The 284,264-nt window shown below is 49.2% G+C and overlaps 4 protein-coding genes and 1 pseudogene across 6 annotated transcripts; 3 read left to right on the forward strand and 2 right to left on the reverse strand.

Annotated features, from left to right (window-relative positions):
• Positions 1-24,581: 24,581 nt before the first annotated feature.
• Positions 24,582-162,127, forward strand: ZNRF3 (zinc and ring finger 3; the record flags this gene model as incomplete). 2 transcript variants are annotated; one of them, XM_080650132.1, is made up of 9 exons in its annotated part: positions 24,582-24,872; positions 110,865-110,990; positions 152,588-152,662; positions 153,127-153,258; positions 154,563-154,673; positions 155,594-155,761; positions 157,506-157,608; positions 158,332-160,077; positions 161,689-162,127. In XM_080650132.1, 9 exons carry the CDS (start codon positions 24,582-24,584, stop codon positions 161,730-161,732), a joined length of 2,796 nt encoding a protein of 931 aa, XP_080506258.1. In that variant the 3' UTR covers positions 161,733-162,127. The 2 variants fall into 2 exon arrangements, with proteins under 2 accessions (XP_080506258.1, XP_080506259.1); XM_080650133.1 differs by having other exon boundaries at positions 161,694-161,900.
• On the reverse strand, positions 92,636-92,928 carry LOC308238296 (signal peptidase complex subunit 1-like; annotated as a pseudogene). The gene has a single exon. The product of its transcript is annotated as a signal peptidase complex subunit 1-like (transcript).
• Positions 162,128-166,042: 3,915 nt separating the features above from the next.
• On the reverse strand, positions 166,043-173,066 carry LOC308238223 (uncharacterized protein C22orf31; the record flags this gene model as incomplete). Its single annotated transcript, XM_080649892.1, has 3 exons — positions 166,043-166,477; positions 168,118-168,567; positions 173,052-173,066. 3 exons carry the CDS (start codon positions 173,064-173,066, stop codon positions 166,043-166,045), a joined length of 900 nt encoding a protein of 299 aa, XP_080506018.1.
• Positions 173,067-176,834: 3,768 nt separating this feature from the next.
• Positions 176,835-231,920, forward strand: KREMEN1 (kringle containing transmembrane protein 1). Its single transcript, XM_080649651.1, has 10 exons — positions 176,835-177,041; positions 192,879-193,041; positions 196,628-196,719; positions 213,029-213,153; positions 213,841-213,994; positions 218,242-218,574; positions 219,469-219,627; positions 220,751-220,835; positions 222,393-222,549; positions 231,670-231,920. Exons 1-10 carry the CDS (start codon positions 176,945-176,947, stop codon positions 231,730-231,732), a joined length of 1,428 nt encoding a protein of 475 aa, XP_080505777.1. The 5' UTR covers positions 176,835-176,944; the 3' UTR covers positions 231,733-231,920.
• Positions 231,921-252,115: 20,195 nt separating this feature from the next.
• Positions 252,116-282,008, forward strand: EMID1 (EMI domain containing 1). The gene is made up of 16 exons (XM_080650291.1): positions 252,116-252,245; positions 259,182-259,295; positions 259,770-259,873; positions 263,304-263,387; positions 264,652-264,713; positions 266,129-266,249; positions 266,460-266,510; positions 266,580-266,669; positions 267,474-267,620; positions 268,599-268,688; positions 268,974-269,026; positions 269,496-269,558; positions 269,663-269,707; positions 272,112-272,156; positions 278,300-278,390; positions 281,757-282,008. Exons 1-16 carry the CDS (start codon positions 252,145-252,147, stop codon positions 281,879-281,881), a joined length of 1,386 nt encoding a protein of 461 aa, XP_080506417.1. The 5' UTR covers positions 252,116-252,144; the 3' UTR covers positions 281,882-282,008.
• Positions 282,009-284,264: the final 2,256 nt, after the last annotated feature.

Genomic DNA, 284,264 nt, shown 5'->3' on the forward strand with positions numbered 1-284,264 from the left:
TAGATGAAGCGGACACTGGACCTAGTTTCCTCTGTACCCGTAGGGCCTCGGCACTGAATCGCACTCAGTCATTATCACTGACTGAAGCTGCCCTTTTTGGCCGAGCCCCTGGCAAGCACTCCGTACATCTGTAATCAGTAGCTTATCTGAAGGCCAGAAAGGCTAAAAGTGACTGGGCCAGAACCCGCTGGCAAATCCTGGGTGCTCCAGTGCCAGGCTGGTGCGCCTCCCCAGTGCCTGGCCTGTTGCTCATCCATGACCATCCCTGAGATTCCTAAGATGTGGGTCAAATTAGTGTACCCAGCAACGGCTGACTGGCCTAAAAGTATGTGATCCTATTTTTTAAAAAAATATATTTTGATTTTTTTTTTAATTTTTTTTTTACATAGAGGAAGGGAGAGGGATAGAGAGTTAGAAACATCCATGAGAGAGAAACATCCATCAGCTGCCTCCTGCACACTCCCTACTGGGGATGTGCCCGCAACCAAGGTACACGCCCTTGACTGGAATCGAACCTGGTAAGCAAATACTCTAGCTTTGGAAACTGTCTATGCCTTAAACCAGTGGTCGGCAAACCGCGGCTCGCGAGCCACACGCGGCTCTTTGGCCCCTTGAGTGTGGCTCTTCCACAAAATACCACGTGCGGGCGCCCACGTACAGTGCGATTGAAACTTCCTGGCCCATGCGCAGAAGGTCGGTTTTCGGCCTGGGAGAGTCTAATTTTGAAGAAGTGGCGTTAGAACACTCAAGGGGCCAAAGAGCCGCATGTGGCTCGCGAGCCGCGGTTTGCCGACCACTGCCTTAGACACAAAATGGTCCTTTTGTTTCTAGGACCATTAAAATCATCGCATCGTGCCTTCAGCTAGAAACTGAAACTGACCTGGGAACATTCTAGGCAGGCTGCTTAGGAAGCTAGCTGTCACCTGGATCAGGACCCCTGCCTGCTTTGGACCTGAGTTCCTTTCATTACCAAAGGGAAGGCTTGAGCTCCGAGTTCTGGGAGACAGCAGGGTGCCTCTGTGACCTTCAGCTTCCTCATCCGTAAAGTTGGCATCCTGATACCTTTTTTTGTTTGTTTCTTTTGTTAATCCTCACCCGAGAGTATTTTTCCATTGATTTTTAAGGAGAGTGGAAGAGAGAGGGAAAGACAGAGAGAAACATCAATGTAAGAGACACACAGATTGGTTGCCTCTCGCACACATGCCGTGACCAGGCGCGGGGTGGGGGGGATTGGGGAGGGGAGGTGAGGGGGACCCAAGAAGGGGAAAGGGGGGATCAAGCCTGCAACCGAGGTATGTGCCCTTGACTGGAATCAAACCCTGCACCCTTCAGTCCGTGGGCCTATGCTCTATCCACTGAGCCAAACCGGCTTTTAAGGTAAGACATTTAAGGTACGTGCTAAACATCACACCAGGTACTCGGTGCTAAGGAAATGGCGGGAACCCTATTAGAAAACATCAGAAATTACCCAGAAACCCCTTGCAAAGAAAGACCTAGCAAAAAGACGAGTGACTCCCTCCCTGCCAGGGAAGGATATCACAAATTAATAAAATGCTTGCATCTCTTGAATTTATCCCCCAAGAAACCAGCTTATCCCTATAAATAAATCAGTATGTATTTATTGAAAAAAAAAAAAAAAAAGACGAGTGACAGAATGCACCTAGAAGCCGAAAACCGTTCCTCTTGTGGCCATGTCCGAGGACTTCTGGGTAGGTGCTGCTTGGCAGGTGGTCACAGTTCTCCCTGGTGGCTGCTATTTTCACGTCTGAAACACCTGCTGGTGTTTCCAGGATGCTAACATTTACTTTGGTCTTGATGTCAATGCCTTTTGTACAGAGAGCAGCTGTGGGCTTTTCTCTTTCATCATCCCCACTGAACTGTGCTTTGTTGATAAGAAAATAAATACCACTCATGTCGATAGCACCAGAGCCGCCTTCGGAGACCGGTTGGTTGGAGCAGGAGGCTTCTGCGGAAGATGAAAAGTCGGCTTTATCTTGGTGCCGCGAGGATTGTTGTCCTTTGCAAGCTTGGCCGTCCGGCTTAATTTTACCTCCTGCCTTCCCTGGCACGGCGCTCATTTAAATAATTCCTCTCTGCTGGTACGGTTTTAGGCAGCGGGTTGAGAACGGATGAACCATAACAAGTAAAGGTTAGACAGGAAGCAGGTTGGTGGTTGCCTGCCAGCTGCTGCAGGTGGGCAAGAACAGGAGGGTGGCTGCTGACGGGGGACGGGCCCTCCTTTGGGGGGTGCTGAAAATGAGAACTAGACAGAGGGGGCGATTGCACAACATTGTGAATGTACCAAACGCCACTTTGAAATGATGAATTTTTAAAAATGTGAATTTCACCTCAATCGAAGACAAAATGTTCTGTGACCTCCAGAAGCCAGATGCAAAAGGGTATGGCCTGTATGAATTCATTTATCTCAATTTTGAGAGCAGGCTCATCTATGGTGATAGAAATCAGAGTAGTGGTTTCAGGGGTGGGGGGGGGGGGGGGCAGGCAGGAAAGAGGCACAAGGGAACTTTCTGGGGCAATGGAAATAGTCTACATCTTATTTTGGGCAATGGTGACGGAGTATATACAATTGTCAAAAACCTTGAATTGTAGCCCAGCCGGCATGGCTCAGTGGTTAAGTGTTGACCTATGAACCAGGAGGTCAAGGTACGATTGCTAGTCAGGGCACATGCCCGGGTTGCGGGCTGGATCCCCAGTGAGGGGCGTGCAGGAGGCAGCTGATCAGTGATTCTCTCTCATCACTGATGTCTCTGTCTCTCTCTCTCTTTCTCTCTCTCTTCCTCTCCCTTCTTCTCTGAAATCAATAAAAATCCTACATAATAAAAGCCTAATATGCAAATTGACCGAACGGTGGAACAACCAGGGGAACTACCGGTCTCTATGATGTGCACTGACCACCAGGGGGCAGGCGCTTAACGTGGGAGCTACCCCCAGCCCGCAGGCCCGAGGCCAGCCAAGGCGGGTGCCAGAGGGTGGCCCCACAGGTCAGCCCTGATTGCCGGCCAGGCCTAGGGACCCTACCTGTGCATGAATTTCGTGCACCAGGCCTCTAGTATATATATATTTAAAAAATTGCTTGCCCATTGAATTCTTTGGTACACCTATTTCCTCTTGAGAAAAACGGGCTAATTTAGAGCTCAGAGTACCTAGAGGGAGGGAGAGGAGAGAAGTGGGGGAACTGGGAAAGCATTGTCCCAAGTAGGGGCAAACTCCTCCACTTTTCAAGCTGTGTCTAATTCCTGGCACTAGCTTCTCTTCTTGCTGCCCATTTGCCATTCGAGGTTATGGATTCCAGGTTCAGTGCAGTGGCACCCCCCAGAATGCGCTTGCCCTTGGGCGCCTGCATCTCTGGGAATCTTTCCAGCCCTGCTCCCCGAATTTGCTTGCCCACCTTCTTCCTCTCAGATGCCCAGCCTTGGTCTCCCATCTCATTCTTGCCCAACTTGACTTTCCTTAACTTGACACTGGGACTTCCCTGGTTGTCCTCATCCAGGGCTCAGACGCCAATTCGGTCATCCACACCCCACATCCACAGCTGCGGGGTACCCATGTCCCGCCCAGCTCCTGGAGCCCTGGCTTCCTTCTTGGTCCAACTCAGGATCCACCTGTTGGACCAAGAGGGAAAAACCACATGTGGGAGGAAGTATTCACATTGTGACAATTCAAGAACTACAGCATGGTGACTGGTACACAGTAGGCCTGCAGAAATTAGTAGCCAAAGAAACACGGCAGCCCTAACCGGTTTGGCTCAGTGGCTAGAGCGTTGGCCTGCGGACTGAAGGGTCCCGGGTTCGATTCTGGTCAAGGGCATGTACCTTGTTTGCGGGCACATCCCCAGTGGGAGGTGTGCAGGAGGCAGCTGATCGATGTTTCTCTCCCATCGATGTCTCTAACTCTCTATCCCTCTCCCTTTCTCACTATAAAACATCAATAAAATATATTTATATATATAAAAAAAGAAACACTGCAGTAGAATTTCAAGTATGTAATGCCAAGAAACAGCCCCAGACAGCTAGCCGGCTTAGTGTGTGCACGAGGCAGCAGGAGTCAGCGAAGGCTTCCAGAAGGCTGAGCTGAGGGTTTCAGATTTCGACAGTCCTTAAGGCAAAAAAAAAAAAAAAAAAAAAAAAAAAAATCTGTGTCCATAACTGCATGGTCTTCCACACCCATCCCTGAGGCCCTGGTGTATTTTGGCCACACTCAGAGACATGGACACTCCCCATCTTTAAGGGCAAAACAAAAGGTTATCTCCATCCAGGATTCTTCTTCCCAGCGATCCTCCCTTCCATTTCAGATCACCCCTCACCCCTCCAGCGGTTCTGGGCTTTCTCCGTCAACCCCTTGATTGTGCTGAAAGACTTATGGCTTGTCTTTCTGTAGAACCAACTCCCCATATTTCTGTGCCTCCTGACACTCCAACTATTTAACAACTAACGTCATTATCTTCCTTGGGAGATGCCCAGTGACTGCACTTCCTCGACTTCGTGATTCTTTTCACCATAACAAAAAAAAAAATAGCTTCTAAGTAGAATGAATGTTCATGACTATATTTAACTTTTGCAGGAACCTTAGCGTATGTAGTTTAAGGGCCACTGCTTGAAGGCTGGGAACCTTTAAATTACATGAAGATATTTGGCTTGGATCTGCTTTTCATGAGAATCTGGTACTTTACTGATCCCAGACTTTCAGAATTCACAGTTCAACAAGATTTTTTTAAAAAACGGACAGGGGCGGGAGGCCCTAGCTGGTTTGGCTCAGTGGATACAGTGTCCACCTGTGGACTCAGGGGTCCCAGGTTCAATTCCAGTCAAGGGCATGTGCCCAGGTTGTGGGCTCTATCCCCAGTGGGTGCAGGAGCAGCCAATCAATGATTCTCTCTCATCATTTATGTCTCTCTCTCTCTCTCTCTCTCTCTCTCTCTCTCTCTCTCTCTCTCTCCCTCTCCCTTCCTCTCTGAAATCAATAAAAAAATATATTTAAAAATTTAAAAAAAAAGGTGGGAGATGTCTCATGATAGAAACAATCACCTATTACTATCCAAAAGAAGAGGAAGAACATGATCTCCGGCCCTTTATATTTAGTATTTAAATTTAAGCTCCTTTTTTTTTTTTTTTTTTTTTTTTTTAAGGCCCTACATTGTGCTTATTTTTCTCATTTCTCTGCACTGCGGTTTGGCCAGTAGAAACAAAAAGGCTAAGGAGGTTAAAGATGAGCTGCACCGCCATCTAGTGGTCAGATGTCCTCACTGCAATGCAAGTGTTCTAATCCCCAAAATGGTAAACTCAAGATATGGTCCAAGATAACCCACACGAGGATCCATCAAACTTTTGCCATTTTGTGGAATTTCTGAAATTAATTTTACAAAAGTTCCTACAAGCTCGGACTTAAAAAGATCGCCTCGCTATAAGTCTGAAGATTGACTTTCCAGTCATTGAATGGGAATTTTGAGCACCATTTCCTGAGTCAGACCCGCCTGGGTTCGAGTTTGCTGTTTGGGTGACTTGGGGCCAAGTTACTTGAACTCTCTGATCCTCGGTTTCTTCTTGTGCAATGGAGATAATAACAGAGGACAGGGTTGTCCTTAAGATAAAGGAAAGTGTGCATGTTAGGGGTTTGCCACTGTTCCTGACAAGGAAACTTTTGCTGTTGGTTTGTTCAATTCCTGAAGAAAGCTCAGGTATGGGCCAGACAGAAACCCACCCAAACAGGCCTAAGTGAAAAGCTTACTATGAGAAGTCCAAGCAGTGTCTCAAAAACTCCTTCACTTCTCAATAACGTTTTATAGTTATTGCTAGGGTTTTTTGTGTGTGTGTTTTTAAGAAATAGGAATCCGCACAATTTTTATATTGATTTCTAGATATTTTTGATGCTATTGTACCTGGTGCTTTTTAAATATTTCATTGTATAATTGTTACTTGTATGTAGAAGTACATTTTAAAATATATATATATATTATATTTTTAAAATATATTTTATTGATTTTTTTTTTTTCAGAAAGGAAGGGAGAGGGATAGAGAGTTAGAAACATCGATGAGAGAGAGACATCGATCAGCTGCCTCCTGCACACCCCCCACTGGGGATCGAGCCTGAAACCAAGGTACATGCCCTTGATCAGAATCGAACCCAGGACTCTTCAGTCTGTGGGCCGACGCTCTATCCACTGAGCCAAACAGGGGAGGGCAGAAGTACATTTTTAGATTGACTTTGTATCTAGCGACTTGCTAGATTAACTTATGTATTGGAATAGTTTATTTTTAGATTCCTGGGGGCTTTCATGTCACTATGGAGAAATGTCAGTTTTACCTCTTTCTGTCCAAACCTTGCGCCTTAATTATTGCCTTATGGCACTGCCTCTGGCCTCTCAGACGGTGGTCAATACTGGGACGCGTGCAGATACGTTGTCTCGTTCCCTAGCTCAGGAAGAGAGCTTTCAGATTTACCTTTAAGTATATTTGCTCAGTGTTTTCAGTGGCTCAGATTTAACGGGACTGCCTCTGCTTTCTAGATTTTTTCAAAAACAGTGACTCCTCTCTATAAAAGCTGAGATATATACTTCCAACTCTTGGGGGTGTGGGAGAGGTTGTATGACATTATGGGGAACTTGGACTTTCTAAGCTATTCATTACTTTAGCATCTGAGTAGGTTACAGTGAACCCAGATTTATTTTGGCATCAGAAAAAGGACAGATTAATGAAACCAGCGCAACATGACAAACATCGAATAGTGAAATCGGCCGTTCTCAGATGAGGCTTTGTGAAGATATATCTAAATACATAATTGTGCCCTAGCTGGTTTGGCTCAGTGGATAGAGCGTCAGCCTGCGGACTGAAGGGTCCCGGGTTCGATTCCGGTCAAGGGCATGTACCTTGGTTGCGGGCACATCCCCAGTGGGGGGTGTGCAGGAGGCAACTGATCGATGTTTCTCTCTCATCGATGTTTCTAACTCTATCCCTCTCCCTTCCTCTCTGTAAAAAATCAATAAAATATATAAGTAAATAAATAAATACAAATTTGTCACCAATCCTTTCCCATCATCATATTCTCACTCTTTTTTTAAAAAAAGAACAACAACATTTTTATTGATTTCAGAGAGGAAGGGGAGGAGAGAGAGATAGAAACATCAATGATGAGAGAGAATCATTGATCGGTTGCCTCCTGCACGCCCCCTACTGGTGATCAAGCCCGCAACCCAGGCATGTGCCCTTGACCGGAATCAAACCCAGGACCCTTCAGTCCACAGGCTGATGCTCTAGCCCAGTGGTCGGCAAACTCATTAGTCAACAGAGCCAAATGTCAACAGTACAATGATTCAAATTTCTTTTGAGAGCCGAAAACCGACTTCTGCGCCTGGGCCACGAAGTTTCAACCGCACTGTACGTGCGCGACCGCACGTGGTATTTTGTGGAAGAGCCACACTCAAGGGGCCAAAGAGCCGCATGTGGCTCGCGAGCCGCAGTTTGCCGACCACTGCTCTAGCCATTGAGCCAAACGAACTAGGACACATCCTCAGTCTTTGCATAAAATATTTCTTTCTAATTCACACTGAATTGCAGTGTGAGTGACGTGGTCTCTGTGGGGGGTGCTGCTCGCGCCCTGCCCAGGTCCCCTTTATCAGCCACTGCACCCATTTCCCAGCTGCTCTGGGCGTCTGCTGCTAAGAGCTCATGGCTCCATCCTTTGGCGGCTTCTCTTAGCTAATGGAAGCTGCCCTACCAGGAGATGCTTGGGAGGTTACACACACAGTGGGGGTGGCCCGTGGCCAAGGGCTGACTAATAGGGTGGGGTTTAAAGCCCAGCTCCCTGGCCTCAAGGAGGGACAAAGTTTACAGTAGAAAAAAAAAAAATGCCCCGGTCCCTGTGGGATCGGGCTGCGGTGAGACCTCTCTTGCAAGCACATCTTTGCTTGGCTTCTTCCCAGCTCGGTCCTGCTTCCCTCACTTCCTTGCAGATTTCTCCCCAGGGCCCTCCCTCAGTAAATCACCCGCACACAAAAATACCTGCTGCCTCCGGCTGCTTCTAACAAACGCATCGCAAGCCTCCAGGAGTAGGCTCCCTTCGTCCATCTGGGATGTGGGGCGGGGATGCACCGTTAGGCAGCCAGGGAAGAGCTGGGGGTGATGGTGTGGTGGGAACAGGGGCTCCCCCGGAGGGTTAGCCCTAGAGCAGCAGGAGGAAACACATGTGAGAGGGAATGCGGGGTCTGATGCGGCCTTCCAGCTCTGAAGCCTGGATGCGTAAGCGTGACCTTGTACCACGCTTCACGCTCTGCCTGCAAAGTTTCTAGTTTTCCACGGCAACTTTTCTCCAAACCATAAGAGGCATCTTCCTTCATCGATGCGGTTTCTAAGGCGCTACAAGGCCCCTGTTCGGTGTCAACAGGTCTCCACTGAGTCTGCTCAACTGGCTCACCTTGCTCAGCCCAGACAGGACGTGGGAGGGGTCGGGTGGGAGGGGCATCTGAGCCTGATGGAGCAGGCTCTTTCCCTGGTTCCCTGAAAGAAAGATTGCACATGACCTCTGGCCTCTCTGTCAGTTCTCCCCAAATTGATCTATGGAGTCAATATAATCCCAGCAGCCCGTGTGTGTGTGTGTGTGTGTGTGTGTGTGTGTAAATTGGCAAACCAATTCTAAACGTTGCATGGAAATGCAAAAGACCCATTCTAGCCAGAGTAATATCCAAGAAGAATAATATCCAAGAAGAACAGAGCTGGAAGACCTACACCACCAGATTCTCAGGCTCGAAAAAGCTAGGCAACGTGGCACTCATACAAGGGGGTCAAACAGACCACCAGGTACAATGCAGGTCCTCACATCGACAGTCCCAGATTTATAACAAGGGGGACACTGTGGTCCCATGGGAGAAGGATGGTCTTTTTTTTTTTTTTTTTTTTTTTTAGTATCTTTACTGATTTCAGAGAGGAAGGGAATGGGAAAGAGAGATAGAAATATCAATGATGAGAGAGAATCATTGATTGGCTGCCCCCTACATGCCCCCTACTGGGGATCAAGCCCACAACTCAGGCATGTGCTCTTGACCAGAATCGAACCTGGGACCCTTCAGTCCACAGGCTGATGCTCTATCCACTGAGCCAAACCAGTTAGGGCAGGATGGTTTTTTCAATAAACAATCTGGGAGAACTCCATTATGGAAGAAAATGAACCTTGACATGGTACACAAAAATTAATTAAAGTGGATTGTTGTCTTAAATCTGAGGCCAATCAAGCACCTAGAAGAAAACATAAAAGAATATTTCATAATCTGGGGATAGGCAAAAATAGGACATAAAAAGTACTAACTATAAAAGAAAAGATTCATGTGTTGGATGTCATTAAAATTAAGATTTTTCATTCATCAAAAAGTAACAGTAAGAGAGTGACAAGAACCCAGCCATCATGGCTCAGTGCTTGAATGTCCACCTATGAACCAGGAGGTAGAGGTTCGATCCCCGGTCAGGGCACATGCCTGGGTTGCGGGTCAATTACCAGTGTGGAGCTTGCAGGAGACAGCCAATCAAGGATTCTCTCTCATTATTGATGTTTCTATCTCCTTCTCCCTTCCTCTCTGAAATCAATAAAAAATATAATTTAAAAATAAACATAAAAGAGAGTGAAAAGATCAGAGAAGAAGATGCTATATCTGGTAAAAAGTCTCATATCCAGAATACATAAAGAGCTCTTACAAATCAATAAGAAATGACAGATGACAACCTAATGTATTTTACTGTGGTTAAAATACATATGTTTGTTTTATTTTTTTATCCAATAGCATTGACTTTTATTCATTCATGATTACATATGTTTATTGATTTTAGAGAGAAGAAGGGAGAGGAGAGAGAGAGAGATCGATTTGTTGTTTCACTTATTTATGCATTCATTAGTTGATTCTTGTATGTGCCCTGACCGGGAATCGAACCTGCAACCTTGGTGTATCAGGACTATGCTCCAACCAACTGAAGCCACTCAGCCAGGGCTAACTAAACCAGTTTTTAAAAATGTGCAAAAGGCCAAAACTGGTTTGGCTCAGTGGATAGAGCGTCAGCCTGCGGACTGAAAGGTCCCAGGTTCGATTCCGGTCAAGGGCGTGTGACTTGGTTGCGGGCACATTCCCAGTGGGAGGTGTGCAAGGGGCAGCTGATCGATGTTTCTCTCTCATCGATGTTTCTGACTGTCTATCCCTCTTCCTTCCTCTCTGTAAAAAAATCAATAAAATATATTTAAAAAAATGTGCAAAAGACTTGCACAGGTTTTTCACAGAAAATAATACCAAAATGACCAATAAACATATGGCAAGGTGCTCAGATTCTTTTGTTGTTATTATTGTTAATCCTCACCCAAGGATGTTTTTCCATTGATTTTTAGAGAGAGGAGAAGAGACAGAGAGAAACTTCCATTGGTTGCCTCCCACATTCGCCCAACCAGGGCTGGGAATCAAGCCTGCAATCGAGATACGTGCCCTTGACCAGAATCAAACCTGGGACCCTTCAGTTCAGGGCCAACACCCTATCCACTGAGCCAAACTGGCTAGGACTCAAACATCTTTTTTTTCATGGGAGAAATGTGAATTACAACCATCATTGATTGGCTGCCTCCTGCACTCCCCCTCCTGGGAATCAAGCCCACAACCTACGCATGTGCCCCAACTGGGAATCGAACCAGTGATCTCTTGGTTCATGGGTTGACACTCAACCACTGAGCCACACCAGCTGGGCCAGAATGGCTAAAATTTAAAAGACTGACAGGTATACCGTTGGTGACGGGCAACTGGTATTTTCTTATTTTGTTGATGGAAATATATATATATATATATATATATATATATATATATATATATTTAATATATTTTATTGATATTTTACAGAGAGGAAGGAGAGGGATAGAGAGCTAGAAACATCGATGAGAGAGAAACATCGATCAGCTGCCTCCTGCACACCTCCTACTGGGGATGTGCCCGCAACCAAGGTACATGCCCTTGACCGGAATCGAACCTGGGACCCTTCAGTCCACAGCCCGACGCTCTATCCGCTGAGCCAAACGGGTTTCGGCGATGGAAACATATATTGATACCACCACTTTGAAAAAATATTTGGCAGGTGTTACTAAACCTAAACATATGTATACTCTATGACCCAGCAATTCCTCTCCTGGGCATATATGCAACAGAAATGAGTGTTATGTCTAGCAAAACAAAAAAAAAACACAAAACATGTTCAAGAATGTCCTTTGCAGCTTTATTCATATAACCTCAAACTGGAACCAACCCAGATGTCCATCAACATGCTATAAGGTTCCACTCTTATGCAGTTCAGAAACTTACAAAATTAATCCATGCTGATGGAAGTCAGAATAATGGTGACCCCTAGAAGGGCACCGGCTGGCACAAGGGCGCATGTGGGGGTGCTAGAAATGTTTCATATCTTGATCTGGGTGGACGCTACACGAGAGTGATATACATAAAAATTCCTTGAGCTACATACTGGCACCTTATCAGAGAGGCTTTTCCACACCATTTTAGTGGATGTAGCATATCACTTCCCACCATCTGATGCTCTGGCCCTGCCTGATTTCTCTTCATAGTAATGATGACTACTCTGCTCACCGTGTGCTCACATGACCTACTTGTGCACAGGGAAGCAGAGAGAGCAAGCCAGTGCCCTCTGGTGTCTCTTCTTCTTGGTTTAAAATATGTTCTTATACCTTAATAAAAATTTGAAAAAAAAAAAAAATAAAATATGTTCTTATTGATTTGAGAGAGAGAGAGAGAGAGAGAGAGAGAGAGAGAGAGAAACATCGACAGGCTGCCTCCTGCATACCATCTACCGGGGGTTGGGCCCACAACCTGGGCATGTGCCCTGACTGGGAATTGATCTGGTGACCTCTTGGTTCATGGATCGGTGCTCAACCACTGAGCAACACCAGCTGGGCTCATTATAATTCCCTAATCCTCAGGATACTCAGTACATTCCAAAAGTGTCTGCCCTTGAATAAATTACATTCTTCGTCTTTTCTTTTTTAAGTCCTCACCTGAGGATATTTTTCCACTGATTTTTAGGGAGGTTGGAAGAGAGAGGAGCCACAACTAGGGCGCAGGCCAGGGTGGAGCCTGCAACCAAGGTACATGCCCTTGACTGGAATCAAACCCAGGACCCTTTGGTCTGCAGGCCGACGCTCTATCCACTGAGCCAAACCGGCTAGGGCTGAATAACTTACCTTCAAAAGGAAGAAAGACTTCCCTGGCCAGGTACTCGGTTGATTACAGCATCATCCTCATCCGCCAAGATTGCGGGTTCAATCCCTGGTCAGGGTACATACAAGAATCAACCAATGAGTGCATAAATAACTGGAACAACAAAGTGATATTTCTCTCTCTTCTTCTCTCCCTCTAAAAATCAACCAATTATTTATTTTTTTAAATAAAAGAGACAAGACTTTTTATATGCATTTTGCTGTGTGTTTTGTAGCATGTACCATGTTGGGTGATAGCGTTTGTAAAGAAAATTATTTCTTAGTTTATCACTCTGTGGTAAGTGGCCTGAATTCAGAGTCGACGTTTAGGACTTGGTTTTAGTCCTAACTTTACCACTGAATTGCCACATGTCTTAATGATTCCCTTCCCCTCTGTGGGTCTTGCCTTCCTCAACTTCCTCACTAATCCAGTGGGCTTAGTGTCCTTATAAGAACTTGAAATAGAGGGTTTTGATTGAATTGAGATCTCGGAGGTCAATCCTTTGCAGCTGGAAGATGTTGCTCTCCGCCTGGTGTGTTGTTCTAGCTTCCAGCACTAGGGGGCAGTCAGAACATTGGGACGCTTCCTGCCGCGTTCGTTCCCACTTTTAATAAAGGGGTTGGTACCGAAAACCCTTTGGTTCCCCGACCTCTATCCAAAACTTTAAGCCCACAAATCTGACCTTTCTAACCAGCTGCTTACACACTCAGACTTTCATCAAAAGGAACAGGACTGGATAACCCATTACATCTTGGATCCATCACTTTTCTCTCTGTCATGGATCTCCCCACGTATGTGGTTGGGGAGATGGTATGTGGGTAATGCATTGCCTGTGAATGACAAACACACCCAGAAGCAGGAAAACTGGGGTGTAGACTGAGACTTTGTTTGGGGGAGAAAACAGTCTAGTAAGACTGTCTCGCTATGGTGTCCAGATGAGCACCTGGTGGGAAGGTCCATTGAGGCTGAACACAGCGAGGAAGAACCACAGCGGCAACTAGGAGACCTGCAATGACCTCCCAGCTTGTCCGGTGACATGTTGGGTGACCTTGGCAGGTGACTTCACCTCTGAGTGTTAGCTATGACCTATGAAGTGAGAGGAAGAGGCCTCTATCCATAGCAAACGGATGTCCCGGGTGCCTTCCCACCATGACACCTTTGTATCATGGCAGGTATCTCTCACCAGCCACAGGAGCCTTTTCCACGGAGCCCGGAAACCGCCTCAGAATCTTTTTCAACACTACAGCTGGTAAGAGTTGGCCCATGAGGAGAAACCTTTTTGTTCTCTCTGTTGACCTTAGATTATTTCTAAAAATACTTTCAGTGTTAGCATTCTACATAATGGGGCTTTAAAAAATTAAAAATATATATATATACATTTTATTGATTTTAGAGAGGGAAAGAGAGAGATAGAAACATCAATGATGAGAGGGAATCATTGATTGGCTGCCTCCTGGTGCACGCCCCCCACTAGGGATTGAGCCCACAACCTGGGCATGTGCCCTGACTGGGAATTGAACTGTGACCTCCTGGTTCATAGGTCAATGCTCAACCACTGAGCCATGCCGGCTGGGCCATAGTGAGGCTTCCAAAGCAGAGATCTCTCTGGTGTTAACCAACTCAAGCCGGTTCTGAGTGGCTTGGGGTCAATACTTCAATGACGTTGTACATGGGGAAGAGACAGAAAAGTTTTGTGCTTTACATGATTCTAATGCTTAACAAAGGTTGAAGAACATGATGCTTTAGCCCATTGACTTAGCAAAAAGGCTTTTTCTTGTGTGGAGAGGCTGGTGAGTATGTTTCAAAGCAATTAAGATGTAGGAGAGCATGTACTCAACTTAGTCCTTGACCTTCAGAACTTTGCTTGGAACTTTCAGATCCAGATACAGAACGTGGCTACATTTAGGCAGAAAGATCAGCTTCTTCTTCTTCTTCTTCTTCTTCTTCTTCTTCTTCTTCTTCGCATATTTTTATTGATTTCAGAGAGAGGAAGGGAAAGGGAGAGAGAGAGAGAGAAACATCAATGATGTGAGAGGATCATTGATCAGCTGCCTCCTGCACTCCCCTCACTGGGGATGGAGCCCAGAACCCAGGCATGTGCCCTGACCAGGAATCGAACCGTGACCTCCTGATTCATAGGTCGATGCTCAACCACTGAGGCATGTCGGCCAGGCTCAGACTTGTTCATTGTTGCCAATCTGTTGGCTGTGAAATGGACCTCATTGTGGTTTTAACTTGTTCTTCTCTATTCATCAGTGAATTTCTTCACACATTTATTGGCCACTCAGGTTGCCTGTTCTGTGGCTTGACTGGTGATGTTTTGCCCACTTTTCTCCTGGGCGCTTACCTTTATCCTATTTCTAGATGCTCTGTGTCTTCCCGATACTGGTCTTTGGTTGATTATATGCTGCAAAAACCTTCTTCCCACTTGTGGCGTGTGTTCTCCCTCTTTCATGGGGTCTTCTGTTTGGCAGAAGACTTTAAGTTTGATTTCTCCCTCTTTCCCTTGATGGTGTGACTTGCTTCAAGAAATTTTCCTGCACCAAAGTCAAAACAATATTTGCCTTGTGAAGTTTTGCTTTTCAAGTCGAGGTATTTAGTCTTCTTGGAAGTGGTTTTTGCCTATGTTATGATGCAGGGAGCCCCTCCCCCATTTCTCTATTTGGATAACAAGTTGTCTGCTCACCAGATGTTCGATAATCAATGACAATTGGCTAATGTCATCCCCCTACTTAAAAACCCGTTCTTCATGGCTCTACGGGACTGTGAGGAGACTCCCTGACTCCTGGCCTCAGTCCACTAGGTATTGCATGAACTACCCATCTCCAAGTCCCCTACCGCATCGCTCACCTTGACCTGTGCTTCAGCCACATTCACCAGGCTCTCTATTACCTCTAGCTTTCACTGCTTTTTAAAAATATATATATTTTTTATTGATTTCAGAGAGGAAGGGAGTGGGGGAGGGGGGTAGAGAGAGAGAGAAACATTAATGATGAGAGAGCATCACTAATTGGCTGCCTCCTGCACACCCCACACTGGGGATCAAGCCCACAATCTGGGCATGTGCCCTTGACCGGAATCGAACCTGGGACCCTTGAGTCCACAGGCTGATGCTCTATCCACTGAGTCAAACCAGCCAGAGCTTCTTTTTTGTTTTTTTTTTTTTTTTAATCCTCACCTGAGATAGGAAGGGGGGCGGGGAGAGAGAGAGAGAGAGAGAGATGAGAGAAGTGAGAGAGAAACATCGATCAGCCACCCCCTGTATACACCCTGACTGGGGATTGAACCCCAACCTGGGTATGTGCCCTGACTAGGAATCAAACCCATGATCCTTTGGTGCGTGGGTGACACTGGCCAGGGCTCCCTGGTTTGGTCCTTGCTTCCTGGCATGCACATATTCTTTTTTTTTTTTTTTTTAATATATTTTATTGCTTTTTTACAGAGAGGAAGGGAGAAGGATAGAGAGTTAGAAACATCGATGAGAGAGAAACATCAATCAGCTGCCTCCTGCACACCTCCTACTGGGGATGTGCCCACAACCAAAATACATGCCCTTGACCGGAATCGAACCTGGGGCCTTTCAGTCCACAAGCAGACGCTCTATCCACTGAGCCAAACGGGTTAGGGCTACATATTCTTCTGGTCTCAGTTAATACTAGCTGTAGTGGGTTGAATGGTGGTCCCTCAAGACATGTATCCACCTAGAAATTGTAAATGTGATCTCATTTGGAAAAAGGGTCTTTGCAAATGTAATTAAGTTAAGGATTCAAGATGAGATCATTGTGGATTACCTGGTGGACCTTAAATCCAATGACAAGTGTCCTCATGAGAGATAGAAGACACACAGAGAGAAGAAGACCATGTGAAGAGGGAGGCAGAGACTGGATTGATGTAGCCACAAGCCAAGGAACTCTGGCAGCCACCAGAAGCTGGGAGAGTCAAAGAAGGATCCTCCTATGGGGTCTTCGGAGTTGACAACTTGACTTCAGACTTTTGACCTCCGGAACTGTGAGAGGATGTATTTCTGTTGTGTTAAGCCACCAAGTTTGCGGTAGTTTGTCACGGCAGCCCTAGAAGACTCACAGGCAAGACGCTGGAGTGGAGCCCTGATAGTGCAGCTCAGTGGTTGAGCGTCAACCTATGAACCAGGAGGTCATGGTTCGATTCCCGGTCAGGGCACATGCCTGGGTTGTGGGCTCGATCGCAGTGGGGGGTGTGCAGGAGGCAGGTGATCCATGATTCTCTTTCATCGTGGATGTTTCTCTCTCTCTGTCCCTCTCCCTTCCTCTCTGAAATCAATAAAAATATTTAAAAATATATATATTATACATTTTTAAAAAAGAAGCTGAAGTGGGGAGATGGAGAAGCTGATGGACAGAGAACCCAGACCGGAGGCAGAGAAGACGAGGTGAGTGGTAGAATGAAGCATGTCCAATCCCCCAGCCAGGAGCTGCGCAGTTCTGCTACCGATAGGCAGGTTCACTCCCTCAGGCCTGGGAGCGGGGACAGTGCCCACAAAGCAGGTGTAAGTGACAGCCACACTGGGAGGATCTTTGGCTCCCAAGGTCCAAAAAGCAGTGAATGAATCTACTCGACACTTTGAGATGCTTCACCTACAAAGGCGAGAAGTCAGAGGGACCTCAGGAGGCCCACGGAGCACCGGGCAGTGAGGGAGGAGACACAGCTGCCGCAGTGGGCCAGGGAGAGGCAGGCCAATGTCAACGGGAAGCTGAGGGCTCACCCGAGCATGGCTAACAGCAGGGTGGCAAGGCCAAGGGGGCAATGGTGCAGAGGCAGATGCCAGCAGGCTAAAGGACAATTCCGGGATGGGGCAGCGGGAGGGCTCCCCGTGTCTGTGGACTTCTTTGATCCCTGAGCCACTTTGGCAGAGATAGAGCCTTGGGCACCAATGAGGTCATGTTCGTTTAAACAAAATTAAACACTGGAGGTAAATGATTAACTCACGGAAGAAACAAACAGGAGTGTCGGGCATACCTTCAGCACCAGGACTTGAGAACCCCGTGCCCTTAAGAAGTCCTGCTTATCAGGAGCGGCTGCCACTCAGCTTCCCATGGGCAAGTACAAGCATTGGATGAACGCCTTCTCCAGGCAAGTCACAGCGCCAGGTGTGGTGGGGACGGAAATAAAGACAGTCAGAGCCTGCTCCCCAGCTCAGAACTGGGAAAAATCAGAGCTCACGGCCATTAGGGGCATCCATGTGCCAGTTACCATCCCCTCCATGGCCCATCCATCATCTCATGTAACCCTCGTGCCAACTCTCTGAAGTAGGGAGTTGAGTTTGTGACTCCTGGTTGGGTGCCCACATTTCACAGAGTAGGGAACCCACGCCCAAGGAGAGAACTTGTCCCAGCCATGCAGCTTGTCAGTGGCAGAAGAAAACACACGGAGCGGATGGAAGGGGCTCGGTGCATGTGAGGGGGCCGCCGACTTACAGACTGCGGAAAGTGCGGAGGGGGCTCAGTGGTTAGAGCGTCGGCCTGTGCACCCAAGAGTCACAGGTTCGATTCCCGGTCAAGCGCATGTACCGTGGTTGCAGGTTTGCTCCTTAATCCGGTCTGGGGGCGGGGCATGCGGGAGGCAACCAGTTGATGTGTCTCTCTCACATCAATGTTTCTCTCGTGCTCTCTCTCTCTCTTTCCACTCCCTCCCTCCCTTCTACTTTCTCCAAAAAGCAACGGGAAAAATATCCTCAGGTGAGGATTAACAACACAACAACAACAAAGAAAAGAATAATTAACTGAATAAATAAAAACTTTACACACAACTTGGTGTGCGCCATGACTAATCTAGAGAATGAAAAAGAAATTGGGAAAATACTACATGTGCTGTAATGTACCCTGTATACTAGTATTGTATGTAGCGATATGTCTTGGAATGCTTGCTGTAGTAGCACATATAGGTCTATTCCATTTTTAAAAAATACGTTTTTATTGATTTCAGAGAGGAAGGGACCAGGAGAGAGGTAGAGAAACATCGATGATGAGAGAGAATCATGGATTGGCTGCCTCCTGCAAGCCCCCTCCTGGGACCGAGCCCGCACGCAACCTGGGCACGTGCCCTGACCAGGAATTGAACCACCGTGCGTGACCTCCCGGTTCATGGGTCGACGTTCAATCACCGAGTCACACTAGCCAGGCTATTCAGAATCTACTTTGTCAGACTTCCCTTCCATGTCTTTTGGACCGAAAATGGCCTGTAGGTTAGTTTATTTGGCCTCACTCAACAATACAAATCTTTAAAATCTATTACAAACACTTAAAAACCAGGAGATCATTTTGTTAACCAGTGTCACCCCAATAAATTCAATAAAAAGAAAAAAAAATAATGAAAAACAAAACAAAACAAAACAAAAACAACAACCAGGAGACACTACAAACATGTCTGGAGTTTTGCTTCTTTTGAGCAAATCAGAAGATCTATGAGTCATGGGCCCCTGTTCCCAAGAGCAACGATGTATGTATGGATCGGCCCTCTGGACTAGCGGTGTGTTCCCAGGCCGACACTCCTTAGGGTGTTCCTGCCTGAGGCACCTTTGCCATTTACCATCTTACTGGCTGGTTATTTTTGCTTACACCTGGCCCACCTCACTCAGTCACATTCCCTGCCTGGCCCCTGGAGCTTTGTTTGCGTTTGTGACTCCTGGTTGGGTGGCCACTGCGAAGCAGGAACAGGTTGAAGCAGAGTTTAAATCACTGATGAATCGGGGCCCAGATTGGCCTCTGCCTCAGGCTTAAAGGAGACGTAGATTGATGGCATACTTCAAAGGCGGAAGAGACACTTCTAAGAGTTTTGAAAGCACTGCCGCTACTTGTCTGTATTACATCTATTGTACCTTTCAAGAGAATTCCATGATGTTTAAATACAATAAATGAAAGTTTCCAAAATTAGATATAAATACTGTGGAAGAATGCTACCATGTCTTAAATTTGAATCTCCCGAAAGAAGCAAAATGAGATTCAAACTCTTAAAATTCCTTTGTAAAACAGTTAAAAGTGGTGGTGGTGAGGGGAGGTAAGAGATCCACCAAAGGATTTGTATGCATTCCTATAAGCATAACCAATAGGCACAGACAGGAGGGGGGTGAGGGCATGTGCTGGTGGGTGGGAGTGGCTGGGGAGAGGCCAATAGGGGGAAAAGGAGGAAGGAGACATATGTAATCCTTTAAACAATAAAGAATTTAAATTAAAACAACAACAACAGTTAAAGTGTATTTTATTGTCATTCTTTATAACTTCTCTCACTGTCCCATATAGTAATAAATATTTGCAGAAGAAAGGAAGGGAAAAAGGAAGGAGGGGAAATATGAAGGAAACTAACTTGAACACAGGGACTGGCTAATCCATTTTTTAAAAAAATATTTTATTGATTTTTTACAGAGAGGAAGGGAGAGGGATAGAGAGTTAGAAACATCGATGAGAGAGAAACATTGATCAGCTGCCTCCTGCACACTCCCTACCGGGGATGTGCCCGCAACCAAGGTACATGCCCTTGACCGGAATCGAACCCAGGACCCTTCAGTCCGCAGGCCGACGCTCTAGCCACTGAGCCAAACCGGTTAGGGCTGGCTAATCCATTTTTTAAAAAATTAGTTTCTACTTGTAAAAAAATTAGAAGAAGTAGCAAAAATATCACAGAGGGGTCCTGGGTAACTATTAGCTAGATTCCCTCACTGCTGACTTTCTCCATAACTGTAGGCCAATTCCTTTTTGTATTCCAGTGTCATGGTAGGTGTTAAATGTCTATTGAATGAATAGGCTTTTGCATATCACCTGTTGATGTAGCAGATTATTCTATGTTTTATTTTATTGCCTTTGAGTAGGTAATATATGTGCATGGAGCGAATTTAGTAGGTACAAAGGTCGCACAGCAAAAAGTAGGTCTCCCTCCTTTCTCTGCCTCCCATTCATCCAGAGGCAACCATTTTTTTTTTTGTTTGTTTCTTATATCTCCTTCCACACATAGGTAATGTTTGCAGACCTTTATGTATCTGTTGTCTCTACTCCACCCCCTGGCAGCATACCATATGCACGTCTTTTTCACATAGCAGTGTGTATTGAAGATCATTCTATGCAAGTTCATAGAGTGCTTCTTCATTCTCCTTAATGGCTACTTAATGTGTTCCATCGTATATTAGATGGCTGTACTGTAATTTATTTAACTAATCTACTGGTGGGCATTGAGGTTGTTTATTATTATTATTATTTTAAAATATATTTTTATTGATTTCAGATAGGAAGGGAGAGGGAGAGAGAGATAGAAACATCAATGATGAGAGAGAATCGTTGATCGGCTGCCTCCTTCACACCCCTCCCCCCCCACTACAGGGGATGAAGCCCACAACCTGGGCATGTGCCTTTGACCAGAATCAAACCCTGGACCCTTCAGTCCGCAGGCCGACGCTCTATCCACTGAGCCAAACCGGCTAGGGCGAGGTTGTTTATTATTAAAAACAAGGCTGCAGTGAATATCCATGTCTGTTATTATTTACAATAACACAAATATTTTTGGGTACTAAAGCATATGTTTCTCGATTTGAAATCCCTGACCTTCCCTATTTGATCATAGAAACAGAACTTGGATGGCAGAAAATTTCCCGTAGCTTTGTGTGGTTTTTGGCCTAAGTCAATGAAATTTGCCAAAGATCTGGCAGCTTTAACTGATGCTGATGCACCTGTTGTTTTCATCTGAGTCTGATAAGTTGAGAAAGGAACAAGATAAGTTCTACTTGGGGTGGTATCCTAGGGATGTGTCATGACAGATAATGAAGGTGCATTACCTTTCTTCACTCCTATCACTTGATCCAGCTCGCTTATCCAGTCCTTGCTCCTAGCCAATGGGTCTTATCTTCTATTTGAAGTTCTTTTCTATCTCCCCTAACTGCCTGCCAGATTTTGGTGAAATTTCATTACTCAGTAAATACCTCCATTTCTAAACAGCTTTCTGCTGCTGAGAGATGAATCATGTCACCCTTGTGCTGCTGGGCTATGTCTCGTTAACCATATTTTCCCTGAAGCAGAGTTTTAGAAATTGAAACCCGTTTCTTTGTTGACCCTTATCTGGGTTTTCATTGAAGTCCCCACGGGAAGGACTGCTGTCCTTCTCCACATTCAGAATTTATTTTGGTCCTCTGAAGCCCAGCGTTCCTAAGCAGCTGTTGGTTCACAAGCTGCCCCAAACATCTGCAAAATGGGAGGGATGCATGATGATGAGCTTATCTCGAAGTCATTTAGTCATTAATTCATGCAACAAATATTTTTCGAGTGCCTACTCTGGGCCAGGCAGTGGTGGCCTAAGTCAGTGAACAAGACAAGATCCTAGCCATTATATAGAGCTTGTTCGCTGGCATGTGTGTATGTGGGGCATGGAGGAGAGACGGAAATAAATAAGCAAATTTATTTAGTATGTTAGAAGGTAATAAATGCCACATTGGGGGTGGGGGAGATGGGGCAGGCTGAGAGAGGTTGGGAGTCAGGGACAGGATGTACACATTGCCATTTTATTTTATTTTAAATATGTTTTTTTAAAAAATATTTTTATTGATTTCAGAGAGGAAGGGAGAGGGAGAGAGATAGAAACATCAATGGGAGAGAGAATCATTGACTGGCTGCCTCCTGCATGCCCCCCACTGGGGATCGAGCCCGAAACCTGGGCATATGCCCCGACTGGGAATTGAACCGGTGACCTCCTGGTTCCTGGGTCGATGCTCAACTGCTGAGCCACACCCGGCTGGGCTAAATATGTTTTTATTGATTTTAGAGATAGGGAGATGGAGAGATAGAAACATTGATGAGAGAGACACGTTAACATCCACCAGCTGCCTCCTGCACGCCTCCCACTGGGGATCAAACCCCAAACCTGGGCATGTTCCCCGACTGGAATCGAATTGGTGACCCCCTGGTGTATGGGCCAACGGTCAATCACTGAGCCACACTGGCTGGGGCACATCGCATTTTAAATAGAATAGTCTGTGTAGGCCTTGCTGAGGGTGTGATATTTGAGCTAAGATGTCAAAGAGCAGAGAATATCCTTACAACTATATTGACATGTAAACTGACATACATTAAATTCACCCTTTTTTTATTTTATTTATTTATTTATTTTTAAAAATATATTTTATTGATACTTTACAGAGAGGAAGGGAGAGGGACAGAGAGTTAGAAACATCGATGAGAGAGAGACATCGATCAGCTGCCTCCTGCACACCTCCTACTGGGGATGTGCCCGCAACCAAGGTACGTGCCCTTGACCGGAATCGAACCTGGGACCTTTCAGTCCGCAGGCCGACACTCTATCCACTGAGCCAAACCAGTTTCGGCTAAATCCACCCTTTTAAAGTGTACAGTTCAGTAGGTTTTAGTATGTTTACAGAGTTGTGCAACCATCGCCATTATCTAATTCCAGAACATTTTCGTCACCCCCAAAAGAAACCCACCGGCACTCACTACCCATTCCTGCCTCACCCACACCCTGGCAACCGCTCATCTGCTTGATGTCTCTGTAGATTTGCCCATTCTGGACATTTCATATACACTATTCAGGTCCTTTGGGACTGGCTTATTTCAGGGCATGATTCTTTCAAGGTTCATCCATGTGTCAGTACTTCATTCCTTGACAAATAGTACTCTATTTTATGGATGTACCATTCATAAGTTGATGGTGACCTTGAATTTTAAATAGTGTAAAGAGTCATGGATGGGCTGCAGTCATTGGTCTCCCCCATAAGGACTGGACTGTGCCACCTGTGGGGATGCTATTGTCAGGACTGATGTTGCCCTAGTGCTAGTTAGCACTAGCACTAGTTAGGCTTGGTTCTGGAAAAACGAAAAAGTCACCATACCTAGATCCCTGTTTTCGCAGGCACCCCCCTCCTAAGCAGAAGCTCTGTGTGGTCCAAATGTGGGTGTTCTTCCAAGTGCATTTTCTATTCCTTATTTTGAAAATATTTTTTTCTACCTTAAAATGTAACCTTGGTAAATTGTTTACCCAAGACAAATTCTCAATTAGCTTTTTCTTTTATTCCCCTCCCCCCCGGCTTTTTAATATTTGGGGTGTGGTAGCAAGTAGAAACAGATCATCCTAATCAAATATTTTCGACTATCTGCACATAGCCATCCTGCTGGGTGAAGGAAGACTCCATAAAGGAAGTGGGAATTGCATCTGAATATTAGTGGACTGGATGAGGAAGGAAATGAATGACATGTTCCAAAGAGGGGCAGGGAATGGAAAGTTTATCTTCTGGGCAACTGGGAATCCCTAAGCCCTGTAGCACATGTCTTCGATACATTAATTTGGCAGCCACCAATCTGTGCATGAAGGGTGATGGTGTTGGGATCCTCTGGTTCTGCACACAGCAAGACTCAAAGTTTCAGAACTTCTCTTTTGAGTGGGGTTGTATGAGTTATAGTCTCTGGGGCTGCATAAAAATGAACTCGATTAAAATCCAAATAGCTAAATGCTCCCCCACCCCATCCCTTTGAGAATAACTGTCTAAGCGACACTGGTGCAAGAACTGGATTAAGTCCCAGCATGGCCCAGCTGCCATCGGCCCTGACCGCCTGGGCCTTTCCCATTCCATCCTGGAGGTGGGGGTGAGGATGGAGGGACGCCCTGCTCCCGGGCACGAGATCCGGGAAGGACAAGGTCCTCCTAACTCCTGTACGGAACTAGGGGGCGTGGGGCCTCCAGAGAGAACGCATATCGCTCAGGAGCAGGACACGATCCCCGTTCCCGCCGAACTCTGGCAATCCGAAGAGAAATGTCTGCCGCAGAGGGCTAAGCGCAGCAGGGGCGGAGCGGGCACCAAGGGGCGGAGCATGAGCGTGGGGGCGGAGCGAGGGGCGGGGTAGAGACGCCGGGGGCGGAGCGAGAATAATAGGCGGAGCAAGACAGTGGGCGGTGGGCGTGGCAAGAACAATGGGGTGGAGTGCAGGCGGTGGGCGGAGCTGGGGTGAGGGGGCGGGGCGCAGGCCGGGGCGGAGCGCGGCCGGGGGCGTGTCCGCCCATAGGGCCCCGCCCCCGCCGCAGGCGCGCCCGCCCCGCCTTCCCGCTCCCCGGGGAGGCCGCGGCGGTCGAGCGCGGGGAGGGAGGGGAGAGCGGGTCACGACGCTGTTGGGGCGGGGATAACCCCTCACGTGGAGCAGATGAAAGGGCCGCGGCGCGACGGCCGGGGGAGCCAAGCCGAGCCTGCGACCCACAAAGCCGCCGCCGCCGCCACCGCCGCCGCGATGGGGCTGTGAGGCGTCCGCCTGCACTCGGTCCTCCGCCGGCCCGCGACTATGCCCGGCCGCGCCCGCCCTCCGCGCCCTCCCGCCGCAGGACCATGAGGCCGCGCTCGGGCGGGCGCCCAGGGGCCCCGGGCCGCCGCCGCCGCCGCCTCCGCCGCCGCCCCCGCGGCCCCCGCCTGCCGCCGCCGCCGCCGCTGCCGCTGCTGCTCGGGCTGCTGCTGGCGGCCACGGGGCCCGGCGCGGCGCGGGCCAAGGAGACGGCGTTCGTGGAGGTGGTGCTGTTCGAGTCGAGCCCGAGCGGCGACTACACCACTTACACCACCGGCCTCACGGGCCGCTTCTCGCGGGCCGGGGCCACGCTCAGCGCGGAGGGCGAGATCGTGCAGGTAGCTGCCCGCCGCCCGGGCCCCGCGCCGCAGCCGCCACAAGATGGCTCCGGGGGCTGCGCCCGCCGACCCCGCCGCGGGCTGGCGGGCGGGAGGGGCGGTGAGGAGGCCGGCGGCATCCCTCCCCGGCGGGAAGGAGGGCGGGACGCGGCCTCCGGGGCGCCGAAGCGGGGATGGGTGGGTGGGTGGGGGGGGGGAAGCGCACGTGGGGGCTCGGCCTCCTGTGAATCCGGGGGCACTGAGGAGAACCCCGGGTCCGGCACCCACGTTGGGGCGGCCCCCTTGGGCGGCTTGGGCATTCTGGTTTGCCTCAGGTGGAAGTCCCAGGAACTACCTGTTGAATGCCAACTTTGGAAAGATGAGTGGTGAAGGTTGGGGTGGCTTATTTCATGTTGCAGGCTTTGCTTTCCATCCATGCACGTTCGTTTTGGGGGCAGCCAGGGTTGTCTGAGGATCTGTGCAATCAGGGTCTTCCCTGGAGCCTGCCGCCCGCCTCACCTGAAGGCTGATCCGCTTGCAGGACTCTGGATGAGCAGCAGCAGGCAGGGGACCAGGGGGTGCTGGCCGAGGAGGAGTGCCTTGGAGTGGCCGTGGAAGGCAGCCCTCTGCGTGCCTCCGATTACAGAGGGTGGGAGGGAGACTGCCTGTCCATTCCTGGGCCAAGGACTTCCCAGGAGGGCCTGGGAATCGGGAGACGGGGTCGCTCACTGACAGGACCTTCACCTTGCTCCAAGGGAAAGAAGTCTGCATTTCAAAGCATCCTAGTGGCTAGGGAGAGCCTCCAGCTGAGCTCCAGCCTCGCGGATGGTGAGCTGGGTAGCGATGCCTTCCCGCTTCCTTGGCTCCGAGGTTATCAACTTGCTAGTGGGCGGCCAGCGCACTTGTGGTGGTGAAGATGCATGCCTCGGCTGGGGGCGATTTGAAATGGTTGGCTTGTTTCTGAACCTTTTCGGGTGATGGTCATGGGTGCAGGGCCCAAGCTTTGGGCCTTTGGCGCTTTAACTCTTGGAGGAGTGATGAATGAAGAGAAGGGGATTGTATGGCATGATTGCATAGTAGCCTCTCCTCCCCGCGCCCTGCAGACTCAGAGCCCTGCGTGGATAGGAGAGGGAGCTGTGCGTGGGGCAGGGAGCTGTGCGGCGTGGCTCCTTAGAGGTGTGTCTTTGCCAAGCCGAAGGAGGCACCTCTGCTGGACGATTAATTCGCAGCATTGCCTTACAGGACTCTTCCTCCCATCTTAAACTGCAGGGAAAGTAGACGGGGCAGCACATGTTTGAGCCCTGTGACTACGTATGTTAAAGGCCTTGGACGTTTTTCTTCGATACTGTTATCATTGTGGTCTTTCATTTATGAGCTTCAGAGGCGATGCTCTGCTGAAGACTCCTGCACATTTCAGTCGCACGCAGCCTTGGGAACTAGTTTGAATCTGAGAGATGGCTGCTTGGCGGCTCTGATTCTCTGAGGATTGCCCTGTGCCCTGATGGCTTTAGAAATGTTTGATTTACAGCCTCCCCAGAGAAAAGATGTTTTAACGTGCACTTCAGCTTTCTGAAGGAGACTTTTGAAGTTTGCGATTTTTATCTGCAGTGTTTTAACTTGTACTTTCTCCACAGTAGTTTGGCGAGCCATCCATTATGAGTAGTGCTATGCTTTGGAGATAATCTTGGGTTCACCATTTAATACAAAATTAGCAGTTTAAACACACCATTTGTAACTATTTTATCCTTGTGAGTAGAGAGATAATGTGTGAATTTGGCCGAAGGAATCTATTCTCTTTTGAAACTTTTTGAAGTGCTTATCTAACTCCTTTGTAGTCCATTTAGCCTAGCCAAAAAAAAAAAAAAAATTGTTTTAAGTCAACAATTGCTAAGTAAAGAAAAATGACTTAAATGGTATTTAATAAGTTTACCTGTTAAGCAATCACTAATAGATGTCCTTAATTCCCTTATAACCGCAGTAACGTTAGTGAGTTTGTCTGAGCTGTTTGAGGAGTCATTTCTTGGTGCTCTCACTCCATATCTTTAATAACCTGATTGTGGGGACCTGTCACTGAGCCTCTCCGTGCACAGAAGGAGCACAGGATGGCTCTCAGGGCTGTGTGCGAACAGAGGCAGGCACGCGTTTATTCGTTCTTCGAATATGCGGCCCAGTTTAAGGACCCGGTGTGGCCCCTGTCAGCCCTGAAAGAGGTTTTTGTGAGGAAAGCTAATGCTTTTAGGACTGCTGAGAGGGAATATAACATTTTCATGAGAGATGAGAATGCAGAAGAAACAAATTGGTGTTTAGCTTCGGATTAATCATGTTTTCTAATTGCCCTTGTTGAACTTTTCAAACCTCCCTTTATTTCCTATCTTTAAAAAAAAAAACTCGGTGCAGGATTTGCTGTGTACTGCTTTCTGGTCTTCAGAGCAGCGTTCGTTTTTCCTACAACTAACCCTAAATAATAGCACTATACTGCTAGCAGCTTTTGCTATTTCCAGTGGGGTTCATTAGCACTGTTCATGGTGTGGGGGAGAGAAAAAAACCTGTTTGGGAGTCCCTTTTAAGAATTCTAAGATAGGAAATTGGTTTGTATTACTGATTTGTTTCCCGCCCTATTACATACAATGAAAGAGTGTGTGTGTGTGTGTGTGTGTGTGTGTGTGTGTGTTTATACAGTTGATACCTTATCATACATAGTCTGATAGAGAACCTGTTCAGTCATTTGCATAGTTTAGGGTAGGGGGAGGCCTGGTTGAGAAGTGTGTGCATGTGTGTGTGTGTGTGTGTGTGTGTGTGTGTGTGTGTGTGTGTGTGTGTCTGAGAGAGAGTAAGTAATTCAAACCTTGGGATTAGTCACAGGATTCTTGGTTCTCTCTGTGTGCATTTTAGGCTTAAATAACTTTCCCAAGGTCACAGTGTGCTCTGTAAGAAGAGAGAGCTCGCTCGCTCTCTTTCTTTTGACATCTTCATCTGTGAGAATTGTGAAAACAATGTGTGGATATGAAATGCTATTAATTACTTTTATTATCTTATTCATGCAACATCAAAGCCCATTTGCTTATAAGAGTGTCAGGCATACAGTGTGAGTGCTGGGGGAATTAATTACACTTTTCCTGTAGTTCTGAAGTGTGGAGCTTTACAGGGTTCTTAGACATATTGATACATATTTCATCTTCAAGCCAATTTGTTGCTTTTAATGAGATCATTATCTGAAACTTTCAGACTTGGCTGTGCAACTCATGTGGTAGTGATGTTAAATAAAGGCCTGATTAAACACTGGCTAGTGGTATGTGGATTGGTTAAACAAAGAAAATTTGCATCGCTTAGAGATGAAAGATTGTTTTAAAGTGGAAATGCTCGCTTTTTTTTTCTTCTTCTTCTTGAAGTCAAATATTTAGAAACGCTTGAGAAATTCATTTGTAAAAGGAATCTGAATGATAGGTTTTGTGCAACTTTAGAATCTGCCTTTCTGGATCCTGGGTTAAGTGTTGAATGGTCTTGAAAGCATCGGAGAGCTGAAAACGTTTAAGAACTAATCTGTGAGAGTTGGGAGGAGAGCTGGGTGGTGGCTTAGAAAAGCTGAGTGAGGTCCTTAAATATCCAGTGTTATCAAAGGGCATACAGAGAATAATTTTAGGAAGCTAATTCCTCTGCCTTGTGTCCCTGTCAGTGTGTTTTTGCAGTTGAGCATTTGATCAAACACGTTCTTTTCATCTCCATTTTACGTTAACTTAATAGGTCTGCCTCTAAAAATTGACTTGGCCTAATAGAACAATTGTGTGCTGACAGCTGACCTGGATTTATGTAGAAAGAGATTGCTGGCTATCTCATCAGAAGGGCCTTCACAGGTTAAAAATCAAGCATTCGATTAGGGGAGAAAACCTTAGGACTGTGTTTTGCGATCCTGATGAATTCTGAGGGGTTTCTGTCTTTCCCCCTGAAATCTCATAGGAGTTGCTTGTAGAGTTCTTAATGGAGATGAAGATGGGAGGTGGAGTAAGTGTGGAGTGTGTAGACTAAAGGGAAAGTGGTGGTGGCTTCAATTTATGAGCATTTATTGTGTACGGGGCACTCTGCCAAACATATCACATGTTTGCTCGTCTCATCTTGACATTAACATGGCATTAGCAGCTATTGTTAACCCATTTTGCAGACGAGGAAACTAAGGCCATGGTTTCCATCCTTACACAGCTAGCAAATGATAAAAGCTGGATTAAAGCCCAGGTTTCTTTGCCCCCCTTTGTTTTTATTTTTGCCAAATAAATAGACTTGGCTGGTTAGGATCTTGACATTAATTCAGATCTAACTTTTTTTTTAAAATATATATTTTATTGATTTTTTACAGAGAGGAAGGGAGAGGGATAGAGAGTCAGAAACATCGATGAGAGAGAAACATCGATCAGCTGCCTCCTGCACACCCCCTACTGGGGATGTGCCCGCAACCAAGGTACATGCCCTTGACCGGAATAGAACCGGGGACCTTTCAGTCCACAGGCCGACGCTCTATCACTGAGCCAAACCGGTTAGGGCCAGATCTAACTTTTTAACAGTTTAGTAGAGGGGTTCTTCACCTGAGGGTCACAGACTTCCAGTGACGGCATGTGAACGAACCCCTGTGATTATGCATGCAGTCTTGTGTATGTACACTTTTCTTTTCCTGAGGAGATAGGCAGTTTTGCCACTTGGAGGGCTCTGTGATACCCTCTCCTCCCCAAGAGAAAAAAAGGGAGGCCCTCATCTAGTACCTGTCATCCAATAGTCCGTTCCTAAGAATTTGAGAGGAGTGAGGTCAGGCTGGCAAGAGCCGTGGAGAGGAAGCCTATAGGTTTACATGCCTCCACTGAGCATATTTATTTGATAGATATTTACCGAAGTCCTGTTCCGTGCCAGATGCTGTAATGCTGTTGTCTTCTGGCGTTCACTGTCTCTTATGGAGACAGATGTGTGTGGATAAATGATAATCCTTCCCAACCGGGTTTCCTCACAGAGTTGAGCCCTTACTCCCTAAGGCAGTGGTCGGCAAACTCCTTAGTCAACAGAGCCAAATATCAACAGTACGATTGAAATTTCTTTTGAGAGCCACATTTTTTAAACTTAAACTTCTTCTAACGCCACTTCTTCAAAATAGACTCGCCCAGGCCGTGGTATTTTGTGGAAGAGCCACACTCAAGGGGCCAAAGAGCCGCATGTGGCTCGCGAGCCGCGGTTTGCCGACCACTAAGGCATCCATTGTCTATAATGGGTTAACTTCTCTCCTGTGCATATGTCTGGTCCTAGTTAAGTGCAAGATCCCTGGGAGAAGTGAGAAAATAGGCAGGCAGGTCATGTTCCGCAGGGATCTGAGCGCAGGATGTGGGAGAGCAGTGTGTGAACGTGTTCCCTTTCGCCATTCGTTGAAGAATGAGACAGTGTCTGTCAATGTTGCGATGCCTTAAGACAGGGGTGGGCAAACTTTTTGACTCGAGGGCCACAATGGGTTCTTAAACTGGACCGGAGGGCCGGAACAAAAGCATGGATGGAGTGTTTGTGTGAACTAATATAAATTCAAAGTAAAGGAGCGGAGGGGAGAGCAAGAGAACCAGATAGAACAGCCGGATCCGGCCCGCGGGCCGTAGTTTGCCCAAGGCTGCCTTAAGAGCAGCTCCTCACACCTTCCCTGTAGACCTGGGCTCTGTGGGGTGTTTGTTTTTGCCCATCCCTGGATCTACCCCTGGGTTCCCAGTCCCTGCTACTAATGAGACCATCAGTGAACGAATGATGGATTTAGAGTGGATATCAGGCAGGTGGTGGGTTAATGGGCTTGGATTCATGGATGAGAACAATTCCATTTGGTTTGGTTAATAAATTCTGGGGCCCTCTTTCCATTTGGTTATTTCTAGAAACTTGCTTGATTAGGTGGAAAGCATGGACCTCTCTTTGGTTCTGGTAGACCCACTCCTATTATTATATGAAGTTGTATGAGAGTGATCTGTGTGTGCGTATATTCAGGGGCAGGATACCTGGCATTATAAAGGTCTGAAGGTGATGTTTGCTTGATAAAATATTGAATATTGACAGAGCTCTAATGTATACAGCTGTTATGGCTGGACATAACATGAAGAGTCCGTTGTTCCCGGCCGAGCCCTGGTGTCCCTGGGAGTAGCTGTATATGCTTGGTATTCAGTCATCTTACCTTGAATATAGACCATGTGAAAACTTTGCTTCTTGGTGGTGTTTCCCGAGTCTGAGGAATGGATTTGTAGTTCATGACAAAAATGACATTTAAAGCACTTTTTAATAATCAGAAGAAACAGATTGAGCACTTCCAGATGTTAGGTGAGGAGACTGAGGTCCGAAGAAGTGAAGCATCTTGCCCAGGGCCACGTAGCAAGGTAGAGACAACCTGGACTAAGATTCAGGTCACCTGACTCCTAGGCTTGGAGCCTTTCTGTCATCCCCAGCTCACCGCGGGAGAGCGTTCCAGGGAGAGCAGATGCTTTCTGGTCAGGTGTACAATTGGGGAAAGCCAGTCCTTTCCAAATTGTACCCAGTTCTACACTGGGTTTAAGCCGTTTCCTTTCTCCTGTAATTTAGATTGTGAGTTGCTCTGTTCCCCTCGCTATTAGAGCTTTTAAAAATAGCCACTAATATCAAGTGCTTCCTATGTGCCAGACACTGGGCGCAATGCTTTACTCACATTGCTTTTAAATTTATTTTTGATTTATTTATTTATTTATATTACAGGCTACAGGCCCTAGCTAGTTTGGCTTAGTAGATAGAGCATCAGCCTGCAGACCACAGGGTCCCGGATTTGATTCCGGTCAAGGGCACGTACCTTGGTTGCAGGCTTCTCCCTGCCTGGGCCCTGGTCAACCAGGGCTCGTGCAGGAGGCAACCAATCGATGTGTTTCCTCTCACGTCGATGTTTCTCTCTGTCTTTCCCTCTCTCTTCCACTCTCTCTAAACATCAATGGGAAAATATCCTCAGGTGAGGATTAACAAAAATAAATAAATAAATACATAAAATTACAGGCTACATTCAATATTATTTTGTATTAATTTCAGGTGTACAGCATATTGGTTAGACCAGTGGTCGGCAAACTCCTTAGTCAACAGAGCCAAATATCAACAGTACAACGATGGAAATTTCTTTGGAGAGCCAAATTTTTTAAACTTAAACTTCTTCTAACGCTACTTCTTCAAAACAGACTCTCCAGGCCGTGGTATTTTGTGGAAGAGCCACACTCAAGGGGCCAAAGAGCCGCATGTGGCTCGCGAGCCGCAGTTTGCCGACCACGGGGTTAGGCAATGATACTGGTTGGCTCACATTTAATGGGTGAGGTAGATGGCATGCCCCAGGTTTTCAGATGAGGAAGCCAAGCTTGGAGGTCAAGTGACTTGGGGAAGTTAATGAGTCCATTGGTGGCAGGGCCGAGAGTCAGATCCAGCATGCCTGATGGTAAGCATTTCTGTTTATTCAGGAGTGCTTCACTTGGCACCCTCTTCTGCTCCAAACGAGAATATGGGCATTGGTGGCGGAATTTAGATTGGGGTATAGACCCATAGACTGATTGGCCAAGATGAGTCTATAACTTTAACTGAGGAAACCACCCTTACAGAGATTCATTTCCCACCTACCTTTCTTTCCTTCTTTTTAAAAAAATCACAGGAGTCTCATTCTAACTTGTGTTTTCCATGAAGAGCTGATCTGGTAAGCTTGGGAAGAGGGACCAGTGATTTGAAGTGTCCAGTTGTCACTCAGTGGCACTTCTGCGCCGTTTTATTGCCGTTGGGAAGGTTGTAGTGTCCTGGCATTTAAAGGGCTTTCTGGTGAGGCACCCCTCCTTCCTGTAGCTGGCTCTTTAAGAGCCATTTTGGATTCTGCATGGCTCTCTCGGAAGAGGTCATGTCTTGTGTTCGAACACATCACCTTTCTTCACACAGGCTGTGCGTTTCCTAACTATTTGATTTAAAAGATTGTTAAGAACCAAAAGCTGTGGATTCCGTCCTCCTGGCTGTTAAAAAACTTATTATTATGGGTGCTGCATTCCGTTAGCAGGCAGACATTCACTGCTGCCTTCTGTCTGCCAGACACTGTGCGAGGCGAGGCAGCAGGTGGGGGTGAGTAAGATGTTGTCCCCGGCTGAGTGTAGAGGGCAGACAGCATGCGGACCACAGCCCTAGCTGGTAGCCACATTAATAGGACCCTGAGGAGCACCTGGCCCGGGGTGCTAAGTTTAGGCCTGGGCAACCCATTCTGAAGAAACATGTACTTAATGACACAGTAGGAGGATTTGCACCTTCTGGCCTTTTCCAACTAATTTTTACCTATCTTTGAGGTTAAAGCTGATAACCCCTTTGTGGGAACGTGCCTTTATACTTGTCAGACAGGATAGGGAGGAGGTGAAGAGTAGAGGTTCTTTGTTCCATTTGTAGCTTGAATGAGATGTTCTAAAACCTGACTTTTAGCGGCCCTGTTGACTCATGATAGTATATAGAGAATGAGGTCAGCTGACCCATTGTGGTTCAAGGGAGAGCATTTTATTTTTATTACCCTTAAGATGTGTTGTAAGACGATATTAATCCCCTTCTCTCTCCCCGGCAGCCAGTGTGATATGGTTGTTTAGAAACTCGGTGTGTAGAGTTGATTCAGAGATAACAGCCTTTGATGACCCTAGAAGTTGGACGTGAAAATGTCTGTTGGAATGGGGACTTCTGCCTCCTGCTGCAGAGGCTGTTGCATTTTTAAAATAAAGGAGTGGGGGCTGTGGTCAGTTAGCTGTGTATAAGGTCCCATTCAGTGCTGTGAGAATTGGGTGAAATCTTGGGTTTTTATTTAAACTTAATTTGAGTATAGTAACTCGTCAGCAGACATTTATTGAATTCCTTCTATGGATACAGCCTACGGAAGAGACATAGTTTTTATGTCCCTGTGGTAGCATTTTTATGTTCCCACGATATGTGTTTTGCAGATGCCGTTTCTGTGATTTCTTCCATACAAACATGGGTGGTTGAATTGGCCCCAGAAGAAACTGAGGCTGAGAGTCTAAATAAGCTTTGTGATGCCACAGAGCTGGGATTGAACTTGGGTCACCTGGAGCCAAAGCTTACTGACCCGCTTGCCTGAGATTTTGGTCAGATTAGGCAGACATGTTAGAGTAGATTCATTTTACATCACCTCTCGTTGGAGCCAAGATCTTACTTTAAAACATCACCTATAACGTGTGTTTTAATTGTAACAATAGTACATGTTTATTGGAAAACCCAGAAACATAGGAAAACGAAAATCAGTCCCACTTGCTACACATAACCCCTGTTGACCTTCTGTGTTTTGCTGTAACTTCTGTTTTTCCTCTTGAGCTTGGAGGTGTTGTAAAGAAAATGGGGGAAAACATGACATGGTGTTTTTAACCCTTTATCCACCTCGGGTGTTTTCCTGTTACTAAATGCTCTGAAGATTTTTAGTGTCTGTGTAACACATTGTTTTCCGTTATGCTAAGTAATGATGTGAGGAACATCCTTTCTCCATCTCTTGATTATTTTCATAGGATCAAGTTCTAGATAGAGTTAGCACCACTGGGTCATTGGGTATAAGCATTTTTCATGTTCCTGCTCCATGGTGTCACCTGGTCTGCAGAAGAACGGTCCTAGTTTATACTCTTCTACCAGGTCGGCATAGGTGTTCCTATGTCCCCTGCTCACAGTGGGTGGTATCTGTTTCTTAAAAAAACCCCAGAACATGCCCTGACTGGTTTGGTTCAGTGGATAGAGCGTCGGCCTGCGGACTGAAAGGTCCCAGGTTCGATTCCGGTCAAGGGCATGTACCTTGGTTGCGGGCACATACCCAGTAGGGAGTGTGCAGGAGGCAGCTGATCGGTGTTTCTCTCTCGATGTTTCTGACTCTCTATCCCTCTCCCTTCCTCTCTGTAAAAAATCAATAAAATATATAAAAAAACAAAATAAAAAAACCAACAAAAACAAAAAAAAATCCAGAACAAAAAAACCACACAAACAAACGAACAAAAAACAAACCAACAAAACACCTTCATAAAAAATAAAAGTCTATATATTTCCATCATTTAGTGAATACTAAGTAATGGCCTTTTTCCTCTGCCATGAGGATCTGAGTGGTGACTAATGTCTGCATCGAAGGGAAGGTACCTGGCATGGTATCTGGGTACCTCCCTTGTAGGTGTGTCTGAGCCCAATTCAAGAGCAGTAAGCTGCCCTTGCGTTCCGTGTCGGGACACGGGCAGCTGTCCAGGCAGATGGCCGTGCTCGGAGGCTCCGAGAAGACCTCCCGGAAGGACCACCGGGCTGTCCACGCACTGCGGGGCAGCAGATTGTGGCCCGGGAGGGTGCTGCCGCCCTCTCTTCTTTTCTGCTCTGCGTCTTTCCCAGAGCGCATGAGTTCTGTGTTTGGAAAGACAGTATGAACCTGTCCTCTCAATCCAGGGTGACGCTGTCCGTCTGTGGGAGGCAGAGGTGCAAGTAGAAGCACACAGGCCACCAGGGGTACATTTAAACGGCAGGTCCCCGGGCTGAACGTGAAAATGACTTCATGATATTTTGTTTTGGTCCCTCCTAAAAATCTAGAAATGTTACATAAAAATCCGGGGCTTTGGCTGCTCTGGAAAAATGAAAAGATTTGGCAACGTTGGGTTCACATTCCCGCATGGGCAATAGCCTAGCCCAGCCGTGGGCAAACTACGGCCCGCGGGCCGGATCCGGCTGTTCTATCCGGTTCTCTTGCTCTCCCCTCCGCTCCTTTACTTTGAATTTATGTTAGTTCACACAAACACTCCATCCATGCTTTTGTTCCGGCCCTCCGGTCCAGTTTAAGAACCCATGGTGGCCCTCGAGTCAAAAAGTTTGCCCACCCCTGGCCTAGCCTGCCCAGCTGTTCCTCACTTCAGAGGGGACCTGGCCCGGCCCCTTCAGTTCACAGGTCCCTGTTGCATCGCTTCAGCTGCCTTCTCTCACTGGTAATTACATTTACCAGTGTCTGACCCTTGTAGGCAATGGTGTTTGCCCTCCTCTCGTTGTCTGAGAGACCTGAAGCTGAATGCTTTTAAGTGGCACTTCTTTCTTTCCTTCCCCAACCATCCAGTGTGTCTGATGCCCGTTAGTGGCATTATGACACTCCAGGGGACCCCGTGCACCTCAAATTAGGCTACTGGGGAAGGCCGAACTGTCGCTGGTGTGACCAGAGTGCTCTTTTTACTCTCGATCTTCTAGAAGGCCGAAGCCCCGGAGTCATTTGGCCTGCGCCTTCATTAAGATCTTTGTCCCGCCGAAACCGGTTTGGCTCAGTGGAAAGAGCGTCGGCCTGCGGACTGAAGGGTCCCGGGTTTGATTACGGTCAAGGGCATGTACCTTGGTTGCGGGCACATCTCCAGTAGGAGGTGTGCAGGAGGCAGCTGATCGATGTTTCTCTCTCATCGATGTTTCTAGCTCTCTATCCCTTTCCCTTCCTCTCTGTAAAATATCAATAAAATATATTAAAAAAAAAAAATCTTTGTCCCTTCTCTCTTTGTGCTCCTTGATTTCTTTTGACTCTTGGAGTCACTGTTTGGACTGAAGGACACCCTGGAGATGCTGTGGCTCAGCTCTCCCTTTATAATGAGGGGGCTGTGAGGAAGGGCTTTAAGCCTTTGGCCACAAGAGGAGATGGGATTCGAACTCGGGTCTTAGCACTTTCAGGTACTCATCTTCTTAGAGTGGCATCCTGCGTGGATGGTTGAGTTCCAGCAAATCTCCCACGTGCTTTAGGGTCCCTGGAGCACTTTCACGTGTATTATCTCGTTTTCTCCTCTCAGCCGGGAGCACCTTCCTTGGGTTCTGCCCCAGAATGCTGTCTGCTGTTCAGGTTATCCTGGTTGCCAAGGCTTGTCCCACACTTGGTGTAGGATGCTTTTCTCGCTCCCTAATTCTACACTTTTACTTAAATGCATTTGACATCATGTGTTCAGCACCCTTCTGCAATTTTTGGAAGTATCACTGGTTACCTGGAGACGTGGCCTCTTTTCAGAAAGTGCCTCAGTCTTGGAGTAGGTGGTAAGCAGGCAGCTAAATGGCATGTAAAGAATGTGCAAACTGGACTTGCAAAGCCATTTCAAGATTTAAATCAAGGTAGCTTGTGGCCAAGTCAAAGGGAAGTCATGTACTTAAGATGATGCTTGATTTGCTCTTTCCTTTTTGACCTTACTTCTTCATGCCAGTGCTTGCTGCCAAGTGTCTCCCTGCCTCACATTCTCTTCCCTCCCATCAGTTCATCCTTTCCCCACCATTCATCTTTCTAAAGTGACTTCTGATCTCCTTACTGCCTCGGCCAGAATCTTTCAGTGCCATCCCGTGGTTTAGAGGTGACCTGGACTCGCTGTCTCGCCTTTCTCTCCCTATTGCCTTTGGGACTTGGCCCTGGGTCCAGTGTGCTTCTGCCTTATTTTCTGAATGGGTCCTGGGCTCTCCTCCTCCTATGCCCTTCATTTTGGATTGCCCTTCTGCATTATAATACATTTCTAGGTAGGTATTCTTTCATGAATGTTTTCCTTTCTCCATAGCTTCCACTAGATAGGGATTGTTTCTCACTTGTTCCTCTACGGCCTTGCAGTAAAACTCTTAAATATTTAGGGAGTGGAAATTCTTCTAGATCTAAATACTTTGGGACAGGATAGTAGTGGGAATGCGAGTGTGGCCAGAAAAAGACTTGGCTTTTTGAGGCAGAAGTATCTATGATCGTAGAAGTAATTCACAAGCAGTTTTCAGACAGGGGTGTGTTCTAGGGCTCTCCTATATAACAAAAGGCTAATATGCAAATCGACTGAATGGCAGAATGACCGGTCGCTATGATACACACTGACCACCAGGGGGCAGACACTCAATGCAGGAACTGCCCCCTGGTGGTCAGTGCATTCCCACAGGGGGAGCGCCGCTCAGCCAGAAGCTGGTCTCTCAGCTGGTGAGCTCAGTGGCGGTGGGAGCCTCTCCCGCCTCCGCAGCAGTGCTAAGGATGTCCGACCGCTGGGAGTGGGCCTAAGCTGTCAACCGGACATCCCCCGTGGGCTCTAGGACTGCGGACTGCGAGAGGGCGCAGCCCGGGCTGAGAGACCCCTCCCCCCGCCAAGTGCACGAATTTCTTGCACTGAGCCTCTAGTTCTAAATAGTTGGAATAATGTCACCTTGCCTCTGCTCTCCAGAAGGGAGGTCTGGAAAAAGGAAATGGGATGGGACCAACTCCTCTAATCCTGGCATGTGACCGCCTGGGTACATTGTTCACAGATTGCTGGAGAAGAGAACATCTCAGGATGACTGTGGACTTGTAGGGAGTGTGTTTTAGTTAAATATGAACAACATTTTGGTATAACTTAGAAAACTGGTACTTTTGGGGAACAGCAAAAGTTATATGTAGCTCCAGAATGCCCCCCTCAGAAGCAACTGTATGTGGGTCCTTAATGAAATTTGTACCATATTGTTTTCTCAAAATTTCCCCCCACTTTGAAAGTTCTGGCGTGGGCCTTGCTCCTGTGTTTGGTGGGAAGCAGTGATAAAGGGCTGCAGTAGTATTTCTAAAGAGGCCAGCAGGCTCTCTGTGAAAGAAATTGAGATTTCAATTTAATAAAGGTTTGACTTTCTACCCTCTATGGGGCCCACTATAAACACTTAGGAATTATTAAATTGCAGCAGTCTCCCGTCATTCCAAGACCCCTCAGTGGATGCCTGAAACCGTGGCTAGTACTAAAACCAGTACATACTCTTTTTCCTATACATGCATACATACCCTTTCACTAAAGGAAACACTTTCTGGCTTCTCTTCGGCATCTCTTTGGCATATCTGAATTGCCAGCATCTTTTAAAATTTTATCTCATTTTTAGTGTATTTTAATTCTCACTCAAGGATATGTGACTAACGGGCAGGTAGCATATACAGTTCGGGTACATCGGACAAAGGGATGATTCTGGTCCCGGGTGGGATGGAGCAGGAAGGTCCGAGACTTCGTCACACTACTCAGAGTGACATGCAATTTAAACCTTTTGAATGAGTTCAGAGTTTTCCATTTAACGTTTTCAGACTGCAGTGGACTGTGGGTGACTGAACCTGCGGAAAGTGAAACCGCGGATAAGGAGGACTGCTCTATTGCTCAGTTATGTGCATGTTGGCATGATGAGATCTTTTGGTTTTTGTGGAACAGTGGCTATTATAGGGGCATCTAGACCTTCGGGGATATTCCAGAGTCTATCCATGATGTGTTATGTGTCACCTGTACTACAGGGTTTTCATGGCATCTCCACTCCAGAGATGGTCCAGTGCCCATCTGTAAGTGTTACCCTCTTCCAGGAAGTTAAATGAACAGCTTTACGTGAAGTTTTGGTGTCATGAGGCTTAAATCTCTAGGACACATAGAAACGCGCTTGTGGCATTAGATGTGCCATGTGGGTGATTCCAGGTTCCAGGGCAGCGGCAATTTTTGCATTTCCTGACTCTTGTGTTTAAATTTGCAGTCTCAACATTGCATCACCATAGGTTTTCACATTTAATGAATATTTATGTTGAGCTGAGTTCTATACGAATGTGGTGGTTTCTGACTTGATTATAGCTTGCTGTGTACTGTGGCCAGGAGTGCCCTACAGACAACAGAATTGGCACACGTCTCAGCATGCCAAGCCCTGGCGGATGTGGTTAGGGACCACGGTGACTGGTGCTCTGGTTGCCTTGCCAACCTTGTTTTTGGAAGGGGGCGGCTCTAAAACAGCAATGGGATGGGGTAGAATAGTTTTGAATATTCCAAGTGAAATTATTGCCTATACATGCCCCTACAAGAAGACCTAGAAAACTCTTAGAATTCTTACTACATGCTCAGATAACATTAATCACTTTTCTTAATTTACTTATGTTTTAATTGCCCTCTTGCAGACTTGTACAAGTTATATGGTGGGTCTTTCATGTATGAATGCCTTCTTTACTTGCTACAGGGTAAATAGGGAATCTTCTGTCTCTTAATATTTCAATCCCCCTCTTCCTATTCCCAGCCAACATCGCTAGGAATGTTAACTAATCTAGTGATGGCTGATTGAGGGAGGGGAGGAAAAGAAACAGGGAGGTGGATGGGTGATTTCCCCCTCCTCCTCAGCTCCGTATCATTATTCCTCCCTACTCCCTTTTCAAGAAGGCCTGTTCTCCGCCTTCCTATTCTTGTGCAGGGGTGGGCAAAATCAGCTTTATAATTGTTCGTATGGAAAAAAGACATGCAAATTGTTATAATAATAATAACACAATCATACTCTGTGTTATAACAACACAATCATACTCTGTGTTTCGTGTACTCACAACTGTAAACCTACTTTTGCCCACCCCTGTCCCTTCAGTAAGCGAAGACCGTGGTTACAGATGCCATCACCCATAAGTGGGGTCTTAGGATGCCCGGCTCTCAAGGTTTGGCAGTTGGAGCTGGGATGGGAGGGGGGTGAATGTGTCCCGGACGGCCCACACTGGAATGCCATTTGCCACTCTGCAAACAGTGTCCCGAATTCTGTGCCGCCTGGTGGTGTGCAGTGAAACGTCCGGAAGGGAATTGATCAGGCCTGGTAAGCCAGATGGGAGCCCTGAATGGCAGAGCAGGATGGGCCTCCTGGGCGCAGTCTCCTGAGCGCCTGGAGTCTGTGATTTGTGCAGGTGCCACAGCTCAGGCAGTCTCAGTTGTGTAGGGCCTGCCCTCAAGGCTCACCACACACAAAAGCAAGCCCTCCACTCCTCTGAATGGACATTTACTGTTTCAGAAGGGGAGACTGACCACAGATGTAATCTTTTCTTGCTGACTTGGAGTCATGGAGCACCTCTGTGACTCTGTTAGAGTTTATCCTCCTCCAGGGCAGCGCTGGTGTCTTTTGACATTTCCCCCACTCTTAGCACTAAGAACCCCTTTGTGCACATTAGGGAAGGCTCTCTCTTCCTCAAGATGCCTCACTTCTGTCGGCCACAGATGGGGAATGATGTGGGTCTAGGAGACCAGCAGGGAGTGGTGCAGTGCGCGGGGCCATGTTCCTGTCGCTTGATGTGGCACCTCCCTAGAAGCTGTGCCTGCCGCTCCGGTGCTTCTCTCTCAGCACTTCTGATCGGCTACTTCTGATGCCCATAGTCCATTCCCAGAAAACCAGGGAACCCTGTGTGTTAGGATTGAGTATGAAGTTAGCAAACATGATACCAAGGGGGAGAAAGTAGTTGAGGACACAGATTCTTGACATCTGCCTTGCGCTGACGAGATTGGGGTCCTCAAACCGTGGGTGCATTATAATGAAAAGGTAGGCCGTTGTGGAGCAGAAATGGCACTACCACTTTATAGGAGAATATATGCCTGTATTCCTAATAACAAACTTAGACGTTACCTTTTCGACTATAACCTGATTTGGGCATAAGTTCTCTTTAGTTCTGTGTTACAGCTGCTATAGCTCTGAGCCCGTTGCATATCTGGGAAGAGCTGGGAGGACACTTCCATGTCATCAGGTGAAGCAGCAGTTTTCAGCCGTGCTATGCAGAGACCCAGGGTTTGTCAGTTTCCTTTAAAGTGTGTTGTGTGTTTTGCAGAGCAAAGTGGTTCTGGATTTCCCTTGCTGATGGAGAGGCAGCGGAGTGCTGAGTCCGGAGCCAGACTGCCTAGGTTTGGGTCCTGACTCCGCCAGTTAGCTGCCATGGAAAGGTGACTCTGTTTCTCTGGCTCTTAGTTTCTTCATCTGTAACGGACATAAATCTTTCCTGGACTTGTTGCAAGGATTACATTAGTTACAGCATGCAATTTGTGCTTCGTGAGGATGAGGATGAGGAAGAAGAAAATAACATATACACCGTTTCGTGATATACTTAACATTTCTGTTGTAATTCCCAAATGGTTGACTTTTTTAATTCTGAAGTGGTGGTTGATCAAGGTTAAAGAATTTGAAGGTGCGACTCATTGAGAAATGATCATGTCATAAGTATCGTTTTTTTTTTTTTAAATATATTTTATTGATTTCAGAGAGGAAGGGAGAGGGAGAGAGAGATAGAAACATCAATGATGTGAGAGAATCATTGATTGGCTGCCTCCTGCACGCCCCACACTGGGGATTGAGCCCGCAACCCAGACATGTGCCCCTGGCCGGAATCGAACCTGGGACCTTTCAGTCCACAGGCTGACGCTCTATCCATTGAGCCAAACCAGCTAGGGCATAAGTATCGTTTTTTAATATACCCAGTGCCTGCTACAGACCATTTGCACGCACGTCCCTTCTCCCGTAGGGTGGGGCCCGGGGCTCCTCAGAGGGGTTCACCAGCCCTCTTTGAGAGGCTTTGGGTATTCCTTCCTCCCTCATTCCCTGTTTCTGGGAGGGTGTTTTGCTGCAGCTCTGTCTGCTCATCCCGATGCTCTACAGCTGGATCATTGTCCAGGCCCTGGGTGTTGGCAGTTGGGCCGAGGCGCACACACAGACACACAGGTGCACCGTGAGCCCGCTGCATAGGAGGCTGGGTGTCTAGGCCAGCCTGCCTGCTGTTCCTGAGGCCACACGGCCTGCATACGGGCACGAGTGCTCCGAAGGAAAGCTGGGTGGTTGATTGCGTCTCTGGTGCTGGCAGGACACGTAGAATGTGATATGTGAAGGCTCTGCTCTGGGGCCTAATTACATGGGACCTGTGGCCGGCACAAGGGACTTCAGTGCGTGGTTTGATCCAGTGTGCGATTTTGCCAAAGCAAATACTTTATTAATCTTAATGCCGCCCCCCCCCCCCCCCACACACACACACAATGAGACACAGTGACGTTTTCTAAAAATGGAAATGATAGGAGTGCATTGTGGGTTTTCTTTCTTTCTTACTTTTTTTTATTTTTTATTTTTAACTCCCCCTACCCTCCTCTGCCAAGACAGGGCTGTGCATTCCTCTCCTTGAATGGAGAAGGTAGTTTCCATCGCTGTCTACCACATTCTCGCACATTCCTGAGACTGGCTGATGGAAAGATGCCCTTTCTCCTGTGCAGGTGTGTTTGCTTCTTGTTTCCTCTGAGAGCTTTCCCTTCTTGCTGTGTAAAGGCCGAAGAGTCTTGCTCCTGAAAGGATTTGCCGTTCTGATGGAACTTCCCTAACGGGATTCTTCCTGGTTTCCCTTGGAATCGGATCCAGAATCGTGTAGGCCAGTGGTCGGCAAACTCCTTAGTCAACAGAGCCAAATATCAACAGGACAACGATGGAAATTTCTTTGGAGAGCCACATTTTTTAAACTTAAACTTCTTCTAACGCCACTTCTTCAAAATAGACTCGCCCAGGCCGTGGTATTTTGTGGAAGAGCCACACTCAAGGGGCCAAAGAGCCGCATGTGGCTCGCGAGCCGCAGTTTGCCGACCACGGGTGTAGGGAAACTTGGGTGACTTGTTGTAGTGACCTCAAGTGTGTCTGGGGAGGCTCAGCCTTAATTTCTCACGTGACACACGCACGAACGAATGAGCGGAATCAGTAAGGGGCTTCCCACTGGGCACCCTCAAAGCATCTTGGGTAGAGCATGTCCTCATAGGGTAGAAGGGATCTGGTATTAGAAAGTGAGCGTTTGTAGGCCAAACTAGGAAGAAAAAAAGCCTCTAAATAAGCAAGGACCCTAACCTCACCTGGGGGGCGTGGGGGGGGGGACAATTCTGGGTTAGTCTCCTCTCTTCTCTTCCCTCGGCCTCTGCCTTGAAGTCTGAGGGGACCTGGTAGGATTTACCAGCTTTGAAGTCCTAAGGTGCTATTTTAATACTTTTCTTTTACATTGTAGGTTTCGAGGCCTATTTAACTAGATTCTGGAGGGAGCTTACTTTACAGCATTCTTAAGAGCCCGGACAATCTTGAAAGAGTTAAACTCTAATTAGCTCATTCCTAAGGTATTTAATGCCCTTATTAAAACTCAACTGCTCAGTTCAGTTTTTTCTTTAGTGAATCAGATTTCTTGAGGAGCTGAGCCTCGCTCCTCAGATCACAGGCTCACATGTTGAAGCTGGCAGTGCTAGAGGCTAGTTCCTATCTGTGTGACAGCATTTTTAATTTAACAGGACTGCCTTTGATGTTCCCAAATATTTATAGGCAGCTTTAGATCATTTCAGTGTGTGCTTTCTTTTTCTTTTCTTTTCTTCTCTCTCTTTTTTATAAACTGGAGCAAAAGTTCTTCCTCATGCAACAGCCTTCCTTTTATCCTGTGAGTTTATTTTTGTTTCCTTTGCAGCTTTGGCGAAGGCTCTTTGGCTGCATTCATACACCCGTGAGGTTGACCCTTCTCTTTGCTTCTTCAGGAAAGGCCACCTCTCTGTGTCATCCTGGCCGCCTGAGATCGCTTAAGGCACTCCGCTTCGTCCCTTGACTTTGTAGAGGTTGAGTTTGTTCAGGAATCTGCTTTCTCACTGATCTGAATGCTCGCAGGTCAGCGTGGAGACCTGGGCACCGTGTGCGGAGGTGTCTCTTTGTGGATGACCAGGGTGCGACATCTGACTCTGCCTGCGCTTGTCGACCCGGTCTCAGCCAGTTAGGATTTATACGAGGCAGGAAATACTGGTAGGAGACAGAGCTCTCTCCTGACCTTTGCAGGCATGCCCTGTTTGGGCTCTGCTGGACTTCTTGGCTGAAAGTCGTAGAGAATCGTAGATTTCAGTCCGAGGATAGGAAAAACAAGAGTTGCGATGTGGATGTGTTACACCATTAAGAAAAAGGAAAAGGAAACTTTGAACCAATCAAAACAAATGACAGAACACGGGACAGTGGTTTCTCCAGCCTGGACGCTGGATAAACATTCTGCTTGTGAAAACAATCCAAGTTATTGAACTCTCGGCTGCTCTAACTTACCTGGGCCCGGAACCTTTCATGGCGGCCTTCATCATTGCTGGCTCCGCCCACTACATGGAAGCCGTTTAGGGCTGAAGGTCACAGAGGTGGTGGTTGGCGAGATGCTTGAATGAATGATCATTGTGTTAGACACCGTCCTTGGCGCTTCACACTGTTTCTCCCACTAGCTGTTCAGGAGGATTCTGAGGGATAAGAGGTTCCATCCCCGTGTTTCTGAATGAGGATACCACGGTGCAGAGAGGTTTAACACCGCTAGTGAATGGAGAAGCTGGCCTGCAGCTCGTGACTGTGGTTACAGCTTTACCATAAGGCAGTTTGAGGCAGGCGGATCTGATGGCGGTCTGCTAACCTCTTACAGCTAAAAACCTCACGAAGCTAAAATCTACTGGGTGTTGCATTCTGAGAGTTCAGAGCTGACCAGATGCTTGCCATGCAAAGGGGCACCGTGGCGGAGAGCAAGACCCTGGAGCCAGACAAACCTCCGCATCTGGGCTCTGTCCCTGCCAGCCTCTGTGACCTTGGCCAGGTCACCCAACCTTCTGGAACTGCTGTTTCCTCATCTCTAACATGGGACCGTATAGCTTGTTTCTCCAAAGGATTGTGAGGATTAAGTGAGATAATATATGCCAGGCATATAGTAAATGCTTAATATAAATTAGGACCTGTGGCTGTTGCTGCATAGAATTGTCCTCACGTTGTTCAGTCTTACGTAAAAGATGGGTAAACGAGGTATTAGGTAAACCAGGTAGCTTGACAGCTACAGCAAGGAGGTGTATTGGTGTTTAGCAGGGGCGCAGGTCAGAGCCACTGGCTTGGGTACTTAATGTTCTTTCATTCAGCAGCTACGTATTGAGTGCTTACTCTGTGCTAGGAAGAGCCATTGAGTCACTGACCACTCCCCTCCCCCCACCAAAATTTTCCTTTCCCCTGGGGCAGTTTGAGCTAAAATGTTAATTACCACCTGGAGAAAGATTTCCTGAAGTCATTTTTGCATAAAACCCCAAGATGCCAAATGGCACTCCATTTGACATTTTATCTTGCATGGTTTCATGTTATCCTTCAACTATTATTTTCATCTTATCTAATTTCCCCCTAATTTTTCTGGCCTCTCTTCTGCATGAGAACTTTACGGTCCTTGAGAATGGACAAGCTCCTCGCTGAGGGAGCAGGTGGTGATCCTTTTGTTTCCCACGGTGCCCAGATGGTGTCCGTGCCTTCTCATGGTCTGGTTCCGTGGGGATTTGTTGATAAGATTTTGCTTTGATTTGGTTTTCCAACCCAGTGCCATATGCAGATTTGATTACTGGCCCCGTAGCTTTTTTTCTCTGCTTAGTTTCATTGTCTCTGTCATTGGCTCTCTTGAAACATAAATCCCATTCTCCACATCGCCCACCACTTTGCAATTAGTGGGGGTGGTTGTATAGGAGAACTTTTGAACTACCCACAGTGCATGATTCAGAGTGGATGTCAGCATACTTTCACTTGTTGAATTGATTGATAACGTGTTTAATTTAGAACAAAAGATACCATTGAAAGGCGGTTTCTATTGTCTTTATATACTTAAGAACCCAAATGAGCCTTTTGCTAAAATAGATTTAAGGTCATTTCTGTGTCTTTCCTGTTGAGTTAGGGGTCTGTCGATGCAAGGTGGATATTTTCTAAATTTGTTGATTTGAAGTCAAGATGATGCTCTTCACTACTCCTTTCAAACCTTGAAATTAATGTTAAACTTTTACTTGGCTCTGTTGGGAGGTTCCATGAAGGTAGGTCATTTACATTTGGCTTTGGTACCCATACTCTCTTTAAATAGCATGTTTAATTTCACATTAAAACTCGCTTATATTCAGCTAAAACAACAGATGATTGAAAGGGTGGTTTAGAAGGAGGGTGAATGACAGAATGGGAAGCATGCAATTGAAACTGACTACAAGTGAGCTCCATAGGGTTAATTTAGAATTAAGGGGAGCCCAGATTTCTTCCCAGAGGCCCCCTGACAGCCTTCTACGTTTATTTACCTTCTTTTGGGCCCCTTGGTGGCATCCTTTTGTGCACAGTGGCCTGCTGTGGATGAGGCAGTGGTGTCTTGGAGCACATCTTGAAGTAGTGTTGGGAAGTGTACAAATCTCTTTTGGATGAGGGAACGGACCAGTGGGTATCACTAACAAAATTTGAACAGAAAGAAATTCAAGAGGGTTGAATTAGTACCACGGGGCCTATTCATGGTGATGTTTGCCTTTTCTAACGATACTTGCGGAGTGGCAGTTTACCCCATGTCCTCCTATGGGATGTGTCTGTCCCTCCCCGCTGGTTGTCAAAGCTAGGAGCAGAATCCATTCTGCATGGACACTCCTTCGTCCGGCTTAGCTGGATTGCTGAATGTGCGGTCAGTGGATGCAATTTGTTTTTGCTCAAGAAATGGAAAGCCTACATTGATAATACGCTGATAGGACCTGTGCTTGCAATTTGGGTTTTTGTTGTTTTTTTAAAAATTATTTTATTGATTTTTTACAGAAAGGAAGGGAGAGAGAGAGTTAGAAACATCGATGAGAGAGAAACATCGATCAGCTGCCTCCTGCACACCTCCTACTGGGGATATGCCCGCAACCAAGGTACATGACCTTGACTGGAATCGAACCTGGGACCCTTGAGTCCGCAGGCCGACGCTCTATCCACTGAGCCAAACCAGTTAGGGCTCAATTTGGGGTTTTAAAAATTGGTGATTAGAGCCGTCTAGGCGGGGAGCAAAGATGAAGTTAATCGTCTAGGGCCGTGGTCGGCAAACTGCGGCTCGCGAGCCACATGCGACTCTTTGGCCCCTTGAGTGTGGCTCTTCCACAAAATACCACGGCCTGGGCGAGTCTATTTTGAAGAAGTGGCGTTAGAAGAAGTTTATGTTTAAAAAATGTGGCTCTCCAAAGAAATTTCCATCGTTGTCCTGTTGATATTTGGCTCCGTTGACTAAGGAGTTTGCCGACCCCTGGTCTAGGGAGACTGCTAGTTCCCCGGCAAGGGCCTGCTGTCTCAGCTGGGCTTTGCCACACTTGTCTGAAGAGGCTTTTACGGTTTTGAACCACTTTCCAAAGCTTCGCGGCCCTTCCTGGTCTTAGTAGCTTTTTGTTGCCGCTTGTAGGAAACGTGCCCTTCTGGGCTGAGCATCAGCTGGGAGCCAGCACCCGTAAGCACTGCTTCATCCCGGGGACTTCCTCTTGGACCCGTTACTAGCCCTTCCGTGGACTCCGCCTTTAAACCAGGATGATTTCACTGCATCTCTTTTCTCTGAAAACCAAACCAGAATCTGCTCTTGCTGTTATAAATGCTTATGTTCCTAGAAAGGTCATCCAAGGAAAAGAAGAAAGCACACCTGCTCTCCGCCTTGTAATCTCCTCATTTACATAGCGAGTCTGATGAAATCTGGTCTGTATCGGGGAGACTCAGTTTCTCTATTAGACTTTGGATCTGGAAGATAGTAACTCAGGGCTTTCTTTTCCTCTTGCGGACTGGAGCGGCCGACCTCTTCGATGCCTGGTTACTGTTTTCTTGGATACGAAGGGGCAAGTGTCGCTAATAGAATAGGCTTTGGATTTTTAAAGGTGTTTCTGGCCGTGCTTAATGCCCTCCTTCCGGGAGAGGTTTGACGGATGTGGGGCTTGACATTTTCTGGATAGTGTTCCCAGAATCGCCGCTGGCCTCCTCCTGAGTCTGTAGGGGTGGGCTTATGGCCAGTGGGAAAGACAGAATGTGTGGCTGAGATGGTGAGCACCACATGCCTGGGTCTGAGAGAAAGTGCCTAGAAATGCAGAGGACGAAGAACCGTGCTGGGGGCTGGTCTCAGGCTGGGTTCTTAAAGAAGGCTGGTGTTTAGATTTGTCCCTGCTGGTCCTGGGTTGGGGGAAGGCATTCTTATTTCTGAGACCCAAGCTGGGTTGGCATCTGACAGTGCCTTTCCTAGCTTTTAGGGTATAACTACTAGATCCAACCCGGAGTCTGCCTGGTGTGGAATGTGCTGGTGGCAGAGTGAGGCTGTGGCTTGGGAGACAAGAGACCTTATCTGTTCCCGATCCGTTACTTAAGTGGGACCCTCTACTTAAGTGGGACCCTGGGGAGCCGGTCTCAGATCCTTAGCCTTTACATCTATCTGCAGTCTGGGCGTGGGGGCTGGGTGAGATCCCTGGAAGGGAGTAGGGAGGATCTGCGTGCCTGGGTTGGGCAGGAACAGGAAAGGGAGAATCACTCAAACTGGAGAATCAGCGAGGAAACCAAACTTCACAGGTCGAGTAGGGGATGGACTAAGGGAGGGTCTTTGAATGCCACGAAAGGCATTCGACATTGATGAGTCCCGCGGCCACACGAGAGGGATGATGTCCATGTGTATGGATTTGTGATGCCACGACCTCCCCCTGCCCCATGCTCTCCAGCGGACGTGGTTTGTAATCACAGCAGCCAGGGGGCTCAGTCTGGGGCCTCGGCAGTCACTCCTTTTTAGAGAGCAGCCTGGAATGTGAGGGAGTAAGTGACTTTTCAGTGACAACCTTGAATTCCCTTTATTAAAGATAAATAAATCACACGCCAACTTTGGCCTTTAACTGTTATTAGTAACAAATTGCTCTCCACCCGAACATTCAACCACTCATGACACCTTGGGGAAATCTGCTGTTGTGGCCCTTTTTCCCCGAGGGTTTTTAATATACCCCAAGTGTGTAGAAACTTGGGGGAGCGATTCATCAGCTGCCATTCACGTTCTGCCCACCACCCTGCCGTTTGGGCTCCGTCTGTTAACCGTCCAGGGCAGCCGTGGGCAAACTACGGCCCGCGGGCTGGATCCGGCTGTTCTATCCGGTTCTCGTGCTCTCCCCTCCGCTCCTTTACTTTGAATTTATATAAGTTCACACAAACACTCCATCCATGCTTTTGTTCCGGCCCTCCGGTCCAGTTTAAGAACCCATTGTGGCCCTCGAGTCAAAAAGTTTGCCCACCCCTGGTCCAGGGTTTCAGATGAGAGCTTCCGAGCTCCGTTAGGATTTGGCAATAGAGTGACAGGCTGGTTGGGACATTTTTCTGGTTATTGACAGGCCTTACTGTGGCTTCTCCCAAATGAATGAGGAATATCTTTTTCTAAATCCAGCCATTGAGCCAAATGAGCCACCCTGGGATAAACGCTGTTTGTTTACAAATTATGTAAGAGAAGGGCCTGGCCATTAAGTTCTTCTGGGCCAGAATTCCTGCCCTCTTCAAAGTTGTAATCAAACTAAACAAACACTTTCCACAGGAACTAACTCCCTCCCAAGAAACAGGAGCAGATGCTCCTGGGAGGCCTTTAGCAACTTTGGAATGTTTAAAGTAGAAATATGTAACCAAGGTGAAGTTGTTCCAGAAACATTGCTTGCTCTAGCCAGGACCAAAGCACGTGTCAGCTTTTTTTTTTTTTTTTTTATGTAGGGCAAGAGGTGCAGAATGAACTGGGCCAGTTCGGGCGAAATTTTTCTCTACGATGTTTAATTTTCTGTTTTCATCTTCCCCTGCTTTTCATAGCGCCAGCTGCTTGTGACCCTTTATTCCTTTCTGCTTAAGTAGCTTTTTTTTTTTTTTTTCTTTTCTTTTTTTTTAGCTTGATCCTTGTCTCTTATCTTTTAGCTATGCTGGGTTACATCCGGGCACCATGGAGCCCTCCTCTTAATCAGAGCACTCAATTATTGCTTCTCTGTCCCTAGGAAAGATGTCAGGTGCAGAGCAAACACTCCGAGGGGGTCTGCCTTCCCTTTGTTGCTGTCCCAGTAAGACAGTTCTTTCGGGGATTGACAAAGACCATCAGGCTCCCGGCCACAGTTTCCCAGTTCTTGCTGATTAGGGTCTTTAAGGAGCAACTTGTGATTTATTTCAGCTTGGGAACGTTGTGAATTTTTAGGGCCTCAGGCACACCTGTATTAAAACAGAGGCATACTTTCTAAAACCAAATGCAGATTTCTCTGGATGATGCCCGAGATGAGTTTTTCTCAAGGCATCTTCTGAACGCCAGTCCTACAGAATGCTCTGGAAAGGATTCTGTGGGGAGCTCACTCGAGAGTGCTGTTGATCCTCATTCCCCCTTGGAGATTTCTGAGACCTGTACAGTAGTGAATTCATGGTTCTGAGAAATCCTGCTGAAAAAGAATCTAAACCAGCCTTGGGCAAACTACGGCCCGCGGGCCGGATCCGGCTGTTCTATCCGGTTCTTTTGCTCTCCCCTCCGCTCCTTTACTTTGAATTTATACTAGTTCACACAAACACTCCATCCATGCTTTTGTTCCGGCCCTCCGGTCCAGTTTAAGAACCCATTGTGGCCCTGACCGGTTTGGCTCAGTGGATAGAGCGTCGGCCTGTGGACTGAAAGGTCCCGGGTTCGATTCCGGTCAAGGGCATGTATTTCGGTTGCAGGCACATCCTCAGTAGGGGGTGTGCAGGAGGCAGCTGATCGATGTTTCTCTCTCATCGATGTTTCTAACTCTCTATCCCTCTCCCTTCCTCTCTGTGAAAAATCAATAAAATATATTAAAAAAAAAAAAAAAAAGAACCCATTGTGGCCCTCGAGTCAAAAAGTTTGCCCACCCCTGATCTAAACGAACCCTATTTAATCTGGCATTTCCCAAATACATTTGATTACAGAACTCCTCCCTCTCAAAGGCCCCAAGGTGCTGGGGGAAATTCTGCTCCAGCTGGCCGGTATTAGGTTGGGTAGGGTCTGTGCTTGTCCATTTGGTGTCGCATTGAATTATGAGCGTGGAAGGCCAAGACTGTGTTAACTTCTTAACTTGTCACAGGGCACTGGGAGGTAGTCCTCACCAGGAAAAACAGCCTGTACGCCTTTCAACTGTGAGAGGACTGTTGCTTCTGTTTTCAGCTTAGCGGGTTTGTGGTCTTCCTTGTACTTGGATGATGGGGAGGGAGTTGCAGAAAAGAACCAAGAAACAGTGCCTCTCTTGGAGGAATTTAATTTCTAGAGGGACCGGAAGATTCATGAAGGAGTTAAACAGAAATGCCCTCCAAGTGGGTATGAAATGATACCAAAGGAAGCACAGCTCAGCCCCAAAGGGCCTGGCCGGGGGGTATGTGTCAGGGAATCAGTGAATGTGGAGGTCTGGTGAGCGGTGCGGAGGGAAGATAAGATAGGGGAGTGCCTGGGTGGATGGGAAGTCCTAATGACATTTCATTAGGCTTACCCTTGTGTTTCACCCATGCATCAATTGACTCCCCCCAAAGCTGGCATGTTCGTTTGGATGAAATGCTTGTTAGCTCTCTGGCTGATGGGCCAGCCACCCTCAGCTGGGTTAACATCCTGGCTTGGGGATGTCTGTTCTCCCCGACTCTGACTCTCAGGCTGTGAGTTCCACTGCCAGGTTTTGGGGTCCTGCTGTCTTGGAGGTACTGGGCTCAGCTGAATGGACATGCATTTTCCAGGTTCGTCTACCTTGGTTGATGCAGGAAAGACGAAATGTGGCTCTAGTTGCCTATAGGAAGAATGTGACATGAGCAGGGCTGAGATGTCTGTCCCCCCTGTGATGTACTAAGAGGAGACTCAGAGATGAGGAATTTAAATTCTTCAGCTCTGTGTCATATTTCATTGTGTTGACTTAGGTTTTGTTTTTTTTTAAACTTTTAAATTGGGGTTGACCTACCTGATGGATATTGTCAGCAGCTAAGCTCTCTCTGGCCTGGGGCATCCAGCCTTCTGCCTCATTGGCTTTTGATGAGGCCCCAGGCTCTGCTATTGCATTAAGGGTGGGACTCGGTCTCTTCTCAATACCCTCCACCCCACCACACACACACACACACACACACACTCACCCCCCTTAAGGAGACATCCTCTTTTTGCTGGGTGCTGATTGTCAGAAAGTTCTTCCTTGCACAGTACCAAAATTCTGCTCCTTGGTTTTCGTTCTGCCTTCTAGAGTGTATTAGTAATAGTGTCCCAAGGCTGCCAGAACGAAGAACCACAGACTGAGTGGCTGAGACAACAGAAATTTATGTTCTCACAGTTCTGGAGGCTAGCAGGCCGAGATCATGGTGATGGCAGGGTTGATTTCTACTGGCCTCGTGAATGGCCATCTTCTCCCTGTGTCTTCATGTGGTCTTCCCTCTAACTGTGTGTCCACATTTCCTTGTTTTATAAAGACATCTGTCATATTGGATTAGGGCCCATCAGAATGACCTTGTGTTCACTTAATCCCCTCTTTACAGACCTTGTCTCCAGATAGCCACACTCACTCTAACGTCCTGGGGGTGAGGATCTCAATAGAATGAATTTTTGGGAGACACAACTCAGTCCATAAGGCAGAGCCACTAAGACAAGAAGGCTCTTCAGAGCTTTGAAGGGAGCTAGCTATCCTCTGCTCATCACCACCAGTGAAACTGACAAAATTGGTTTTCTCCTTCCTGAGAACCAGCAGTTCTTTCTATTCATCATCTGAGATAGTTTTGAGGTCCCTTACCGTCTTGGAGTCTTCTGGACTTGCTTCAGTTAAGGAGAGACAAAGTAGAGTACCCTGGACTGTTTGCAATTTTCCAGATAGAAATCATTCTAATATCTGTGCCAGCAAATGGTTTTGATGATTTTCTGAAAATTAAAAAATTTTAAAAATTAGACCTATAAAGTTTTAGTAGCAACTTTAATAAATTCATCTTTAATGTTTGCCTTTTAATTGTGACCATTGAAACACATGTACAAATACACTTGCACACCCCCCCCTTCCCGCCCTCCCATGAGATCAGTGCTAACCATTAGTCTTTTCTGACACAGGCATTTATGTTTAGAGTCGAGTGCCCAGGATCTAAGTTTATTCGTCACTTTTTGCCCATCCTCATACTTCTTCAGTTTTAGGAAAGCCAGTGGGGGTAGTTATTTCAAAAGAACAAATAAGTGTAGAGATGTATTTATTCTTTTGAAGTGTAATTGCTGTCTGAGAGCCTAGAAGGAACTCAGTTACTTGAATATAACTTCTTTTAGGAACTTACTCTTATGCCAAACTGTAGTGTAATTAGATTTAAAATTATAAGGTCTCCTCTTCACTTTGGGAGATTGTTTTACTTTTTATTGCTCATCTCCTCCACTAGGAATTGTGTCAAAAAGGCACATCTGTTTTGTTCTTTGTATTTTCAAAAATGTACTTAGCAGAGTGAAGTTAAAAAAAAAAATGTTGTTGAGTGACTAAAGGAATCCTTTTCATTATCTTGTGCTTGTTTAATGACACTGTCCTGTTGCATCTTAGTGGTAAATGTGTCGGAAAGGGCATCTTGGGGTTGAGGGGCCTCTTCTGGCTGCTGCTGCTTTTGCTGTTGAATTATGGAGCTTCCTAGGAACCCTCAGTGCTGTTCACTTTCCTGCTGAATTATGGTGTGTAAATCCTGATGGATAGTTTTTTTTTTTTTTTTTAATATATTTTATTGAAATTTCACAGAGAGGAAGGGAGAGGGATAGAGAGCTAGAAACATCGATGAGAGAGAAACATCGATCAGCTGCCTCCTGCACACCTCCCACTGGGGATGTGCCCGCAACCAAGGTACATGCCCTTGACCAGAATCGAACCCGGGACCCTTCAGTCCGCAGGCCGACGCTCTATCCACTGAGCCAAACCGGTTTCGGCCTGATGGATAGTTTTGACAGACCTTCTCCCTCTACTTCAGCCCTTCTGATGGCGTGTGACACCCTGGAGTTCCTTTCTTTGAAGATGCTTTGACGACACCACCCAGGATTTCCAAATTGTAGCCCTGAGATGCCTAGAGCTTTGGCCCCACACAGTTGTTAAGGCTCCTTCTGTTCTGGAGGCCCGACAACATTACAAACACCAACTATTTATAGTATACTTTTCAGTGTCAGTAAATTATAGGGTGCTCATACCAGTGGGATGGGGCAAACACCCACCTGCCTGCTGCTCTCCAGAACCTTGCAGCCAGGTGGTAGGAGCTGAGCCCCACCTGAGAGCTTTCAGGGCCTCACGGGGCCAAGGCCTGCTGGAATGCCCCGGGGGTTTCTAGTAAAGTCGGTGTGCTTTGAGACGGAGTGGTTGGGAATTAAAAAAAAAAAAAAAAAAAAAAAAGGGCACCAAGGTATGCGTGCTCTTGAGAGAAGCCCATGCTGATCTAACTGCCGGCTCCACAGGTGGCTGTGTTTTTGGTGATCTGTGCAGGAATGTCTGTCAGGTTAAATCCCTGGTGAACAGACGAGGGTCCTGTGCAATGTCCCTTTAATTTGACCAGGCAGGATCCCGTGAATTTCAACAAGGTAACTGAAGGGCGTTGAATCTAAATTTGGGTACGATACAATCTCTGTAAGGTAAAGAATTTTAAGAGTATGTAAAAGCTCTTAAAAAGGCCTGTTAAGGTGGAGGGCCTTCATCTTCCCATAGCTCCCTCTTGGGAAAGAGTTCCTGGCCTGTCATTCAAAGTACATGAGAAGGGTGAGCCCCCTCCACAAGGCACTGTTTAGAAAGGGCTCAGCGGCTGCAATGCTCTCCCCTGGCTGCCAAGCCTGAAGTAGTTGGACTTTTAGGGGCAGGTTTTGTTGTGTTAGCTTTTGGGCCCTTCAGTTCCTTGCATGGTTGAGGGAGGGACATTGAGAGAGAGGCCTGTTCTGTTAGCTGGAGTTTCCATTGAAGTGCTAACTGCTGGATCCTTTGAACCTCCAGCCGGGGAGGGTATTTATAACTGGCTGTTTGCGTGCTTAGAGGAACCGAGGCCCTGCCTTGCTGTCGTGGTTTAAGAGCCGTGCCCTTGGTGTGGGCTGAAAGGGCAGGCCTGGCCAAGTGTGGGGACTTACACTCGGCTCCTCACGACCTTGTCCTCCTCGCCCCCCTCCCCTGTGAGGCCAGCGGCCCTTTCAGGGTTAACGTCTGCGCTCTGGAAGCAGCTGGCCAGTTTACACTCCTCCCTGGGCTGTACAAAAATACTTCCTTTGAAGTGTTGGGAGAAGCGGTGAAGGGTAAAACCTGGTGAAGAATAAAACCTGGAGTGGGGCTTGGATGCACGCTCTCTCCCAGGGCGTTTGCTGTGAGACTGAGCGCGCCCCCCCCCCTTCCCCGTAAGCCACTGGGGTGGTTGGTTCTGCTCACATTTCACAGCTTCCAGCCCAGTCACAGCTGGCTTTCTCTGTGTATGTGTGTTTGTGTTTAAAGTCTCCCCAAAAGGAGTATTTCTCAACAAGAGAGATAGTTAGAAGGCAGCCGCCTAACTTGGCGGCAGAAATCCCTTTGACCGCACTGCTCCCTGGGGCTGCTGCAGTGGGGGTGGTATCCCGGGGTATGTGTGGAGCTGAAGTGTTTCCACTTGGTCCTAAAGCGGCCCCCCTGCTTCTTGCCCCCCCCTGCTTCTTGCCCCCCTGCTGGAGTAGGAAAGCTGCCACGGATCCCGTCTTTGATTTAGTCAGATCGGAGCATGGCAGCCCAGAAAATCCCCGGAGTCAGAAGTTCTGGGCTCTGACCCGTGGGACTTGCCGAGACCCAGCACAGTGCTTTGACTTTTTTAACCTCGGGTTCCCCTTCAGGAAGGTAAGGAAGGACCCGTGGACATGAAGGGTTGGGAGCACCTTGAGACAGTGCATGACACCGCTCCAACGAAGGGCCTGCTGCTGAACAGAAATGGCATTTAGGATAAAGGGGCCAAAGAGAAGAATGCCAGACCAGAAATGAGACGGAACAAAGCTTGAATGTCTCCTTAATCCTTGAGTATTTGCAGCCGAGGAGGGGTTAGAGTGAGATGGGAGGAGAGGCAGCTGTTATATTCTCGAGAAGAATGCCAACCTGTTTCTCCCCACAGATGGGGCCACACAAGTTCTTTCTGAACTGGGGTTTGCAGTCCCTTCTTCCCTGGGAAATGCTCTCATCATATGGATTTTGTACGTCTTATTACCCTACCTCCCATTTCTCTGAGACAAGCGGTGAGGACCACTGAGTTAAAATATCACACGGTTAACATTTATTGATGACTTGTGCCAGACCAACTCGAATTATCTCAGTTTGTTCCTCATGACAGCCCTTTGCTGCTAAGTGCCCTTGTTCCCATTTTATAGGTGAGGAAGCTGAGGCTGGAAGAAGTGACATGACTTACCTGAGGTCTTACAACCTACAGATGGCCGTCAAGCTGATTTTAGACCCTTTACTCTTAATAATTACAAGGTATAATAAGTGGTGGAGGATTACTTTTTTAATATATATTTTTGTTGATTTCAGAGAGAGAGAGAGAGAGAGAGAGAGAGAGAGAGAGAGAAACATCAGTGAGAGTTGGCTGCCTCCAGCACGCCCCCTACTGACTGGGTAGAGCCCACAACTCTGGCATGTGCCCTGACCTGGAATCAAACCGTGACCTGCTGGTTCACAGGTCGAGGCTCAACCATTGAGCCACCCTGGCCAGGTGAGAATTAATTACATTTAATTCTGTGATCAGAAACTGCTTTTAGGGAAAGAAGTAGAACATCGAACTTTTCTCATTCTTGCAGTTTTCACCCACGTTATGCTCATCAGTTGACTCTTACTGATCAATTATGTTTGAATAAACATACATGCTTTTTGCCGTGTGGTTTCTGAAGCAGAACTTCTCTCATTTCTAATTCTCTGTGTTAACTTTATAACGTAAATGCTTTTTCCCTCTCTCCTTGGGAAGGAGGGAAGATGGTTACAGGACTCTGTCATCGGGGCTTTCTCACCGTTGAAGGACTTGGTCCTGGGGATGGATGGGTAGCCTTCATCTCTAGGAAGCCCTAGCTGTGGGCTTTGGGCTCTCCCCAGCCTAGATCCAGACTCGGCACTTACTCCAGGGACAGGAGATCCTATCCTTGACCTTCCTAAGCTGCAGGGGAGGGAGGGCACCAGGAACGCTCGAATGATTTGCCCCCAGGTGCACACGGGGCCAGACCCAGGGCCAGGCTGGCAGGCCACTGGCCACATGCCTCGCCTTTTCACCTGGATTTCCAGCGCAGGAGGGCAGATGAAAGGAACAGAAATGACAAGTCAGTGGAGTAGGAGGGCTCTCATTTGCGAAGTTTCTTTTGATCTTCATCCCTTTGTTTAAAAAGAAACACACACACACACACACACACACACACACACACCCCAAAAACCCACAGCTAGTAGCCCGAGCACAGGGTTCACGCTGGTTTATTGAGGGGCAGTCCTTTTTCGTTTGGCAGGAAGCCCGCCCGCCCCCCCCCCCCCCGTGGTCTGTTTCATTTCACCTGTGGCCCAAACCCCCTCTCCCATTCTGCCCCTCCGCTGCCAGATGTCACCCTCCTCTTCGAAAATCTTTTTAAGAGCCTTTTTACTCTCCAGAGGGTGGAGTCTAAACCCTGTCTTGCCCTAATATCCTGACGCCCTTGGCATTTTGCTCCCAGTCCTTTCGCAGTTTGGTGTCCTACTGCGGAAGCCCTCACCTCCAGTCAAATGGCTCCTCTCCTCCAAACAAGCTTTGGCCTTTATTTGTATCTTTGCCTACATTCTGCCATCTTTCAAGGCTGCCGCTTCCAGGGAGCTCTCCTGGGCCGTTCATCTCCGCTGCCTCTGAACTTGAAACAACCTGGTCTGGCCACTCATTTGGCACTTCATAATGTTATTTTTGTTGTTGTTTAATTTGTAGATGTGGTTGTCTCCTCGCTAGATTGTAAGCCTACTGAGGTCAGAGGCATGCGTTACGAACTGTTTTATATCTCACCAGAACTCCATAGCGCCTAGGTTGGATGCTATATAAGGATCTGGGACGGAAATCCTATCCTTTTTCTGTTAATAGGAACAAAAGACTTGATCAATGAAAGCCTTGATAAATGAGTTTCTAAAATTAAAAATAAAATGAGCAATTGATTTTTATAGGGTCTGTGCTGTGCCAGAATTAATATACTTTTAAATCAGGAGTTCTTAAATGAATCGGGGAGTTAGCGTACATTTTTATATGCGTGATTTTACTGTGAAACAGTCTATAGTGGGGAATTTTGACCTAGACCCCTTCAAGCTGAAAGCTACCATGCGTGCTATTTTAAATTTGTTATTGTTGATATTTCACTCCGCAGTTAGCTGCCCTTTTGTTTTTAGACTTTTATTTCAGTGCTCTTAAAACTTCTCCCTCTAACTCATTTCTTGGAACTCTATCACACTGTTAAAATGGGGTTCTTCTCTTAAAAATGCCTCTAATTATTTAGCTGCTATGAGAATATGTTTTGTTTCCTTGACCCTTTCTGTAGTTTATGGTGGTGCCCTTGACGAGGGGTTCAGGTAGGTTGATGGCCTTCACTGGAATTTTAGTTTGACCTTCCAAAGGTGAATCCTCTGAATGGGAAGGACTTACTCCCCCTTCCCTACCCCCGCCTAGCCCTTTCCTCTGCCTTCTGGCCTGTGCGTATGAAACTCTGGCCTTGAACACACCTCACAATCCTGCCTCTTTCCCCGTTAACTCTTGTGGGCCTGATCTTTGTGTGGCTTGCTCAGCTGCAGCTGTGAGTGGAATCATGTATGCATCCCCATATACCTTTTCCTTCCCCATTTCATCCCAGTTAAGTGGTGTAGCAGAAAATGTAGTGACAGGCCCTAACCGGTTTGGCTCAGTGGATAGAGCATCAGCCTGCGGACTCAAGGGTCCCAGGTTCGATTCCGGTCAAGGGCATGTACCTTGGTTGCTGGCACATCTCCAGTAGGAGGTGTGCAGGAGGCAGCTGATCGATGTTCCTCTCTCATTGATGTTTCTAACTCTCTATCCCTCTCCCTTCCTTTCTGTAAAAAATCATATATATATATATATATATATATATATATATATATATATGATGTAGTGACAGCTTTCTCTCTATGAAATGTGGGGACACACTTAGAGAGGTTAGGTGACTTACCCAAGGCCACAGGGCCAGGGAGGAGCAAAATTGGCCTTGGGAGGCAGCCCAGGGTTGTGCCACGGCCCCATCAGCAGCCTGGGGAGTCCATTGGCTGGTTAAGTGCCTGTAGGTCTTTGAGGAAAGGAGTTGTCCCCATGAAAGCAACCTGCAGTGCTTACTCCAGGGGCCACGTCTGACCCAGTTTCTGAAAGTAATGGATTTTAAGAGTGGGTTTGGTAGTTCCTCTAGGGCCAGGGGTCCTCAAACTACGGCCCGCGGGCCACATGCGGCCCGCCGAGGACATTTATCTGGCCCGCCGGGTGCTGCTGCCTGTCCTGCTTAGCAGCCGACTCGTCCCAGGCCCGCAGTGCGCATAGGAATTTGTTCATAGTTTTTTTTTTAAACTATAGTCCGGCCCTCCAACGGTCTGAGGGACAGTGAACTGGCCCCCTGTTTAAAAAGTTTGAGGACCCCTGCCTACGCTCTGCTGTGTTGCTGGGCATTTTTCTGGAGATGGACTTGATTATATTCATCCATCTCTTATAGAAGTCTGAGATCCCAAAATAGGCCAAGAGCCCTGATGGGGTGCCCCCCCCCCCCCCACAGGGACTGCACTAGAGACGTGGGCCCTTCGGGGCGCATGCTGTCCTGGTAGCTCTAGTGACCGCTTTGGGGGCAAGGAGGAAAGTCAGATGTGATCTGCCTCACCCCGTCCAGTGTCAGATTCCTTCTTAAATTAAAAGCCCGTGCGGAATAACCTTTAAAAATAGTAAAGGGTTAGAGGTTAGCTTCTTTTTCAAGTTCTTATTACAGAGAATGTTGCATGTATTCACAAGCAGACAGAACCGTGTCATGTACGCGATGTACCTCCTCAGCCACAGTCACCATCACCCATTTTAAAAATTGTTAACTCCTGGCACGGTGTTTCATTTGCACCCCACCCTCCTGTTATTTGGAAGCAAAGCCAGCCGTATCATTTTTTTTCTGGAAATATTTCAGTATCTCTAAAAGATAAAAGATTCCTTTAAAAATAATCGCAGTGCCCTTCCCACAAGAGGTTAATGTGAAGTTCGTGATGTCGCCTCCCAAGGTACAATCCCCCGCTCCCCACACTCCGTAAGTGATCCATCGAGTGTGCGCTTGGGGGCCCCTGCACTAGTAGCCCGGTTCGGGGGTCGGGGTCGAGCCTGAGCCGGTGGGGACGGGCTGGGCGCTGGCCCCAGATCGGATTGTGGATGGTGGATCCCGGCGTGGGCGCAGCGATGGTATCGGCTTTGCCCCTGGCGGGAACTTCAAGATCAAAGGGCGCCGCGCTTCAAAGCCGCCGGATTGATGCAGAGAATGAGAGCGCTCCGCTGATGTAATCTCAGCCTGTGAGACAGGTTCTTTTTTTTTTTTTTTTTTTTTTAATTTAAACAAAGACACCCGTTGTTTGTTTAGAGAGGTGAAGCGTGTGCTGCGGAGGGCACGCGGCATCTGGAGGGGCTCCACTCCCGGGCTGGTGGATCCGCGGTCGGGCAGCAGTGTTGCAAGTGGCAGGCGTTGTCTTAGCTGGACGTGCAGACTTCCCGTGAGAGACAAACCGCTTGTGTTCAGAGCAGCTGGTTTTTGTCCCCTTAAGGTGGTCAGGTTTGTTCCCAAGCAACGCCTGAGGTTTTTGAAAGCAGCGTCCTCTGGTGGGGGGGAGTCAGGCTTTGGAACAACACCTGGTGAGGTAGGCAAAGGGTCTGTGCGCTGCTTTCGCTCATTCCTGCCCCTTCCTCTAGACCAGCGGTCGGCAAACTCCTCAGTCAACAGAGCCAAATATCCACAGGACAACGATTGAAATTTCTTTGGAGAGCCACATTTTTTAAACTTAAACTTCTTCCAACGCCACTTCTTCAAAATAGACTCGCCCAGGCCGTGGTATTTTGTGGAAGAGCCACACTCAAGGGGCCAAAGAGCCGCATGTGGCTCCCGAGCCGCAGTTTGCCGACCACTGCTCTAGAAGGAAGCTCATCTCTCCCTTCCCAGTGCACGTGAGAGGTTAGACTGGGCTGGCAACTAGGGCCATCCCCGTCAATAAAAATCAGACATTGCCTGATCATCTGCGTGTCCCCAGCTTAAGCTGCCATCCTGCCTTTAGTAGTTGGTGAGTATACCCGTTGGTGAAACCTTGTGCCCATATATACCTTCATGAGTAAAATCAGCCATATTCCCTTTTCTTGCTGCTTAATAAGTCTTACCGACATATACACAGACAAAGCAGCCCTTAAGCTGTTAAGTCAGCTTTCTGGATGTTGAGTTCCTTCCCAATCTCTTCCCACATCAGAGTTCAGGGTCATTGTGATCTTAGGTGCTCACCAGTCTAAATCATGGTGACTTGCCCTGACTGGTGTGGCTCAGTAGATAGAGTGTCAGCCTGCGGACTGAAGGGTCCCGGGTTCGAGTCCGGTCAAGGGCATGTACCTTGGTTGCGGGCGCATCCCCAGTCGGGGGCATGCAGGAGGCAGCTGATCGATGTTTCTCTCCCATCGATGTTTCTAACTCTCTATTCCTCTCTCTTCCTCTCTGAAATCAATAAAAATATTAAAAATAAATAAATCATGATGACTAGCGCCCACCTTGGCATCTGACAGGCAACCCAACCAGTATCCCAATATGTGTAAACCAGATTTCTTCTCTCCCCAAATCTGCTTCTCTTGGGTTCTTGTCTGTTACTCAAGCTAAATACCTGTTTTCTCTCTAGACTGTCGTTCCTTCTCTGGCCCCATGATGCCTCTGGCCAAGCACATCCAGTTGTCTGTAAGCTCCTTAAGGCAAGATTAGGAGGTGTGTGTGTTTTTTTCCTTTTTAAACTACAAATCAGATTGTCCCCATCTTTTACAAAAGTGCGCTTCCCCCATATTTTATTATGAAAAATTTCAGACATATAGGAAAAGTGAAAGAATTTTATCATGCACACCCATATACCCGTATTCTCACCTGAATTCCACCATGGGCATTTTATTATACTGTCCATCTGTGCATGTGATATGTCTTTAATATTTGAAGTTTGAGCACATGTATATCCCGCACATGGTAGATGCTCAGATGTGCCAATGGGTGTGACAGGGTTTTTTGAGATTTCCCTTTTTTACTCTGTTTCTACTACCTTTAGATCCAGATATCTATCTCTAAATCTCTCTCTCTCATGTTGGGAACAGCCCAGGAAGAGGTGATGGCTAGAGGACCACCTGGGGCATGAAGTTTGCTTTGGCAACCCTGTGGTGTTTGAATGACTTGCCCCTTCACATTTCCTGGAGCAGAGCCCATTGCCCTTCCTTCATCTGTCCCTCCCTTTGCCTTCTTGTGGCGTGGCCTTGTGGCTGCAGTGAGTATGGGCTCATTTTGTTCAGAGACTTTTGTACAACAACGGGTGGGTCTGCTGTAGAGTGTGCAGTTAATCAGCTGGGTGGAACTTCTGGTGGATCTTAAACAAACTGGTTTGAAAAATCTCTAGTTTGAACAATATTATGGGTTGGGTTTTTTGTTTTTTTTTAAGTGAATAAGACAAGTCACATTTCTTGAAATATTGGTAGGAACTTGTGCTTTGGGGGAAATTTCATTGGCATTGGCAAAGTCAGCTTATCCTGTTCATAGAAAAGCTTTAGCTCTGACTTGTAAATTTGCTCAAAGGATACTGGGAGCCTAGAATCTTTTGGCCTTTTTATGTAAAAACTAGAGGCCCGGTGCACGAAATTCGTGCACGGGGGTGTGTGTCCCTCAGCCCAGCCTGCACCCTCTCCAATCAGGGACCCCTCAAGGGATGTTCAATGGGCAGTTAGACATCCCTCTCACAATCCAGGACTACTGGCTCCCAACCACTCGCCTTCCTGCCTGCCTGATTGCCCCTAACCACTTCTGCCTGCCAGCCTGATCACCCCCTAACCACTCGCCTGCCAGACTGATCAACGCCTAACTGCTCCCCTGCAGGCCTGGTCATCCCCAACTGCCTTCCCCTGCAGTCCTGGTCGCCCCCAACTGCCCTCCCCTGCAGGCCTGGTCACCCCCAACTGCCCTCCCCTACAGCCTGGTTGTCCCCAATTGCCTCCCATGCAGGCCTGGTTCCCCCCAACTGCCTTCCCCTGCAGGCCTGGTCACCCCCAACTGCCCTCCCCTACAGCCTGGTTGCCCCCAACTGCCTCCCTTGCAGGCCTGGTCCCCCCCTACTGCCCTCCCCTGCAGGCCTGGTCACCCCCAACTGCCCTCCTCTGCAGGCCATCTTGTGTCCACATGGGGGCAGCCATATTTGACCACATGGGGGCAGCCATCTTGTGTGTTGAAGTGATGGTCAATTTGCATATTACTCTTTTATTAGATAGGATGAATAAGTTTTGTAAAGTTAAAATGAACCACAATGCCATCATCACACCTATATGAACTTGACATATTTCAATTTCACTAATTGTCTAAGAAATGTCTTTCATATCTGGCTTTTAAAATATGCAGGATCCTGTAAGGTCTTCTGTAGCATTTAACTTAAACTAGTTATATTGCATAGATGCACAGATACTATAATGCCTAAGGGGAAGCAAAATAAAAGACTTCCCCCACAATCCTTCACAATGAACCAAATCCTTCTATCACAACCAACCAAAGCAATTTCACTTTTCCATCTCTTAAATACGAATATTCCTTAAATATGAAGCTTTGGACAGAATTTTTTAGTTTCATTTTTATAGCCATCCACAAAATAATTGGAGGTATTGTGGAATGTAAAAGAAAGAAAGCTGACCAAGACTGTTATGCTATTTCACCACACAACCAAAAATTGTGGTCTATGAAAATTTTTGCTGAGAGATTTGGAGTTTTATTAAGAATACCAGGAAGCCATTGGCCTTTGAGTAATGTTTGAATCAAGAGGGAACAAATCAACTCTTCCTTTTGTTTGTTCAGAGGCTGGCTTTTTGGATAATGTATCCGCCTCCGTAGCTCTTGGGACTCCCTTTTCCCAAGGTGGCTTGCTTCTCCATTGACATTTGGAGCTTGCTAATTCTCGGTTAGGCGGATGGGGCGTGGAGGGTGGGTGCTGTCCTGTGCATTGGAGGATGTTGTGCAGGCATCCCAGGCCCTCCTACCCACTAGATGCCAGTAGCAAACTCCCCTCTCAGTTTTACAACTAGGCATGTCTCCAGTCATTGCCAAATGTCCCCTGGTTGAATGGGGGTGGGGGCAGAGGTAGCAAAATTACCCTCCATTAAGAACCACTGCTCTAGAAACTCTTTAGGGTTAATTATTGAGTTGAATTTGACTGTGATACTGATGGATTTCTGTGGAGGGATGCTTCCTGTTATAATGAGAATTAAATTACTTTAAGCCCTGTCCCCATTTGAGAACCCAGAAATTTCTAGATGTTACTGGCCGAGGGATTGAAATCAGTTGACAGATGACAACTGAGTGTGTGCCTTTCGTGATTTTCACTTTAGCAGGAGCCTTGTTATCTGATACTGTTGGGACCTGTAGGTGGTTGGATAAATGGGAAAAGGTCAGTTAAGTTGAAGCGGGGAATGATTTAAAAAGAATGATAGTTTAAAATTATATTTTAATTAAAGCCTGCAAGTGGACATTCAAGCCCAGGCCTTTCTGAATGGGACTGCTGATTTGTACTCCCTAGCCTTACCCTTGATCTGTCACTTAAAATGACAGTTCTGGGTGTGGTTCTTTTTTAAGCAGAGAAAGAACATATAGAAACTTGTAAAGCTATCAGGAGCCTTCTAAAATTTTGCCTTTTCACCCCCCCCCCCCGCCCCAAATTTGTTGCATTTAGTTGTCAACCATTTTTTTTAAAGTTATTTGCTGTCATTTAATTTTTCTTCCTGAAGTATTGGACTTAGTTTTTCTAGGATAAAATTTTATTTATTTTTTTTTGCATTTTTTAAGATTTAGTTTAGTTACATACTTACAGTAGACAGAGTTGGCCTAAACAGATCTAGAAACACATACATCTTAACAGGTGGGAGCACTGGTGTGTGGAGGTGCTATAGAGGAGCTTCCTGGCCAGACGTCTGTGGTGGGAGCAAGTACCGGTTCGTGGTGAATTGGGCAGGTCTGTTTATAGCCCCTGCTCTATTCTGAAGTCTGTGGAGAGGCTGTGGAGGAAGGTGGTCCCCTTTCTGAGTGTGTGCCTTCGTAGGAGTCGGAAGACCTGGGAGCAAGTCCCTCAGTGGCCTCAGGCTCTGCTTGCTCATCTTTCAAGCGGGAAGGGTAATAGTGCTTGTTTTAACTACCGAGCAGGTTATCCTGCAGGTTACGCGCAGGTCACTTACCAGGACATGCCTCTGTAAACGTTCCTGGGACGATGGTATGTTATTAATGAAACGGCTATTGCTGAGCCCGAGAGTGGGTTTGCTCTTTCGAGGATGTGTTGGCTGCTTCTTGCTCTTTGACCACAGAGCAACTTGAACCCTCAGAATAGGAAACGGGGGAAGCTTTGACCAGTACACCTTCCTACCCATTCCTGACCACACGGATGGGGAAGCCACATGGCATGGCCGGGTCTCTGTCATAGGTCTGGTGGAATAGAGATTCCTAGCTTCTCAGGGATGAACCCAGACAGCACGCAGGGGTGAGGGGGAGGAGGTGGGAGGACCACCCCGGGCTTGGCTTGGGGTGTGAGAGGCAGCCAGGCTCATCACAGGTCCTTTACTCACGCTTTGACACGAGTGCAAAGTGATGGACGTTATGGACGTTTGTGAGGACTGCACCACCTTGGAGACATCATTTCAGTCCCACATTTTAGAGTCTTCTGGAAAGTAGGGAATTTTACTTATTTTTGTCAGGATGCTTCTTTCTCTCTTTCACAGCAGGTTGAACAAATGCTGGAGCTGTCTGCCAGCCTTGTGCCACTGAATGGTTAGATAAATCTTGCACTGATGTTCATACCTGGAAGGACCTTTTGTTTTCATGAATTAGAGAAACCGAGCCCGCTTAAACGGAGTGGATCCAATTGCTCTTTGTAACCTGCCTCTCCTGTAACCAAGGAAAGCTAGAATCTGTCTAGCAGGTGAAGACATTACTTTGTGAGTACTTGCGTCACCTGAAGAAGGCTGAAATTGTGTAGCGCTTAGTGTCAGGGAAACCCCGGGGTTATTAGCGCAAATTGTTATTAGTATAGCACAAATTCTAACCTTATGCCTGCATTATTGTTTAGACATGGGAAACAATCAAGGAGGCTGTTGCTTTGTTAGGGAACCTCATCCATCCATCCATCCATCCACCCATCCATCCATCCATCCATCCATCCACCCATCCACCCATCCACCCACCCACCCACCCACCCACCCATCCATCCATCCATCCACCCATCCACCCATCCACCCATCCATCCATCCATCCATCCATCCATCCATCCATCCATCCATCCATGCCAGGCAAAGTCAACAATCTCTGTCCTCACCTAGGTCTCGGCACATTGTCATTCTAGAATCAGAGGGACTCCTCCTGCCCAGTTCCACCGGGCCGGGCACATGAAGAGGAACAGCTAAATGTATGATGGAGGCACATTTGGTAAAATGGCAAAATGCAGGCGAGGTTCCTATGGTCAGAAAGGGCAGAAGGCGTGATGAGGACACAGCTCGGTGACACATCACCGTAGACAGTCTGGGAGAACGACAGCAGGGACAGCAGTGCAGGTCATCAGCTAGGCGTGGGGCCAGTTTGGAACAAAGGCTGTGGCAGGGACCGGTATGTGGGGCCTGTAGCTGAGGCTCAGTTCCTGGGTAACCTTACTCTGCTCAAGCCCGGAGACACACACGCTCATCACTGAGTGCCTGTGTGACATAAAGATGGAAGCGGGAGGTCCTCCTGGGGCAGTGGGAGGTGGAAGAGCTGATGCTTACCTCGGCCTGGGAGCGCGCTGTCCCCTCTTGTGGGCTTGGTTTCCTCATCTGTAAAATGAAGCTGCATCACAAAAGTCCCCCCTGGTTTGAATTAAAAAAAAAAAAAAAATCCTAGCTTTGTTAAGGATGTACCCAGTCGCCTCTTTGATCTTTGATCTGCATGCGTGGAAGGGACCTGGCTTTTCCTGGTTTCCACTGTCTTTGGAGTGAATGCGGAATGTGTATTTTGCAGACAACCGGTTCCCTATCCGAACGTGCAGAATCTCCAGCAGTGTGCGTGTGGTAGCGACGCTGGGTCACTGTGTGAGAGTCCTCGTAATCCGACCCCAGGCTGCTCTGCCCCGCAGCCACTCCAGAATGAGCAGAGCAGTGGTCCCCTGTATCTAGAACCCTGAAAGCCTGCGGGGGAGGGGGATGACCTGTGTTTCTTTTAAATCCTTGTCCTGGGTGTCACTGGCTGTGGTTGGCTCCCCTTAAAAACGCTCACAGAAGAAAGTCACCAAATATCTGTCTGCTTATCAGGAGCTCTGCAGCCTTCTCTTTACCAGCGGTAAATCTTCAGTACCCGTCCTCCGTGAGATAAACGATTCCTTCTCTTCCCTCCCCTCCCCTCCCTGCCTCCTTCCTCTCAAAGAAAGCAAGCAAAGCCTCTAGCTAGCATATGGAAACAAAGATTGCCAAGGTTTCTGAGAATGCGTGTGTTCCACCTATAATAGTGGCCAAGTCTTTCAAAGTACATCATCTGACATTGTAGTATATAGACTTCTCTCTCATAGCAAAGCTCTATTTTAATAGCTTGTGGTTTTAAAAATATCATCTAAACTCACGAACAAATCCTTCTTTTCAATCACACCCCAGTGCTACCAAGATCTCTTCATCCTCCACAATTTCTCTAGAAATCATTGGAATCTACTTATAAAAACGGGGCATTGTACATTATAACTGTTCCAAAAGGAATCGGTTCAAGCCTGAGCGGTGTGATCATCAAAAGGAGTTTTAGGTGGGCTGATTTTTCCCAAGAGCGTTCCTGAGCCTGAATGAAGCAGCCAGTGTTCCTGCTGAACCACAGGCCCACTGAGCAAGCGATCGCGTCTTCGGGGGGCATCGTCCCTATCAAGGAGTCAGCAGTACCTCTGCCACGGTTAAACATTAACCAGAGGGCTTCCTCTCCTGTTATCTGTTATCAACCATCGCTTGGAACGTTTTCTGGCGGGGAGCTTTGTTTTTCCTCCAAGGAGATGCTGGAACAGGATGAGCATAGACATTAGGCCTCAACCAAGGAAGATTCTTGATTATATCCGAAGAAACACTGGCCTCCCCGGTACATAGAGTTTGTTGCCTTGGCGTTTTGTCACCTCCTGTCAACATCCCCTGCTTCCCTAACAACCCCCCTCCCCCCTCTTACCTGGATCTCAAGGCGAGGGCTGCCGGAATGATTTCATTGTGTAACGATAAATGCTACCTCTTTGCCTTTTTTGGGACAGTCATTAAAATTGCTTCGAGGAGACGGAGTGATGGCGAGGTGCAGTGAAACACAGTCAGGTGTTTTTGCCTAAGGACCGGAGGTAGCAATGCTCTGCAGGTCGCTCATATTTGGGACAAAGAAAGGGGGGCGCTGCTGTACTGCAGACGTGTTCATTTGGTTATTAACAAAAGGCTGGGTGACCCAGAAACTTAAACCCAGAGAAGGACAAAAGTACTTTCAAACTTACAAACGGGAAGACCTTGGCGGCTCGTGAATAGCTCCTCTGGAGTGCTTTCTTTGCCACCTAGCTGCTTGCGAGCTGTGGCGTCTAATAGCTCCTCGGCCTCGCGGGCCCCATAAAATTTCAGCCCGTTTCTATATAGAGTGCTCTGGAGTGGCCCTTCCTCTCTGCCTCTTATTTACTCTTAAATACCCTTTGGAAAAAGAGCTGATGAGGTGCATTGAGACTTGGTATCAAAAGCCATTCATTGATAGCCATCACTCGGGTCCCCCTGTACTTTTGGCCTTCATCACTGTCGTTTCAAAAATTTGGGGGGTCTTTTTGTTTGTTTTTGTTTTAAGGAATGACTCTTATAATACCAGAAGACACACACATTGTAAGTATTTAGATTAAAGAGGAGAAGCCCTCCCACTATGCTCTTCCTCCTGTAGATACCACTGTGACCAGCCGGGTGTCTGGTTTTTCTTTTCTGGTCATTTATCTGCGCACCCTGTTCCTTGTCTTGCTGACCCAGGGCTTCTCTGATTACATGTGTGTAGTCGGGTACACGAGGTGCACCAACACCAAACCCCATCATGTCTGGTGGTTCTCATGAAGGTGCCCGAGTAGCTGCTTGGTCACGGGTGGCTTACTTCCAATCAGTTTTTTTTTTTTTTTTTTCCTTTTCCACACCAACCCTCTTGGCTCTAAAGGGTGGTAATCTCTAAGATAACTTTTTAAGGTTGGATTTCTGGGCCTTTCCCCCCTTTACTTGGCTTTCATAGAGCTTAGCCAGCAGACAAAAGCAGCCCTTTGAGTACCTCTGAAAGTGGAGCTGAAATACTCACGTCACAGACCTCCTATCCCATAGGGTTGAAGAAAGACCCAGGGGCGGCCCCTCCCAAAGCCAGGGCGTGTGATCTAGCGTGGCACCTCGTTCATCTGAGCTGCTGCTACATACAGGCTTAGGACTTTTTTTTTTTTTTTTTTAATTATGAAGATGAGAGTCTCTACCTCTTAAACTATTAGTTGTCATGCCCTGGCTGGTGCTGTTAATATAAAACTGAGTCTGGAGGCCATAAATTTGAAGATGAAGATGATAAGCCGCTGCCAGCAAACTTTTCTCTTACAATAAAAAAAAATTTTTTTTTTAAAGGAAAAAACCCCATGCCAGACTTGTTTGTCTATTTGTCTCTGTAGGTCTCCTAGAGGCCCCCCTGGAAGCCGACGGGGTGGCGGGGAGCGGGGAGGGGGTGGACAGAACGGACCCGTTTGAGTTGGGACTGGCCTGTGCCTGCCTCCCAGTGTGTGTACCGTGTCAGGGCATGTGTCTGGTTTAAAATGCTTTTCATCCATCAGCATACTGACCCCTTTTCAAGTTTCATTGTTCTTTTGTTTTGACTATAAAAGTGACACTTGTTACAAAACCAGTTTCTGTGATCTAGAACAGTGTTCTCAAACTTATGTGTACATCAGAATCATCAGGCCCCACCTCCAGAGTGTCTGACTCAGTGGCTCTGGGGTGGGGCCTGAGAATGTGCATTTCTAACAAGTCCCCAGATGCTGCTGCTGACCTGGCAGACCCCCTCTGAGAACTGATCTGGAAGGTACAAGGAGTGAGCGTCATCTTAGTCTTACCACTCAGAACACTGTTACCATTTTAGAGTGTAAATACTTAAGTTAAAAGCAAAGATAGTTCTGTGCTGTACATATTACCGCTTTTTAAAAAAGACAGCCTTTTTATTTTAGAATACTTTTAGAGTTACAGACAGGATGAAGGATAGAACAGAGAGCTCCTGTATACCCAGCACTCACTTTCTCTTATTGTTAATACCTTACACTGTTATGGTACATTAACTAGAGTTCACACTATTATTACTTTTAATGAAGATACAGGAAACTTTTTCATAATAAGATTCAAGTATCAGAACTGCATAGAGACAGAAGTGAAAGACCTCTTCTTTGCTCTTCCCACTTCTTATATCTTTCAGGGTATTTTTCTATACACTGTATACACATGTAAATATACACACGCACAAACACATAACTTATTTTGGGACATTATTTTTTCATTTAAATATGTCTTGAAAATTTTCCTATATCAGTATATCTAGATCTTCCCCATTGTGTTTTAATGGGTAGCATACATTGTTTGGTACCCTTTTAGAATTTAATAATGCCTTATCAGTGTCCGGATTTTAAATCTAGTAGATTAAAGGTGAGGTCTGGCACACCTTCCTTTTATCTTGCATTGGAGGTTAGAGATTATTTGCCCTCCTTTGTAGAGTACTTAGCATGTTCCAGGCACTGCCAAGCATTTAGCATATGTTATCTAACACAGTTATCAAAACAACCTTATGAAACAGGTATCATTATTATCCCTATTAACAGATGAGGAAACTGAGGGTCAGGGAGGTTAAGCAAGGAAAACCCTCTGATGACTTTTTTTTTTTCCTTTATGACTTTCTAACTGGAGTAGGCTCTCAGGCATTTTAGATGCCGTGAGCCACTCAGCTTATTATACACGTTGTTTGTTCATCTTTGCTGTGTGCCATGCCCAGTGCTGGAATATGAAGGTAAAGGATGTTCTAAAGGAACTCAGTCTAGTTGAGGAGACATACATATAAATGAATAATTATATGGTGAGTATTATACTGGAGGCTTTAAGTTACTGGTGGATTTTCGATGCCTTAAGCAATGGAAGTAGAGCATCAGACTCTAATCAGACCTGAGTTTGAAATCTGAGTGTTATTTTTTTAGCTGAGTGACTCTGGGAAAGGCGCTTAGCTTCTCTGAGTTTTTGTTAAGAGTATCTTTTTAAAATTTTTATTTTATTATTATTTTTAAAAGTATATTTTTATTGATTTCAGAGAGGAAGGGAGAGGAAGGCATAGAAACATCAATGATGAAAGAGAAACTGATCAGCTGCCTCCTGCACGCGCCCCCCCTTCCCCCCACTGGTGATCGAGCCTGCAACCCAGGCATGTGTCCGACTGGGAATTGAACTGCAACTACCTAGTTCAAAGGTCAATGCTCAACCACTGAGCCACACCAGCCGGGCTGTTATGAGTACCTTAAAAAAATATTTCTTATAGTTGTTAAAATTAAATAATTACATATTAAGAACTAGGTATTATTATGCTTAATATAGATATACTATGTGTTTCATATACAGGGTGGGACAAAAGTAGGTGTACCATTTTGAGTATGTGAAACAGTTTATTCTTGTATTATTATTTATTAGCTAGGGGCCCAGTGCACGAATTTGTGCACCTTGAAAGGAACTGTGGGCTGCGAGGCTGTGGTGGGCACAGGGGTGGGTCTCGGCCCATCCTCCGTGCTCCCACCTGGCCCCTCCCACCACTGCCCCCGGTCCCCTGTCTGCTGGCAGCCCCACTCCCGCTGCCCGCTCCCACGTGCTGATGGGGCTGGCGCCAGCAGTGGTGCAAGTGGTGGCTGCTACCCAATTGCTCCTCAGAAGCAGGGGGAGGTGGAGAAGCCCTGAGGGGCAATCGGGGCCTGCGCCGGAAGCTGGCAGCAGGTGTGAATGCCGGAGGGGACTGTGGCACACGGGAGAAAATAATTTTCAGTAACCACCAGAGGCTCGCCCCGATGACAGCGACTGGTGCCCCATCTTGGTCTGGTGCCCCTGCTCACCTGCTCCACCATCCCGCCGTGGCCAACACCCGCCATGTTCCACGCTCTGCCTCCTGCTGCCAATGCCCATCATGTTCTGCGTGTGCACACGCCCCCCCACCTCCCGCCCCCGGTGGTCAGTGCACGTCATAGCGACTGGTTGTTCGGTTCCGCCATTCGGTCTATTTGCATATTAGCCTTTTATTGTATAGGATGTATTATTTTCCATAGGAACATCTGTAAACCTACTTTTGCCTCACCCTGTATTTAAAGGCTTAATAAATATAAATGTGTAATCTCTGCTCCATCAATTGCTGAGTGGAACCTTGCCTTTAAAAATCCTTGGGCCCTCGCCAGTTTGGCTCAGTGAATAGAGCATCGGCCTGCGGACTGAAGGGTCCTGGGTTCAATTCCTGTCAAGGGCACATGCCCGGGTTGTGGGCTCAATCCCCAATAAGGGGGTGGGCAGGAGGCAGCCGATCAATGATTCTCATCATTGATGTTTCTTTCTCTCCCTCTCCCTTCCTCTCTGAAATCAATAAAAATATATTAAAAAAAATAAAAATAATAATCCTTGGAAAGTTCCAGATTGAAATGCGGCTGGAACCAGATCTCACAGTCTTTTTTTCTTTTATCTCTCAAGACTAAATCCTGAAGCCCTCCCAGGACCCCTTATGCCCCCATCTCTGTATTCTCAGAGCGACCTCCTGGTTCATAGGTTGACGCTCAACCACTGAGCCACGCCGGCCGGGCTCAACAAGATTTTTAATGAACTTTATCTTGATATATGAGTAGTCCGTGCTATGAATTAACTTAATCCTTGGCTCTTTCACTGGGAGGAAAGATTTATGTTGAAGTTCCCCCCCCCCCACTTAGAGAAGCAGAACAAAACCTCAGCAGGCCTGTGTCTTGTGTAGCCAGGACAGTTCCGACCATGCTGCCACAGGTTAGATAAAATGCCGTTTGCTCTTTGCCTTCCATTTTCGTGCTTGGGATGGAGGGCATTCTGGCAAGGATCGTAAGCCAACAAAACTGGACTAATCTTATCAAAACGTTTTGGTAGAAGGTGAGGCCGAGTTAAAGGAAAGGCTAGTTTCTTTGCTGTGCAATGGCTTGGACAAGTTTCTAAGTTTGTCCTGGGGGATTTGGTGGTTAAAACATGTTTCACGTCAACCCGAACTGTCTAAATAGTGGTCCTGAGAAGTACGGCCGTGTTAGTTTTTCCTCCTTCCCCTGGAAAAGCAGCCGAACGCCACACTTCGGTCGGAAAGTGGGCTTGACTTGTGGAGTATGTGAAAACCCGCTCTGACAGATTCTCCGAGCAGCCAGCCTGCCCCTTTCTGACGGGCAGGAATAGAGAGCCGCACTAAGTTTCTGCCTTTTTCTTTCTTTCTTTCTTTTCTTTCTTTTTTTTTTTTTTAAGAGTTTGCTGCCCCCCTAAGAGAGCCAACTATTCAGAAAACTTAATCACAGGTTCTTCCTCCATTCAGACTTAATCTGCTCGTTCAGAGGCCCTTGCCCTTTCCCTCAGGGGTGGCCTGTGCCTGACCTGGGGCCACCGAGGTCTTCCCCTTGGGCCTCGCAGCCTTCGAAGGCTCCGGAGGGCAGGACCAAGCCTAATGCATTGGGTAGGGGCTTGGCTTGGGTTGGGTTGGGTCGGGTCGGGTCTCTTAATCTCCAGTTGTGAACTGTGAAGGAGACCCGCAGCCAGAAGCTTCACAAATATAACTGAAATCCATTTCACTGAGGCTGTTCATTTTATGGGCAATTGTGTTTTTTTCAGGCACTTGAATCACTGTCATGAAATCCTCCCCCCCACCCCCTCTTTCTTTAGTTTTTTTTTTTTCTTTTTTAACATCTTTAGGGACAGAAGTCGAGGACCTTAAGAAGGTTTTCTTCATATCAGTCAGTGTCTACATCTCTCCTCACACTTCTAGTTCCCCCTGACACTACAAAAAATCAAGAGGAGAAGTAGGATTTTTAGAAAGCCTTCCGCTGTCAAAAGGATTACCTTGAGGTGATGGTGGTGGAAGGTGGTGGCAGCGGCAGCTAAGGGAGAAAACCGTGAGGCCTTTGCTTTGGTGTGCTCGGCAGCGAGGTGTCTAAAGGAAGTGCAGATGTATTCTTACTGATTGTAATTCGGAGGCGCTTTTCTGTTTGTAAAATAGGTCATGCTTATGGGTTTCTGTTGGGCTAAGGACAAATACAGATGAAGTCTTGACCTACTGGAAGAGGTTTAAATTTTGTTTGATTTTTGTTTTTAACACAGCACAGCGCATTTTACGTCTGTAAGATGTCGTGAAGACAGATCCATTGATGAAATCTGATTGCATGAGTCTTCGATTCGCGAGCATTTATGCTAGAAGAAACCGGCCTGCTATTTTAGCTTTGCCCTTTCACATGGGCTATGGTTCTGTGATACAGTTTCAAACCCAAACCCGTTGTTATGTGTTCATCTAGCTCTAGGAAGCTCTCTCACCAGTTGCAGGAAATCTTTCTGAGCAAAATGATACCTTCTCTGAGAGACGGAGCACTTTCTCAGCCGAGAGCTGGGCGAGGACCTACAGATGTGTCCACCTGCCTGGGCCTGACTCCTGTGAAAACCCGCGGAAAACAACAGATGTGGGTTCTTTGGAAGAGAAGAGAGACAGACCCGGCCCTTTCATATAAGTACATCCGGCCATTTAGTAGCGGCCAGAAACAATGAAGAATGAAGACCAAGCTTCTCTCCTTGTCCCTAGATCTTTATGGTTTTTGCCCATCAGTAGAAAAAACTGTCAGCCTGGGAATTGGGAGCTCCAGCGTCTGGTTGAGCTGGGTAACCTTTGGCAAGTCTCTTACTGTCCTAAGGGTTTCAGAATGAGGGAGTGGAACTCGCTTCTCTAGTAGTCTCCCCCCCCCCCCCCCCCCCGAGTTCCAGATGATTACCAGGGACCAGTGCTACCTTTGGGACTGAAGGTCTCACATGTGAAAGGGACTCTGAGAAGTTCACTGAGAAGTTCATTGGGGGCTGAGCAATCTGTTGGTTCTTATGCCTTTCACCTGGAAAAAGAAGGGCAGCGTCTACCCAAAATAAGGGGCACCTTCAGATTTCCCTATTTAGAGGGGAAGGCCTGTTGGAAAGGGGGTCATTTTAGATAAGGATTTAGAGACTTTTCTCCCGAGAGAGAACCATATCTGTCCTGTCGGTGTGTGAAGCTGGTACTTGCCATTGTGTCATTAATGGCTGTGTTTCTCTTTCCATAGCTGTGGGCCTTATCTTTCCATATGCCAAAGGGTTTGACTAGCACGTAAAAAGGCAACTTCAGGAAATGCTGTTTTATGTACCCCCCCCGCCGCCCCGCCTTGCTTTTCCAATGGTTGAACAACACAAAACTACCAGGTTTTATATCCCACTGGGCAGCTGCTGCTGGACCGATGTTTTTCTCTTCCCTTCCTCCTCCTCCTCCTCCTCCTCCTTCTCCTTCTCCTGACCCCCTCCCCCGGAGGCCCTTCTCCCCCCCCCCTCCCCCTTTTGCTCTCTGAGGGGAGCTGTACCTTTGTGGTTCTTCTGCAGCTGCCGGACTTTGATGGGGACATGCTTGCTGTCTCTACACTTGCTTCCCGTAGCAACCGGTTCTTTGAAGATGACCTCTTGCTGTTTGCCTGTTGTCGCTCATGTTGGATTATAGATGAGAGATTTACCAGGCTGGGGGTAGGGGCCCGCTGTTAGCACATTTCTTTTAGGGTTCCCAGCGTCTCTCAGCTTGTGTTTTCTCTTTCCAGAATATGAGGTTTGGAGAGGGGTGTGTGTGTGTGTGTGTGTGTGTGTGTGTGTGTGTGTGTGTGTGTGTAGGGGATATTTGTGCTGAATCAAACATAGTTTTAAGTATGTAGGATTGCCCAAGTTGTGAGATAATTTGGAAATAGGTGCTGCAGTGATTCCTTATTGAAGCTATTTGATTTGCTTCTCATTTTTATTAAATGTGATTAACACCCATAGGAGGGGGCGAGGCATCATTTGCTCCTCTCTGCTCCTCAAGTGTTTTGGCACTAAACTTGCTTCCTGATGTAATCTGAGCTCTAGGAATTGCCAAATTACCTAAATCTCCACACATTTGAACACCCCTATTTCCCCACAAAGCATCAAGTTTTCTCTTTTTATTTTAAAGCGAAAGGATCCCCCATATGTGGCCCCATCCAACGCGGACAGCTCCGGATGTGCTACGTGCAGCTAGTATGTGCATTTCTGTTTAGCTCAGTGAACTTTCCTTGGGCAAGATGGGGACAAGGCTGGAACAAGGACCTTGTGGGACAGCAGGTCACCAAAAGAACCCCGGATTAAAACAAAAACTAGTCACTTGCCCCGATCCAAGTAGAAAAGCTAAAATAGTATTAGCACCCATTTTAGTAAAAAGGTAAGGAAAATAGACACTTTTATGCACTGATGGTGGCAGGGTTGTTTGCAGCAATACGTGTATCAAGGTATTCATACCCCTTGACTCAGCAGTTTTTCTCCTAGGAACTTAGCCTAAAAAAAATCATCAGAGATGCACATCAAGGTTTTTGTGTTTTTTAAAAAATATATTTTGATTTTTTTACGGAGAGGAGGAGAGAGGGAGAGAGAGTTAGAAACATCAATGAGAGAGAGACATCGATCAGCTGCCTCCTGCACACCTCCTATTGGGGATGTGCCCGCAACCAAGGTACATGCCCTTGACTGGAATCGAACCTGGGACCTTTCAGTCCACAGGCCGACGCTCTATCCACTGAGCCAAACCAGTTAGGGCACATCAAGGTTTTTGTGTGAGGATGCTCACTAACATGTATTTATGACAGAAAATCGACAACATCGAGGGCTGCCGAAGTGATAGTACTTTCGATCACATATAGAGTACTATGCATATCTTACAGTTGTTTGAGGAAAGTATTTAATGGCGAGGCGAAATGCAACAAAGTAGAGTATAATGCAATATATCGTATGATACTAATTTTAATTTAAAAATGAGAAAAAAATTAAAATGAAATTCTACCCCCCAATTTTTCTCTGGTACCGAGATTTTAGGGTACATTAATTTTCTTCATATTGTAAGTTCTTCAGTGATCAGGCATTACTTTTTTAAGATGAGAAAGTCTTTAAAAAAAATTATTCCCCACCTCCAAAAAAGTACATTGAGGATTTTTCATTTAAAGCTAAGTATATTTTAATAGGCGAACCAAGAACATGCCCCTGTTCTTCCCTTTTTTGTCGTTAGAATGTGCTTGTGGCTGTTTTTCTTTTTAAATCAATGCCAACCTCATTCTTTGTGTGAGAGAAATGGCTTTGCGGCTTTAAGAAGTTGCAGCTTTAGCCAAAAGGAAGTTATACCCCTTAGCAGGGACTCAGTCAAATAATATATCATCTTTTGAAATCACGCAGTGATGCCTAACTTCCAAGTGAGTTACGAGTAGAGGGTGTTGGTGCTTGGATCGGTTGTTTTTGGCACAGTCCAGGTGGATGCTAAAGGTGGATGAATGAATGGCAGTGGGCTTTGCGAGCCCTTCTGCCTGTTGGTGGTAGAAGTCACTAGTTATGGCCCCTATCTTTATTTGGAAATAGTTGTGATATGGGAAGAATGAGACGTGTTAGTAGCTGATGGTTTTATCAGCAGGTTCTCTAGGGGCATGGGAGTAGAGGGAGAGGATTTGGGGGAACTGGAGGTTGGGTTTCATTTGTGTTTGGCAGTGGCAGATGATAGCTGCCGAGGGTAGAAAGGTCTGTACTGTCTGTTGAGGTGAACTTGACTGTGAGGTTGGTTGAGTTAGAAGGATGAGTACCTATGAAATCATGGGCTGGCAACCTTATGCTTCTTCAGCCCTCACTGTCACCCATTACTTGGGAAACGCGTAAGACTGGGAGGAGGATGGATACAGCAGATATATATCCTGGGAAGGCATGGAGAGAGGTCAGTCCAGAATGCTGGAATGTGGGTAAAACTAGCTTCTGTTGGCTTCATCATGTGGGAGGCACTGGTGAAGTTAGGATTGGCTCTCTGGAGAGGGTTCAGTTTTTTTGACATTCTCTTCTATGTTGAGTCCTTTAAATAGGCCCATGTGGGAATCCACAGGTCTAGATGGAGTTTTCTTTCAACTGGTACCCTATTAACAACCATATATTACTAAATTATATTACATTGTATGGAGACCACATTTTACTTATGCATTCATCAATAGATGATCATTTGAGTTATTTCCACTCTGGTTATTAATAAACAATACTGCTATGAACATTCATGCACAAGTCTGTGTGTGGACACGTTTTCATTTCTCCTGGTATAAATCTGTGAGGGCAATTGCTAGGTCATACGGTAACTCTCGTGTTTCATGTTTTGAGGGACCGCCAGACTGTCTTCTAAAGCGGCTGTACCATTTCACACTGGGACCCTTACTTCTCTCCATATTTTCATCAGCATTTGTTATTATGCCTTTTTGATTATAGTCATCCTGGTAGGTTTGGGGTTTGTGTTTTTGATTTGTATTTCTCTGATGGCTAATGATGTGGAACATCTTTCCATGTGCTTATTGGCCATTTGTATATCTTTTTTAGAGAAATATCTACTCAGATCCTTTGCCCATTTAAATTGGGTTATTCTTTGTATTATTTTTTTAAAAAGCTGTTTTTATTGATTTTTAGAGAGAGAGGAAGGGAGATCATTGGTAACAAATATTGTCAATTGTTTTCCTTGAATTGACAAACTCACTTCATTCATTGTTGAGAAAATGTTTGCCTTATACCCATCTGTATAACCATACTTTGTCAGTTCTTTTAAGTTAAAAAGGTTCCATAAAAAAGTGACGAGTTCAGCTTGCAGTTTAGTCATGCAAGTACTTTATCTGAGTTAACCATTGCTTTACTCAGTGGAAATATTCTGTATTCTTCCCATTTTGTCACACAGGAGTATTTAAAAGCGTATACTTAGGAGTTGAGTACTAATACAATTAACTTACTGCTTCATCAGTATTCTTCATCAACATTGCTCATCAACATTCTTAAGGAAACTTTTTAATTTTTTAAAGTTGTATTTGCCTTTTAAAAATGTTTTTTACTGATTTGAGAGAGAGAGAGAGAGAGAGAGAGAGAGAGAGAGAGAAACATTGATTTGTTGTTCCACTTATTTATGCATTCATTGGTTGATTCTTGTATGTGCCCTGACCAGGTACTGAACCCACAACCTTGGCATATCAGAACAATGTTCTAACTCAGTGGTTGGCAAACTGCGGCTCGCGAGCCACATGCGGCTCTTTCGTCCCTTGAGTGTGGCTCTTCCACAAAATACCATGGCCTGGGCGAGTATTTTGAAAAGTGGCGTCAGAAGAAGTTTAAGTTTAAAAAATTTGGCTCTCAAAAGAAATTTCAATCGTTGTACTGTTGATATTTGGCTCTGTTGACTAATGAGTTTGCCGACCACTGCTCTAACCAACTGAGCTACCCGGCCAGGGCCAGGCAACTCATATATATATATATATATATATATATATATATATATATATATGTGTGTGTGTGTGTGTGTGTGTGTGTGTGTGTGTGTGTATTTTTTATTGATATTTTAAGAGGGGGAGAGAGAGAGAAACATCCATGATGAGAGAGAATCATGCATCGGCCACCTCCCGCAAGTCCCCCACTGGGGATTGAGCCCACAACCCGGGCATGTGCCCTTGACCGGAATCGAACCTGAGACCTTTCAGTTCGCAGGCCGATGCTCTATCCATTGAGCCAAACCGGCCAGGGCTCTTTTTTTTTTTTTTTTAAAGTTTGCACGGATAAAATAATCCAGAGTTCAGCTTGATGCCACTGCCTTGATTCACCCAGCAATTTTCCCCACCATTGCTTTTACACCATCAGTGCACATGACGGCACAGTGTAAAAGGCAAATCATGTCTTAGTATTATTATGAAAATAGTTTTGCCCTCACCAGTTCCCTCAAAAGGTTTCAAGGACCCTACCTGCCGCTCACCCTGGGGTGGGGAGTAGTGGCAGGTGGCTTTGAGAATGGCTGAGTTAGATGGCATTTAATGGAAATTGGAGTAAAAGTATTGTGAAGGGGCTTGTTATATGAGAACGTTAGCATAAACCTGTATGGCGATAGGAACTAAGTACATAGTATACTATGCACCTTTAGTTACATCATTCTTCCCAGTCTTGAGCAATATTCAAAATCACAAAGCCATTACCACTGAGGGTTCTTTGGAAATAAAGTGCTTTCCCATTTTCTTCCTTTCCGTTTTTTTCTTCCAAGAAAAGGACCCTCTTCTTCGCCCACCATTGCCACATGTGGCGTTGCCCTTACTTCACGTTTTGTGTTTGGGAAGATAGTGTCCCTTTAGGCCCTTCCTCCATACGTCTATTTCTCAGGACACTCCTTACTCTGAAAACCCTAGACTGGTGTCTAGTTCAAGCCCAGGCCAGTGGCTGGCAATGACCCAATCCTTGCCATGTAAATCCTCACTGAATGGCAGGAGACTCAAACTTAGCAGTTCACGGAATTGTAAGGTGAGCCCTGTTTCCCAGCCAATTATGACTCCATCTAAAGCCATAGCTGGGCCATTAATGTATTTTGGGCCTTGTCCTCTTTTATATCTTGCCAAACTCTGAGAGTCTACTGTATAGCTACTGGCAACAGGCCTCTGCCAAAAACAGTCTATGAATGTATCATTTTACACCTCATTTTTCCTTGTTTCCCCCTGTGATGGCACCTTGCCTGTGTTTCTCTCCCACATCTTTCCACCCACTTAAAAAAAAATTATTCATTTAACTTATTCCTGCATTGTGATGTAGACTTTTGGCTTCTGTAGTTAACTGGGTTGTGAAAGAGCTGCTGAAGAAGGAAAATGCTAATGTCTTCATATGGGGCCCTTCCTTTCTCCTTCGGTCCCTTACTGGTTGAATTGTGTCCTTCCCAAATTCATATGTTGAAGTCTTCACCCCCCAGTGCTTGAGGGGTCAGAATGGGACCTTATTTGGAGATAAAGGGTCTTTACAGAGGTGCTCAAGTTAAAATGCGATCACTAGGGTGGGTGCTGGTCAAATATGACTGGTGTCCTTATAAAATGGGGACGTTGGGACACACACATACAGGGGGAACACCACATGAAGATGGGAGGCGGTGATAAGGGTGATGATTCTACAAACCCAGAAATGCCAAAGATTGCCAGCAACCCACCAAAAGCTAGCGGGGAGAGGCGTGGACCTAGGCTCCCTCAGCCCTTGATCTCCAACTTCCAGCCTCCTGAACTGGGAGACAATGCATTTTTGTTGTTAGTTTGTGGTGCTTTGTTAAGGCAGCCCTGAGACACTAACATTGGCCTCAAGGCTGACCGCCGTCCCTTGGGGTCCCTTGGGGTCCCTTGGGGTCCCTTGGTTCTGTTATTCACCTTGGACCTTTGTTTTACAGGTCACACCCCGAATGATCTCAGGGTGACCTGTGCCCCCACCGTGTGAGAGTTCCGAGTTCCGCTCAGAGCAATGGTCCGTTAACGCTCACACGAATAAGGAATGCAAGGTTGAGAATGGTGTCTTCTGGAAGGATGGAGAGATGGTATCGGACCCAGAGGCAGGCGGCTCCGTGTACCGGCTTCCATCCCTTCCTTTGCCATTCCTCTTCCCTGCATCGATTGGCGATGTTGAAATCTGACCGGCCTCCACTTGCTCCCCTTTCCTGTGGGGCAAGGAGCATTGAGCCAGCGTGGGGTATATTTGACTTTATTTTTTCCAAGTGCTTTCTCCATGGGACCCTCCTGCGGGTTCCCAGCTGACCGCCTGTTTGCACCACACAGCTGGGAGAGGTGGCCAAGAAAAGCGAGCTTCTGGAATGCTCAGGGCCCCGAAACATTACCCTTCGTGGTAGTTTGGTTCTTGCCAGGATGTCCTTGTAAAACTTTTATGAAGATGTTGTTGAACTTGCATTGGAGGTTGAAAATTGCTGTTAACTTTGCTAAGTCCCGTGTCCCCCAGGAATGTGGGATGCTAAGGGAATGCCTCTGGGCCTCCCTTCTGGATGGGCGCTCGGCTGCAGCAGCTGCCTGGGCAGAAAGTTGAGCTGGATGGATGGATTAAGGGACATCAGCTAGGCCTTTGTTTAAAAATATTTAAAATATGTTTGAACCTCCCTTTATCAACAAAGAATAGTTCCTTTCAGCGGAGAGAAGTTTTTCATTTCCATGTTTTTTTGCGATTTTGTTTGGCTCCTTTGTATATTTGCGACTTCAGAAAAGTGTCCCCATTCACATTTTGGAAACCATGTACAAAAGACTCTGCGTGCTTATGTTCTATTTTGCTTAAGGGGAAAGAGCAGTTTACTTCTGTCCGGAACATAGTGTTTAGGAAGATAATCTTCTCTGGCTTGAGATAATTTTTTCTCGTGCGGAGCTTTGATGATCAAAAAACAAAAAACAAAAACGTGTTTGAGAATGTGTGTATTTAAAACTTCTTTGGAATTAAGAGTTAATGGAGTTATATTCCTAATGAGATTGAGCTTTGGAAGTTCCAAAGAAATAAACCAGAAGGCGTCTTAACCCACTCAGAAACCCTGACTATTAGGGAGTTTGAGTAAAGGTAGCGTTTTCCTAAAATAAGATCCAGGTTTCTTCCTTGTCTTCCTTCCAGAGGATCACAGTAGTGTGTATCAGGTTTCTGCTTAACTTCAGATCTCTGGGCATCTGCCCGTTGTTATTAGAAACCTGAGACACTTCTCTACATGCAGGAAGGGCCAGCACGTTGCACAACTCCAGGGGCCCCATTCATCTTGGAGTGCGTGGATTAGACCAGGGTGTGAAGGGTGCGGGCCAGCACTGGGTGGTGTGTGGCCTTTGCACACAGGTGCTGACAGGCAAGGCATGCTGGGTGGAGGTCCCTGCTTCTTGGGTTGATTAGTGCATGCTTATTTTTAGAAACTGACCCTAGCCCTAACCCCTGATATTCTGTGTCCTTAACCCAGATCATTCCTCCAAATCATTGACCTCCAGAAGTATTTGGCCAACCCTGGGTTATGGCTTCGCCCTCTGGCCGCTAGCTCAGCCACAGCTTGACAGGGGGGAGGCCACAGCCTGGGAAAGATCAATCTGGGGAATTATTAGTTGTCTCTTAAGGTTGCTTTAAAATTGCTTGAGCGCCAACCCTGAAGTTTAGGAAAAGAGTGTGCTTAAATTTCTTCAGTTTGCGCCTTCCTGCTACAAGTATTCCTGACCTTCGTTGACGCTGGAGGCTGGAATCCGAGTGCAGAAGACGAAGGGGGCTTTGAATAGACATTCTGGGATATTTCAAAAGTTTCAGAGCTTGGATTGAGGTTAGTGATGCGCCACCGGTGACTGAGGTCCCACTGTATCCTGAAAGGCCATTTCTCTCCGGCCAGGCACGGGTCTGTCGTTAATCAGACATTTAACAAGTGGCACCTGTGTCTATTAGGTCGGAGCCTATGAACTTGCCATTTCTGCAAATCAGAAACGGTTGAACATTGGCAGTTTGTCGTGGTCCTACCCGGAGTTCTCTGGAGAAGCTAAAGAAGAGCAGGAAGCTGAGACCCACCTGCCTTGTGCTGGGCTGCGATTCTTGCCTGGGCACGCACTTGGGTGTGACACGGGGCAGGTCACCCACTCGCGTCGTGCTGCAGTTTACTGCTCTGGAAATGAAGATGGTTGTGGCACCACACCACAGTGTTGTGTCCAAGAGCAGAGGTAAATATGTCCATGCACTTGGAGTAGGGCATGGCACAGAACACTCTATGCACTGTTGTTACATAGTATTCACTCGTTCTTATGTCACCTTCTCCGTTTCTGCCATATCTGTGTGTCGCCCTTTTAGTCATGTGTCTTTCTTTAAAGTTGCTACAATTCTGAAAATAGAAATAACTTACTTTGTTGATTCTTAGATGCCTTTTTTTTTTTGGTATCTTACCATCTCTGATACTGAAATGTCTTCAAGTCCACAGCATGACCTAGTTTAATTTTCCCTTTGTCCACTCAAATATGTGATGGTTGATGGTATCTTAGATTTGATGAAAAGGGTATTTTTGGAAGGAAATTTTATCAAGAATTTGTGCTGGTTATCTTTTCTAATTCAATAAAATGAATAAACGTCTGTTGTTTTTAAAAAGCCCCCCTGTGGCCCTAACTGGTTTGGCTCAGTGGATAGACCGTCGGCCTGCGGACTGAAGGGTCCCAGGTTCGATTCCGGTCAAGGGCATGTACCTTGGTTGTGGGCACATCCCCAGTGGGGGGTGTGTAGGAGGCAGCTGATCGATGTTTCTCTCTCATCAATGTTTCTAACTCTCTCTCCCTCTCCCTCTCTGTAAAAAACCAATAAACTGTATTTTAAAAAATAGATAATTATTAATAAACTCTGTATGTATAGCATAAAAAATAAAATAAAAAAAATAAAAAGCCCCCCTGTGTACCACCTAGAACCCTCTGTGGATCGGCAGTGGCTCGTGGCCTACATTTTGGGAAACACCAATTGCCATGGGTGGTTTTCAGATCGCGTTTTGTGGAGCTGCTTCAGGGCCCCCGGCAGGAGCAAGGGAGCTAAAGGAGTGGCCTGCCATCCTCTCCACCCAGTGTGGCCCTGCCTTTTGTCCGTCCTTTGCATTCGTTTTCCTTAAACGTTGGTTTATAGAAAGGGCTTCCAGGACTAACCGTAGCGTGAAAACCAGCAGGAAGCCATCCTTCTCTTTAGGCCACTGAGGGATGGTCTGCTGGAATAACAGTTCCTGTAATAATACCCGTAGACCTTCCTGTTAGATGCCAGCGTCTGAGGACATTTTTCAGAGTTTCTAAGCAGCTTTTATTTTTTCTTGATTTTTTTTTTTTTTTTTTTAAGCAGCAGCTTCTTACCTTGGATGAAACCCTGAGCTTCTGAGAAGCAAAGGGACCTCCTGACCCTCCTTGCCTTCCCTTTTCTGGGGCTGGCGGTTCCTCTGTGACCGAGGGTGCAGCCTGGGGAACTGGTGGAAGCTCGTTTTGCCTTTCTCCTGAGAAAGAGAGCTTATCGACTGACCGCGATAGGGGCCCGTCTTTCAGTCTTTTGAAGTCACCTTTTGAACCTTGAACTGAGCAAAAAAGTTGCTTAATTGCCCAAAGCAGCATGCGAGGTTAGCGTGGAAGACTTCACACATTCCTTCTCTAACTTTATCTCAGAGAGAGCTGAGAACTGCGCTCGGCATTCCTGCTTCTGGAGACCCCCCTGGGCCGGAAGGCATCCTGTAGAGGAGGGAGGGGCTCCATCCCTGCAGGCCTGGGGTATAAATAGTGCCAGAGGGCTTTGGAATTAGGCCGGGTCAGTTCTGGAGGAAAAATGGGGCCTAACAGCCATGAACTCTCTTCACCCCAAAATGTCTTTAGCCCTAGGGTCTTAGCAGCCAAGTGGGGTCCAGGGGCACCAGGAGTCTCCACTGGCACTTTCTCCTTCCAGTGCATCTTGAAGGTGGATTTGAATTAGGTCTAGAAGGTGGATTTGGATTGGGACTAGAATTCAGGGGTGGGAAAACTTTTTGACTTGAGGGCCACCATGGGTTCTTAAACTGGACCGGAGGGCCGGAACAAAAGCATGGATGGAGTGTTTGTGTGAACTAACATAAATTCAAAGTAAAGGAGCGGAGGGGAGAGCAAGAGAACCGGATAGAACAGCTGGATCCGGCCCGCGGGCCGTAGTTTGCCCACGGCTGGACTAGATGGTAATGTGCGTATGGTGCAGAACACAGGGCTTTCTGTTCAAGGCCGCCGGCATTTGGAAATCGAATTATAGAGCAGTGTAGACTTACATGTAGCATCTTTGGGTTTATTACCACCCAGGCTTATGGTTTGGAGCCAGGACAGTGCTTTCCAAATTCTGTCGAGAGTCTAGTTCTGAGATTCCGCCTGGGTGGCACTGGGTACACGATAAGACTCACAGTTACAAAATTCCAACCTGACGGATTATCATCCGGAGCCACTCCAGAGTGGGATCCTGGGTCTGACTCTTCACTGTGTCACAAGCAGCGCCTGTCACGGCACATGTCACCCAGAGGCTGCTCAGTACATTTATTTAACGAGTTTGTAAACTTACAAATTGCTTTCTGATTAGATAATGATGTTCAGTCTCTCTGAGACCTTGCCTGTGGTACTGCGTCTCGCGAGACTGTGCACTGCATCCCCTGCGATTGTGCCATGCTTGCAGGTGGAAAAACACGTGTGTGTTGTGCCCAGTTTGGGAGTATGGAGAATAGGTGGTGGCGGGAGGCCAGAAGGATGCTTTGAAAAGTGAAGGACTGTACTGTCCAGTTGTTAATAAGAGCTGAGGTGACAATGCATCGGAATGAGTTTTGTCTTTGCTGAAACGTACAAACTAACTGGTTGACCTGTCAACAAGTATTTGAGTGCCTCCTAGGCAGGCCGTAAGTCACTGATGGGGTGGATTTAGAGATGTATAGGACAGTTGGTTTACTTTTGTGTCCCTCAAGTCCGGAGAATGATTAAAAAGTCATTTATTTCATGATACGTGACTCAGGAGCATAGTGGAGGCAGAGGGGTGGTTTGAACGTGGGTCCTGGTGACTTTGGGCATGTGACCTCCTGAGCACAGGCTCCTCCTTATCACACAGTGGCAGTAGTCTCTGTCTAGTACACCTCACAGAGGATGCAGCAGAAATGACCTGTGTTAAGAGTTGTAAAGACTGTCCGCCCTAGAGTGGGCCCCGTTCACAGGGGGGAGGGGAGAAAAGTGGTCCTGGGGGATACAGAGGACACCGGGAGCCTCAGGCTGTCTTTGGTTCTCCTATCCTCCTTGGGAACCAATTCACCCAGTTTCCTTTATTTGGCAGATTTCCCAGTTTGGCTTCGTTCTTAGCTCAAGGTCAGCACGTTTCTGTCCGTTCAAAACGGAATGAATTGCATCTGGCACATTTTGTCCTTGCGCCTCACAGCAAGGACTAGCTGGTACTCTGGGAGCTTGGCGAAGCGAGAGCCAGCCTCATCACCAGAGAAGGCCAAGCCCTGGAGGAGAGAGAGCACACTCTTTGGGAGTTTCTCACCGATCACAAGTGTTGGTGAAAATGACCTTTTGTGTACTCACTGTCCTGTCCTTTCCAAGGGAGGGTTGAGTTGCTTCTCAAGTTCGTCTTGCAGCCACCGGGGTGAGAACTCTGATTTTGCCAGTATGTAAAACTAGAGCTCAGAAACAAGAAAATCCAAGCTGGTCTTCTTGCAGGAAGTAGGAAGCCCTCTTACATGAGCCTCTGGCCCAGCAGCAACAAGGCTCCCCATGGGTAGTGACCCCTTAGCTGTGGACCGAGGCTGGTGGATGCATGCTTTGCCCTCTGACTGTCATACCTCTTAGATTAACCAAAGAATGTATGTGCATATATGTATAACGCGTGGACACAGACAATAGTGTAGTGAAGGCCTGGGGAGGAGGGCAATGGGAATAAAAAAGGAGACATCTGTAATACTTGCAACAATAAAGGTAAATTTTTAAAAAATAACGAAGAGAGATAATTTAGCGACTTGGTTAGAAGGAAATTGCAGCGTGTTCACCTTTGGGCCCGCCCTACTGTCCCTTCTGCAATCAGGGTGTTTTCTGTTCTGGCTGGAGCCTAGATTGTTGTTCAGAGTTTTCGCTCCTTCGGGGCCGCTATAACAAAATGCCACAGACTGGTCAGCCTATAAACAACAGAAACTTAGTTCTTCCAGTTCTGGAGGCAGGAAGTCTGAGGTGAGGGTGCCAGCGTGGTTGGGTGAGGGCCCTCTTCCAGGTGGCAGACTTGTGGTTGTGTCTTCACATGGCAGAAGAGGCTGGGGAGCTCTGTGGAGCCCCTTTTATAATAAAGCCACGAATCCCGTTTATGAGGGGTCCATTCTCACCACTTAAGCACCCCCTCCCCCAGAGGCCCCACCTAATACCATCACCTTTTGGGGTTAGGATTTCAATATAGGAATTGGGGGGTGGGGGGACACAAACATCAGACCATAGCAGAGCCCACTGCCTGCCAGGCTCCAACTTGCTCCATCCCCCCTCTTGGAGGGTTCTCCTGCAATTCCACGGTTAGGATTTCCCATCCGCTCCTTTCCTGTGGCTGCTCCCGGTCTTTCTAAGTATAGAGGACGGTATCACTCTTGGCTTCGGCCTGGTGACTCACTGGAGTGCGTCGTCCCCCTTCACTTTATGATGCTGCCGTTAATTTTGTTGTGATGTAAGAATTTGCCATTGGACATGCATCATCTCATTTGACCCAGAGCCAGTGATGGACACCTCCCCTCCCTCCCTCTCCCCTCCCAACCTGGTAGAGAAAACACTTGCAATAGTTAAGCTTAGAAGAGCCCAAACCAGGTAGGTGTTTAGAGGTGGGAGCAGAGACAGTGGAAGCTGAAGGATTCTGGGAAGGTCACATAGAGGCAGTGAGGCCAGAGGTGGACTACAGTGAACGGGTGTGGCAGGCAGCAAATGGGGCATAAAGAATTTGAAGGGATTTAGGTGAGATTATGGTGACATCTTGCTCGTAGGTAGCCTTTGATACTCTTTAACGTTCTTTACCTTGTCTGTGAATTAGATGGGGCGGGTGGTCAAGTCCTCTGAATTGTTGAGAAGTTGAGGGCCAGAGAGAAAAAGTGATTTGCTCAAGAGTACACAGTGAGATTAGTGGTCGCCTGAGCTTCTGACCCTGGCTATCTCGAATTTCCTGTGTCACCTGACCACCCACTGGTCTCTGACCCCAGAACACCTTCATTACTGGTCCCCTGCTGTGTTTCGTTTTGTTCCGCGCTGCATGGTGCTATTAAAACAAAATCTTTTTAAAACAACATTTCCCCTGCAACCTCTAGCATCAAACACTTTAAAAAAAAAATCTTCGAGATGTGAGCAGGTCCTCACTTTAATTGGTTTCTTTTAAGAAAAATTGAAAGGGACAGGGACTTTTTTTTTTCCCCTTCCTTGAGATTGTAGGGATGTAATAGATAGCAGAGTCTAAAGTTAACAAGCAGTCCCTAGCCAGCTGCGGCTACTTACATTTACATTCATTAAAATGAATTAAAACTTAAAATTCAGTCCCCCAGTTTCAATAGCCACGCGTGGTTCTTGGCTCCTAGATTGCCAGTGCAGAATTTTAGAACATCGCCGTCATTGCAGAAGGTTCTGCTGGGTAACACTGATCCCTCCAGGACCTCTGACCCTTGGTCATCTCTAACCTCTAATTTCTCGATAACCTCTGACCTCACAGAGTAGGCTTGGAGTGCGGAGGGATGTGACGATGGCGTCCTGCGGTCACGTTCTTATATTTTCTGGTTCATCTCCCGAAAAGACACGCCCAGTCACTTGTTTTTCTTTCTTTCTTTTTTTTTTTTTAAATATATTTTATTGATATTTTATAGAGAGGAAGGGAGAGGGATAGAGACCTAGAAACATCGATGAGAGAGAAACATCGATCAGCTGCCTCCTGCACACCCCCAACTGGGGATGTGCCCGCAACCAAGGTCCATGCCCTTGACCGGAACCGAACCCGGGACCCTTCAGTCCGCAGGCCGACGCTCTATCCACTGAGCCAAACCGGTTTCGGCCAGTCACTTGTTTTTCACAGAGAGGGGAAACCTCCAACTTTACCTGTTCTACCAAGCCTTGTTCTGGCGCTCCTGTGGTTGGGCAGCATGCCACAGTAGAATCTAGAACCAGGGTGTTATCATTTGTTCCATGTTTACATATGGCGTGCTACATGTGCCATTAGTGGCGCGTATTTCCATGGTCACCTGTGGACGGATCAGCGCATTAAGTGTGAAGCTATGTGCCTATGTGCCTGTATTGGGGAGTCACCGAGGGAGGACAGCTGCAGCCCGAAACCTCCTACACGAAGGGATGAGCTGCCTCTACCCTTAAGAATGTTACTCGGTTTGTAAGTTCTGTGGGTCTGCGAGAACAAAACCCTGTTACAGGTAAGGGACTGCTCCTAGGTCAAGTGCTGCACCAAGTTAAGTCAGTCCGTGCTCAGTGGCTTCCACTGTGAATACCAGAAAGGGCGAGGCAAGGAGGGCCCTTGTCTCAGCAGGTACATTGCCTCTGACTGGTTGGTGAGGCAGCCCAAGGGCTCTGCTCTAGATTTTAGTCATTTTTCTGTTCTGCCAAAGTTAGGATTTAGGACACATGGGGAAGAACCATGTTGAGCCTAGCTGTCTAGAAAAGGCATTGTCTTTTGGGGTTTCCATGGATATTATTGGGGTTATTGTCTCATATTGGGTTGTCCATGACCCAGGTCTGAGCTAGATCTGAATCAGAAAAGGAAAGTCCCCTTTTTCCCCTCCAGTAGGTGCATCATGTATTTATGAATTAAAACACACCTACATAGGCTGTTGGTAATGAGCGAGTGGTTAGCAAGGAGATGCTTGTGATTTTTGGTTGGGTTGTATTGCTCCATGGTAAAGTTGTTGACTCTCTTTCTAGAATGCTGTCTTTGTTCTTGCCCTGAATTCATCAACTTCTTTTTAAAAAAAAAAAAACCCAAACAAACACTTATTTGAAGCATTTTGATCCAATAAACCAACCATTTAAAGGTTCAGTGTAAGGAGTTTTGACAGGTGTATATATCTGTGACATCAACACCACCATGAAGGTACAGAACTCCATCACCCCTGAAAGTTGCTTGTTCTCCGGCAGTCCGTCTCTTCCTCCACCCCGCGCTAACAAGCACTCATCTGCTTTCTGTCACTCCGGATACGTTTATATGGTCTGGAATTCTGTGTAAATGCGAACGGGCGTTATGTGCCCTTTCTGAGAGAAGGGCGGGAGGAAGTCCGGGTTATTTTACTCCGCATGACGTTTTTGAGGTTCATTCATGTTGTGTAGCATGTTCCGTGTGTTGTTGCTTTTTCTTGCTGAGTGGTGTTCCTTTGTGTGAGGCACCACACTTAATGTATTCGTTTTCTTACTGATGGACATTGGGTTGTTTCCACTTTCCGGCTTTTACACATAAAGCTGCTGCGCCTGTTTGAGTACAAGATTTGTGTGGACAACTGTTTTCATTTCTCTTGTGTAAATACCTAGGGCTGCAATGGCTGGGTGACCTGGAAAGTGTATGTTTTACTTTATAAAAAACTGCCCAACTGTCTTCCATAGTGACGGGCCACCTTGCGCTCCCAAACGCAGTGTGTGAGAGTTCCCGTTGTCGCACGGCTTGGCTGACATTTTGCATTACCCGTCTTTTCGTTTCATCCATTCTTGTGGGCATGTAGCAGTATCTTCTTCCCGTTTTACTTTTCCTTCCTCTAATGTTGCATGTGGAGAGTCTTTTCCTGTGCTTATTTGCCTTCTCTGTCTCTTCTTGGTGAACTCCCTGTTCAAATTTTTTTTTACCCATTATTGTTCCTATTGTTGAGCTTTAAGAATTCTTTTTATATTCTAGACAACAGTCCTCAGTCTTGGTTTGTGTCTTTGTAGTCAGGTAAGAAGGCCTGAAATTCATTTTGATGTTTAAAACTAAACTCATTCCAAAACAAACCTTATTTTTCCTTATCTCAGGTAATGGTGTTCTTTTTGGGGTGGAGGGGGAGACAGCAAGAGATAATCATTTTTATGAGTTGAATTTTTTTCCCAACTGAGAAGTGAAAATATAAAGAGAACAACATTTATACACAGCTGTACCGTAAGAGCATTGGTGGTTTTTAGCTCAGGGTTTGGGTATGAAAATGTAGCTCATCTCATACGATATGAAAGCAGGTGCGATGGTAAAGCTGTATCATGAGACCCCACAATCAGTTTTTAAATAATATATTTTTATTGATTTCAGAGAGAAAGGGAGAGGGGGAGAGAGAGAGAAAGAAAGGGAGAGGGGGAGAGAGAGAGAAACATCAGTGATGAGAGAGAGTCATTGATTGGCTGCCTCCTGCACACCCCCCACTGGGGATCAAGCCCGTAACATGGGCATGTGCCCTGCCTGACCAGAAATCAAACTGTGACCTCCTGGTTCATAGGTAGATGCTCAGCCACTGAGCCACGCTGGCCGGGCCCCAGTCAGTTATTTTTAGCACGCCTCTTAGTTTTTCTTTCCCCTGGTTTCTTGTCTTCGGTGCCCGAGTCTTGAACGGGTAACCACTTGAGGGGATGCCGTGGAGGAAGTGTCAGCAAACACGAAAAAGCAAATTCGGCCATAACTGTATAGACAGTCCACCTGAACGGTTCAGCCACGTACCCACAGATAAACCCAACTGTTGCGGAAAACAGACTAATTCCCCGAGACATCTGTTCAGCTAGCTTCTGGCCCTTACAACCATTTGCATGGGCAGCCAGCGCAGATGCTCCCGCATGGCGGGCCGAGGAGGTGGGCTGCAGAGTGCTGGCTTCCGGCCGCGAGGCGAGGGCAGCTGCAACTCGGGGAAGGCCGGGTTCGGGGACTGGTCCTGGGCTCAGCTTGGAGAGCCGACCCGGCTGAGTAGTGTGATGGCCACAGCCCCGGAAGCGGATCTATGGATTACATTTTTTGAAGTTGGAACATTTTAAAGGATTTTGCTACATATGTCATCATACTTGGTGTAAATCTGTGTTCCTTTTTTCAAAATACTAAGTCAAATCAAGTTTTTTTTAAAAAAATTTATTGATTTTTTTTTACAGAGAGGAAGGGAGAGGGATAGAGAGTTAGAAACATCGATGAGAGAGAAACATCGATCCGCTGCCTCCTGCACACCTCCTACTGGGGATGTGCCCGCAACCAAGATACATGCCCTTGACCGGAATCGAACCTGGGACCTTTCAGTTTGCTTTTATTATTATTATCACTGGCTATTATTATTATCACTGGTGTTTTAGTGCCAGACATTGCTTTGCAACATGTGCTGTCTCTCACCCTCACAACAACCTTGTACTGTCAGCATTGGACTTCTTATGTGCGGATGATAAAACTGAGATGGAAAGAATTCATCCGTGCCAAGGAGGCATTGCTCTGCATGGCTTAAGGCTTTGCTCATTACCCTGGATTCCACTGGATTCCCCTGCATTCTCTTTTGACAGGCCCTGCGAAGTCCTCTTGACCTAAAGCTTTGGTGCAATCAGAGAGAGGTAGAAGCATCCTTTAGTCAAACACACATGACAAGGCAAACACACATGACAAGGCCAGGGCCTGACCGATTCAACTGGTAAAGGTACTGTGAGCCACTTTGAGATTCAGACAACACACTGCTGACAGAGAAGTGAAAGGGAGAGTAGCCGGAGGTGCCAGATGCCCGTGGTCTCTGCCCCACACCCCAGGGAAGTGTGACACCGAAGCAGAAGGGGCCACGTGGCTGCAGTGTGCGTTGTGGGTTGCCCTGCTGCTGAGGAGTCCGTTCTAGGCGATGGCTAAGCTCTTCTGAGAGGGATGGGACAGAAGCTTCCTCCTCCTCAGAACCCGGGAGGTGATGAGAAACTTCTCAGGACAGCCTCCCAGCTGAGACGGGGAGGCGAGAGGGAGATGGCCTTGAAGTGCATCTCAAGATCTCGCCTTCCCTCAAGTCCTTTTCTGTCCACCGAGGATCACGTTCGTCCAGACCTTTGCCTGCGTGGCCCGTGTGGATACCTGGGAGGGTGGCGTGGCCGAGCCGTTCCCCTCTCCTCTCTGGCCCACAGGCACACAGTCTCTCCTCTTTTGACCCGAAGCTCTTGGGCCCCCTTTTCTGGCTTCTCTCCTGATACATACCAAGGCTGGTACGCTTTCTAGGAATAAATGTCAAGTTCGCCCAACTGAATAAAGACCCTTGAAGAAGATGGAGACCCACATCGAGTGTAGTTTTTGTATCTCTTATGTACACTCACACAACATGGCCTTGCCTTCACTTAGAAACGCCATAAATACAGGTTTCTTTGTCGGTGAACTGAGACCCACCTGGTTTCTTTGAAGTTAGACACAGCAAAAACCCGTCCATCACCATCAGTCTGACACCTAAGAACGGAGTAGTTGAAGACTCCAGGAGTTTGTCCCCTGTGTACCCACGCCACCCTAGTGCCCTAGAATGTAGGGGTGGGGGTGGGGAATGGTTACACGAAACAAAAGATCTCCATTAAAATCAAAAAGCCCAGAGGCCATTTTTAGTCATTCGTCTCTGGAATTAAATGTCGGGCACTGGGCTAAATTTTCAAGGTGCCCTCTTGTTGACAAGTGGGGGGTTTAAGGAGTGGCTGTAGCGAGATCGGCCAGGCCAGACCCAGCCTGGGTTGTGACCTCCCCAGAGACCTAATAAAATATAGGTAGCTTAATGAGGTGAGGAATGGGCAAGAAGCTGTCCTAGCTTGTGCCAGTAATTCCTGACATATAGTGACTGTCTCCTAGGAGCCTGAAGCAGAGCTCAGCCATCATCGCATTAATCCTCCCCACACCCCCACGGGGTAGGCAGGTGGCAGGCCTTACCCTCGCTCTCAGGATCAGAGAGAATGGGGCCCTTATGCGACTTGCCCAAGGTCATATCGGGTGGCACAGCCCAGCATATAATTTATTGCTTTTAATGCTTGAGCCTGTGGTTTTCGCCCCTCCCTCTCCCTACTTCCCCTGCTATTAACAGGCTACGCAAGAATATTTAATCAGGTGATTTTCATCAAGTGTCCCTTCCTGAAGCGCTCTGGTTTGGAAACTCACCAGGGCAATTACAGCAAAGCAGGGAGGAAATGGGGTGAATCTGTAGCCGGTGGGTACAGCTCGTGAGTCCTCAAGGGACCCAAGGAGCCCTTCCCCGCCCTGGCAGTGCTCACCCAATCCGGATTGTCCCCCTTTCCTGCCTTCCTTGTGATGGGTTTCTTGCTTGATTACATGGTCTCGGGGATGTTGAATGGGCTAGTTCAGTTTTTACCTCGCTTCCCTTTCACAGGTCCTCGGGTTTTTACTCTATTCCTGGTGGCATTGGGCCCCCAGCTAGAGCCCTTCCCCTCTTAGGCTGTCTGCCCCCATCTGTCCTCCTTACTCATGAAGTTCACGGACCTGTGCCACCTCACTCAGGTGGTGCAGGCGCCATCTCTGTTTTATGGATGAAGAAACTGAACCCCCGGGGCTGTGTTCTTTTCATCACACAATGCCAGATAATAATTTGAATCTTGCCCTATTTTTTCCTTTTTTTTTTTTTACTTGCCTTTTATTTGCATAATTCTAATAGCCTTATTGAGATATAACTCACATTCCATGTCATTCACCTATGTAAAGTGTACAGTTCAGTGGCTTTCCGTATAGTCACAGAGTTGTACACCATCACCTCAGTAAATTTTGGAACAATTAAATCATCTCCAAAGGAACCCTGTACCTGTGAGCTCCTACCTCCCTATCCTCCCTTTCCTCCATACTCCAGCCTTAACCAATCACTCATCTATTTTTTTGTCTCTGTAGATTTTCCTATTCTGGATTTTCATATGAACAGAGTAATTTAAGAAGTGGACTTTTGTGACTGGCTCCTTTCACTCAGCATAATGTTTTCTAGGTTCATCCGTGTTGTAGCATGAATAGGTGCCCTGTTTCTTTTTATGGCTGAATGATATTCCATTATGTGAATATACCACAGTTTGTTTACCCATTCACCTTATTGATGGCCATTTGTGTTATTTTTATTGGCTGTTATGAATAATCCTATATAATAAAAGGCTAATATGCAAATTGTCCCCTCAACCAGGAGTTGGACCAGGAGTTCGACCAGGGGGTGGGGCTGGCCGGCCAACCACCAGCAGCCCCTCCCCCTGGCCAGACCCACCCCCGATCGGCCGATTGGAGTGGGCTGGCCGGACCCCACCTGTGCACGTATTCGTGCACCGAGCCTCTAGTGTTTCTATAAACATTCATGTGCAAGTTTTTGGGTAGGCGTATGTTTTCATTTCTCTCAGCTATATAGCTAATAGTGAAATTGCTGGGTCAGATGGGAACTTTATGTTTAATCATTTGAGAAAGTTACCAGGCTGGTTCAAAAGCAGCTGCACCATTCGACATGCCCACCAGCAGTGAATGAAGGTTCTAATTTCTCCACGTCCTGGGCACTTATTTCCCGTCTTGATTACAGTTGTCCTAGCAGGGTGAAGTGTATCTCATTGTGTTTTGATTTGCATTTCCTTGCTGGCTAATGATGTTGAGCAGCTTATTTGCATTTGTATATCTTTCTTGGAAAAATATCTGTTCAGATCCTTTGCCCATTTTTTAATTGGATAATTTGTCTCTTTATTATTGAGTTATAAGAATTCTTTCTATATTCTAGTCCTTTATCAGATATGTGACTTGCTCCTAATTTCTTTCAATCTATGGGTTGTTTTTCCCTTCCTTTTTTTTAAAAAAAATATATTTTTATTGATTTCAGAGAGGAAGGGAGAGGGAGGGAGAGAGAGAGAGAGAAACATCCATGATGAGAGAGAATCATAGATCGACTACCTCCTGCACACCCCCCTACTGGGGATCGAGCCCGCAGCCTGGGCATGTGCCCTTGATGGGGAATTGAACCCAGGACCCTTCGGTCTGCAGGCAGACACTCTACCCACTGAGCAACACCAGCCAGGGCTGTTTTTCCCTTTCCTGATGGTGTCCTTTGCGCACAAAAGTTTTTCATTTTGGTGGAAGTCCACTTGATCTGTTTTTTTCCTTCGGTTGCTTGTGCTTGTGGTGTCCTGTCTGTTGCCCCGCTTTCCACTCGCCAGGCCCACAGGCCCACTTTGTAACTAATCCTCAGGAATACGTGCGTGGTGGGCAGGATCAGCTCTGCCCTTCAGACAGGGAAACAAGGCTCCCAGGTCACATGACTCCTCTCAGGCCACACAGAAGTGACGTGACAGTGCCGGGATGCACCCCAGCCAGCAGCCCCAAAGCCCATGTCTGCCATAGCGAGGCGCTCCCCCAGTTCCGCGGTGGTGTCATTGAATGACAGGCTCTGCCTGAGGCTGGACACTAACGGGCCTGCTCTGAACACCGTGTTAGAAACCCCTTCTCGGAACGATTGCTTGGCAAATGCTGGATTATTCCTCCCGTTTTAGTCTCCGTGTTTTTCCAATCACATAGATCTTTCCGAATAAAAACTAACTTAGAATCTCGGTTGGGAGGTAATAAACCTGCCTCTGCATTCAGAAAACTCCCCAAGATCACATGCAGCCCCCGGGCTTGTTACAGCCATGGTTCCTCGTCAGAAATTCTCAAATTCAGGATCATTGTCTCTATTTTATAAAGAACCCCTGGCTTGCACTTTATTGTCATATTTGGGGATGTGTCTTTTCAGGCATAAGGTGAAAGGACTTGTTAGCGCTCTGTTCTGCGTGTTTTTGTATGTCTGTCTTGTATGTGTGGACAACTTGAAACGAAATTACGGTGTAGCCTCATAAAGTGTTTCTGTGATCAGGTGGTCCTCTTGAGCAAGTTCAAAGTGTTAGGGTAACCAGAGCTGAACTGCTGCCACCATCAGTTAAAATAGTATTTATCACCCTGATCGGTTTGGCTCAGTGGATAGAGCGTCGGCCTGCGGACTGAAAGGTCCCAGGTTCCATCCCGGTCAAGGGCATGTACCTTGGTTGCAGGCACATCCCCAGTAGAAGCTGTGCAGGAGGCAGCTGATCGATGTTTCTCTCTCATCGATGTTTCTAACTCTCTATCCCTCTCCCTTCCTCTCTGTAAAAAAAATCAATAAAATATATTTAAAAAATAAAAATAAATAAAATAGTGTTTATCGTTGATTCCACCCTGTGCTGATGTATAACCTTTCTCTTGTGCTTTCTTGCCGCGCCCGGGCAGGAAGCCTGTACTTGCTGTTGCATCTCACACATGCCCCTGGCGCCTGGCTTTCCAGCTCACACAGAGAGCTTTCTCGGCGGTGCGCTGGCTGAGCCCTGGTGGACGCCTGTTACAGATGTGTCGTGGGAAAGGAGCACATCTGTTTGAGGATGCATGTTTCCACCTAGAACTGCCATTTGTTACTTTTAAATTGTGTTATACATAGAGCTGATTTGTAGGAAAAAGCCTTGGTGAGCTTCAAATTTCAGTCACCTGTTGTGTCAGCAAATGCACATACATTTTAGAATTTGTTTTCAAAATCTTGATCAAACAATTCAACAAGGAAAGACTCAGGCCTTACTTACCTTTTCTTACCCAGTGTCTAACTCGGGCTCAGCAAATGTTGGTTTGAATGAAAACAGGAATCCACAAAAGAAAAATCTCCCACTGTCCTAACTTCTCTAACCCCATTAACTTTTCAGATTCCTCGCTTCTTTTAGTTTTCGTCCATCTGCAAATGATATTTTAAAATAGGTATTGTTTCACACATAAACTTTTCTCTAAATTTCATATGTATGTTACTTTTTATACAGTGGTGTCTTCATTATTATCTTCTTGTGATTATATATCCCATAAATTTATGTACACTGATTTTTTTTCGCTCGATTATACACTGGGTGGCCAGATTATTATGATCTCTGAATGCATAATAATCTGGCCACTCAGTGTGTATCCTATATAATAAAAGGCTAATATGCAAATGGTCCCCTCGACCAGGAGTTCGACCAGCAGGCAGGCCGGCCAACCGCCCATGTCCCCTCCCCCTGGCCAGGCTGGCCGGACCCCACTCATGCACGAATTCATGCACCAGGCCTCTAAAATATATATATATATATATATATATATATATATATATATATATATATATATACACACACACATTGAGTGGCCAGATTAATATGCGTTCAGAGATCATAATAATTTGGCCACTCAGTGTATAGTCTTTGGCATTTTTCTAAGTTTCTATGGTTTGGAGGAGGACTGCTTAAGATTTTATCATATAAAGTTTCTTCTTTGTTTTAGATTACTTCCTCAGAATCTTTTCTAAAAATGGAATTACTAGGGAAAGGAGGACCTAAGATCTTGGGCTTTGTCGCATATTGCCTGACCAGTTCCACCCACACTGAGCCTGTTTGCAGCCTGGCCAGGTGTGCGCACCTGCGTCTGTCCCTGCAGCCCTCCGCGGTGGGGTTAGCTGTTGGTTTACTTTGGTGGTATTGCGATGCTTTAATCAGCAGCAAGGTTAATGGTTTGTCTGTTCCCTTACTGTAAACTACTGATTTATATATCTCATTCCTTTCTGTGACTGATTCAAGGAAGAAGTTTTAAAAACACACAGTTGTTATTATGCCTTTCGTTGCTATCTAGCATGATAATTGACCTACAAGAATCGTCAACTCGTGTTGCCTCATCATTTCTCAGAACAACTTGTGGATGGCCAGACTGATCTTTTCTCTGCAATGCTAACCACCTGTCCCAACAGAAATTATTAAATGAATCCTTTAGATATCCATATGTTAGTCCTGGTTTGTGTCATAGTGAGACCTTATAAAAATGGAAATGTATTTTTTTTTTTTTTTTGGAATTTCTCTTCCACTTGTTTTATTTTCCTGGTTTCAGACCAGCACCATGTAGTTTTATGGACCTGTTGTTTTATGGTATTCTTTTTTAAATCTGGAAGAATGAGGATTCCACGTTTACCCTTTCCCCTCCTACATATTCCTTCTTATTTAATAACTCTCCAGTGTGTGTAAGCACCTTGCCCTCACCTTTTAGAAACAAGAACCATCAAGTGTCCTTTATTAAGTTGCCTTGCAATTTGTAGTGAAACTATGTCAGTGAAAATCTATGGACAAATCAATACTTGTCATCTGGTAGCCATATGAGTCACTTTAAGAATGGATTTAGAATCAAATTTTGCTTAATGTTTTCAGACACTTTTCTATAGTCTATTAGACCCCCCCCCCCCCAAAAAAAAAGAAAACAAAAAAAAACCTATGAAACATCTCCTAACCTATTTAAAACTAGAGGCCCGGTGCATGAAATTCGTGCATGGGGGTGTGTGTCCCTCAGCCTAGCCTGCACCATCTTCAATCTGGGACCCCTTGAGGGATGTCCGACTGCCCGTTTAGGCCCGATCCCGGTAGGATTGGGCCTAAATGGGCAGTCAGACATCCCTCTCACAATCCAGGACTCCTGGCTCTCAACTGCTCACCTGCCTGCCTTCCTGATTGCCCCTAACCACTCCCCTGCCAGCCTGATTGATGCCTAACTGCTCCCATGCCAGCCAGATTGCCCCTAACTGCCCTCCCCTGCTGGCCTGGTCACCCCTAACTGCCCTCCCTTGCCGGCCTGGTCCCCTCAACTGCCCTCCCCTACTGACCTGGTCACTCCTAACTGCCCTTTTCTGCCAGCCTCATCGCCCCTCTCTGCCCTCCCCTGCTGGCCATCTTGTAGCGGCCATCTTGTGTCCACATGGGGGCAGCTATCTTGTGTGTTGGAGTGATGGTCAATTTGCATATTACTCTTTTATTAGGTAGGATTGGAAATGGAAGTTCTAAGTGAAGGTTTGTAAAGTCAGACATGAGCTATAACACAGGGCCACATCTAAGTTCCCATATAACTATCTGGCAAAAAGGAAGTTCCAGGGGATGGGAGATGGTCAAGTGAGAAGGTGGATTTGAAATACTTGCTGATATACCTGGGTTCTGACAGGCAACTTCTTGGTTTTTCTTTTGATCCAGAGGAACCAAATAGGACGGAGGCTGTTCTTGGTTCTTCTCTACAAGGTGACACCCACTGTGGGAGAGTCCAGCTTAGTGTCCTGAAAACCAGAGCCCCCTGCAAAGAAATACCGGTTTAATCCTCAGGCAGTTCCCACCGGGATGTTTCCAGCCAACAGCGGCAGCACCCAGCGCCCTTTCTGCCCCACTGCTGTGACGACAGGGGAGAAAACTGTATTCAGGCGCTTTCGGATTCTGGATCCAGAAAAACGCTCAGGCTGTTTGTTCAAGGAGCAAAAGAGTTGTCTGCTTCTTTGTGCGTAGAAGAAAGAAAAAAATAACCCCTATGATTCAAGAGAAAAATGGGTGGAGCTATCCTTTTCCATTCCTTCACATAAATTACAAGTCTTGATTCTAGCCACCACACCTTTTAAGGTCTGGGACTGTTGTTTCCTATGAAACCCTGTACCATAGTGACACCCTACCCCGGCCAACAGCGGCAAAGGGACAAAAGGAAGGAAGTTTCCCTTTTAAATCCCCAGGAATTTTTGGATGAGATAATATTACAGAGTGAAATGTCTCTCCTCCTGTTAGTTCTGTGTTTGGCTCCTGGTGTAACAGTAACCCACTTAGAAGCAGGCGGCCCTTTTGAAGTTATTTAAAACTTGCAGTGGAGTGTAGAGATATTGTAACCTTGGATAAGAGCACTCCCAGCCCGGGTTTCAGTTTTGCCCTTTCAGACATGCGGAAAGTGCACCAGTATATCTCAAGGATTTTGTACTGAAAGCTTCTTAAAGAGCTGGTCTTGGTTTCAAAGCTTGGCTTGATGTCCTGTATTCAAGGGAACATAGCTCTGTTTCTTCAGATATTTAACCTTGTCTGACATAGTCCTTTGGCTTTGAAATTCCCGTGGATTTTTTTTTTTTTTTTTTTTTTGTCCATTAGGAAAACGGTTGAAACCATGAGCGTCGACCTCTTTGGGCCCAGAGAAATTTGAAGACGGTCCACGTTCATGTTTCAACATAAAACCAGATGTTCGATACCTGGCACAGATGCCAGGTATATGCATTGCTTGTTGTTAGCAATTTGCCCTCGCAGCTCCTTATTGAAGGAAATGCCAGGAGGATGCCCAGTGCCTCTTCTAAAGGTTTTGGTATCTGGCTGTGTCTGGGAGAAAATCGGGGCATCTAAGAATAATCCCGATGGTTATTGTGTCTGCCATCTCCGTAACGCCCAAATCCGCATCGCACCCTGGTGACACCTGAGGGTTATTTTTGGTTGTGCGGCTAGTGAAGGCTGCTGGTTCGTGCTTGCAGCATGTCTCCTTGAGTCATCCCCGCGCTGTGTCCCCAGCCTGCCCTAGCCCGGATCCTGATGGCTTCCAGAGCAGCCACCCCAGACAGAGACCCCCTCCAAGTGTCCACTGTCTTATGCAGGGAGCCTGTGGGGTCTCTCTGTGGCCTAACAGAATGCTTTCCCGCAGGACCCATGGAATCTGCTGGAACACCTGGAGAAAGGGGCTTCTGTTCAGCAGTACATATAAAATTTTTAATCAAAATAATGCTTGTATATGTTTATGAAAAGGCGAAGAGTACTTCACGGCTTATAATGAAAAAGAATGTTCCTCCATTCCACCCTTTGCCTTTCCTGATTGCTATCCTCAGAGGCAGCTATTTTCAATTATTTAATACTTTCTAGACACCTCTGAATATTTCTGAATTTCTGTGAGTGATTTCGAAATAACATGTATATACTGCTGCTTCATATTTTTAGTCCATGAAAAACATTTTTGACTTCCTACTGTGAAGGATGAAGATTTTGTTCTCTTATTCTCTCCCACCCCTTTTCTTTCCTCCCTCCTTCCCATCTCTACATCTTTGCATTATAGTTACATCACAATTATTGCTTAGATCAGTGTTTACATTATTAGGGTTGTCACTCTTCTCAGCTAACTGGGTCACACGGGCCATACCCTGATTATGGCCCCACTTTGTGTGTGTGTGTGTGGTTTTTTTTTTCTGGAGTTAATAATTGTGCCCCCTCCCCCCATTACTCTAGTTTGCTGTGTAACGATCACATTTCATGTGCTTGTTCAGAACCAAACATTCTTCTCAGACCAGTGAAACCCATGGGTAATGGCTCAGGTGATGGTTGGTGGTGGTGGTGGTTGGTTTTGCCGCTCCTGCAGCCCTGGTTGCTGTGGTCCCATTGGGACTGGTCACCTGGCATTCCCGTGGCCTGCATCCTGTGAATTCCCCCTCTGGCTCTTCTTTGTTGGGTTTCCCGGTGCCCTGGATCCCATGCCTGCCTCGTCTTTGGTTTATTCTCTTGTTGTTGGTTTTTCTGGAGCCTACAGCAGCTCCCAAGATCAGACACTGGAGGGAAAATCTGAGGTTTTGCGTTTTAGGTCGGGACATCCTCTGTTTGTTCCCCCTCCTCCACTGCCCTTGTAAAGCGCCGCCATGAGCCGGCCTGAGTAAAGGCAGCTGAGCGGTGCCCTCTGCATGTAGAAAGCACCAGCTGCCTCTCGCCCGGCTGCTGTGGCTCCACAGCAGGACCGCGAAGCAGCAGCCTTTGCTCCTGTGCCATCGCCAATAAGTCTTTTTTTGGTCCCAGGAATGCCTTTGGCGACTCCGTCATCAGTGACTAGAAGAGCTGGGTCTTTTGAAGTTCATGCAGCGGTTTAATTAATCTTGGCCTGTTTACCCTGGTTCCTCATGTAGCTGAGCAGAGATCTGAGTGGCTTACCAAAAACAAAGCATGGGGTAGGGCAGCAGGCCTGCCTCCAGACTAAAGGCTGCTCACCCAGCAGTCATTTATTGAGCAGCTGTTGGGTGTAAGGCTCTGGGTGGGGTATAAGAGGACCTCTGAGAAACACTGGCCTTCTAGCAGGTGCCCACCTCAGAGGGGAGGCTGGAAGAACTGTGCTACGCACTAAACAAAGCCTTTGGGGACATCGTGGTGGAAACAGCGAGCTATAGTGGTGCATTCCAGAAAGCTCCATAGAAGGGGTGGCATTTAAACTGGTCCCGAAGGACAGAGTATTCTAGGCAAAGCCATAAAGAAAAGCAAAGGTGACAAGTCTAAAGAAAGTGACGGAGGAGAAGGCTTTCCCGCTGGTTGAGCGTCTGCTGTGCTTCTGTGATGATACGTTTTATCGCCTTTAATCCTTACGGCAGCACCCCGTTGAGTCGGATACCATGGTCCCTGTTTTACAGAGGGGAAAATCAAGGTTTATAGAAGCTGAATCATCTGCCCAAGGAGATGTGCCTCCTAAGAGGCAGGAGTTTTCAACACAAGGTTGTGTGATTCCACATCTCTTCTTCTTTTCATTCTGCGACACTCTTTGGAACAAAACCACAGAGGAAGAGAGTCGGAGTCGCAGCTTCATGATCGTGTCAAACCTCCCGATAACGAACCCAGTGGGCGTTTGCCTTCAATTGACTTAGGCAAGGACATTGAGCATCTCAAAGTTCGGACAGCGTAAGGCCACAGGTGTAACACGGGACATTTTTTCCTGTTACATCCTTGCTCTTTAATTGTTGCCTGTTCAGTACTTGTGTTGCTCTTCTGTGGCTCTGTCCCAGGATTTTGCTTGCCTTCTCATTTCAGGCCATCCTTCCCTTTCTTCAGTGTCCTCTGCCCAGCGGAGTCTTTCTCAAATGCCATTCTAGATTTTCGAGTTTATTTGGTTTTTCTTTCTATTTTCATTAGTGGTTCTTCTTGACGTCCCTGAGTTCTTATATACAGTTCAACCAGTTTCAACCTTCTTAAAAAATATTAAGACAAAAACTTCTTAGATTTTGAACGTCTGATCAGGTAAACCCCATTCAGTCAAACATTTTAAGAAAATAAAGTCAAATACCTATCATTTTTAAGTGCTCACATGCCACATGAATTTCACAGTTAACATGCTTGAACATCATTCATTGAAGTACCCTAAGGTTCATTTGGAATGATTACATATTCAGAAGTGCACACAGCTCTTACATGTAGTCACTGCCTGTATGTCATCGGCTGATGTCAACATGTATGAATTAATGATCTGGTTTTTATGTAATAACTCTTGGGAGTGACCGTGTGAAAGCAATATCTAATTGAATCTTCAGGAGAGTAGATGCACTCCATATGTAGAAAGTCCTCATTATCTATCTATATGATTATTTTCCAGAAAAGGACTTTGGGATCTTTTTAAATTAGGGGCTAATATTTCTTAGTAAGTAGTGGGGGGAAAAGTTTGATTAGGGCTTTACCTTGAAAAATGAAACTGAAAAATGATAGTTTATATTTTAATTTAATAAGTTAAGTTATAATGGCTTTGTACTGATTTCTGAGAATAAACGAAAAATGAACCCCATGTAGGCAGTGTTGGGATATTTTCAGCAAAATTGTATGAGAGTATGGATGTGGCATCCTTCTTGTGTTTGACTTCAGTTACAGGATTATCAAAAGTCATTTTTCCAAAAATATTAGAGGGCTCTCACTTTTTCCAAAGTTTTGTCTTAATCCTTTGACCATGCTCAGTGGAAACTCCTGTGTGGATTTCTTCTTCTTTAATCCTTCACTAGACTGGTTGCCATTGGCTTTGAGTAGAATCCTGTTTTGACTGATATGACTTTTGTGGACTCCATTATATTCTGCATCAGTGGCTGATTTGCAGTTCTGGTTTGCAACTTACTTACTTAGTCTAGTCATTATATCATCGGGTATCCCAACAGTTTGTAAGAGGCTACTAAAAGGATTAAATAAAATATCTATAATAATAAAAGCATAATATGCTAATAGACTGGACCACTGAAGGACCTTCGGGACGTCCTTCCAGACAACCTTCCGGATGAAGCTGGGCTGCGAGGGCCGAGTCCCTTGCATGAATTTCGTGCATCGGGCCTCTAGTATAAATATAGTAGCATAGTAGATGCTCAGTTAACAGGAAAGCCATCCCTTTCTTCATTTTCCCCAGGTTGGTTTTTATCCATTTGCATTTTATGACTTTGCCTCGACTATTCCATCCTTTGAGATCAGATCAGTTCACAAAGGAATGTTTTCATGTTATGGCTACTTGTACTTCCCTGTAAAACATTCTGATACACTCATAACTTGGAGCCCTTGGGAAAAGAGAACTCCAGGGTGCAAATGGTTGGAGGCCTGGGTGGTGGGCAGTTCCAGAAGCTGATACTGTCATCAGGGCGAGCTGACAGAGACCCGAATTATTCAATATTTGGCACATGAGGAGTCAGTTACACTTAAAACGTAGTTGAGATTAAATGAACAGGACCAGTAGTTTGGACACCTGGGCCTGTAACCTGGAATAAGGAGCTCAGGAGAGAAGGAACTCGAAAGTGGAGCTGGGAAGGTGGTGGAGACTATGAGGTAGGTTTTCGATCCTCTGAGATGTGACTTTGTTTTGGTGGCCTCTTGGCCCTCCCTGGGAAAATAAACAACCGACGCCAATCAATCACACCCACTGGCACTTTAGAAAAATTCCTTTTGGTTTTTAAGTCTTTGATCTCTGTTCAGAAGTCAACACCCTTGACAGGACTGACATTCTGAGCTGCTAACAGTCACCCCAGCGTCAGTGGAAGATTTGATAGGGACGTCTTGGAGGAGAATGGAGGGCGAGACTGCTGAGGGCAGAGGGCCGGCCAGGAAGTGCAGCCAGGGTACCAGGCCTGCTAAACCCGAGGGGACCGGCAGGTGTGCTTGAGGCTTACGGCGTCCAGATGTCTGTATACCCAGGGACACACTCTTCAATGTGACCCAGAGTTTTGCTCTCCACAGCATAAGCCTCCGGCCTGGTCAGACCCACTTCCTCCTCACTGTGGCTCGAAAGTGCCAGTTCTCGGCTTTGCCTTCTGCTTCTGCTGCCCCTGGTTTCTGTTCCCGATCCTCCTCCTCCTCCTCTCCCTTCTCCACGTCCTGCCCACCCTCCCAGGCCTCCCCTTACCTCCAGCGGCCTCAGCTGTCCCTCCGTCTCTTTCACTATATCCCTTAGTCTTTGTATCATGGGTGTTCAGCATTTGAGTCATACTTGCTTTAGGTTTATCCTGTCATGCGTGTATGCGTTTCTCAAGGCCTGTGCCGTGAAACAGTGTGACCATATTAAACACCAAACGGGCTTATAATCAAAGGGTAGGAAGCGCTGGTTTTAATAAAGGTTAAAAACCTTTTGTTTTGTTTTTTTAAACCTTTGGCCTCTGCAGACGTTTAATTTATAGATGTAAATCCTGAACGCCTGTGCAGTGGTTCTCCGGTTATTTACTCGTACAGGAACCTGTTCTTCACCTTACAGGGCTGGTCTTCTGCAGGAGCCCATCTCCAGAAGGGCTGCCGTCATTGGCTTAGGCCAGGGGTGGGCAAACTTTTTGACTCGAGGGCCACAATGGGTTCTTAAACTGGACCGGAGGGCCGGAACAAAAGCATGGATGGAGTGTTTGTGTGAACTAATGTAAATTCAAAGTAAAGGAGCGGAGGGGAGAGCAAGAGAACCGGATAGAACAGCCGGATCCGGCCCGCGGGCCGTAGTTTGCCCACGGCTGGCTTAGGCTCTGGAAGGTGGGAACCACATCGCCCTCCACTGTGGAGTCCCCTCTTAGCTGAGGACAGTCATCTCTGAGGAAACTCTGGGGACACTTTCTATATTGTTTTATTATTTTTAAAAATATATATTTTTATTGATTTCAGAGAGGAAGGGAGAGGGGAGCGAGAGATAGAAACATCAATGATGAGAGAGAATCATCAACAGGCTGCCTCCTGCATGCCCCCCTCCTGGGGATCGAGCCCGCAACCCAGGCATGTGCCCTTGACCAGAATCGAACCTGGGACCCTTCAGTCCGCAGGCCAACACTCTATCCACTGAGCCAAACCAGCTAGGGCTAGGGACACTTTTTAAAACCTTTTTTATTATGGTAAAATTTATCTAAAATTCACCATTTCAACCATTTTAAAGTATACAGTGCAGAGGCATTGATTACATTAACAGTGTTCTGCAACCATCGCCATCATCTGATTTCACCCCAACGCAGTCCTTCCTTCCCATTCCCCCACCCCCATCCCCACCCCAACAAACACTAAGCTGCTGGATTTGTCTATTCTGGATATTTCATAGCAATGAAATCACAGAGTGCATGATCTTTTGTGTCTGGCTTCTTTGATATAAATATAAGGTCATAGGCTGCATGATATCTCTGCTCCCCCAACTCGGCTCTTTATTATTGGCCAAACCCCATACACGTGTGAATAACAAAAAGCAACTGTCCATCTGGAAACCTCCAAATCACGTGGCCAGGCCTAAAATGTCACGGAATACTGTAGAAAAGGGTCAACAGTGTGGATGGTTGGCATCGCCACGACTTGACCTAGGGTTTCAGGAAGCTGACTTGAGTCCCGCTCAGAGACCTTTCCTGGAGGTCAGAGGTGACTGAGCTGTCGGTACGATTCGCTTATCACCCTCCCCCATCCTCTCTCCACTGTGAGGTCTACATTTCAAGCGGCTCGTCATTGAATAACCTTGGAACATTCTCGAGTGGGCTGGTTCTTCAGGGGCAGCTGGTGGGGAGGTGGTGCCATCCGCCGCTCTGCAGAACCCTCATTGGTCCTTTGGGCATGCTCTTGGCGCCTCAGGACTCAAGCAGAGCCTGGAGGTCCCAGGCTCATAAAGACAGCAGTGGGACACCCCTTGTAGCGCCCTGTGCTCATCTGCCTCACAAGGAGGACTGTGCATCCTCCTTGTTGTTCCATTGAATTGCCCCGGATCTTCTCTGAGCTGCACTCGTCAGCTCTCCACTCATTGCTGCCTCTAGAGTCCACGCACAGTACTGCCAGAAGGTGTGTCACCATCTGCCTAAAATACACTTGTTTTCAATGTGCCATTTTTCTAGTGAAGAATCGATGCTATTGTCTTGGTGTTTAAATTCCTATTTAGTCTTCTAGCCCATTTCTTTCCTTTTTGGTGTAGGCTGTGGCCCTCCATACTAACCAGGCTGCTCTCATTTCTCTTCGCCCTCAAGCCCTTAGCTTCTCCTCCCTGGGCATGGAATGACCGCCTGCCGTCTCTCATTTTTCCCTGACCAGTCAGCCCTCCCTTTGAAGCTCAGCTCAAGCAAGGCTCAGCAGTTGCACAAGGCCTCCCCAAACATTCTAGCAACCCTTGCTTCCAGCACTAAACTCATGTTGCGCTCCAACGTCGCAGGATTTAGAGCTGGTGGGCAACTTTTTAAAATAAAGATGTTGTTACGTAGCCTTTTCTCCCCCGTTAGATGACCAGCTCTCAGAGGGAGGGACAGTTAAGTTAAGCAGGTAACGTGGGAAGGCACTGGACTGTGAATCCAAGACCCAGGTCACCTCTGGGTACAGCCGTTTGCTGGCTGTGTTGTCTTGGCAAAACTGCTTATCCTGAACTTCTATTCTCACCTGTAAAATGAGTGGGGGTTAAGGAGGGTGTATTACTTCCCTATCTGCTGCTAAAACAAGCTACTACAACTTAGTGGCTTAAAGCAACACAAACTTACTCTCTTACTGTTCCGGAGGTCCGAGGTAGAAAATGGATTGGTGGGGCTGTGTTCCTTCTGGAAGCTCTAGGCAGAATCCATCTCCTGTCTTTTTCGGCTGCTGGAGGCCCACTGCCTGCATTCCTTGGCTCATGGCTCCCTCCTTCATCTTCAAAGCCCATTGCTCCATCTCCTCCCTGTGTCCACGCTGCCCTTTTTTCCTTATAAGGACCCTTGTGACTACATTGGAACCACTCAGTTAATCCAGGATAATGTCCCCACCTCAAACTTAATCACATCTATAACGATAAAGTCTCTTGTGCCGGGTAAGGCAGTATGGTCACAGGCTCCGGGGATTAGGGCGTGAGTAGGACATAGGGGCCATTCCTCTGTCTGCCCCAGTGGGTGTTTAGGTCTCTTGTATCTCTAATACGCTATAAAGCTAGACAGAGTTCTCCCAGTTATTTAAGGAGCCTGGCACCGTACTAGGCTCATTAATGTCTTGATTCATTATGTTTATTTATGAGGATTTTTGTCTTCTCAACTTGTTATTAGGGGTTCTAGGGCCTGATTCAACTCAGTGATACATCTGTGAGTGCAAACCTGAGGGTTGTTCCGTTTTCACGTTCCTGTGGACTGTGCTTTTTTTTTACTGGCAAAACTTGGGTGATGTTCCTCTACCTATCTTTGATTTCTGTGCTTCGTAAATTCTGAAAAAGCTTTAAAGAATTTAATCTGTTTCCCAGTGACCAGGATGGCCTTGAAACAGCCCGTCCATTCTCCTGGTGGTTCTACCACATTTCTAGTGGTCCCTCCGTACATCCGTGAACGTGTTTCCAGGTCCTCTTGCATAAGTTCAAGTCAATGCGCTGTTAAGGTCTAGAGGCCAAATAGTCTTGGATACTAACCTAGCTAGTCTCATTCGTAACTGCTGCTTAATGTTACGGTATCACACAGCGAATCCGATTGGCATTTGCACGGGTGCTATGCTATTTCCCCTACATCCCAGAGGGTGATGTCCATCTTGGGTGACCACTGTGTACAAAGCAGCGAGAAAGCGTCCATAAAAGATAGTTATAGTGGCTCTGCTGTTTTCTCCCCAGTGCTCAGCTCATTGTGCTGAGACGGGATTCCCCGTGGGTTGAAAAATGCGCCCCCCGCCCCCGCCACCATTTAATTTTAAGTTTTCGGGTTACTTTTGGCTGTGGAGTCTGAGAAATACACAGAGTGAGTCCGTCATACCTGCAGCCCGTGTATTGACGTTTCCTTTGCCTTTTGTTTCCTAGATGCACCCCCTGGGCCTGTGTAATAACAATGACGAAGAGGACTTGTACGAATATGGCTGGGTGGGAGTGGTGAAGCTGGAACAGCCGGAATTGGACCCGAAACCATGCCTCACTGTCCTGGGCAAGGTAAGTCCCTCCGAATCTCTCCAATTCTGATGGGTGTTCTCCACGCTGCCATTTCCTCAATTCCTCAAAACGGTCGGTTCAGAGAAAATCCTTGCTGGCACAGTGCTCTTTCCCACAGGTGTTGAGTGGGTGGAGCACTAACACGTGGCCGCCCGCCGTGGTACTGCAAGCTTGGACTCCAATGGAGGCCGGCAGCTTCCATCAGCTCCCCCTCTGTTCCCCTTGGTAGCCTGAGGCAAGTTACTTCCCCTCAAGGACTCTCAGTTCCTTATCTGTGAAATGGGTTGATAATAGAGACTCACAACACCTTATCTTATACCCTGGGGGCCAGATGTGTCAGAATTCTGAGACTGTGAGGTTCAGAAAGGTATTAAGGTGTCACACACATATTTGTGTAGCAAACTTTATGGGTAGTCACATTAGTGGGTTAACTAAAAGCTAAATAGCCTCGTGTTAAGTCAGGGCAGCTTCGCCTCCAAAGTGAGTTCAGGTCCATTAAGTTTTGCTGCCAAGTAAGCTATGGAAACACTCTTGGGTCTTAGAGCTTTTTTGGTTTCAGAATGGCAGACAGCAATTATGCTCCTGTATTAGAACTTACCTCATAGGCTGGTTAGGAGGGGAGATGAGATGCAAGCGTCTAGCACAGAATAAGCTCTCCAGACATGTTTGCTGCCTGCCATTGGCTGTTGTCATCCTATTTAGAAGCACTAAAAAAGCCTTTTTTTTTTTTTAAAGCCAAGAATATCAGCATTACCTCTGACTGCAGTATAAGATAGAAATAAATTTATTTTGGAAAACCATTCATCAGTGTTCTTAAAATAGGACAGGTAACAACCTGTTTTAAACTGGATCATTTTGTGAAAGGGAAAGGTTTGGAGAAAGTTATTAGAATTTTGATTGGAGGAAGGGTGGTCTCTCCTAAGGATAGTGTTATTGCCTGGATATTTTTTATATTCTCAGAAGCTGCCGTTCTAGGTACTAAGGAGAGACAGCTGGGGGGCGGGGGGTGGGGGTGGGTGGGGCGGGGTGAACGGTCCTGGGCTCCTGAGGATTTTCTTGGGAGATCCAGGCAGAAGAGATGGTTTCCATACCCACGCAGGATACTCGGGAGGGAGCCTTTCCCAGCCTTAAAGATGTCCCAACCAGTGTCGCCTGGAAGACTTGTGGCCCGGGAGACCCTCAGGGGTCCCATCTGTGCTTTTTGCCTCCCACCTGTCTTCTGAGTAGTGTCGGAGCACTTGTTAAGTTCCTTTGCCCCTTCATAGGGAAAAACAAACAAGCAGGCCCAGGCGTTATCATCTGTTCGGTTTCTAGTTCCCGAAGTTGAACTGAGGGGTTCTAGGTGGCCCACGCCCTGATACTTGGTCGTTTACATAGTTGGCCAGAACTGCTTCATGATGCCAGGAGAACAGTGACCCCCCTTGAGAATATTTTAATGTTTTCCTAGGAGGAATGCCAGCTACATCCAAAGGCTGTAGGAACAGTGCTCTCCTTGTAGGCAGTGTGCTCCTAATAGAATATTTTCTCCTTTACTTAAGCTGCTGCTCTGCGGGTCTCAGCAGCTTAATTTTTTTTTTTTGCCCCAGTTTGGTGGGACTCCACCTTCGTGTTTGTTGTGTGTGTACATGGGTTGGAACTGGACTCCCAGGGACACCCCTCCTCCTCCCATTGTTTCCTCCTGTACCTAGAACAACCCCGGAGTGATTTTACTTGGAGAGTTTTGTAAGGTTTGGCCCTCTGGCCTGTGAAGCCAGGGGGAATAAAAACCCAGATGTATATCGAATCATTAAGTGCTTCTTGGGTTTATTCATTCACCAAGTATTTACTGAATGCAGGGACCCAGAAGCTAAGCGTGTGGTTCTCTCTGCTTACAAGCAGCAGGCTCCCTCACCCCCCCCACACACCATGTTTCTGTTTAGAAAGGTTGTACGGTGGCCAGACGGTATTTACATGTGGTTAGGTACCGAAATTTGGCTTAACACCTGAGTAAAACCATTAGCAAAAATGCTTGGGCAAGACAGTTTCACATTTGTTTCAAACCTGGATTGGTGTAGGAGGTGTGAAAAGTCAGGCATCTCAATTTCTCCCTTTCCCTCCCCCCCTCCCTCTCTCTTATTCTCTTTTTCAGCTTCTCCTTAAAGTGTCGTTATCCTCAGCTCTATTACCTTTGCTAACTGTTGGGTTTCTTTTTCTGATCCCCCAAGGGCAGCGGCAAGAGACGAGGGTAAAGACCAGCCAGGTTGCCGAAACCGGTTTGGCTCAGTGGATAGAGCGTCGGCCTGCGGACTGAAGGGTCCCGGGTTCGATTCCGGTCAAGGGCATATACCTTGGTTGCGGGCACATCCCCAGTGGGAGGTGTGCAGGAGGCAGCTGATCGATGTTTCTCTCTCATCGATGTTTCTAGCTCTCTATCCTTCTCCCTTCCTCTCTGTAAAATATCAATAAAATATATTTAAAAAAAAAAAAAAAAAAAAAAAAAGACCAGCCAGGTGGCCCTCAATGGCAGCCTGATCTGCTGCAGATGGCATGGCCTTTTTGTAATTCCTTGGCTTAGTGGCTCTGGCGAGGAGGTGGGCAATGGAGAGAGGCACAGAAGGAGAAACAGCCAAGTCAGTGTGGGGGTGGGGGGCGGGACTTCTCTGCATGGATGTTGAGACTTGTTAAAACCATAGAAGGGAGAATGTCTTTGAGGCATTCGGAAAAGCCGGTGGGAGAACAGGGGAGGGACAGGCACAAACCCCTCTCCCGCCCCCATCACCCACCCTCATTACCCACCCGCCCACAGAAAAATGCCATGGGGCGAAGAGTTGGAATAAGAGAGGAATGTCCTAAATTAAAAAAACATAAATGCCTCTCCAGGAGTTCAAATAAAGTTTCGTTTTAAAAGCAAAAGACGTAAACTCATCACCTTGGTTTATTACTGGGTGCTTTTGAACTCCTCAGAAAGGAACACTGTAAACTCGGGAGAAAGAAGTGATTTATGATCCCTTCCTCATCATCTTTCTGATTCTGTAGGAGGTGGGACAGACAGTAGGATCAGCTAGGGAGGCAGGGTTGGGGTGAGTGTGACCTCCCCGCCTCCCCACCCCCCCCGCCCCCGCCCCAGGTCTGGGACAAATCTTAGCTTTTTGGGGCCTCTTTTTCACTGAATGCGGTGAGGCTGTTCTAGGCTCCTTGCTCTTAATATTTTGAGCCTCTGTATCATATTTAAAACCTTCCCTTACTATTCTGGTTTGGGGAGATTCTAATTGCAGCATTGAAAGACAGACTTCGTTACCTGTGACAATTTAAGTCCTAGGAAATGAAAATAGAATAAAGCTGACATTTCCGAGCAGCTTGCTATTGAAAGTAAGGCCCTTAAACCATCCCCAAAGCACAGAGCCTGTTTCTATGACCCGTCAACCTCGTGGAGAGGCATGGCAGGGAACACACAAAATCTGCTAGAGTTTCTAACAAAGCCCACTGGCCCAGATTTCATAAATTGAGGCAGATTACCCCTCTCCCCCTCGCCCCCAAATACACCTTCACACCCCCACTTTGGAGTCTTAGGGAGGATTTTGAAAGACAGGATGGTCAACAGGTATGGTCTGGGCTCTTTCTTGGACAGAGAGGAAGTTAATGAAAAGACAAGAAAGGCAGGGAATTTTTTTAAAAAAACATATTTTATTGATTTTTTACAGAGAGGAAGGGAGAGGGAGAGCGAGTTAGAAACATTGATGAGAGAGAAACATCAATCAGCCACCTCCACACCCCCTACTGGGGATGTGCCCGCAACCAAGGTACATGCCCTTGTCTGGAATCGAACCTGGGACCCTTGAGTCCGCAGGCCGACGCTCTATCCACTGAGCCAAACCAGTCAGGGCGAGGCAGGGAGTTTTAAGTCACAGAGATCCAGCTTTGGCTGAGCGACCTTGGAAAGGTCACTTCAGCTCTTGGGCCTTACCCTTCTCATTGGGGCTTATGCGAGTTTTGTCATTGGGGTGGGGGTTCTGTGAGATGTTGGTGGAGCACTTAACACAGAGCCTGGCTCAGGGTAAATGCCCGATGAGAGGGTAAAGGCAGCCATCGTGGGTGGGCTGGTCGCCATGAGCTAGAGTGTTATATGCAGTGTGTCTCCTTCCATTGTCAGGCTAACTCTGAGATGGTGTCCACATCCCCATTTTGCAGTATAGAAATTGAGTCCCAGAGACGCTGTTGACGTAACATAGGATTGAAATCTCCCAAGTGGCTAAGCGGAGGTCTGAGATAAAGGCTGTTCTACTACCTCATCAGTGTACTCTGAAGAGTCACATCCTCTTGCCCTGGACTGAGGGCCAATCCCTGGCACAAACAGAGAGAAGTGAGTCCACCAGGCTGGAGGGGCCGGGTGGGTTTCACAGAGAGGCGCTCCTGTGACAGGGCGAGATGTGGGAATGATCTCCAGGAACAGGGCAGAGAGAAAGGGAGCAACAAGTCCTACAAGGGGCATTGAAAGTTGCTGGGGAAAGAAGAGGCTTTAGATTCAGGAGCCTTCATCTCCTAGGTCGCTGGGAGCCACTGAGGTTTCTGACGGAAGCACGGGTGCCGTAGAGGCCCCCCAGTTGTGGAAATGCTCACTTGGCAGTGGCAGCTAGGCTAGTTGGAGGCGGGGAGGCTCAGGTTGCTTTTTGCTGCTGGATGTTTTCAGGAACAGAATGGGCCCAGACACCCCTTCTTTTAAAGGCTTTGGTGAGGCCCAAGTCAATGACATTGTCAAGGACACCTCTTGTTTGCCTTCAAGACGTCCCAGTCTCTTCATCTGGCCTTTTTCTGTTTTCACCATGTAGGCAAGTGTGAAATGTATAGACAGGCGAGCTGGTTTGAAATCCTGGCACTTCTGATGAGCAGCAGGAAATCCAGGGATGAGGGGTTGACAGAGAATTGAACCCTTATGTTCATTTTCACTTCATCAGCCCACATCCAGCTCTCCGAATGTCTTGGTAACTTCTTCCCAAAGAATGAATAAAGACTCTGGTAACCAAAATGACTGGAAGACAGAAAACAGAGTCAGGGGAATTTTATTTTTTCAGGCTGGTTGTGAGGGGAAGGGAACATGTAATGGTTAACACTTGGATTTAGACATCAAACTAACCTGAGTTAAAACCTCACTTCGGGCCCTGCGAGCTGTGTGACCCGGGACAGCCACTGAACCCCTCTGCACGATTCGTCCTCTTTGGTGAGAACAGCGCCGAAAGGAGCGGGTGCATGTCAAGTGTTGGTTGTTGTTTCGGGCACAACTGGAAGCATTGAATAAAGTAGCAGCGCTTATTGGCCATCCTCTCTTCCTTCTCTCTACCTATCTCATTACTCCTGTTTCTTTCTTTTTAAAAAAAAAAAATCTTTATTGATTTCAGAGAGAAAGGGAGACGGAAAGAGAGAGAGAAACATCAATGATGAGAGAGAATCATCGATTGGCTGCCTCCTGCACGTCCCCTAATGGGGATCAAGCCCGAAACCCAGGCATGTGCCCTTGACCGGAATGGAACCTGGGACCCTTCAGTCCGCAGGCTGACGCTCTATCCACTGAGCCACACCAGCTAGGGCTCCTCAGTTTCTTTTAGCACTCAAAGCGGCATTACTTAAGGAGTCAACCACAGAGACAGCAAATAGACTGGTGGTTGCCAGGGCCTTGTGTGTTGGGGAGGGCGGAGTTAGTGTTTAATGGGAATAAAGTTTCATTTGAGGAAGATGAAAACGTTCTGGAGATGGATGGTAGCGGTGGTTGCACAACAGTATGAATGTACTTACTGCTGCTGAACTAGACCCTTAGAAATGGTATAGAAATGCAGGGGTGGCGTGTTGCTCCCCGTCTCCTGCCCTTCCCAGGCCCAGGATACATTTGGCAGTGTCTGGAGAGAGACATTGTTGGTCTTCGGACAAAAATATCCAGGAGGTGGTGGGGGTGCTACTGGCATCTAGTAGGTAGAGGCCAGGGATACTGCTCAACACAGGACAGCCCCCCACAACAAAGAATTATCTGGCGCCAAATGCAATAGTGTCTCCGTTGAGAAACTGTCTTACCATGACATACAAGATTTACCTTCCTAAGGAAACCTTCAATTCCACTTCTTTCCTCCTTCATTCCCTTTTCTGCCCCACTGCCCTCCTGTATAATGGCAGGTTCGTGGCATCCTTTGTGGTATGTTCTGTTGAAATGCATGATCAGTGTTAGAGCATGTTCGAGTAGTGCAATGAGCCCAGATCTTGGAGTCATAGGGCCTAGATCAGCCATGGGCAAACTACGGCCCGCGGGCCGGATCCGGCTGTTCTATCCGGTTCTCTTGCTCTCCCCTCCGCTCCTTTACTTTGAATTTATATTAGTTCACACAAACACTCCATCCATGCTTTTGTTCCGGCCCTCCGGTCCAGTTTAAGAACCCATTGTGGCCCTCAAGTCAAAAAGTTTGCCCACCCCTGGCCTTAATGCAAATGGTAATTCTTCTATTTTGGTATTAGTTGGGTAACTCTGGGCCAATTAGTCTCTCTTTGCTTTCATTTCTCTCTACCCCCCTCTGTAAAGATAGTGTGATAATTAACGTATGTCAAGTTCATGGAATGAATGTGTGGATAATCAATAAATAGCAATTTCCTTCCCTCTGTAAGCATACTGCTACTAAACAGATGGAAACCCTTTTTCTAAGGTGAGCTGAGGCAGGTTTCTTGTTGGAGAGGAAGTTTAGCAGGCTCTTCAGATTTATTTTAAGGAGCACTTTGGTAAATACTTCCCATATTTGGTTAAAAAGGAAAGCAGGAAAGGAACTCAGGAGAAATCAGATCAGGAGGAAAAGATTGGCATGATATAAATGGAAAAAGGAAAACCGTAGGGAATACCAGTTTTCTCCTAAGGCCATGTGCCTGATTTGAAAGTCACACACTTTGCATTAGATGCCTCTCTCCTACACCTCAATCTTCCAGGAACCCCTTGGTTGAAACGCTACATTAAGCACGATGCTTTTTTAAAAAATATTTTTATTAGATCCGAGACATTTTCAGCTATAAAAGGCTAACCAACACCATTATTTGAAATTCACTGAGAGGCTTAAGGGAGTTTTTAAGATAGAGTGAGTGAGTAGCACAAATAATGTCTGCCAACGGAAGGAGCACAGGCTGCTGACCCACAACATTCCTTCTGGCCATTGTCCCCGCTGATTGAACCAGGCTCTCAGCAGAGCAAGGGCCACAAGTGAGGCTGCCCAGGAAACCAGGCAGGTGTGACAGGCAAAGCCCGTCAAAAAGAGCTAATGGCCCTGTCTGCTTTGGAGCGACCATTTTAAAGTGTGAAAGGAGTTAGAACCTAACATATTAGGTCATTGTCGTATGTACAGTACCAGTTCCAAACCTCATAGCTAAAGACAAGCCCCAAAGCTCCATCTTATCTCTGTTTCAGACAGAGGAGCCCTGCACACCCCTGGCCATGTGCACAGATTAACCCAAATGAGCAACAGTGGGCTGTCACTTGAGTGCGTTTCTGGCCATGTCCATGGGCATTTCAGATTTGGGGGGGGGGGGGGGGGGGGCTGTCTTGACAGTAACTGTGTAATTAATTGGTTCACTGTCTGCCAAGCCCCTAGAACACCTGCAGGTTTGACCACAGCACATCGTAAAGGACTTGAGTTGCACTTGTATGTGGGAGTGGCATACCCCCAGGCCGGGCAGAGATTCCCGCTGGGTGCAGAAGCAGGAAGAATGGGTACGCCGACCAGATCCTGTGTGCTATCCGTGGTCACAAGATCCTCTCAGACTGTAGACCAATGTGATTGCTTTTTCTGGTTCTGTCTTTTGTGTGTGTTTCCTTTCCAAAAAGGCCCATATATTATTTGATAAAAGGTACCCTTCTGCTTTGGTGATCTTGTTTTCCAAATCCAACATGGGGCTGTGTGTTCTGACGAATGCTTTTTGTGCTCTGTTTTAAGTTTGAGGCCGTCTAAACAATTCCTTTGGGATACTGAAATACTTTAAATTCTCCATCATTTTTGCTAGTCATAAAAATAATAAAAGCACTTCAGCACATTCCAGTTGTCCTAAGCACTGCTGGATAAAATAAAGTTCTAGTCAGCCTAAGAATGTGGCCAAAAAAAGAAGAAAAAAGGTGCCTATCTTTGGGATGTGCAAAGGCACTTGGCCTTCACTATTACACATTAACCTGTTGCTGGTAGATTTTCACAAACGTATCAGCTCTTAAATGTGCCCCGCGGAGAAGCATGTGGGATATGCAAGGAACTTTCGTTACCTTGGCTTGATTTTTAGAAATAGAATTTCAAAGTGTTTAGCTTCAAAAGCTTTCTTTTTCATTTGTAAATAGTCGATCGTTGTTTTTTTTTTAAATGAGTTATTTTCTTCTTTCCCTTTTTTAGAAGTTTCAATTGATAGGAATCTTAACATTTTTAGAACCCTTAATTTTGAAAGGGATACCCAATTTTTTTTAAGTGTGTAAGCAATATAATAGTTTTTACCACTATTCTTATATTTCTAGCACCAAGAACAGTGCCTAACACATATAGCAGGCACTCAGTATTTGTTGCACAAAACAATTAATTATGGAGAATTTGAAAATAGAAGGAAAACACTGCCTTTGATTCTACATCATTAACCCAAGTAATGTCCATTTGGTTTATTCCCTTTCTGTCATCTTCCCTGGACCATATTTCTAATGTAATTATTATGAAGGTATAAATGTCTACTTCGATTTTAGAGAGAGGAAGGGAGGGAGAGAGAAACATCAATTTGTTGTTCTACTGGTTTACGAATTCATTGATTGATTCTTGTATGTGCCCTGAGCAGGGATCGAACCCCGCAACCTTGGTGTACCAGGACGATTCTCTAAACAACTGATCTGCCCAGCCAGGGCCTCTTCTGCCTTTTCAAACTTAATAACATATGCTACTCATTTTACCAGTTGGATGATATCTCATAACCTATAATTGAATGGCTGCATAATATGACAATCAAATAATTTAGTTGGCCATTTCCCCCAGGGTTCAATATTTACAAATAAGCCAAACTGAACCTTTCTTTATGTAGGATGAGCTTTTTTGGTTTCTTTTTTCTTTTTGAATTATTCCCTACGGTAATATTTTAGGAAATTATAGATCGAAGGATATGAACTTTATTGTGATTCTTGATGTAAACAGTTATAAATTGCTTTATAGGAAAGTTCCCTCAGTTTACCCTACCACCAGTGAAGAGTGAACCATTTTTCACAAAAATAATGCTAACATTGACTGTTGTCATTAATGTGTGGGGTTTTTTTAAACTAATTTGAAAGGTATTTGTCTTTCTCTGACTGGCTTATTTCACTTAGCATAATAATCTCCAGGTCCATCCATGCTGTCCCAAAGGGTAAGAGATCCCTCTTTTTTACAGCTGCATAGTATTCCATTGTGTAAATGTACCACAGCTTTTTTAAAAATTATATATTTTTATTGATTTCAGAGAGGAAGGAAGAGGGAGAGATAGAAACATCAGTATTGAGAATCATTGATTGGCTGCCTCCTGTACGTCCCCCACTGGGGCTCGAGCCTGCAACTCAGGCATGTGCCCTTGACTGGAATCGAACCCTGGACCCTTTAGTCCCGCAAGCCAATGCTCTATCCACTTAGCCAAACCGGCTAGGGCTGTACCACAGCTTTTTCATCGACTCATCTACTAATGGCATTTGCGTAGGGAATCCACTGTATGGGAGAACATATTTGCCAATGATACATCTGATAAGGGCTTAATTTCCAAAATATACAAAGAATTTATACAACTTAACACCAAGGGGACAATTCAATTAAAAAAATGGGCAAAGGGCCTGAGTAGACACTTCTCAAAAGAGGATATTCAGATGGACAATAGACATATGAAAAATTGCTCAACGTCACTTATCACTTAGAGAGATGCAAATTAAAGCCACGGTGAGATCTCACCTCACACCTGCCAGAATGGCTACCATCTGTAAATCAGCAAACAAGTACTGGCAGGGTTGTGGAGAAAAGGGAACCCTAGTGTACTGTTGGTGGAAATGTAGATTAGTGCAGCCACTGTAGAAAACAGTATGGGGTTTCCTCAAAAAAATTAAATATGGAACTGCCTTTTGACCCAGCGATCCCACTTGTGGGAATAATATCCTAAGAAGAATCCTGAAATGCCCATCAGAAAGAATATATGCACCCCTGTGTTCATAGTCACATTATTTACAATAGCCAAGATCTGAAACAGCCAAAATACTTTTTCTTGCAAAGGTTTGCTGGTGAACACCTGACTAAAACAAATTCCCTCAACTGACGGCCAGACCCTTCTTCTCAGAAGGGTGTCTAGGTGGCTTTGGGGGTGAGGGTCATTGACCAGGATGCTGTGCTCCTAAGAACAGCACCAGCAGGCAGTGCAGGGACCTTTCATTGAGTTCTGCCCACAAACCACAGCCTGTCTGGAAAGTCTGACTTCGGGCCACTCCGCGTGGCATGTGTGTGCTTCAGAGAGCTCCTGGCAGAAACGGGAGCGCATAGGTGCACGTGGCAAGGGGACACGGTTGTGCAGTGGCTTCATGCTTGCTAGACCCGAGACTGCTTTCCCAACTTTTCATGATGTCAGAAGCACTGAGAAAGGGAAAAAAAATTTTTTTTTACAGTTGTTTCTGGTCCTTTATATCATCCGAAGTTCACCTAAAACCCTGCAAATACTGTTTGTTGGTTAAGCACCCATTTTTCCTACGATATAGCCTTTACTCTGCTGATACTACAGTGCAGTGGCTTTTACATCATGATGGTGTTAAAACAAATAAATGCAGTTGGCTAGCACACAGAATTTTTACTTGGCATGGAAATGGACTCCTCCCTAAAGGTCAAGATAGAATCAGTTTGTATTGCAAAAAAGATTACCTGTGGAATTGCTTTCAACTGTCCACACTGCCCTGCGGACCCCCCTTCTCCCCCCCCCCCCAAAAAAAAGCGGCAAATGCAGTATACACCCATCTCTTCAGAAGTGGTTGTATTCTATAAAGCTGCACCTCTTACCCGGCCCCCACCCTCCTGACTCCTCTGTGCTATTGTCATCTTTGCTGAGGTTGGGTTCTCTTCTCTGAATACAAGAAAATAAGAAAATTGCCTGTTTTAGGCAATGCAGGTGCGTTTCAGAGATTTAGAGTTAAGAAGTCAAGTAAATATTTTGGCAGGCCAACAAAGGTAAGAAAGGGAGAACGCACCTAATGGGCTTCTCGAATTACAGGCCTGTCCAAACACTGCCTTCTTCAAGAGACGCTGGTCAAGGTCAAAGCCTGCCCTGCTCCACGGTGGCAGTGAGGCCCGGGCTGAGGAGCGGGCTCGATGCTCTCACTGGTCCTGGCCCTGTGCCCAACAGGACACTGTTGGACTTTGATTCAGTCCGACCGAGAGAAAAAGATACTCATCAGTAAGTGGAAGATCTTTCCTCCTTAGCAGACTCTAATCACATTGCTTCCTCTTCCTCGCTGAAAAACGGTTCCAGATAGCTTTCTTCCCTTTCAATTGGGACCTTGAAGAAATGGGGCACAGTAGCTCAGATGACTCTTTTAGTGTGAGAGTTTGGAGGTGGGTCGCTATGAAGGAGAACCTGGAAGGAGCTTCAGCCAGGGATGTTAGTCTTTTGGGCTTAGGGTCTTGTCATCCAAGTGTACCCCAAGCTGGCCAGACTAGGCGGCTTCCCCGTTGCCCGGTGTAAGAACAGAGACGTCCCAGAAAGAGGGAGTTCTGACCTGCTAGTGCCATGTCTCCGTTCAAGCTGCGCTTTGTGTCTCTTCTGACAGAAAGGCAGACATAAAAGTGCCACTCTTCCTTGCCCTCCCCCAGTGGCCTCCACTGGATCACCTTGGCAGGGCCTCCTCCGAGGAGGGCGAGCAGGCGGGCGCGGGCGGCGGGCGGGGAGGAGGGGAGGAGGGTGGCGGCTGCACTGGCGGCTCCTTTGATCACCTCCCGCCTGGTTCCAGGCCCTGCCGCCAGCAGGCCAGCCAAAAGCCCGGCTCTACTGATCTGATGAGGTGCTGAATAGGACCCGAGGGGCAGTGACGGGAGCGAGAAGAAAGCCTCGGGAATGAAAAGGGAACCCTGTGAACCTGCTCAGCTTCATTGGCCGGATTTTCCTACCAGGGAGTCGCTCAGTTCCTGCCAGCCTGGGCCGCCTGCCCCTCACCCCGGCCCCTCCTGTCTCCGGTTTTCAGACCCTGTGTGTGTTTTGTGTTTGAATCACGGCTGCTGTCCCTGGTTCTCAGGCTGGGAACCCACTGCGCCTGTTCCCATGGTCACTGGGAAGCTCTTAGCGCCATGTGCTTCAAAGGGAACCTTTCCCCTCCCAGCGCTGCCACCGCCTGCCCCAGACGGCCACACAATAAGCGGCTCCTCCGAGCCAGGCCTCTGACCCTTGCTTGCCAGGAGGAAAACGTTGCCTTCGCTGAGCGAAGCGAGGCTGTGAACCCTCACAGACATCACCTTTCAGCAAAGCGTGTGGGTAGGCGCAGAGAGCAGGCACACGTAGGTGCACACGTGGCAGATGAGTCTCACCTGCCCCCTTGCAGACTGAGATGGGATGCTGGGATTATAGGTTGGTGAGAGAGTTTGGGAGCCTTTCTGAAACTGAAGGAAAGAGCAAGGAAAACCGCAGCTCCTTACAGGAATAAAGAGGTGGCATCATTTGGGGTGGGAAAGGGAAAGGAAGAAGAATACTGGGATTGGGGAAGGCAGTGGGATCCGGAGGTCATGTGCCATTTTCTCAGCTAGACCTGTCCTTTGGGACAGCAGAGAATGGGATTGAGGCAGGTGGCACTGTTCCTGTCCCAGGAGCTGGGGTAGTGAGGGTTGGCTGGCATCTGCTCGCGCCTCCAGGGCCACGGATGCCTGAGCAGTTGCCCACCAGATTTGACGTTTGTTTTTGCTTGTTGAGTAACACAGAGGAACGAAACCTCTCCCGTCTGCCTGGAGAGACAGCGTTAGTGGTTTGATGATCTTGGAGGGCTGCTACATGATGATGCTGGAATTAAAAGGTGACTACCCTTTGAAGAGCTTACATTTTAGATGCCAAGCTTGGAGCTTAGATCCCTTTGCTTGGAGCTTAAGGTGATAATTTCTGCCTTGGGGTTACGGAACTATAGAGAGCATATTAGATATTTCTTCAGTAGATTTGCTACCCGTCTCTACTTTTGTAATATTTTGGTTACATCTCCTCCTGTCCTTTTGCTCACTTGCTGCTGGTATAAAAACTATTTCTTTCCTTCTACAAAACTATCTGAAATTGCACCTCTCTCATTTGTATGCGCAGACGATGAGGAAGGCCATATGAGGATGGCACAATTTTTCTGTATTCAATAATGTTATCACCACTGTGTCCCACTTGGTGGGCAGAGTACTGGCTCCAAACTGTATTCTTACTAGTGGGACTTGAAGACCCTGAGCTATTTAGCGTCTGGCCAGGACATTGTGGCCACATGTTTGAAAGCACCGGGCCGGGTATGGAGTCCTATGAGGACAAGTTTGCCCATTGCCCAGCTTATGCTCACCCTGGAGGTGATGGCTTTGCTCATTCCGTGTTCTGAGCTAACTTTCCTGAGATTTTTATCTCACTTAACATGCAGAAATTAATGTGGCATGGTTTACTTCGGCTTACTTAAGTGTCAGGCACTTGTCTGGAAGAGACTAGGAAAGAGGGGCGTAGGGTTCTGATTCACTTGAACCTGTTGGGTTTTATTTTTCTTTCTCCCCAGCATCAAGCTTATCTAACTTGGACATGGCTCTTCATGGCTGAAGGAATGAGCATCATTTTCTTTCTGTATGTTTCTGGGACAGAGCCTAATGGGGAGGGGCATGGAAAAGCCTGGGTCTCCTTCAGATCCGTGCTGGTGGGGAGAGCACATTGGTGATGGCTCTTGGCTTAAATTTAATTCAGAAGAAGGTTATTGGTTTTTCATCAGTTACACCAACGATTATCTTTGTTGGCAACTATGATAAAAGGATTTGGAAAGTTGGGGTGTGGGGGGTCTCTCACCACTTGCAGTTGATTCTCCAATTCAGTTCTATTGTTTGTCCAAGTTCTATATCTGTGATCATCGAGGTAGCCAGTTTATCTTCTTTGTTAACCAAGAAGGTTTATTTAGTTACTAGAGGTGCCTTGGCCTGGCCTACGCCCTCTTGCAATCCGGGACCCCTTGGGGGATGTCGGAGAGCCTCAAGGGACCCCATTGGTGCACCGTGGGAGGTTGGCCGGCGGGGGAGAGGCCACGGGAGGGCTCCAGGGCACGTCCAGCCCCTCTCGCCTAGTCCAGATCGGCCAGACTCCAGCAGCAAGCTACCTACTGGTCAGAACATCTTCCCCCTAGTGGTCAGTATGTGTCATAGCGACTGGTCGAACAGACACTTAGCATATTAGGCTTTTATTATATAGGATTGGCTAGGGTTTGTAGTTTTTAAGGTATGGACATGTACAGGATGTTAAATTTACTTGATGTCAGAACTATAGCTCTCCAGACATTCCTTTGCCCTGGTTGTCCTGGTGCCCTGATGTTCAGCAAGCAGCTTTGGAGTGTCCACAGGGCTCCAACCACCCTTTGAGACACTGCAGGTGCATCATGGGAAGAGAATCGGTGCAGGCTCCTTTGGGTCTTTGCTTAAACATCACTTTCTCCTAAAAGTCTTCCTAGACAAATAGTGTGTTTGCCAGGAAGGCTTCACAGAGATGAAATTGAACTTTCAAGAATGGGTGGGTGCCCGGATGGTGTGGCTCAGTGGTTGAGTGTCAACCCATGAACCAAGAGGTCCCCAGTTTGATTCCTGGTCAGGGCTCTTGTCCAGGTTGTGGCCTCGATCCCCAGTAGAGGATGTGCAGGAGGCAGCTGATTGATGATCCTCTCTCATCCATATTTCTCTCTATCCCTCTCCCTTCCTCTCTATTTAAAATCAATAAAAACTTTTTTTTTAAAGAAGTCTTTAAAAAAAAGAATGGGTGGGCTTGGGGAAATTTTAGGTGGACAGTAAATCTAATTAACATCTGATTTGTGATAAATGAATAATCTTTTGGCCAAAATATTAGGCTTGGGTTTTAATTTGCATTTTCTTAATGATTAGAGATGTTGAACATCTTTTTATGTGTGTATTGGCTATTTGATTATCTGCTTTGGAGAAAGACTATTCAAGTATTTTGCCCATTTTTTAATGGAGTTGTTTGCTCTTTTGTTGTTGAGTTGTAGGAGTTCTTTATACATTCTGGATATTAATCCTTATCTGATATATTAATGCCTTATCTAATTTACAAATATTGTCTTTATTCCATGGGTCCCTTTTTACTCTGATTAAATTAAAACAAAAGTTTTTAATCTTGATGAAGTTAATTTCTCTATTTTTTTCTTTCGGACGTCTCTTTTCTCTGGTTTGTGTTTGCACCTTAATTCATCTTCATCTAGCATGCAGAAGGTTATACAAACATATCTTGCTGTTAAGTCTGGCTTATAATTTACTGTTGTCCCGAGAATTCCAGAAAGGAAGAGAAATCTTGCGTGGTGGGCCAGGCTCTTAGGGACTCAGTATGTTCGAAGATGTGCTGTGATAGATACAAAGAATGATAAGGAACTGCACAGAAGGTGCCCTAGGCAGGCCGCAGGGGGCCAGCAAGCTGACTACACTATTCTGCGGCCAACCTCTTGCAAATGGGGAGCTCCTGTCCGCCTCCATGGCCAGCTGCCACCAGCCCCACGGTGTGAATGGCGAGGAAGTGGGGCTGGTGGCTGGCCGGGCTCCAAGATGCAGCCTTTGCTGGCATAGAACCAGGCAGAGGGGGGGAAACCTCTTGTGTGAGAGAGAAATAACGCTAGCTCCAAAACCTATAATTCCCAAGTTTTTTTTGGTGTTTTTTTTTTTTTTTTTTAAGATTTTTCAACCAAACTGCGCTTTTATCTTTGAATTCTGAATGGGAGATTGTTCACACAGCTAAGCTGGCTGCAGAAGCCAGGCCAGTTAAAACAATATGCAAGCAGCCCTCCTCCAAGTAACCAGAAACTGTTGGCTCCGAGGAGCCTGAACCGAGGAACCAACCTGCTGGGAGACGTTTTCCAAGTCACTCCAAGCAACGGCCTGAATGTAAATCCTCCTGCTGGGGAACGGCACTTTGGCAAATGAAGACCCTAATTAGAGATGGAAGGGTTTCTATTTTGTTTTTCTTTAATCCTTACCCTGGGGCCTTTGCAGGGCCGCCATGTCTCTGCTTGTGTGCAAAGAAATTTCCAGCTTCTCTTTGTAACAAGATCCTCTTTTGGGAAAGAAGCAACAAGCTGACAATGTGGGCCCACCACAGCCAGGGGACCCTGCCACCAGCCTAACCCAAAACAAAGGGCTTGGTCTGGGCCGGAGAGTCTGGGTCACCTGGACTGGCCAGCCGTTTGAAGTTGTTGGCCAATTTGGATCTCGTGCGCCTCCCCGCCCCCCTAACCTCTCACCCCTCTGCCCCACGAGGCACTCCAATCCATGCTTAGACTGCAAGTAAAGTTTCTTAAGTCCCCAAGGAGAACAAAGTGTGAACAAAATGCAGAGCAGAGCAGTAAGAACTGCAGCTCTGAGGCACCAAGGCCAAGGTTGAGTTGAAAAGGGTGGCGGGACCCTCTTATCCCTTCAGCCTCCAACATGATTCTTTCTTTGCCTGTTCCATCTAGACTGTGAAACGGGCTGTGTGTTGTTGTTGTTTTTCTTTTCAAATTGATCTCAGTTCTCAGAATATCCGGAAGCATCACCTATGTGGAGAACCTGCATGTGCCAGTTCTGTTCTGTTTTGATGTGGGTACCTCATCAGCTCACCCAGGTACCCCTAGGGGCTTAGAATTGATGATCTCGCTCATTTTAATTTCTCTTTGGTCCTAGAAAGACAAATGAGCAGCGTTCTTGGGGCCCAGAGTTCTTACCTGAGGCATCTGTCACCCTTCATGTTGGTAAAAGGCACATGAGAATTTTGTGTTTCTGGGTATTTTGTGTACCATCAAGGCTGCTGACTTAACGGGGAGGGGCAGGATGCTTGTGCCCAAATGACTTCAAAACTTGGGAGAAGTGACACATTTTTGAGTCAGCTATAGAAAGGATGCTTCTGACCAGCTGCTCCGTGCTGAGACCGGGCTGGGCTCTGTCCAGTAGAGTCTTCTCTAATATTCACAACTTCGTGAGCTGGTGGATACTCTGTTTTAAGATGAGTACACTTGCCAAAACCGGTTTGGCTCAGTGGATAGAGCGTCGGCCTGCGGACTCAAGGGTCCCAGGTTCGATTCCGGTCAAGGGCATGTACCTTGGTTGCGGGCACATCCCCGGTGGGAGGTGTGCAGGAGGCAGCTGATAGATGTTTCTAGCTCTCTATCCCTCTCCCTTCCTCTCTGTAAAATATCAATAAAATATATTAAAAAAAAAATAAGATGAGTACACTGAGTCTTGGGAGAAGAGACGTAGCTGCAGCCACCACACATAGCTCCGTCCAGGCCCCAAGTTAACGTCAGACCTGCTCTTTCTGGTCCCCCTCAATTCTTCTTTGCACGTCAGTTCTGTCCTTTGAACCAGAAGTTAAGCCTACAAGTAGTGGTGTCCCACTGATACACATGTAAAAGGACAGGCTGACCAATTCCTAACCCACAGGCTACCCCACCGTTGGTGAGAAGCCCAGTGCTGCCCTAGAGGCACCCGTTCCTGGTTGTCACATGCCGATGGACGTGTCCTCTGCATTTATTTCCCAGAAGTCCCCAGCTTGCTCATCCTTTCTGAAGTTGGGTTTCAGGGAATCCCAAGATGTTTCTTGTTCAGCTCTATGCTTGTGGTCAGGCTGCTGCAGCTTTTTAGAGAAAAATGGCCCAATCTGTTGGCTGCCTGGCAGAAAGATGACCATGAAGAATCCTTTCTGTGCTAGTAACTGCCCCTGTCCCAACTTCTCATTCTTGGTTTAATTTTCAGTGGGGCTCGTAGGAGCAACTTAAAGTTATTGGGAAACAGGTGGATCTGGGAGTAAAAAGAAAACTTGAATTTTTAGATGCTACGTTGATCCTTTTAAAAAGATAAGACCAAAAAAAAAAAAAAAACACACCTTACCAATATGTCCTTGATTTACTAGTATTCTGTTCTTTGAGAAGTATGGTTCTTAATGGCAGGGTGTGGTAGCATCTTTACTTTTGTGGTTATAAAAAATCTTTGCTAATTTACACTCATAGTCAAAGTTGTATCAAACTGAAATTGGTGGTGGTGGTGGGATATTCTGATAATTTGCATGTCAGCCTGCACTTTGACCTATCAACAGCTTGTATCGGGATTTGATAAACTTATAATGACCGTGGGTTTGGAAAGAGGCTCGGATGTCAAGAACCAAAATTATGATAGATTTTTAGATTGCTTGTGGAGGCCATAAGCGTGATGTTATGGAGTACATTGAACAATACTAGATTTATGACAGTGCTGCTTTACTACATTAGCATGAGGAACTGGGTGGAGTGGGCCTGGGGTTCTGGTTTATAGCGGGCACCGTTCTCTGATGTAAACAACCATGGATGTCACAGAATATTGGTGGTAGCTTTCCAGTGCAGCCAAGCATTGTTAAAAATGTGAAAAATATCCCCATGCTCAGAAAAAAACAAAAACTGTGCAAAAGTCTTAATAGTCTTAATATTGTTCCCTAAATATCTTTCCCCTGTATTTTTCCTCTGCCCTGGTCATTTCCATGTTGCCATAAAGTCACAGATATCCCAAGTGCTGCCATGACAACAGTGGGGATCCTAGCCAAAACCTTGCCCCCAGGAAGAGCTGAGAAATGTCCTTATTAACACTGTTGTTTTTCTTGCTTTGGGGTTGTGGGGCCCCCCCCCATTTTATTTTATTTTATTTCATTTTATTTTATTTTATTTTATTTTAATGTTTTTATTGATTTCAGACAGCAAGGGAGAGGGAGAGAGAGATAGAAGCATCAATGATGAGAGAGAATCGTTGATTGGCTGCCTCCTGCATGCCCCACACTGGGGATTGAGCCTGCAACCCCGGGCATATGCACTGACCGGGAATCGAACCGTGACCTCCTGGTTCATAGGTCGAGCCATGAACAACCACTGAGCCATGCCAGCCAGCCTCTTCTCCCTCCCCCACCCCCCCTTTAAGGAAATTGTATTTGTTTCTGTTGTTTTGAACAAGGCAAGTAATAGTAGTGGCATCGTTGATATCACTCAGTCATCTAAAATCGGTTGTTAATTCCCCACATGCCCTCAGCGGTTTTCCTGGTAGCAGTAGCCCCCTGGCCTGCTTGGGCTATAAGACAGGCTCAGGTGATGTGCCTCTTGATGTATTGGGATCCCTGAGCCAGGAAGGACCGTTCAGCAGCGGCACTGCACCAGAGCCAGGGTGGGGGTAAGACCTCGCAGATCATCTCACTGCAACCCCTTTATTGGACAGGAAGCAGAGTTCCCTGAAAAGATGCAAGGAGCTTGACTCGAAGCAGCTTCCCTTTGTAGCTCCATGTAGAAGAACAGACTACATCTTTGGCATTCATTCACACATTCATTCATACCTCCTGTATCCTAGGTCACGTGCTAGATCCTGCTGATAGAGTGGTGACTCAAATAGACAAGTCCCCTGCCCTTGTGGGGGGACACAGTCAGTAGAGGGGATGCAGAGACAATACAGCAAGTACACACACACACACACACACACACACACACACACACACACACGGCTAACTGCAGAGTGTGGTATGCAGTGTGAACCCAGTAAAGGGTGAGAGCTGAGTGGGGTGGAGGGGGGGAGTCTGCATGGCCTGCCTGGAGCTGAGAGCCCAGAGTGAAGGTTCCTGAAAGAAAAGGCGTTCCCCACCCCTCACCACATCACAGCTTGCCCACCTCCACGCATCTCCCAGCTCCGTCATCTGTTCAGCAGGCACATCTGTGAGGTGTGCTCGCTTTGTTCCCTCTACTTCCTCTCGTTTTCTAGCCATCATATGGCGGGCACTTTGCTACCATCCATGTCCTGTCTGTTAAGTAATAAAATTAGGGCACTCACATCTTGCACAAAGTTAACTGCTTATTTTAGGCATCTTGTTAAATATTATCCACTTGACTATTTTGTGACAATTGCTTTTAAACCCTTTTCTGAAAGTTATAGAGAATATGCTGTGTGATGTAAAAGGATGTATATACAAAACCTTTATTCTAATAATTGCTGACACTTACCCCTTGGTGTTTTGTAATGCTTAGTTGTAGCCTAAGAAATCCAAAGGTTAATGGAAATCAGGTTTTAGTGTATTATTGCTATGGGTTAATATCCTTCCTTCTTTCCCTCTCCCAGTGGCTTTAAGAAGGGAAGGAGGGACGGCGGGGAGCGGGGGAGGGAGGCGGGGGTGCTTAAAACCAAAGCTGCTTTGGCTGATGAGGGTTGTATTTTATACTCCAAACTAAATCATGTTGCAAGAGGTCAGCTGGTCATTACTGAAAGGTCGTCGTCACAGTTCACGCGGAGCTTGCCAGTGCGTTGACCTATTGTTCCCTTGAAAATCTGGGGACCAGATGAATGGAGCGTCCTGTCAGCCCACGACGGGCGCATTGGGAAGGGGAAGTGGAATTTGCCCACCTAAGGAAGATGAGCGCATGGAGACAGGTGGCAGTGGGTGAGAGAACTTTCTCTTTAGAAAAAAGTGAATGAGAAAGCAGGGCTTTGCTGGGGCGAGGGGTGGCAACGCCAGTAAACAAAAGGTTATCCTAGAACCCATTTCCTTTGTTCTGCTAAGTAAAGTCTTGCTAACACTGAATAATTACAGTAGGAAAAGCCCAAATGAGGCAAACCTTTCACTTGTTCAATGAAGGTTAATTTAAGGGTTAATTTCACGGGACTTGAGATAGAGCTTGAATTTAGGGATTTTTGCAAATTACCTGTTAGAGGCCACGGAAACAGACATGTGTTTGTTCCTTAATATGCGAGTGACCTCTTAGTATTTAAGAGTGATTACCGATTAACCAGGGAGTTTCAAATGAGACGTTTTCATATTCTGATTAGAGAACTTGCCCCAGCTGAGTGGGTGCCGGCTTATGTTGGGGTGAGCTGTGAGCCGAGTGGGGCCGCTGTATCTTAGAGCACTGTGACATAGGGTATAGGAGAGCAGTGACGGTAGAAGGAATAACCTAAGCAAGAAGGTGTTTGTGTGCCTTAATTTTTCAGAAATGGGGCAACTGTGTGGTTGGAGCACACAGTGCTCAGAGGCAGACAGTGGGAGGGGAGGTACCCCAGGTAAAAGGAGTCCAGACTAAGGTGAGTTCTGAACGTTAAGGAAAGGGGTTGGGGACTTGATCTGAAAAGGGCAGGAGGGTAGCTGGGCCTTATGTATGGGATGAACTGGAAAAAGAATGGGGGCAGAGAAACTCATGTGATACCGGGTAGCAGGGATGCAAAGGGAGAGCCTACTTGAGAGTGGTCCATTATGGAGGAAGGATTAAGCAAAGTGGAGCGGGGTGGGGGGGTGGGGGGGGTGGGGGGGGGGGAGAGAAAAGGGCTGTGAGAGGAAGGGAAGAAGACTTGGGTTTCTGGATTAGCATGATGGCCGTTCCATTAAGCTGAGACAACTAATGTTGCTTTGAGAGAAACTTGATGACTGATTTTGGTTGTGTTGGATTGGAGCCCTGGAATTCAAGGAAGGGGTCACGGCTGGAGACGAAGGTTGGGAAATCATTAGGTGGGGATGTGTATTCAAACCAAGAGTCTGAATGATCTTGACTAGGAAGAGAGAGGGGACCAGCACAGGACTTCAAGGAAAACTTGGCATAAGGGATGATGAGAGGGGAAAGCCAATGAAAGAGACTGAGGAAGAGTTAAGGAGAGAGAGATGTAAATACGATATTAGTGTATGGAAATTTCCAGAGGCAAACAGTGAGTGTGTGGGACCATGTAAGAGTCAGCAAAGGGAAGCGGGACGTCTGAGAGAGAAGTGAAGCAGGCTCATGGGCACAAAGCAGTGTTAACAGGACTGGGGATCAGCACAGAGGACAACCCAGGTGAGGTAGCATGACCTTGAGCATTCAGCTAGCACAGGTGTATAACAAACTACCGTGAAACTTAGTACTTTAAAATCAGCAATAGTTTTCATTTGTTCATGATTCTGCAGGTCTGGGCCCACTGGGCTGATCTCTGTGGTCTGTTGTTGGTATCTGGGGCCTCACTTGAAACAGTTGTGCCCCTTCTACATGTGGTCTCCCATCATCCAGAAGGCTAGCCCAGGCTTCTTCACCGGGTAATCTCGGGGTTCTCAGCAGCAAAAGAGGACAAGCCCAATGCACAGGCACTTCTCAAGCCCCTGCATGCATCCCATTTGCTAATGAGCCATTGGCCAGAGTGAGTCACATGACCAAACCCAGATTCAGAGGCTTTAGAAATAAACTCCACCTCTCGATGGGAGGAGCCGGAAAGTATTGTGGCCTTTTTTCCCCAATCTACTCTGACAGGTGTGAATTTCTTGTTACACTTGGCAGGAGAAGCTATTTGATTCTTTAGATCAATTGTGTAACTCTCAACGGAGCCAGGAAAAATGGAAGATCACAATGGAGCAATTTAAATTATGAAGACCCAGATAATTGTGGAGAGGTTGTTTCAGTTCTGCTCCGAATGAAAGCTAAAGATAGGTCAGGGGAAAACAGTGCCACTTGTATTCAGGACATCAAGCTAAAGCCGTTACTACAGACATTGATATACCCAGTTCAAAACTCAAAGCTGAGTTCCCTCTCTCAAAGCAGCCTGGTCTGATTTGCAGCAATCAACACCTCTTACTGCTCATTTAAGACTAGATCAATGAGCAGTCATCATAGCTGCTATTCATTGGTACCTAACTATGCCAAGCACTTTGTATCCATGAACCACTTGATCCCCTCAGGAGCCTTACGAAGTTCTGTCACTATCCCAGTTCTACAGATGAGCAAACTGAGGATCAGACAGGAAGTGACTTGCCCAAGAACACCTTTAGTAAGAGAACGAGGAATTTCAGAAAATCCCGTGGGCCACTGGGGTCCCCTGACTGTGGGCAGCAGTAGCAATTGCACAGACACATGCGCACACAGCCCCTCCGCAATCCTGACCATCCTTATGTTGCTGTAATATTCTCTCGAGCATGCCAACCTTGGAGTCTGCTTGCTTCCCAGAGTCCTTGCAGGCTCCGTATTGCTGGTCGAACTTTCCCATCCATCCAGGTTTATTGAGAATGGATTTGTGTCGGAATACTGGGGTAGTTTTAGATATCAGAAGGCGGTATTATCTTGCTCAATCTGGATAATTTGTAAAACCAGCTTGAGAATTTTCCTAGTATATGAACTAAAATGAACAGCATTCATTTGTTTGTGCCATAAAAATTTTGTTTTTAAGCAATAAGAGCAATAATGGGAAGAGAATATTTGTGGATTCTCCCCCACCCCTGTTTTTTTTTTTAAGTTCTGTATTGAAGTATAATAGATAATAAACACCATATATTTAAAGTGTACAATTTGATAAGTTTTCTCTCTCTCTCTCTCTCTCTCTCTCTCTCTCTCTCTCTCTCTCTCTCTGTCTCTCTCTCTCTCTCTCTCTCTCTCACACACACACACACAGATCATAAACTTTCCATCACTCTAAAAAAAGTTCCCTCAAGTGCCTTTGAAGCCCTTCCCTCCCCCTCCTCTTTGTCCCTAGCCAATCTCCAGACAACCATTATCTGCTTTCTCCTACTGTAGTCTGAAATTTATAGTCTTATATAAATGAAATTATACAATATCTACTCTTTAATCTGGCTCCTTTAACTCAGCATAATTACTTTCAGATTCATCCATGTTGGTTCTATCAGTAGTTTATTCCTTTTTATTCCTTTTTAAATAAGAAAAGGGAACACTGCTTTTTTTTACTCTGAACTTGGGCCAGGACTATTGAAGTTACCTACAAAATTGTACATTAACCAACTAATGCCAGTGATGAGTTAATCTATAACTTCATCTGTTAGCTGTTAACATGACCCCCAAACCTAACCTCCTCTTGACTGTCAGACCCTGATCCTGGGCACACTTCCCCTCGAAGCTAAAGATGAAGTTGGGGTCTTGGGCTCCTAGTATTTCTCAGTCTTAGGTGTTCCCTGCCCACCTTCATATCTTAACGTAGTATGTGTTCATGACATAATGAGAATAGAGCTATGTATGTGATGATATGACCTGCAGAATAGCAGGGGCTGGGTGCTTTCTGAAAAGCTCTGGCTTCAGTCAATTCTGTGTTTTAGAAGTTGGAATTATGCCCTAACCTCAGTGGAAGCAAACTCTGTATATGGGGGGAAATTAGAGGACTTCTGTTACTGTTTCAAAAGTACTCACCTGAGTACTTTTTTTTTTATAGTGAATTCAATTGGTACATTTGAAATCATTTTAATTTACACATATTTTAAAGACTACATCTCCTTTCTAAGCTAACATACACCCGTCCTCAAGCAAGACCATTATAGTCGACCTTCTTCCTTTCACAAGTCATCTTTTAAAAATTCTTCCCTTAAATGTTCCGCTTCAGATCTCTTCGTATAGGAATGTTCTAGCAATGACTGCTTAAAATAATACACGAAATATTTATGTTCTTACTACTAGGTGCTGGTTAAATATACCTTTCAGTTATTTATGGAAAACTAACACTCGAGTGCCCTAAGTTATGATTTTCCCCCCAAAAAGAAAAACTTGGACATGACTAAACTTAATGGCCTATAAAGAAGTGGGGGGCAGGGTTGACAGGATATAGTCAGTTCTGAGTTGAACGCCCTCCCCTGCTGCCAGCATACTCTGACCTTGGGAAGTCACTGCATCCTTTGCAAAGCTGGGCCATGGGACTAGGTGCTCTTTAATCCCATTCCAGGACTGAAAGGCCCTTAATCGATTCAGATGGACCATAGTCAAGGTCGCTGTTGCTTAAGCGGCCACCTCTGACCCTCTGCGTGAGGACTGCAGTGACTCCTCAGGGGGGCCACCTTGGCTCTTGGGGCCAAGAGAAGCAGGCTCAGTCTCTCTTCTGGATTTGGCTCATGGGTCCTTCCAAATGTTCCAGCCAGTGAAGGGTATGCATTTGGACTCATTTAGCCTCAAAATGATGCCAGCCAGTCTCCATGTCCTCATGATGGTTGGGTGCTCTTGGGCCAGTGTTGGCATAGTCTGCAATCATCTGCGTGTTCGGGGGGGGTTAACACAGCACCTGTCGTTTCTTAGCTGTCTCCTCTTACCCACAAACCAGACTGCCAAGCTCCTGGATCATAAAACAAAGGGTAAGCACCTGGATCGTGACCCAGCTCTTTTCCTGTTCTTTTTGAGACTTCCCCAACAGGAAAGGCTCGGGGTAATTGATAGAGATTATCCCTGATTCCCTTAATATAACCTTTTTACTCTTTCCTTTTCCTGGGATTAAGGTGTTCCTTAACAAGAAGTCCTTTTCTTAATGACACCATCATCAACCGGTTATTGACCAAAGGAAGTGATCGAGCCCAACTCCACCTGTGTGGTTCATAGTCCCTTTTAGTCTCTTTCACAGTAATGACTTCTAAAGTCATTAACTGGTTTTATTTTCAATTTTCCGCAATATTAAAGGCTATCAAACTATACTTTAAAATTAATCTGTCTTCTTGAAATAATAATTGCTCATATATTTGTTGTTGAATATAAGTGTTCGTATTGAGTAGATGTATTAATATTTGCTGAGTGAGGGTTCCGAGGCAGCACGCTTTTACTGTTGAGGTGTGCCATTCGCGGGATGAATTGAGGTCTGACATAAGGTGAAGACGTGTGTACTCTGTCAGCAAGTACCCTTCCTCCTCCTCCTCCTCCTTCTCTTTCTCCTTCTTCCCCTCTCTCTTTCTGTCTCCCTCCCACCCCCACCCCGTTCCGGGAGTATTTCTTGCTGCGCATACAGGGTCTCCTGTGTGACTACTGGAGCTCCTTGAGGAGAGAGACTAGATCTTTTAGGACTGGGTCTTTCCAGCATACGCTTCTACCGTAAGGATAGGTGTTCAGTAAGTGCGCTGAATTAACAAATCCTGGGAAGAACAGTCACTTACAATTCAGCTTTTTGCCTAGAAGCACCCAGCTGTCAGACTGAGCCTTGTGTAGGGGTCAGGAAACCCCATCCAGGGAGAATAAAATTTCAGGTAGTGATCCAAAAATGGCCGTAAACCAGAGGGGCCGCTTGGATGCTGTGTATCAGAAACTCACCCGCGGGCATGCTGGCTGCTACCGAAAGACAGCCGAGTCAACAAATAGCAGTCAGTGTTTATATGATGGCCTCGGGAGTGGACTAATGATGCCTAATCACCAAGCATCACCTTTTGTGAACCCTTCCCTTCTGACACTTGGTATGTGTCCGAAAGGTCTGCCGCCTCAGCCCAGCTCCTGGCCAGCCTTCCCTTCTTCATTCGGGCAGCTTGGTCTTCCTGAAACCCTTCCTGACCATGCCAGCCCATAACTCACATCACCACCCCCCGCCCCCCAAGCTCATTTATTCCAGACCTGTTTTTGAGCATCTTTCAAGGTGATCTCACACAGTTCGAGCTCTTGATCCATTTGTCTTCCTTGTTGGTCTATCTTTGTTCCTCTAAATCAGTAGATGGCTCACTCTGCACAGGTGAGAACTCGCCCCTTCCCCCCCAACTGCTTTGCAGTCCCGATGGAGGGGCATGGGTGGGACTGTGAACCTAGGAGCAGGAAGTGCTATTGCTACCGTCCTGACACCTGGTCGGGATGCCTAAGAACATCGTGTTCTCCAGCTCGTGTCCGTTCTCGGCCTCAGGAAGGCTAGCCTGGTGCCTTTCCGGCTTTGCTCCTTCCCCTCGCATCATCACCACCATTGTGATGACTATTTATTGAGTACCAGGACTGGAATGCATTTGGAAAAAATAAGAGTGTAGTTTCATCATGGCCTTCAACTCGTTGGCCTGTAGAATTGGGATTTAGCATTTGTTCTTTTAATTAAACACTGAAGTATGGCCTTTCTGGGATTAACTCATATTATGTTTAAAAGCCTAACCTATGGTCTCAGCTGCTGCAGCCGGCATCCCAGTCCCTGTCACTAGAATTGTTCCTAAGGACAAAAGCTGTCATGACCTATTACAGAGAAGCGGGTATTAGTTGAGCAATTGGCATCCAAGTTCTGTGACTTGGTTAACTCAGTTCAGAGAGTGTTTGAAAGCGTGCGTTTTGTGAAGAAAAACGGGACTTAAACTTGAAAATGGTGTCCTTCAGATTCTCATCTTTTGAAATATTTATCATCTTGTTATCGCAGAAGACTTCTGGAACTTGCATTCTGTTGCTCTGTCCTGCCCTTGTTCAAGGTCCTGGGACCCCTGTGGAGTCCAAATATCATTGCAGCCAAAGGCCTAGCCCACGGAGCCCCTGCTGTGAACCCCAGTATCTTGCTCCATGTGGGATAGACCAGTGGTCGGCAAACTCATTAGTCAACAGAGCCAAATATCAAGAGCATAACGATGGAAATTTCTTTGGAGAGCCAAATTTTTTAAAGTTAAACTTCTTCTAACGCCACTTCTTCAAAATAGACTCGCTCAGGCCGTGGTATTTTGTGGAAGAGCCACACTCAAGGGGCCAAAGAGCCGCATGTGGCTCACGAGCTGCGGTTTGCCGACCACTGGGATAGACAATGGCTCTTGTGCCCACAGCACCCCCCCCCCCACCCTCAGCATTTGTGCCCTGTAGCGTTTGCTACCTGCTGGGTTCCAGGTGCCATGCGAGGGGCTGACCCCAAGACTCCAGGATTGTGAGGGACCCAAGCTTCTGCTTTGAGGGTATCGTTCCCACAACCAGACACCATCAGAGCCTCAGTTGTTTGCTGCCTTGAAGCATATTTTTCTTTTTAACAAGGGCTTTCCTTAGGTATGAGTTAGAGTAGGGTGAAGTGGTTTTCTAGAACCAGTGCTGTACCTGAGAAAGGAATCAACCCGGCCGTTCTGCGCGGGAGGAACAAGGATTGAAGCGTTGGGATTAGGAAGCCCACTCCCGGCCACGCTCTCTCCTCTGACCTCCTTAGCGCTTGGTCTTGTGGTTGCTCATCTTGGCAGTGCCCAGGAATCAGCCCAGAGAGCTTTCAAACCTGCCAAGGCCAGGCCCACCTCCAGCCCAGCCACCCTCGACCTCCAGGGAGGGGTCTGACCCTGCATTTTTTTTTTTAAATATATTTTATTGATATTTTACAGAGAGGAAGGGAGAGAGAGAGAGAGTTAGAAACATCGATGAGAGAGAAACATCGATCAGCTGCCTCCTGCACACTCCCCACTGGGGATGTGCCCGCAACCAAGGTACATGCCCTTGACCGGAATCGAACCCGGGACCCTTCAGTCCACAGGCGGACGCTCTATCCACTGAGCCAAACCGGTTTCGGCTGACCCTGCATTTTTATAAAGCTCCCCAGGATGTTCCCAGATGCTGCCGGGGTGACAGCCAGTGACCACCTTCTCCCTGTTTTGTGCCATGGCATCATTTCTTGCCCTCAACTTGATGTTTTGTGTGTATATCAGGACAGCACAGTCTCATCAACTTCCAGAACCCTGCAGAAGGTAGAGTCACTGTGACTCTTGAGAGCCTGCTGCTCTCTGTGGGAACAGGGCCTGCGAGAAGGATCAGACCGGATGCCTCAGCTCTCCTACCTGGAGAAAAGTCCTGCACGCACACAATCCAGGGAAGGGCCAGGTGCCCAAAGGAGACACGCATACTGTATCCAAAGGAAGGAGATGGTGCCTAAATGCTTACCACGTGCCAGGCATCTTCTCATCCAGTCTCCCAACGACTGTGAGAATACCTCCTCTTAGTGTTACCCATCGTACAGGTGAACAGCTGAGAGCACAGAAAGGTCACCACCCCTGCTGGGTAAGGTGAGCCAGGACTTCAGCCCAAGCATTGTGAGGTGACAGCTCCTCCCCTACCCAACCCCCAGGGCCATGCTGAAAAGCACTTGGGGCTCAGTGGTTGAGTGTCTACCTATGAACCAGGAGGTTGCTGGTTTGATTCAGGGTCAGGGCACATGCCCCAGTTGCAGGCTCGATCCCCAGTTGGGGGCGTGCAGGAGGCAGCCAATCAATGATTCACTTTCATCACAGATGTTTCTGTCTCTGTCTCTCCCTTCATCTCTGGAATCAATACAAATATATTTTAAAAATAAAAAGAACTTGCGTTGGCCTGCCTATTCACAGGTCACCTTCAGGCTGTTTTCTTCCTGAAGCTCACCCTGCTTAGGGGTATCATCAACTGCACCCAGATAAGAATAGCAGGTGAGGGGGCATAGAGAGAGATTTGGTTTTGTTGCTGTTATCAATGATTTTGTCATGAAATCAAGAGATTTGTATTCCACTAATAATACAAAGTCACAGATACAAGGAGTCCATACAAAAGGATACACAGAGGACCATTTTTAAACAATCAAGACAGATCTTTAAGAAGTATCAGAGGGAAAGTTGCAACTGTTTGTGAGCTTGCTTTGGCTAAAATGGCAATGGATAGAACTTCTTTGAATGAAATAGCCTCAGACGAAACAAACCTGGCTTTCAGCAGCTGATCTTGGACAAAAGCAGCAGAACTTTCCACGTTGCCAACCCTCTTGATGTTGACTATATGAGCTGCATGACATTGGTAAAGGGAGTTTCCAAGATGAGAGTCCAAATGGGTTAGGATAAGAGCGATCTGGAATTTCCTTGTCAGACTGGGAAATACAACACTTCCATAAGCTATTGATGAAATACTTGGGAGTTTCAACATTCATGTTTCTATATGTGCACACATCTCCATCATGCTTGGATTTGGAAACCTCTAGGACAGTGGTCGGCAAACCGCGGCTCGCGAGCCACATGCGGCTCTTTGGCCCCTCGAATGTGGCTCTTCCACAAAATACCACGGCCTGGGCGAGTCTATTTTGAAGAAGTGGCATTAGAAGAAGTTTAAGTTTAAAAAAATTAGGCTCTCAAAAGAAATTTCCATCGTTGTACTGTTGATAATTGGCTCTGTTGACTAACGAGTTTGCCGACCACTGCCCTAGGATAACATGAGTTTTCTCTAGCCTGGGATTATGGAGAGAGGCTGAGGTCAAATGTCACCTCTCTACATCGTGGCTGGGTGACGTCACCTCTGAGCGTCCAGCTGTCAAGTAGGGATCACCGCCACCTCGCCTGCCTGCAGAGTTGCTGTGCAGATTCAGTGCCATTTGAAAGCACTGACTGCCTTGCCTGGTACATAACCGGTACTTTCCCCTCTTGGAGTCTGATGCTTTGGACCAGTACCGCCCCAACACAAGGCAAGAGAGGCCCTGCTTCTAACACTCCTGACCCACCCCAGGGGACAGTTCAGGGGGGAAGCTCCTTTCTAAACCATTCCCGGGGTTCCCCGAGTTCCCCCAAGATGGCCCCGTGCTGGCTTGCAGACCACTTCTCCGGGACACCCTTCTGGGGCAGACTGCCCTGGCAGCGCACCCTCCTTCCCAAGCAGGGTAGACAGACCTTGGCCTTGAGGCTGGGGTGTCCGCCTGTGTAAGTACCCCGGGAAAGCCCAGGGGCTTGGTGCAGTTTGGGGCCCAGTGGTTCTCAGCCCTACCTAAATTTTCAAACGAACTGAGGAACTTTTGGAAAAATGTTGCTGCCGAGGTTCCATTCCACATAGATGAAATCATCATTTCTAGGGGCAGGGCTCAGGCGTGGGTATTTTTTAAATCTCCCCAGTTGCCTCCCAGTGGGCCAAGGCTCAGAACCACGTCTGCCCTGCTTGATGGCTCCAGCGGGGAGGGGCTCAGCCCTCAGCCCTCAAAGAGAGCCCGTCCCCCACCTCTGGTGGCAAAAGGGAGGCTCCTTAGGGTCTTCAGACTCCGGGCACTGTTGTTCCTTGTGAAGCCTGATTCCGCCACCCAATTAACACTTGTTTATAATTAAACAAGTGTTCGCTGCCATATGCAGAGAAGGGGGTGGTCCTCTTTGAAGTTTCTAATTGCTGACTTTATACAGTTTGGCCTGAAGTGGGACTTGGGGGAAACTCAACTCAAGATAGCAACAAACAAGTTCTTCCAAAAGTTTCCCTTCCTGGCTCGGACATCTCTGAAACCACCAACTGCTCCCCTAGCAGCAGCATGGGAAGGAGGGCGAGGAGGCGAGGACAGGTTTCCTGGGATTTGGGTGCTCCTTGTCAGGTGTTCAAACAAAGAGGATCATTGTATTTGGGGGAAGTGGTCTAAATGTCTATGTTGAAGATTAAGATCTAGGGAAATGCATTTCCTTTTGACACCCAGTATTTTCCGATTGTGAAAAGGGTCCAGCCCGTGTAATGGCGCCGTGACAATGGCTGTGGAGTGCAGCCACTTCTGTGGGCTCCTTTAATTAGGAGAAATTAAGCGAGGCTGCTACATATTTTGAGAATAACACTATTTAAACTTAGGCAGCCCTAACCACTAACTTAACCGCTGAATTCTCGCTGCTACATGTCTCCGAAATAGATCAGCATAATCTTAACTAGGACTTAACATGCATCATCTTCGTTCCGGAGCTCAGAACCAGCAGCCCCCAGGAGCCTTCGGAGGCTTAATGACTTTAATTATGGCGAGAAATACCTTCCCCCGGTGGGCGGGGTGCGGCCGGCCGGGCCGGGTCAGGGAAGGCCGGATGGGAGCCCGCCCCCAAAGACCGCCCCACTGGGTGGGGAAGGGACTGGGGGGCGGGGGGAAGTGGAGGGGGCGGGACCTTGGGGTGGGCGTGGAGAAGCCCGGCTGGAGGCGGGGAAGGGGAGGAGGGACCCTGGGGGGAGGCCGCGAGGGCCTCCCAGTTCTGAGCCGTGTTTGTGGCTTCAGCGCTTTGATCTTCTGCCAGGGAAACCTGGAAGGTCAGGCCGGGCTGCAGCCAAGCCCCGGAGCGAGGAGCCAGTGGAGCGGACAGGACTGCACCACCCACCCTCCCCCTGCACCCACCTCCTTTCACCCGCCCCCCAAAGTGAAACCGCCTGGCCACCCAGCAAACCCCCTCCCCCACGCCCCCCTCCCCTTCTTCTGCAACTGTTGGTGTGTTGATCCCCTTTAGGCAGCGGATTAGAAAGTGAACTAAGCAAATGCCCTGCAACTCTGGTAGAAAAGAAACCTGGGTATTTTTTAAGCTGAGTGCACCCCCGCCCTCCAGATCCCTCCAGAGTGGCAGGTGGTTCCCCTGTGGTGTGTGTGTGTTAGGGTCCTTCCCCTCCCATGTTCTTCTGACACCCGCTCCCTTCTGGGCACCAGGGTTTTCTCCCCGGTTACCCATGTGCTATGGTGTGTGACCTCATTTCCTTTGGAATGGAAGGTTTCTGTAGGAAAACAGGGCTTGGGTGAGAGGGGCCTTACAAGCCCCTGTCCCTGGCAGGAGAGCTCCCTGTCATGCAGTGACTCATGCTTCAGGGAACAGCAGCTGACCAGAAAGATCAAGAGGCTGGTGCCTGGGTGGTCACTACCAAGTGAAGAAGAAGGGAGTGGAGGAAAGGAAAAAGTGAGGAGGGGAGGTTTGAAATCCACTTAGTGGCCTCCACGGAGAGGGGCATAAAGGGACCCTGTGAGTCCCCACTGTTTGGACTCCGGGAGGACCCGCCAAGAGGGACCGATGGGCATCAGACGTGGCCAGTCTGTGGGACTGGCTGGTTGGTCCCCGTTGGTGTTCACAGCCCCTTCGCCCTCCCTGACCACAGGAGCAGGCCCTGCCGCAATGGCAGCATAAGCAGCGCTGGTTACTGGCGCCCTGCATTCCTGGCAACGATGTGTAGGAGGCGCAGGCCTTAGGTGGATGTGCCGCTCAAGCCCGTGCTGTGGTTTCTTTGCCCCACACCATTGAGTTTGGGGGTGAGAATCTGCCCCCAGTTCTCCCAAAAAGCCACGCTCCAGATCCTCACACCAGCTGGGGAAGGCCGGCCAGTGTGCAGGCCATCTTTCTCAGGTTGACCCCATCAGTCTTTAGGTCTTCACCTCAGTGATAATGGAAGGGAAGAAAAAAATGCCGCATCTCATGCCATTGGTGCCATTCGTTCCTGGGCTGTGCCCCGGGGTTGGTCATTTTGTCGGCTTCCCTTTGGTGAGACTTCTAAAGGGGTCTGCATTCCTCCCTCCGGAGAGTGTCGGGAACAAACGCTGCAAGTGCACAGACTTGTTTTCTAAGAGCTTTGACATCTAAGATGTGCTCACACAGAGGCCTGCGGCCTGATAAAGATCCACCACCAGGCCGAGCCATTTTTAGTGGCTGGGGGCAAAGTTGCTTGGAGACAGTGACATCTGCATTAGAACCAACCACCAATCAAAGGCCCAGCAGCACACACTCTGGCAGAAGACCTGCACTGGTAATGAGAAAGCAGATCCTGAACATCCGAAATGCAGGCAATGTTGAGTTCCAAGAAGACCTGGTAGAGAACGGGCTTTCTCAATTTCAGAGTCAAAGGAGACCAGGTGGCCAGGAGGGATAGTCTGAGCTTAGAGTCCAGGGCCCAGGGTATTTGACGCTAACCCCGAGGGCAAAAGGCTGATCCTTTTTAGGTTAATCAACAAACATTTCTTGGCCTTTTACCCTGTGGCAGGCCCTTTGCTGGGTGCTGGGGATTCAGCAGGAAAGAAGTCTGACACATCGGCTGCCCCGTAGTGAGAGAGGAACTTTGAAGTCAACAATTACAATGTGATGTCATAAGAGCCGCAGTGGTGGGGCACATAGTCAGGCCACAGGCGCTATAACCGTGCAGAGGGAATAAGACCTGAACCAGGTGAGAGGAGAGGTAAAGGTAGCCAGTGCTGGTGTGGGGTCGGTAGTGTGTTCCTCAGTGGAAAGGAGGCAGGAGGTCGGAGAACTCATAGACGCTCAGCCTAGTTAGATTGGGAGCTGGAGTGTTTGAGTTTGTGAGAAGCAGTGGCTAGGTTACATCTTATCCTAAGAGTAGTGCAGCGTCATTCAAGGAGCGCGGTACCGGTCAGATCAGTGACTTAGAAAGGACCCTCTGTCGCTGAGTGGAGACCATACTGGGGAGCAGGCGGGGTGGGCTAGGGAAACCGCCAAGGGAGGATGTTGTGAGTCACCTGAAAAGTGTGGTGTCCAAGACAGGTGGCAGCAGTGGGGATGGAAAAGCAGTGGATGGATTTGGAAGATTGAATCAGCAAAACATGGTAAGCAGTTGAGTGTAGGGGTGAGGGCAAAGGGCTTTGGTTTGACCTGCCCCACTCCATCCTCGGGAGGGGGACAGTTCCCTGAGGAAGGAGTCCAGCTTGTAGGAAGGTAAGGATTGGATGAAGGGTAGACCCATTGCCAGACCCCATGCATCCATAGCAGCCTGAGCAAGACATGACCCATACGTGTCTTGGGGAGCCAAGCTGAAGCAAAATGCTGATGCCAAGTCATAGGAACCAAGCCCTGGGACTCTGGCGCCATCTTGGATTCTCCACAATCATGGTTTCTGCCACCTTGGGTCACACTGTCAGAAGTATGTCAAACGAGAGCCACAAGTGAACTGGTTGGATAAGAAGGGGAGAGACTTTTCAGCGCACTCATTGCTAAACAAGACCTCTCCCTGCAGGACAGCAGCAGGGGTGTGTGTAATACAGACACTTCTAGAAGGTCCTGGCTTGTATTTTTCCTGGGGTGCCTGGCATACAGTTGGCCCTCTTAAATACTTGGCAGATTGAACTGTATAGTTGAGTGTTTCCATAACAATAACCATCTTATTCAAATTGTATATATTCTTTATACATTGTTTTCCAGATCAAAATGTAGGTCTCTGTCACATCTCTGTCTTTCCTACCTGTGAGTTACAGCAAGGGAGGGATTGGGGGATGATACTTCTCTAACTTCAGTGTACCATGCAGCACATGCATTGGGGTCCCAAAACGTCTCCCATGGGGGGAAGGGTATTGACAGGAGTTGCTGTTAAAAGCATTATGTCCCCCGAAATTGGGGATGCCAGGTAGAAAGAGCCTCTCGGGTACCAGTGTGCTCTGTGTCAGGGATAACAATTCGAGAATATTCAGCATTTCTCGAAGGACACTGACCAGGAAAACCTGTCATCCCCCGATCGTACTTGAGGAAAAGCTCCTGTAGAGATGTGGGCTAAGGGACCCCATGGCTGTAATATCTTCCTCATTTGCCCATGGACCGAAGCTCTCAGACTGTTCCTGTGACCCCCTGGCCTTTTCAGACAGGTCTGCCACCCTGCTGCTCCCTGCCGAACGTATCCCCAGGGCCTAGCACACACAGTAACTGGTTAATTACTACCGTTACATAAATTCATAAGTGGCTCTACACATAGAATTAAACTCCATTCCCACCTACTGTGTTAATTGGCTTAGGGTAGAGAATCCCAGGGCAACCTGCTTTGTTAGCCTTTATGGGGCACACGGACTGGTCAGTAAGAGCTCCCTCCTGACTCCATTAGACCCGGAGGGCAGGTTAGCCTAGCACCAAGGTGAGGCATTCAAGATGTCTATGCCCTTTGACTTGAGCAAGACCTCTTGTGGCTATTTATTTTAAGGACGGATGCCACCAGAAGGTAAGTCTGAGAATAGAAATACAGCGCTGTTTATACTAGTGAACAGTTAGACTGGTCACCAAAGCAGTACTGCATGATGGAGTTACCTTTACCTTTTCTTGGACCAAATCATCCACTCCTGTCTTTCCTTTGTACCATTCCGTCAAATAAAGTCATTTGGTACAAAAGAAAAAAGAAGTTAGAAATCCTCTAATGCCTTCAGAAGGAAAGTCTTAAACTCTGGTACAACCATATAATGGAGTAATATGTGTAGCTGGTAAGAAGAATGAACATTTTTCTACATCAATACTGTTGAATAAATTGTTACCTGAAGGGGGGGAATAGAGTACAGAACAGTATATACATTCAATTTATATTTAAGTGTTATTTTGCTATGTGAGTATATACGTAGGCATTTTATTCCTGCTAATGTATGGCTTTTAAAACAAACATGGAAGGATATAAGCCACACTGTTATAAAATTAGGATAGCCCCGATCGGCTTTCTCAGTGGTTAGAGCATCGGACTGCACACTGAAGAGTTGAGGTTTGGATTCCTGGTCAAGGGCACATACCTCAGTTGCAGGTTCGATCCTCAGTCCTGGTTAGGGCTCGTGTGGGAGGCAACCAATTGATGTCTCTTTTGCATCGATGTTTCTCTCTCTCTCTCTCTCTCTCTCTCTCTCTCTCTCTCTCTCTCTCTCTCTCTCCCCCCCCCCCCCACCCCTTCCACTCTCCCCCGCCTCCTTCCCTCCCTCCCTTCTACTCTAAAAAAGCAATGGAAAAAATTATCCTCCAGTGAGGGTTTTTTTTAGTTAAATTTTTAAAAACGAGGATATAGGGTGAAGATTTTTCTGCCTTTACTTTCAGAATCACAGTAAGTCCTCATTTAATGCCATCCGTAGGGAACTGGAAACTGCGACGTTAAGCCGAACAGCAGATAGCAAAACCAATAGGACCACAGGCTAACGGATATAAACAAGAGTGAAGTTCCTGCGGCCCATTCCTGGTCACAGAAACGCCACCCAGCTTCTAAAGGAAGACCTAAAATATTTCTAATAGCAAACGTGGACATAAACATTTAAGAATGTTGAATAAAAAAATTCTTTTCCAACCCACTTATTCCAGTTCAGGGTTGCAGGTGGCCAGAGCCTGCTCAGGGCCCAAGGTGGGGGGAACCCACCCTGGACAGGACACCATGCATTGCAGGGCGCACACACACACTCACATTGTAGACACGCCACTTCACCTCATGTGCACGTCTTTGGGATGTGGGAGGAAACTGGAGTCCCCGAGAAAACTCACCAGACGTGGGGAGAACATGCAAACTCCGCACAGTGGCCCCAGCTGGTAATCAATGTTTTGTGGGGTTTTTTCCCTCATCAACGTTAGAACAAAATGAAGTTATTCAAGGACCTGCTGTATTAAAATGTTCATGTCAAGCACATATTACTTTTGTAAGTAGCAAAAACACTAAAGGTGGTCATAGTTTGGCAGGAAATGCATCACAGAAAGTGGTAAGCAGTGGTGAGAGCTGTTTTGACTAAAGAGAAGTACTTGTCAGTCTTAGGGGAGGGGTCACACATGAACTTGACCTTGAATTAGTAGGATAGGTATGATCAGCTTATACTTCACTCTGGGTTATCTTTCTGCGTGTGAAGTATCGTGCAGAATTACTAACAAACTGACTTCCCTCTCCCAGCCAACTTACCAACAGGTCCGTTTACCCAGAAGTTAAATCTCCTGATAAACTTGTCTCATATTGTCGGTGCCATCCTATCTTGTCATTACTGCAGATAAATTGAGTTATGTGGGTTTGTACGGAGGGGCATTAAAATCCTATGTGGATTATATTCAGATTCTTAGTCCTCTTCATCTTCTTTGGCCCTGGACCTCCACCCTAAGGAAATTGAAAATGTAAGCCAAGATTTATTTAATGTAGCGTTAATTATAATAAAAATCTGGAAAAGCTCACATATCTAAAACACGAGTAAGTAGATTTAATGTGAAGGGATATATCACAGCCTTTAAAATATTTACAATGAATTTTTAATAACCTGTTGGAAGCTTATGATAAGTACAAAAAAACCAACAACAACCAAAATTGTATTCAATAGAGGGGGGAAAAAAGAATCTGCTTGGAGCCCCTATATGTCAGAACTTCCTGTGAGAGGTTGAAGGCACGTCTTCATATCAGCAGTTACCTCCATCTTCCTTGGTTTCCCCAGGGTCAGAGTTTGGGACAAAGGACATTTTAGGTAATCTCTTGGGTTATTGCCTATTAAGGTGGTATTTTGTCAAAATTTTCTTACAATAAAGATTAGGCACTGGGGCCAACATATTCAGTGCCTGACCAAGAAACAGGTAACAGGTGAAAAATGGAGTGTGTGCCCAGGGCCTCTGAGGAGTGCGTATAGCGTGGGACCAAACCTAAAGCCAAGTCTCAGGAGACCGAGAGAGTGCCAGATCCATTCCTGATTGGAATTCCGGAATTTAATTGACACTAATTTAGTCTCTAGACTTAAGTTTTCCCGTCCACAAGGTGGTAACGGGAATATTCTCAGCAGAATGCCCCATTCACATCTGGAAATTTAAGAATCAGCCAGCCCAGCCAGTGTTGCTCAGTGGTTGAGCGTCAACTCATGAACCAGGAGGTGATGGTTCAGTCCCCAATCAGGGCACATGCCTGGGTTGTGGGCTCAGTCCCTGGTGGGGACGTGCAGGAGACAGCCAGTCAGTGTTTTACTCTCATTGATGTTTCTATCTATCTATCCCTCTTCCTTCCTCTCTCTAAAATCAATAAAAACCTATTTTTTAAAAAGAATCAGATGGATAGAAGCACTTCCTTAGGGGAAAGCCACATCCACATTCAGGGAGCAGTAACCCAAGAGTGTGGTCCCGGGAGGCTTTCTTCCGTTTCAAACAAACACGCATTGAGTATCTGTAGGAGCCTTGCATGGCAGGAAGTGCCAAGCGCAGTAGGACCCTGTGCTCCAGGGCTTGGAATGGTGTACTTGACAAACCTCCCGTGTGCAGATGTTTGCACTTCTGATACTTGTCTCAGTGGCGATGGGCATTGTCTAGCCTCGGGTCTTGCAGGCCGGGAAAGGTAAATAGAGAACCTTGACAACCTTTTATTCCACGTTCTGCCGCTGGGCTTCTGGTCAACCTGCTGGCTGGTGTGGACCTGCCCTGCCTGATCAAAGCAGCAAAGCTGATGAAAGATGCGAAAAATACCTGTGTGGGTGGGGTCGAGGGGAAGGGCATGCAGAGGTCAGCAAGGCAAGGCAAGGCCTTTGGCTGCTCCTGGGAGGACTTGCCGAGACTTCCCACCTGTTTCCTGCTATTCACACCCTTCTCATGCTCTTCTTTCCATTCCCTTCTGTGCACAGTCCAGGGTAACTGCCCTCTGCTGCCGCAGCCCAGTTCACCAGTGACCTTCGCCTGGCGGCATCCACCAGGGCATCTTGCCCATCCTGTCTTTGAAACAGCCTTATCTTGAGAATTTTGGATGTTGTAAAGATAGGGTTTCTGGCCATCAACATCTCCCAACTATGGTTTCGATTGGTTTTAAAATAGTCTAACCCAGCTGGACTAGGTAAAATGGTAAACGGTCTAAGATTAGGAAGGTTGCTTTAAGGAATATGTGTCATCAATCACACAGAAAACGCGGCGAGGGGGGAAGTGTGACCAAGCAGTGTCCTGTGTTTTTAAATTTGCTTTGTGAATAGTACAATAAATGTGTCGTCTTCTCAATAGGGATTATTTGTGGCCTCTCTTAAATCCTGAGCCGGTTCCTAACTGGCAAGTTCCCCAGTAGGACCCTGCTCAGTCCTGGTATATGCAGGAAACAGGCCTAATTTAAAAGCAGCTTACATTAAACATGACTTTTAAAGTTAAGTCAACTGTGAGAATTATCATTTTTCTCAAACTAAATATTTGTGCTCGGATCCCGTGCATGAGCCTGGTTGTTTCTGAGGTTAAGCTATAAATGGGATTTAAGCACCTTAATAGTGACCGGCTCTCTTCAAAGTAGAAACCAGGAGCCTGGCCAACCCTCCTAGATTATGTTGAAAATGTCTTTTTAAAAGTGCCTGCCCGAGTGGGTCATTGCCTCACCTCCAAAGCCCCGAGACGGCCACGCTCTTGTGGCGCAGGGCCGCCTGAAAGCCTCCCGTGTCCCCAGTCTTGCAGGCTTTCGCCCACAGCCATTAGCCTCTCCAGGTGCGCCAGCATCAAAGCGGGGGGTGCTGGGTGCTCCTGTTCAAGATGCTTCTGAAGGCTCATTCCCCTCAGGTGCTGTTTGATGTGTTTGATCGTGGAATGAAAGCCAAGTACAGGAATGAGAGGTCCTGTTTATTACCTCGTATTCCGTGCTGTTCCTCGAGGCGCTTCGACATCTTGGGAGCGTGTGAAAGACTGGGACACCGCCTGAGCAGAAGACACAAGCACTGACTTACTTGGGGTCCAAGGGCTGTTGGCCTCAGGCAAAGGAGTCTGTGCCATCATGCCCTCTCCTGCTGGAGGCAGGTGATAGGACAACTCCAGCTCTTTCCCCGTTGCTCTGGACAGTCAGTTGAGTGTCCAAGATTGGAACTGGGCCCTAGCTGGTGTGGCTCAGTGGATAGGGCATCGGCCTGCAGACGGAAGGGTTTCTGGTTCGATTTCGGTCAAGGGCACATGCCCGGGTTGTGGGTTCAATCTCTAGTAGAGCCAGGAATAGCTCCTTAAGGGTCACTCCTGACTGCAGCGGGGTGGTGATGAGATGGGGTGGGGTGGACAAGTGGCAGAGGAGACTCGATGCATTGAAATACACTGAGTCTCAGATCAACAGGAAAGAGTCCCGAGCAGAACTCGGACAGCTTCGGCAGCACAGCACCCAGAGTGCTCGAGCTTGTGAAGTTGCAGGGGACTTGGCAGTAACCCTGAGGGTTTCCCTGTCCTGCTTGTTCAATACAAAGCACAGGGAATGGACTAGTTCCGAAAAGGTGGGATAAGTCTGCCCTCTAGTGGGCTGCTAGAGCCATTGGGCTAGCCACCTCATCCAGTGAGGTCCAGGGTTGCTTTCTTACGCTGCAACTATATAGGGTGATTATTCTTTTTGTTTGTTTGTTTTTAATTTATTAAAACAAAACTTTAATAAATTAAAATTTGGAGATTTTGGAGAGAGGGAGAGCAACATTGATTTAGTGTTCCACCTATTTATGCATTCATTGGTTGATTCTTATATGTGCCCTGAATCTTATAGGAGGTTTTGGTCCTTCCACGCCCCCCTGCCCCCATGTTAGAGGTTGTCTTACTACCCTAACAAGATTCAGATTCCTAAATGCAGAGAGGATGTTTTATGTCTTTTTCTTCTATAGCTTCTACCCATTGTCCACTTAGCTGGACATAAAATTAAAAGCTACATTGGGATGAAAAGGAATCCTTTTTCCAAAAAAAAGAACCTCAGCACTTCTCATTTGTTCCTAAAACATTCTAATCACATCTCTCTGATCAATAGTTTCCCAAGTAGTTAAGTCATCAGAATCCCTCAGAAAACTTTTAGAGCTGTTTCCTGGGCCTTCCTCCAGCCCAGCTGAATCAGTCTCTGTGGTTTGAGCCAGGAAATCTGCTTTACAAACTTCCCAAGTGGTTTTTGATGTGCAGCCAGGTTTGGCAGCCAACTGCTCTAAATCCCCATTTACAACGATTTCTCGTAGCTTTTCACTCTGACGGCGTCTCCAAAGGTCTTCGGCCGGTGTCGGTTATTAAAATGGACCATTTTGAGACGCCTTCAGAAATACTCCGTACGCTGCCCCAGCTGCCGTGCCGGCTGACCTGGGAAGAGAGAAGGACCACAAGAGAGGGACCAAAGGCATTTGCTTTGGTTGCCAGTGGCTCTGTGCTCACAGCAGAGAACACTGAAACCAGTACCTTTATGCTGACGGGGCAGGCCGTTGGTCGGCAGTCTATTTTTCACGTTTAGGTTGGATAGGGAGACAAAGGTCGATTGAGTACCCCGTTTTTCATCTTCACCCAGTCTAACGCATCTTGTTCGCAAGGTAGGTGGCATTGCCCCTGTATATACAGAGAGGAAAGGTCAGAGGCCCAGAATGCCAACCTGCTCTGTTTCCTTCTGCCAGGCCAAGCGCGCGGTGCAGCGGGGAGCCACTGCGGTCATCTTCGATGTGTCTGAGAACCCAGAGGCCATCGACCAGGTAACTCCTCGGACCCTGCCAGCACTGCACCCTCCCGAGCGAAGCACCGCCTTCGGGTAGCTTGGCTTGTCAGTCATGTAGCCTCATCTTGGGCCTTGGCATTGCCTGCTGATGTTAGCTCTCCGTGCCTGGACATCATACTCAAGGCAAGACTATGGAGAGGGCTTAAGAACCAGGAAAGTTTGGATTTAGGGGACATTTCCCAAGACCCTCTGGGCCTTCAGTCTGCCCGGTCCGGCCTAGAACAAGCCTCATCCTCAGCCTTGCCGTCTGGGAGCTCCAAGGCAGTAATGCTTGAGGAGTTGAGTGATTTCCAAACGGGTATTTCGTATTCTTTTCCTCCAGCCTTTCTCTCTCTCTCTCTCTCTCTCTCTCTCTCTCTCTCTCTCTCTCTCTCTCTCTCTCTCTCGCCTGCTTCTTACAGTAAGCACGTCTTCTAACCAGGAGCGTCTCTTCTTTCTTAGCTAAACCAGGGCCAGGAAGACCCACTCAAGAGGCCAGTGGTGTACGTGAAGGGCGCAGATGCCATCAAGCTGATGAACATCGTCAACAAGCAGAAAGTGGCTCGAGCAAGGATTCAGCACCGGCCCCCTCGAGTGAGCCTCCACCCCAGCCACCACGCCCGGCCCCTTCTCTGCTGCCACCTGAGCCTTTATTCCCTTTAGGCTTTGGGCTCTTATTCCTGTCTTCTTTCTGATCAAATGCTGATGCACCCCGGGTTCCTACAGAGTAACGGCTGCATGCTTCTTTAGAGGGGGTTGGGAAAGCCCTACCAGAAATAGCCGAATTGTGCCAGGATCTGGCTGGTCTCTTCCACCCAGTATTCCCTCTTGGGAAACTCTTCTCTCTCTTCTGTCCCATCTCCCTCTGAAAGGCTGACTGAGGAGGATTGAAGGGGAGAAATACTCAGCACTGAGCTTCCCACGTCTCCTTCTTCCGTGTGACCTAGACTAGAGGGAAAAGCCCGTGCTTCCTTCTTCCATGGGGCCAGTAGCATTGTTAAACCCCTATGGGAAGTTAGCTGTCAACTGGGATTGAAGTTCATGACTTGTAGGTGGTTAATGAATAGTATTTAAGGCTTCCCTTAAGGGTGTTGACACTGCTGACCATTAACTCTTGTCTGGCATCTTCTGCCTAAACTTCTGAAGATTCTAAGGACCTGGGACAGGTGCCCCATATCTGGTTTATTTCCTTCTCGCAAATATTGGGATATTCACTCCAGGAGGGTTCTTTTCCATGCACATCATATCTGGATACCTGCAGCATTCAATTAGCAAAACTCTATTCCTATTGGCTAAAGGCATGTCCTAGATAAGGTGACTTCAAAGTCTTAGGAGGCAGTGAGACGTGAGGAAAAGGTAAGAACTAAAACTAGAGGGAGTTTGCAGAAGAGCTGACATGCTGGCTTCTTTTTTAAAGGAAAAAAGAGCACTTTGGTAAATATGACTCATTGTAGTGGAAGCTGATATTTGTGGAAGCAGCGTACAATTTTCTGAGTTGTTGTAAACCATTAATTATATGGTTAGTAATCACTGTTCCCTCAAAACATGACACTCATTCCTTTGTCCCAAAAATGTGATATTTGTGTTTATTTGGAAGGGCCTCTCCTACTGGTTATAGCGAACTTTGCACTATTCCACTGGGAGCTAGGCTTTCTGAACTGTTAGGAGACCTGGCTGAGACCGCGGCAGGCCTCCCCCTGGCGACACTGGAGGGTACTACTGGGCCTGAATAGCACCCGGTGTGCATGTTAGCAGAACCCCAGGTGTTCCCTGCAAATGGGGGGGGGGGAGTGCACCCCCGTTGCCCCATCCTTATTCCGACTTGAGCCAACACAGCCCGTGCGCCGAACCTCAGGCTGAAGAGAGCGATGACTCACTGTGTCCGTGTTCTGTTCCAGCAACCCACGGAGTACTTCGACATGGGGATTTTCCTGGCTTTCTTTGTCGTGGTCTCCTTGGTCTGCCTCATCCTCCTTGTCAAAATCAAGCTGAAACAGCGACGCAGTCAGGTAATGCCTCAGACCAGCCCGTGCACATGGATGCCAGCTGCCCTGCCTGTTCCCAGGGGCCTGGAAATAGCAAAGACAGAAAAGCTAGAGCAAAGCTCACAGCCCTGTGTCTTCTCTGTTCTCAAAGGGCCCGGTCCTGCAAAGGCCGAGCATTAGGGGTGTTGCCAGCCCAGGCATTTTCCCAAAGAAATGTTTAAATGTTCATGTGGAACCCAGAGCCTTGACCTGGGCACCAGCAGCAGCAATATCACCCGGGAGCTTGGTAGAAATGCAGGATCTCAGGCCCCGCCTCAGACCTGCTGCATCTAAGTCGCATCTACCTCGCTTTCCGGGTGATTCTCAATAAACAGAGTAGGCGCTCTGGTGCCCCAGCTGGCACATGGCTGTGTAGGAAGGATTTGGGGATGGAAGGTGATGAGAGGCTAAGCGGGAATCTTGACTCTCAAATGGGTAGCAGCGTGCTGTCTCGGGCGAGCGATGGGGGACCTTGGCAGGCAATCTGTTGAGAGGACCATTGCCAAGTTCTCAGTAGAACAGTGGCTGGTGTTTGCCGAGCACGTCTGATTTACCAAGCGCTGAGCCCTCACGCACACTGTCTCATTTGCCCTCAGAACTTCCTTCAGGGTAAAGAGGAGGAACCCTGGCACAGAGCAGGGTCTGGCAGAGTTGGCCAAGCCCTTGAAGTAGACCTCTGCGGGTCCTTCTGCGGGGAGAAGCCTGGGTTGCTGTCTTGGACACTCAGGAGCCTGGCATATGTGGGCTGTGGCCATCTGAATTTTTAGTGATTTCCCAAAAGTCTGCTCTGGCCTGATGGAGACTAGCATTTCCCTATCCTGGTTTATCAAGCGCCGAGGCCCTGAGGGTGACTCCCACCGTTCGTACGTGCCAGACCCTAACACGGGTCACCCTCTGCCATGCAGAATTCCATGAACAGGCTGGCTGTGCAGGCGCTGGAGAAGATGGAAACCAGGAAGTTCAACTCCAAGAACAAGGGGCGCCGGGAGGGGAGCTGTGGAGCCCTGGACACGCTCAGCAGCAGCTCAACGTCCGACTGTGCCATCTGCCTTGAGAAGTACATCGACGGAGAGGTAAGGGCAGAGGCTGGGCCCAAGGGGATGGGGTCGATAGGTCAACAGAGGAGCACAGGACTTAAAAGGACAGGGTCCTCTATCTTTTCCCACAGCTTTGCAGGAGCAGAAGGGCTTCAAGGTCTAGGTCTCAAGGGGATGGCCTGAAATTGCTATTTGCCCCTGGAAGGGGGTGGCCACGGACAGAGGCACTCTCTCCAGAGAATCCCGCTGAATGTAGGTGATTTTGGAAGTTGATCAGAAATATGTGGGCGGCCAGCCCTGGCCGGTGTGGCTCAGTTGGTTGGAGCATCATCCTGTGTACCGGAAGGTCGCAGGTGTGATGCACGTGTGGGAGGCAACCTATCGATGTATCTTTTTCACATCGATGTTTCGCTCCCTCTCCCTTCCTCTCCCTCTAGAATCATTCTTTTTTTGTTGTTTTAAAGAAATATATGGGAGGCCAAGGAAATGTCTGGTTTTAAGAACATTCTCACATGTTGACTTAATTTTAGGATTGCTCTTCTGAAAATTCTGAGTCCTAACTGGATACATATCTCTCCTACAAAGCTGTGTGGAACATTTGGTATTTTTACTTAGAGAGACAAGGGATATGATGCCCCCTTTTCCCTTCTAGCTTTTTATTCTGAAAACTTCAGACGTTCAGAAAAGTTACGTGAATCACACAATGAGTCTCGTGTCGTTCACCTAGAATCGCCCATTGTTGATGTTCTGCCATGTTGGCTTAATCCCTCTCTAGACTGAGGCATACATGCCTACACACTGGGGGAGTGAACCACTTCAGAATTAGTTGCAGACACTTGACGTCCCTTTGATGAAAGTGTTCTATTGCTGTGTAGACTGTTGGATGAAAGAGGAGATTTTGCAGAGGCCTTTACATTACTCGAGTCTCGCATGGTCTCTAAGTGCAGGCTGCCTGGGTTCTAATCCTGGCCCAGGTGGGTTCTAGCTTTGTGATCTTGGGCAGATGACTTCATTCTCTATGCCTGCGCTGGTGACATGGGCCCAGGACCGACCTGCATTCCAGGCGATCACAAGGCTATGTGAGAAAATATAGGTAGAACTCTTGCCAAGGTCAAGCTCGGCGTTAGGTACTAGTTTGAATATTATTGTATCGTGCTTGGGCTCAGGAACTCCCGATGCGGTGGTGCCTCAGAAAAGCCCATCCCCTCTTCTCCACAAAGGCTGCTTTGTTATAAACCACGCGCCCCAGGGTGACTGTTCAGGATCCAGCAAAGGAGAGGACAGGAGAGCTCAGCTGCCCCACCTGTCAGTCACGAACCCAGGCTGCTTTCTGCACGTCCCCATTGGAGTGCTCGGAGGCAGCCACTGTCGCAGAGATGCAGAAGGACCCGGGGTGTAGCCAGCCCTCTCGTCACACCCCCGGGCTGCCCATCCGCAGTAGCACGTGGCTTTGGTCTTCCCTTGTGTTCGGCCTGCATGTGCCATCTTCCCGCGACCAGAAAGGAGCCTGCTTCTCTGAGCTTCTTCTCTTAACACGAAGGGCCATGGATGGGGCTAGCTGATGGCCCGTTTCCCTCTCCCTAAAACCCTCGCGTGGGCTCTGACTCCAGGAAAAGGGGCCCACCTGAAGCTAGAGATGGAAGGGGCTGGGAGGGAGCCCCGGGGAGCTGGGTTCCTTGGGGCCCACTGGGCTCCACAGGAAGAAGCACGTGCAGGGCTGACGGCAGAGCTGCCCCTAGCTGTCCCTGCCTTCAGGCTGTATGTCTCCCTCCCTTCCCAGGAGCTGCGGGTTATCCCCTGTACTCACCGCTTTCACAGGAAGTGCGTGGACCCATGGCTGCTGCAGCACCACACCTGCCCCCACTGTCGGCACAACATCATAGGTAATTGTCACCTGCCTCTGTCGTTGCTGAAGAGTCATTGCCTAGCAAGAGTGTGACACCTGCTGCAGGCTGGTGAGCGAGCAAAACCACCACAGCATGGCCATCTGGACTGGGAGGGGCGGGTGCCTCAGGTGGTGGAGGTTTCCAGGCCTCCAAACGCGTAGGTGAGCCTGGCATGAAGAATCGCCCTGAGGCTGAGTTTTGGCTTTCACACGAGCCCGCGTCCTGGCCTGTCCAGGCCTCAGGCCCGCACTCTCTTTAAAGGGGATGACCGGAGCGGTGCTTGCCTGTGCCCGGTACTGCGGAGTCGTTCCTGGGCCACAGGGATGGTGGCTGGGAGTGGCAGGGTCGCAAGGCTGCTGCTGTCACTGTGGTTTTGGGTGGTGGGCCTGGACCATAGGCTGCGCTCCAGGTGGCTCTTCGGCCATGAGGGATGGTGCCTGTCATCTCAGTAGCCCTGTTGCTCTCTGCAAACTCCTGTGGTGCCTTCGTTGGGCGGAGCAGTGGGGAGGTGGGGGATGAGCCCTGATGGGAGTTGACCGCCTTTCAGAGAAGCGGGTCATTCATTCTCTGCCAGCGAGGCCGAGTTCGGCGACAGCTTAGAGCAGGGCAGGGTCGTGAAATGGGCACCGTGGTATGTGACCAACGCCGCTGCTTCGGTCTTTGCCCTGATTTGTGTGTCCCTTTAGCCCTGCTGACTCTGTTTCCTCCTCCTCTCCCCAGAGCAAAAGGGAAACCCGAGCGCTGTTTGCGTGGAGACCAGCAACCTCGCACGCAGCCGGCAGCAGAGGGTGATCTTGCCGGTGCACTACCCCGGCCGCGTGCACAGGACCAACGCCATCCCAGCCTACCCCACGAGGACAAGCATGGACTCCCACGGGAACCCAGTCACCCTGCTGACCATGGACCGGCACGGGGAGCAGAGCCTCTATTCACCACAGACCCCCGCCTACATCCGAGGCTACCCACCCCTCCACCAGGACCACCCCCTGGCCCCTCACCGCTGTGGCCTGGAGCACCGAGCCTACTCACCAGCCCACCCCTTCCGCAGGCCCAAGTTCGGCGGCCGCAGCTTCTCCAAGGCAGCTTGCTTCTCCCAGTATGAGACCATGTACCAACACTACTACTTCCAGGGCCTCAGCTACCCCGAGCAGGAGGGCCAGGCCCCACCCAGCCTCGTTCCCAGGGGCCCGTCCCGTGCCTTCCCCCCGAGTGGCAGCGGCAGCCTGCGCTTCCCCACCGTGGTGCACATGGCCCCGCCCTCCCACCTGGAGAGTGGCAGCACGTCCAGCTTCAGCTGCTACCACGGCCACCGCTCCGTGTGCAGTGGCTACCTGGCCGACTGCCCCGGCAGCGACAGCAGCAGCAGCAGCTCCGGCCAGTGCCACTGCTCCTCCAGCGACTCGGTGGTGGACTGCACCGAGGTCAGCAATCAGGGCGTGTACGGGAGCTGCTCCACCTTCCGCAGCTCTCTCAGCAGCGACTATGACCCCTTCATCTATCGCAGCCGGAGCCCCTGTCGCGCCAGCGACGTGGGGGGCTCGGGCAGCTCAGGCCGGGGGCCTGTCGTGCACCTCGAGGGCTCCCCGCCACCCGAGGAGCTCCCAGCAGCCCACAGTCAAGGTGCTGGGCGGGGAGAGCCTTGGCCGGGCCCTGCCTCTCCCTCCGGGGACCAGCTGTCCACCTGCAGCCTGGAGATGAACTACAGCAGCAACTCCTCCCTGGAGCACAGGGGGCCCAACAGCTCTACCTCAGAAGTGGGGCTCGAGGCTTCTGGGGCCGCCCCAGACCTCAGGAGGACCTGGAAGGGGAGCCGGGAGGGGCCATCATGTGCCTGCTGCTGCGAGCCCCAGCCCTCCACACTGGAGCCCAGCGGGGGAGTGGCTGGGGGCAGCACCTTATTCCTGGGCGCCCCCCTCTGTGAGGGCTGTGGCCCCACAGGTGTGGAGTCACAGCCGGGGAGCTCCCAGGGCCTGTATGGCCTTCACCCAGACCATTTGCCCAGGACAGATGGGGTGAAATATGAGGGCCTGCCCTGCTGCTTCTATGAAGAGAAGCAGGTGGCCCACGGCAGCGGAGGGGGGAGCGGCTGCTACACTGAGGACTGCTCGGTGAGCGTGCAGTACACGCTTGCCCAAGAGCCCCCGCCCAGCTGCCACCCGGGGGCCCGGGACTTGAGCCAGCGCATCCCCATCATTCCAGAGGATGTGGACTGTGACTTGGGCCTGCCCTCGGACTGCCAAGGGACCCGTGGCCTCAGCCCCTGGGGTGGGATGCTGAGCCCCAACACCCTGCAGCCCCACAGGAGCCTGGGAGCAGCCCAGGAAGAAGAGCGGGTTCTGTGCTGCCAGCCCAGGGCACCACTGCCACCTGTCCGCCCCCCGGAGGAGGCAGGGGCCGCCAGGGCCAGCTTCCCCAGTGCCTCCCCGGACACTCAGGAGTCCAGCGCCACGGCCGCTGAGGCTGCAGGTGAGAGCAGGTGACAGCAGGCCAGAGTCGGGGTCCTCGTCTCTCCGCGGTCATTTTCTAAGGGGCTCCTTTTGTGCTGTTGACTTGAAACACCATCTGTGCCTGGTAACTTCCAGTGTGACTCCCCAACTCAGCCCTGCCCTGAGTGCCAGGCCATTGGGCCCTTTGCTCCCATGATTTCTCCCCCAGATGCCACACAAGCACCCTAACCTGTCAGGTCCACAGCAGCCCTCTCAAATTTCTCCTGCACCCCCTCCTCCAAGGTTCCCCACCCAAAACCCCAGCACCCTCTAACCCTGAGCCCGCCCTGCCCCTCACACTTGGGTCCTGGGCTTCTCAACCTGGGAGAATTGTCCAGAAAATTGAATTCCCAGAAAAATGAAACTTAGCGAAAGACATGTCAAATCCAAGTCCAGAATTCTTATTAGATTCAGCTGACATCATCGGATTGCTGTGAAGTTTCCAAACGTTCTGTCTCGGCAGTAAACAGGGCAGTCCAGCACCTTTGAGTGGTCTCCTGTCACAGGGCTTGCCTTCTCTTCCACCTGGGAGCCAAAGTGGTCTTTGGGTTTTTTGTGTGTGTTTTTTCTCCTTTTTTTAAAATATATTTTATTGGTTTTTTACAGAGAGGAAGGGAGAGGGATAGAGAGCTAGAAACATCGATGAGAGAGAAACATCGATCAGCTGCCTCCTGCACACCTCCCACTGGGGATGTGCCCGCAACCAAGGCACATGCCCCTGACCGGAATCGAACCCGGGACCCTTCAGTCCACAGGCCGATGCTCTATCCACTGAGCCAAACCGGCCTCGGCTTTCTCCTTTTTTATAAGTTTTTATTTTTTGAGAGAGAGAGAGAGAGAGAGGGAAACATCAATCTGTTGTTCCACTTATGCATTCATTGGTTGATAGTTGTGTGTGCTCTGACTGGAGATCAAACCTGCAGCCTTGGTGTATTGGAACGGTACTCTAACCAACGAAGCTACGGGCCAGGGCCAAAGTGGTCTTTTTTGAACATAAGTCTGTATTGACACTAGAAAACCCTGTAATGACTTACATGGCCTTTAGAATTTTGAAAATGTAACCCCCCTGTGGCCGCCATCCTGTTCCTCCAACATCCCTCCAGCTCATTCTAGCCTCCAGACCTCTCTGCTGCTGCTGCCCCAGATCTCAGTGTGAAGGACTCCCTCCAGCTACCTCTGAGGTTCTCTCACGCCCCGTTTCCTTTCCAGGTTATCACAACCTAAAATCACTGTGTTTTGAGGCCTGTAAGCTTCTGAGGGGGCGAGGGGGTGTCTTCTCCCTGCTCTCCCCAGTGCCTGCAACAGTGCCTGATGCACATCTTCTGAACGTTGTGTTTTCATGCTACCTAAGGGCTTCCAGAAGGTTCTATAGGTCCAGTTGAGGGAGACTGGCTCTCGAGGAGACACCTGTGCTTGGCACAGCATGAGGAGCTCTGCTTAAGCCCTTTACCAAAGCTGTGAGCTGTCACTTCTGAGAGCCTGCCACGCGGATGGGCACCCAAGTCCCTGTGGTCCCTGTGCATTGTGCCGAGGCCTGCGGTGCCGGCTCCCTCCCTACCGTCCCTCCCTAACGCTCTCCTCTCTCTCCCAGGACAGAGATCTCGCCCGGCAGACAGCGGCAGCACAGGAGCCTGAGCCCGGAAGGCACTCTGTGGAAATGGGAACTGTACGGAGACTCCAAACTCTGACTTCTTCAGAAAAAAAAAAATAATAATTTTTTTTTTATTTTATTTTTAGCTCTGACAAACACACAAAAGTGGTAATAAAGAGAGCCCTCCTTCTCAACCCAAAATGTGAGCCCCTTGGGGCAAGCCCCCCCACCCTCCCATTAACAAACCAACAGACAAAATTCTCCGAGTCTTTGCCTCTTTTGATAACATGTTATTCTGTTTTGTAAAGTGTGTGTGCTTGGGGTTCCGAGGTGTGTGGGATTGAGTTCTCGGCTTTTGTTTTTTAAGATATTTTATGTAAATGTAAAAAGTTATTTAAATATATATATTTTAAAGAACCCTAACCGCCAACTTTTGCTGAAAAAAAAAAAAAATCACTGCTGCGTTAATTGAACCACATCATGTGTAGATACTGTTGTCTCCTTGGAGGGAGCTCAGGCCTTTGAAAAGCTCAGGGCTACACCTGCCTTAGAAAATGAACCAGAAACTTGAAGTAAAGCTCGTCGATATGGGTACAAACTCTGAGGAACGATGCAATGCTGCCTCTTTCTCATGGCAAATCCCAATGTACAAATCGTCAGGTCTCCGAAGCCATATTCCTCCAGCCCACCCCTTGGGCAGCTGCTGGAAACGGCTGGGCCTGGGGTAGAAGGCCAGCAGCACTGGGGGGCGGGGCCAGGCCGTTGCTGCGGAAGCCCCAGGTGTGACAGGGATGATTCTGCCCAGTGTCCTCAGTCTGTCCCCTGGAATCATCCCGAGGGAAAGGGCAGAGTTCACAGTCATGATCTTGGGCTTCCTGCTACCAGCTGCAGAAATGGATCGACGGGGTGTGCGGGGACCAACACCCAGGAGGAACGTAGTTTGCGGCTTTGGTGTCTGCAGGGGCTGGGGACCGAGGATGCGATGCAGCTGCTGCATCCTTGGGCTGCCTTCCTGGGGGCGCGTGGCCAGGACCCCATCGGGGCTATACTAAGCTCTGAATGAGAGGGTTCCCATCCCATTTCCACACGGAAGTGCCGCTTCAGGGTTATTCAGCCCTCTGCTCGTGGCTGAAGTTGCTCATCTCGCCTGCACATGTCTACTATCCTTCCTACCTAATGCACTATTACCTATTGATTCTCCATGAGACAGAGAGAGAAAGAGACTATCAGATAGTTTAGACCCAAAGGGTAGGTTTTTGTATATTTTTCCAGCCTTTTTAGTAGTTGTTTTTTTTTTTTTTTTTTTTTTTTTAAAGAGGGAGGGAGAGCTTAAAAACCCAACCCATGTTTTAAAAGATGTTTCCATTATAAAGGGGAGAATCTGTTTGAAGCTGTTTCAGATCAGGGATCGATTGTCATCCTTTTTGTCCAATGTATTTCTTGTTCTCAAAACAAAACTATTTTTAGAAGAGACTAATCACATTAGCCCCGTGTTCACTAACTCTTCAGGTCACTCGCTTATTCAGCAGATAGTTGCTGCCACCTGAAAAGCTCCTTTGTGGAAATAGATACCCTGGGAGCTGGCCCCTATAGGTGGGGAAATGGAGGCTATCCTGGTTGCCAGGAGACCGTGATGACTCCTCTCCAGTAAGGCTCTAGGGTCTGCAGCCTGGGGTCCAGACCAGAACGTCTTGAAGGAGAATCTCGCTGTATCAGAATCCCCTTTTCTTAAAATCCTCAGCCTGTGATGAGGAAACATACTTAACTCCAAGCCAGGATTCGACAGAAGGAAATGCCAGCGTCAAATGATTGAGCCATTTGCCATTTGGTGAGATTTGTCCTCCAGCCCCTTAAGGTGCAGTCCCTGGGGTGCGGGGGGGGGGGGGGGGAGTTTGCTCCCCGCAGGCCTGTGCCCAGCACACCTGTTGGCGAGGGTGTGAGAAGCGCCAAAGCTGTTGACATGTGATCTGGGCCGCCTTTATTTCTCGGGCCAGGCCCAGCAGCTGCGGAGGACAACAGCTTGGAGGACAACAGCTTGCATTACGTGGTTTAGGGGAGAGGGGGATGGGGTAAGGGGATGGCTTTGAACTGCAAAGAGTAGCTCCTCATTGTTGAGATTTTGTTGTTGTTTGTGGTTTTATTTGTTTTTAATGCCTTTGAGTGCGTATTATCTTCCTTGTCTGAAATCATACCCCCAGAGTGGCTGAAGCCCCAGCTGGGAAAAAAAACCACTCCTCAAGAAGCCTTAAGCAATGAATAGATGAGTAAAGAATGTAGTTCCAACGGGGCTTATTCAAATAAATGTGTCCAATTTTTCACTTGAAAGAACAATAACTACAGCTGGCAAAAGAAGCACATTGAATGTTGGTAGTTTGCAGGGTGGTAGAGACAGAAAAATGAAATTTTGAAACTTTCAATATCAGCCACTGTCTTAAATTTGTGTTGGCCTATCGGACGGGCAGGGCACCAGAATCGAGGAACCAACTATAGTATTGCCTCACCATTGAAATCGAAACATCTTCTGTGAAGTTGTAAGACTCCGCTACTGATAAAGGACCGTTTTCAGTGATCGCTCCGTGGTGTGTAGGGCTGACGGAGCTGTGGAAACGGGGGGGCGGGGGGGGGACGCATCACATTTTCCACTGAGCACATCTGCCCCCACCCCTGCCAGGGTGTGACCTTTGGGTGTGGTTCCATGGCCCAGCCCTTGTGTGACAGCGGATGTAAACTGAAGAGGGCTAGAACCAGTTCAAATGGTGGGGGGGGGGGGGGGGTGTTGGGAGTTCTGATCAGCAAGGTACCTCTTTCTAGACACAGCCTCTTCCCCCTTGCCTTTGAACCCAAGCCATTTGTTAAAGATCCACCTGCTGTCCCACTGCTCAGACCCTCCCTTTTGTGCTGCTAGTTTCTACTCGAAAGTTCCTGCCGGACGAATGCTTTTAAAATGAGGTCTAAAAAATAATGACTAATCAAGAGTATTATTTTTTAAACAGAACTGCCTTTTTCTATTCTTTATATAAACTCTATTGTGTTGGGTCTAACAAGGCACTATTTTAAAATGTTTTGTGGTGTTTTTTTTTTTAATTTCTCCCATAGCACTTAAAAGATATTTTGTAAAGACTTTGCTGTAAAGATTTTGTAATAAAACGGTCTAAGGGCTCCTTCTCCAACATTACCATTTTTTTTTAAATGTTTTAAAAGGCTAGAAAACAACTTATGTATATTCTGTATATGTATAGCAGCACATTTCATTTATGGAAATATGTTCTCAGAATATTTATTTACTAATATATTTATCTTAAGCCATGTCTTATGTTGAGAGTGTGACATTGTTGGAATAATCATTGAAAATGACTAACATGAGGCCCTGTAAATACATGATAATTGCACACAGATTTTACATATTTGCCGACCAAAAATGATTTAAAACAAGTTGTAGTCTTCTATGGTTTTGTAACAAATTGTACAAATGACTATAAAAAAAAATACAATTTTATCAAGTACATGTTCTACGTTGTCATCGCTCTGTTGGGTAAAGGTCTACATATTCCACAAAGGAGAGGTTTGCATGAAGCAGTGCCTTTTTGTTGTTGTTGTTTTTTGTTTTACTTTTGTTAATCCTCACCCGAGGGTATTTTTAGGGAGTGTGGAAGAGAGAGGGAAAGAGAGAAACATCGATGTGACATCGATCGGTTGCTTCCTACCTGAGCCCCAACCAGGGCCAGGGAAGAGTCTGCAACCAAGGTACGTGTCCTTGACCAGAATCGAACCCAGGACCCTTTGGCCCACAGGCCAATGCTCTATCCATTGAGCCAACGGGCCAGGGCTGAAGCAGTGCCTTTAACTTCAGCTCACTCATGGGAGCACTTTATAGCATTTCCTCTGCGGTTAACATAGAGTTCAGGTTATTGGGGATTTAGGTGGCATCGTGGGGTTATGTCCTTGAGGTGATGGTAGTTTTTCTGCTCTTCCCTGTGTGGAGGGCGAGAGGGAGGGACATGATGGTCAATCCTAGCAGTCCTCTCTTTAAAAGTTGGGAACATAGGCTGGATACAGACCATCAGCTTTATCTGCCAGCAGCTTTCCCACCTGGAAGACATCGAGACCCTCAAACCCCAAGGGAAAGAAGGGCCTTGTAGGAAAAAAGCCCCAAGCCTCTAGGCCTCAAATTTACCCGCTCATGAGAGTGGAGGGGGGACCTCCGTCTGAAATGAATCTTGTACCCCTTTGTCATGTTTCCCGGGGAGGGTGGTTAGGAATTGGTGGCGCACTCTGAGATAACGGGAAAGGTGCAAAGTGGTGTTTATTGTTTAGACATCTAGCAGAGAATATCCTCCTCTGTGAGTTCCTGTTTCTATTTCTCCCTCTTTAACTTGGGCCACTTCTTGGGCACAGGCTCCCTGTCGACCTCCAGCCACGTCCTGACAGGCAAGGAGTCCTGAGCACCTTCAGGGGCGGCAGCCTGGCTGCACAGAGCCTCCCAGAGCTTCTGTTTGATGGCCTTGCCCAGCTCCAAGCTGTACCGCTTGGGGGTCCCTGAAGGGTTCCACAGCATCGGCTCGACCACGGCATGGTACAGAGCCCGGTAACCCTCGGTGGGGAGGCCGTGGATGGTTAGCATGTCTGACAACTGTTGTCTCTTTCTGGCTTCAGGAAGCAACGCCTGGCCCTTCCAGGCTGCTGTCCCAACGTCCCTGCGTAGCGCTTGGGTGGCGGCCACATGTTCAGCATATCTGCTCTCAAGATCTTGGCTGACGGTTACTTTTTTCTCCTTTGAACTTTCTTTACTCTGGCCAGGAAGAAAGCAGAGAAGTCAAAGCTAAAACTTGAGTAGGGAGCTCAGAATAATTATCTGGGATTTGTGTCCCAGCGTCTTGGTTACAGCCACAACCAACATTCGTCTATGTGCTAGCTTACCGAATTCCTTCGTGTATACCACTGCGTGCGTCCCCCCGGAACCCTGTAAGGTCGGCAGGAGACAGCTTTAAAGGCAAGGCAGTGGGAATTGGTTTGCCCAAGGCCACACAGCTAGAAAGTTAATAACCACAGTTGTCTATTGAATGCCACACAGGATCCGAGGCATTTAGTCCGTGCCAGGCTCTGTTCAAAAGCCCTCTGCACGTATTTACTCATTTAATCCTCACGAAACCCCGTGAGGAAAGGGCTATTATCCCCCATTTTATAGGTGACAAAAACCAAGGCAGAAGCAGGCTAAGCCCACCGTTGTCCTGAATTATAGTCAGAGCTGGAATTTGAACCCTACAGCCGAGCTCCACGGTGCATTCTGAGCTCCGCTGGCCACCGGGAGAGAGGGAGCTGGACTCAGATCAGGCCCCTAGATGCCAAGTCCTCCACGGACGTTCATAGCCAGGCCTTGCTCACCTCTGCATGACCGGCGTGTTCGCTCTACAGCCAGTGGTCGGCAAACTGCGGCTCGCGAGCCACATGCGGCTCTCTGGCCCCTTGAGTGTGGCTCTTCCACAAAATACCACGGCCTGGGCAAGTCTATTTTGAAGAAGTGGCGTTAGAAGAAGTTTAAGTTTAAAAAATGTGGCTCTCAAGAGAAATGTCAATCGTTGTTCTGTTGATATTTAGGTCTGTTGACCAATGAGTTTGCCGACCACTGGTCTACACATATCCCGACCTTTCCCGTTCTTATTTTCCCTTCACGTCCAGCACCTTTCATCTGTGTTTATAAGAGCTGCTTTGCCCTCCTATGGCTAGTCAATCCTAGCAGGCAGGGAATAGGCAGGGGGGAGGTATCATGCCCCCAGAGCTGGTGCTCTCTCCATTATACCTCATTGCTGCTGCCCACCCACCCTCTACCCTCACCCCCTCAATCGGGTCTTCAACTTTAGGATTTCCTTTGCTTCATAAAAACCTTCTTTAAAAAAATATTTTTTAATTGATTTCAGAGAGGAAGAGAGAGGGTGGGAGAGAGAGAGAGAGAGAGAGAGAGAAACATCAATGATGAGAAAGAATCATTGACTGGCTGCCTCCTGCATGCCCCCCACTGGAGATCGAGCCCGCAACCCGGCATGTGTCCTGACCGGGAATCGAACTGTGACCTCCTGGTTCATAGGTCGACGCTCAACCACTGAGCTACACTGGCCTGGCTCATATAAACCTCTTTTTTTTTTTTCAATATATTTTATTGATTTTTTATAGAGAGGAAGGGAGAGAGATAGAGAGCTAGAAACATCGACCAGCTGCCTCCTGCACACCTCCCACTGGGGATGTGCCCGCAACCAAGGTACATGCCCTCAACCGGAACCGAACCCGGGACCCTTCAGTCGGCAGGCCGATGCTCCACCCACTGAGCCAAACCGGTTTCGGCTCATATAAACCTCTTAAGTGTTAAGTGTTTTCTAGCTGACATCTCCCTGTCCCCACCCCATCCCATTTTGTCCACCGCCAGCCATCATCTACCTCACTGGGGCCACCTGCAGGCCTCCTGCGCCTCGGTGAGCCCGGCTGCTGTCCTAGGAGCTGCTTGCTCTTGGAACCGATGGAGTGTCTCATCCTGCCCCGCCGAGTGGCTTTCATTGCTGAATCGTCCTTGGGCTCTACTATCTTCGAGGGTTTTGCTTCTCCAAACTTGCATGGTCCCGGGCAGCATTTATCCTTCAGTCGTCGCCGGAGCACCAGCTTCACCAGGGAGAGCGAACTGGTAATGAACGGATTCTTGACAACTTCCCAAGAAGAGGTGGTACCTGGTGCAGGAGCACTGATGGTCTGCTTTGCACATGTCCTGGCCGTCCAGATGTTGGTGAGAGCTGGGGAATCCACATAGCAGTCCTGAAGCCTGGTGTTCAGTAAGATAGACTGCCGGAGTCCGTAGGTGGGAATGCTGGGGTCTCGCCTCACATAGATTGGATGCTAGAATTATAAGGAGGGGGAGAGGGGACAAAAAAGACCAATTCTCAAGCAGAGACCAGAAGGTCTACTTTGGAGGCAAAGTATTCGCATCTTTTGAGAGACGGTGTCTCCCACACCTGTCTTAGAAATCTTTCTACACATCCTCTCTCCTCCTCCCCAAAGCCTTTTGTACCAGGGTCACGGGGACAGTCCGCCTCTCAAAGAATACAGCATGCTTGGGCCGGAAGTGGAGGGGCAGGGAGCTTTACAAGGAACCAAAGACAGTTCCTATCTCATGGAAAGCTACGGGGAGCTGTGGCAGGAAAGGGATGGGAGACAGGATCACTTAAGATTCCCTGTAGGACCTGTAGTGACTCCTCAACCAGGTCAAGTCCTGCCAAACGCTGAACACTTTCTAACCAGATGGCCAGGAGCCAAGAAAAGCTGCGAACCAGGGAAACACACTCTGGGGTCCGTAAAGGCAAAGCCACAATGTCAATTATGCCTCTCTTTCCTGGGACCAGCCAAGAACAAGAGAACTGTCTGGATAGATCAGAATCCCTCATTGAGAGAAGCCTGGCTTTCTAAGAAAGGCCATCTATAAAAAAATTAAATCACCTTACCATATTTCGGTTGCCTTAAATTTTATTTTAGCAAGCTTAGTAGGGGAAAGAAATATGTATTTTCTTTTCCTTTTCTCTCTTTTTGTTTTTGTTTTGTTTGGATCTCTCGGATCACCTATCTTTCTCTGCCTCAGTCACGTATGGGCAAATTGCAGTTTGCTTAGGTTTCGGCTTACAAGCAGGCAGTTTTGAGCCATTATCTCTAGTATTTGTGATGTCACTTTGTTTTGTGATGTGGGTGTGGGTGGGTGTTACATCATCAAATTTTATAGTGAAATTAAGTTGGAAGGAGTTCTCTTTTATTGTCTTTCCAGCGTCAGGAACTTCTGAAGTCCTCATTTCCCCCCAAATGGCTCGGGTGACCTCGGAAGGTCCCGAGGTTCTTAAGAAGCGTACGCTTTGCACGCCACGCCGTCAAAAATGCAGAGCAGATTTGCGGGTACAGGTAGTGAGATGCATTCTTCCACGTGCAAAAGTGCCCTCCTTCGTGCACATAAAGGAGGTACTGTTGAATTCCCCGCGTCGCTGCCAAGGTTAGGGACCAGAAATGAAAGAACACGTTCCTGCAGCCCTGGGCACCTCTCTCTTCGTGTCTCTCCCCGGGAGACTACACGGGTTTCTGGAATGTGGTTTTATTTTACATCCCATGGCAAATGCCGTAATTAGAGCTGTTAGCAGTGTCAAGGGCTTGAAACGAGAACAAAGACGCCTCTGCCTGGGAACTCTTGGGCAATGCCTCGCTCCTTATCAGGTGCTGGTCCTGTTGGTGGTTTTGATTTTTTTTTTTTAATTTTTTTTTTTCGTGCACAAAATGCCCAAGGAGGCTCCCTCCCCAGGGGGAGGAGAGCGGAATGATGGAAAAACAGAGTGTGCGTCTGGCAGGCGTTCCTGGAATCGCATGTGTTGCCCGTTTGATTTTTTTTTTTTTTTTCGAGTGTTGTCCCTGGAGTGAATCAAAGTCTGAAGGCAGACCGCACCGCAGGCCGTGGTAGAACCACCTCCAGGTGGACCCACAGACGCTCACTGGGGAGGACAATGGGGCCCATTCAGCCGCGAGCCCTGGCCTCACCTCCAGCGAGGTGGGTCAGTTTTAGAGCAGGGCGTTGGGAAGGGTTTGTCTTCGGGAAGGGTTTGCGAACGTCTGGAGACTGGGCAGGCAAGCGTCCGAGTCCCAGAGAGGCGGCACCAGGCTCTGGGGCTACCGTCTCCCTTTGCTCTGCACGGCGGGGACAGAGGGGGAAAGTCGGGCAAGAAAGGCATCCTGGGAGTAGCTCTTCTGTCTCTCTTCTTCCCAGCCTCGAGGTGGCCTTCCCTTCCATCTGTTGTACTTACTTTCCTAGGTCTTGCAGTCAATGACCAAGTGACATTGCTCTGGCTCCGAGGAGCGCTCTAAATCTGCTTCTGGCCACCTGGACGGCGGCTGGTACTCTTCAAATCCCAGCAAATTCTGCCTTCTCTCCCTTCCGTAGACTGTAGGTACCCCATCAAGAAACCCTGACGTTCCTTGGAACTAACCCAGCGTCATTTGGCCTGTGCTGTTTCTCCTACGTCAGTGAAGTCTGTATTTAGTGAAAGCTTACCGTAGGCCAAGCACTGTTTCAGACACTTTACAAGCATCCTCCCATGAAATGATACCAACAGTCTTATGAGTTTGGACACTGTTGCCATGACTACTTGACAGTGGAAGAAACTTGGGCACACTCTGCTCAAGAACCATGCCCCACAGCTGGTAACCAACCAAGGCTGGACGCAATCAAGGTGTACACCACCCCACCCTTGCTCTTCCCCAGCTATTACTGGTCGGCCCATCCACGTACCGCACCTGGGCCCAGTTCTAGTCCTACCTAGCCTTGTCGGGAGCCTTCCTCTGGGCTCAGGAGTTGGTCTATCCGAGTTGACATCCCAGATCCATCTCTCTTTGGGCAAGTGAATTCACATCTCTGAGCCTTATTTGCCTCATCTGTGAAATGGGTAGTAATCGTGCCTACCTCAGGACCACCGGGAGGATGAAATGGGACTCTGCATGTGAAGCCCTTGGTATGGATGGCTCTTGGTGTATAATAAGCGCTCAACATGTAATGTTCTTATTAACAGCATTAATATTGTGGCCCTTGCCCTAACCGGTTTGGCTCAGTGGATAGAGCGTCGGCCTGCGGACTCAAGGGTCCCGGGTTCGATTCCGGTCAAGGGCATGTACCTTGACTGCAGGCACATACCCAGTGGGGAGTGTGCAGGAGGCAGCTGATTGTTTCTCTCTCATTGATGTTTCTAACTCTCTATCCCTCTCCCTTCCTCTCTGTAAAAAATCAATAAAATATATTTAAAAAATATATATATTGTGGCCCATTCCCCCACCTGACTCTTTCTTGAGCCCCGGATGCCCAGGGTCTGAGTGACATAACCCAATATTTGATATGGACTTCATGTGTATCCATGTGGTGTATGAGGCCAAGCAATGAGCCTCTTGGAGTGGAAGGATTCTGATCTGACTTGCGTATCCCAACATTTCTCTTCCTATGACCCATCTTCACTAAGCACTGGTCAGATTCATCGGCTTCACAGAAGTGGGGTATTTACAGGAGGTACATTTCTCCCTGGTTGTGGGAGTGATTCATGCTTCATTCGACAGAAAGGGGAGCGGGTACCCGAGGATAGGCAAAGGAAAGTGACTGGTCTGTAATAGAGATTGTTCCATCAAAGGTTGTTCAGAATTACAAAGTCAAGATGGAAAGACTCTTTGGTTCAGGGTCCTGACACCATGGCAAGAGTTTCCACGGTTGGTGCCAACACTTGATTCTCGAACCTGGGGTTGAGGCAGCAGGGCTTCCATATTGCTCAACGGCTTGTTCCTCAGTTTGATTCACCATTGGACCTTTTTTATTCTGCTGAGCTCAGTCTAAATAACTCTTATTTTCCACCCATCATTTGGAGCTGTGCTTCCTGACATCTCTAAACCACCGCTTCTATTTGGAAACACATCTGCCCTTCTTTGATGCTTAGCCAAGCTCTCCTCACTGTATTTTTAGCTCCTATAATGTTTCGTCTTTCTTTTTCCCTTTCCTACAACCTTTCTCCTCTTCTTTTGCTGGAGGATCCATTAATAAAGAAGAAATGGAGCCAATTTATATTAATTCTTGTCTTTTCCCTTCATGCCCGACTCCCAAATTCTAGTGGAATTTAGTTGTTTTTAGTCTTCTCAGAAGATGTTTTTATTTTAACACCCAAGCAGTAAACTTCCACACCCATATGGGAACATATCTGAGGTTTGTGATGTAGAAGGTTTGGGAAAGAAGAGAAAAACTTTGGATGAGAGAATTTGCAAAGATTCCTGAACCATGATGCAAACTCTGAGGACCAGTGATTTAGACCACATGTGCTGAGTACACACCCATCATGGGCCAAGTACATGAAATGAGGGCACCCTGCCCACCCTGCTACCCCTTCTCACCTGACTCTGAGTTCTCCAACATGGTCACCTGGATGTCCCACAGACACCTCTAACTCATTAGGTTCAAGCCAAATTCTCTCTCCCTTCACGCCCATCCGAACAGCAAACTACTACTTCGCTTGAATTTTCCATCACTAGTTGCCTGGCCCAGAAACCTGGGATACAGGATCAGTAACAGTACGGTACTGAGCTGACCCTGAGCCTAAAGGAAAATCAGAAATCCATATCCTGTTTTTATTTACAAATTCAATATTTTGTTCATCTTGAATTTTTTATCATTCATTTAGATTTTTAAATATATTAAAACTGTTTAATTAAGTGTATTCAATATATTTTGAAACCCACTATAGGATATTTATTTCTTTATCTTGATTATTGAATTTTGGGGGCTTTCTGAAATTTTGTGCCTGAGCCGAATGCCTCACTCACCTCACCCTCATCTTGGCCATGGGTCACTCAGTAAATATCTGTTGCCAGAACCCTATAAGGACAAGAAGCCAATTCACCATGGCGACTAGGAGCATAGTCCTATAGTCCTTACTGCTTGGGTTCAAAGCCCGGCTCCGCTGCTGTGTGACCTGTGGATGAATCCTTTAACGTCCCTGTATGAAGGGAATGGTGATGGTGCCGCCTTCACAGGGGCTATTGGGAGGACTATGCGACATGCATTGCCAAGCACTGCACCCTACTCGGTCGAGTCCTCAGTAAAGTTTGCTGTGGTTGTTACTATTATAACCAGGCTCCCCGTCCAGTGCTCGCTTCACAACATGGCTGCCCTGTGAGCAGAAGTCACCCCAACTAGAGTTTCCAAGATACCAGGATCATCCAAATGCTACCAGCTACGATCTGTTTCTTTTTGTTTGTTTGTTTTTAACCCTCGCTCAAGGATATGTTTATTAAATTTTGAGAGAGAGAGAGAGAGAGAGAGAGGGAGAGAAACATTGATGTGAGAGAGAAACATCAATTGGTTGCCTCTCATGCGTGCCCAGACTGGGGATCGGACTCACAACCTAGGTATGTGCCCTGACTGGGAATCGAACCCGCAACCTTTTGATGTATGGGATGACACTCTAACCAACTGAGCCACCCGACCAGAGCTCTCCCAGCTTCTTGGCAAATCCCACGGAGGAATCCAAGGGTCCAGCAGCAGAACACAAGAGGCAAACAGACCACCACCACCATCTTCCTGAAGGCCCAGCCAGTGTCCTCACTCTTTCCATGAACTAAAGCTGCTCACCGCCCAAGGCACGGGAAGCAGTGAAATGAATATCTTAGACGGCTCCTTGCCAGGGGCCAGGACCACATAACTGAGCAGAAGACCTTGAGCCATTAAGTGCCCTGACCTAGACTGGCTCGGCTGTATTTTTAGCCTCTGTGCCCTGTTTCCACCACCTGCGCTGGGCTTTAAGCTGGAAGAGAGGGGAGGGAGGCCCGGAGAAGGCATGAGGGATGCTTCTCATAGCAGCCAGTGGGGGCAGGGGCTTGCAACCTTTCTGAATTCTGTTGTGCAAGCCAGATGCATGGGCATGCAACCTCTGTAGGGACACAGGTCCCCGAACTTAGAAGGGCCTCACACCTGGTTTAATGGCCTGTGGTTGCCATCTTAAAATTTCTAGTCATTCTGAACAAGGGACTCCCCACCCCCACCCCCCAAACACATTTTCATTTCTCACTGGGCCCTGTCAATCACATAGCCCAGAGGTCGGCAAACTCATTAGTCCACAGAGCCAAATATCAACAGTACAACGACTGAAATTTCTTTTGAGAGCCAAATTTTTTAAACTTAAACTTCTTCTAACACCACTTCTTCAAAATAGACTCGCCCAGGCCGTGGTATTTTGTGGAAGAGCCACACTCAAGGGGCCAAAGAGTCGCATGTGGCTCGCGAGCCGTAGTTTGCCGACCACGGACATAGCCCTTTCCATCTGTACACAAAAGCAAGAGGGCCAAACGCAGGAGGTGGTGGGTACTCACGCAGCAGGGTCCCTTCCCGCAGGGGTCCAGGCCAGGCCAAAGCTACTGTCATGAGGCATGAGTCCCCAGACGGGGCCAGATAAACCTTACTTTGCACCTCCTGTCTGCCCCTTCCGATGTGCTCCTCAAATACTGGGATGGAATGCGAAAGATTCCTATCAATTGTAGAGCCGCATCCCGTCCTGCTTTGCTAAAACCTTTCCCCAGCTTTCTATGTAAACTAGTCCACAGATCGTTCTCTGTCAACATCATTTTCTTGTCTCCCTCGTACACTTTGTTCTCTGAAATTCACGTTATTTTCATGTGGTTGACTGGCCCCCTCCCCTCCCTTAGAATATAAACTTGTGCTGTGTCTGCCGTTGGCATGTCCCTCACTGCATATTTTTAAAGCTATTACATGTATTGAGGTAACAGTGGTTAATAACATAAACTTCAGGTGTACAATGTTACATTTCCTTACCTGTGTACCCTATGTCCGCACTCACCATCCAAAGTTTACTTTCCTTCCGTTTCTCTTCGCTGGGTGTTTGTTGAATGGAGGGAGGTTCACCTGTATTGAGTGCTTACTTTCACCTGCATCTTCTCATTTAATTCTCCTTCCACGCGTCCGGCCTGCGCCTGCAAGGGCACCAGTTAGAGCTAGAGAGTTCCCAGGTCCTGCCAGAGGAGGAGGTTTTGGAAGTGGGAAGGGCCCAAAATGGTGAAGAGAGGGTGAGTGCCAGGTGGGATGGGGAGGGTGTGTCCTCCGGGGACCAGGAGTCGCTGGGTGGGGGGTGTCCCCCTGCTGCAGTAGGGAGCCCAGAGGATTCTTGAACTCGGGAATGCCACAGTGAAAACAATGACAGAACAAGATTCTTCTTGCCGCAGCTCTGGGTCGTGTGGGTGGAAAGGGACTGAGATTGAGAGGCCTCGTGGGAGGTGGCTGCGCCTTTGCGGCCCAGCCCTGGGAACAGCTTGGGGAGCGGGGAGAGGGGGGAATGGACCCTGGGTGTGGGCGAGGGGGCGGCTCCGGGGTGTCGAGGGGGCCGGTGCACCAAAAGCGGGCCGGGACCGGTTCAGCCCCACTCTGGGCGCGGCGAGTCGGCGCACGAGGGCAGATGTTCCCGCCGCCGCACCGGGCGCAGGTCCGCACTTGCAAGTCCGGGACCAGGGACTTGAAAGAGCCCGGCGCGCCGCCCGGACCTGCCTCGCGGGGCGTCACCGCGGCACTTTCGGCGGGAGCTGAAGGGAAATCTCCACCGCCTGGGGGAGTGCGGGGGAGAAGGGAGGCCCACCGCAGACCCCGAGTGCAGCTGGGGAAGACCCGGGGGCGTGGGGAGGGGAAAGGGCCTGCCACGCGGGGGCTGAGCTCTAAGGAAGCCTGCGTTCTCTGAGCCTCGGTCTAGGAAAGCATCTTTGCCCCATCCACGTTGGATTTCTGCGTGTCGGGCGCTAGCTGTATTTGCTTCGATGTCACCTAACACTGTGAAGGCCTTTGATGATGCCAGTTTTGCAGACGACTGAGGCCCAGACAGAGTAGGAAACTTGCCCCAGCTGACAAAGGCTGTGCGCTAGGATTCGGAACCGGGCTCAGTATGCTGCTTCCGTGGCTGCAAGAATTGGGGTGGTGAAAGGAACTCAACATTTCCCAAGCTCCTACTGTGCGCATGTAAAAAGTTTCCACCGCTTTGGGAGTAGTTGCTGTCAACGCCCCCGTTTCACAGGTGAGGAAATGGGAAACAAGGGAGCTCTTTTCCCCGGAGTCTCGCCCAAAGTGTAACAGGTGACCGAATGGGGTATGAACAGGCTCCGGCTGACTCCAGAGCACCCTTATTTTAAACCACTACGGAGAGCCAAGCAGGGGAAAGCAGTTTGCAAACTGCTGTTCTGATTATTCTCCCTGTGGTTGTGCCTGCGTTTGGGTCACAACCCGAGTGAGGGTGGAACCGGGGTCACTGGGCGCCCAGCCCGCTCCAGCTCGTCCAGACCTCGGCGGAGGGGCTCGGAGGCGAGGTCCGAACCACGCCCCTCACCTGTTGGCCCCGCCCCTCGAGCGGACCAATAAGCTGCTCCGCGGGGGCGGGCCCAGGTGAGGAGGGAACGTAGGCGGCTCCTGGCGCTTGAGTGGCAGCGCGGCGGGCGAGTGGGAGGAGCGGGCGTGCGCAGTCGGATCCGTCTCGGGCCTCGCGGAGCTGCCGGGCGGGCCCGGCGGCCGGGGCGGTGGCGGCGCTGGGGAGGGCGGGCCGGGGCGGGGCGGCCGGAGGCCGGGGCGGGGCCACGTCCGCGCCCCGCGTCCCGCTCCCATGGCCGCCCCCGGCTCCCCGCGCTGCCCCCTCTCCCGCGGGCCGCGCCCCAGGGCCCCGCACTGACGCCCATGGCGCCGCCCGCCGCCCGCCTCGCCCTGCTCTCCGTTGCCGCGCTCACGCTGGCGGCCCGGCCCGCGCCCGGACCCGGCCTTGGCCCCGGACCCGGTGAGTGGGCACCCGACGCCGACCCCGTGCAAAGCGAGCCCGGGGGGCCGCCGGGAACCCAGTTCCTTCGCACTTCCTTCCGGGACCCCTTCTCCAGGCCCCTCAGCGACGCCCCATCGGGTCGGGCCGGTACCCCCTCAGGACCCGGACCCCCACAGGCCCCTCCGACGCCCCCTCGGGCCGAGCCGGTACCCTCTCAGGACCCGGGTTCCCCCATACCCCTCAGCGACGCCCTCTCGGGTCGGGCCGGTACCCCCCTCAGGACCCGGACCCCCCCCCACCCCCCGCCACAGGCCCTTCAGCGACGCCCCCTCGGGCCCGGTGGTGCCCACCTGCCTCAGGACCTGGGAGTCACCCCGCGACGCCCCCCAGGCTGGGACGCCCCCTCTGCCTCAGTGCCTCCCGGGACCCCTTCCTTACCCACCCTTCGCCCCGGCTGGGACGCCCCCTCGGCTTCTGCACCTCCTGGGACCCCGTCCTTCAGCCTCCCACCAGCGCACCTCGGGCCGGGACACTCCCTGCCCCCGCCTCAAGACGCCGCCCCTTCTCCCCAAGCCCCTCAGCGACACCCCCTCCCGGGCCAGGATTCCCTCGCAAGCCCCATAACTACGCCCCCGCGCCCCCTGCGACCCGTGGACCCCAGCGCCTCTCGGCTCAGGGGCGGGTGCGCAGCGGAGAGGAGCGGGCGCCCGGCTCCAATGGCCCAACACTGCCATCTCTGCCCCGGGAGGAATCGGGTTGACTTGCCGGCTCTGCAGGTCCCGGAGGACCCGCTGTTCGCAGCCCGAGCGCCCCCTCGCTGTCCCCCCCGACCCCCCTCCGGGCCGCTTTGAACTTCCCGGTGACTCAGGTGCCGGCCCGCTCAGAGAGAGGAAGGAAGGAAGGAAGGAAGGGGTGATGGGAAACGTCTCCCCTGTAGAGCTTAGGGATGCGATGCAGAGTCCCGTTTCCTGGGTAGCCCCCTACTTTGAATAGGGTCACCGCCCCCAAGGCCAAGGCCAGGTCTTCCCGAGGTGGGAGCCCTGGAGTAGGATGGGAGCTGGGACTGTGCTTAGCTTCCATATACACCCTTCCTTGCAGCAGAACTCTTTCCAAGTTGAAGAGAGGCGAGAGGGCGTTGTCTGGCCCCGCTAGCATTTCTCTGCAGGTTGTCTGGGTGTTGAGACTTGGGCGCTAGTGAAAAAGAAGGCAGGAGCTCATTCCCGGGGTGTCCAAGCAGGGAGGCCCACCTCGGGGTTCTCCACCCAGTGTTGCAGACTGTGATGTTGGAAAGACAGGATATTTTTTTGCTGCTGAAAGAAAACTCCAGAGTTATTTTGTTTACTCACCAGCGTGGATCCGCGGAAAAAGATAGGACTTGGTGTTGTCACTTACAGTGTGACTTCGGGCCCCGCCTTCAGTTCTCTGAGCCTCGCTTTCCTCCTCTGTAAAGGTGGGATAATAATGACAACTGCCGTACAGGGGGTTGTGAAGATTAAATGATATATTGCAGGTACACCCCTACGTATAGAAGGCAATCGAATCGATAAATGTAGTTTTAATAATGCTTTTTTTATAGTGCTTCACAGTTCACCAAGTGCTGACACCTCATTTGCCCTGAGAATGCTCTGAGCTTACAGTCTGATTAATCCCTGTAAAAGGCAAAGCTTGGCTTCAGATCAGTGTGTGTGTGTGGGGGGGGGGGGGGCGGCGGGGGGGAATGTCTCCAACTATTGTAAACCTTAGGCTTAGGAAGTGGTTTCTGAGTGATTGGTGGCAGCCCTCTAGGAGACATCTACAAAAACTTCTACACAAGTTTGATCACTTCTACTGTTTGCCGTATGTGAGGAATGAAGGAGAGACTTTCTGAGAGCCAGGATATGTCAACATAACTGTAACCTAGTAACCCCTTAGCACCACTTTGCCATCTGTGTGGTCAGGATTTAATGTCCTCCAAGGAGAGAGAGGTGCTGGTGGAAATAAACTGGTCCCCTTCTGGGAAGGGCAGAGTAGTAGCTCTGAAAAGTGTTACATGAGCCAACGCTGCTTACACTACTTGTTAGAAGGTGGCATCCATTCCTCGGGCACCTTTGCTTCCCAAGGAAGGGTCAAATGCAGCAGCTTTTACATAGTTTGAATCTCAAACCTTGGTGTGCTTTTAGTTGGGAGTCTGAGGTAAGGACAAATAAATAACCATTGTGAAATGACTTATGATAAGTGGCCCACGATCCCAATGCATTGAGCCTCATCCACTCGTTTTTCTTCTGTCCTGGTACTTCAGAGCTTCTGTGACTTCCAGGAAGCAGTTTTAGGGAAATACCACATGGTCTTGAGTATCACATCTAGAGCCTGCCCACTGGTTTTTAAAATCCTTTCCAATTAAAAAAAAAAAAGACCAAAAATAAAAAAAAACCCAACCAAACATATTTTTTTCCGAGGATATACCAAACTTACCATTTTATATTTTTTGATACTGTAATTTTCTCTAGAATTTTGTGGATGGAAAAAATTATTTCAAGTACTTATATTCTGTACAATTTTGTAATATTTAAATTACTGGTGGTTTGCATTTTTGAATGCTGACTTTTATAAAAACAGTTAGCTCATTCCCCATCAATGCTACTTCTAATTACAGTGTATAGCCAACCCCAAATCATCTCCTTTCTCCTTCCCATTCTTCCTTTGAGACTTTCTTCTTCCTCCCCAACTGATAAGGAGGAAGATAGAGGTTAATGGTGGAATCCGGACTCCCTTTTTTTTTTTTTTTTTTAATGTATTTTATTAATTTTTTACAGAGAGGAAGGGAGAGGGATAGAGAGTCAGAAACATCGATGAGAGAGAAACATCGATCAGCTGCCTCCTGCACAACCCCTACTGGGGATGTGCCCGCAACCAAGGTATATGCCCTTGACCGGAATCGAACCCGGGACCCTTCAGTCCGCAGGCCGACGCTCTATCCACTGAGCCAAACCGGTCAGGGCAGGACTCCCTTTTTTAGGAGGAAAGCAGCCAGGGCCATGGGGCTGATGGGCTTTTCGAAGTTGAACTCCCATCTGGACTTTATTGACCCGCAGGGGAGAGCCAAGAGGTAGGAAGAACAGAGAAACCTGGGTGGACTGAGGCTATTTGAGTTTTCTGTCAAAGGCAAACTACCTGCTTGGGTGTTTCACGACATTTGGCTCTCAGGTGTGCAGCAGCAGTTTCTCAACTCAGGTTACATATGCCGTGAACTGCGTTTTATAGCTGATGCGCATTCTCCTCTAAGTCCTCACCTGGAATTCATCCTGTTAGCCAGTAGTATGTCTTGCCATAAAACCTATGAGTTCAGTTAACAGGGAGAGCTTCACACTGGACAGAGCCCTGTCCCTCCTGGGGACTTCCATGTTAATAGAATTATCTGTATGCAACAGAGGGTCTGAGCGGAGTAAAGTGGACTGGCATGCATACCAGTTACTTTCGTGCTTTGACTATTGTAAGAAACACAAAACTGTCAAAACTCACCGGGTATCAAAGAACCCTGGTCTTTTTGTGACATTTGATTTGGCCCCTAGACAAAGCTGTTTAAAGGTTTGAGATAAGCAATGAGACGTTTTATAAGTCTTAACACAAAAAGAAGTTCCACTTAGGCTCATTACTAATAAACAAGTTGTTGCACTTAATATAGATATTATTATTATTTTTTTTAAATATATTTTATTGATATTTCACAGAGAGGAAGGAAGAGGGATAGAGAGCTAGAAACATCGATGAGAGAGAAACATCGATCAGCTGCCTCCTGCACACCTCCCACTGAGGATGTGCCCGCAACCAAGGTACATGCCCTTGACCGGAATCGAACCCGGGACCTTTCAGTCCGCAGGCCGACGCTCTATCCACTGAGCCAAACCGGTTTCGGCTTAATATAGATATTATTGATACACCTCCATATGATTTAGCATAGTTGGATCAATAGCAATAAATAATGAAGATAAAATGTATTGCTTTAAATATCTTCATAGTACAGATTAGGGATTTTTGGTGGTGGGCTATATGCCAACTTTAGTTTAGGATTTTTGAGCCTGTCATTCCATCTAGGTCAGGTGTTGGCAAATGTATTTTTATAAAGGGCCAGACTAACTAATTTGGACTTCATGGGCCACATCTGACTTTGCAGAACAAAAACAGCCAGCCATAGACAAAATGTAAATGAATTGTTATGGCTGTGCCCCAATAAAACTTTATGGACACGAAATTTAAATTTGATGCAATTTTTATATGTCACACAAATTGATTGTTTTCAATCATTTAAAAATTTAAAAATCATTCTTAGCTCATGAGCCATACAAAAACAGGCAGTGGTCCAGGTTTGGCCCACAGGCTGTACTTTGCCAAGTCCTGTTCTAGGTCCATATGTATTGATTTATTTTCATTGGCCTGGAAAGGTGACAAGGAGGCTTGATTTTGGTGAATGAATGCACCCTTTACCTTTTACTATTAACTAACTTCAGAAGACATATGGGAGAAATGGTTAAAATGGTAAATTTCATGTTACGTGTATTTTACTACCAATTAAAAAAAAGTTACATATGGGGGGAAGTTCATGCACATACATTTGGATATTTAATAAGACTTTTAAAAAAATGCTTTAAAAGGAAATTCAGTATGGTTCAGTGTGCGCTACATAAAGAAAATAGTGCCTGCCTTGGAACTGGTCCATGGCGTGTTCAGCTATGCAGATGTTGCTTGGAACAAACCGTTGAGAGATCTGTTTTTCAGAGGAAAGCCCAGGCAGCAGGTGGCACCAGCCCCGAGACTTAGAAAAACAGCTGGGGAAAAAGCAGAAGAAAACAAACTTCTATCACTTTCCTAAACAGTTGAATTTTATTTCCATGGTTCTATCGTCATTTTTAAAGTGGCCTTTAAAAAAAACAACAATGTGCTTAGGCTGGTTATTCTGTTTTAATTAAAACATTTTTGAAAAAACACACACAAATTGAAACATTCTAACATACCAAGTTGATTGTGTTTGTACTGTGGAACAGTTAATGCAAAACACTTGAGGGAGGCCGGAAGTTTGGATCTGTAGCTTTTGTCTGAGTTTTTGCCTCCTGAATAAGGACAACAGAGGAGGAAGTGAATAAAAGTGTCCCATATGAAACTACCTATGAAAGTTTGGAAGTGAGATCTCCTCTAGCCCCTGTTCCTGGCTGGCTCACTGTGCAGTCCCTGAATGGGTGGGAACAATGATTGGCATTCCTTCCATATTCTGTTAGACCTTGAAAATCCAGCTGGAACCTGGAAGTATTCATCTAGGACAGTGGTCGGCAAACTCATTAGCCAACAGAGCCAAATATCAACAGTACAACGATTGAAATTTCTTTGGAGAGCCAAATTTTTTAAACTTAAACTTCTTCTAACACCACTTCTTCAAAATAGACTCGCCCAGGCCGTGGTATTTTGTGGACGAGCCACACTCAAGGGGCCAAAGAGCCGCATGTGGCTCGCGAGCAGCAGTTTGCCGACCACTGGGAGGAATGAAGCTGGGTGCTAGGAAGACAGAAGATTTTAGGCCATCTCACATGCAAGGCTGCCTCCCTCCCTCCCTCCCTCCCAGGGATAGCAGGACTCTCTCAGGGCTGTCCTTCTGCTGGGCCCAGTGTCTAGTTTCTTTTGCCACGGATTTAATCCCTGGCAAGTAACCAAAGCATTCAAACTTTTATTGTTCAATTTACCACAAGGGCGGGGCTTGCTTCTAGTGGGCTGAGGCGGCTGCAGCCACTTCCAAACCCCAGTGTCACACCACATTAGCAACTTCAGATTTCGAGGGCTGGATTCTTTTCAGTTTGGTTAGATTCTTGGTTAAAACCAGAACATTTTACTCACACTCAAAGTCTGAAAGCTAGTAAATAGTAAAAACAGCATAGACAACTTTTAAAGATCATTCAAAATGGGTGCAGCATCAGCATATAGGACTCACTCTACAAGGCTTCTTTATACCTCCCAAACATACGTGAAGTGGCTGTCCATGTTCTTGGTGTCCTGAAGTTGGATGAAAATATGGCGACTAAGTAGTTCTCTGCTAGAAAAGTAGGGCTTGTTAACCAATGCCATCACAGTATGTAAATTACTTGCTGCTGTTCAATCTATAAAAATTCATCTTCAAAGAAAATTATTGGGCTGGTAAAAATATTTTTAATAATGACCACAGAAGCCATATTTGTTTTTCTTTGATGTTCTTCCGAAGACCCTTCTGGTTTTAATCAGATTGTTCCCACATAAAATACAGTGGAAATCTACAATAATAAAATCCCTATTCCTATTTCTATGGGGAAATAAACAGGATGGGGACTGTCCTTTTAAGGGGTTTTCCCCTTCCCTTTCCCCAGACTCAAAGCCTCTATTACTGGTGGGTGTTTTGGCATCAGTTAAGGGCCTTCAATCCTTCCCTCCCTCCATGTTTTGCTCTTTCATTAAAGTGTTTCTGTTGTCTAATTATATCCTTTCAATCAAATTAGAGACTGCAGCATCTGGTGAGGGCTGTAACTGCTGCCATCTGCACCTCGTATATACAGGCCTTTTCAGCTGAGAATCACTCAACTTCCAAATGGCAGGAAGAGATTTGGAAAAAGTTTAGTTGGGAGGGAGGTTAACTTAAAAGGAACGTCTTCAAAGGCTGGGTGCGACGCCCTGCTTGCTGTGATGTGTGCACTGCCATGCAGAGCTCCGTTGGCTTGGCTCGCCAAAGGTTCTTCCTGAGCGCTTCTGGCAGACGAAGGGTTTCTGATTGTCTTAGCTGACGCGACTAGGCCTTCTCCTCCTCGTTAGGGGCTTGAAGGGACCTGGGGCAAGCTGAAAATCTCTCCCTTGAGAAGAATCTTTTATATGACCACTGGTTAATGGATATGACACTTCCTGTTTATCTGACCATTTCTTCTAATTCAGTGGTTTAAACCAAGTAGAGGAGGTTTTGCTCCCAGGGGACATTTGGCACTATCTGCAGACATTTTTGGTTGTCACAGCTCAGGGTCGGATGGGGTGTGCTACTGGCATCTAGCAGGGAGAGGCCAGGGGTGCTGCTAAACATCCTACAATGAACAGGATAGCCCCACAACAAAGAATTATCCAGCCCAAAGTGTCAGTAGTGTTAACCCTGTCCTAACTGTATTATTATTTTGTCCTTCCCTTCTCTGTGGCCCAGGAGTAGGCAACTCTGATCAATGTTTTTCACTCAATAAAGTAGATTCTTCATTTGCCTGGCCAGCGTGGCAAATGAAGCATCAACCTACTAACAAGGAGGTCACAGTTTGATTCCCGGTCAGGGCATAAACCCAGGTTGTAGGCTCCATCCCCAATATGGGGTGTGCAGGAGGCAGCCGATCAATAATTCTCTTTCATCATTGATGTTTCTATCTCTCTCCTCCATTCCTCTCTGAAATCAATAAAAATCTATTTTAAAAATAGAAGAGAAAGTAGATTCTTCATTATCCATATTGAGCTCCTTAAACATTTCTGTGAACAGTGTTTCAGAAATCTTGATGGAATAAGATCTGTGATTCACTGTATGTTTCTGCTCTCTAAACTGAGATTGCCAGAGTAAATGCAGGACACTCAGTTAAATTTGAATTTCATGTAAACAGTGAATCTTTTTGTTTTTTAGTCTGTCTCATGCAATGAAAACTTAAATATCTTTAGGAATGATTTGTTGTTTCTCTAAAATTCAGATTTAACTGGGCATCCTGTATTTTCATTTGCTAAATCTGGCAACCCTACTCCACAGCCATGAAACATTACGTGAAACTTTAAACCTTGGAGTGTCAAATCAAATTGTTGGCCGTCGCTGCCCTTGCTCTGGGTGGCTAGAGATGATGGCACTGCTTGTTCCTGTTTATAGGTCATTGGTACAACTGAGTCTTCCCGACTGCCCCAAACTGTCTCCCTGGTCAGAACTTTGAACCTGTCACTTAAGTCATTTTTATCTTGAAACCAACTAACAAGTGCTTAGCCAATGCCTGCTGCATTCCCCAAATCTCTGACTAGGACTCATCCCTGTGCCATTTCATAGAAGACTACAAAGTCGTTGCTTCAGGTTTTACTTTAAAGACAGGCTCTAGAGCAGCCGTGGGCAAACTACGGCCCGCGGGCCGGATCCGGCTGTTCTATCCGGTTCTCTTGCTCTCCTCTCCGCTTCTTTACTTTGAATTTATATTAGTTCACACACACACTCCATCCATGCTTTTGTTCCGGCCCTCCGGTCCAGTTTAAGAACCCATTGTGGCCCTCGAGTCAAAAAGTTTGCCCACCCCTGCTCTAGAGATATGCTGTCTTCCTGGCAGTCAGCTCTGCACCCAAGAACGCTAGTGTTATTTGCCATCTCCTATCAACCAAGGGAAGCTGAATAGCCCAGAGGCTGGCTTCCATGGAGCACTGGCCGCCCTCCAGGACACCTCTCTTGGGGAAATTTCTAGCCAGCTGAAATTAAACAGAGTCCAGGCAATACTGATAGAACTTGCCCAGACTCTGGATTATTTTATCAGTTTATTTTGTCTCCTTTTAGACTGATTGAAAGCTTTGAACTGTGTGAAATTGGGTTGTTCAAGAGATGGTAAGGCAAAGTGTAGATTTCAGCCAGGTGTCTCCTGCTTAAAGCAAACTCACAATATAAAATGGATATTCATTACAAAGGGGTTGATTGTCCCCTATTACAAATGGCTTCACCATAGGTTTTCTTTAAATAGCAGATTCCCCCCCGTTTAAATAGCAAGTATTTTACCTTCAAATGCTTGATTTACATAAACTTCCCTGGCACTTCTCATAGGTCATTGCTAGGTAAGTCATGATTACTAGCCTAGAGACATAAATTGGTAAGGAAAATGGGGCACTCTGAACATGTCTGTAATGGGTGTGTTTTTTCCCCACCCTCTAACTCCCTACACCTGCTTCCCTCGCTAAACTATCATTTGCCAGGCACGTTCTGTGTGGTCTGTAGTTGAGGGTACAAAAATGAGTGAGATGCTCAAGAAACTCACAGGCTAGTGGAAGCAGGGCGAGGTGCTTCTCAGGCAATTACAGTTCAAGGTGATCAAAGTCTTACAGGAGCTGGGGCAGCAGGTGCTGTGGGGCTAGTTGTAAAGGCCCTCGTTTCTATAGGAGTGCATTGTAACTATTCTAGCTTTTGTGCTTGCAAAGTGCTCCATTTTTTGTCTACTTTTTTGTTTCCTTCAAAGTTGACTTACAATGCACTAAGTTATCGTCCATCAGAGAACTGGACTTGGAGCTTTAAAACATCTATGGTTCCAGCTTCTTTATGTGTAAACTATTTTTAGTGTGAATTTTTTTCAAAATTGAAGTGGATCTATTTGTACTCAAATATATATCAAGAGCGGTACCATCACCAAAGTGATAGAAAGTGTTCTGGTGGCATCGGCAGTAAAATCCATGGTTAATTAATGAAATTAGTTAGAGTTCTGCTGAGTCCATTCTTTAACCAAGGGCTGGCCTAATCTCCCTGTATGTATTATACAGCTAGATTCTTTCTCAAAAGCTGCCTTTTGTTTTTCAATTTGATGATGGTATGTATTAATAATATCCTAAATGGTAGCCATAAGTTCCTCAAGTACTACTGCATATTCATGGTCACTATCCCTGGCAAATCCACTTGCTCTTGACAGTGATGACCGTGTCCTGTGGGTCTGCCTGGGTGGAAGTGAAGCATATTCAAGGTGAGAGCCAGATGAGAAAAGAATGGTACCCAAGCAGCACTGCACTCTGGGCCTCTCTGCCTTGATAATTGTGTTTTTCAAATTTTTATATAACAAATAATAAGCACCCCTATCTGAAGTGTTTTCATGGGCCTTCTGATTTTAAACCTCTGGTTTTATGCTTAGCGTTGGTTCAGTTTTTCTTGGAATAGCCATTTAAGTAATTAAATATTTCATCTGTTAGTAGAGATGAGTAAACTGTAGATTCAAAGAGATAAACCTTGAGTTCTCTTCCAAAGTATGTTTTTTAAAGATTTTTTGAGAGGGAGGAAAAGAGAGGGAGCAAGAAACATCGACGTGCGAATGACACATCCATCAGCTGCCTCCTGCATGTCCCCCACTGGAGACTGAGCCCAAAACCTGGGCATGTACCCTGACCAGGAATCGAACTGGCAACCCCTTGGTACCTGAGACAGTATCCAACCAACTGAGCCACACCTGCCAGGGCCAAAAGTATAAATTTTTAGTTAAAATAACTTTGAGAAGCATGGCCTTTTTCCTGTTACTGTTATGAATGACACTGTTTTCTTGAATGAAAAGAAGACCTAAAAGGTATTTTAATGAAGAAACTACTGGCAACTTAAAAATTACAGTGATTATTTTTGTAATAATCTTTGGGCAAAAGTACAGCATGGTCTATGGTCATTTGAACTGTTAATATGTAGTCCAAGGACATGGTATGTGAATGTCTATCTTGCTTCTAGATGACTGAATTTATGACTGACTGAGTTTGTTTAGTTCTTGGAAAGAAAGTAAGGCAGCCCTGGCCAGTGTGGCTCACTTAGTTGAGCGTCATCGCATGCACCAAAAGGTTGCTGGTTTGATTCCCCATCAGGGCAGGTGCCTCCGGGTTGCAGGCTCCATGTCCCCAGTAGGGGGCCTGCAGAAGGCAGTCGAATCTGATCAATGTTCCTCTCTCTCCCTCTCCCTACCCCTTCCTCTCTCTCTCTCTCAAATCAATTTTAAAAAGAGAAACTAAGGTAGTAAATTGTAAAACAACATGTCAATAACCATTTTCAAGATGTCCTTTAAATATGTTTATTATGGGAAATTTAGAACATATTCAAAAATAGAAGAGTGTAAGGTAATCTCATGTATCCATCTCTCAGCGTCCATGATGATTATCCATGGCCAATATTATTTTATTTGTATCCCTTTCATTCCTTCAAGTAGAATATTTTGTAACAAATCCTCCTATCTAATAAAGAGGGAATATGCTAATTAACCATCACTCCATCACAAAGATGGCTGCACCCACAGCTGAGGCCAAGTTCCCATAAGGAGCCTTAACAAGCAATCAGCAGGGACCTGAGGCTACGCCATCCCCAGCCCCCGTGGGGCTTGACAGGGGACCTCAGGCTGCGCCCCCCAACCAGCAGGGCTTGACAGGGGACCTCAAGGTGCGCTTCCCGTCCTGGTGCTGGGCTAGGGGACCACAGGCTACTCCCCCGGCCCTAGCGCCAGACCGGGGGACCTCAGGCCATGCCCCCCACCAGGTGGGGCTTGACGGGACTTCAGGCCGCGCCCCCCACCCTGGCACCAGGCCGGGGGACCTCAGGCTGCACCCCCCGCCCCAGCACCAAGCCAGGGGACCTGAGGCTGTGTCCCAATGCCTGGCGGGGCATGACAGGGGACCTTAAGGTGCACCCCCAGTGCTGGGTTGGGGGAACTCAGGCCGTGCCCACTGCCCAGGGGGGACCTGAGGCTGCACCCCCTTGCCAATGGGGCTTGACAGGGGACCTGAGGCTGTTGCCCCTTCCCGGTGCCAGGCCGGGGGACCTGAGGCTGCACCACCCCCACCTGGCGGGGCTTGATGGGGGACCTCAGGCCATGCCCCCCACCCAGCAGGGCTTGACAGGGGATCTCAGGCCATGTCCCACACGTGGCGGAGCTTGACGGGGGACCTCAAGGCACGCCCTCCCACCCTGGTCTGGGCTGGGGGACCTCAGGCCATGCCCCCCGTCCTGGCGCCGGGCCAGGGGACCTGAGGCTACGTCCCCTGCCCAGTGGGGCTTGACAAAGGTGGGACTGGCCAGGTCTGGATCTAGCCCAATGGTGGTGGGGGCCAGCCGGGTCTGGGTCTCACACAACTTTGAGGCACATGTGGGTGGGCGGGACTCTGGTGCACCCCAGACTCTGACAGGAGGAAGGTTTTCATATACATTTTACTAATTTTCTTTCCAATATTAAATTATTTCCTCTAATTAATCCCCTTTTAATGTGTACGAATTTTGTGCACTGGGCCACTAGTCTTATATATAATCTCATCTGTAAATATTTCAGTATGTATCCCTAAAACTCTTTTCAAAAACACAGTAATGGTACTATTACCCTTATTACACCTAGAAAAATTAGAAATAATTCCTTGATGTTATCAAACATCTAGCCAGTCAATGTTCAAATTCCCCTGGTTGTCTCATCAGTGTGTTTTATAGTTCAAATCATGATCTAAGCGATGTTCAGGTGATGTCTCTTGAGTCTACAGGTTTCCCCTCTTTTTCTTTTTTCCTTGAAATTTATTTGTTGAAGAAGGAGTTCCTTCTAAGCAAAAAGAGTGCTTAGGTGCCTTTTCAGAGGGAGAGCCCACCTGGGAGGTGAGTTTTTTACCATGGAATTCTCACTTCCATTAGAGAAACATGTAGAATTAGAGGATTTTAAGCCTGGAAGAGATTTTGAGCTCTCAATCCGTTTTAGTCACATCACCCCAGACTTTTGAAGCTCCATACTATTTTGTTAGAATTTGTGTGAAATTAGAGTTTGAATGAAGAGACATTGAGACCATGTAGTTCAAATCCCCTCATTTCACAGGGGAAGAAACTGAGGCTCAAAATGTCCAGGTGGTTTCCTGAAACCACACAGTGTAAGCCACTTAACGTGTCACTTCCTCTGTATTCCAGTGAAACTCATCATGTGCTACGTGTGTAGAGGACCCCTATGCTTCCTGAAATGGTCCTTTCTCTAGTCTAGACCTGATAACCTTCCTCGATACAGTCATGGGGCTCACGGCTCCTGGGGAGCCATTATGAAAGACAGGAGAGTATCTTAGAGCCTCAGCTGTGTTGGGGTGAGAGAAAGTTGGGTACCACTGCCTTCCCCGTGCTGTGAGCAGTGCCAGGCACATAGTAGGTGTTGAATCTATATTTGTTGGATGAATTAATGAATAACACCCTAGAGATTAGATCTATTGCCCTTGCTCATTCTCTTTCACCAAATGCATAAATATGTAGCTGGCCATGTGATACTTTATTTTGTTTTTTGGTTTCAGCTACTCCTGGCTCGTCTAGCCAAAGCTTATGTCAGTTTCATAGCAGTAGAAAGTAAGGGAGGCAGGGTCCTCATTATCTAGTACCACACCCTAGTATTCTGATGAAATCAAGATGCACACATAACTTTGATCTAGATTACTCAAGTTTGTTTTTCTTGCCCTTTTTTATAATCGACATGCCCTGGGCAAGTCTGTTCGAAAGATAATCAGACCGTCTCGTACACTGCCTCAGTTTCCCTAGTGTAAGGAGAGCAGGACAAAGCAGACAAGTGTGCACTTTCCCATTCCCTCTCTCAGGTGCCACCGCATCCCCATTCATGAGGATCCACACCTGTGTGGGTGGCTGCCACACTCTTTGTGTTACAAATCAAGTCATCTGAGCCTCTGGGAACACTGACCCCACCGCCCTACAGGCTGCTGTCTATTGCTAAGGCCTGCATTTCTGGCTCCTGGGCCACTCCTCAACCGCTCATAGGAGAAGAAGATGTAATAACACACAGCAATTAAAATCCTAGTAATTGGCAAAGATTGGCTTGATGTTCTTAGAATCATCTAGTCTAGTGGTTTTCAAACCTGATTACTTAAAAGAATCACCTGGGCAGCTTTATAGAAATACAGGTTCCCAGGTCTCTCTCTAACGCTTGGCGGGGGGCTCTGGTGTGATATACACACCCCTGCACACAGCCTCACTCTCCCCCTCTCTCTTTTTCTCCAGCAAACAAACTAAGGGCAGAAGAAAGGAGTGGTGATGTTGGGGAAGGGTTTTCTGAGGAGGTAACATCTAGTGTCATGGCGGCAGGCATTAGGGGAATAAAATTTCAGCAGGACGTAATGTGGTGTGTTGACGAAATTAAAAGTAGACCAATGTGGCTGGTGCACAGCAAGTGACCAGGGGAAGAGCTTGGGGGTGTAGCAGGAGGGAGGCCCGGGCCATGTCCCGGAAGCTTTGCACACAAGGTCGAAGGTTTGGGTTTTGTTCCCAGTGCTGTGTCTTCCTGAGAACTTGGAGCACTGCATGGAGAATGGGTTGCAGAAGCCCAAAAGTGGAAGCAGTGAGACCTGAACAAGGCTGTACTGTCCTCTGATGGTGAACGGGACTAAAGGGATGGCACCCAAGACGCAGGGGAGGGGGTAGGTTTCAGGGCATATAGTTTAAGAAAGTCAGCAGGCTTTGCTGATGAGTGGGAGGTGGTGTGAGGGAGAGGATGGGGAAAATGACGATGCTGAGGGGGTTCCACTCGAGGCAGTATGGGGTGTGGTGAGTGCCCCAGTTGCCCCATCTGTAAAATGGCAGTAGTAAGGAGCCGCCCCACTGGCTTGGTGGTGAGCTGATATTTGTATAGCACTTAGAACAGAGCTTGGCACACGGTAAAACGCTCTGTACGCATTAGTGGGGATGTGGATGATGGCGATTTGTCCAAGGTCGCACAGCTGGTCAGCAGCAGGTCCAGGACGAGAAGCCAGGGCTTAGTTCCTTGGTTCATTGCATTTTATGCTACACTGAGCTGCCTCCTTCAATTACCTTTGAACTTTTGTATTTTTGCAGACTCTGGTTGAGGGTTTGGTTGTTGTGCTACATGAAGAGTCACACATCATAACATATGAATGTCGCAACAAACACAATAAATTACTCGAGTGTTCTGTGCAGCCGGAATGCCAGATTGTTTTGGCTCTCCATAAAGCCGTGCTATCCCCGACAAAACACAGAAGGGGTACAGGAAGAGAGATTTTTAAACAGTAAAAGAAATGCCTTCTAGAATATAGATGTGCTCACGTTGTGCACATGCGTAGGCTGGAGCAGGCACATGCACTGCAACAGGAGTCCTTCACATCGGAAGTCATAGGTCAGTGCATGTCAGGGGAGGGGAAGAAATAAAGCTCAGAATGGTAGTGGGACTCCCCCAGATTGTCAGGTTCCTAGTGATACATCTTAAAGAAGTGTTTGAAGTGTTTCTATCTGTCAGTTTCAACTAAGCTAATTTTTAAAAATTGCTCTTTGTACTGTGCCTTTCTCATGAACCTCTGTGAATTTAATGCATGCAATATGTGGGGGGAAATCCTATCAGCCTCATTCCCATCCCCGACCCCCAAAAAAAGTCTGAGAAGCAGATTTTATTCAGAAGCACATTGTTGCACCTGCAAGGATTTTGCCATTTCACAAAGTAGACCCGAGACCATGTTCAGTGTGTCTTGAAGGAATTTCAGAAACAGGTGAGAGAAAATGCCAGCTCGGCCCTTCCTCCCTGCTGTTGACTATTTTGTTGCACTTCTATCTCAAACAGTGTGGGGAGGACTGTTCTTCATTACCAGGGAATGTGAGTCATTCCCAGACTTGTGTGATTGGGATTCCAAAGCGTTGCTGTATCCGATGGTCTTATTAAACCCAAGTGTCAGTGCAGCCTTTCAGACTGTAGGGGAGAGCTCAGTTACAGCTGGTGACCTGGTTCTAGTTACCACACAGAGACACTGGCGAGAGCCGTGACCCCCTCCGAGCACCCAGAATTCCTCGTGGAGGGCTGTTACCAACTGTTCCCAGACTTGGGGGTTTCCCGGTTCACTTCATGGGCTTCAGTACATTTAAACTCCCTGTTTACATCTTAGTTGGAATCTGTATACTTTAAGGGGAAATGTTCCAGTGTATGTAGACAAACCAGTGCCAAGATGAGCGGAGCATTTGGAGGGTACCTCGATTCAGATTCACTCAGCCCCAGCGATGTTAATCTTGCTGTGTCCAGGACCTAGCAAGACACTATCCATTTCTAACTTGGTCCAAACAAAGCAAAACATCAACCAGAGAGGGAGGAGACCATAGATGTTGCCAAGAAATTAGTTTGCTCTGTCTTTTCTTTCTCCTAGAATGTTTCACAACCAATGGCGCAGATTACAGGGGGACGCAGAACTGGACGGCACTCCAGGGCGGGAAGCCATGTCTGTTCTGGAACGAGACTTTCCAGCATCCATACAACACTCTGAATTACCCCAATGGGGAAGGGGGCCTGGGCGAGCATAACTATTGCAGGTAAGATGAAGCCACACTCTACTTAAAAAAAAAAAAAAAAAATCTCGTCTCCTCTTCCACTCTTTCCAGCCTTGCTCACAACTAGGGAAAGTGTCTTTGTCTCCTTTTGGCCAACTCAGAAAGCCTTCTTGTTACTGTTTTTTAAATCTCTCTCTCGTACCTTTTTTCTGCCATTCTTTTCCACTTGGGCTGCTTTGACACTGGTTTCCAGAGCTCTGCTTCTCTGTCTGGTCACTTACATGTCTCTTTGGGAGGGTTCTCTTAGTTGGCCCTCCCACCAGTGGGCACACAGACAGCAAAGCTTCTTACGCTGCCGTGAATGTAGTGGTGAAGCAAAAGCACCACCTGTGGCCCAAACCTCCCTCTGCCTCGGAGCAGAAAATAAAGCTGCCCTGCATGATCCCGCTTTTTGCCAGACCAGGATAACCTTCCCAGGGGCGGCGGCAGCCATCAAATGTGTGCTGTTCCCCTCCTTTCACTAGACAGGTGTTTCTTTGCTCTTCACCTGTCTGGCTCTAGCTCCTAACCTTAGATCCACGGTGCTCCAAATGTGTCCTTGCAATTTTCTGGGGAGATGATCCATGACTTTGATCAGATTCTCAGTTGTTAGTGATCCAAAACAAGTAAAGAATTACTGGTCTGTGGGGACCAGAGCAAAATACTAAGCACTTTTGCTTATAGCTTTGTTTTAGCTATTTATACCCAAGATCCTGGTAATGTGACTCATGGTTCAGCAATGTGTTGAATTTAATTATTATTAGGACAGGTGCAAAGGCCGCCTCTTGAGCCATCGGGACAGGGAAACGTGATTCCTGAGCTACACAGTGTCCCCGGTTCCACCAGTAAGTTGGCGTCTCAGCCATGGCGTGTTGACCCAGCTGAGCCAACGTATTTATACCCTGCATCGCATGGGCCACACTGTTTACCTTTTGCCCTCTCCGTGTATTTTTGTTAACCCTCTAGGACCCTTGTGGTTGTCTTGCAGTAACCAGGCCTGTGGTCCATGTTCATTATCCCCGGGCGTTCAGCTCTTTCCTTCACCTCTGCCCTAATTTGTACCAACCGGCCATTTCCCCACAGTTGTGTTGCATTAGTTTCTAGTTTGTTACTATAAAAATATTAAGAGTTTTTTCAAAAAAATTTTTTTTCAAAAACAACAAGCATATATTGTTTAAAGTTCCCCATTTTACCTCTTTCCTGGCAAATTCTCCCCACCAAGCCCCACTTCCCAGAGGCAACAAGTTATATAAATGCTACTTCACATTTTGCTGTCTTTTGTATTTTATTGTTAAAGTTACAGATGCTCATTAAGTAATTCTTACAATTTATTTTTAAAGCTATGCATGTTCATTAAAATTTTTTTTTGCATAATTAAAAATTTAACCCCACTCCATTTCTGGTTTATTCCCTTCCCCTAGTTCTTCTATTCATAGGAATAGTTGGGTTGGGAAGAGTGTTTAGGAAGAGAAACCAGTGTTTGTTTTTTTGATTTTTACATATTTATGTTCTTGTTCTAAAGTATCTCTTGGTAGTGGGCCACTGGTTTGTTCTGATTCTGTTGCTTTCTATCAAGCAAGTCTTCGCAGAAGAGCTCCTGTTTCTAAGTCTGACTTTAAGGTGAATTTGAAATTTCCAATTAGGTTTCATTCAGATGAAAAAAAAATCTTTTCTCATAGATCAGCACCCTGTTCTCGCTACAGGCTCCCAGACACGCACTAGTAAGTATTCGTTAGGAGAGCCAGGGGAGGCCGCCTTCCTCAACCCTGGCCGCTGCAGCCCTCCCCTGCATTGACTTGATGGAATGTCCCTGACCTGATCTCCCAGCGTACACTTCAAAAAGAGGCTGAAATTGTTGATTGTTATCACATCAGAGAGTCTGGGCCTTTTGTTTTTAGCACTGCAGTGAAGCCAAAGATGAATTTGCTTGTTCTTTATTAAGCTATTCTGATGCTTTTCAGAATGATTTTGACATTGATAACAAACAGTTGTTTTTCTAAGGTCTTTACCAAATACTACATCAAAGCTGAACACTGAATAGAGGGAGGAAAATGACAGTGAAATACTTTTTAAACCAGGGCTTTGTACAAGTTCTCCTGCTTTGATTTCTCAGCTGACATCCGACACTGTTTGTCTTGTGTGATGTTTCCAGATCCATCACAGTTGAGATGTCTGAGAGATGGCGAGTGATGGGAACGCACTTTTCTGGGCTCGACCTATCTGGATTAGAGGGAAGACAGAGAGACGGGGAAGAGCAGAATTGGCACTGGCACCTGCCTTTGGGCACAAAAAATAAAAGGACCCTTTGTGCTTTAGGGCAGCTTATCTTCTGGGCCACACAATAGACTGATCCCTCTCGAGCCTGATAGGGTTTTCTCCAAAGCTCCGGCTGTTGGGTCTTTGTGCCCGTTTCCGGCCTAACCAGAGTGTCAGGTTTCCAGTGTTCTGAGTCTACAGAAAGGGAGCTTGGGAAGCAGTGAAGAGAGGCCAGGCTTTTCTGTGTGTCCAGTAACCCCTGCCCCTTTTTGTTCTGGTTCTGCAGTGTTGCCTGTTATTGTCATGGCATCTCTGAGTTGAACACCCTGAAGGGCATTCATTCCAAGCCATTCATTTAGAAATGTGAAGTTAATTTTTTAAAAATATTATTGTTATCATCAGGAGTTGGTACCAGGATTACAGGATTTTAGGTTCTGATTGAAACCCTTTGGCCTAGTTTTCTTCAGAATTCGCTAAGAAATTCGTGTTTAAAGATAAGAATAGGACCCATTTTTTACATTGAATTTATTGAGGTGACATTGGTTAATAAAATTATATCGGTTTCAGGGGTACAGTTCTACAATACATCATCTGTATATTGTATTGTGTTCACTACCCCAAGGACCCATTTCTATGAAACATAAGTTGACCAGACTGATCCTGGTGAAAGCTCGTCAGTGGAGTCTATGATATGTAAATTTTCCATATTAATAAAGTGTGTCTCTACACCACATTTTAACGAGCTGCCTAGCATTCCTTTATATGGCTATAACATATTTATTTAACCAGTCCTTAATTTTTGTTTCTAACTTTTTTGTATTATAAAAATGCTGTGGTGAACATCTTTATAAGTAAAGATTTCCTTAGAATAAAGTACTAAAGGAGAAATTGCCAAGTAAAGGGGATTTGCATATTTTGAGGGCTTTTGACTCTTAATTACCAAATCGCCATCCTGATCGTTTGCGTCCTTCACGTTCTCATCCACAGTACGAGGGAGCACAGTGCTCTCAGCATTGGGAATTGCCTGTTGACACAGTGCTGTTTGTCATGATTTGTTCAGTGGTCAGTGGTCCCGGTTTCACTGTAGTGAATTTGTGTAAATATATATCACCTTTGCTCACCCCCCAACCTCCTCCTGCTCCCATCCTCTGAAATATATGTTGGAGGAGGAAGGTATTACCAATATTTTCTTCATAAGAGGTGGCATTGAGGTATATTCCAGTTCTGAAAAATAACAGAAGCTGAAGTGTTCCTTTCTGGTAAAACTGAAAAGCAATGAGCCTGTGGACTTAAAGTGACAGAAATGTTACTGGTATGTCCTTTTCCCCAACAGAAACCCAGATGGAGATGTGAGCCCCTGGTGCTACGTGGCAGAGCAGGAGGACGGTGTCTACTGGAAGTACTGCGAGATACCTGCTTGCCAGAGTAAGACCCTCCTGCAGCCCCTGCAGGTTCAGGACCCTCCTGCACCCCCTGCAGGTTCAGGACCCTCACGCAGCCCCTGCAGGTTCAGGACCCTCACGCACCCCCTGCAGGTTCAGGACCCTCACGCACCCCCTGCAGGTTCAGGACACTGAACACTGAGAATGCAGAGTGAAGGCTGCTGCCGGAGGGCAGGCAGTTCAGGTCGCTGGATTTCATGAAGCAGGTGAAGGGAGAAGCCATCCTGGCCTGAGGATTTTTGCTTCTCTTGTTGAGCTTTTCAGAAATGGGGATGCCGGTTCCCTCGGGATCCCATTTCCTTGATGGATAAACTCAACCAGAATTTTTACTTCTACTCAGTTTCCTCATGCTTATTCTCTCATGGGTAGAGATGGCAACAATAGCGCAGTAGCAAGCCCAGGGAAAGTACCTTGTACTTTTGTGAATGAATTTTTTTTTTAGAATGAATGAAGATAGTGAAACTAAGTTATGACACTACTTATTATTTGTATTTAATGCGCTGTGTTCCCTGAAACATGATATTCAGTAAGTATCTAGTTAGACTACTTCCAAAGCCAATGGGATAGACTTTTTCCTCACGTTAGCATTTAGAGGTCCTGTTGTTTTTATGAAAACTTATAACTTGTCCCTTTCTACTACCAAAAAAACCCCACAAAAACAAATCCAAAACATCCCAGTTTCTTTAGTCTTTTACTAGGAGGCCTGTTTTCTAACTGTTCCACTCCTTTATTCCTGTAGTTAGTGTTTATGATATCCAAGATACAAAGGCAGGAAGATACCCTGACCCTCAGGAAATATATGATGTGGCAGAGAACCTTAGAAAGATACCTTAAAACGAAGTAGAAAATATTGTAGGAAGATTTAAAGTACAGAAACCAAAACTAAACATGGTACTATAAGGAGATTCCGAATGTAGTGTTGATAATATCTTCTTAAATATGCCAAAGGGGCAGCGTTTCTCAGTTCCTAGAGCTGAAACAGGACAGCTCATTTATAATCATTTTACCTGAGTAGCTTCTTCCTTGTTATTTAAACCTGCTCCTTGCCCTGCCTCCTTCCTCAGGTCAGGAGCCTGTGTATATAGAGTGATATGGTGGTTTGCATGGAACCTGGGACCCCCCCCCCCCATTCATGCTCACTGCAGCCATCCAGATTCTGATGCCTCAAGGGGAAAGGGTGGCCCCTAAATTGGTGCTGCAGGCCCAGAACTCACCTTTCACAAGTTAAACTTCCAAACGTCACCCTGCTTGGCAGTTAGGCTCTGGTTTCACTATCCTTCCAACATGCGTTTGTCTTGATTCAGTCCCCAAGTTGAGAACAGTAAAGACCAGAGGAAAGGTCTTTTGCTCAGTCTGCTTAATCAAATTTTTAAAATGAAAAACATCTCATTTGGCCCTAGTTATGTAAAGAAGAAAGGGACAGGAGGAGAGGAAAACAGATTTTCCTCGGTCCATTTGTTCGACACAAAGATAGTCTTTTAGTACCAGCCTATGTCATTCTCTCAGGAATGGCAGAGAGGGGCTTTCAATCTGGGCACTTTTGTTTAGAAAGATAATCCTCAACTTGCATTTATAAAATGTAATTTGGGCCAATGGGAGCTGACTCAATGTGGTCACTGAAACTAAGGTTCAGAAGAGAAAATTAGAGCAAAAATGGTACAAGCCACCTAGTACCCCTCTAATTCAATCCAAAAAAGGAAAATTTAATATCATTTCCTTTCCGTATGGCCCTTTGGTAACCCTCTCAAAGCTCCTAACGCTGGCCTTGAAATGGTCTGGGTAGGGAGACTTACAGAAATTTAGAATGAGCACTGGGCAGTGCCTAGTTTGAGGGGGTTGGGAGTGCCTTGGAAAAGCCTTACGTTCACCTTGTGGGCACCAGGGCTCCCCACCAAGCTGAGGCTCAAACCTTGAGTCTGGCAGAACATTGTGCATCGAGTGTGTCTGATTAGCATAGTTGAGAAAGACTCCTGTGATATTTGCAGCAAGAGACCTTAGGAATTGCCTTAGTGGACTCAACGGAGTACATGCCTGCCTATTTTAGGCCAGTTTCGCCCTATTTCTGGATGTGGAGTCATAATTTTCATGAATAATACTAAGCCTCTGTGTGAAGCCCCACTATTCATGATTAGCACTGAACTTGTCATACAGGAAAAGGCCTGTGACATGATCAGACTCCTGGAAAGTTCATATCTGAATATAACAGACCCAGCAGGAGCCAGGGGGAATGAATGTTTAGGGACAAAGCAGAGTGTGGTTGAATGGCGGGCCATTGTGTGAAGACCGGAATCTCTGCCCCTCGGCGTGGTACATAGAGAGCTAAAACGAGCGGGGAGGCAGCGATGGAGTGTGACTCAAAAGGGGGCACAGAGAAATTGGAACTGTGCTCTTGACCTACAGAGCACGGATCAGAACTTACCGTTACAAGGAGCACACTCTGCAGTAATTGGATTTGCTCTTCAAACCACTTCTGTCGATGTGTTTCTCAGAATCCCCGAGGTTTTAGTGCAGGCAAAAGAAATACAGGGTTTTAAAAGCAGATTCCAACATTATCAAATTTATCATCCCTCTAGAGTCCACTCTAAATCTGCTGGTTTGACTATTGCGGGGGAAATCATTTGGCTTAAAATCTGTCGTTTGCATATCTCTTTTGTAAAAAACCTTCCTCACCATTCTAATTCCCACTTATTTCACTGCTTGAGGGACATGCTTGTATGGACCTCAGCATTGCTCTTGCTTTGCTCTATTTTACTTACCGGTTCTTTATAACAGCGTTGTTTTTTAAAGTAGATAATCTAGTTGTGAGTCAGGGGAGGAACCTGAAAATGGCATTAAAAGCTAATATAATTTTCTTCACACACAGCTGATTTGGGCCACATGCATGAAAACTTACCTTTCATCTCTGAGAGTTATTTTTTGTTTACTATCAAACATTCACCTGATTTCTATAAACCCAACTATAAAAATTCATCTTTGAAATAATTAACAAAATTTGAATACAGACTATTAGATTATATTAAGGACTCACTGTTAATTGTATTAGGTACAATAAAGTTCTTTTAAATTATAGATACATACTGAAATATTTGTGGTTAAAATAATACTATATCTGGGATTTGTTTTAAAATGGTCCAGCCTCCCAAAAACTGAGTGGGTGGGGTGGGGGAAATAGATGAAATGAGATTTTTTTTTTTTTTTTTTTTTTTGCGAAGTGGTCCTTTGGCCCTGGCTGCTGTGGCTTAGTTGGTTGGGTGTCATCCTGTGTATGGGAAGGTTGCCGGTAAGATTCTCTATACGGGCTCCATTATGCAGGAGGGTCATACAGGAGACAGCCAATGGATGTTTCACTCTCACAGTGTTTCTTTCTCTCCCTCTCCCTTCCTCTTTCTCTAAAAATCAATTTTAAAAATATCTCAGAGTAAAAAAAAAAGTGGACATTTGTTGATACAGAGTGCCAGGTTCATTATTCTTTCCTACTTTTGTGTACTAGTATATTTCAAAGTTTCCATTGCAAAATATAAATTTTATAATATTTTTAAATTTTATGGTATTTTAAATATTAAAAAATTAAATGCATTCAAAATATATGGATTCAAATGTGTAATAAGAGTAACCTAAATTGTAATACTTTTACATGTAGCTCACAGGAATATGTGTTATTAAAATTAGTGATTACAGTTTTTGTTATTGAGGTGAATAAAGCTGTTAGTTATTCTTTAAGGTTATTAAAACTGTTATTTAAGTTAGTTATTAAAGTTAAAGCTAGTTATTAAAGATAGTTATTTAAACTTAGTTACTGAAGTTTAAAATCACAAGGACTCTAGAGGTTATTAGCTGTGACAAATAACAATTTTTTTTACGCTCCAACCGTATGCTAGACCTTACACAAATGGGGGACACAAGGATGGCATTGGTCTGCAGCCTGGGCTAGGAGGAGCCCCTGGTCTAGAACTGAAGGCAGACACATAAACAGATGGGTATATGCAAGATACTCTATAACAAGTGAGACGAGCAAGAGGTTGGCAGCACTGAAGAGGGCCAGCTGCCCTGGCATGGTGGGAGGCAGGGGCTACTGCTTGTCAAAGAGGGCTTCTGGAAGAACGGGGGTCTCAGTGAGGGGCTTCTCCAACTTTAAGGTTCCATGTGAAAACGTAGTAGTGCAGTCAGCAGGGATCTTACTCAGATGCAGATTCTGATTCAGTAGGCCTGGGATACACTTGAGACTCTCCGTTTCTAACAGGCCCCCGGATGCTGGAGCTGCAGGGCCACGCTTTTTAGTAGCTGAGTTCTAGATGGTAGGGTTGGGTGGAGCAGAGAGGACATTGGAGGCAGAGGGAACAGTTTGTGTGCACACGCGCACACACTCGAATGCCCAAGTAAAGCCAGTGTTGCTGAGAAGGAAGGCAGGAGATGAGGTCTGAGAAGAATTAGGTGGGGCCAGATAACGGGAGGTCTTATGGTCTGGATCCGGAGCTTGGACTTGACCCAGGAAAATGGTGATGAGGCTGAGGAGAGTGGGGAGTGTCAGGAGACATTTCTCCATAGTTTCTTAAGTCTCCATATTAGGAATTTAGGGCAAGGCTTCTCCCTCTTAATCTGTGAGACGTTCTCAAGTGATTGTATCAGTCACACAGGCCAGCCCTACCAGGATGCCAGTGATAGCACCTGGGCAATATGGGACCTCTGGTCAGTCTCAGCCAGAGACCCCACAGGCTCAAGTTCCTTTTAATTAAGTAACACCCTGACCTTTGTTAAAACAGGTCTGTTTTTCCTTACAAAAATGCAGCCCCAAAACCAGGATTTGAAAACTTCCAATTGTCATCCTACTAAGAGTTTTTAAAACTATGTTCAGAGTTTGGGTAAAAAGCCAAGGGCACTTTGGCAGTGGTGGTCAAGGCGGTCTCTCAGTTATAGGAAATGTTTTGTTTCTGTCAGCATTTTCTGCATTTTAATGTCAACGCTGATTTTTAGTATGTTTTAGCTTTTATTTTAGCTATTATTGAGTACCTACTGTGTACAAAGCATTTATATTCACATTATCTTATTTATCTTTTTTCAGCAGCCCTATGAAGCAAGTGGTATGTCCTCTTCCAACCACCCATGCCCCATTGTTCAAATGAGAAAATGAGGCTAAAGTAGTTAAGTGATTTGATGAGGATTACGCTCTGAGCCAAACAGGATTTGAATCTAGGATTCCTAATGGCAAGACCAGTGCCCTTTCTTTCCAGTACTCGAGAAAAGTCCCATTTCTTTTATTTCTGTGAAAAAAAGGGACCCTGGGATGGATCCAGGCTACTGTTGAGGTCATTCCTGAGAATATTCTTTGTGGATTGTTTGGGAATTAGAGTTTGAAATTCTGATAGTATGCCGAATTATTAAGATTGCCTTTTTGACATCGTGGAAACCAAAGGATTAACTCAGTGGCGACAGAGGGTCTGCAGTTCAAGCTGTTAGCTCTAAGTCATTTTCTTTTCTTCTTTGGGTTTGGGAAATCCCAAGCCCCAGGAGTAAGGCAGGCTGCAATGGTATCCAGGAAGCATTTGTTGCACAGCAGAGTGGCTCTGTAGAATGTTGGACTGTCTCCGCGGGTGTTCCCAGCCCAGCTGTTCTCAGCTGGGAAGGGGCTCCCCAGAGTCGGAGCCTTTGCATAAACACTGCATCAAGAGCCTTGTCCAGGCCGCAGGGTCTCTCCATGTCTTCCTTGTATGAGCTGAAGTTCACCTTGAGAAAAACACAGCGTCTCTGTGCATCATTAACACCGTACAGCTAAAGCAAAACCTCAAGCTTAGGCCATAGCCAAAGCAATATTGAAGTGAACGTTAATAATACAAATTATGCATACTAATTTTTTTCACCTCTTCTCTCTTTCTATTACAATTACATAATGTTTTTAATTGAACCCTTTAGACTGCCCAAGTTAGCATTGTCAGAATCCTGTTTGTTTGTTTTGTTGTTGTTTATTCTTGCTTTATAAGAGTAGTTTTGTTTTCCCAACTAGACTAAATTTTTCAAAGATAGGATCGGGGTAGCTCTGGAATTTCTGTGAAGGAGAGGCTTAAGACAGAAAGGGAGACTGAAGGATTTCTTTTAAAGCTGTATTTACATAGCAGGCACCCTCATTTTACTTGGGTTGCATGTTATTTATGGAGGGGTGTTGATGGAATTTATGGGGGCTTTCCCCCGTCAAGCCATATTAACAATTTTCCACAACACCTAGCACAGTGGAGGCCATACCAGGTGCTCACAAGTATTCTTGATGATGTGAAATCATGTGTCTTCCAATAAGAAAGAAAACGAAAACTAGTAAAAAGTGTATGGACTTGAGAGTCACACCAGCTTAGGTTTGAATCACTACTCATTTAATAGTTTATGGCAAAACGACTCTCCCCTGAACCTTGGTTTCTTCACCCATGCCTTCCAGGGTTGTTTTGAAGATTAATGAGTAAAATATACACAATCCTCAGATTTCAGCACATGGTAGGCCTGGAAGTACTGGCAGGTATTGTGGTGGCCTCTGCCTTCCCCCAAAGAGAGACTCCCACTGGCATGTGTCAGCCTAAATAGGTCATTCCTAACCTGCGTGCTATTTCTGTCCATTCCTTTTATACCTGACTAACCTGGGGACTCAGGAGCGCGCCTCAGCCTCTGTGGTGGCATTGCACTCAGGGAACACGAGAGGTCCTGCATTTGTCCCTACAATGCCGTTTTATGCTTTCAGATATGGCATCTACTCAATTAGTCTTTGTTTTTGGCAGTGGACATTGTTTAGCTTTCTGTTAAAAAGCATAGGCTTTCTGAACCAAATGGACATTTTCCTCAGTGACAGATATATAATGTATTTCTAAGATGTTCTAAAGCAGTTGTTTAAAGCATACTAATCACTTAAAAAGGGAAACTCATGTAGATCATTAAGGATGATTTTACTGAACATCTTTACACCAGCACTTGCCTGTAAGGAATATATGTAAACATAAGAAATAGTCCCTGCCCTCAATCTTATGATGTAATTAGGAATCTGAGTTATAAACATAGGAGAAAATTGGACACCAGCCCACCGGTTATATAAATAAGTTTGAATTATGAGTTAGTGTGCTGTGAGTTTTTGAAGATGAGAGGGCCAGGATGGGTGGTGGAAATTGGAGGCGTCCTCCTGGAGAAAGGCAGATGGAGCTGGAAGGGGCAGACAGAGCCTGACGGAGACTTGGAGGAAGGTCACAGGATTGGTGTGCTGTGGGTTGGGAACCGAGCTGCCCAAGTAGAAGAGTGGACAGAGAGGAACCAGATCAGACCTCGAAGGTCAGAGTTCACTCGAGGGAAACTGACATACGGAAAGCCCTAGTTTAGGAAGATGAGCCCAGAGTACATTTATAGGGTGGATCAGGGGAAGGCAGTTTGGGGAAGAGAGGATGGGTATAGATTTCTAAATCCAGGGGATAGGGGCCTGAGCAATGATAGCAGCAGTGAGATAAGTCAGGAAGGGTTAAATCCAAGATGCATTTAGGAAGAAGACTGAACTTGATGACAAGTGCAATATATAAGGGATGAAACAGCAGAAAAAGTAAGAGATGACCCTGTGGTTCGTTGCCTGGGGTATTTGTGGTGTCCCTGCGAAAAAAGTTCAAGTCAACAAACTGAGCTCTTCTTCCCAGAGACGCAGCTGTATCATTGCTCTTGAACTTGGACTGACCTTTTTTCAAGTAAGGTGTCCGTTACTGCCTAACAAGCCACCCCCACACCCTAGTGGCCTAAAACAACAGCAGCTTATCATTTCTCCTGACTCTGTGGGTTGGCTGCGTTTCGGCCAGGCTGTTCCTCTGCTACTCTCCTACGGGTCCCATCAGGTGGCTGCATTCAGCTGGGTGCTCTGCTGGGGCCAGGACATTCAGGATGGCTTCAGGATTCTCCCTGGGTGACCATGCTTTTCCGCAGCGTAGTCAGACCTCTTCCGTGGTGGCTTCTTCCAAGGAAGAGGAAGCAGAAGCTGCCTGTCCTCTCAAGGCATGAACTCAGAAGTCCACCTCTGATTTTATTGATCAAAGGAAGTTAAAAGGCCAGCTTAGACTCACAAGTAGGTGAAACTGATTCCAACTATTTAAGTAGGGAATGACACGCATGTATGGGCGGGGGGCGGGGGGAGGCGGATTATTAGAGCCTCCTTTGGAGACTGTCTACCGCATTAAATAACCAGAAATTACATCTCGGAGAGGAACTACCACCGGAAGAGAACTACTGCTGTGACACATCCGTGGAGTCAGGATCCTTAGGAACTCTTACTCCTTCCCCTACAGTTAAAATTTCATAGAGGAGAAAAGGCTGTTTACTTATTGATTTGGGTGAGTTATTATAGACTCAGAGACACATGTGGGGGCTGCTTGAAGATTCAGAGTGACTGAAAGGAGAGTTGAGAAATAAATGTATAGAGGTAAGGGGGCCGTATTGTTATAGAACTTGGACCAAGATGGCAGGTGGCAGATTTGGAATGGCTTTAGATGGACAGGATGGGTATGCTCATGGTCGCAGGCTGAGCGTGTGGATGTATCTACACTTACCCCATTGATTCTCTGATGGAAGTATTCTAAATGATTGGTCCCCTTATAGGACTCAAGCAGCAGAATCGTGTGTGTACTTAGTCCTTGTCCCCATGGAAGTGTTGGAGGTGAGAGTGGCATCTGGTGTTTGGCCACTGGGGTCAGACCAAACCTTGGTTCAGCAACATCAGTACTTGAGGTCTGGCTGGGAAAGAATTCAGAACTAAGACTCCAACTATAAGAGAAAGTTTATTTAGAGAGTCACAGAGATAGAAGAAATGGGCTCGGGAAACAAATTACAGAGGCAAAAAGAGGGCTCTTGGAGCTTAGGAAAGAGAAAGGTGAAGAGCCTGGGGAGCAGAAGAGGGGGAGGGGAAAGGCATGAGGGTGCTCCTGAGCTGAGCGCACTGGGTCCTGGTCCAAAGGGTGGGGATTTTAGGGGAAGTCCCAGGAGAGGATCTCAGTAGAATATTCATCAGCTTTCCAGGTGAGTCCTTTCAGGGTAGTGGTCTGCACTGATTGGTTGGCCAGGGCAGGGGGTCATTAGTCAAAGAGGCATCACTTGTCTGGTTTTGCTGCTTTTCTTGGCTTCAAGCTGAAACACTACTGAGGCCTACACATCATCTCCAGGGGTTAATGCTCAAGGGAGTGGTCATGCAGGGGCCCACGTGGGACGCGCATGAGGCCACTCTTTGGCTCCTTGTTCCTTCTCCAAGGGGGTCTACCACATGACTAGCGACATGCCAGGGGAGGAAAGGTCATGGAAGGGTCCAAACTGAATGACCAGTGAGATGCTAGGGGAGAAAAGGTTACCCTGGGAGTGAGGTTCTTGTTTTCCCAGATTTGCCTGTTGTTGGCACCCAGGGCTTTGCGCCCTGTTGACCTTCTGTACTTGGTCTATCTTCCTTGCTCTGCTCATGTCTGTCTAACTGCCTACCACAGAAGGAAGAAATCTGCCACCGAGGCACCAATGCTGAGTGCCTGGGGCAGGAGATGGGCTCTGCCACACAAGGTTAAATGATATTTAAAATAAGCAGCGTCACTGCATCATTTCTGAAGAAACAGATTTTACTTATAAGAAAAAAATAATAGATATTTTGTAGACCCAGGAAAGAGTTTTCTAAAACATTGGACAAAAACTTTGCTTTTAGTTTCTTTCTTTCTTTTTTTTTTAAATATATTTTATTGATTTCAGAGAGGAAGGGAGAAGGAAAGAGAGAGAGAAACATCATTGATGAGAGAGAATCATTGACCCACTGCCTCCTGCAGGCCCCCTACTGGGAACCGAGCCCACCGCCCAGGCATGTGCCCTTGACTGGAATCGAACCCGGGACCTTTCAGTCCGCAGGCTGACGCTCTGTCCACTGAGCCAAACCAGCTAGGGCGCTTTTAGTTTCTTAAATGTCCCAGATCTGGCCAGAGCACTGGAATAGAAAACATAGTAACAGTCAGGACTTCTTCTTATGCAAATTACCATCTGAAGATGCATATTCATATTGAGCTTTTACCATAATGGGTATGCTTTATGTCTTTGTTAGGAATTGTTTGATTGCCAGGAATAGAACTCCCTCAAGCTGACTTGAGCAAAAGGGATTTATTGGAAGGACATTGGGAGTATATCATAAAACTCAACCCCAGAGTCCCAAGAACCTGGGAAGAAAGTTTCCACTCTTGCATGGCCTCCCACCTCTTCCTCTCTCTCAGCATGGCATTCATCCTTCTTCCTGTTTGTGTACCAACAGAATCAGCTCACCCATCAACTCACATGGCTCAAACATGGCTGGCCGCCTTACTCCCACTTGACAGAACCCTATAAATCCAGTGCCTACAATTCATTAACTGGAATCCCAATTCCAGCTTCCTGGGAGAGAAATCTGGTGGCCCCAGTGGGAGTAAGCCGTGGCCAAAGGCATGGGTCCTGTAGCCTGTCCCCAACGAGCATCCGTTGTGGGAGCAGGGTCTCTGAGAAGGTGCGTGGGCAATAGGTGGTCTTCAGCTGTGGAAGCCCCATGGAGATGCGTGTAGCACCTTCCCAGTGAGGCCACTGTTATATCCGAATGTAGCAGATGTTGAATAAGCCTGCCTGGTTGCTTCCTAACAGTCCCTGGTGATAGTCAAAGAACAGTAGTTCCTGGGTTAATCTGAATAGAGGGCCATCTCCCTCAGCCACCTCTAAAACTAGTATCTGTAAGGAACTCTGAACATCTGAAGAGAATGTTGGTAATTAACCGTCATGAGTTTTAAAGCATCAACTATGATAAACAAGGGGTTCATGTGTATCTTAAGATGATTTTTTAAAAATTGAAAGTGATGAGGCCTCTTTGGTAAGACGAAAAATGCATGACTGAGCCACAGGACTTTAAAGTGGTCTTGGAAATGAAAAGGAATTTGAGAACAAATATCCTTTTTCAAATGGAGTTTTCCTCTCTGCTTCTGGGAAGAGCTGAGGGTGGGTTGCAGCCTGGAAATCCACTCAGTTGACCAGTAACGCTTTTGAAGACTCCATGACGTGTCTTCTCCGGGGAGACTTGGAGCCACAGTTTCCAGTGCGACTCAGAGGGCAGTGGCACCACGTAGAGGCTGCATGTTTCAGAGGCTGGCCTTGTGCACAGAGCGGTGAGGGACTAATGTGTTTGAGAATTCTATCTTTAATCTCAGGGAGTGATTTTCATTTAGCTCCCCAGACTGGGCCTATCAGAAAAAGGGCCAGGGACACCAGAAAAAAACACCAACCATGGTGTGAGAATCGGCGCCCCTAGAGCGCCACTCTGCTCCCCATTTCCATCTTGTATGTCGTCCCCCCGCCCCAACCCCAAAACCCTTAACCTCACTGGTTTCTTCTCTGTCACACAGCAATGACATCGCCTGTCCTGCCATCCTGAAGGGCTATGGGTTTCATGCAAAGCTGCTTACATGAAAGCACACTGTATGCTAGCCAGATAAATGTAAGAGATGGACATTTGAATATCTGGAATCAAACCTAGTTTTCTGAGGTGGCTGCCTTTGATTTTTGTCTTTTAATTCAACGCTGTTTTATGTTTCTATTACTAAGCAAGTTGTTCCTGTTTGTGTGGTGAATGATGAAAGCTTTATTCCATATAATGATAATAAACACTATTTATCCAGCACATACTATCTTGCCAGGTCTTGTAGTGTTTACTTTATTTACATTATCTTTTTAATTCTCCCTTGAGGCCTGTATTGTTCCTCATTCTACTGCTGATAAAACCGAACGCGGAAAGGCGAGGCTCCGCCCTCCGGGACTGGCCCAGCTCTTCAGGTCTGGGCTTGGCTCTTGGGTGGCTTCCACCCTTCGGGACTGGCTTTGGCTGTTCGGCTCTAGGTTGGTGTCTCAGGGTCTAGGGTCGGGTCTTCCGAACCAGTGTCGGCCCTTTGGGACCAGATTTGGCTCTTAGGCCTTGGCTGGGCTGCTCTGAGCTAAGTTCATTGAAATCCAATTGACCCGGGCCATGGGGAAGCCCCGGTCTCCACAAGATTGCCTTAGAGCAGTGGTTCTCAACCTTCCTAACGCCGCGACCCTTTAATACAGTTCCTCATGTGGTGGTTACCCCCGACCATAAAATTATTTTCGTTGCTACTTCATAACTAATTTTGCTACTGTTATGAATCGCAATGTAAATATCTGTGTTTTCCGATGGTCTTAGGCGACTCTGCTAGCGGTTCTCAACCTGTGGGTATTAAAGTTAACCTTCATGGTAAACTCAGTTATCTAAAATGGTACCTCTAGGTCGCCAAAGAGGACAGTGAGCAGGCAGGTCTCAAAACCAACGGTTACTCGCTTTAAGTGAATGTTGTTACAGATCAGCTCTGCTCTTCCCTTCTGCTCTGCTCTCTTCCTTCACTGCTGCCTAAGAAATGCCTTTACCCACTCACTCCATGATTTTAGCTGGCGACACAGAACATTTGTTCATTTAACACAGTCTCAGAGCACCTGCCATGTGACCAGGACCATGCCAGGCCCTGGGAATACAATGGTGTGCGAAAGATAGTCCTACGCTTAAGTGGTTCCTGGGTAATTGGGGGGGAGAGACACATAAACAGATGTTCAGAATCAAGTTCAGCATAGGCTGCTATAGGATTATACAGCAGGGGCATATAACCTTTTTTTGTGTGGGTGGGGGGATAAAAGGGGGGCCATGGGGCTTCCCAGGAAAAATGATGCTCAGGCTGCGATCTTAAGTAGGGAAGAATATTCCAAGCAGAGGGAATAACATGTACAAAAGTCCAGAGGCCAGAGTGCAGTGTGCAGTTGGGAAACTTGCAAATACACTGTGATTTATTTTGACCTACAGATACAGTGTGAGCCCAGGATAGAGGGGTCATCCTGATGGGGGAAGGGGAGCAGCACAGAGGGGGCAAGGCCCTGTGTAACATGTGAGAGAGTTGGGACTTCACCTTGGGGGGTAGCCAGGGATCTTCGAGGGTTTTAAGCAGGGCCCCAGCTTTAAGCATTGCTCTCCAGCTCCTATTACTTTTCTCTCTGTGTGTCGCTGGTCATACTCACTTCTTTTTGTTCCTGCAAGGCCAAGGCCATTCTTGTGTTAGGCTCTGCCCGTGCCACTACTTCTGCCTGGAATGTACTGTAAAGACTATTCTGGTTGCAATTGACGAATTAGATTAGAGGAGGGTAAGCCTAGACAGGGATGGAATAGGAGGCTGAAGCAGCAATCTAAGAGAGAGGAGAAGGTGTTCTAAACTGGGGAAGTGGCAGTGGGGATAGAGAGACATGGACAGATGTCTGGTAGAATTGACAGTGTCCAGCAAGTGATTAACTTGGACGGCAAGGGTGATACCTCAGGCCATTGATATTCAGATGGATGGAGCAACAACGTGCTGTGATCTGATTTCCAGTGATCCGCCTCAGGATGTGTTTTGGGACCTCACTGCTTCAGTGGAACATGAGCTGCCTGGATTTGCTCGCCAAATTGTTGTGAATAGGTTCCAGCTGCATTAATGCAACCCATGGCCTTGTTTATGTCTAATCTTCACATTTATGGTCATGTGCCTTGGGCTCTCTATAACTAATACCTAATAACATGCTTACTGGTGAGCATAATGGACTAAATGAGACAAAAATCAAAGTAAATGACCAGAATGATCATGATCAAGTAGTTCTTACTAAGAATCATTAAGTGCATGGCTTGGGTTTCCATATGCGAGGTCCCTTTAACTTGGCTTATGTGATATGCTCCCTGCTAGAGATGCTTGACTCACTGCATTTGTTTAAACTCTAAAACCCAGCCATTCCCAAGCCAGGCCCCCTGAACACCAGGCTTCTACTGCCCAGAGTTTTTCTGTTTACATTTGCTACTATAGAGACTTGGTTTGTTTCCGAAAGATGCACTTTAGCATTTGTGTGGTGAGCCACATTTGTTATATTTGAACCATATGTGACGTAAAGAAGAAGGGTAACCACTTGGCTTAGAGGGGGAAGGGTGACTTTTTGGGTTAGCAGAGATACTTCCTGCCAATTTAAAATGAGCTGGTGAGAGGTAGATGATGGCAGAAATTAAGTGTGTGTGTGTACATATATACATATGTGTATATTTTTTAGATGTCAGAAGACTAATGTGGATAGAAAGCTTATTAAACTGGACCATGCTGTTTTCCAGCCTTAAACATAAAGGAGAAGTGCTTTCTAAGAGTCTTTGTGGCTTGCTTTGGAGTTGAAAACGTATCACTCTTAACTGACCCAAAAGTGCTTCTAGGACCAGGCCTCATTCATGTCTTATTATAACTCAGTTCTATAAGCTGTGAGGAACCAAATAGAGAAAGTAGAGAAGAGCTTCATATGATAGTGGAGTGATTCGTAAATTAATAACACAGATGTTGATTTTTGCATGGGCCACAATAAATTATTTCCTTCATTCAATATACATATAATAAGTATGTATTATATAGGTGGATTAGTTAGCTCTTTCTGTATAACAAATTACCCCAAAACATAGTGACTTGAAACAGCATACATTTTTTTGTTTTGTTTTTTTGTTAATCCTTACCTAAAAATAGGTTTTCCTTTGCTTTTCTGAGAGAGTGGAAGGGAGGGGGAGAGGGAGAGAGAAAAACATCAGTGTGAAAGAAACACATCGACTGGTTGCCGCCTGCATGCACCCTGACTGGGGCAGGGAGCGAATCCACATACATGCCCTGGACCGGGAATCAAACCTGAGACCCTTCAGTCAATGGGCCGACGCTGTAACCACTGAGCAACCAGTCAGGGCAACATACACTTGGGCAACTACACTTACTGTCTCACACTTCCTGTGGGTCAGGAAACCTGCACATGGCTTTTCTGGGTCTTCTGCTTCAAGGTCTCTCGTAAGGCTGCCGTCAAGGTATCTGCCAGGCCTCTGGTCACATCTGAAGGCTCCACTGGGGAGGGATCTACTACAAGCATACCTAACTGTTGATAGGATTCTGTCTTTGTAGAAACGGAAAGCCTTGCTTTCCTGCTGGCTGTTGACTAAAGGCCAGCCTCAGTTCCTTGTCACATGACCTCTCTGACATGGCATATTGCTTCAGAAAACTATATAAGCCAAGAAAGCAATAAAGAGAGTCTACTAGCAAGACAGAAGTCACAGTCTCTTGTAACCTAATCACAGAAGTGGCATTCCAACAACTTTGCCACATTCTATTGGTCAAAAGCAAGTCACTAGTCCAACCCACACTCAAGGGGAGAGGATTACACAAGGTCATGACCAGCCGGAGGTGGGAATCATTGAGGACCATCTTGAAAGCTGTCTACCACAGTTGGTATATATATTCAAGTTTCTTTATTGTCGGATACAGCTTTTTCTACTAGACCAAACCATCTGATTGTGTGATTGTGAAACACTAACATGTTGACTGTGATAAGCCAAAGAATGCCCCCCACCAAAAAAAAGGAAAAAAAAGTCTATGTAATCCCTTACAGGGCATAAGGGACTTTACAGGTAGGATTAAGTTAAGAATTTTGAGATGGAGAGATTATCCTGAATTACCCAGGTAAGGCCCCATGTAATCATACAGGTCTTTATAACAGAGAGGCAGAGGATCAGAGGCAGAGAAGGTGATGTGATGATGGAAGCGGAGGCTGGAATGGTGCAGCCACAAGCCAAGGAATAGGGGCAGCTTCTAGGAAATGGGAAAGGCAAGGAGCAGAGGCTCTCCCTGGAGCCTCCAGAGGGAACACCAGCTCTCACTTGATTTTAGCCCCATAAGACCCATTTAGTACTTCTGACCTCCTGAACTGTAAGATAACGAATCTATGCTGTTTTAAGCCACCAGGTTTGTGGTCATTTGTTCTAGTAGCAATAGGAAACTAACACACTTACCAAGGATCTTGAGGAAACCCATTTGTGGAGCTTTTTAAGGAACAAGGGGAGGCACAAGGCATAGGACGACGGGCTTTCAAGGGATTTTCCGGCTCTCTAGTGATTCTGGAACAATTCATATATTGTACCTTCTATTTTTAGGAAAGTATTTCTAGTTCTCTTCAGTACTAAATTCTATCAATAGTGAACAGGTAAAAAATTTATTAGCGTTAGTTTTATGGGCCTCACATACTCTTCACAATAAAACAAAAGCATGGCATTTAGCAGAAGACACTAGGCTTCCATTTTTAAAGTTTGTTGCTTGTTATTTATTGTGCCGTAGGAGTGGAAATGTTGGCTGAGATGAAAGTACCTGGCACAAAACACTTTTCCTTCTTGTTGTTTCACAGCCAGATGTTGTGAAATTCTTTTGTTTTTCTTTTTCCTCCAGTGCCTGGAAACCTTGGCTGCTACAAGGATCATGGAAACCCACCTCCTCTAACTGGCGCCAGTAAAACATCTAACAAACTTACCATACAGACCTGCATCAGCTTTTGTCGGAGTCAGAGGTTCAAGGTAACTGTTCTGTGGCTATATATCTATAGAAACAGGTAAAGATGTAAAAATAACTTTAAAATATATATACTTTTTAAAAATATAACCTGTGAAGCCATACAACTCTATTTTTCTGCCAAGGAGAAGTTGGAGGAAGAGTAGGGCTTGGGAATGAGGAGTATGAGGCAGTTCTCTTGTCCAAAGACTGAAAACCCCCAATATCTGCATTCCTATTTGACTTCTGACAGAGTTATGTATTTCTTTGTGCCCGTGTATGCTATGAACAGGGACATCTCTGGCTCTATGGGCGATCTGGGAATAAGCCAAGGTAGTTAGTTGTTGCTTCCTTGATAAATTTAGGGGCCCATCCTGGACACCAGTCCAAAATATTTTCTTTTCTTCCTATCCATTCCTCTATCTGAAATTCATTCGTTGGCCATTAAGATTCAATAATGCTATTGTTTGTTATATAAAAAAATAAGAAAATTAAGTTGTTTCATTTCCCTCCTTCCCTTTTTCTTTCTTCCTCTTCCCTCCCTCAGTGTGTAATGACCTGTTGTAAGAATGGCACAAGGAGAGGTCCCAGGGGAAGGATGGGCTGGGAAGATGAGGCTGGTTGCTTTCTGGGGACCAACCTTGCCAGGATCCTTCGGTTCACTTGACATTCCTGATTGACACTTACCAAGTCCTGCTTCTCTATTGTGGCAGTTTGCTGGGATGGAGTCAGGCTATGCTTGCTTCTGTGGAAACAATCCGGATTACTGGAAGTATGGGGAGGTAGCCAGTACTGAGTGCAACAGCGTCTGCTTCGGGGATCAAACCCAGCTCTGTGGTGGCGATGGCCGGATCATCCTCTTTGACAGTGAGTATGCCTTGTGCCTGTTACTGTTGAAGACACAGGAACCGTTGGGCCAGGGCTGTGGTCGGCAAACTGCGGCTCGCAAGCCACATGCAGCCCTTTGGCCCCTTGAGTGTGGCTCTTCCACAAAATACCACGGCCTGGGCGAGTCTATTTTGAAGAAGTGGCGTTAGAAGAAGTTTAAGTTTAAAATATTTGGCTCTCAAAAGAAATTTCCATCGTTGTACTGTTGATATTTGGCTCTGTTGACTAATGAGTTTGCCGACCACTGGGCCAGGGGAACAAGCCTGCCCCCCACTTCTTTCCATGTATTATTTTATTCACTTGGCGATACTTGTTAAGCACCAACTGCAGGCCAGGCACTGACCAGACCCTGCCATACAGCGCTGAACAAGAAGACTCAGCCCCTGTCCTAGAAAGCAAGACATTCATTTAACAAGTAATTAATGACAGTTGTGTCATGTGCTTGAGAGACATGGCCTATAGGGAGATACTTAGACAACCTAGAAAAGATGACCTTTCCAATTTGATGTAAACACTGGTATAACTACTCAGTATCAGCTTTAAGATCCTCGTGTGTGTGTGTGTGTGTGTGTTTAAATCTGTTATTTTAGAGAAAGGAAAGGAGAGAGAGAAACATCAATTTGTTGTTCCACTTATTTATGCATTCATTGGTTACTTGTGTGTGCCCTGACCGGGATCGATACCACAACCTTGGCGTATCGGAATTATGCTCTAACCAACCGAGCTACCTGGCCAGGGCCTCTCTTGTTTGTTTTTCTAAAAGATTCTCTTGCTCTGGCTGGTGTGGCTCGGTTGATTGGAGCATCGTCCCATGCACTGGAAGGTCTCAGGTTTGATTCCCAGTCAGGGCACATACCTAGGTTATGAGTTTGATATCCCTGGTTTGGGCACATATGGGAGGCAACTGAGCAATGTATCTCTCTCACATTGATAGCTTTTTCTCTCTCTCTCTCTCTCTCTCTCTCAAAATCAATTTAAAAAAATTTTTTAAATAACATAATAAAATAAAAAAAGAAATGAAGAACTGACATGTGCTACAACGTGATGAACCAGACACATCGGGCCACACATTTTGTTACTCCATGTGGCCTAAAGAAGTCTCCTTAGCATTTTCTCTAATGCCAGACTGCTGTCAGTGGTCTCTCTCAGCTTTTGTTTGAGAAAGTCAGTTCACCTTCACTTTTGAAAAATGTTTCTGCTGGATATTGAATTCTGTACGGACAGGTTTCCTTCTTTTAGAACTTAAAAAAGTATTTCTTCTTTGTCTGTGGCTTGCATCGTTTCTAGAGATGTCTGCTCCAACTTTGTTCCCCTGCATAGAGGCTTTTCCCTGCTGCCTGCTTTCAGGGATTTATCTTTGTTTTTGTTTTCAACATGAGCTATGATATGTCTAGGCATGGTTTTTTTATGTTTATTTTTTAATTTATTTGCTTGGAGTTTGGTGAGATTCTTAGATTACTTTTCATTGACCTTGGAGCATTCTTAGCCATGTATTTTCTCTGCAAATATTTCTTCTGCCTTGTTCTCTTTTTCTTCTCTTTCCGGGACTCCAATTACATATTATTAGACCATTCGATATTATCCCACAGCTGTTGGGTGCTATTTTGCTTTTTTCACTTATTTTTTTCTCTGTTTCATTTTGGATAATTTCTATTGACCTATTTTCAAATTATTTTATTCTTTCCTCAACTTTGTATAGTCTGTTTATAAGCTCATCAAAGGGATTTTTTATCTCTGATAATTGTTTGTTTTATTTCTAGCATTTACATTTGACTCTTTCATATAGTTTTCATCTCTCTGCTAAAATTTCCAGTCTGTTTAAGCATATGGTCCATCTTTTCCACTAGGTCTTTTCTGTATTAATCATGTAGTCTCTGGTAGTTCTAATGTCTGGGTCATTTTTTAGTCTGGTTCTGTGGATTGTTTCCTCTTTCTTTTTTAAAAATTGAGATGTGATTGACATTATATTCATTTTAGGTTTGCAACATAATAATTTGAGATATATATATATATATATATATATATATATATGTATGTATATATCAGATGTTTTATCTCTTGACAGTTAGTCTTTTTCCCCCTCTTTCTTTTTTGCTTGCTTTTATTCAATATTTTACTGAATGCCATACACGATGTGCAAAAGAACAGCAGAGGCTGAGGTCAATAGAACTTGCCCCTGGAAAAGGGCAGGCCTGCGTAGTATGAGGACTGAGCCTTTCTGTCAGTGGTGAGCTGGGTGTGGATTTTCTTGCTTCTGTCATTGTCTTCAATGCACATCAGGTTTCAGATCCCTTCAGTGATGAGCTGCTGTTACCTGTGCTTAGTGTGGAGCCTGGGATGCCAGTGGGCTTCTTCAGTGTTCCTGCCCCACCCTCAGCTTTGAGCAGCTTCTACATGCCTGTGCCATCCAGGGGGTCTTCCCCTCCCTCAGTGGTAGATGGCCGTTGCCTGTAACTTGGTGCTATGCTCTGTGAGGTCAAGGGGTGGGGGATGTCTTGGTCCTCCTGTCCATCCTCAGTCTTAGGCAGGACATGTTACTGGGGCTCAGGGGTAGGACCTTTCCAGCATCCCTGCACCCCCTCCCTCTCCCTGGAAGCTAACCACTGCCTTGAATCTGTGGTGGCTCTTGGGAAGGAAAGCATTCCCTGCCCTGCTTTCATTGGTGCAGGATCCTGGGCTCAGGGCAACCTGGGGCTGGTGGCTTTTGCCTCTGCTCTTCCCCCAGAAGCTGATCTTTGCCTGGTTACTTTGGCAGGAAAGAGAGAATTTCCTACTCCCTCTCCCCAGGGCCAAACAGGTTTTGTTTCTGCCCTGGCTCTGGGAGCAAGAAGGTTTGCTGCCCCTCTCCCAGCAGCTTAAGGCTTTCTTCCTTTGGCAGGGGGATTCTGGTGGGTGCTGGGTGGAGGGCTGACCAGAATTGCCTGCAAGTGCGTGCAGACTCCTGTTGTGTCTGGGGCTCCAGACTGAGAGGCTAGCCCATACTCAACCTTTAGGGGTTTGTTGAAAATTTAGCTGCTTGCTTCTTACTTGCTTTTATGGTGGCTTCCTCCTCCTTGTGCTCTGTCAAAGATGAAACACTTTTGTGTGGTCTGACTCTCGGAGGAGCTTCTTACTGTTTAGAATTAAATTTCCTTTGTCTTTAGACCTCAGCTTTCTGACAAGTTGATAAAAGTTTTGAGCTTTTTTCATTGTTTGGATGAAAGCAGCATCCTCTTACTGCTTTCTACATCCTAAAGGGAAGTGGAACTCTCCCAAAGCTTTTTAAATCCTAGCCCCACACTCCCTCTCAAGGACGTTCACTTCCAGGACCGTGTTTACACTTCACCACATAAGATACAATCAAGTGGTTGTATCCCCTTCCTGGAACCTGCAAATCAAAAACAGAGTCCAGCCCTAACCGGTTTGGCTCAGTGGATAGAGCGTTGGCCTGCGTACTGAAGGGTCCCAGGTTCGATTCTGGTCAAGGTCATGTACCTTGGTTGTGGGCACATCCCCAGTTGGGGGATGTTTCCTTAAGGACTGATCGATGTTTCTCTCTCGTCGATGTTTCTAACTCTCTATCCCTCTCCCTTCCTCTCTGTAAAAAACAAAAACAAACAAACAAAAAAGAGTCCAGAGAAATCAGATGTGCTAATACAGTGATCAGAACCGAGTGAGTCTCCTGCAGGCAGAAAGTCAGTTCTCGTGTTCATCGTCGTGTGCATTGCTCCTCTAAGGTATCAGGGATGCCCCAGTGCTGTAAGGCCCTTCTTTTTCACGACTTTACCTCACCGAGTGCCTCCCTGCAAAGAGGGCCCGCTGTTTTATCGCATCTGTCCTCACACATTCATGCGATACAGGAGCAGGTGGTGGTCTCTCCAATCTCAAAACTGAAAGAAGTGAGAGGCCTGGAAGTGAAGGATCACATGCCCCAGCTGGTCCCAAACCCAGACTCTCTGACTCCAGCCTGGCCCCCACCTAGGCCACACCACTGTGCTGTGTTCTAATTCTAAGGTCTCCTGGGCAAAACGAAAAAAAAAAAAAGCTTCCACAGTCATTTGTTCAGGGTTTAAGTGATTCATTTGGTGATTTGATCCCGAAACAGAAGACAGTCTGGCTTTCTAGACTAAAAACAATATCCTAAACTGGATCACATTCAGAAGTTGAGAAGAATGGTTGTAACTGATTGGAAAATGAGCCCTGTGGCTGAGCTCAGGCTGAGGGCCGTGTCCTTTTGTCTTCCACAGCTCTCGTTGGTGCCTGCGGTGGGAATTACTCGGCCATGACTTCTGTAGTCTATTCCCCTGACTTTCCTGACACCTACGCCACAGGGAGGGTCTGCTACTGGACCATTCGGGTTCCGGGAGCCTCCCACATCCACTTCAACTTCACCTTATTTGACATCAGGGATTCAGCAGATATGGTGGAGCTGTTGGATGGCTACACCCACCAAGTCCTGGTCCGTTTCAATGGAAGGAACCGCCCACCTTTGTCCTTTAATGTCTCCCTGGATTTTGTCATTCTGTATTTCTTCTCTGATCGCATCAATCAGGCCCAGGGATTTGCTGTCTTATACCAAGGTAAGACTTCCTTGTGTGTCTCCAGCTCCTCTTGCACACCCTTGTGACCTGTGGAGCTGGGGCAGTTCTTGCTGGGAGGTCTTAGTCAGGAGCTACTGAGTTAACTTACGGATTTCCCCACCTCCCATTTCAGAACTTGTATGTTTCATGATACAGAAAAGAGGTGAAACCTGTAATGTTTGCCATGTTAGCAGTCCTAATGACAGTTTCCATGGGAGGGTTAAAAGAACAACCAAAAGAAAGAACTGAGGCTGATAGAATTGGAAGGCTCTAAGGAGGTCATTTGGTCCATCATCCTGTCTCTCAGGATCCAAGCCAACCACAGAAGATTGGTGTCCCATCTTTCTTCAAATCCTCCTAAGGTGGGGCCCCGCTCTGTGGCTCTCTAATGTGGGCACATGTGTTCCAGGCACATATCTTTGCCAGCACATGAGAATCACAGGGTGTCTAAGACCTAATCTTTGTCCTAGATGTCAAGGGCCTCAAGAAGAGTTCAGTCAGTGTGTGCTACAGGGAGTCAGAGGGAGGAGGCCACCCCACAGGTGGGACAGTCTTAAAGAACAGGTAGGATTTGGGTCGATAGATAGGAAAGACAAGGGCTTTCCAGGCAGAAGGAGCCATAGCTGCAAAGGCACAAGGGTAGGAAATGATAAAGTATTCTCAGATGGCCACAGACAGACCAGTCAAATGATTAGAAGTTGACAGTGCATTCCTTCTGCCTTATTCAGGGCCAGGGCCTGGCAGGCCAGTGGGGAGAATTACACCCAGAATTGGATCAGAGAAAACAGCCTTTCTACATAACCAGGAGCTCCACTATAGAACCAGTGCCTCCTCCTCCCTAGTTCTTCGTTGTCTTTATCAGCTTTCCCCAGTTAATTCCTTTTGATCTTCCAGCTGTTAAGGAAGAACCACCACAGGAGAGGCCCACTGCCAACCAGACATTGGCCGAGGTGATCACGGAGCAGGCAAACCTTAGCATCAGCGCTGCCCGGTCCTCCAAAGTCCTCTACGTCATCACCACCAGCCCCAGCCACCCACCACAGACCGTCCCAGGTAGCAGTTCCCAGACACCATCAAAGGGGGTGGAAGCCACAGAGCTTGAAGGCAGTGTCCTTGGCAGTTATAAAATCAGAGTACTCTTGGGTGTTTCCCATTCCAAGGCAGGTTGGGGTCCTGGCTTTGTCACCATGTTTGTCCTGGCCTTTGAGGGACACGTTCTCATTAGCTTGACTCCTTAGTCCTTAAGGAGAAGTGCTCACTGCCATGGAGACAACATGTGTGCCTTTTGTACATTATGATCAACCAGCTAATCCAGTGTTTTCTCACATTGAGAATATCTTTCTAGAACCCCAAGTTGTTGCTCCCTAAATTGGCAATTTCAAGAGCTCTACTTTTTCATTCATTCGTTCAAAAGATACGTAAGTGCTTTAATGGTACCAGGTGCTATTGTAGGCACTGGACTATACAATGAACTGAACAAATCTTCCCTCCAGTAGGAAGAAAAGACAAGAAGCAAAATAAAAAGTCAGATAGTGTTAAGAGCTATGAAGAAAAGTCATGCAGGAGAAGGAGAGAGAGTGGGTGATGGTCTTGTGGTTAAACTTGGTTGGGTACAGGCTTCCATTCTCTCTTTTCTGCCAAGGAAATTGGGGCCTTTGTGAGCTGACAGAGCTGCAGCGAATTGCTAGCAATTACCTAGCCTAGAGATTTTCAGACTGTACTCCAGGTCCCCGCAGGACCCTCCATAGAAGGTCAGGGCAGAGAGCCTCTCTAGTGCTTGCCCCACGTCATTTGTTTGTGAATCCCGATAGGATTTCACAGGTCCCACATCTCGTTCCTCAGGTGAGAAACTGAGGCCCACAGAGTCTATGTAACTCATTTGTGGTTGCACAGTGGATCCAGTAATAGAGACAGAATGTGCACCACCATTTTCGACTCTGAGTCCAGTGCATCTTGGACCGCACTGCCGGCCTGTCTCCACGAGGGAGCTCTAAAGCCAGGCGAGGTGCTCAGGAGGCTGGGACTCCATGCAGCCTGGCTCTTCGCTGCATTTGGCGGCTTTTCCCACCTGCAGGGAGCTCCTCGGCCAGACCTGCATCTCTGAGCTGCCAGTGTTCCCTCAGGGCTCCTTCTGAAAACTGAGCTCAAACAGTCTGCTGGGCCCTGTCTTTTGCAGGATGGACAGTGTATGGCCTGGCAACTCTCCTCATCCTCACAGTCACAGCCATTGTGGCAAAGATCCTTCTGCACGTCACATTCAGGTGAGTACGACAGAGCTGCCCAGTTCCAGGAGCAAAGGCTCAGAGCTCCTTTTCTACTAGCTTCATTTGTCTGGGTGGAAGCGTAACATCAGAACATGGCCCCAGAGTCCTTAGTCCCAGGGAACATATGACATAGACACTCCTCATTCTCTGGAGAGTGAAATGTACAACGGGACAGATTTCACTAAGGACTGAGTGATTGTGTTTGCTCCTGTATCAAATGATACCATTTCAAGGGGGATTGAAATAATCTGGGCGTATAAAACAACAATTTCCATTTTTTGCCTTGTGCTAGCCCTTGAAGAGGTCTTGATGCAAGAACAAAGATTGCTGGGATGGTACCAGGTATTTCCTAGTGCCTTCTAGAAACTGGAAAGCATTCTTAGGAAGAGAATCTAACATTTATTAACTGTTGCTTAATAGTCATTTTAAGGCAGTTATTTAAGAAGCTCACAGAAGCTTCGTCCTTCAATTCTGACCATTTGTGAAAAAAACATTTTCTTCCTTTATTTTGCTGTTCAGGTCTAGCAGTTCTTCCTTCCAGGAAAGGGGCTATTGAAGTTTGTGTGTTTACAGAGGGGGGCCCTTTCTAATTTTTTCTGGATTTCTACTCTGTCTTCCCTGTGGTTCCCAATCCAGCTCTCTCCATATTTTTTTTTTTTTTAGTTTTATTGAGATATAATTGATATATAGGCTATCTGTATTTCAAGGCCTTCCTGAATGTTGGTGTCCTGTGGAAGCCACTTTTCCCTGACCTTCTCACTAGCCCTCAGCCACAGACGTTTATACATTAAGTGACGGCTCCTCCATTGCCCTCTGAAGGCTGCCCTTGGTCACACTGGGACCACCCACACGCCTCTCCACCCTGCACTTTACATTTTTCAGTGGAAACAGTGTCATCATTGTTTACTGAGCCCACTCACATGCCATATATATATATATATATATATATATATATTTTTTTTTTTTTTAAGTCACAATTTACATGTTCTGGAAGCTTCTCGGCACAGTCCTGACCACGTGTCTCCCACAGCAGCAGGAGAGCAGGAGGCTTCCTATAGGGCCCAGCAGCTCACGGCACCCTGAGGCCCTAAAGTGCACATCGGGCTCCTACCTGACCCTGGAGCTCCTCTGCAGCTTCCCTGCCACACAGCATTGGTGCTAAGGCAAGACCCATTCCTGCAGAGTAGTTCAGCCTTAGTCCCGTTTTAACTAGGTAAATGTCATTTGAAGAAAGCATTCTTCTATTTAAAAAAAAATGAATTTGAAAACTCAATCTCTCAGTACAGCCCTTTCCAGATTTGAATAATTCTGCGAGTTAGCAAGTTCTTTGTTAAACTGAGCTGGAATCTGCCCCGCTGCACTCCCACCCCACAGGACGCTTTTCATCGGCACAATAGTCCTTCAGATCCCTGAAAGCAGCGCTTAGGTCTTTCCCGTGACCTCCCCTCACCGAGCGTCCTGTTTCATAGGTATAGGTCTCCACGCGACGTAGGCTGTTTGGGCTGATTTGTTCTGCTGGGCAGGAGGAACTCTTACGTTATTTCTGTTTGACAGATCACATCGTGCTCCTGCTTCAGGGGACCTTAGGGATTGTCGTCAACCAGGGACATCAGGAGAGATCTGGAGCATTTTCTATAAGCCTTCTACTTCGATTTCCATCTTTAAGAAGAAGCTCAAGGGTCAGAGTCAACAAGATGACCGTAATCCTCTTGTGAGTGACTAAAAGCTCCCCCGTGCCCAGGACAGGAGGTTCCTCTGAGCTCAAGGCCACAGGGACCACCTCTCCTGTGGTTTCCTCTGATGAACTCTTCCCTGCCTCTCCCTTGGCCTCTTCAGAGGCACCTGCCAATGGACTGGGAAGGGGCGCCCTGCTGCAGGGGCAGGCGTAGCCTGGACTCGTCCTGCTTCATCAGCTGCACTTCGGAGAGAAACTCGAAGTCCCAGGGTCTGGCCCTCCTGTGTGTGTGTGTGTGTGTGTGTGTGTGTGTGTGTGTGTGTGAGAGAGAGAGAGAGAGAGAGAGAGAGAGAGAGAGAGAGAGAGACTGACTCTCTCTGATCCAAGAATGGGGGTGTCAGGACACTGGGGCTGAGATGACAAAGATGGTTGTGTCCAGCACTGGGTTCAGGTATATCTAGATCATGGCCGGCAAACTGCGGCTTGTGAGCCACATGCGGCTCACGAGCCACGGTTTGCCGCTCTGTTGACTAGTGAGTTTGCCGACCACTGTCATATACTACCCTTTACCTCTTTGCACACAATATGCCACAATTGCCTAATCCTCACAGCTTCCAACTACACGGTAATATTTAGTCTAGCAGTGGTCAGCAAACTCATTAGTCAACAGAGCAGCAAACCGCGGCTCACGAGCCGCATGTGGCTCGCGAGCCGCAGTTTGCCGACCACTGTTCTAGATGACTGTCAGGTGGTGGGTAAGTGTGGTGTGCCTTGAGTCTTGCTTGCTTCTTCTCTGTTTTGTCCACACATAGATCACTTTCTCCTGGTCTTTCTGGTTTAGAAGAAGGCCAGGCAGAGAATTCTGAGGTTCTCTTGAGGGTTGGCCTGGCCCTCTGCTCCTGGGTATTAGCATCCCCAAAGCCCCAAAGAGGGCCCATGCTCTGTGCTGACTCGGGCTTTGCTCTCCGGCCGCTGGATGAGAAAAGGCCTTCCAGTCTTGGGCAGCCTGAGAATGAGGTCATCTGACCCCCATTCATGTCAAACCTGAAGCCTCCCATGTTTGGGCTTTTTCCGTAGCTTGGTGACCGCAGAGCAAGCTTGTGGAGTGGTCGTATAAAGCATCCACTGATTGACTCACACAACGGATTTCACTGAAAGCTTGTATAGGTGCTCGGTAACTTCTTGTTGGATTGGATTTGTCTGACCTTGCCCCGAACAGCTTGTGGTCCTGTGGCACCTGAGCCAGGCCCCCATCTCTCCATGATTCTCTACGCTGACTCTCAGTTCAGTACCAGGAATATAAGTCTCATGGCTTAGCATTTGGGCAGCATTTTGGAAGGCAGGGTGCCAGCAGTCCCCCCTTCAGCTGTCCCTCATTGTGAAAGAAGACGAAAACCCCTCACTGCGCCTATGTTCTCTGCAGCCCTTTCTGCCCCTTCTTACAGGCACAGAATGGCTTGGTGGGGAGGGAGAGGGCTCTTACCCAGATCCACACTACCCTGCCCCTGGTTGGGAGAGTAGAGCCATCTCCAGTTTAGAAGTGCCCACCACCCCCAGCAGGCTTTGTCAGCAGCAGTGAGCAGAGCAGCCTGGGCCTCTGAAGGTCGGGCCTGGGCCTTGGTCAGAACATGGCTCTCCCTCAGGCACTCGGGCCTTGGGCCTTGCTGTGCCTCTGGCCTCCCAGGTTCCCTCTTTGCAGCACTTTGCCTCGTCTCCCCAAGTCCCTGAGCCACGGCCTGCCACGGCCCTTCCTGGGGTTCTGCCACATTGGCAACCCGTCTGAAACTGGCTGCTGCCAGAAAAATGGGGCAGCTGGGAGGTATCCACAGGGAGAAGGGACACTTGGCAGCCAGGAGAGATGCTAGGAGCTGGAGGCAGAGGGGCCTTCAGAGGGGGAATGGGGCCATGTGTCCACAAGGCGGCAGGGGCGCTGCTCCAGGCACCACGTGAGACCCACCACAGCATGGATCTGCTTGGTGCTGTCTTCACGCTTTGATCTGGAAAGGGCCGTTTCCCGGGAGCAGCTGTCCGCAGACCCGGGGTCTGGAGACAGGTCTGTCCCTTCAAGGACCACTGGAAATATACTGACATGTGCAGTCTCCCTTCCAAGCTATTCCTGGCTTTTGAGGAATCTCTTCTCAAACACAAGTGTCAGGTGTGCGGTAACAAAGGGCCCTGAGCTGTGAATAGACCCACATCCAAGGGAATGTGGAACTTGGCAAAGGGTTCACCCAGCCAGCAGGCAGTGCAGCTGCCTAAGACTTACTCTGATCTCTGGCCTTTGGGACCACCCGCCCGCCCTGCTCACATCACACACTGGTCACAGGGGCCAAGCCCCAGGCCAGTGTGTTGTCTGAGCTGCAGCAGGATCAGCCCTTTCTCAGAGATCCTGGAAGCGCTGGTGACACCCCAGTGCTCTCCTTCCGGCTGGTCCTGGAACAGCCCAGTGCCGCCAGGATCAACTTACTGCCCAGGGAGGGGCCACGGGAATCCCAAACCAGCTTCAGGACAGCCTGGGGCAAGAGAGCCATAAATCGTCTCGGGCCGAACCTCCACAGACTCCTTGGCCACCGTCTGGCCATGTCTTGATTGGAGCCTGTCAGCAACACCCCACAGAGGGTCCCCTGTGGCTAAGTAAACGCCTGAGAAAGAAAGAGGTGAGGTGTGCCTCCAGGAGGCACTTGACCTTCTAAGACACTGCTTTAGAAGAGAGAAAGTGGGGGCTGGAGGTGATTGGAAAGGGTGACCCTGAGAAAAGCCCATTACAGATCACATAGCGGAAGCTGATGAAAGAGGAAGGGGGAGGGGCTCCGGGGACCACCGGGGACAGTGGCTCTGAAAGCATCCGGTCCACAGCCTCTGCCCTGAGGGGGGTGAGTGGAGGAGGCTGCAAGTGGGTGCCACAGGACCTGCGTGCCCTCCTCATCCTGTTCACTGTTGGTACCCAGGCCCTGCTTCTCAGCGTGTATCCCAACATGAGGGAGGGCAACTGCTCTTGTTGCCTCCCCTTTCCTTAGCCGGTTTCACAGTGCCCTTGGCCCCTCTAGAAGGCACTCAGTGCCCTGTGTTCTTCCCCATGTGTCACTGCTTACAGAGCAGAGAGGGAGTAGGAATGAACCCCGGGTACCTACCCCTACACCCCCGTGTCAGAACAGGGTATAAGCGAGGTAAGGTGATTGCTGTAACTTCTGAAGTGTGGGCTCTGGCTCAAGACTCCAATCAGCCAGAAACCCACAAAGATCAAAGCACTAGTGAGTGCAGCCATCCTGGACCTCAGGCCAAACCTGTGGGGAAAGGCCTCACCGCACGCCCCATCATCAGCTCAGGCAGGAGTCGGCCTGACCCAGCTGAGGATCTGGCCAGGCCATCCCAGCACCAGCGGGCACGCAGGCTGTCGCCAAGCCTCTGTGCATCCCGTCCGAGCACTTAATCCTCACCAGCACTTAGTGGACGGCCTCAGAGATCCCCGTCTGCCTGCCTGACGAGGCCACCCCAGGTCTCCCACAGAGCAGGCCCGCTCCACTCCACAGCCCAGTCAGCTGGCACCCCCTTGGGTTGCAAATCTCCTACTTGGCGTTTGATGCCGGCTGTTGTTACTACCTTGGGAATTGTTAACCTTTCACTTGTTTCTTCTGGTGTCTTTGTTTACCTTCCTCACTCTTCTACCTCCTGGCCAGGTCTCTCAGCTTAGCTGCCCTGGCGTGGGGTGTTTCTCAAACCTTCCAGCCGCAGCTGCCTCCCCTCAGGCTGGCCGGCTCAGGGGTGGAAGGGCCTCCCCCTCTGCCTGCAGACCCAGGGGGGTGCCCATTGCACAGGCTTCTGTCTTGTGAGTCCACACACTCAACGAGACGGAAGTGGGGTGTGGAGGAAAGTCCGAGGCAAATCTGCTTCAGAAAGAACGTGTCTTCCGGAGCACGTGGCGGGGAGCTGCCCGCAGGGGTCACACAGCATCCAGACCTGCCCACGTCCAGGCTCACCTTCCCGTGGGGATCTTGACTTTGGATGACAAGGCTTTATTTGTAAATATGCTCTTAATATGCAACTTTGAGAATAAAATAGAAACATCAAGTATTTTAAAATATAAGATGAAGTGTGACGCACTGTATACAATTTAATATATATTTTTAGGGTTTTGTTATTTAAGAAAATGGAATGTAATGGTACTTAACTTTTACAAAAGAGAGAAAAATGTTATTTTTACTGCCTGGAGAAAATAAATATTCTCATTGTTGTAGAAACGGATGGGCCCTGGCTCGTTGTCTTTATGGGCGCCCTCCCGAACCCCCGGCCAAGGGTGGTGTCGCATGCAGGGAGACCCTTGGCTCTTCCTAACCTGTGCCCATTCCAGGCTGCACCGTTGGCTCAGTTTTTCCCACGTGTCTCCAGGTTCCCCCAGGTCTCGCCACAGCTTTGACCGGCAGTGACCTTCAGCTGGTAAGATCTGAAAGAGTTGGAATTCCAAATGAGCACGCCACCCGGTGAGACGGGGCGGTTCTCGGGATGAGCACGAGGCTCTGCACGCAGAAAAACTTAGGTTTGCATCCACCTTGAGGTGGCAATCCACTTCTCAGCCTCAGTTTCCCCTCCCTGTAAATGTAATAGTATCTGTGCCCCAGAAGGCGATGAAGATTAAGTGAGAAAAGATGTCTAAAACACTCATGTAGTTATTATCCCATGTGGAATTCGTCTTGCCTTTCAGAGCAGCCAGTTCTTCCTCTGCGCCCCCTCCTTTGTAATAACACCAATGGAAGCTCCGTGTGAGTTGCCCGCTCTGCGCCCGGCACTCTCCTGTCAGGCGCTGCGCACACCCGGACAGCCCTTTCTGCAGGTTCTGTCACCCTGTTTTCGTCAGTGAGGAAACAGCCTCAGAGAGCAGCGTGGGGGTGGGAGTGGAGAGCACAGCCCTAGAGTCAGCCTGCAGGATTCAGCTCCCACCGCTCTTGCTGAGAGGCCAGGAAGTGTAAAACAGGGACACTTCGGAGGGTTTCGGTGGAGGAGTGACGTCAGATTCCTAGTTTAGTAGGATGGACACTTGCATTAGGAAAAACAGATTGGAGTGGGGTAAGACCGAGGGTGAGGAGGCCCATCAGAGCCTTGGAGGTACACAAATGAGAGACTCGGGGGACCTGACCAGGCCCCCAAACCAGCACTGGAGGGAGGGGAGAACTAGGTGAGAGTAAGCTGGCTATACCCATGGGCCAGGGGTAGGTACTCGGGGCCTGGGCTCACATCCCCACCCCACCACTTACCACGTGACCTTGGGCGAGTGACTCAGCCCTGTGTGCCTACTTTCTCATCTGTCAGATGGGGACAATTCAGTACCTGCCCATAGTGTTGTGATGGGTTATTATCTTAGTATAGTTTCAGTAAATGGTAGCTGTGCCTTGTTATTGTAGAGTAGAGGTGGGGGGTTAAGAACAAGGAGAAGTGTCTAGGATATAGCTCACATTTATTTCAATGTTTAATACTACAAGTGTACTCAAAGGTCTTTATTCAGAAGTCTGGTTATGTTTTGTGAGCAGAAATATGCCGTAGGAACCTGACTCCTGTTTATATCCGTTAGCCTATGGTAAAATTAGTTTCATTATACTTAGGTTCACGTAAAGTCGCAGTTTCCAAGAACCTATCAACGACGTTAAGTGAGGGCTTACCATAGTTCTCTGGCAGGCATATTACCTGGACATGGAGTTTGCGGCCCTCTCTTTCCTTCTGTCCTCTCCCCGGCTGACCTTGGCCTACACTACAGCAGCCAGCCCAACCCTGCGGTGGCTGTTGCAATATGATGGCCCCTGAAGCTTCACTCAAGTGTTTCTCTTCTCTGAGCTTTCCTTCTCTCTTTCCCAAGAGCTCTTTCTGACTTTGTAAAATGTTAGGTATAGTTGGTATACAATATTATATTAGTTCCAGGTGTACAGCATAGTGACTCAACATTTATATACTTTACAATGTGGTCTTCACACTAAGTCTAGTAATCACCTGTCACCAGGCAAAGTTATCACAATATTACTGACTATATTCCCCTTCACCTTTTCTACCTATTCTCCCCCCCACACCGCCCCCCGCCACTGCTGTTCTGGCAACCATCAGTTCAATCTGTTTCTCTGAGGCTGCTGTTTTTGCTGTGTGTTGTTTGTTCATTTGCGTGTTGTTGTTGTTTTAGATTCCACATATAAGTGAAACCATATGGTATTTGTCTTTCTTCATCTGACTCTCTAGTTCTATCCATGTCACAAATGACAAGATTTCATTCCTTTTTATTGCTGAATAAACTTCCATTGTGTGTGTGTATGTGTGTATCACATCTTTATCCATTCATCGATCGATGGACATCTAGGTTGCTTCCATATTTGGCTATTGTAAAAGACACTGCAATGAACATAAAGGTGTATATATCTTTTTTTAATTTATCTTGTTGAGAATATTACAGATATTCCCCTTTTTCCCCCATTACCCTCTTCCATCTGGCTCCTGCCCCACCCCAGACCTTCACTGCTCTATTGTCTGTATCCATGGGTTGTGCATATATGCATATGTTATTTGGTTAATCTCTGCATATATCTTAATTTTTCAGATAAATACCCAGAAGTAGAATTGCTGGGTAATATGGTAGATCCATTTTTGGTTTTTGGAGGAATCTCCATACTGTTTTCCACAGTGGCTGACCAATTGGCAGTCCCAACAGTGCACAAGGTTCTATTTTCTCCACGTTTTCACCAACACATTATTCACTGACTTTTTTATAATAGCCATTCTGACAGGTGTGAGGTAGTATCTTATGACTTTGATATGCATTTCCCTGATAATTAGTTGAGCATTGTTTCATATGTCTGTCAGCATCTGTATGTCTTTGGAGAAATGTTTGTTCTGTCCTCTGCCCCTTCTTTAATTGGGTAGATTATTTTTTGTTATTGAGTTGTATGAGTTCCTTATACAGTTTGGTCACCAACCCCTTAGCAGATATATCATGTGTGAATATATTCTGAAGGAAAATATCTTCATGGCTGGTGGAAAACAAATGGGGTGGCCACTGGTAAACTTCTTAGGGACAGCTTGGCCTGCAGCAGAAAAATAAATGCAGCCAGAATGTGCAGCTGCCCTGCCGGAAGCAGGACCAGGAAGAGCACCCCAAACCCATCTGTGTGGACTTTGGGCACCGCTGACCTTAACCTCATCTCCTTGTTTTTTGAAACCTGAGAGATTCGGACATTGTAAAACCCGCCCTCCGGGGAGCCCACACCAGGGCAGCACCAGCCTCGTCCTTTGTCAAGCAATCAAAGGCTCTTCTTCCTGTGGAGACGGAAAGGGCTGGACAAGGGTGACCTTGTCTCCAAGCTTGGAAATCACATGATCATCTCCTCTTCCCCCCTGGGCTGTGCGAGCCTGAAACTGCAGACAAGTCTTTGGGACTCTGAGAACTGGAGAGCTTTTGTTCCTCTGTGGCGGGGTCGGGTCCCTGTAGGGGATTGTTTTTGCTTGGCTGAAAGGGGAACTTAGGGGACAGAATATTTCAACCTCAAGAAGCAGCAACATTTGCTTGTAGCTGGAAGTCTTCGTTTCTGGTCTCCAGCTGTTGTCTGGAGCCACCAGGCCCCTGCTGAATGGGACTACACCCGGCAGCTGGGGGCAGGCAGCACTGGGCTCTGCTGGCCGTGGACCAGCCCGTGTCCAGGGGGCCCATCTCCAGGACAGCCCGGGGGCAAGGATGCCCGCAGCCCTCCGGACACTGGACACTGGGCCCTGGAATGAACCTGCTAGCTGTGGATGACTGGGCTGGGGAACCAGGCTCCACAGAGAAGCATTTTAGGAGGAAAATAGATCCAAGTCTGAGGTCCAGGCTCCCTCCTCAGGGGGAAAAAACAGAAAGGTCTAAAACAAGCCCAGGCTTTTGCAATTGAGAAGTTTCAGATTTCACTTATTTCACTCTTAGGAACGTTTACCACTGTCCCTGTTCAAATGAGGGCTTTTACAAACTGAACTAGGCGCCCACTATTTTGCACACTGATCGTGGGACTCTGTTTCATGGACTTGCCTTAGTTGCTGGTGCCACAGATGAATCGGATCAAGAGCATTCGAGGGGTATTCAAACCTCATATTTAACCTAATATGGGGCAGCTTTTTACGGGCCCCAGGGCAAGCTGAGGAAAGAGCTTTTGAATGTGCAAGGATGGTGATAGTAATGGCAATAACAGCAGCTAACATTTCTGCAGTCCCTACCAGTATGTGTGTGAGCCACTGCACTGAGCACTCAACAGACATTACTGAGTTCATCCGTGTGACAACCCAGCCTGGGGAACGGAGGCTCAGAGAGGGGACCCAGCCAGCGGAGGGCAAGGCCAGGATTCAGCCCGCTCCAAAGCCTTATTCCTGTTGCACTTCAGGCCCCTCGGGGCAGGCAGGTGGGCTCTGAGAAAGGCTCCGAGCCCCCAAATATCTCGCCCTCACAGATGTTGCCTCCACACAGCCCAGAAAAGTACAGATCAATTGGCCTGGGGCGAGGAAGGCAGCAAACCTACACTTCTTGCCCTACAGCCATGGCTCAGAGGTTGAGCGTAGTATGGACCAGGAGATCATGGTTCAATTTCCGGTCAGGACATATGCTCTGGTTGTGGGCTCATTCCCAGTGTGGGGCGTGCAGGAGGCAGCCAATCAATGATTCTCATCATTGATGTTTCTATCTCTCTCCCTCTCTCTTCCTCTCTGAAATCAATTTTTAAAAAAGCCTACACTTCCTGACCTATTGAGAACACAAACCACTTTGGTGAATATTATCAAGCCCCTCCACCAAAAGATCCCACCTGTAAAAATCTGCATAGAAATTCTGGAGATTTAAAGACCCCCTAAAACCTCCCATGGACTTTAGGTTTAGAATCTCTCCATTAAGCCATAAGCATGGGTACCTGAAAGTTAAAACTAGACCAAAGAGGATAACAGGAGTATTAATATAGTAACAGGACTGATGGATACATTTAACTGATCACTTATTAAGTGTCTGGCATTTATTCCAGGGGTTGGTAAATTTTTTCTGCAAAGATCTAAATAGTAACTATTTTACCCTTTTTTTTTTCTTCCTTAAAATATGTTTTATTGATTTTTTAAAATTTCTTTATTGATTACGGTATTACATATGTGTTATTTCACCCTTTTTGAACCATATAGCCTCTGATCTCTGTCACAACTGCTCAACTCTGCCCACACTGGTTGCTGGGGGCCAACCACTAGACCAGTGCCCACCCACTCAGACCTTCAAGGACCTCACCACTGCAAGTCCTGGAGCCATCCAGGTGACTCCAAGCGGGGCCGGGGGCGGGGGGAAGGCGTGGCAGCCACAGAACAATATCTAAGTAAATGGTGGTTGTGTTCTGATAAAACTTAATTTATGGACACTAAAACTTGAATTTTATATCTCTTTCACTTGTCACCAAATATTATTATTATTATTATAATTATTATTTTACCCCAACAATTAAACCATGTAAAAACCATTCTTAGCCCGTGGGTCATACAAAATAGGCGGCAAGCCCACAGGCCATAGTTAGCTGCCCCCTGCACTGTGCCAACCACTTTCACACGTCATGTTTAATGCTCACAACCAACTGTATGCATTAAACATTGTTATTATCCCCATTTGTCAGATGAGGACACTGAGGCTCAGGTTAAATAACTCATGCAGGAAGCACTGGAGTTAAACTTGACCCACCGTCATCTTGTTTACTTTCCTGAGGAACAAGACCTGGTGAGTTTGTGGAGAAAGGAAAGGAAAAGGTGCAGGTGGAGCGGGGAAGGGGGACCCTAACGCCTGGCAGCACTTGGCCCTGGGAGCATAAGGAGGGGCCGGAAGAGGCTCTTTGCTCGAATGGCCTGCACTGCAGGGGAGGGCGGCTGGTTTCCTGAGCTGTTCCTCCAGACAGAGACCCAGACCCCGGACAGCTGGTGGCCCTGACATTGTTTTGCGTCTCCCAGGTTCTCCTAATTATAACCAATTTGCCACCCTCAGCAATTCCTTGTTCTCCTTTGCCTTGTCCATGAGTTGGAACCGTGAGCCAGACTCCCAGCCAAACATTCAGCTAACATCACTTCCCTTTCCCACGTGGGGAGCCCCAGTCTCTTAGAAACATGCCTTTCTTCTCAGTCCCGTGAGGCGGGTGAGGCCCGCCCTTTTGCATGCTGCCTTGCTCAGCTGAGATCTCTTAGCAAAGAGAGGGACCAAGTCTGCTTAACTTTCTCCAACTCCCGGCCTGCCTGGCTGACTCAGGCTCAGGCAGATGGCTAAGGGTGGTCTTTCTTCTTGTTGCACTTCACCATTTCTCCGTTCCCACCTCACTTATGAGCAGCTTGGGTCCAAGGCTTTGGAACAAACTCTCTTTGCCAGAAACACACTCCAGGCTGTACCTGTGTATTGTTTGGGCTGAAGGCCTCGAAGCTGGGGCTGAGGAAGGTGGCCGCACAAGGGGCCAGAGAAGGAGGCAGGTCTGATACCACACCCCGTGTAGGTAACCTTGGCCAAGCGACGTGGCTTCACTAGGAAAACTTGACTCCCCATCAGAGGAGCCTTGAGACTGTGAGCTCTGGCTGCACTCAGGAACCTGGGGTCAGTGCAGGTCTACCCGAGTTCCCAGACCTCAGGCAAGTTGCCTTTCTAACCTCAGTTTTACCCACTTACAAAATGGGTGCAACAGTCGCTTCTCATAGAGTTGTTAGAAGATGAAATAATATAACAAAGGTGAGGTGTTCAGCTGATTTTTATTCGTAGACTAAAGTGGTTCTCCCAACCACAGAGGTCTGGAGAGGAGCCAACGTGTCAAGGGCCTGGCCCATAGTCCCGACTTTGCAAATGGGAGCTGAATCGCACGGTTCTCGCCAGACCTCACGGGCCACCAAAAGTGTGGGGACCTCGGAAGCGCTCTGCCTTTGGAGTTGAGAGCCCATTTATCAAACTCCAAGCACACAGTGCGCAAAATAAGGGCAGTTCTCTCCTTAGAAAATAATTCTGACTCGGTTCCTTTAAGTAGCTAGTTTCCCCCGCCCCTTACATCCTTCTGTGGCCCTGTTTTATAAAAGTATCTACTGACCTTCGCCTTCTCAGGGACATATCTATTGGGTGGGAATACCCTTCTCTGCTGGCTTCCAGCCGGCAGTGGATTTCTTTACCTGTTGCTTCAGGTCAGCAACAAATAACAGAATTTGGATATCCTCCTATTTCCCTCCTGGCCGGAGGTGGGCAGATAGGCAGGGTAAGCCCCCAGGCCTAGCTCGCAGAGGGAAGGCACCAAGGAGCTGTCTGCCAGCTGGATTTCCGGTCCTCACGGACCCCAGACCCTGCCTGCTTGCACCCTTGCTTTCCCTACAGGAGCCATCCCGGTGCAGCCTTGCTCACCTGCGCCGCCCAGTGGTAGGAACAGAGAGCTGCAGAAGAAGGTTGGCCCTCAACCACTGTCTCCATGCAACCCTCCAGGCCCTAAGCCTGGCTAGTAAGCCAGGACTCTCACTCTCACTGTGGCACCTAGAAGCTCTGTGATGTGCTCACGCTGCCATAAGGTGAGTCCTCCGGGCTCTGATCCCACGGGACCCAGCAACAGCAAAGTCATTATGGAAGAGCATCCATTTCCTGCTGATGGAAGGAACTTATTCCATCCGTGGGGAATGAAGCGGTCCCTCCCCACCTTGAGTCACCCCCACAGATGCCTGCTAGTGCAAGGGGTCCCCTAAAGGCTTTCTCCCCTGGGCCAACAGTGCACTTGATCCCCAAACAAAAAAGCCCCTCTCTTCCTTAACTACAAAGTAAAATCTCCAGGCCCCCTGGGCTACTTGCCGTACAAATGTTTATGCCACTGGAAAGAGAAAAAAGAGACTCTTGCAAGTGCTCCCCAAGAAAATGGGTGCCAAGTCAGTAATTAACCTCCAGCAACTGGGTGTCTGATCTTTCGCCAACGGGTCTGCAGCAGCTCGGCGGGGTGGCTGATGTGGGCGTATGCTATAGCTTTGCATTTGCTGGGCCTTTGAGGCCTTGGGATGCTCTCTGGAAAGGACACCCGCTACCTCTTGAAAACTCTGAATTAGGCACTAGGGGGACCCACCCCCAGAAAGCCTCTGACTCCCCAGCACTCGCTACAGGTGAAGGAAGGGTTGTGAGCAGCCACGGCATTCGAATCACTCTGGGCGAGACCCCCGGCGAGGCATGTGCACACAGAGCCGGGAGAAGCCAGCTGCCACAGACTAACCTTTGCTGAAGGGCCGGTACTTGGTCCTATCGATGGTGAACATCTACTAAATGCCTAAGGACCAGGCTGCCTGCTAACTCTACACTGCGTTTTTTCATCTGATACTTCAACAACCCCCGTGGCATGGGGATGGTTATATCCACATTTTACAGATGAGGAAATTGAGTCTCAGAGAAATGATGTCTGCTGCTGACAGCTTTTAAGTCCATCTTGGTAGATTCTGTTCTTCTAACAGAGTGTGTCCCTTGCCCGAGGTCATCAAGCTGACGAATGGTGGCAAAGCTAGGGCCAAAACCCAGGGCCTTATGCCTTCAGAGTCACATCTGCCTGACCCTTTCCGTCTGTGCTCACAAACACAAATGACAGTTGTCACCTTTCAGACTTCCAGAAGCAATGCCAGGCTCCAAGGAGCTGACCAGTGGGAGCTCCGTGCAAAGATCACAATCAGGTCTCCCGCTGGGTGGAGCCAGAGGGAGTGAGAAGGGCCACTGTCAGCTGCTTCCAGCTCTAGAATCCTATCATGAGAGGCTGGGGGATGGAAAGAATGAGTCCCCTCCCCCTTTCCATTGGGGAGACTAGGCCCCAGAGAGCAGAATTCATGCCCAAGGTCCTGCCTTCATAGTCAGTGTGCTTTCCATGGCTGCATGGAGTGTCCTGGGGCAAGGGGGGAGGGCGGGGATGAAGCAGGTGGCAAGAACTGGAATGGGAAAAGGGGGAGAAAGCTCATCTTCCCGGAGGGTTCCCTGGGCCCTCGGTCTGGGAGGAGGGCGTCTTGCAGTTTCAAAGGGTCCTTCTTGCTAATGCAACGTGGGCCATGGACTGCTTCCATCTTCAGCTCTACCATCTTGTGGATTCAAGGCAGGGGTCCACGGTATGGAATCGATCATTAGCCTAGTTAATGACAGAACCTACCAAGTTAGAGATGCCCATCCTCCCTTGACTCTCTAAGTCACAATGAGATGGAACGTTCCAGAAATCAGAGACAAAGATCAAAGGGGTTTTATGGGTTTTTTTCCTTCCTTGCCCAAGCCTGGGCTAAGCAGCTTTTAGATGTGACTCATTCTGCTTCCTGCCTTCTCCAGGGAGTGGGATTGCTTTGTGCAGGCAGTGCCGGGATCGGCGGTGACCGAACCAAGTTCTGTGGGCACCACCGGTGGCGACTTTAAAGGACAGAGGGGACGTCTTGCTTACCCCTCCTCCAACAGAAACGGTGGGCTCAGAACAGCCAGTCACAACTGTCTGACACACTGAGGCAGGTCACAACTTTCTTCCCTCCCCTGGGACCCTCGGAGGCGAGTCCCGCTTTGTTCTCTCGTTGAAACAGCACACAGCAAGCCACCTCCGCGAGGCCAGAAGGAGGGCCTGCCCACAGGAATTCAGCCCTGATTGCAATGAGTCTTATCATTTGGGAGGCGCACCTAAAGCCTGGTGTGGCTCCCTTGGGCTCAGTGGTCACAGTCATTTAATTCCAAAGGGGGACTTGTCACTGGAGAAAGATGAGCTTTCTCCCCATTTTCCCACTCGAGTTCTTGCCACCTGCTTCATCCCCGCCCCCCCTTGCCCCAGGACACTCCATGCAGCCATGGAAAGCACAGACTGTGAAGGCAGGACCTGGGCCAGTGCAGGCTTGTCTGAGTGTCCCAGAACCAAGTTGCACATTGACTTCCTGTTTGTCAACATCCTTGTGCGTGTATCGTGGCAGGGGACCTCAGGGGAAGCAGGGTTTGGGCATTCCTGGAGCTCCCAGCTGAACAGCAGCCCTGAGAACCATAGTCCCACAAGGACTTCGCCCACGGGCCTGTGGCAATAGTGGGCAGCCTGGGCACCCAGCAGAGGACGAGGATGGTGGGTGATGCCAGGTAGAGCATGCACCTGGTAGGTGAGGCCATGTGTGCATGTGAAAGAGCTCATGACCTTCAGACCACCCCACCTGTAGACCTGGCCTCCCTAAGTTAACTCTGGTTACAGATGCCTTTCTAAATAGCAGGGCCACGTCATTGAAAGCCACAATCCAGAAAGTCTGCCTGTCAGAGCTGGAAGTCACCCTCAGTCCCAGCACCCCTGCCCTGTAGCATCCTGGGCAGATGACCCTCAATCCCTGCTTGCACCTTCCTGGGGGAGGCAGTTCACGCCTCTTGAGGTCCCTGCTCCTGTGCTCGGCAGGTGTGACTCTCATCTGTATACCAGTCATCTTTGCACTCTCATTGGGCCAGAAATGAGGACCTCGTCCCCACCTCTCTCTCAATCCCATACACTTCCCTTTATCCCTCTGCCACGGCCAAGGTCAAGCCACAGCCATACCTTGCTGGGTTAAGGCCGTAGTGTCCTCAATGGTCTTCCCCGTCCTGCCCATTCTCCACCCTCCCATAGGGTGCCCTTCCTGAACCCAGGGCTGACCAGCTCCTTTCTGCCTAAATCCTTCCATGATCTGGTCTCCAACCTCATTAATAATAATGATGATGATGGTTGCCAACATTTACCAGTACGTAGCACCTACCGAGCTCCAGACGCCGTTTACTAGGTGTACCGGTTAAAAATGCGGATTAGCTATTAACTTATTAAAAATGCAGGTTTTGGCCCTAACCGGTTTGGCTCAGTGGATAGAGCATTGGCCTGCGGACTGAAAGGTCCCAGGTTCGATTCTGGTCAAGGGCATGTACGTTGGTTGCGGGCACATCCTCAATAGGAGGTGTGCAGGAGGCAGCTGGCTGATGTCTCTAACTCTCTATCCCTCTCTCTTCCTCTGTAAAAAATCAATAAAATATATTTTTTAAAAAATGCAGGTTTTGAAATCAAAGAAAACACGATAATTTCAAGAGAAACATCAAAAGTGCTTTATTCAAAGTAATGTCCATCGCTAGCTACACATTTCCCCCCATCTTTCAGGTAATTTGTGGATACCATCCAAATAGAACTTTTCTTGTTTTGAGGCAAACCATTCAGAGACCCAGTTTTCTACTTCCTGGTACGTTTTGAAATGCTGCTCAGAAAGTGTGTGTGCCATGGATCAGAACAAGTGGTTACCTGAAGGAGCAAGGTCTGGTGAATACAGCAGGTGGGCTAATACTTCCCAGGCAAGATCTTTCAACGTGTCTTTAACTGGTTTTGAAGTGTGTGATGGTGCGTCATCATGAAGCAAAATTACTTTACCGTGTCTTCTGGCCCATTTTGGTCGTTTTATGATCAAAGCGTGGTTCAAATTGATTATTTGTTGTCGGTAGCGATCAGTATTAATGATTTCACCTGGTTTTAGAAGCTCATAATAGACCACACCTTCCTGATCCCACCAAACGCAGAGCATTGTCTGCTTTCCGAAGTGATTTGGCCTTGCAGTCAATGTTGATTGTTGACCTGGATCAACCCATGATTTTGTGCAATTGGGATTCTCAAAATAAATCCACTTTTCATTGCCAGTCACAGCTCGATGCAAAAAAGACTCTTTCGTGCCGTTGAAGCAACATTTTAGTGATGACTTTTCGGTTTTCCATTTGTCTTTCGTTCAGTTGATGTGGCACCCATTTTCCCTCTTTTAAAATCTTTCCCATTGCTTGTAAACGATCGGAAATTGTTTGCTGAGCAAGGTTTAATCTTTCTGCAAGTTGTTTTTGAATATGACACACATCTTCATCCAATAATGCTTGTAATTATTGGTTTTCAAACTTTTTTGGTTGACCTGGACGTTCTTTGTCTTTCACATCGAAATCATCCCTTTTCAAGCGTTTAAACCAGCGTTCACAAGTATCTTGAGATGGAGCATGTTCACCATAAGCTTCCCGAAGTATACGATAACTTTCAGCAGCACTTTTCTTCAAAATAAAGTAATGAATTAAAACTTCCCGCAAATGCTCTTTTTTTTTGGCACGAAATTCGACATTCTTAAGCGTAAAACTATCTATGATGTTAACACCTTCAGAAAATTTGACATCCGAAGTTTTGAAGCTTGTTGTCAATACAACAAAATAGCATACATATCAAAGCGCATCTATATTAACATATGTGTAACTCCATCTCTTGAAAAAAATTCGCATTAGTAGCTGGTACACCTAGTAAATACCCCAAATTCATTAACTCACTTTATTTTCTCAACAGTGACAAGGACAGGGGTCTCCAGCATCCCCACCTTACCACCCACCTTCAATTCTCTCTCATCATTGATGTTTCTACCTCTCTCCCCGTCTCCCTTCCTCAGAAACAAATAAAAATATATTTATCCATAAACAAATTAGGTCCATGTTACTCTCTTCCGTATATCCTGCCTCTTCCCCCCCATCATTTCCTTATCACAGTGTGCAGTCACTGCTCTCTGACTGTGGGTTTCTCTCTGCTCTGTCTTCATGGCTGGCTGTGCGTGCCTGTTCCTGCATCGCCAACACCGAACCTGAGCGTGGGCTCCACGTGGGCTCGGCAAACTTGCGTGGGACGCGTGAGGACATTCCCTGCGCAGCGTCCGGTATGCCGGGGCCACAGAGCCCGCATTGAGTCTCCTGGGGATCCAAGTCGGCCACGTTCCACCCAGCAGGCAGAGCTCGGAGCTGACATTAATTCAGACGCCACGTACAGGATTCTAACTGAGTAAGGCATCGAGACAATCTCACCCTTTGTCAGAACTGTGGGAGTCGTACTTATGCGCAGAGAAAAGCCCGTCTGGAATCAGGCGCTTTTTGAAACCATCAGCTCAAGAAAATTAAGGATTCTGTCCGCGTGCCCTGAATTTCTGGGCCTGGCAATTAATTCCTTCTAGATTAAAGGATTGTTGTGTTTCTGATGCATCATTATGCGGAGTGGGCTTGCTGTGCATTTTAAAACTTTAACCAGGATCCTCATTAACTGGGACCTTTTATCTGTGTGCAACTTCTAGGAGAGGCCCGTGACTAGAAAGTGAGCTGATCCATTAAAAAAAAAAAAATCCAGGGGGCTTCCGGGCAGCTGTCCTCCCTCCTAATGCTAACAGAACCATTTACTCCTAACCCCCCTGCTGCAGGCTGGACATTGTACATCGCCCCCCTGAACCCTCGCCCACCCCATCAGGCGGCCACAGTTCTCTCTGGTTGACAGGTGAGAACACTGCAGCGGAAGGAAGGCGAATCACCCTGCGCAGGCCAGCAGGTGTGACTGTGCTCGGCAGGTGTGACTCTCACCTGTATACCAGTCATCTTTGCACTCTCATTGGGCCAGAAATGAGGACCTCGTCCCCACCTCTCTCTCAACCCCATACACTGCCCTTTATCCCTCCGCCACGGCCAAGGTCAAGCTACACCCATACCTTGCTGGGTTAAGGCAGCAGTGTCCTCCATGGTCTTCCCTACCTGACCGCCAGGCCCCAGGTTTGGCCCCACCTCTCACTGCGTCCCCATCTCCCTGGACAGCAAAGATCGCTGTGCAGAAGGATGACCCCCAAAGCCTCTGGGTCCACCATCCACCCAAGGACCATTGCATCTTGGGTCGGTATCCAGGAAACGAGGCTCCGCTGGGCCCTGGGGAGCCAGGAGGTCGGCGGGAGCAGTGGAAGCCCAGCCGTGTGGGAGGCAGAGGGTGACTCAGGGGCCAGGGGCTCCATCCCATATGTGGGGACCTCACGGTTTCCTCAGGCAGGTTCCAGCGTGGCTGCACTTAGGGCAGGACCTGAACTCAGACGGAACCCAGGAGGGGAGATTTCCGGGGCCCCTGTCAGACGTTGGCGGAGCCATTCCAGATTAGCCTGCGTGTCCCCCACCCCAGCACTTTAGGCACTCCCCCTTTTTAGTTCACACAGGTTTATACTCATAACAATTGTGGCCGCTCAGCATCTCCACCGGGAGCTCTCCACAGCACAAAGCAGCTATACTGGTATAGTTCTCATTTTTCAAAAAAACCTAAAGGGAGTTCTGACATACTACAACATGGATGAGCCTTAAGGACACCGTGCTAAGTGAAACAAGCCAGCCCCAAAGAACAAATACTGCATGATTCCACGTATACGAGGTAACTAGAGTAGTCCTATTCATAGAGACAGAAAGTGAGATGGTGGTTGCCGGGGGCTGGGGGTGGGGGTTGCGGGGGGTGGGGAGTTAGTGTTAAATGGGAACAGAGTTTCTGTTTTGCAAGAGGAAAAGAGTTCTGGAGATGACTGGATGGAGGTGATATTCCACAACAATGTGAATGTACTTATTGCCACTGAACTGCATGCTTTCAAATGGTTAACATGGTAAATTTAATGTTGTTGGTTTTTAATTTAATTTTTTAAAAAATTAGGCCCTGGCCCTAGCTGGTTTGGCTCGGTGGATAGAGCATCGGCCTTCGGACCGAAGGGTCCCAGGTTTGATTCTGGTCAAGGGCACATGCCTGGGTTGCGGGCTCGGTCCAATGTGCAGGAGGCAGCCAATCAATGATTCCCTCTCATCACTGATGTTTCTGTCTCTCTCTTTCTCTCCCTTCCTCTCTGAAATAAATTAAAAAAAAAAAAAAATTAGGCCCTGGCCCGGTAGCTCGGTTGTTTAGAGTGTCATCCTGATACGCCAAGGTTTCGGGTTTGATCCCCAGTCAGGGCATATACAGGAATCAACCAGTGAATGCACAATTAAGTGGAAATAACAAATTGATGCCTCTCTCTCTCTCTCTCTCTCTCAAATCAATTTTTTTAAAAAGAATACAAATTATGTAAAGTTTGCCTTCATCAAGCATCCTCCTATTCGCATTATCTAAGTCCTGGCAGCCACATTTGGAGATACATTCGACCGTTGTCTTCATTTACAGGTGAGGAAACCAAGATGGGGGAGGTGACATGAGCAGCCTGATGCCACCAGCAAGTAAGTGGCTGGGCCAGGGCCCGACCCAGGGCCTGCTGTCTCCCCACTCAGGGCCCGGGCCCCAGAGGGAGCCATCCCCTCCCTGACCATTTTCCACAATTCTGCTCAGATTTCCCTGCCAAGGGAGAGCAAACAGGATCCAGATGGCAGTTCCCCCCGCTGACCAAGATGGAGCTAAACTTGAAAGTCCTCTGCCAGGATTTCCAAATGCATCCCAGACTTCTGTCCTGGAAGTGTCTGGCGCCCTCCTGCTGGAGCAGTGGGGGACAGAGAGGCGGCCAAGCCCAGCCACAGGCCTTGACAATGCCTGCTGGGGGCAGGGGAGCGGTGGCACCAGCCCCCAGGTGTCCCCGCGGGCCCTGGAATGCCCAATTTCCTCACACGGTGAGACTCATCTCATTCCTGCCCATGTCAGTGCTATGGGGCTGCCATAACAATGGAACACAAACTGGGTGGCTTAAACAACAGAAATGCATTGTCTTGCCCTAGCTGGTTTGGCTCAGTGGCTAGAGCGTCAGCCTGCGGACCAAAGGGTCCTGGGTTCGATTCCGGTCAAGGGCATGTACCTCGGTTGCAGGCTCCCCCCAGGCTTGGGCCTTGGTCGGGGCTCATGCAGGAGGCAACCAATTGATGTGCTTCTCTCACATCAATATTTCTCTGTCTTTCTCTCTTCCACTATCTCTAAAAATCGATGGGAAAAATCCTTGGGTGAGGATTTAAAAAGGAAGAGAGAGAGAGAAAGAGAGAGAGAGAGAGAGAAAGGAAGGAAGGAGGAAGGAAGGAAGGAAGGAAGGAAGGAAGGAAGGAAGGAAGGAAGGAAGGAAGGCATTGTCTCACAGTCTGGGAGGCTGGGTCTGAAATCAAGGTGTCGGCTGGATTGGTCTGGTCGGAGGGCGGTGAGAGCCCAGGGCCCCACGGTCTCTCCCAGCTCTGGTGGCCTCGTGTGTTCCTCGGCCTCTCTCTCTCTCTGTGTGTCAAAGCTCACGTGCAAGCTTTTGTGTGAATATATGTTTTTACTTCTCTTGGGTATATACCTCGGAGTGGTGAGTGTGTGTTTTAAATTAAAAATACTTTAATTTATGCCGAAACCGGTTTGGCTCAGTGGATAGAGCGTCAGCCTGCGGACTGAAAGGTCCCAGGTTCGATTCCGGTCAAGGGCATGTACCTTGGTTGTGGGCACATCTCCAGTAGGAGGCGTGCAGGAGGCAGCTGATCGATGTTTCTCTCTCATCGATGTTTCTAGCTCTCTATCCCTCTCCCTTCCTCTCTGTAAAAAACTCAATAAAATATATTTTTAAAAAAATACTTTAATTTAAACTCTATTTTTAAAATAAAGTTACAAATGTAATACATGAGAGATCCCCAAAGTGACAAATTACAAATGAGAAAATACAGACACACCCGTGATTCCTGCCCACAAAGATAGCCGGCATCTGGCCCCGTAATCGTCTCTCCACACGTGTTCATTCACAGGCATCGGTGTGAGCAGAAACCGGCACCTCCCTGCCCTTGCAGAAGACAGCCTGGGTCTGGCTCCCGTGTGACTATCAATAAAGCACCACTCAGTGCAGATTAGAAATGAAAGCAGCTTCGACTTTAAAGAACAAACAGCTAAGTCAGAGGAAGGAGGATTTTCAGGTGCCTGGAGGTGGGGAAAGATTTTCAAGGGGATAGAACCTCTCTCTCTTTCTCTCTCTCTCTTGCAAAAAAAAAAAAAAAAACCACACAAAAATACGCTAGATAGAAAGGAGGCAAAAACCCCAAACAAAAACCTAGGGAATCATTATATCAAGGTTAATGGATTTTAAGTGATTTCTTTTAGAAAAATTTTAATGATAGCATATTATTATAACACTTTACCACTAGAAAGAGTCTAAGAAGCCTTTGAGGGATTACTGATGAAAAAGGGTGATTTTAAAAAACGCAGCAATTCTTAAGAAGAATGCAGCCCCAAAGGCTCTCTTGCTCCTTTATAGTTTCTTCCAAGAACGGGCTCCCTGAGACAGAGGCCGCGCGAGCAGACAGCCACAGACCTGAGATCTCAGCTGAAAAACGAGCGTTGCTTATGAACACACATAGGGAAAAGCCGGTAAAAACAAAACAAAAAAGGTATTACGGGTTTCTCTTCTTAAGACTGTTGTGGGGGGAAAAGCAGAAATTCTTAACCATTCATGTTAAACCATTCTAGTAAGAAAGGCAGTTTGTTTTCTTAAGCATTTGTGTTTGCTTTCTTAAGTATCTTGCTGCCTATCTATTCCCAAATTATATGCTCTTTTTAAAAATATATATATATATTTTATTGATATTTTACAGAAAGGAAGGGAGAGGGATAGAGTTAGAAACATCGATGAGAGAGAAACATAGATCAGCTGCCTCCTGCACGCCTCCCACTGGGGATGTGCCCGCAACCAAGGTACATGGCCTCGACCGGAATCGAACCCGGGACCCTTCAGTCTGCAGGCTGACGCTCTATCCACTGAGCCAAACCGGTTTCAGCTATATGCTCTTTATTACAAAAATAATTCTTAGAAGCATCCCTTCTTAAACAGTAATTAGTAATTCTAATATTTGTGCTCAAGTGGGCTTTTTTTTAAAATTTTGTTCATGGATTTGAGAGAAACATCAGTTTTATTGTTCCTCTTATGTGTGCATCCATCGGCTGATTCTTCTTATGTGTGCCTTGACCTGGGATCAACCCACAACCTTGGCATGTCGGGATGGCGCTCTAAGGAACTGAGCTACCCGGCCAGGGCCATGCTCAAGTGTTTTTAAGAGTCCTACTTACTCTAAAAGGTACCATTACATAGGAACACATGCTTGCCTACGCAGAAGCATATGGCTGGATGCCTGGCTCAGAATCTGCTATTTTCTACTCATCCACCCTGGGCAGACATTGCTAACTGCTACAGCACTCCTTTCCACCAATCTGAAGGCTCTCTCTTTGCACCCTCCTTTGTTCTCAAAAGGCAGCTTCTAGAAGTGGATCAGAAGAGGCAAAAAAAAAAAAAAAGTCTCATTTCTTTGCGATACAAACCCAAGACGCCACCTAGCGGTGAGGATTCTTAATTGCAGGCAGAGTGCCTAGAAAAAAAAAAAGACATTCCCTGAGCCAGCCAGCAAAGCCAAAAAATGACAGTAAATGCACGGTTCTGTCTAGTCCTGCGTAAGTACAATAACGCTCCTAAAGAAGAGTTTTGAATTTAAACATGGGTTTTCCTTGCTTTAGGCCAAGAGGTTGGCCAACAGCATTTCCTTTAGGAACTCCCAGATCCTTGCTCAATATTCCACTCACCAAAGACCAACCCCTTTGTCGGTACCAGGCCTCAGATCCCCAGGCTGCCAAGATTTCTCATCCTGCCAACTATACGTGACATTCTTTGGATTCAACATGGGTACTTTTTTCTGAGCGTTATGTGCAAGGAGCTCATTTAAATCTTCCTCATAGCCAGCTGCTCTGAGAGAAAGGCTGCTATCCCCATTTTCCAGGTGAGAACACGGAGGCTCAGAGAGGGGAAGCCCGCAGACTGAAGGGTCCCAGGTTTGATTCCGGTCAAGGGCACATACCTCGGTTGCAGGCTCGATCCCTGGCCCTAATGGGGGCACGTGGGGAAGGCAACCAATCAATGTGTCTCTCTAACATTGATGTTTCTCTCTCTCAATCTCTCTCCCTCCCTCCCTCTCTCCCCCTCTCCCTTCCACTCTCTCTAAAAATCAATGGAAAAATATCCTTGGGTGAGGGTTTTAAAAAAAAAATTTTATGTACCCAAATGTATCTTTTATGGCATCTGGTGTATGTATCTTTCCTAGAACTCACAGAAAATTCCCAAAAAGGGCCCATACCTAAGTATGATCGGGGGACTAGACAAATCAACAGATGGCTCCAGCATAGAATGGCGTGAGTGGGGAAGCCCCGTGCACACATGGACCAGTCTTGGGGGTGTGGGGCATGGGGCACCCTCCTAGAGGCAGGGAAGGGGTGATGTCTGAGTTGAGACTGAAGGGTGAGCGGCATTGGCAGGCGGAGGGGATCGGATGGGAAAGGCCCGAGGCCAGCTGGAGGACACAGGGTCTGGGACAGAGGGAGGATGAGCCGGCCAGGCCACTTCCAGTTCTCAGCCAGAGAGCAGCAGGGACTGACGTTTCCCCTCCCAGGGTTACTTGGCTGTTTGCCTTTGGGAAGCTCCTGAAGGACTGACTGGAAGGATTCGAGAGGAGGCGAGAGGCCACGGAGGAGACCAAGGCCACATCCCACGACGGGGTGGAGACTGGGTGGGATGGAGCCAAGAAATGGGCAGATGGAGAGGATCCAGGCTTAGCCCCGCAGGGCTGGACGGGAGGGCCTGGAGTCCAGGTGCTTGAGGAATGCACATCCCCCATAAGGCTGTCCATCCACTGAAGAGTCCTCGGGCCAAGCTCCAGGCTAGGAATCCATCTCCCCAGTGGCTCCATCTGCCTACCAGGGCTGCCCGTTCGTAATTTCTACCAGCTGCAGGCAGCTCCCAGCCCATTGGTCAGCCAGTGCCAGGCATGGGCGGGAGACGGAGGAAGGACGGCTTCCCGTCCTTGGGGCTGTGGGGGTGCAGGTCTGAGGGGGGCCAGAGCTCATAGGGTGCAGAGGGATGGATGAGGCCCTTGAGGTGGTGCTGGGCTGGCACCCTGGTCCTGCCCCTCTGCCCAGCTCCCACAGGGGTTGAGACCAACGACCTGGGGTCCTTTTCCCAAAATGCCCTTCTGTCTATGTCTGCCTGCCTGTCTCTTTTCCGTCTCCCTGGCCCACGTGTCTCACTGTCTCTGGATTGCTGGCTTTCTCTTTCTGAGTCTCTCTCTCTCTGTGTGTGTCTCTCCCTGACTCTTTCCATCTTCTCCTCTCGTTCCCCTCTTCCCCCTCAGAATCCCTTCCTCAGAGGTGGAAACCATTCATTTGGGGGTGTCAGGAGGGATAGGCCCACGTGCTCCTGGCCCAGCAGGCCCCTCCTGACACAGGCAGGGCTGGTGGGCCACTCTAAGGTGTCTGCTCTGAGCGGCTCCTCTTGCCTGCCCTTCATACCTGCCAGGTCCGTCTAACCCACGGGGACTTCTGGCCGCCCCCACAGAAGGTCCTCTCACTTGGCAGACCTTGTTCCTACACCCTTGCCCACCAAGCATCCCCCTTACCGGCCTAGAAGTTCCACTACCAGTGACTTAGGGTTTAAATGAAGAAGAATCCCTATTAACTGCACCCCAACATTTAACAACATGAAACATCATCACGTTGGGATGAATGAGCCAACAGCTTCCCCCTCCATCCCCCAGCTAGGCGGATGCAGCCTAAGGAGACTTCATTCGTCCATTTTTGCAGGCGGAGAGGTGTGACACGAAAGAGACGCAGAGCGAGGGGCCCCAACAAAGGTACGTGGGGCAGAAAGGAGGGGACTTGGGGGAAGGGAGCAGAGGAAGGGAAGTGGGACACACCTGAAGGAGAAGGCCTCTCATGTGTCCATTCCTTCACAGGGGAGAGCCCAAGTCTTGTACCACCCCATTTTCCAGATGGGGAGACTGAGGCCTGGAGAGAAGGGACTCCCTCTAGAGCAGCCGTGGCCAACCTGGCGGACCTCACGGACCACCAGCGGTCCGCGGACCACCGGTTAGCGACTGCTGCTCTAGAGCTCACCGAACATCGCCATCTCCTAACTCCCATACAGGCGCCCTGCCCTGCCACGCTTGCTGTGCCCTGCCCTGTCCTCCCCCAACCCCAAAAGCGCAGGCCTCTCCCCCGAGGATTCCCGAGGAGGGCAGGAAGGCCCTCTCAGAGCCCTAATTTATGATTTTCTGGCAGCTTCCTTCCTCCCATCCCTCCCTTCCAGCCCCAGTCCCAGCTCCGGCAGGAAGGAATGAGCTGGGTGAGGAGGGCAGCTCCATGGAGCATAAATAACTTGACCCGGCAGCTGCAGGCCCTCTGGGACCCCTCGGCTCCCCTGCTGCGGCCCAACAGGGTGTCCCCTGCTCTGGGACCGAGGGCCAGGCCTCCAGATGAAAGGCACAGAAAGCAGGCATTGTTCCCCAACCTAGAGGCCTGGCGCAGGCCCCGCCCTCCGGCCAGCCCTTTGTCTGGGCAGACGCTTTGAAGGCCACTGACGGTTACATGGCCCCTTCCCTTTCATGACATCCAGGGCCGCTGCCACAGGCTCCGGGTCCCCGGGGGCTGCCACCACGGGCTCTGGCAACGCCCAGCACCCTTGGGCTGCTTCCTCGCCTGGAGAATGGGCACGCTATGGTACAGATCAGGTGGAGGGCCTGCGCACACACAAACCGGTGTGTGAACAGGGCTGGCGTGGGCACCTGAGCTGGGAGGATGTCCTGTGGGACGCAGGCAGAGGAAAGAGGCACTTGGTGCGGGCCCAGCGGGAGGTGACAGAGGAAGGAGGCTGTGACCCAGGTTTGTTTGCTGTGAGGAGAGCAGCATTTCCTGTTTGGACTAGGCCAGGGTGGATGTGTCAGTGACTCCACACCAGAAGGCCTGCTGGGGGAGGGTGTGTGTGTGTGTGTGTGTGTGTGTGTGTGTGTGCGCGCACGTCCGAATCCATGTCCCTGTGTGGTCCATGTGTTCTCTCTCACCTCATCAGCTCCCAGACGGAAGTCTAAACCTGAGCTGAGTTCTCACTTTGGCCCCCAAAGAAGTCCCCCCGAGGGGCTCAGTCAGAGGGAGGCGGTGTGGCCCAGTGGGTAGTCAACCGTCACCAGCTGTGGGCCTGGGGCCAGCCCCACACCTGGGGATAATAAGGCGCCCCCTCCCTCCCCGGTGGCCGAGAGGAAGGAGGGCTGGCGGCAATGCCAGCAAAATGCTTAGCACAGCGCCTGGCACAGCCGGAGCTCAGGACCGGAAGCTGCTGACCTCACTGGTGGTTGTGGTCTGGTCTTGGCAGCAGAGTGGACCAGCCCCCAGGGACAGGGAGGAGGCCCCGCCCACAGGGACAGGCCTGAGACCTCAAGCTTAGGGGGGGCGGGAGAGACAGGGGCTCTCCTCCCTGTCTCAGCAAATTCTGAAACCTCAAATGACCAAGACCCCGGTCCCCGAGGCATTTCCTGCCCTTCCTTCAGGGAGGAAAGAGGATCAGAAAACAGGCTGCCATCCACCAGGAAAGTGGCCCTTGGAAGGGGGCGCTGGGCTGTGCCCATAGGGAGACCCAAAGCCGCCTTCATGCTTTCCCCGGCCTCTTGGGCCAGAGGGTCTTAAAAAAGGTCCTATGACTTTTTTTATTTTTTATTTTCCAGGCAAGGACATGAGGCTCCGAGTTGGGGAGGTACCTTGTCCCAGGTCACATAGGAATCGCCATCTAGGCCTCTGGGGTGCTGAGCCTATGCAGTAACCACCAGGCTACACCATCACGGGGTGTGACTGTGGTCATAAATATATACCCTGGACAAAGGGGTCCCAGCTCAGCAAGGACAGGATCCCCTCTGATGTCAAATGTTGACAACAGCTTCTACTGAGAGGGTCCCTTGATGGAGAAACTCCACAGTGGCCTGAAGCCCCCATGAGTATGGGGGTAAAGGAACGTGTATGCCATGAATCACAGGAGCGTCTCGAACATGTTGCAAACAGGCCCCGCGGGGTGCCTCCTCATCCCGTGGTGCCCAGCAGCGGTCCCAGTCACCTCGCAGGCCCTCCCAGACCCTCCCCAGGGTCCCAGTCACCTCGCAGGCCCTCCCAGACCCTCCCCAGGGTCCCAGTCACCTCGCAGGCCCTCCCAGACCCTCCCCAGGGTCCCAGTCACCTCGCAGGCCCTCCCAGACCCTCCCCAGGGTCCCAGTCACCTCGCAGGCCCTCCCAGACCCTCCCCAGGGTCCCAGTCACCTCGCAGGCCCTCCCAGACCCTCCCCAGGGTCCCAGTCACCTCGCAGGCCCTCCCTGACCCTCCCCAGGGCCCCAGTCACCTCGCAGGCCCTCTCAGGCCCTCCCTAGGGCCCCAGTCACCTCGCAGGCCCTCCCAGGCCCTCCCCAGGGTCCCAGTCACCTCGCAGGCCCTCCCAGACCCTCCCCAGGGTCCCAGTCACCTCGCAGGCCCTCCCAGACCCTCCGCAGGGTCCCAGTCACCTCGCAGGCCCTCCCAGACCCTCCCCAGGACAGAAGCCACTGCCCAGCTCTTCTCCTTCCTCAGGAGCCGCATGCCCCGCCAAGTGCCCTTTGGAAAGATGGTTTTTAATCCCAGTCACTGGATCAGACTGAAGACAGGCCTGGGAGTCTCTCAGGAGAGGGCGCCTTGAGAAGGACAATTCCTCCAAGGAACTGAGTCACTGATCTAGTTGTATCCAAACTAGGGCTGCCCGAAATGGGGTGTGGCTCAACGGTTGGAACATCAACCCGTGCACCAAAGGGTCTTGGGTTCGATTCCTGGTCCGGGGCACATACCTGGATTTCAGGCTCGATCCCCAGCCCCCGTTGGGGCACATGATGTGGGAGGCAACCAATCAATGTATCTCTCTCATCGATATTTCTCTCTCCCTCCCTCCCTTCCACTCTCTCTAAAAACATCAATGGAAAAAATATCCTCAGGTGAGGATTAACAACAACAAAAACAAACAAAAAAACAAGGGCTACAGAGAGGCACAAAGCTGCATTTCTTGGGGTTCAGTTAGGTGGCACATAGTAGGTGCCCAAAAGTCACATGTGGAAGGGAGGGAGGGAGCTTCCCAAGGGGCCAAAGTGGGCGCTGTGATGATGTCCTTGAAGCAAGGGGGTTGCCCTGGGGGGACGACGTGAAGCAGGAGAATGTGGGTATCAGGGCATTACCGTGAAATCTCATCCCTACCCACACACCCGTAGGGAACCTGCGACTGTCCTCCCTACAAAGAGACACTGAGGCTCAGAGAAGGGCAGGGCTTACCCAAGCTAACTCCGGGAGAGGCGGCAGAGGCGGGGCCTGAACCCAGCTCTCACTACCTACCCACCCCCCCTCAGGGCACAGGCTCCCTCCCTCTATATCTGCGCACCCTCCCTTGTCCTGACTCAACCCCGTACCTGGTGCTACCAGCCCTGGTGAGTCCAGGAGGCAGCCCTGGAAATCAGAGGTAGGGCTGGCAGATCCCTCCCGCTGGCGTGTTTCTAGCAGAAATCTCGGATCTGGACCAACCCACGGCAGGATTCTGAGGGACAGGCCCCCAAGTCACCACCAAGCTGGACAGGGGGCTCCCCGGCCCAGGACTGCCTGCAGCATGTCAATCCGGGCAGAAGGGGGTTAGACTGTCCTGGAGTTTTGGAGGGACTGGGCCCCTCTGATGAGAGCCGTGGTCTCTCCTCGTAAACACACACACCCATCGTACCTGTGCACACACATGCGTGCGTGCGCACACGCTCACACACACCTACTCTCACATCACAAACACTCATTTGCATACACCTTGGTGGTCTTCACAGCCCTCTCCCCAGAGGCTCGCTCATCCGTGAACCCCAGATGAAGAAACCCCACTCTCAGCCAGTCCTTACCTTGTCACAGACGGGAAAACGGAGCCCCAGACCAATGTGTGGTCTACATTCTTTCCTAATCGTGCTGAAGAGCTGACCCCCTCTGAAGTCAGATCTCTGTTCAAAGCCTAGCTCTTCCAGCCACGGGGGGAGGGCTTTAGGCAAATGATGTTTCCCCTCTGTGCCTCAGTTTCTCCATCTGTAATATGGGGATGAGTGGACACTGACCTTATGGGGTCAACCCAGGTCTTCTCCTCCCAGAGAGAGTATGAGGGTCTGGGCCTCAGTTTCTCCATCTGTAAATGGGGATAATTGTACCCACCTCTCCCAGCGTGGTTTGAAAATTAAACGGAAATAGGATGTGATGCAGAGGTGGCACTCAGTGCTCAGGAAGCCTTGGTTGCATGAGGACAGATCCGGCTCCCCAGAGCCTCGGGGACTGGATCCCTCAAAAAAGAGGGAAAAGCTCTGACCGTGGCTCAGTGACTAGAGCGTGGGCACTGAAGGGTCTCGGGTTCAATTCCCCGTCAAGGGCATGCACCTGGGTTGCAGGTTTGATCCGGGCGCCTGCAAGAGGCAACCAGTCAATGTGTTTCTCTCCTCCCCCCCCCCCCCCCGCCCCCATCCTTCACTTTCTCTAAAAGTCAATGGAAAAAATATCCTCGGGTGAGGATTAACAACAAAAAAAAAAAAGAAGAAGAAGAAGAAGAAAGAAAAAAGAGGAAAGAGAGAAAGAAAAAGGGGAAGAGGCTCCCGCATCATTCGTTCAAGCTTGGCGACCTGGGGTCCTGGATGCGTCCGGGACCGCGGCCAGGACTCAGTCCCCCAGTCCTGCAACATGTGCGAGGGCATCTCCGAACTGGTACCCCGCCCCCAAAAGGACCACGCGGTGCCGGGCGCCAGGATCAGGTGGGCACCTGGCGGGCCTCCTGGCGGGGGCGCCCGTCCCCCCGGGGTTCCTTCCGGGTTGGCAGCGGTGGCGCAGGGGGCGGGGGGCTGAGCCGAGGGGCCGGACGAGGCCGGGACGCGCGCCCCCGCCCCGCGCCCGCCTCCCTCCCGCCCTCCCGCCGCTGCGCTGGGGACCGGGATCCGCGCGTCCGGGGCGGCTGGCGGCGCGGGCGGGCGTGGACGGCAGGCTGGGGGCGGCGGCGGCGAGGGGCCGCGCGCGGAGGGCGCCGGGCGCAGCATGGGCGGCCCATGGGCCTGGGCGCTGCTCTGCCTCGGGCTCCTGCTCCCGGGAGGCAGCGCCGCGTGGAGCGTCGAGGGAGCCCAGTTCTCGGGACGCAGGTAAAGGCTGCCCCCACCACCACCTCTGAGCCCTGCCAGCCCGGGGTTGGGGGCCGGGACTCCAGGCACTCCCTGTCCCCCCACCCCCGCAACCTTGGTGCATGCCCGGACTGGGAAAGGGACCCGGTCCCCAACCGCAGTGCCAGCCCAGAGCCGGGCCGGAGGCGGAGGGGGTGGGTAGGGGGAGAGGGGAAGGGATCCTGGGCCGCTCCACTATCTAGCAGAAGCTCCCCAAAGTGCGAGGGTCCCCTACTCCATGTGTCTGGAACCCGCAGCCCAGGCAGCCTCCTCCAATCCCCGCCCCCCTTTCACCCCCAGAGTCCCAGAGGAGGAGGAAGGAGAACAACGGGGAGAACCCCCCAGGACTTCCCTCCCCATAACCCAAGCCTCCACCCCTTCACCCCCTGCCGCGCACATAGGAAAGCCCAGGACATCCCCTAGCTGACACTTAGGGGGCTCTCCTCCCTTTTCCTTGCTTCTGGCTTTTTTTAGTGCCGGCTATTTATTTCTCTAGGAGGAAGAAGACGGGGGTGGGGTTTCAGTGCCCCTGGGTCCGTGGTGGCCCCCAGGGACCTGGCATTTTGGACAGAGATAGGAGGAAGTACTGCCTTCCTGCTGCTCTCTCAGGAGCTGGGGGCATTCTCTCTGCTGGTGCTGGGGGGGCATCTTCCAGTGAGAGGGTCCTTCATAGGCAGCGGCCCCCTTTCTCCTTCAAGGACTGGATGAAGCTTGGGAACACTTGTTCCCATTTAGCAGATGAGCAAACTGAGGTCCCAGAAAATTAACATGATCTTCTAGGCTCACGGGCCATTAATAGGAGAGCTGGGATTCAGATCTGTGTCTTCCTCGCCCTGATGACACTGTTTGAACCTGCCTGGCCCCTGTCCTGGCTGCAGCCCTACCCCTGCCGCTGTCCCCTCTTAAGGGGCCAGCTCAGCAAACAATGCAGAGTAGCCAGGCCTCTTCAGGCCCTTTCATCGCATTCAAATGCCTGCCCAGCCCCCACCCCCAAGGCCTCACTTTTTAAATTCTTTTCAGAAATTCTCCTTGCCCAGTGGTCAGGGGGGCCAGCCTGCCTCCGCTAGGCTAGCAAGAGCAAGTGACCTGGGCAGGGCTGGAGAGGAGAGGTGGCTGAGGCATCAGAGGCCAGAAGAGCAGTTATCTGAGATAGGGATGGGCAGGTGGCAGCTGTCACAGCCACCACCTTCTGCGGGCTGACCACCGCAGGCCTGGGCGGGCTATTTCACCTGCATCCATCGCTTCCAGAACCTTCCCGACTGCCTTAGGAGGCAAGCGTTTTTGTGGTCCCTGTTTCTCAGAGGAGGAAACCGAGGCTCAGAGAGGGGACATGACCTGCCTCGCACACGGATGTGAGCCCCCAGGGTCCCAGGTGCTAAGATGACCGAGACTCCGACCTGGGAATTCCGGTTGGCAGGATGGGGATGATGGTCCAGGACAAGGCCTCCCACCCTGGGTTCCTCACCCGCCTCCAGGGTTTGGATGGGAGCAGGAGGGTGGCTGTGGGTAGGAATCTGGTGGTCTCTGGGGACTGTCACTCTATCTGTTCACAGAAGGCTCACGGTGGCCTGAGCATCACAAAAGCCCGGGGACGCTGCTGTCCCTCCGTGGTCCAGCCTGAGGCCTCCAAAGGAGTAGAGGCGCCTCCGTCCAGGCCGTCAGTTCCCAAATCCAGGGTCCCTTTGACCCAGCAGAGGTCGTCGGCTGCAGGTTTGGGAAAGGCCTGTAGGTCATGGTGAGGAGTTAGAGGTCCCGGCCCTGGCTCTCTCCCCCACTCACTGTGTGACCTCAGGCAGGTCCCTGGGTCTCACTTTCCTCTGCAGTTTCCTCACTGTCCCCCTCTTTACTCCCCTCGTCCCCTTGCTCACAGGCCTGTTGTCGGGATGGACAAAGGACCAGCTGGGGCCCTGACATAGGTTCCTGCGATCACCAGCATTAGGTGGGGGAAGGGACCCCTGGCTGGAGGAATCCTTAGTCCTCACTGCCAGGACTTCCCCTTGTGGCCCCATCCCAGCATCGTTGGAGACAGCATGGGGATGTCTCGCCCCATCAGCCCTCCCTCCACCCCCAGCCCGGCGCCCCAGGCACCCCTTGGCAGCCGAGGGACAAGAGGCAGAAAAGAGGCTTTGTGCCTGGGTAGGGGGGGCCCGGGAAGGCATCCAAGGGGCCGCCCCCAGCCCCAGGAATGTGGAGACTTTGAGACACACACCCTACCCCCCCCCCCCAGAACCAGGGTGCCTTGGGGCTGTGCAGAACTGGCTTGGCTCACCCCTTACCCCTGTCCGTCCCCCAATCCCTGCTGGGCCTGCTTCCTGCCCTTCTGAGGTCCCTTCCAGCCTGAACCCTCATCTAGACTTAAAGCCATCCCCAGCGTCCTGGCCAGGCCTCTTCTCCCTGCAGTACCGGCTTCCTGCGGGCACAGCCTAGGACACAGGAGAGCGGAGAACGCTCTCCCCAGCCCTTCTCCAGGGAGCTCACATCCCAGCTCCACACCCACATGGGTGACCTGGGTAGGTGACTTCTCTCGGAGCCTCCGTTTCCCCCTCTGTAAAATGCAGAGCCTGTAGTCAAGACTTTGTGGTGAAGATACTGGGCTGGTGTCCCCAAGCCCAGGGAAGGCCCTGGACCAGGGGTCCTCAAACTTTTTAAACAGGGGGCCAGTTCACTGTCCCTCAGACCGTTGGAGGGCTGGACTATAGTTTAAAAAAAAAAAAAAACTATGAACAAATTCCTATGCGCACTGCGGGCCCAGGACGCGTCAGCTGCTAAGCAGGACAGGCAGCGGCACCCGGCGGGCCGGATCAATGTCCTTGGCGGGCCGCATGTGGCCCGCGGGCCGTAGTTTGAGGACCCCTGCCCTGGACCATAGCTGTGGGCTCTAGGGCCAGTGTCATAGTCCAGGAACAAGAATCACCAAAGGCTGTTAGCGCCGTGCTGACGAAGCACTGCCGGAGGAGAACCTGCTGTCCCCATTTGCAGATGGGCAAGGTGAGGCCCAGAGAGGTTCAGGGCCTTGTCCAAGGTCACCGAGTGAGGAATCGGCAGAGCTAGGACTGGAACTTCGCTTCCAGCAGGGGGTTCTGGCTCTAGTCACCCCACCCCCACCCGGTACGTCTCCTTTCTTTCCTCTCCTTTTCATAACCGCCCTTGGCCCCCAGCCCACTTGGCTGCCTCCTGCAATTAGCCCCTATCACTGTTCCGGATCATAGCCCTGGGCCCTGCAGAGACAAAGTCCCCTGGGCCCCTCATGGCAAGGGGGTGGAGGGTTGGGGGGGAGGGTAGTGGGGACAGCTGGTTCCAGGCTGAGCTGGTCTGTCCTGTTTTCTCTCCCCCAGTGGCCTCTGGGGGCCCAGAAGGTGCTGAGTGGGCAGGAGTGGCAGGCCCAGGAGAAAAGGGTGCCCCCTCCCATCCCTTCACCCTTGCCCCATCCCACAGGTGGTGGCCCAGCCTCGTGAGGTTCTGGGACAGCTTATCACCCACCGCACCCCAGGAAAGGAGGCCCAAGGGGCATCAGGACGGAGGCAGGGGTTCCAGGGGCTGCAGACATCTCTGGGGACCTGGGTCGTGGCTCCTCTACCCAGGGCCACCGCGCTCAGTCATTCAGCAAACCTCTCTGAGCGCCCTCCCCTGAACCCCATCCCAGCTGCATGTCTTTCCCCCAAACACTCAGGGCTGCTGCGACCCTGGAGGTGCCCAGCTCTGCTGGGGTCCTCAGGACTGAGACCCCAATGATGACTAGGAGCTTGCGGGAGAGCAGGAGTGTACACAGATCTGTACACAGATCTCAGGGGAGGGAGGGAGGGCAGGAAGGTCAAAGAGGGGTCGCGGGAGTGAGGAGAGGGGAGCGGCGTGTGGGACAGAGCAGGCAGGGCTCGCAGGGCCGTGGGAGCCACGGCGAGTGGGGACTCAGGTCTGTGCTTCACAAAGAGCTTCTGCTGCCTGGAAGGTGGCCGGAGGGGCCGGAGGGCAGCGGGGCCAGGCTGGGACCCTGGCGGGGAGCTCGGGCTCATCCCGGGGACAGTGGGGCTGGGGAGGGGTGAGACATGGTTCTTGGTGACACCCCCAGCGAGTGGGGATGAGGGACTAACCTTGCACCCCACCTGGCCCGAGTATCCCCTTCTCTCTGAAAGGTCTAGCTAGCTAGCCACCAGCTCCATGTCTCCCAAGCAGAGAATGCAAGCAAACTCCAACGCGTGGGAAATACACGAGGGAGCCCACAGGGGGGGATCCTAACTGAGGAAGGAGAAGGAAAAACTGTTCCCTGGAGCTCCCCACGGTGGGCAGCTCGGGCGGTGGTGGGCGTCACAGGCCATCTTCCCCGGCTCGGTCCGGGTGCCTGTGTGAGGGCGCACAGCCCCATCTCTGTAGGATTTGCTTTGGTCTGACTGTGTGCTCGAGTGTGTGTATATGTGTGTCCTTAGGTGGGTCTGTGTGTATGTGCATGGAGTTGTATGCACGTATGCGTACGTGAGCGTGTCTGTGTGCACGTGCGTCCGTATGTGTCTTGTGCTCACTGCGTGTGCATACTGATGTGTGTGTCTGTGTTTGCCTGTGTGTGTTATGCGCACATGTCTGTCCACTGGCATGTGGTCCTCCTTCCGTGTGCAGGGCCCCCTCCTGTGTCTGGAGCTTCTGCCTCTGCCCGGAGTGCTCCCTCTCGCTTCTTCCTTCATTCACAAGGCCCCTGGGCCAGCCTAGAGCACTTCACCGGCTGCGGGGAGCCCCTGAGCCCCCCCTGAACGTGTACCCCACATTTTGTGCATTTTTCTGGGGAGGAGCCACAACTCACATCACTTTTCCCAAGGGGCTTATGTTCCCCCCAAACACAACCCCAACAGGTTTAAAACCACAGCTCTAGGGACCCAGAGGCTCTAAAGGGTGAGGGGCCTTTTGGAAAGGAATCTTTTTAAACTTATAAAATCCCCATCTGCTCGTGAGGAAAAACATTTCCAGCGTAAGGTTAAGACCACAAGCTCATGAGTTCCACCCATGACCGAGTCACTCGTCTTGAATGCCTGGGGCACGTCCCAGACCCCAGAGCCTCAGCCTTCCCACCTGTAGGGCGGGGCTCATGCTCAGGCGGGTGCAAGGCCCTGGGCCCAGCTCTTGGCACCCAGCAAGGGCAGCCCGGGGGACAGCCCCTCTGTGCCCCCCAAGGTGGCCATTCGATGTGAGCGTGTGACTTGGCCTAACTTCATGCACACAAAGCCATACATGTGCGTCCGTGGATGGATAGTAGTTTGCTTTCTCTTCCTTTCTTGGTGCATAGAGACGCGATCTTGCCCTGCTGGTCTGCACAGGCATAGGGGTCTGTACACGGACACCTCGGGCTCCTTCACAGCAGCCGTGTCTCGTGGTCCTGTTCAGGCTGCACCCAGGTGTGCACTGCGGCAAGCACCTGTCCCCCGCCCAGGGCGTGGCTGGCCCCTGGCTCTGCTGGGCTTCTGCCATCCCTTCCCCCTGCTTTCCCACCTCCATGCCTCGGCTAAGCTGTTCCCTCCTCCTGGACTGATTCCAGGTCACAGAACGGTGAGGGGACTTCCCCAGGGTAATAGACTGGCCCTGGCCGAGGCCTCTCTCCTCCAGGTGGGCCTGGGTGGGGGCGGGGCAGCGGTTAGGGGCCTGGATTTCAGGGGTGGCGGGCACCTCGGCGATGGCTGGGACATTCCCGGTGCTCAGTGGCCCCAGCCCTGCACGGGGTCACGGACCCTGCGTTTTTTGCCGGGCTGGGAAAGGAGGTACCATTTCAGGTGACCCTTCTCAGCCTGAGCCCCCCCCCCGCCCCCAACCACATACACACCCCACCAGACTTTCCTCTGTGACCCGAAGCCCGGGGTCAGCAGGTTCCCAGGCTGGGGCCTTCACAGAGCCGTGGACCGTGGCTCAAGAGACAGAGGGGAGACGGGAACTGAGTTGAGGCCTTTGAGATGGAGTTAGGGCCCAGCTGGGCCATCCAGATTCCTGGCTTCAAATCCGCCCCACCATGCACCGGCTCTGGGACATGAGCAGTTTTCCCCCCTCCCCGAGCCTCAAGGGTACCCCTCTGTATAATGGGGGGGGGGTGCCTTCCTGCATCACTGTGGGAAGAGGATGTAAATATCCTTAGCATACAGAAGGCGCTCAATATATGCAGTGCAATATGCTGATGAGTTAGCCTCTGGAGAGGTCAGTTCTCCATGCCTGGGACGTTGTACATCCCGCCTGGCATGCAGAGGGGGCACAAGGATGAGAGAGATGGGCCTCCCCTCTCCCACGCCAGGGAGGGAGCGGGCAGAGGTGAATCACCAGCTTAACTCAGCGTGACAAGCTACCAGGGGCTGCGGGCCCGGGGCAGGGAACCATCAGTTCTGCTCAGGTGGAGGTGGAGGTGGGAAAGGACAAGGGGGGAGGTGGCAGCACAGCAGCTGTGAAGGTGGGAGGTGCCCAATGGGGAAGTGGAGGGAGGGAGCTCCGGGCAGTGGGCCCAGCATGAGCAAAGGCCTGGCTGAGTGGTACCTCAGTGGAGGTGCGGGATCTAAGGAGACGTGGGCACAGGAGAGCTCCAGGGCTGAGGGTGGGGGTGGGCCAGCCCAGGTTCCATTTTATGATGGAGAGACCAAGGGGAAGGGGGGAGGGGCCGCTGCTGTCATCCAGGCGGGAGGCAGGAAGCACTGGGGGCCTGGACGGGTCAGGGTTGGAGAGAAGGGAGCGGCCCTTCAAAGACGCCTGCTCCCATCTTGTCCCCTGAAGTTCATTCCCCAAGACCTCCTGAGAGCCCCCAGCTCGGCCACCCCTCTAGGGCTGTGGGATCCACTCCTCAGCCACAGCAGCACAGACTCCCAGGGGGGCCCAGAGGGCGCTGAGAATTCGGGGGTCTCTCTGCCTGGAGACTGGGGGGCTGAGTGGTACCTGAGCGTCCTCTCTGTGGGTCTGTTTCAGGAACTGGTGCTCGTACGTGGTGACCCGCACCATCTCATGCCACGTGCAGAACGGCACGTACCTTCAGCGAGTGCTGCAGAGCTGCCCCTGGCCCATGAGCTGCCCGGGGAACAGGTGAGGGAGACCGAGTGGACGGCATCCCAGGTGGACACAGCATGGGCAGAGGCCTGGTGGTGGGAGCGCAGTGGGTGGCAGGGGAAGGCTGGGACCCCAGGGTGGGCGGAGCAAAGGGAGTGCTGGCCCAATGCCCATTCTTCAGTGCCACCCTCTGTGTTCGTGGGGCACCCTGGAGGGCTTCCTGGAGGAGGGGTTCCACCATTCACCCACACGCCTTCACTCAGGGAGCATTCACTGCTAGGGACGGGCGGCTCCACTTGCAGGGGCTGCCTGTCCAGTTGGTATCCAGATCCCCAAGGCCTGACGGTTGGGAAGGAGGAGAAGGGTTGAATCCTAGAATGCAGGAGAGAGGCTCCAATGGGGCCTTGGCGGGGGGGGGGGGGGGCAGGGGGACAGAAGACCCTGGGGGCTCTGCATATGCCCCACAGACAGTGGGAGAAACCCCAGAGGGCCCCGTCGGCATTCTTTCAGCTACAGAACCGTGGTGAGACCCACATACAAGGTGATGTACAAGACAGTGACCGCCCGGGAGTGGAGGTGCTGCCCCGGGCACTCGGGGCCCAGCTGCGAGGAAGGTAGGACTGCCCCCAGGTTCCGGCCTCGTGCTTCCCGGAGGGTGCTTGGGAGGGAGCCGTCCACGGTTGCTCAGTCGTGGACACTGCAGTGTTCAGTGCCAGGCACGCTGTGATCCCCTGCACAGAGCTGCCCGCGAGGCCCGGCTCGGGTAGAGCTGGTGCCCGCTGTCCCACGGGCGTGGACCGCCTGCCTCGTGGGAGACCCTCAGGGCCCCTGGAGAAATGGAATGCGTGCTGTGTAGCTCGTGTCTGCAGTCACACCACCCCAAGCCTTTCTTCCAAACGTGGGAGCACCCAGACCTGTCCACGGGCTGTGGGAACAGGTCGTGGAAGCAAAGGGCCACTCAGGTCCGCGGGTCAGCAAGGTCGGGACGGTCATGCCCTTCCTGCTGGAGGAAACGGAGGCTCAGGGAGGCGGTGGGCCCACGGCTCCTGAGGGGTAGTCAGGATTGGAACCCCGGTCTGCCTGGCTCCCCCGAAGGCCTCAGGGATGGGAGGACTCAGACGGGTGCCTCCTGCGTGGAGTGTGTGCCAGGCTCGCCCCACCCCACTTCTCTGCCTGCCATGAGGGTGGCTGGGGCAGAGCACCCCCAGGGGCACAGAGGAGGCAGCCTGGCCACACCGTCACCGGGAGAGACCTCTCCTGGAGGGCACCCGCCCCTCTGCTCAGCGGTCCAGGCCGCTCCCACCCCTGCCGCCTGGCTGAACCCGACGAGAGGAAGGTTTGGGGGCACCAGGGGCTGTGTTTCCAAGAATGGCCGGGACCAGCCTGAGAACCAGTCCCGCAAGCACCTCCGTGGAAAGGCATTCAGGGCCCAGGGCAGCATGTGAGTGTGAGACACGGCCCCCGCATCAAGGGACCGTGATGCTAACGGAAGTCACCGTTCAGAGGTGCTTCTTGAAAGACTGACACGCGTCACCTCCCTGGGACCCCACGCAGCCCTGGTTCACAGAGGGGGCAGCCGAGGCCCAGAGGCCTGTGTGGGAGGCCAGGAAGGGCAGGCGTGAGGGGAGCCAGGACAGCACCCCCCTCTCTCTGCTGGGAGGAAGAGGGGAGGGTGGGACCCTGGGGGCCAGGAGGGGAGCCAGCCAGGAGGGGCTGCTGCCAAGGAGGCCAGGGGAGCTGGAGGTGGGGAGGGGCAAATCCCCAGGGTGTGGGGGCCACCTGGGCCCAGAGGGCCTGAGCCATGGCAGGGCCTACCCAGACGAAGGCCACCCTGTCCCTGGCTCCCCTCTCCAGGGCAGACCTTCGCGGGCCTGTGAGGCCACCATGGAGGGCGGAGCCCAGGTGGGGGCAGCACCCCCACCCTTGAGCCCGGCGGCTGGAGGCCGCGCACCCAGGCACCAGGCTGAGGGCTGGGAGCTCTGCCACTGGTGAGGCAGGGGGTCAAGACGGGATGGGCCAGGCCAGCCCTGGAGGCCGCCAGCTCCCTCTGCAGGGCCTTCAGGCCCAGCCTGGGGACGGGGTTATCCCGGGCTTCGTGGGCCAGGCCAGCGCCACCACACACCCGCTGTGTGGCCTGGGGCCGGGGACTCCCCGAGCATTGTGCAAGTGGTTGTGCAAGGGCCGCGCAGGGGGCGGGAGGCCACGTTCCAGCGGCACCGTCTCCTGCCCGCTCCGAGGGCACGGCGCCTTCGCTGACGGGCACCAGGCTGCCCTTGCAGCAGCCCGGGCGCCCTGACCGGAGCCTCGGGGTCTCACCTGTGACGCGGTCAGGATAAGGGAGTCTGCCTCCCAGGGATGTTGGGGGGTGAAACGAAGCAGTGCAAACCCTGCAGAGGGTGCCAGGGCCCGGGTGGGACCTGCGTGGTGTCTGATGGGATGGGAAGGGTCGGAGCTGAGGGAAGGGTGGGGCTGAGGAAAGGGAAGGGAATTCTGGGAACCCGCTCTCTCCCCGGGGCCCTGGGAGTGGGAGTGAGGAAGCAAGGGACATGGCTGGCCCATCCCGGGCCCTCCCTTCCTCCGACAGCCAGGTTCGGGCGGGCTTCCCCGGCCGTTTCCCCTGATGGTGAGTGACTGCCCGCCCCCCCCCCCCCCCGCCCCCGTCTGTGCGGCGCCGTGACATGACCTCGGGGCCATAGAACTGCGTCACAGGGGCGACGGGGCAGGCTCCCCTGGCTTCCGTTTCCCCATCTGTAAAGGGGAGGTGAGGCAAGCACCCCAGTCACAGGGCTTTGAGGAGAATGGGTTCAGACTAGCCCCGTGACGTGCCTCGACTGTGCCAGGCGCAGAGTGAACGCTGCGTCCGTGTGAGCTGTTCCGGTGGTTACCCACCTGGTAGGATTGAGCCGGGCTACGTAGAATCTGAGCGCTGGCCATGGCGTCCCCCTCTGGCCCACAGAGCCTCCGATCCCTGCCCCAGTCCTGCTGCCAGCCCACCTTCCTCCATCCTGGGTGAGGGTTCCCCCCTGCGCCAGGGCAAGTCACGGGTCCCTGGGGAGGGGATGCTGGCGACGCAGGCCCAGCCCGAGCTCAGGCCCGTGGTGGCACCGAGCAGGGTCTGGCAGCCTCCCTGCCGGGGTCTGGCCGGAGGGACCCGTCTGGTTTGAGTTCCTGGCGCCTCTCACTCCCTGCACCAGCCCACAGCCTGGCTCTGAGCTGCCAGGGCTGTGCCTTATTTGGATCTTGTCTCCCCCCCAGACAACACTCCGTGGCCTTAAAAGGCAGGCCTGGGGGGCAGCGGGGAGCAGTTGCCCTGCTGGCTCCAGAGCCCCTCCAGCTGTACCCCACCCCCCCCGCCCCCCCCCCCGGCTTGGCCAGCCCATCCCTCCAGCTGTGGAGAAAGCCAGGCCCCCCAAAACCAGACCAGCCAGGCAGCCTGCTCCTGGTGGGGGTGGTGACAGGGGTGGGCGCCGCGAACGGGCCTCCCGTGCCCTCCCAGGCAGCGGCCTCCCTGTTCCTCATTTACAGCCAGGTCTGGGTTCCCTTCGGTGTCCGAGTGGGGCAGGGAGAGGGTGGACAGCAGTGTCGCCGCCGCCGTTTATTGACGTGTGGGCCCTTTGCCCGCATGGCCGGCCTCGGCCCTCCCACCAGCCTGGGAGACAGAGTGGCCTCGTGGCCCCATTTCACAGATGGGAAAATAGCTCCAGAGAGAGCAAGTCACACAGGTCAGCGAGTGACAGCACTGGGACCCAGCCTTGCAGCTGCTACCTCTAAGCTTTTAACACGTGCAGCTCGTTGGGGTGACAGGGGGGCACCCAGCCTCTCCCATGGCCCCTGCCCATTGCCAGCCCCTCTCCCAGCCCCATCAGGCTGGCAGCCTGTGCACGTGTGACCCAGGTGGAAGCTGCCCCACCTTTCTGGGCCTCTGTCTGCCGCTGCCCTAAGGGGAGGGGCGATCCCCGCTGGGGTTCGAGGGCAGCGGGGGAGGGGCTCTGACCGAACAAGGATGGCCCGGCCTCAGGGCTCTCGTCCCCCCGCCCCCCTCAGTTGCAGGCTCCTCTGGCTTCGTGGAGCCCCGATGGTCGGGCAGCGCCATGCGGAGGATGATGCTTCGGCCCACAGCCTTCTCAGGTGGGTCCTGGGGCAGCTGCGTGGGGCGCCCCTGGGCCAGCGGAGGCCTGGAAGGGGCCCCGGCAGTGTGCTGACGGCCTGGAAAGCCATCTCGGCCCAGCTGGGCAGGGTCAGGAGAGTGCCCTGCCCTTGCCTGCCCCAGGCTGCAAAGAAAACCTCGAGGGGGAGAGGAAGGGGCCCCGAGGAGAGTCTGACCTGGGCCCAGCCACCCCGAGACCGTGACCCCCAGACTCTTGCAGACACAGGTCCACGCCCCCGGTTTGATCTTTTCATAGCCATATATACTCTTTATTGATCTCAGAGAGGAAGGGAGAGGGAGAGAGATAGAAACATCAGTGATGAGAGAGAATCAGTGTTCAGCTGCCCCCTGCACGCCCCACACTGGGGATCCAGCCCGCAACCCCGGCATGCGCCCTGACTGGGAATCGAACCCGTGACCTCCTGGTTCTTAGCGACGCCCAACCACTGAGCCCCGCCGGCGGCGGCTCCTCTTTTTATTTGAACTAAGTTCCCCTGAGCGTCTGCACTGTGAGAGGCACCGGCCAGGTGCTTTCCATGGCAACCTGTTGAAACCTTAGTGTCCCTGTCCCCCAGGAAGACATCCCTGTCCCCCTCTTAAGAGAGGAGGAAGCTGAGGGTCAGAGAGAGGGCGTGCCCTGCGGAGGCCCCACCGCCGGGAAGGGGCAGCGCTGAGGCTCGACCGTAGGCTCTGTGCCTGTTACACACTCGTCCACCCCGGCTCTGAGCTCAGTGCCCTCAGGTGCGAACGGGGGTGACACTTGTCCTAAAGCACAGGGTCACGGTGAGGATGGCAGAGACCGGCTTGGCATGCTCTCAATATGCCCGGCCACCAGGAGGCTAGGTAACCAGCCAGCGCTGTCATGAATGGCGAAGGGGTAGCCGAGGAGGCTGCAGGCGCCGGACAGTGGTTCTGGAGGGAGGGGCAGGGGGTGGCGCCTCTGAGGCCAGCCCATTCCAGACTCTAATGTGTCATCGGTCCCCAAAGCCAGCAAGCCAGGCAGCCCCGCCCAGGTGGGAAGCCACAGGATTTCCTGCCCCGGCTTCCCGGAAAGGACTCATGTGGGATGCCAAGGCTGCAGGAGTTGGCTCCCTGGTCCTGCTTTGGGAGAAGCCTGCAGGGCATGGGCCCCCCTGGACAGGCCATTCCTGCAGCGTCTCCCCTGGGCTGGGCTGGGCTGGGCTGGGCTGCCTCACGGGCGGGGGGTCCTCAGGTGTCCGTTCGCTTCCTCCGTCCGGCCTCCAGGTTGTGTCAACTGCAGCAAAGTGTCGGACCTGGCGGAGCGGCTGAAGGTGCTGGAGGCCAAGGTGGGTGCGCAGCTGTCCCCTCGCCCCCAGCCTCCCCTCCCCCTCCCTGCACCCCATGCTCACAGCATCCATGATCAGGCAGCTTCCCTGCTGGCCCTCCCGTCTGTCCCAGCCAGCTTTCTTGGCCTCTCCCACCGTGCCCCTGTCCGGGAAGCCTGCTCTTCCTCCAGGAGTCCCACGGAGTTCCCCCCACTTGCACCCCCGTTCCCATCCCAGCCAGATGTTTGTAGACACCCCTAGGGTTCATGGCTCCGCTCCTCCTTGCCCCATCACCTTCATCCTTTATCCCCATCTCCCGGGTTCAAAAGCAGATCATCTCTTGCACATCTCAAACATTCTTTCAAAAAGGTTTGAACAATTAAAAAGTAAGACGCTCGCCAAAACCGGTTTGGCTCAGTGGATAGAGCGTCGGCCTGCGGACTGAAGGGTCCCAGGTTCGATTCCGGTCAAGGGCACGTAACTGGGTTGCGGGCACATCCCCAGTGGGAGGTGTGCGGGAGGCAGCTGATCGATGTTTCTCTCTCATCGATGTTTCTAACTCTCTATCCCTCTTCCTTCCTCTCTGTAAAAAATTCAATAAAATATATTTAAAAATAATAATAATAAAAAAAAAATAAAGTAAAAAGTAAGACGCTCGTGTTTTCAGAAACATAAAAAACTCAGAACCGTGACAAACGTACCCACAAACCTTTCGCAGCCGCCGCCTGTGCCCCGGAGAGAGGGGCCGTCACGTGTAAGCATCTTCTTCCCAGATTGTGCGGCGGCGTACCCTCTGTCTGCACCTCCTCTCCTGTTATTCCTCCTCTGGGAGCTGATCTTAAGGAGACCAGATGTGACGATGTTTACCGAAGTGCTAACTGTTCACCGGGACATTTGAAAACCAGAGAACAGAAGGGGTTGGTTGCATCGTTAGGGAGCAAGGCGCCGTGGAATATTGGACAGCCCTGAACGCCTCCTCCATTTTTTTAGATATATGTTTTTAATGGATTTCACAGAAGAAGGGATAGGGCCGTGGTCGGCAAACTGCGGCTCGCGAGCCACATGCGGCTCCTCTTTGGCCCCTTGAGTGTGGCTCTTCCACAAAATACCACGGCCTGGGCGAGTCTATTTTGAAGAAGTGGCATTAGGAGAATAAGTTTAAAAAATTTGGCTCTCACAAGAAATTTCAATCGTTGTACTGTTGATATTTGGCTCTGTTGACTAATGAGTTTGCTGACCACTGGGATAGAGAGAGAGAGAGAGAGAGAGAGAGAGAGAGAGAGAGAGAGAGAGAGAAAACATCAATGATGAGAGTCATTGATAGGCTGCCTCCTGCACGCCCCACCGTGCAGCCCATTGGCTGGCCTATCTCTGGTGAGGCCCTGGTACCCACCCCATCCATCTCTCTTCCTCTTCCTCTCCCTCTTTCTCCACAGGTGGCCGTGCTGGCTGTTACCCAGCAGGAGGTGCCCCCAACGCCAGCTGCCCCCGAGGACCCCCCCCCTCTCTGGGGCTCCCCAGCTGCCCAGGGCAGCCCTGGGGATGGAGACCTCCGAGGTGAGTTGGTTGGGGGGCGGGGGGAGAGCACACTCCCTCGTGGGAATGAGATGCCCGTCTCTACTCTGCTCCTGGCTCCCAGCTCCACCCCCTTGTGGGCCTGGGTCTTCCCTGATCTCTCTGGGGTCCTGGGAGGCCCAGCAGACCCTGCCCTCACCTCCTCTGGTGGCAGGGACTCTGGATGACACAGACCCCACCCCCCAACTCCAGGGCTGCCCGGAGCCAGAGAAACCCCGAGGGCCCCACTGCTCCCTCGAGATGGTAGGTGCTGGTTGGGGGTCCGGGGTCGGGGCAGGAGCGAGGCCAGAGCTGATGAGATTTCTCCCCCAGACCGCGTTGGTGCCCGGGGACTTCCCGGGCCCATTGGCCCCAAGGGAGACATTGGCAGCCGGGGCCCAACAGGAATGAGAGGCCCCCCAGGTGAGTGTCCACGGCACGGCCCCCCTAACTTTCCTGGCCAGTCCCGCACCCTCCCTGGTGAACCCAGGCTGGGATCTTCCTTCCCCAACCCTGACGTAGCCAGGTGTGGCCTGGGCCCCTTCCACTCGCTTGTCTCACTCACCACCGTCCAAGGGAGCCCCACTCAGGCCTGGGCTCCTCGAAACCCTCTTTCGTATCCACGTGGCCCGTGTTCTCTGGGAAGCTACTCCCAGCAGGCACTGGGGTGGGCACTGGGGTGGGCTCCGACCGCCCCTGCCCTCCTGGAGCTCCCCGATGGCGGAAGGGTAGACCTGGGCGGAAGAGAAACAGCAGTGCCCATCAGGTGACCAGGGTTGTTATGGGGACATGGCAGGTAAGCGAGCCCCAAGGAAGGGCTCCCACACCCAGCCTGGATAGGGTAGGGGCGGGGAGGGCTTCTCAGTGGGAGTGACATCTCAGGTGAGGCCCAAAGGATGACCCGCATGTACACCAGGAAGAGCAGAGGGAGGACGGAAGGAGGGAACGGCATATGCAACGCCCTGGAAGGGAGAGAAGAGAACATTCTGGAAACATTCCGGAAGTCAGTATTTACTAAGCACCAGTGTCCATTGTCCTAACGCCCCAAGGAGGGCTGTGTTTTCTCTCCTAATAAAGGGCCAGGGAAGTCAGAGCCAGGAATCGCCCTGACCTGTGGCCTCCAGACCCCCATCCCCGCTGCCCCAGGCTGCCTTGTCCTGGCCCTGGCCGTCGCCCGAGGCCTCTCTGCCTCCTGCATGCCCTCCCATCCCCCTGGTTCTGTTGCAGGTCCACAGGGCCCCCCAGGGAGCCCTGGCCAGGACGGAGCTGTGGGCATCCCTGGAGAAAGGGGACCTGCAGGCCCCCCAGGGCCCCCTGGGCCCCCCGGCCCTCCAGCCCCCGTTGGACCAGCCCACACCCGGATCTCTGAGCATGGTGAGTCCCCTGGGTCACAGCAGGTCCAGGGGGGGGTGAGGCTGGCATAAAGCATCACCGCAATGTTACTGCTGTCTGCCAGGCCCTTGTAGAGCTTGCTCTTGGTCAGCCACAGGTCACCCAGGCCTCGAACGGGCACTGTTGTCCTCCTCTGTTCACTGATGAGGAAAACTGAGGGCCAGAGGGGAAACCACACAGCCAGAGCATGGGGACTGGCTTCACACCCAGGCGGCCTCTGAGCCTATGCCTGGAGCCATCTGGCATCAGGCCCTCCCGCCAAGCCTTGGAGCTGGCCAGGAGCCAGCCCTCCGAGCACAGGGAAGGTCAAGGCCCAGCAGCAGGAAGTGAGCCCTGAGCTCCCAAGGCCACAGCCCTGCCCCTGTGCTCAGAGCAGCCCTGGCCCCCTCCTAGGCCCCAACGTTCATCCTTCACCCCCTCCCAGCCTAACCTACATGTGTGATGCCAGAGGTCAGAGCTTGGAGTGCCAGGTTCAACCCCATCTGCGTCATATTGGTGCCCCATCCGTTCATTCTCTTCTGAACTCTGTCTCACCACTCGTTCTCCCTCTCCAAGCCTCAGTTTCCTCATCTGTACAATGGGAATAATGGCAGTGCTGACCTCCCAGAGCTCTGGGACACGCATGCACAGAAGCCTGGCTCAACGTAGGTGGTCCAATAAATGGTAGCTTTTACTATTATTCCCACTGGACATGTGACAGTACAGACCCAGCAAGGCAGAGAGTCTCACTGGATGTCACCAGCTAGACTGTGGCCGGGATAGAACCCAGGTCTCTCTGCCTTCTGGGCCTGTGTGGCCAACACTCTCCCCCATCCCCACTGTCCCCCATGTCCCACAGGGCAGTCCTAGCCAGCTTGGAGCTGGGGGCATCCCTGGAGAGAGGGGACCTCCAGGCCTGCCCCTCTCTGCCCAAGCCCCACCCCACCCAGCCCTGCCCACTCCTCATCTTTCCTCCTGCAGGGGACCCGTTTCTGTCTAACACCTTCACCGAGACCAGCAGCCACTGGCCCCAGGGACCAGCTGGGCCTCCTGGGCCCCCAGGGCCTATTGGTAAGTTGAGCCCAGGTCTGGGGTTCGGGGTGGGGTTGAGGGGTGGCAGAGGGACTAGCACTGTGGCTGTCAGGAGGGAGTTGATGGTAGACTTCCTGCCATTGTTCTCTGCATTGGTCCTGAGGATATCCTGTCTTTTTTTTTTTTTAATTGCATTTATTGGGGTGACATTGGTTAATGAAATCATATAGGGCTCAGGTGTCATTCTGTAATACGTCATCGGTATGTTGTATTGTGCGTTCACCGCCCGAAGGCAAGTCTCTAGGATATCCTGTCTTATTCCAGGTCCCCCCGGACCCCCTGGTCCCATGGGCATCCCTGGGAGTCCTGGACATACAGTGAGTATTTCTCCAAGTACTCTCCTTCGTCTTCCCATCTATCCACTCACCCACCCATCATCCACCCACCCACCCATCATCCACCCATCCATCCTTTCATCCATTCATCCAAGCGTTTATGGAGCATGGAAGAGACACACTGCTTTTCCTAAAGCTTCTCCTTCAATCCATGTAACAAGCAGCACTGCTGTTAGCGCCTAAGGCCAAGAGAGGGGGCGGTGACTCGCCCTAGGGCTGTGGCCAGCACCTGGCGACTTCCAGGTCAAGGTGGGGACTGTCTGGTTCCAGGGCCAGAGCTGTGAACACTGAGCTGTCTGCACGTCCCTCTGTGTGCCTGTCGTTGGATGTGTGAAGGGCCCCGAGGCCCAGGCCAAGCTGGAGCTCCCCCCACCCAATCCCTCTTTCCCCCAAGACCCCGCCCGCTCTACCCTCCCCCAGCTCAAGGCTGAAGCCCCGTCTTGTTGCTCAGGGACCCCCAGGCCCCACTGGACCCCAAGGAATCTCTGGCCACCCAGGAGAAAAGGGTGAGAGAGTGAGTACTGAATTGGCCCCGGATGGAGGGTTCTGGGGAGGCGTGGGGGCTCTGGGTCAGACACCCCAACAGCTGACTCCATACCTCTCCTCCCTCCCACACAGGGACTGCGTGGAGAGCCAGGCCCCCAAGGCTCCATGGGACAGCGGGTGAGTGATGCTCCCCACCCTGCAGCACCCCCTGCAGGATCCTATAGGCACAGACCCCTGCTCTGGCTCCAGCCCCTGTGGCCGGAGCCCCTGACCCTCCCTGTCTGGTCCAGGGGGTGCTCCATCTCCTTCCTCCCTGTCTCGGGGTCGGCAGCCTCTTAAGGTCCAGCCACCTCCATCTCACAGGCTCTATACCTGTTTCTCTCTCGCTCTGTGTCTCTGTCTCTTCAACTCCCTGTATTTCTCTGTCCCTCCAGCTATAAGGGTAGATTTGTCTGTTTCTCCCTTTAGTTTGGTCAGTTTTTGCTTCATGGATTTCTAAGCTCTGTTGTTAGGTGTATACACATTCAGTATTCTATTGTGTTCTTGGCCCTTTTATCTTTACGAGATACATATCTTTCTTTCTTTGTCTTGAATTCCATTTTGTTTGGTGTTTTATGGTATATATTTTCCGATCCTTTTAACTTTCAACATGTCTGTGTCTTTCTATTTAAAGTGTCTCTCTTATAAATAACACATACTTGAGTCTTTGTTTTTTGTGGTTTTTTTTTAAATCCTCACTCAAGCCCTGACAGGTTTGGCTCAGTGGATAGAGCGTCGGCCTGCGGACTGAAGGGTCCCGGGTTCGATTCCGGTCAAGGGCATGTACTCTGGTTGCAGGCACATCCCCAGTAGGAGGTGTGCAGGAGGCAGCTGATCGATGTTTCTCTCTCATCGATGTTTCTAACTCTCTATCCCTCTCCCTTCCTCTCTGTGAAAAAATCAATAAAATATGTTTGTTTTTTTTAAATCCTCACTCAAGGATATTTTTCCATTGATTTTTAGAGAGAGTGGAAGAGAGGGGGGAAGACAGAGAGAAATATCGATGTGAGAGAAACACATCAATTGGTTGCCTCTTGCACGCACCCGGACCAGGGCCCGGGCCGGGGAGGAGCCTGCAACCGAGGTATGTGCCCTTGACCGGAATCGAACCCAGGACCCTTTGGTCTGCAGGCCGACGCTCTATCCACTGAGCCAAACTGGTTAGGGCTCCTTCTTCCTTCTAACATGTGTTTGACGCTATAAATCTCCCTCCCAGCACTGCTTTTGCGGCCTTCCCAATTTTTTTTTGTTAATATATTTTATTGATTTTTAACAGAGAGGAAAGAAGAGGGATAGAGAGTTAGAAACATCGATCAGCTGCCTCCTGCACACCTCCTACTGGGGATGTGCCCGCAACCAAGTTACGTGCCCTTGACCGGAATCGAACCTGGGACCTTTCAGTCCGCAGGCCGACGCTCTATCCACTGAGCCAAACCGGTTTTGGCCCCAATTTTTTGATACGCTGTCTTTTTATCTTCATTTAGTTCAACATATTTTAAAATGTCTCTTAGGATTTCTTCTTTGACCCATGTGTTCTGTAGCCGTGTATTGTTTAACCTCCACGTGTGTTTTGGGTTCTCCCGTTACCTTCCCGTTACTGGTTTCTAGTTTAATGCCAGTGTGGGCGGAACACAGGCATGGTGTGGCTTCTGTTCTCTTCGGTGTGCTGGCTCTATTTTCATGTGGTCTGTCTTGATGAGTGCCCCCTGTGAGCTGGAGCACAATGTGTAACCTGCTGTTGTTGGGTGACGTGACCTCCAGCTGTCCGTTGTCTTCCGTGGAGTGATGGCATTGTTGCGCTCAGCGAGGTCCTTGCTGGTTTTCTGCCGGCTGGACCTGTCCATCCCTGACAGGGAGTGTTAACGCCTCCAGCTGCAATAGCGGACCGATCCGTGTCTCCTTGCGGTCCTATCAGTTTTGACCTCCGACTCCTCGGGCCAATAAAACGAAAGCTTTCTGCTCGAGCTGTTTGCGGGACTGAGCGGGGCTGGGGCGTAGCCTTCGGAGGAAAAGCTATACATGCATGGATGTTACCCAGCGCAGTTTCCTTCTGTTGGAGGCCAAATGTCCTCCGGTTTCTGGCTGTTCTTTATCACTTTCCATGGCCTCCAAAGAGTTGTTCTCTGCATTTTGTCCAGTGTTCGTCCAATGCAAGCCCCTCTGTCTCTGCCTCTCTCAGTCTCTCTGCCTCCCTCAAAAGGTCTCTCTCTTCCCCTTCTTTCCTTCTCCCCTCCCTCCCTTCCTCTCTCATTGCTTCTACCTCTCTTTTTTTTCCTTTTCTTTCTATTTTTTGTTGTTGTTGTTAATCCTCACCGGAGGATATTTTTCCATTGATTTTTAGAGCAAGTGGAAGGGAGAGGGAGAGACAGAGAGATACATCAGTGTGAGAGAGACACGTCCATTGGTTGCCTCCTGCACACAGCCTGACCAGGGTACCTGCCCTTGACTGGAATCGAACCTGGGACCCTTCAGTCCGAGGGCTGACGCTCTATCCACTGAGCCACACCGGCCCGGGTGCTTCTACCTCTATTTCTCCTTGCAGGGAGAACCTGGCCCCAAAGGAGACCCCGGAGAGAAGAGCCACTGGGTAAGCTCAGGGCCCGCACGGCTGCCCCCGCCTGCCCTGGACACTCAGGAGATTATTTTGGGGTGGGGGCACCCCAGCCACATCCCCATTGCAACCTGGTCTCCCAGGGAGGAGCCTTGACCATTCTCAGGCCTAGCCCCCTCCCTTCTCCCGTCCCTCCCAACGGGGCAGGGCCAGCCTCATCAGGAGACCCCACACTCTCTGTCTCTGCCTTCACGTCCCTGCCTCCGCCTTCCCTCTGCGGCCTTCCCAGGCCAGGGTGTCCCTGCCTGTTCCTCCCGGGCAGTGGGGGCGGACCCAGTCCAGACTGCATGCCCTGCCTCATGGCCCCCTCCGAGCCAGGGCTGGGGCGTCTGCTCCCCTGTCCACAGGAGAAGGGGAAGCATGAGGAATGGGATGGGGGCCATAGGAAACCCACGGAACCTATATGGGCAGGGAGGCTGGAAATGCCGGGGTACACAGGAGCCCTCGGTAAGCGGTACAGGGCACCCAGACACCATCACACACGGAGGAAATTCACAGAGCATGGGAAGAGAGCCTCGAAACGGTCGTGCATCTAATGTAGATGGTAAATGAGCTCAGGGGGCCTGACTCCGCTGTGCCCCAAAGCCCTATCATTAACACCAAGTCCCAGGCACCATCGCATACATAGGAGACCCAGGAGGAGTGGGAGGAGACACCCAGAAACGGTTACAGGCACAGGAGAACCACAGGAAGTGAGACGCGGGGATCTAGAAGGCACCCTGCACAGAGGAAGCCCATGAAGAGGGGGGAGGGGGGGCCTAGAAACTGTCACGTACACAGGAGACAGAATAAAAGGGCACCTAGAAACCACATGTGGGGGTCCCAGAAACCTTCACAATCACCGGAGATAGTTGCCGAGAATGAATTTCAGGGCCTAGAAATCTGCCTACCCAAGAGACACCCCGGGAGAGGACCCGAAGCCCCTAAATGCAGGCACCTGGACACCATCGCTGACATAGGTGACACTGGGAAATGGACAGGAGAGGGCAGACGCCCCTATAGGAGAGACACCTGGGAAGCTCTTCCGGAGGCGGATCTTGTGCCTGCCTCTCCCCCTGCCCCCATCCCTGGTGCAGTCTGGCTGGGGAGCCCTGCTTCCTGGCGGGCACTATCTGGTGAGGACATGGGCAGCACCCAGCGCCTGCCTTGCCCTCCCTGCTCCTGATCGTGGGGTCAGTGATGGATACAGCCGTGGGAGTCCCCCACCCTGCACGAGTCCAACCCCATGTCTTTCCACAACTTCTGGGGTCCTGCTACCTTTCTGGCAAGCCTCTCCCAGCTCCTCACTGCCACCCCACCTCTCCCCCACCCCCCACCCCCGTGTGCCTCCAGAGCCTCTTAAGCATACTTCCAGTCCGGGCATGAGCTGGGCTGGGGGTCCGGTAGACCCGTGTGAGGCCAGCTCTCCGCCTCTCCTCAGCCCCTTCGCTGGCCCCTCCCAGCACATTTTCCACCCAGCCCCGGCAAGGTGGCAGAGCGAGGTGGAGTCTGAATTAGGCTCAGCAGCCCCATCCCTGCATGGGGATCCCAGCAGGAGGACAGATGCCTGAACTGTCCCAGATCAGGCCTCAAACTCAGGGCCACCTGTGGGAGGGGCCCCACAAGGTAGCAGGGCCCCTGCCCATCCACCTGCCTCCCTGCGCCCCCCCTCCCCCTCCTGCACTTCTGCCCCTGCTTGCTGCCTACCTGGGAGGGGGCCTGCTGGGCCGGGGCTGCATGAGGCTTTGGAGGCTGGGGGAGCTGTTCTGTTGGGAGCAGGTGGGAATGAGGCCCAGTGTGGGGAAGGGCCCTGGGGACTCCTATACACACGCTCTTCCAACCCCACTTCGGAGCCACTGGCCCCGCTGTAGCTCAGCAGTGACACCCAGTGGCCATGTGCACGCACTGCAGGCACTGCTAGGGAGTGACTGAGGTGAGTCAGCTTATCTAGAACAAAGCTCATATCCCGTATTTAGACAGGAAAAACCGAGGCCCAACCCCGCAGAGCAAATGGCTGGCAGAGCTGGAACCGAAGCCCAGGCTTTTCAGCTCCCAGGACTGGGGGAACCAGCTAACATTCCCCCAAGCACCTCCTCGGTGGGCCCCAGGACATAGATGCACTTTGGACACTGGTCCCACCCTCACGTTGGTCACAGTGGGGTGGGGTGGGGTGGGGGGAAACAGACTAGTAACCAGCAGCAACCGGACAGGGGGAGCTCAGCTGTGATGGGGGTTGGGGGCGTGGGTTTAGCATCTTCCTGGTGGAGAACGTGCGGGGCCTGTAAGATAGGTTAACGAGGCAAAGGGTGTTCAGACAGAGGAGCAGGGCACCCTGTGTTTGCACTTGGAGTAGCAGAGTGTGAAGGACAGAGGTCAAGACATAGGAGACGATATTGGGGAATTTGAATTTTTTTCTCTGAGCAGTGGGGAGTCAGTTATGAACAGGAAACTGATGTGGTCAGAAGGTGCCTCTGTGACGCTGTGGAGAATGAATGGGAAAAGCAGAGAAATGAGGTGGAAGGCTGTCGTGGTCGTAATGGCAAGAGACTAGGGGCTGGAACGGGGAATGGGGACTGAGGATGGACAGATATCCCTGGAGCTAAGCGACGTTTGGGTGCTATTTGGCCGCAAGGGGGAGCGAGAAGTTAGGGGAGACACAATAGTAAAGGAGAGCCAGGAGAAGCGGGCCCGCTGGGTTTTGTCCTTGGAAAATGGGAGACGGCTATGATGGCCAGGTGGAGGCGTTCAACAGGCCCTGGCACTCAGGCCAGGCCTGGGGTGGGAGGTGGGAGGGGGGGCGGCACTGGGGTGTCATCAATGCAAACAGCAGGCCCCCCATCTAGGGAGGGATCCAAATAGAATCTTTTTTTTTTTTTTTGCATTTTTTCAAAATTTTTATTTTGAAAACTTTCAAATACGCTGAAATGTTGGTTACAATGAATATTACTCTCCCCTTCGCATTTTGCCCTATTTGCTCTTTCTTTCTCTCTTTATATCTTTGCAAACCTTTTTTGCCACATTTGCTCTATCTTTCTTTCTTTATATATTTACGGACCTTTTTTCTAATCCATGGAAAGTAAGTGTCACACTTCATCCACATCTCCCCTAACACATCATTGTGCATCTCAAAAGACTATAGACATTCTCCCAAAGAGCCACAATACCCCTGTCACACCAGGAAAGCTGACATGAATCCAGCACAATGATGCCACCTAATATGTAACATATACAAACTTTATCATGGTACCCAAGTGCCTTTTATAGCTGTTTCTTTAAACTTCTAATCAAGATTCATACATTACATTTGGTTGTGCCTCTAGACTTTTTTTTTTTTAGCACCTTATAGTCTCTTTTTTAAAAATATATTTTTTTATTGATTTCAGAGAGGAAGGGAGAGGGGGAGAGTTATAGAAACATCAATGATGAGAGAGAATCATGGATCGGCTGCCTTCTGCACGCCCCACTGGGGATGGAGCCTGCAACCCGGGCATGTGCCCTAACCGGGAATCGAACCATGACCTCCAGTTCAGAGGTCAATGCTCAACCACTGAGCCACACCGGCTGGGCATCTGTCATCTCTTTTAAGCTAGGATGGGCCCCCTGCCCTTTTTTCTTTCTCGTGACTCTGCCTTTCTGTGAATGTCCCACCATGTGGATCTGTCTGGTTGGTTCCTGGTGGTGAGAGGCAGGTTAGATGCTCCTGGCAGGAGCACTTAGGAGGGATGCGGTGCCCTCTGACTGCGTCTCATCAGGAGGCTCACGATGTCCGCTTGTCCCACTGTCCATGCCGGGATGTAGTTTAACATAATCTTTGAAGGTCATCCATTTTTAGATCCTCCTCCCATAATACTTGAAGAGAGATCACTTTGGTGTACAGCCTGTGGTGACCCTGTGACCCACCCCCCCAGGCTGCAATAGCCATTCAGTGGCCCGAGGGAAGCTCAATCCATGATGTGGACAGGACACCTGGATCATAACAGTTCACAGTGGGCTAGACCACAGTGGGCTGCCCTAGCCTGTTTGGCTCAGTGGATAGAGCGTCGGCCTGTGGACTGAAGGGTCCTGGGTTCGATTGTGGTCAAGGGTACATGCTGGGGTTGCATGCTCAATCCCCAGTAGGGGGCATGCAGGAGGCAGCTGGTCAATGATTCTTTTTCATCATTGATGTTTCTATCTCTCACTCCCTCTCCCTTCTTCTCTGAAATCAATAAAAATATTTGCCATCTGGGGCTCCGTTGGAATTGAGATATCTACATCGCAGAACTAGCTAAGTCTGGACTAGGGAAGGAGGAAGGGAGTGTGAGTTTGGGCAAGACCCTGGACCCTATGCTGTGGAAGGAAAGGACAGACAGATTGGTAGCAAGTGAGAGTGAGTGCCAGCTGGTGGTCTCTGTCATGACCCTGGGCAGCAGCTGGCAGGGCTTGGGAGTAGGGAGCCCCCAGGTCAGGGAGGCCCGGGAGGAGGGTGGCTTTTTGGGCCTGGCGCTGCCACCTCCCCGGGCCTGGGCGGTAGAGAAGCTGCTGAGAAGAGAGGGTGGGGCTGAGGGCTGGGCTCTTGGGCCTGCAGAATACGGGCGTGTAGCAGTCGGAGCCTGGGAGGGACGACCCCAAATGAGAAGGGACTGGGGAGAGGGCACCAGGGCCAGACCCTCAGCTTTGCCAGCATTTTAAACACAGCTTCCCAATAGCAATGCCACGCGAACATGTTCTCATTGTACTTGTATACATTCATTTCGAACGGAAGGAATATTGGTAAGTAGCCTGATCCCACTGATGGACACATAGACCAACAGTGTGTCGGTTTAAAGACTCTTAGAGTCGGGGCCGCGGGGCACATGGCAGGTTCCATGGCAGCCTCTGCTCGGCAGCGCAGCCCCTGTGCACTGGCACCCCTCGCCCCCAGGGCAGCAGGACTTGCAAGGGTGTGGGGAGACAGCAGCCAGCTGGGATCCACCAGGACTCACCGAGGGGGCTGCTTCTGCCTGCTCCGTCCCCCTCCCGTCCTTCCCTGGCCTTGTCCCTGGGCTGTGGCAGGTGTGCAGGCTGCAGGAGCATGACCAGGGTGGGGCATGGGCCACCAGCAGGCTTTGCAGGGCCCCCTCCCCTGCCCCCTTCACGGCTGCATCTGTCTCTTTCCTCCGCAGGGGGAGGGGTTGCACCAACTACGCGAGGCTTTGAAGATTTTAGCTGAGAGGGTTTTAATCTTGGAAACAATGATTGGGCTCTATGGTGAGTAGAGACAGACAGACGGACAGACAGCCCAGCCCCTGCCCGCCAGCCTTGCCCAGGCCCTCCGGGGTGGAGCTGCCTGGGCCCAGGCATGAGGCCGGAGAGGCCAAGACCACCTGCCCCTCAATGACGGGTCCCTCCTACACGGGAACCTGGGCCTCACCTCGGTGGTCAGACGTGGGCCTCCAGGCAACGTGGGTAATGTGGTTTCCAGGCCTGCAGGGGACACCAGTGGTGACAGATTTCGAGTTTGGAAGAAATGCGCCATGAAGCCAAACTCCAGACCAGCAGGGCGGGGATTGTGGGTTACAGAGCCAGACTGCAGCAGTGCAGGGGGTTGTGGGAAATAAAGTCAGAGCCCAGGCCTGCAGGAGGATTATGGGTAATGGATTCAGACTTCAGTCAGGTTTCAGCTCTAGAGAAAGCATGGGTAACAGAGCCAGTCTCCAGGCCCACAGCGACAATAGGTTATGGAGCTGGGCTCCAGAAATGCAGGGGACTGCAAGTGACAGAACCAGGCTCAGGCCCCAGGGGCCTCTGGGTAATATCCTACCAACCAATTCTGCTCCTCCCTCACCCATCAGCCCCCAGAGGCTCTCCCGGCAGGTCGTCCTGGTCTCAGATATCCCCATGACAGCTTCCGTTTCCCTCTGGTCCTCCTAACCTCCCCTGAGGGTCCCCTTTAGGGGCCTGTCAAGCCCTCATCTCGGCCCAGGAATTCACCCACCAATTCTTGACCCATCATCCATCTGGTCACGTGAGGAGCCAGCTAGCCCTGTCCCCACTCAGAGACTCACACCCAGGCTCCTGCCTTGCAGCCAGCTGGTGCCTGGCCCGTACCCCCCCGGGCTCCCCGGCCCTGCCCTCGGAGGCCGGACTCGCACCGTCTGCTCTTCTCGATCTCCCATCAGGCTCCTAGCTTACAGAGCTTCCTGCAGCAGCAGGCTCAGCTGGAGCTCCTGGCCAGACGGGTCACCCTGCTGGAAGCCATCATCTGGCCAGGTAACGGCAGGGTGGGCAGGCAGGGGCAGCCCCTTCCAGGAAGGGCCCGGGAAGGGCCTGGGGTCACAGAAGGCGACTCCCAGTGCTGGACCCAGGCCCGCGGACACTCATTCTTGAGTCCTCCCATCCAGCTAGCAGACAGCGCCTGGCTCAGAGAGGCTGGGTCAGTAGTTCTTGAGTGAGTGGGCACCTCCTCTGTGCCCGGCTTCTAGCTTGGCACAGGCTCCAACAGGTCAGACAGACATGGTCCTGTTCTCCTGGAGCTTAGGCTGTGGGGGCGCAGGGGGAGCCCCGGAACTGGCCATGAAACCCAAGGTGAGGAACACCACCGTGCAATGAGTACCGGCAGCTGTGAGAGCACAGAAGTGCCCCTGCCCCAGGCTGGGCTGGGGGTCAAGCTGGGGGGTGGGGGTGGGGGCGGAGAAAGGTGTCTCAGGGAGGGCCCCCTGGAGGAGGTACTGGCTAAGTGGAACCCTGAAGGGCAAAGATCAAGGGCAAGTGAACAGGCAGAGCCAAGAAGCCAGAGAGAGCCTAAAGCATTGGTCGGCAAACCGCGGCTCGTGAGCCACATGTGGCTCTTTGGCCCCTTGAGTGTGGCTCTTCCACGAAATACCACGGCCTGGGCGAGTCTGTTTTGAAGAAGTGGCGTTAGAAGAAGTTTAAGTTTAAAAAATTTGGCTCTTAAGAAATTTCCATCGTTGTCCTGTTGATATTTGGCTCTGTTGACTGAGGAGTTTGCCGACCACTGGCCTAAAGAGACTGTCCCGTGAGGTTGCTGAGGACTGACTGCTGTAGCAGGCCCAGTTTGAGCAGGTCCTTGAAGGCAGCTGGGGAGCCACAAAAGGCGGTTAGACACCAGGGGGTGTAGCCGCTCCCTGGGCCTGGTTTGTCAGGCTAAGGAGGTCTCCCCATTGCAGTGCGGTCTGTGGCTGGCCCTGGAGAGACGATGTTTACTATCCTCAGGGCTAAACCCCGTTCCTCACCTCCCTGCTAAGAGGCCCCATCTCACAACCCAGTCCTAGCTCATCAATGCACAACAGGGTCTCAGCATCATGCCCTACCTTCCATCTATGTTACAAGTGGCGGAGTTGAGCCCCCCCCCCCCCCGCCCCACCGCCTCCAGCCAAAGTGAGCCAAGGCTAGGGCTACGCCTCATTCATTCGACAAAACTGTAGGATACACCTACTGGATGCCAGGTCTGGGCCAGCACTTAGCAGATACCTGCCCTGGGGAGCTGCCCATTGAGTGGCAGGGATCCTTCATACCTATAGCGACGAGGGCCATGGGGTACAGGAGCACCGAGGACGTGGGTGAGAACGGTCACTTCTCAGTGGGGGCTGGGACACTTCCTGGAAGATGGGGCTCTGGTGTCAGGTCAGGGAAGAGGCCAGCGAGTGCGCCAGCAGGAGAAGGTGGGAAGGGCAGCCCCGCGGAGCCCTGGTTTGCCACGGCGAAGGCCCGGAGCTGGAAGGTGTGTGTGTGGTCTGCTTCCAGAGCTCCTCGTACCGACCACATGGCTCTTCCAACTCCTAGACACATAACAGACCACCTCCCAGACCTTCCTCTCCCAGGGGAGGGCTACGGCCTAATCCCAGGTGTCCCCACCTCCTCAGGCAGGAGCCAGAAGGGACACACGGTGGCCTGGGCTCTACTCCCGCCCGCCCTCAGCCAGCTCTGTCTCCAGCAGCCCAGGGAGGAAGTGCTGCTCGCTTAGGAAGGCCCACGGCCCTCTCTGTGGCCACGAGCCAGCTCTGGTTGTGGGCCTGGAAGGGGTGGGGTGGGAGGAGGGGAGCAGAGGAGGAGATGAAACCATCCCCGTTGGCCCATCATGCACAGCGGTGGGATACCATCAAGGGTCACCATAGTAACCGCTGGGCTGGATTTACAACCCTCCCAAGTCCTTACAAGCTTGCGAGGTGGGCGGTAGATGCCACGCCCATTTCACAGGTGAAGACAGAGGTTCCCTCGGGGCGGCAGGGACAGCCGTGGTAAGGTCAGGGGTCCACCCTAGGTCGGTCCCCTAAAGCCCTGGCTCTTGGGGCTCCATCGGCAAAGGTTCAGACACCTCTGCTCCACCAGGCACTAAGGGGGTTCCAGAGAAACCAAGGCCCTGAATTTAATCGTTTAATTAATGGTCACAAGCTCACCGTCCCAACGACCATAGTAACCCAGCTCGGACTGAGAAAGCCACTTCGCACTCAGGCCGTTAAGGGTGTGACAACAGGAGTGTGATCCCCGAGTTCCAGAGGAGGCTCAGGTCTGTGACTGGCCCAAGGCCACATAACGGGACGAGGTGGGACCAGGACTTGGCCTTGGCTGATGTCGGAGCTCTGCTTCCCTCCTGCTGTCCTCCCTGATTTAGGGTGTGAAATGTCCCTGGACTGTGACATGTTTACTCGCCCAAGTCCCCAGATCTCAGCCCAGAGGTGCATGGGAGGCTGGGGCACAGCGCCGGGGACTTCACGGCTAGGATGAGGCTGTGCCCCCCGTGGGAAGCCGGTGCTCACCGCAGGCCGCGTCTCTCCTGTGAACGGGGTTCTGGAGGGGTAGTCAAGGCCTCCATCCTGGGGCTTTTCCCTGAGCGTCGCTCTCCCCCTAGAAAAACAGCCCGTCCTCCCGACCGGCCGGCTGGCCTGGCCTGCTCAGTTAGCTTTGAGAGGGACTGAGGTGACAGTCTTCCTAGGGAGGCAGGCCATGCTCTGGGTTTTGAAGGATGAGTAGGTTTTTAGGTGGCGAGAACGCCAACGATTCATTTCACTCTTGGGGTCTTGCTCATTTCCAGGCGGGGGCATACCTCCCCATAGCCTAGTTGGAACTGACTTCAATAATTATAGGAGCTGGCCAGGACCTTGGAGGACAACTGAACCGTCCCGCTGGCTTTAGAGATGAGACCCCGACAGAGGTCCAGTTTGCCCAGAGCCACAGACTAGGTCAGTGGCAGAGCCTGGCCTTCCTAAACCCTCCCCCGCCATAAGGGGCCTAATCAGAGAGAGAAAAAGCGAGTCTGTCCTTTGGCCTTAGTCTACCCAGCTGTGAAATGGGGGTGATTCAGAACATACCTTCACCCCAAAATGTAGAAAAGAAAAAAATACCATTATTATGGCGCACTCACTACATACTAAGCATTTCGGGAACATGGTGGGTCCATTTATCCCCACTTGACAGAAAATCAGAGGCCCCTTAACTCCTTGAGGCGGGGGACACTAACCAGTTTGCAGACCCCCCCTTTTCCTACAGCTCTGCCTCCTGGATGCCAGGGCAGAGTACCCCTGGCTGAGTGCCCAGTCTCCCCCCCCAGAGGGCCAAGGGGAGGTGGGTGCCTCACAGAGACCTCACTAACCCTGCCTCTCTCCTTCCCTCCGGCAGAACCAGAGGGGTCAGGGGCAGGCCCTGCCGGCACGGGCACCCCCAACCTCCTTCGGGGCAAGAGGGGAGGACACACAACCAACTACCGGATCGTGGCCCCCAGGAGCCGCAACGAGAGAGGCTGAGGGCAGCGGTGGCCCCTCGGGTGGACCAGGCAGCTGCCTCTAGGGACCGCCCATCCTATTTATTAATGTCCTCAGGGTCCCTCTGCCGCCTAGGCCTTTGGGATAAGCAGGTCTAGGTCCTGGCACCCCAGGCATGGCTGCCATGTATGAGGCTCAGCAGGGACAGGGCCTGAGGAGAGGTGGCCCAGGAGGGAGGTGGGGCCTTGCTCGGGGCCCTGGGCCTGTTTCCCTCTGTGAAATGGGGCGATGCAGGCCTGCAGGGAGGGGGTGGCAGGTTCTGGTTGGTGGTTCTTCCCATCAGCTGCCGAGGCACCCGGGCCTGCAGGCAATGTGGGAGCTGCAGCTCTGCCTGGCCCTCAGCACCTGCAGGGACTTGAAGGAGGGCAGACTGGCCTCCCTTCCTCCCCATCAGACCCCAAACCCCTTCTCTCGTTTTCTGGTTTCTGGTGCTGGGTTCCAACCCTGAGTCAAGCTGCCTGAGCTGACAGGATGTTGTGAATGCCTCGACTCAGTTCTGTCCCCGGAGCCCCAAGCTACTCCTGTGTCCCAGGTTGGGGGGAGGGGGGCAGGGACATGGAAAGGGAGGAGCCACCTGCTCCCACAAGCCTGTGACTGACACCAGGAAGTAGGTGCATACGGCCAATAAAGGCCCAGCCTGATGCCCCACCCTGCCTGGTCTGTGTGTGCTTTGATGGGGCAGCGGGCAAGGCCAGGGGCCCCGTTTCTCTTCTCAGGGGCCTTCACTGCAAAGCAGGTGTGCGGCTGGCCTGCGCTGAGGCCGGTGCTCCCCTGGCCACCACCTGGGCAGCTGCGGCCAGGGGGAGGTGAGCAGAGCAGAGGCTCAGGCCACCCCGCCTGCCGGCCAGGTGTCCAATGGCTGTGGGTCTGAGAGGCCTGGGGAGTGGGGAGCAAGGAGCTGCCAAGCCTGAGCGCGGCTTCTAGCCTGGGTACCCAGCAGCTTTGGGCCTGTTTGCACATCCGAGGCAATGAAAGCGATGGCGGGGCCTCAGACTCCCCAGTCTGTTTCTGGGCCCCAGATGGTGACCAACAGCAGGTCAGTCTCCAGGTAAGCAGTGCCGACTGCTCCAGGACGCGTAGCCCCTGCACCACCCCTCAAAGTCCAGCTTCCCAGGTGCCCCTCTGCCTTACCCCTCCCCCAGCCCATTTGAAAATCACACATACACACACACACACACACACACACACACCCCGCCCAACCCCCTGCCCTCTTAGCTCCGTCTGGGAAGGGCCAAGGCCTGAGGGGGGCCTGGAGGGAGGAGCTGCCACTTCAAAGCTGAGGAAGCTTCTCCCCCACAGCACCCCCACCCTTTGCTTCCTGCCCAAGGGGCCCAGCAGTGCACAGCCACCAGCCTCCTCTGAGCTGGGCCTAGGAGACCGACCGAATTGGGCCCTGTCCAGCGGGTACACTAGGGGTTGGGGACAGCGAAGGGATGGTACTCCTGGGTAATCAGGGAGGGCTTCCTGGAGGACTCTGTAGGCTGAGACTGGCAGGTGGGTAGAAATCAGCTGGGAAACAGGCGATTAAGAATGCTCCTCAGCAAGACCCAAGGTGGAGGACAGCTTCCTGGAGGAGAGGACAGCTTCCTGGAGGAGAGGACAGCTTCCTGGAGGAGAGGACAGCTCCCTGGAGGAGGAGGACAGCTTCCTGGAGGAGGAGGACAGCTCCCTGGAGGAAGAGGACAGCTCCCTGGAGGAGGAGGACAGCTCCCTGGAGGAGAGGACAGCTCCCTGGAGGAAGAGGACAGCTTCCTGGAGGAGGAGGACAGCTTCCTGGAGGAAGAGGACAGCTTCCTGGAGGAAGAGGACAGCTTCCTGGAGGAGGAGGACAGCTTCCTGGAGGAGGAGGACAGCTCCCTGGAGGAAGAGGACAGCTCCCTGGAGGAGGAGGACAGCTTCCTGGAGGAGGAGGACAGCTTCCTGGAGGTGGAGGACAGCTTCCTGGAGGAGAGGACAGCTCCCTGGAGGAGAGGACAGCTCCCTGGAGGAGAGGACAGCTTCCTGGAGGAAGAGGACAGCTCCCTGGAGGAGGAGGACAGCTTCCTGGAGGAGAGGACAGCTCCCTGGAGGAAGAGGACAGCTCCCTGGAGGAAGAGGACAGCTCCCTGGAGGAAGAGGACAGCTTCCTGGAGGAGGAGGACAGCTTCCTGGAGGAGAGGACAGCTCCCTGGAGGAAGAGGACAGCTCCCTGGAGGAAGAGGACAGCTTCCTGGAGGAGGAGGACAGCTTCCTGGAGGAGAGGACAGCTTCCTGGAGGAGAGGACAGCTCCCTGGAGGAAGAGGACAGCTCCCTGGAGGAGGAGGACAGCTTCCTGGAGGAGGAGGACAGCTTCCTGGAGGAGAGGACAGCTTCCTGGAGGAGAGG

Source organism: Plecotus auritus (genome assembly GCF_963455305.1).
Source record: "Plecotus auritus genome assembly, chromosome: 13".
NCBI classification, from domain to species: domain Eukaryota; kingdom Metazoa; phylum Chordata; class Mammalia; order Chiroptera; family Vespertilionidae; genus Plecotus; species Plecotus auritus.

Bases quoted from the DNA above. Each gene is read 5' to 3' on its own strand.
- KREMEN1 (XM_080649651.1), top strand. From the start codon at position 176,945: ATGGCGCCGCCCGCCGCCCGCCTCGCCCTGCTCTCCGTTGCCGCGCTC. The intron at 213,995-218,241 runs GTGAGTATGCCT...TGTCTTCCACAG, and splicing joins CCGGATCATCCTCTTTGACA to CTCTCGTTGGTGCCTGCGGT. The intron at 220,836-222,392 runs GTGAGTACGACA...TCTGTTTGACAG, and splicing joins CTTCTGCACGTCACATTCAG to ATCACATCGTGCTCCTGCTT.
- EMID1 (XM_080650291.1), top strand. From the start codon at position 252,145: ATGGGCGGCCCATGGGCCTGGGCGCTGCTCTGCCTCGGGCTCCTGCTC. The intron at 252,246-259,181 runs GTAAAGGCTGCC...GGTCTGTTTCAG, and splicing joins GCCCAGTTCTCGGGACGCAG to GAACTGGTGCTCGTACGTGG. The intron at 259,874-263,303 runs GTAGGACTGCCC...CGCCCCCCTCAG, and splicing joins GGGGCCCAGCTGCGAGGAAG to TTGCAGGCTCCTCTGGCTTC.